The sequence below is a fragment of the Vipera ursinii genome (genome assembly GCF_947247035.1).
Source record: "Vipera ursinii genome assembly, chromosome: 2".
NCBI classification, from domain to species: domain Eukaryota; kingdom Metazoa; phylum Chordata; class Lepidosauria; order Squamata; family Viperidae; genus Vipera; species Vipera ursinii.
The window spans coordinates 89,653,358-89,871,831 of NC_139513.1; the positions used below are offsets into that span (position 1 = coordinate 89,653,358).

Here is a 218,474-nt window from a genome sequence, read left to right on the forward strand (position 1 = left end):
CAGCACTTGGACGAGCCTGGGCATCACAGACACGATTGGACTGTATTTTTTAAAAAATGAATGAATATGTAACAAATTGTTTCTCTTTTGCTTGGGGGAGGGGAGGGTGAAATGCCAGCAGAGTCAAGGGAGGCATTTTCTGAAGTTTTGACACACTGAGCCCAAAAGATTCACCATCACTGTTTTAGATCCTGACTGAAGACAAAGGACTGCTGGTTTAGCCTATTTGTTTGGTTGTTGTTGTTGTTGTTGTTGTTTTATGCTTTTCTTTTTAGGCATCTTCCCTTTCCATTTGCTTTACTACTTATTTTCTAACAGTGCTCTTCAAGCATTATCACCAAGTAGAAGACTGTCTCCTTCAGCTTTGACACAGTGTCCAGCTCAGGAGTCCAGTTGAAATGAATATATGTTTATTGTATGCCAAGGCTCTCTACAAGAATCTGAATTACTAACAGTCAAATCAAATTGAGATAAAAGTTCAAGGTGGGCTGGACTTAGACCTCTTGTGGGCACAAAGGGACTCGAGACTGATGATGCATTTGACCCTTCTCCAGCTCATCTCATCTCCTACACATAGCTCGAATAACTTGTGGACGGTTTGGGAGCTGGGGTAAGTGTCAATGTGCCTATCTGTTCCAGAGGAGGTGTTTTATTTTTTTTAAGTCCCTTCTACCTAGAAAAGGTAGACCAAGATCTGATGTTCCTTTGGGTAGGGAGGGGTGGGGAAGGCCAAAGGAATTTGCTGCCTGATAAATAGAAATAACACTTAGACTTATATGCTCCATAGTGCTTTACAGCACTCTCTGAATGATTCACACAGTCAGCATAATTGCTCCCAACAACCTAGGTCCTCATTTTACTGATCTCAGAAGGATGGAAGACTGAGTCAACCTTGAGCTGGTAAGGATTGAACTCCTGGCAGTGGGCAGAGTTAGCCTGTAGTACTGCATTCTAACTGCTGTGCCACCACTCCATAGGTTTGACTTCCATAGATTCTCAAAGACCTTTACTAATTTCCATAGTAGTCTAGGATCATCTGGCCCTGAAAATGTGCCTTCATTTAAATTAGCTAGGAATTCTTTTACCCTCTCTATTCTGACAACAGCTCCTTTCCTCCCATAGTGGTGTAACAATTGCCAATTAGGTTCATCTCCCTTCTGAGACAAGATAAATGTAAAATAAAATATAAGTTGTTCTGTCTTCTTGCCATTATTTATTATGAAATTACTTCTTTCCTACCTTTCCTTCTTATGCTTATAAAAAGTCCATTTTGTTATTTCAAGCATTTCTCATTCAGTAATTCAGACTTTCTTTCAGAGTCCTGACAGTTTCTGGCAACTGTCTTGGATCTTTCTTTAATTATATTTCCCTCTTGCCGTGACTGGTTCTATCTTAGAACAGCAGGTACTATTTGTTCATGCTTACAGAAGCAGTGATAATAGCATAGTTATATTTAAACTTACATAATTATGTTCACCTTAATTTGATAACAAAATTCTGCTCCATAGACTTTTCATCCACCATATACCAACATGCTCTCCAACTGCTTAGAGCAAATAATGACATCTGGCAGGTCAATTTTTTAGAAATTGTTTTCTTGTTGGTTGATGGCGTATCACATTTTCCACAGCAAAGGAAATTAAATACCGCAATCTTAATTTAATTTGCCACTTGCAGTGTACACAAAGCCATTTGATTGAACAGTATACATTTGAGCATCCTCCAGAAAAGTAGAAACCAATAGGCAAAGGTAGAAAACAGAGGGAGATGGATGGTTTAGAAATAGGAAATATAAATATATAGGAAATAGGAAATATAAATAAATAAATACAAATAGAAAACCATTAGAGCATTTTTTTTGCCCTGACTTTTATAATGTAAAAAAATAATAATTTAGGCTTATTTTCCTGAATGTATATGTCCCAGCCAAGATTCTATCCACCAAACTGAGCTCTGTGAATGGCTTAGTATTAGAAGTATACAACCATTAAATTTATTTATTTAATTATTTATTTATTTAATTAGTTTTATATACTGCCCTATTCCCGAAGGACTCAGGGTGGTTTACAGGGCAAAGTTAAAAGACAAAATAAGAGTTAAAATAGAATTAAAATAAGATTAAATAACAATTAGTAGCCCAAAGTTTAAAAATTTAAAAATTTAAAAATTAAAACCCCTCAGTCCAGGCCAAATAAATCAAATAACCAAGTTTTTAGGTCCCGGCGAAACGAAAGAAGGTCGGGGGAGGTCCGGAGTTCCACAGGCAGATCGTTCCACAGGGCAGGCGCGCCCACAGAGAACGCCCTTCCCCTGGGGATCACCCGCCGGCACTCACTGACCGGCGGTACCCTAAGGAGGCCCTCCCTGTGGGAGCGCATAGGACGATGGGAAATTGATGCTGGCAGCAGGTGCTCCCTAAAATAATCCAGACCCATGCCATTTAGGGCATTATAGGTCATCACCAGCACCTTGAATCTCACCCGGAGGGCAACCGGAAGCCAATGCAGCTCGTGGAGGAAAGGTGTTACATGGGAGTATTGGGAGACTCCCATCACAACTTGCGTGGCTGCATTCTGCACCAGCTGAAGCCTCCAAGTGGTCCTCAAGGGCAGCCCCATGTAGAGAGTATTGCAGTAGTCTAACCGGGAGGTCACAAGTGCATGAGTGACTGTGCGTAGGGCATCTCAGTCCAGATAGGGCTACAACTGGCGCACCAGGTGGACCTGGGCAAAAGCCCTCCTGGTCACGGCTCCTATATGATCTTCCAAAGTGAGCCATGAGTCCAGGAGGACACCCAAGTTGCGAGCCCTATCAACGGGGGGTAACACCTCACCCCCCCATAGTTAAAGATGGACAAAACTGGTTCATCTGAGATGCCGGTATGCACAGCCACTCAGTCTTGGCGGGATTGAGTCGAAGCCTGTTTCTCCCCATCCAAACCCAGACTGCCTCTAGGCAACGTGACATCACGTTGAGGGCGTCACTGGGTTGGTTCGGGGTGGAAAGAAAAAGCTGGGTATCATCAGCATACTGATGATAACTCCCCCTGAAACCATGAATGAGCTCACCCAGCGGCTTCATGAACAAGAGGGGAGAGAGAACCGACCCCTGAGGAACTCCACAAACAAGAGACCTCGGGGTGGACCTCTGCCCTCCCATCAACACTGACTGCAAGTGGCCCAGGAGGTAGGAGGAGAACCACTGTAAAACAGTGCCCCCCACTCCCAACCCCCTGAGACGCCGCAGTAGGATACCATGGTCGATGGTATCAAAAGCCGCTGAGAGATCTAACAGGACTAGGACAGAGGAGCAACCCCTGTCCCGAGCCCACAAGAGATCTTTCACCAGTGTGACCAATGCCATCTCCATGCTGTACCCAGGCCTAAAGCCCAATTGGTACGGGTCTAGATAATCAGTTTCCTCCAAAAACAAAGGAAGCTGATACGCCACCACGCTCTCAACAACCTTCGCTAGAAAGCGAAGGTTGGAGACCGGATGATAGTTGTTTAAAATAGCCGGGTCCAGGGCAGGCTTCTTGAGGAGGGGCCTCACCACTGCCTCCTTCAAGGCAGTGGGGAAGATACCCTCCCTCAAAGAAGCATTATTGCCTGGAACCAGCCTCGTGTCTCCTCCCGAGCTGCATACACCAGCCAGGAGGGACATGAGTCCAATAAACACATGGTGGAACTCAGACTCATCATGATCCTGTCCACATCATCCGGGGTCACAGGATAGAATTCATTCCAAATGACATTCTCAAGACCGCTCGATTCCTCCCCGTCAGTCTCCGCCCAGTCAGAATCCAAACTGGCCCAAATCTGAGCGATCTTGTCCACAAGATGATGACTAAACTCCTCGGCCCGCCCCTGCAAGGGCTCCTCCCTCACCTCCTGATTAAGGAGGGAGCGGGTCACCCTAAACAGGGTGGCTGGGCAATTATCTGCGGATGCGATGAGGGCAGCGAAGTAATTAGACTTCGCTGTCCTCATCGCCGCGAGGTAAAGCCTTGTAGCGGTTCTCAACTGCAATCTGTCAGATTCAGACCGGCTGGATCTCCAACTGCTCTCCAGACCCCGTCTCCGATGCTTCATCTCCCGGAGCTCCACAGAAAACCATGAGCCCATCGGGATCTGCGCCAGATCAGGGGTCGCAAGGGTACAACACGGTCGAGCCCCTCGGTGGCGGCCCTTTCCCAGGCATCCACCCAGGCATCAGCCGAGCTGTGAGTGAGGGAGATGGGTATAGACCCAAGCGCCGACTGGAACCATTCCAGATCCATTAGGCGCCTGGGGCGGAACCACCTGGTCAGTTCCGCAGCCCAGCAGCAAGGGGTGACAAAGCGGAAGACCAACCGTAGGACATGATGATCGGACCATGACAGGGGGGCAATCATTGGTGAGCCCCCTCCCAGATCATCAAGCCACTGTCCAGATAGAAAAACTAGGTGGAGAGTGTGACCCCACCCATGAGTCAGACCCTGAATTATTTGGGTCAGGTCCATGGCCGTCATGGAAGCCATGAACTCCCGAGCCAACTCTGACGACCCCCCAGGGAAGGGAGGTTAAAGTCGCCCAGAACTATAAGTCTGGGAAACTCAACCACCAACTCTGAAAGGGCATCGAGAAGCCCGGGCAGGGCTGTTGCTGCACAGCTGGGTGCCAGGTATGTAAGCAACAAGCCCAACTGAGCCCCAGGGCCACACCTCAGGAAGAGTGACTCACTCCCGCCCACTTGTACGACAGTGGTCTCCCGTGGACATAAGGTCTCCCGTATAACCACCGCCACACCCCCGTCCCTGCCCTGAGCCCACAGCCAGTGAAGCACACAGAAACCTGGAGGGCAAAGCTCAGTCAGAGGGAGACCTCCCTCCGAGCCCAACCAGGTTTCCATAATGCATGCTAGATCCGCACGTTCCTCCTCGATCAAATCACAGACGAGGGGAGCTTTGTTCACAATGGATCTGGCATTAAAATACACCAGCCTGAGCTCAGGGACCTGACCCCCCTCACCCCTGGATAAACGGGTACCAACCGGAGGGTCGGAGCATGCCACCGCTTGAAGAAAGCGGGGGGGTGATCCCAGGTGTTGATATGGCCCTCTGTGTAACTGCCTGCTGCCGTTCCCAATCGTCATGGGGATTTGAAACCCCACCCCACTGCTGGGAAAACCGGAGGTCCCCAACCCCAGTGCCGTCTCACCTGGAACCGTCTCTGGCCCGGACTGACAACCAGTTGAAAAAATACACCCCATATCCCTCCCAACACTACCATTCCGCTCCCTCCCTAACCCTGTAAAACAACCGGCTAAAAAACATATCAGGGGCCTCTTAATACGTTTCCACCAATGGTCCCTGTCTATGCCCAACCACCTCTCAGGGTCCCAACAATTGGGCCCGTCCTTAAGGGAGATAGAAGAAAGAGTGGCGGGTCGTACCCAGGAAGGGGAAACCCTCCTGAGGGCATACAAGTCCGCGCTAGAATAGCACAGCTGAACCAATGTCCGCTTAGGGCAGATTTGAGCAGCTGGATGGTCAACTGATACTAAATTATGTTAAAATAGTATTTAGTCCGGAAAATGTCTCAGATCCACCTAACCGGCCCCGCTCTCACTCGAGCTGGCAACCAGATAAAGGAGCCACAACTGTCCTCTCACAGCAGTTAAGGTGTCCAATCTGGGGTAGACTGATCACGGAATACCGGGATAGACCCACCCCAACTGATCTCTCACATCAGTGGGGAGGGTTGATGGTCAGATTCAACCGCCCTCTCACCGCGGTCAATTCTCGGGTCCGTTCCAGACTGATTAAAAGAAAGTCATGGGAGCCGGAGCATATGAACCATGTCCATATCCGGCCAAGCCAACCCAAGGGTGGTAAGATGGTACTTGACGGAGATGTTTCAGGGACATGCTTCCGGAGGGGAAAAGGCCACCATGTCATAAAACAATTTCCATGAACAGTTCAAGGTGTAGAATTGCGACCCCAGTCAAACCACAAGCAGTCATGATATCTCAGCCATTGACACTGCCCCAGAAGGAAGAAAAACAAAACACAACGGGGAGCACTGACTGTTCCAAGATATTAAGTCCATCCTTGGCCGTCACAATCCCCCAGGCCACAGCTACCACTCCAAGGAGGGAGAGAGGGGCCTCCTAGCCACCATTATGAGTCTGAAAGAGAGAAGAATCTTCACGCCACAACAATGGCACCTGTCAGCTGTTCTGAGGCGGCGGAATCCGTCTTCAGCTGCCATACTCTCTCCTCACTATTGTTGCCACTCCAAGGGGGGGAGGGGAGGCCTCTGCGCCGTACGAAACGGTACCCACCAACTGTTCTAGGACAGCGAGATCAATCCACGACCGCCAGAGCCTCTCAAACCCCACCGCCCTTCTGGAGGTCGGGTAAAGCCTCCGCGCCACCGAAAGCGGCGTCCACAGCTGATCTGAGGCTGATCTGAGGCGGAATCCGTCTTCAGCCACCATACTCTCTCCCCGCTACTGTTGTCACTCCAGGGGGGGAAATCAATCCATGACCACCAGAGCCTCTCAAACCCCGCCACCATTCCGGAGGTCAGGTAAAGCCTCCATGCCAATGAAAGCAGCGTCCACAGCTGATCTAAGGCAGCGAGGCCAGTCCTCTTATCCCTCGTCGCGAGCACTCCAGGGGGAAAAAGAAAGCCTCCACGTCGCAAAAAATTGTCACAGAACAGAATTGGAAGGGATCTTAAAGGTCTTCTAATCCAACCTCCTGCTCAAACAGGAGACCCTATACCATTTCAGACAACTGGTTGTCCAATTCTTCTTGAAAATCTCCAGTAATGGAGCCCCTACAATTTCTGGAGGGAGAAGTTTGTCCTTCCACTGGTTAATGGTTCTCACTGTCGGGAAGTTCCTCCTTAGTTCTAGGTTGCTTCTCTCCTTGATTAGTTTCCATCCATAGAGTCTTCCAACAGAAAAAGGGGCACCCTTCATGCCAGCTCCAAACAAGCAAACAGTTTGGGACCCTTCATTAGATTCTAAACATTAAATTTGATCAAATACAGCTTTTATTCCAAACTGAGTGCTTTTCCACTTCCAAACTGGTTGAGATTCCCAATAAGTTGTATGTCTTTAAAGTATATCAGCAAACTACGGTTTGTTAGCAAAACTATAGAATAGTATAGAATACCAAGACTTGGGCATGTTATTATACTTTATTGGCAATAAATACCAAAACAGGATCTTACCAAAAGATGGTAAGATGCACAATATACTTACTATCCATTTTTCCTTTAGTATTTTTTACAAGCCTTTGTTTGAGTTACTACATATGAAGTAGATACGCAGTATTAACCAACATTAATCCAATCAGTTACTTTTCATGAATCCTAATGTAAACACTATACCTGTATTTCAAGGACCAGGGACTAGAAGTAGGGATACATGAGAATTATTCAGTCTCCATTCTGGTAAAAAAAAAAGATCTGATCCTCATTATAGTTATTTCCATGTGCGGTTATTTTACAATGTGCTATTTGTGATGCATATGTACCAAAATATGTATACAATTCATACTTCAAGGAGAAAATTATGCAGACATTTATACTCTGCAAGAAAATACCTAAAGTCCTTCATGCTATTCTGTGTGCTCTGTTTTAAAAAGAATGTGGATAAACTGGTATGTGTTCAAAAGTTATAAGGGGGTCGGGGAACTGGAAATTGATTTCTACAAAGACTGAAGGAAGAATATATTTGTTTAGTTTTGAGAAAGAATAACTGAAGTGGGTGTGGAGAAAATCCAGAGAAATAAATATTTTGTGGAATATTAAAAAGGCAGAATATATTTCCGCAAAGGAATAATGGAGAAGATCTTTTTTTTTAAAGGACAGAAACCAGCCCCAGCCCCTCTTCCCCAAGCAGAAAACTCAGTAGAGGCCAGCTTTTAGAAATGCAAATTCAATAATCCTTTCAGAAAGGTTTGAGCCTTCCAGCTAAAAACTGAAGAGATTAGAAAGACAAAGACCCCTAAAATCTACATACCGCCACCGAAATTCTAAGGACAGGAAACATAATAGGATTAACCCACCAATACCAAACGGACACACTCAGACTGAGGTCAAAGTACATGACACAGGAAATACAAAGCCTCAAACAGGAAGAACTCCAAATACAAAGCCCAAAGGAGGTATAAAAACCCACCACTCCCAGCAATATGTGGTCAGTTTTCCCAGAGCCACACTTCTGTCTGGCTCTGCTCTTCAATAAACATCAACCTTCTTTCTAAAGCAGTCTCCATTTTGTTTATTCCCAGCTTGGACTGGACCCTGATGAAGATTTTTCTTTCAACAGGGGTTTGCATAGTTCTGAAACTTTTCTCATATGGAAGACCATGAACAGAATGCAGATTACAGAATGTAGGTCTTAAATTACAGGAGAGAATATTCCAGCTGAAATGTTAGGAAGGCCTTCCTAACAAGAACAGCAATTTAGTAGGAGAACTGGTTACCCAGAGAGGGGCTGGGCTCTTTTTACTGGATTGTTCAGACAGAGGCTAGAGAGCCATCAGTTAGAGCTCCTTTAAGTTGGATTGGATGTGATGGCCTAAATGCATGGGTTTCCATAAGGGGAAATGTAAGCTGCAAGTATAAACTCCATTCCTTATCTACTTGCATGCATAATATGAAAGGGTGGAGCTTGCTTTGTGATGTCATAAGACAGATTTTGTAATGTTGGTTTGTCCTCACTACCTGCAGATACCTCTGCCTAAATGTCTTCTTCCAATTTTATGATTCTGTAATTCTATAATATATTCAAAATAATATATTTAAATAAAAATTATTGTGCATATTTTAAGTGCAGATATTTTGTATAAGAATACATGCAAAACTGTTATTCTCTTGGACTAAATAACAGAAGAAATTTAAATGTTGCAGCTTTGATACCCAAATCTGCACTTAACAAGTTAGTCCTTCAGATGGAAAAGAATAAAGATAAAATTGAAACTGTGACATTTGCAGAAATTGTGTAAGAAATGATTGATGAAAAGGATAGTTCCGAAAGATGCTTTAACTTTTTTCTTCTTTGTTGCATATATATGGACATTTTAATGATGGGTTTTCAATTCCAAATGTATTGCCCCAAGTTATTGAAACCTGTTTTATCACTTGTATTAAAAAACAGTATTATCCAAACAAGTGTAACAAATGAGAAAGAAGATGGTTGTGTCAAGGCACTTATTAAGTCCAAACCTTTTATAATTAAATTGCTTCTTGTTAATTAGATTTTTTTTCTATAAATTGCTCATTTCAGTGTTGCATTAATTCATATCTTTCAGAGAAATAGAAATATACCTGTTTAAAAACACATGCACATTCAAATTAAGTAAGTGCTGGCTTAAATTGCCACTTTGCAAAGCTAATTAAAAAAAGAACATTGCAAATGAAAATCTTTCTCATTTATTTTGTTTCTTCAAGCAGCTGTCTGTTGAATGAGACATATATCTAACAACAAGTAAAGTACAATCTGTCCTGCCATTCATTTCAAAACGGTCCATTCAGGAGAAATTCCACTAAAAGTTGCCTTGTTGTAAAAGACCCTCTATTTTGCATAAATCAATTTTATTAGCACGAGGCTATTGTACCTGATGCTCATATACAGTATAAGTTGAATAAGGATGGGGCCAATACAGAGCCCTGAGGGAGTCCATTATTCAGATGTCTTTGCTTACTAATTTTATCGCCCATGATGACTTGAAAGGTCCTTGCTGAGAGCATGTTATTTATTAGGCGGGCCATGGTCCTACAAGGGACAGTGTGGAGGAATTTGCTTAATAGACCATCCCTCCACACTGTATCATATGCTGCTGTGAGATCCACAAATACATTTATTTATTAATTAATTTATTAATTAATTTATTCTGATAGCTGCTTTCAATGTGGCTAGTAAGACTAAGGACTTGATCGGCACAGCTCCGATAAGATCTAAACCCAGCCTGTTCAATCGGTATTTGTTCGTTAATTTTCTGTCCAATTCTGTTAAGTATCAACCTTTCAAGTAGTTTATAACAAACACTTAACAGAGCAATGGGGTGATAGTTTTCTGGCTTGTTGCTTTCTTTTCCAGGTTTTAATATGCCAATTACCTTGGTTCTCTTAAATTCTGGAGGGAGCTTACTGGAAGTTAGGATATCTGTGTAGAATTTTGCCAGCCATTCTCTTGTGTGAGGCCCAGAATGCATGATAAATTCAGGCATTACTCCATCAAAACCAGGAGATTTTCCAGCTTTGACATTCTTCAGGGCAGTATCTATTTCAGCCACTTGGAAGGGTCGAGCATATTCCTGGCTAGGCGAGCACAAAGTTTTTAAGTGCTTTAGTTCTCTTTTCACTAATTTAGTATGTTTCTTATCATGGGGTACTCTAGTTAAGTTGACAATTCGAGTTGCTACTTGATCTGCAGTAACCTCTTGTTGTTTGCGTTGAGCTGGTTGGTCTCCCAATTTTTACAGTAGGCTCCATGCCTTCCTGCTTGAGTGTTTAAAGTCTAGTCCAGACATACTTTGCTCCCATTTCTGCCTGCATGCCAGGTCAAGGTTATGAAGAAGTTCATTGGCTATCTCAGCATCACCATTCTCTAGATGTTTTTGGTATAGGTTTTCGCAGGTTTCATTCCATCCTGGGATATATTTCTTGCGGAAGCCACGTGGGATGGATTTTTTAGCCGATGACATGATTGCTCCGACAAAGCGATAGTAGCTTTTACTAACTGCTGGGATACGTCCTATTATGTTCTCAAGGTCCATCGTAAACTTTTCCCAGTTGGTCATCTTCAGGTTCCACCTTGGTCAGGGTATAGATCTGATAATAGGTATCTTTATTCCTGTCTTAATGATAATAGGTCTATGTTGGCTATGGGGGAAGGTTGGTAGCACTTGCCGAGAGGCAGGTATAGGTTTGGTTTTATCTTGTGTAAGAAAACATAAGTCAGGGTTATACTCTTTCTTCCATGCAGCTGATTTAAAAGTATCTCGGTCTTTAGCATCAAAAACTAAATATAGGTTGTTCTGCTCTGCCCATTTGCAGAGGGTCTCGCTGTTAGTATCATTAAGCATATATCTCCATTGGGTATGGTGGCTATTGAAATCTCCTATATAGATGCCCGGGTGTGGAATCCTTGGAAGAACTGTGTTAGGCCAAGAGGTAGTAGGGGGCTTATAGATGTTCATAACTTGGGTGTCTCCAATCTTACATAAAGTCATGTAAATACACTTTGCACTATATTTTATAGTAATAAACTGCATTGTCTTCACTTGTTAGCTGCTCATATGTGTACTGGACTTTGTTCCTTTGTTCGTATCCATTTTCACCCTCTGATATATCTACATCTACCACTTCTTAATTTTATTTTCTTTGTTAGCAAGCCAAAAGATTTACACAAATATGGGCTGTCACTGCTGTGGCTACTGCCTGTAGATGGCCTTGGGTTAGGCTGAAACAGGAAATAAGATTTGTCCCGTTTTATATATGTACTAACAGCCAATGGATTCCAAAGAAACACGATTACCAACTTAATCCGAAGAGAGACACCCACAAAAACCCAAGACAGAGAACAAGAAAATGGCAAAGCCCTCCTCCCATACTTAAAAGGGACCACAGACAGAATCAGCAAGGTCCTCCAAAAACACAACATCAAAACAGCATTCTACACAGACAGAAAAATATCCACCATCCTAAGAAACCCCAAGGACATAATTGGCTTAGAAAACCAAGGAGTATACGAAATCCCATGCACCACCTGCCCCACCACATACATCGGACAGACCAACAGAAGAATAAGTGCACGCATTGAAGAGCACAAAAACTCACTCAGAAAAGGAGAACAAACTTCATCCCTGGTCCAACACTTTGAAGCCACGGGACATGAAATTGATTTTAAAAAAACCAAAACTATCGCCAAAATTGAACATTTTAACAACAGAATAATCAGAGAAGCCATTGAGATAGAAAAACGCCCCCACAGCATAAACAAACGAGATGATACCTCTCGCCTACCAACCATTTGGAAACCCGCCTTGATTGACAGACGAGTCCCAACCACCAAGAATGATAGACCCAAACTCATGATAACACATGACATCACCACCACACAACCATTCAAAAAGCAAATCCGAACCCACAATGATAACGAGGCACAACCACAAAACAGAAACCTAACCACAGCTGCAACATCAGCCACTTTAAACCCCTCCAAACCACACAATAAGCAAACTGACACCCACTATAAAAACATGGCACCACCACAAACACGAAGCCGAACAAAAGCAGCACAACTCACCAGCTCAGGTCTAAGGCTGGCAGCTGAGACCAGCCCATCCACTCAAAACACACCCCCACCCAATCAGAACACACCCACCATTCAAAACACACTCCCACCCAATCAGAACACACTTATTCCCCCACCCAATCAGAGCAACCTCCACCCACAGAACACACCCCCTCTGGCAGTTTAAAAAAGAAGAACAAACAGCCACATGCTTCTCCCAGAAGAAGGAAGCAGAAGCCTCCAGCCTGATGATGACGGATGGGATTCCGTCGAAACGTCGCCCCTACACCTTTAGTTCTACGTGGGGAAAAACCCGAATAACCAAAAATCCATATGTGTGTGTGTGTGTGTGTGTGTGTGTGTAAATTACTAACAAAGAATTTAGGGATTTACACAAATTAGTAATTAGTAATTTAGTAATTTACACAAATATATGAACTGTCCGGTGTGACTACAACCTGTTCGATGGCCTTTGAGATAAGGCTGAAAACAGGAAATAAAGATTTGCCCCATGTTTGGGGCCTAGCAAGGTAATCTAAGAGTTAACATATGACACACACACACACACACACACACGTGTGTGTGTGTGTGTGTGTGTGTGTGTGTGTGTGTGTTTTCTGAGGTTTTCGCGGGTGTTTGTATGTAGATCTTTGGTCATTCTGGTTTTTTCCCACGTGGAATTGAAGGTATAAGAGCAACGTTTCGACGAAATCTCATCTGTCATCCTCAGGCTGGTGGCTTCAGCTTCGTTCTTCTGGGAGAAGTGTGTGGTAGTGGCTGTTTGTTCCTCTTTTTTAAACTGCCAGAGGTCTAAGGCTGGCAGCTGAGACCAGCCCATCCACTCAAAACACATCCAATCAGAACACAGCCCCCATTCAAAACACTCTCCCACCCAATCAGAACAGAGCTAACCCCCCACCCAATCAGAGCACACCTCCACCCACAGAACACACCCCCTCTGCCAGTTTAAAAAAGAGGAACAAACAGCCACTACCACACACTTCTCCCAGAAGAACGAAGCTGAAGCCACCAGCCTAAGGATGACGGATGAAATTTTGTCGAAACGTTGCTCTTATACCTTCAATTCTACATGGGAAAAAACCCAAATGACCAAAGATTATATATATATATATATATATATATATATATATATATATATATATATATATATATATATATATATATATATATATATATATATATATATATATATATATATATATATATATATATATATATATATATATATATATATATGTTACCTTCCCACCATAGTGGTCCCTATTTTTCTACTTGCATTTTTACGTGCTTTCGAACTGCTAGGTTGGCAGAAGCTGGGACGAGTAACAGGCGCTCACTCTGGTACGCGGCACTCGGGATTTGACCCGCCAAACTGCTGACCTTCTGATCGACAAGCTCAGCGTCCTAACCCACTGAGCCACCGCGTCCCTGAAAAGTATTGCAGGAACACATGTTTTGCTATACACAGGTTTATTCCCTTTGTGTGTATTGGAACACAACAAAAAAGGGAGGAAAAAAAGCAAATTGGACATAATGTCAAACAAAACTCCAAAAATGGGCCGGACAAAATTATTGGCACCCTTTCAAAATTGTGGGTAAACAAAATTGTTTCAATCATGTGATGCTCCTTTAAACTCACCTTGGGCAAGTAACAGGTGTGGGCAATATAAAAATCACACCTGAAAGCAGATAAAAAGGAGAGAAGTTCACTTAGTCTTTGCATTGTGTGTCTGTGTGTGCCACACGAAGCATGGACAACAGAAAGAGGAGAAGAGAACTGTCTGAGGACTTGAGAACCAAAATTGTGGACAAATATCAACAATCTCAAGGTTACAAGTCCATCTCCAGAGATCTAGATTTGCCTTTGTCCACAGTGTGCAACATTATCAAGAAGTTTGCAACCCATTGCACTGTAGCGAATCTCCCTGGTCGTGGACAGAAGAGAAAAATTGATGAAAGGTTGCAATGCAGGATAGTCCAGATGGTGGATAAGCAGCCCCAAACAAGTTCCAAAGGAATGCAAGCTGTCCTGCAGGCTCAGGGAGCATCAGTGTCGGCGCAAACTATCCGTCGACATTTAAATGAAATGAAATGCTATGGCAGGAGACCCAGGAGGACCCCACTGCTGACACAGAGACATAAAAGAGCAAGATTACAGTTTGCTAAAATGTACTTGAGTAAGCCAAAATCCTTCTGGGAAAACGTCTTGTGGACAGATGAGACCAAGATAGAGCTTTTTGGTAAAGCACATCATTCTACTGTTTACCGAAAATGAAATGAGGCCTACAAAGAAAAGAACACAGTACCTACAGTGAAATGTGGTGGAGGTTCAATGATGTTTGGGGGTTGTTTTGCTGCCTCTGGCACTGGGTGCCTTGAATGTGTGCAAGGCATCATGAAATCTGAGGATTACCAAAGGATTTTGGGTCGCACTGTAGAGCCCAGTGTCAGAAAGCTGGGTTTGCATCCGAGATCTTGGGTCTTCCAGCAGGACAATGACCCCAAACATATGTCAAAAAGCACCCAGAAATGGATGGCAAGAAAGCGCTGGAGAGTTCTGAAGTGGCCAGCAATGAGTCCAGATCTGAATCCCATTGAACACCTGTGGAGAGATCTTAAAATTGCTGTTGGGAAAAGGCGCCCTTCCAATAAGAGAGACCTGGAGCAGTTTGCAAAGGAAGAGTGGTCCAAAATTCCGGGTGAGAGGTGTAAGAAGCTTATTGATGGTTATAGGAAGCGACTGATTTCAGTTATTTTTTCCAAAGGGTGTGCAACCAAATATTAAGTTAAGGGTGCCAATAATTTTGTCCGGCCCATTTTTGGAGTTTTGTTTGACATTATGTCCAATTTGCTTTTTTTCCTCCCTTTTTTGTTGTGTTCCAATACATACAAAGGGAATAAACCTGTGTATAGCAAAACATGTGTTCCTGCAATACTTTTCTGTGAGAAATACTTGATTTTCTTGAAAAATTTCTGGGGTGCCAACAATTTCGAGCATGACTGTATATATATATATATCTCCTTTCCTCTGCATACTAATGCTTAGCTTAAGGAGTTAAAGGCACATTCTTAGTTAATACCTATAAATTGAAGATTTATATTCCATTCAACAGTGAGACAAAAGTATTGTGGTAGAATGGCAAAGAAGAAAGAAAGATGAAAGAAGGATGTACATGCAGCCTCTTTGACTAGACTCTCTACATCAAACGTTCACTGAATTATTTTACCATTAACTCAAATCAGAACACGAAGGATGTAGCCTGAGTCATTAGTTGACAAAGTACCCCCAATGAGCCATTTAATTGTTCCTTTCTGGTGTATTGCTGCATGATATAAGGCAATTGATGGGATGGCAGCTACTTTACCAATCCTCCATCTACATGGTGTCATTGGAAAAGGTCTGAATCAGCTGATTCAGAACAGCTGCCAAATTCATGAATGACCATTAATCCAATTTAGTCCCTCTTGTTTTTAAACCAATGTTGTCTTTTCCCGGGATTGTGCTGCAGCTGCAGAAGTCAAAGTTGATTTAAGGAGTTTCAGAAGTGCTGTGTAAGCATCTCACATTCTCTGGAGAAACTTTTTGTCTTTGAACCTGAAGTGCAATCCAAACACTTAGACCCTTCTTCTCCGTTTCTTCTTTTTTGTACAGTGACAAACCTGTCGGATAGCTTAAAATGAACGAATGAATGAATCTTTACTGTCAAAGTACAACTGAGCTTCCATGGTGGACTTGAGCTTGTGTCTCTCAGGTTTTAGTTCAAAATCTTAATCACTACACAAATTGGCTTTCATCGACTTACTTGCTCTCCACAGTCAAGTTGGTTGTCTTCTTTGCAACTGATGGACAACGAGCATGCATAGGATGTGGACACCATGTCCATGGAGTCTCCTTCGTAATTGAGATTATATATATATATAAAATGATGCTCAAATTAGAAAGGTATAGCTTTTGGGATTAGGTATATATTGGGGGGAAAAGAAAAGCAGAGATATCCTTTTTCCTTATAATTTTTAGTTTTAGCCCTGAGTAAATTATAAAAGGAGCAGCTGTGGAGAAAAAAAAGGAGAGAAAAAAATAGACCATGCTGCTCTCTGCTGGTAGATTATTTTTGCTGCTGTTACATTGCTATCTAAATTGTTTAACTGAGCACGTAATGCAGGTGCTGCTTCGATATTGATACAGTCCACACAAGTTTCAAGTTAAATACCAACGTTCAGCAGGAACTAGGAAAAAATGTTTGCTCTTCTGCAGGTCCCCAATTCCAACACTGCTAGTGCTAGTGCTTGAACAAGCAAAATTATGTTTCACCAAGGAAGTGGAAGGGTGAAGAGATGGATCCTCAGAGTAGGAGAAGCTGCTACAGCAATAAAGGGAGGATTATTCTCTGGAATGGCAGACCCAGGCTGTAGCAGAGAACTGAATAAATATATATATATATTGAGCATGAATTAAAAAAAAACCTTTTGATAAATAAAATGTCTCTGTAATGAGGTTGGAGGGTGTCTGCTGCCATGCAGCATTCTTGTAAGTTGAAGGACTTTTACGCTAGAGCAGGGGTGTCAAGCTGCACCCAACCCAGCTCAGGCAAGGGAAAAAAGTTGCAATATGTCACAACACATCACATGACCTGGTGAGTTTGACACCCCTGCACTAGAGAAAGAGTACTTTGGGGTACAACTGAACAGGAAGGAGTTAGTTAAGATGTTTGCTTAGGAGACTAGTCGGACTCTTGTACCAATTCACAATTAGCAAATCCAGAAAAATATGACAAGCATTTTTGCCAGTTGTGAAAAACATATTAAGTAAGAGAGTATTTTCTTGAACTATTCAGGTAAAACAAAATGGTTGAGTAACAATTACAATTTTGTCCATTCTCCAATGAAAATTATTTGTTATTAAGTTTGTATGCTTCCCAGCTCCTAGTAACTCTGAGCATACAATTTTAAAAAAATATTATTCACAAAAAACAACAACCCAAGACTTAAAAAGTTCTTTAAAAAGCAAAAGAAAAACAGAAAAAAAGAAGCAAAGGATATTATGAGTTAACAGAATTCTATATCTTTTTATCTAATGTTATTTAAGTACATATACATTTAGAATACATTTATATAACTGTTATTTGTTTTTAACTTACTATGTCTACAGACAATCCATTCAAAGGTGGCAAATACAATCAGGTCTTCAGTCCACTGAATAATTGGGGACATACATTTATCTTTCTAATGTGGCAATATTAGTCTTTTGGCCAGGGGCTTGAAAAATCTATCTACATTGTCCAGTTAACATATTAGGTATGTAATTCAAGAGAATATTACCTTCTGAAAATTTAGCTTTTGCCACATAGTCCCATATTTTCCTTCAAACTTAGTAAGTAAAGAACATTCTAAAAACGTGTGCTTTAAAAGAAGCACTGTTCATATTACATTTCCAACAGAGTACTGTATTAGTTATTCCTTTTCTATATAAACATAATGGAGTTCAATAAATTCTAAATATTACTTTTTGTTCCATAAGTCATAGTTTAAGATCTATTAACACTCTTGCTGTAGAAGTTAAGACACTCTTGCATTGTCTAGGTAATGCAGGAGCTTCTAATTCTTTATTCTACTCATTTTTGGCATCTGTATATCAAATTGTCAAAGAGCCAGTTTGGTCTAGTGGTTAAGGCACCAGGGAGAAAAGAGGGAGACTTTGAGTTCAAATTCTGCCTCAAGCGTGCAAGGCAGCTGGATGACTTTAGGCTAGTTACTCTCTGTTAGCCCAAACCCATCTCACAGGGGAACATAGGAGAAAGGTACGTTGGATGTTTGCCACTCTAAGTTATTTGAGAAATAATAAAGACAGAAATAATAAATAAATGAAATGAATTAAATTGATTTATTGATTAACAAATATTTAGTGGGGTTTTGGCTTAAAGAATTTAACAAGTTCTAGTATCTATTCATCATGTATCAGTTGGTCAAAAGTCAACATCCCCACTTCCATACCATTTTTCTGTATCACCATATTTTCCCCTGCTTTAAAAATTGGGTTTCTTCATAAATTTAGCATCTGAAAAAGGGTCAAATCTTTTATTACTTTGTAACTTTCTAACTGACATAATTGTTTCCAGAGATATTAAGAGTTCTAGTGTATTTTGATCTTAATACTATTCATCCAATCCAAAGTATGTATCTTTCAATAGTTGCTCAAATTGGAAAAATGACACCAATATTTGGCTTCTAGTATTTAATACTTGACAATAAGTAAGACTGATGATATAGTTCCAAATTAGGAAAACCAAATCCTCCCTTATTGATTGGCAGATGCAATTTTGGTAAAGATGTTATTGAAATTGGAGAAGCCCATAGAAATTTTCTAAACAAAGAATTTATTTTCTGAAACTACTTCCCAGATATATAAATTAGAATTCCTCTCAGAATATAAATTAATCAGGGGATCAACATTCATTTTAAGATTTTTCACCTTACCTAAGGATAAGCTTTAATGATTCTGATCTGTGAATATCTAAAGAAACCTCCTTATATATTTTATTTGTATTACATGTTACTGAGTTATAACCTTTGGTACACACATAGATATTCAACGGATTTGGTATAAATAAGGAATTTATATTCCTTAAATGGATGGGTAACCAAATTTTCACCTATTGGCATCAATTCCAATTTCAACCAATAAATAGAGTATCCTGCTATTTTATTAAAGACATTTATCATTTGCCTCAACACTGGAATAGTAGTGTGGGATTCAGAAATAAACAAGTTTGTCATCTGCAAATAAAACCAATTTGTGATCAACTGAATTATGTATTACTCTGTAGATCCCCTTATGTTGTCTAATAGCACAAACCAAGGTTTCCACACAGGAATTAAAAAGCATGGTTAAACAGCCTTGTCTTGTTCCTCTGAATAGTGGGAAAATTATAGAAAACATCCCATTAACCTTCACTTTAGATGTAGGCGACTCATAATGTCTTGAACAATTTTATGCATTCCAAAGGAAAACTAAGCCTGTTTAATGCAGCAAACAGATACTGTTTATATATTTTGTCAAAGATTTTTTCAGTGTCTAATTATAAACTTACAAATAGATCTATGTTTTCATGTAAATCTATTAAATCTACAACTAACCTAATGTTGCCTGCTGCTTGCCTAATTTTTATAAACCATGCTTGATCCTTCTTAAGAACATTGCTTGCTGTAATCTATTTGCTAATACTGCTGTAAAGATCTTTGTAACAGCTTTTATCAATGAGATTGGAGAATTAGCACAGAGTGTAATTTATCACCTGCTTCTGGTATAATTGTAAAAGAAGCCTGGCTGAATGCTTCAGATAAAATTCCCTTACCAACTATCTCATCATACAATTGACAAAGTTTTTGCACTAAAAATATAGAGTATGTGGCAGCTGTTTATTTATTTATTTTCTATGCTGCCCATCTCAATCCCCTACCCACTTAACTAGAAATCAATGAGGCTTCCTTTCAAGTTAGTTTGCACAGTCAAACTGCTCTAAAAAAGCCTAAGTTGATGGTGTCCTTTTTAAAATTCTTTGGGCTGATCACTTTTTTATTACAAAGAGAAATCTGATTCTTTATTGTCCTTCAGATTCTATCTATGGTAATCCTTAACTTACGACCACAATTCAGCCCAAGTGGCTGCAGAGGTCGTAACTGTTAAAATGGTCGTGAGTTATTTTTTCAGTGCCATTGTAACTTTGAACTGTCAATAAACGAACTGTTGTAAGTCAAGGACTACCTGTACAGTATTAAAATTATTTTTGTTTTGTTTTTTGTTTTCTCACTGGAATGAAATTACTTACAGTTAATAAACAATAAAAAAACTAAGCACATTTAGAATATCATTGCTAACTGCATTAACAAACTGATCTCCCAATAAGAGTCTTGTCACATATACAGTAAGGGGAAAAAATATTTGATTCCCTGATGATTTTGTACGTTTGCTCACTGACAAAGAAATGATCAGTCTATAATTTTAATGGTAGGTTTATTTTAACAGTGACAGACAGAATAACAACAAAAAATCCAGAAAAACGCATTTCAAAAAAACTAAATTGATTTGCATTTTAATGAATGGAATTAAGTATTTGATCCCCTATCATTCAGCAAGATTTCTGGGCCCCAGGTGCCTTTCATACAGGTAACGAGCTGAGATTAGGAGCACTCTCTTAAAGGGAGTGCTCCTAATCACTGCTTGATACCTGTATAAAAGACACCTGGCCACAGAACCAATCAATCAGATTCCAAACTCTCCACCATGGCCAAGACCAAAGAGCTGTCCAAGGATGTCAGGGACAAGATTGTTGACCTACACAAGACTGGAATGGGCTACAAGACTTTCGCCAAGCAGCTTGGTGAGAAGGTGACAACTCTTGGTGCGATTATTTGCAAATGGAAGAAACACTAAATAACTGTCAATCTCCCTCTGTCTGGGGCTCCATGCAAGATCTCACCTCGTGGAGTTTCAATGATCATGAGAACAGTGAGGAATAACCCCAGAACTACACGGGAGGATCCTGTCAATGATCTCAAGGCAGCTGGGACCATAGTCACTAAGAAAATAATTGGTAACACACTACACTGTGAAGGACTGAAATCCTGCAGCGCCAACAAGGTCCCCCTGCTCAAGAAAGCACATGTACAGGCCCATCCAAAGCTTGCCAATGAACAACTGAATGATTCAGAGAACTGGGTGAAAGTGTGTGGTCAAGGAGACCAAAATCGAGCTCTTTGGCATCAACTCAACTCGCCATGTTTGGGGGGGGAAGAATGCTGCTTATGGCCCCAAGAACACCATCCCCACCGTCAAACATGGAGGTGGAAACATTATGCTTTGGTGTTTGTCTGCTAAGGAGGCAGGACAACTTTACTGCATCAAAGGGATAATGGACGGGGCCCTTTGGAAGGAGGCTGAGAACCTCCTTCCCTCAGCCAGGGCATTGAAAATGGGCCATCGATGGGCATTCCAGGATGGCAATGACCCAAAACATGCATCCAAGGCAACAAAGAGTGGCTCAAGAAGAAACACATTAAGGTCCTGGAGTGGCCTAGCCAGTCTCCAGACCTTAATCCCATAGAAAATCTGTGGAGAGCTGAAGGTTCAAGCTGCCAAACATCAGCCTCAAAACCTTAATGATTTGGAGAGGATCTGTAGAGAGGAGTGAGACAAAATCCCTCCCGAGATGTGTGCAAACCTGGTGGCCAACTACAAGAAATGTCTGATCTCTGTGATTGCTAACAAGGGTTTTGCCACCAAGTACTGAGTCATGTTTTGCGAAGGGGTCAAATGTTTATTTCACTCATTAAAATGCAAATCAATTTATAACTTTTTTGAAATGCGTTTTTCTGGAATTTTGTTGTTGTTGTTATTCTGTCTCTCTCTCTGTTAAAATAAACATACCACTAAAATTATAGACCGATCTTTTCTTGTCAGTGGGCAAACGCACAAAATCAGCAGGGGATCAAATACTTTTCCCCCCCTCATTGTACAGGCACTTATAAACAAACCTAAATTTAATTGAATGAGTCTTGCTTCTTGGTCAAGAGTTCTAGGACTGCAGCATGGAAGTGATCCAAATATTTATGGGAATGGGGGAGGGGCAGAGAGAGAGAGAGAAAATGTTGAATAAAAATTAACCCACCCATAATCCATGATAAGTTGTTTATTGGTTCCAACATCATTAGTAGATTGGATATTAAACAATACTTTTAAACATTCTCTTAACCAAAAATATAACAAATATTTACAATCACCCAGTAAAAATACAAAAAAGCATACAGAGGCACTGTCTTTCTAAAAGACATAAGTGTAAGAGGTATAAAAAAATAGAAGACAAACATTGCTTGTTACAGAATACTTTACAATCACTGATTTGTGCAGTTTTACAATTGCCATTGGAATACCATTACAACTGTGCAGTTTTTGCCCATATGCTCACATACACAAAATGTCATGAATACCAAGCTAAACTGCATTCTATGTATATATAAAGAAATTAAAGACACAACAATGACAAGTACAACTGGAGGAAAAAGGGAAAGGAATGAACTGGAGGTGAAATTTTTCTACTCAAATTGTTGGCATTAAACGTTTCAATCAATAAAGGTTTTTTTTTTCCTGATCAGTTTTTGAAGGCAAGTGCAATATGTTTAAAATTGCATTTCAGGTAATATGCATTACATGTAGCACTCTTTCCTATAAATTATTTGTATGAATGCAAGGCTGAATAGATCAAGCTTCTTTCATTTACCTCCTGAGATAAATTGACATAATGGAGTCTTATTGAATATCCATTACTCATCATTTGGAATCGCCTCAGCTGTGCAGCAGGATCATATCTCAAGAAGTGTTTTTCAAAAGCTGAAGTGAGAATCAGCTTTTTTAGCATTAGTGCAAAATTCTCTTAACTTTAGAAGAAAAAGGCTGGCCGTGTACTTATTCAAGTGAAATCAAAACCTTTTTAATTTACCTCAGATGACACTGTGTGTCAAGGTAACTGAAGTGCACCGACAAATCACCACTTTGGAAACTGTAGCTCAGTATTATGCCTTCTTTCCCAACTTAGTTTATCTTCAGTATAAATCCTGTCTCAAAGAGGAATCAAATGCCAAATTATGTAGAGGCCTACTTACATATTACGATACCAGGTTTCCTTTTCCTCCTATTCATGTACATTAAAAACTGACGCTTGTTCCACGTTTGAGATTTTTAAACATTCCTATGGCGCTTTTACTTAGCATAAGGTCAACTTCCTCACAATACAATTTAAAAAAAATAAATGGTATATACAGAGAATTGGCCCTTTCAAGAACTTGAAAAAAATCAACACGTAATGTGGAGAGGCAGCACATGCTAGTAATATGTTCATTTATATAACAAATAAGCATTATGTAAACAGCACAAAATGGGGTTAAGTGGTGTAATAATGAATGGCTTTTTTAAAAAAAAGAAAGAAAGAAAGAAACCTTATCTCCTTGGGCTCATCCAAGCTCCATTTCAGTTTGGCTACTGTCCTTGACCAATCTGGCAAAAACCAGACCAAAACTCCAAAGGATCAGAGCAAGGACAGGCTGAGGCAGTTTGCACTGTGCAAAGAGGAAGCAGTTAAAAGGGCTTGCTGACCCACTCTATGTACACTCTACAGGCTCTGCATTTTTTAAAAAAAAGTATTAAAAGACGCCCAGTGATTTTAAAAATGTCACTCAAAAAGCAAACATCTTCGATGCTGTTGATACAAATACATTTAAGAGGGCAATTTTTGGCTCATGAGATTTTCATCAAGGAAAGACCTTGTGGTGAGTTGGTAATCTAACAAAAATTACTACCAAAGAGAAAAAAGACTTTAAAAGGTTTTGTCTCTATAAACTGAAATATCTGAAATTAACAGAAATGCTATAATGTTGGCCCTTAGCACTATACCGTCTATTATGTTTAAACTTAGGTTTGCACTTATAAACTGCATGAAACATTGTATGAATTGGACTTGCTGGGAGCTCAGGACTCAGATTTAAAACTTTACTTTTGACAAGCAAAACTTCCTTCTCTGACAGCCCAGGAATATTTGGCAGAAGATATGTTCATACCAGAGACATCCAAATCCATGAAGCAGTTTTAAACAGAATAACAGCATAATCTATATGGTTGGACACCAGCTCTAGTAAAAACTTTAATAGGTGCTATACAAATGCCTTCCTCTCTCTGTTATGGGTTTCTAGGAGACGCTCCATATAAAACACACTTTTCAAAATAAAACAATGGGAACTGTACTACTTTGGATTATGTGGTGGATTGTGTGCAGGAAAATTTCAACTCTGTTGTGCCATTATTCATAACATTATTATGAATGCTAAAATCATGGAAGTCAAGCTTCAGTATTTTATCATTGTTGGTTTTCCTTAAGGTCTTGGGGGGGGGGACAGAAAAGAGCCTTTATGTCTCAGCTATTTATTCCAGACATTTAAGTAGTAAATAACACATATTCTGTGAATTAATTGTTGAGTTATGTTATCACTTCTATGTTCAGATTTTCAATTTCATGTTACAAGGCATTGAAGGAGTTCTCCAATAGATTTAGAACAATCCAACAGACAAGCATATTTCACATAGGCTTTCTGGGAAAGCTATCACTGGTCTCATATGCAAACTGAAAATTTTGACATTCACCTTGCACAGAATGTAAATCTGAAAAATTTGTATAACTTGAAGTGTAAAAAATAGAATTAATTTGAGGCACCTTTTAAAACAGACAGACATCTTCTTTCTACCCTAGACTGTAAACATTTATGATATTAAGGTTTACAAGTAAACTTTAAATATACATTGAGACATTCATGTCCATTGATTGTTTGACTAGGCAACAATTATGCAGTAGGGGAAAAATATAAACACAAATAATAACTCCAGTTTTTGCTATGCACTCTGGTTGGCTAAGTAAAGCTGACGTGTCAGCCCAGTCTTTCATTTTTTTATTTTGCATAATACACATGCAAATGTGTATTCTACATACGAGTCAGGGAATCATCTTTCTCTGAAAATAGCACCTTTGTAATCACCCCGCCCTGCAGGACAGCATCTCATTCAGTGTGGAACCAGAAATGCCTGCAGCTCCACTGGATTTTAAAGTGTGATTTGAAGTCACATTTGCTGGGCATTTCCAACATCCAACACACAAGCTTGAGATAAGAGAGTAAATTCCATCTTGTAATTATACCAGGCACTTGAGAATAAGAAGTACTGAAGTTTCACTCTCCACCCCACCCAAAAAGCTTAGAGCAACAGCACACATAAGCCTTGTCTCTTTCTCATTTATAGAATGTGCTTACTAGGGGTGAGCAAGTAAGCAACACCAGCAGGTCACTATGGTGGCAACAGATAATATGCTTCATTTTACAAGTTCTCAGATTTGTAAAACTGTATTTTAAGCATTCAATAAGCTCATGGTAAAATCTAGGATGATCCAGAGCAATTTTCCTCAACGTGGCAACTTGTTGGGATGTCACATGGGGATCTAGAAGATCATATACCTGTAATGTACTTAAAAGTCATTGAATCAGTGGGAATCTATTACTTGGGACTCGTACTAGATGTGTGCAGGGAAGCTTAACTCTCAACTGTTCATAACAGTATTTTCTCTCTGTTGGTTGCTTTTGGGTGGGGGAATAAAACAAGAGTTCTGATATCTTAGCTACTTATTCTAAACATTTAAGGTTAATTAGCAAAAGTATTCCATTAATAATTCTTGAATTAGATGTGTGGTTCACTCCCTTCTATTTGTAATCAGATTTGTAATCTTATTTTAGATATTCATATTGAGAGGTAATAGGTAGAAAAGTTGATATAAAAGCTGTTATGCATTATTTTTGGCAAAAAGAACAGTAGTCCAAATGCCAGTAGTAAAGTCATCAATGCATAAAATATTGAAAAATGCCTTTCATTTCAAATCTGGAAAATTCTTTGCCTTTTTGTGTTTGTCATGTACTGGGAATTACCATTTTTCCAAATGCAAGAGCTCATCTTGGATTTCATAAACATAAAAATTTTATGAACAATTTAAGAACAGGGGGGAAAAGACTTGCAAACCAAATTGCTCTTACAGAATGGGAAAATTTCAAATAAAATTGGAAGTCTGAAATAAAATACAGACTTTACTATCATCATCACGAACATCACCTAAGGGCCTTCTTACTTCTATGACTCTGCTCCTAAATTTGCAAGTTTGAAAATTTTATATTAATTTCTAAAAAATGGAACTTGTTGGATACTTCTCCAATACAAGTCTTGTAGAAGAAAAACAAACCATTTGTAATGATACAAATGTTCCATGAAACTGTTTAGACAAGGGGGAAGAAAATGGAATGTAGGGAAGAAAAACAAATAAAACTATTCCCTTACGCTAATCATCTGACAGCTGAAAGAAACTGCGTGTATTTCACTGTTTTTAAAATACAGAATCAATAGATGGCAGTATTTCACTACTATATGCACATCGGAGGTCTTGATACTTTACAAATTGAAGTGGCTGAAGTTGCACTGTATGTAAACCTCTAGCTGCGTTCATGAACATCCAGCTCCTCAGAAATCAAAAGTATTTTGCTTAGCATAAGACATCACACTAACACCTAAACAATTTGCTTCCTTATTTTTTTTGAAAAAGCATTCACATTAGCCAACCAGAGCATTCCAATACTTTACAAAAAAAACTTATATAAATTCCAAATTAATAAATTACTCTTCAGCTTGTTGCAGAAGTTTCTTAAGTTTTGATGTAGTCTTCCAATCATGTAAGTACATAAAATAACTTTCTTCAACCGAGAGCCGTAACAGTTATAGAGAAAATATCTGAACAAAGTCTACTTAAAAGATTCTATAGTTCTTCTACAGAAGATTGCTCCCAAGCTGGCCCCGACGCATCATATATTAGGTCCTTCTTCATACTGCAATACAGGGTCAGTATTTCTTAGAATGAGTGTTTTCTCTTTCCAACACACACTCCGTCAAACTGATTGCAGTGGGCTGAAGCAAATTCAAAATTCCAATCCAGATAGTTCATCCTACTAGTCGAAGAGAGCAAACACAGTTCTTTGAAGTCAATAGCAGCAAGCTGTCAGCTATAGCTGACAATACTGTAAAATTCATTCCTCCAACGTTGGTAAAATTTGAAACAAGTTGCACAGGAAGCATAGAGACTAGACTGCCGATACTTGTTCATCTTCTGTGAAATAAGAAAAACAATGTGAACTCTGTGTCATGAACATACACTATATTTAAATTAAAGCTGTGTCATATCTACTGTCAGAAACCTAGGATTTGTTTTTTTGAGTTAAAATAGATCTTATTTATTTAAAAAAATTAAAACCCGTTCTTTACTGCTATCACTGGCGCTCATGCAAAGAATGACGAACATTTTAAAAATCATTTTCTAAAATTTATCTAATTCTAAACCATAATGGCAATTTAATATAGTGTAGCTCATAATGTTGGAATTTTGGGTAATGATTCATAATACCATTCAGAAGCTTGTGCCTTTTATACTGAAATGCCAACATGACATTTGGACGCTTAAAAAAAAGTCAATGTGGTAAATTAAACTCAGTGTTGACTCTCAGCCACACTCTGCAAATGAGCTGACAAAATTCTCACAGAATGAGACAGTGTGATAAGGTAAAGTGCAATGTCTAGGACTTGGGGGGGAGAGAATGGGGATGGGGGGGAAAGAAACGGGACCAGCCAGTCAGTGAGTAACCCTGTTATTAGTCACTCAAACAGAATAGAAGAGAATCATATGAGTCTCCAGTCCTTTGATTACATGTAATGTAATATGCCATTAAAGGATAATTTTGTATTAGTAGCTATATAATCTATCCTAAGAGTCAATCTGGTGCGGTGGTTAAGACATCAGGCTAGAAACCAGGAGACGATGAGTTTAACTGTGTGACCCTGGTCCAGTCACTTTCTCTCTGCCCTAGGAAGGGGGCAATGGCAAACCTCTTCCCCCAAAACATTGCCAAGAAAACTACAGACACTTGTTCAGGTGGTCACCAGGAGTCAGAAACTGACTCAAAAACACAAAATACAAAAGTGAAATCCATCTTAATCTATTGTTTTTTGAGCTCTCTAGCATGCAGGTCAGAAAGGCTGACCTACCAGAAAAAAATACGCCTGATGAACCGATGCTTAGAATATTTCATAGAAACCTAACACTTCAATCAAATGTTTGTGCAGGTTTTATACACACACACACACACACACACACAAAAGAAATATACACATTAGACCCACCCATTTTTTTTAACACTGTGCTCTATAACGCAACTACAAGCTTCTTTTGTACAAAACAACAAAATGACTTCAAAGCAAACTGGACACAAATATACTAAAATTCCAGTTTTATAAAAGCAAAATCTGTGAAAAGCATTCAGATTCATAGATTCAATTAAAAACAGAGCCACAAAATAATGGCACAAATAATGGCAGACAACAGAAAATGAAATGCAAATGTCATGGAAGTCAAAATTGCTTATTTCCAAGAGGTAAATGAGCAACAAAGAGAAACATGAAAACCCCAGATTCAAGTATTTTTTTAAAAAAATCTTCATTTTATAAATTCTATTTTTTTAAATATAGCTGTTGAGGTTTAAATGGTTCAGAACAGAGGTCAAGTATAAAGCATTAATGTGATACAATTAGTGAGTGTCTGTGGATCTGATTTTGTCCAATGAGCAATTTCAAGAGGATTGCAAGTCTTATAAATAATTGAAACTGCAACTTAAAGCCTCAGCTGTTCAGCTCTTTTTGATCTAACAGTGTCCTTTTAGAATCTTATTTGTGGAAGCTAATACTCCTGTACAGCTTGGCTGCCTGGTACATACACCTACAACACATAACTGCAGGGAGAGGCCACACACTGAGATTCTAGGTACCTTTAATAATGCTCTGTTGAGTAGCATATTAAGAAATACTCAGCTTCCTGCACAACAGGAACCTGTATCTGTTCTGCACTTGGTTAGAGTTGCTTCATGGAACTCCACGTAGCAGAGATAAACACTGCTAATCATAATTCTGTTTATCTCTAGTACATAAAAGCACAGCTAATGTAACTACCTACTTTTAAAATAATTTCTATTATCACAGCCTTTCAAATTATCAAGAACAATTGTTTTCTTCTTTTTATTGTGGGTAGGTAGGTACAGTATAAAGCATTTTGGACCTATTTCTTCCAAATATGCTAGCTAATAATTAGTGCCCAGTATATTTTCTGTTTTGTCTTGTGTTTTGTGTGTGTGTGTGTGTGTGTGTTTCCTTTAGGGTCACATATCCTCACAAAAGCATACGTAAAGCATATACAAATGAACAAAAAACAAGAGGGGAGAAAAGAATCACTGAGGCACATTCATGGAGAGGGTTGTAAGGTAAGACAAACTGTGCACTTCCCCAAACTTAAAATAAATCACATATGACTTTACTCAACATCTATCAAAGAAGATCTTTTAACATACCATCCTCTTCACTATTTGCGCCAGTCATATCTGCTAGCTTAGGATGGGACGGTTGCCGGCTATGCCACTTAGGCATCTTCTTTGGAAAACAGGCCACTGGTTCGCTACTCAGAGGAGTGGAAGAGAGCCTAGACAGCATCTTTGACCTCTGTACCGCCACACTATAATCTGGAGGCTTTAGGTGTGGGTGGTGGGATCCTTCTTTTATGTCCGCTAAAGAGATCCCCATATATCCTGGCGGGGTGGGCGGTGGCTCCCTATATCTAGTGTCTTCCTTAGATGAGGTGACACAGTACACTAGCATAAGAAATAAGCAATGGAAATGTTAATGAAGGAAACAAAGACAAAATAAAACCATTTTTTAAAAAAAAAACAGTGAAATGTTATCATGACTTAATCAAAAACTGATTAAACAAAAGGTAAATGAAAATCATCATAAAACTCCACTGGAAGTCACAGTATAAAAGGAGAACCACTAGTGTCAAGCAGTGTTCAGCGTTCTTTAATGCTTAAGAATATTTTTTACTATTTGGATGGCACATGTCAATCACAATCTCCAATAAGAGTATCTAGTTGTGTTGAGAAAAGGAGTGTGGTGGTGAAATAGTATCTCTAATTTGAAAGGGGAGAGCAAGTCTAAAGCAATTCATTTTTAATAAGTTGGCATAAAATCAGCTTAATAGCCAACAAGAGTTGCTGCAACAGATGTATCAACTATGATTTATTTGACCATCACCATTAAATATTTTTTTATTCCATGAATTTCCAATTTTTTTTCCTAGAAAATGTTCAGATATCAGGTTAACTGCCCCCAGTGTTAAAAAAAATATATTACGTTGAAAAATTCCTCACATTGGTTGATCTAATAATATGTCAATAGCAAGCCACAATGATACCAAAAGGATGACACGTGTGTGGTGGTCATCACACAAATGCCATCCTTATATACTTGTGTCAAAAACTGAATGCAAGTACGTAAATTGTAGTATTTGATGACATACTTGTGACATGATATATCTGTCACAAACATTCTTCTAAATACGGTGTCAAGATACCATCCAGAAAAGTCTTGCTCTAAAATTTTTCTTCCATATCATTTTTGTTTAGGCAATCTGTTCATATAAAGGGAAATTTGGGACTATGAGGTCTCTCTGTTTTTGGAGTTGTATTTTTAAAACAAGGAAAAAATGGAAAAAATGATCAATATTGTCCTCAGCTACTTGATGACTGGAAGTTATTTTTCAAAACCCTATTTCTTCAAGTTATAGTGAATTACAAACTATTTTCATAGGTTACTTGATTTCCAACAATCTAGAATTTACTGACCATTTTTTATTAAAAAATAAGAATAAACAGCACATAGTAGAATCAAATGTAATTTAGTTTGTCCTTTCCATATCCAAAAATTAACTGCACTTCATACATTTAATTTGGCCTATCTTTTAATTCCAGCAATATTTGTAAGAGTCCATGCAATTAAAATACCCAAATACAATTAAAGTCATTGTTTGCCTTCAAAAAAATTCAATGTGGTTTTGTTGGCAAAGCTTGTCATTTATTTGTCCTCAACTTTAAAGCTATCTCATTCTTACTGTAAGAGACACCCACATCTGCAATGCACATTAAAAAGGGAAAGGGTTTCAACTGCATGTGCCCACCTGCCAGCCTGACTCTTTTGATGCCCCTGAGGGTGATCTCTCTTAAAAATTTAGATTTGCAATCTTGCATTTTTTAAAAAGGTACCTCAGCTCCCTAAAACGCTGTGTATTTCTTCCTTTGGAGACAGGAAGGAACTACTGATCTTGGGAGAAATATGAATCGAAAATTTCCGCGAATACTGGAGTAGGGCTAAGAGATTACTGAGTTTGCAACACCACACTGAAAAGCCATTTCTAAACTCTGAACGCTTTCATATCTATTACAAAATTTTCCAAGTATATTCCAATATTACATAATTGTCAGTTATCTCTGGCTATCTCCTACAGGTAGTCCTCAACGGAAAACAATTTGTTTAGCGATCATTCAAAGTTTAAACAGCACTGAAGAAAAATAACTTATGACTGTTTTTTTAGCACTTATGATCGTTGCAGCATCTCCATGGTCACATGATCAAAAACTGGTTCATATTTATGATGGTTACAGTGTCCCGGGGTCATGTGGTCACCTTTTGGGATCTTCTGACAAGCAAAGTCAATGGGCAAGCCAGATTCACTTAGCAACCTTGTTACTAATTTAACAACTGAAGGGAATTACTTAACAACTGTGGCAAGAAAAGTCGTAAAATGGGGCAAAATTCACTTAACAAATTTCTCAGTTAACAACAGAAAGTTTGGCTCAATTGTGGTCGTAAGTCAAGGACTCCCTGTATACGAAAGGCAACAAATGCAGTCTGAAATCTTGAAGAGCTTATTAGTGAGGTGGGAGGAACAAAAAGGACACTGAAATAATATGGTATATCCTACTCTACACCCAGTCACATCTAAAAAAAGACAAATCATGGTACATTGCTAAACCTCCTGAAGTCAAGTTTATTTTCTGTGACAAGACATACAGTTTGCAGCTGTTTCAGTTCTAAAACAGCTGGTTTCCAGAAATGGTTAAAAAAAAACTGACTGCCAAATGACAGGCTTCATTTTACTGAAACCATTATTTGACTGGAATGGAGTAAGTCTCTTTTGGGTTATTAAAACAAAAAGTAACATTCCATTATAAATAGGTATTTTGATTAAGTAGAAGTGGTTGAGTGCATGTAATGTTCTAGTTCTCAGCTGTACTATGATCCTGAGTAATTCTTTTGAAAGTATGGTTTAATTTTGCATCCTTAGGAAAACAAAAAAAAAGACAGCTGTTAAAATTAGTAAGGCAAGAACAGGGTTAAAGCTGTGAAATGGTAAGTTTGACTGGGCAGACAATACTGGATTTATGGAGATCAGTTATAATTCTGCACAAACTTTCAGCAAAGTTAGTTTTGCCTTTAAGAATGAAATGTTAATATATGGCCTCTTGCTTTTGGACTTGAAAGTAATGGTACAAGCAAATTGATTATGAACCAGGTTTAATTCTATCTCTTTGTTATACAGGTTATTGTTACATTGTTATCCCACTTTTTAAAAATATATTTTGATCAACTCAAGGCAGTGAACATACATAATACTCTTGCCTCTTATTTTTCCCACAACAACCCTGCCAGGTGGGTTGGACTGTGAGAGAATGACTGACCAAAAGCCACCTAACTCAGGGGTCCCCAACCCCCGGTCCGTGGACCAGCACCAGTCCACGGCATGCCAGCTACCGGTCCATGCAAACAAGTGAAGTTCCATCTGCGGGATGCATGCAGCACATGAAACCATGCCCCCTCCCAGTCTGCAGAAAAACGTCTCTCCATGGGACCGGTACCCAAAAGGTGGGGGGCGCTGACCTAACTGGCTTTCATGCATAAATAGGGACTAGAACTCAGTCTCCTGGTTTCTCAGCCAGCGCCTTTATAGCACTAAACCAATGAGATCTCTTTTTTCTTTTACTGAAAGGTTGGTATTACTTCTTTTATTTTTTCTTAAAGAAAATTAAATTATTTTAGCTAATTAATTTTTATTTTTTTCTTTAGCTAATGTCAGCAATTCTCTTCACATGGGTATTAAGAAATTTGGAACTCTTCATCAGCAGAAAGCAGTATATTTTTTTAAAAAATAAACAAGCTGAGATGCATGGAAAAAGGAGGGAAAAAATCTAGGTACTAGAACAGTATTTATCTATTTCTCAGTACTTATAGTTTTTTCTTTCATTTACTCCACCCTTTAATGGATGCTATTGTTCTCTCTCTTCTATTTTCAGAAGATTGTGGATCCATGCAGTCAAAACTGAGTGACCTTGATTGACAAGCATGTGACCCTATCAGGCAAAGGGTGCAAAAACAACTTAATATGAAAATCACTGGAAGAAGAGTAACAACAAATTGCCTAGATAGGTCTGTTCAGTGAGATATGCTTTTTAAAAGCACTTGAAAAAGAAAGGAAATAGGTTTCAGGGGATGGATGCTAAACTTTTAACAAATGGAATGCTAGAAGAAATTTTTTGAAATATCTAAATTGCTTTCCCCATAGCCATGTCATTCATACCCCGTTCAGAATATTATTAAGATGCTGCTGATAGAATATGAAATTACTTCTGGTATAAATGTTGGGGACATGGGAGAATAATAAATGGATGGGTAGCTGAGTAAGTTAGGCAAACGTAGTAGCTTTTCTTACATAATATGCAAGGTACACATTGGTAAGAGTGGTATGTACTGTGCAGCATATGATTCATTTAAATATGATTTGAAATCTGAAATAAATATAGATGTATGTGAAGACAGCATCTAGGAACAGAGACCACTGGACACTGAAAAAAGCACTTTTTTTTCCTTAAGCACAATCTACTGTTCCTTTCCATGCATTCTTCCCGTTTATATCTGGCTTTCCAACGTCTTAAAATATTGCTTTCGCATCCCTTTCCACAATATATGGGCGTGACTTATGTGACTGCAGAAGAAGCATCACCTTCTAGAATGTAGCATCCCACATATGCTTTAAAAAAAGGGTGTTCAAAAGAACCAGGGGGCAATTCTTATGTACGTATAATAGTACTGTACTCTCTTAACCTATAAAGAGAAATAAATATATAGTGTACCAGTGCCATAATTAATCTTTTAACATCTACATTACAGATAATCTATTCTATGTTAATATCCAAGGACAGCATTTTGATTCAGTGCAAGAATAATAATTTCTTAAGCACCCTTTTGTCTGAAAGCAAAGCTACAAATGGCACAAGAGGATATTTTATGTGACATCTTTCATCTTCAATCAAAAAATGGAATTTGGCATGGAGTCTGCTTCTTCTCAAAATAGTTGTTTCCTACAATAATAGGTGTCTGATTGATGGCCAATCTGACAAGCTTGGGAAATGATACATGAAGATGATTTCCTTCCTGTCTTGAAGGCAAGGCAAAAATGCATGCACTGCCAAACTGCTGGAGAGAAAAATATCTCAACTGGATTTATTCATCACAGATTTTCTCCTCGGGCTGGTGATACCTAGTGTGAATGGTCAAAAAAATCAAATTCTTAACAAAAGAACTACAAGAAATTTCTCATCAGAAAATACATAAAGTCCCAAAGAAACTACACAAGCTGCCTCTCTTCCCTGCAAGTCAATAAAACATGCTGCCTATTTTTTTAAATCCCACCCTTCCCCCAAGGAGATCTGGAGACACTCCTGCAGAGGACTTGAGTTGATTGAAGACATGTGTATAAGGACTTCTTACATGCAAATTGGCCATGAGGGCTGCTGAAATCATTCCTTAGCAGTTCGACTACATAATGCATAACATCTGTGGAAACATCCACTGGCTTTTCATCAGGCTTACCTATGAGGCCATGCTCTGTACTTGAAGTGACAGTTTTGTAAGTTGTGTCGCTGCCTGTTTTAGCGTCCAAAACTTCAGCTTGCTCTGCTGTTAAGCTTTCCAGTCCTCTTCGTTTTACGGTCCCATAGTTTGTTTCGTGCAGGTCCGACAAGGAAGTAGATGAAGCCCAGCTGTGCCGGGACTGGTCAAAGTCCATGCCAGTTTTGGATTGCCGACTACCGTCTGAGTGGCTGTGTGACTGCAAATGAGTCTCCTCAGGGCAGCAGCTGGATGGCTCCACTTCAGCAATGGCCCTTTCTAAATGAGCATGGCGGTAAGAGTTTAAGAGGTCCCACCCCTTTTGGTTCTGTATATTTTGAAAATTATCATGAGAGTTACTCGAACAAGAGGTCCAGCTCCCACGGCCGCTATCTGCTGCTTCTATTGTGAGGTGCTCATGAGAAATCTCCTCGGTGCTCATGGAAGATGGGACCGGCAACCCTCGGATCACTGGAGGTCTGGGCAGGGGCCAGCTTAAACTGAAGACAGCACAAATTAGAAGGAAAACAAAAATGCTGTTGAAATTAAGATGCAAGCAAATCGGTAGGGACAGAATCAGTGTTAAAACTGCAAGGTTTTATAATTCGAAACAGCAAAGAATTACATTTTGCACTTCCGTCAAAATTTTAAAAATAATAACTGAATGCGACAATAGTCTTAACTGCCGTTTATCCAGGTATATTTAACAACAAGCTGGAGCTATGATTTTCTTTTAGATAAATTAATTGCCCATTTCTGCCAAGTTTTTCAAAAGTCATCGAATGTAGTTTTTTTTTAATCTTTGCTTTTTTTTCCAGTGAGGACTGACCAGTAATATTCATATGTTCCTGTCTGTAAATAAGAGAAATTTCAACATATTTATAAACTCATCTTTGTATTTAAAAGAAGCAAACTATTATTAAACAGTTTGTTAGGATTAAACTCCTCACTGGGATCTTTATTTTGTAAAATCCTTTGGTAAGGATTACATGTTTGTTTTACTTATAAACTGCTCAGAGTCACTTAGAGAGTGAAATGGTGGTATGTAAATTTGATAAATATTTTTTTTTCTTTGCCAGAGGTAGGGAATAATCAGTGGAAATTAAAACACAGGGGTTGTGTTGTGCTTTAAAGAATATTACATGATGTGCCTAGAATTTGTTTCAAGACAGCAGGTCCACCAAAAATACTCTCAAGCTTTTAAAACAACAGCCATTCTTCAGCCTTCTGCTGGCAGCAATCATAACAGAAATAACCAGAAGAGTGACTACATATAATGGGCACATGCCTAGAAATGCATCTCCTCCTTTGCATGGCAGAAGTATGAAATGGCTGTCGCCAACCTCTGTATCATGTTGTATCTTAAAACAAAACAAAAAAACCCTCTCTTTTGTCTTTTTAATACGTTTGAAGCACGCTATACCCAGAGAAAATTTGTTTAAATCTCACTTCCATGCATTTTCTCCCCACCTACATTGCCGCACCAATTTAAACTTTACCAACATAGGGAGAATTCTAAATCTGAGGTTCTTTCAGAAGCTACGGCTTGCCCTTCTGTGAAGTGCTAAATGGCTTTTCAGCAGGCTAATAATCCCCTTGAGTGCAATGACACCACAAGCAGCAAATGACTTGGGAGTGCAACATCTTGATGCTATTGCACACCAGTCAATTATCACCACCTGCCCTGCGGGAAGGGTCTCTTAAGAGGGAAGGAGGCAGGAAGAAACAGGTAAAGACCATCCCAGAAGCTGATTCAGCTGGACCTTTTCTCATCCTCCTCCCACAGGGCCATTAAACCAAAGGCCTTGGGAAAGACCCTAGAGCAGGGGTGTCAAACTGCCAGCCCATGGGCCGGTTGCATCATACGGAGGCCGCGCCCACCCCAGCTCCAGCAATGCAAAAAAAGTCACGACAGATTGCAACACATCACATGACGCGGCGAGTTTGACATCCGTGCCCGTGCCCTAGAGGTTTGTTAATTTATCTTAAACATACGTTGTGGGATTTTCAACGTCTAATTGTTCAAACATCTTATGAGCTCAGCGGCTTTTTTTTTTCCTTTTAATCCTAAAAGATAAGACTATCAATAACCAATCCTGGAAAAAGAAATGATTCTTACCCGGGGCAAGACTGGTTGTATTCAAGTGGTGGCTGAAAGGGCTCTCTCCTTTCCACTGCCCCAACTGCATCCATCACCATTGTCTGAGGCAGGCACCTCTCATCTTGAAGGGCTGCCGACATGGAGTCAGCAGAACAGTTGCTGACAATGCTGGATCGTGAGGAGATCTCGCTATGGCTGGAATCGGAAAAATTCTCAGATTTGGCAGACGGGATCAGGGCATAGCCTAAACGTGACACGAGAAGACAGCATTGAGACAAAATGTAATACATCACTATTCAAAGGAGAGTTTTGCTTGAGAAATAGCTTTTCACCGTTTTACCTCTTTTCTTACATGAGTTTTTGTCATTTGTTTTATGAGACTTCCTTTTGCTCAGTGGAAGACAATAGAATACAACAGAATGGAATAATTCCTTTATGAATTAATTTTAACATTAAGGGGGAAAAAGGTGTCACTTCTTTCATCTGTTTCAGAGATGTTATGTGTGACACCAACCAGGAAGAACTTTCAAGTGCAGCAAGTACGACTCACTTGAGATGAGTGAGTGAGAAGGGCAGCATAAATATCAAACAATTTCAGAAGTATTATTTAATGCCCTTTCCCCCTTCTGTTGCTACTAATTTCTCCAGTTCTGCCATGAACCTTTGTGTCCACCTCCTGATAAGTAACAGGAAATGTTGCCACTCCAAACTATTACCAGCTGCACTCAAGCAAGGCCTCATCATCCAGAGGTCAAAACACCTAATAATATATTCCTTACCGCTCTCTTTCTCCCTCTCTTTTCTCTCTCACAGTATTTTCCTCTTCAGTGATTCTGCTTACTGAGAAACAACCTAGAATATGAAGTTAAGATATCCTAATATCTAAAGACATTTCATGTTTCTCATACTAAGTCTGCATCTTCTTTGCTTATGTATGCAAATGCATATAGGCACTGTATATCCTATAAAATATTGCTACTCCCAGTTTAAAATTAAAGACACTAGCTTGTTTAACAAAACTAGCTATGACAAAGGGAAATATACACAGCATCTCTCACAGTGTTTCTCCTACTCAACAGTACTATGTTTTAAAAACATCTTGCGAGCTTGATGATAGCAGAAAACATCCCCCACTATAATGTACATTATTTTTCCTTTATGCCTTATAACAACCTTCTCCAACCCAACATCCTCTGGATATGTTGCAACTGAACCTCACAGAACTCCCATCAACCTGACCAATGGTTGTGATACAGCAATTGGGGTGGCGGGGGCAGGGGGGGCTGCCAAATACCCTTATTCACAAGTTTCTTTTCAAACTTGGGGTAGAAAATGAGTTTGTAGATTAAGTGGAAACAATTACTAAAATATGTTCTTCCCTAGTATACTATACTTCTGAGGTTCATAGATGAAACTTGTTCCCCCATTAAAAAGTAAATGAGTTCTCAAGTCAATCTCAACTCCTTATAATTAAATTCATCCAGTTTTCTTGGCAGTATCACAAGAGGTCATTTGCTTCTATATTCTTCAATTTCCAAGTCCAACTATTAACCAGGGCCAACTCTGCTCAACAGCTGAGATCAACCAAGCTCAGCTATATGCTGCCACTCCCAAGGCAATGAACATTTGTATAATATTTCATCTGTCGTCTCTGAAGGACTTAATAACTCTATATAATGCTATGATGATCTAAAAAATTAAATTAAATTATTAATTTATTACAGCCAAATATTAAAATCTTCTAATTTTAGGAATGAAGTAAAATATTGATTAATCATGACTGAGCTATTCAAGTGACAGTAACTGATTACTTCAAAGGAAATACATACTTTTTTAGTAATTATTCGGCTGTTATGCTGATATACAGTTTAATATCTATTTATATAACTAATATTTGTATATATTCATTAAAATATTTAGGATGTGAAATTAAATGATCTGATTACATAAGTTATACAAAAATATTATTTAAGAGTAATCTAAATTATACTCTATAAATTATACATTACATCAAAGATATGCATTTAAGATAAGTAAATAACTGTACATATGCTTAGCATATCATACTGTGGTTAGAATAGCAATTATAGTTTACAATGTTTTAAAATCTACACAACTGAAAATTTGTCCTCTTAGATATAAACTGCAAAGCACAATTTGAATCTGTATAACTAACTGGGATTGTAAACCAAATATGAAAATATGATCCATGTTTATGAAATGTTTTTTTGAAAATTCCTTGGGCTTCATTTGGACTTCTTTCCAAGTAAATATAGATACAAGCAAACAGTAAGACTTGAATTCTCTACTCAAATTTTACGTTTACGGCTTTAAATATCTCAAGCAGCATAGCAAGCTTTTTCTGCACTGTTTTATTTATTTCGCTAATATAATCACAATCTCCATGAATTATCTTCACCAACAGAACTATGAGTATATTAAAAAAAAACTCCCTTCACAGAAGTAACCAGCTATGTGACAAAGCAGCCACACCATTATCAGCAGAAATGAATGAATTGTGTATGGTACCATATAATTAACTGCGGGCTAGAAAGAATGGTAGTAAAAGCATATTTAAACCAGAATGTTATGTAGCCTATTAATTATTTATTGACTTTTTGCCTGATGCACAAAGCTAACCAAGCTCCATGGAAAGAAAGCCACAACCTGATACTTAAGAAGGGCTAAGCTTGGTTTCCTAAAAGACAGCTGGAACAATCAATGCTCAGAGTTCACCATCAGAATTTGTGGCATGGTTTTCTCTAAATCACCTAAAGAGAGGCAAATGCCCCCACTTCTACTAATAGATTCATATTAGTATTCAAAATGAACAAGGTATAGAAAAAGATATTTATCATCTAGCCATTTCCATCTCCGGGGGGGGGGAGGAGGACGATAAACAAAAAAATATTTAACTTCTATGAAAACCAGCGCACAGCAATGCCATGAGCTGAATGACATGTCATTGTGTCTTCCTTCTTTTCGGTCTGAACTGTGGACACAACCACATCAGTGAGCTACTGTTTCCATGGTCGCTGACTGTATGTCCCTCGATACTGGGCCTGTCCTTTTGCTTCTCACTTCTATCCCTCTCGCGCGCGCATGCTGGCTCCATACGAAAGGTGAATGCTGATCTTTCCCTGGAGATGCTTCTTTCCCTGAATCTTCCAAAAGGGGATCCCATTCTTTTCCTGGCTTTGTACAAAGGCTCAGGCTTGCCTCTATTCTCCTCACTTTCTCGCTTTTCGATACTGACTGATCTTTCTGCTGTCTTGCTAGTCATCTGCTGGATTTTCTTTTGCAAACAAGCCCCACCTATTCCATAGCTGCGATGTCCACTGTTCTTGTTGCTTGTTTCGCTTGCAAGAGAGGAAGATGAACCAGACAGATTAAGCTGGGTGCAGTTTTCAGACCTTTGTGAGTTATTAACTACAAAAAAAAACACACACCACCATATAAAACAAATCACAAAATGACAATGAACTGCTTTTCTTCAATATACATAATGTTACACTTGGATAAAGTACAGAAAAATATACAACTGGGAGGTTAAATAGGTAGTGACAAAACTGTGGATGTTTTCATTAGTTAAAGGACATCTAATTTTAGTTCTGTAATGAGATGCTAATCAGTGCAGGGGCTACTTTTGTCAGACCAAGTCTATTCTTAAAGGAGAAAAATCCTGACAATTAAAAAATAGTATTCTTAGAAGCATAAGAAAGTAAACTAAAACACATGTTTATGGAGAAGAATTCCAGCAGAAATAAAGTTTGGCGAGTTCCAATGAAATGAAACTTGCCAACTAACTATTCAAACAAAAAAAATAAAATACACGAAGTCCTCTGGCTTTTATTAAATGTATTCCTTTTTAAACCATGCAAAAGAACACATAGCAGTATTGGAAGGATACTGCAATCCATAACAAATGTATCGATAATTAGGAATTTATCCAAGGCATTAAACTCCGAAGCCAATCATAAAATATCTTGGGCGCTATCTTAAAACACTTTAAACACATTCAGATATTATACGCAATAAGCTTTTCATAAATGTATTAAGCTCATCCTGTTCCCCAGAGTTAAAACATGGCCCATCATAAAATGCCTAAAATACCTTTAGTGTACTGAAGAAGACAAAGTCAGACTAACCAATGGTGCAGTCTTAAGACTGAGACTGCTCTTACCTTTGCGTGGAGATTCCTGAGGGGAAGCAGCAGGGCTTGAATGCAACGATGATGCCACAGTGATGTCATCTTCTGGGTGCTTTTTACTGCTTGGTTCTTCAGATAAACTTAGTGACTTCTGAGGAGAACCTGCACCTAGGGAAGAAATGTTTATGCTTGTAATTCAGCCTGGAATATTCCCACAACATTATTGTTTTTATTTTATTTTCCCAAGATAGTCTCAAACTTACAATGATTTTTGAACTCCATCAAGTAAATCTGATCAAGACATAATTTTGCGGGGGGGGGGGGGGAGCAGTAAATCTGCGCTCCTTTCGCCGCGATCTGAAAACATACTTGTTCGAGCAAGCCGGCCTGGCATGAGGGGGATTGGTGGGTTTTTTTTATCATTTTTATTGGGGTTTTTACTATGTATTAATTGTATTTTAATCGGGCATGTATTTAATTATCTTTTAATTTTTGTACATTTCTGTGTTTTATTCTTGCCCTGTACACCGCCCTGAGTCCTCAGGGAGAAGGGCGGTATAGAAATATTAATAAATTAAATTAAATTAAATTAAAATATGAGAGTATTTATATATTTACAGAATTGCGAAACACACAACATAAATTAATCATATTCATTTTAATATTAAGAGCCTATTATATGGGTTGTAATTTTAAAAGTTCTACTTAATTCAGCCTTTTTCTTAAAAAAAATTCTGAAGAAAAAAAATATTTTTGACCAACAGAAATCCAGACCTCAATAGGGTAGAGATGCAGCTCTCTCAACTATCTCTGCAAGAAAGAAGTGGAACAAAAGTAGCATACCCCACCCTACACACAAGGGTTAACAGAATTAAATTATTCGATGATACCCCTTATTCTAAACATCTTTTACCATGTTATGTAAGAAAGCTGGTTGCTGTTTAATCTGCCCTTATGAAAGGAAGTTACTTTTAAAATTCTGTCCAAATACAACTACTTATCAGTCACTCCTCCATCCTCCTTCCTGTCACTTCCCTTCTCTTAAACTAAATAGCTTAAGCCAGGTAGTTCTTGATGAGATCATATTCCAAGCACCTGGCCAGCAGTTGCTTGACTGTGACTTATAGGCACCTATCAACAAACCCACATATCAGCTATATGTAAATAACAACAATAACAGGATTCAAGTTGCATGATATTAGGTTAGTTTTGCTGTCAAAAATAGTGAAGTAGACTTAGAAAAGAGTCCAGTTCTGAAAGGCATTTGCCATTTGACAAGGAGCCTGAAAAATGATAGAATACCAGCTGCACTTTTATTAAATTCGTCTGTGTGTGTGTGTGTGTGTGTGTGTGTGTGAGAGAGAGAGAGAGAGAGAGAGAGAGAGAGAGAGAGAGAGAGAGAGAGAGAGAGAGAGAGAGAGAGAGAGAGAATATTGTGTTATTTTCTCTTCTCTCCATATATAATATAATACCTCTACTGTGAATCCTAGCACTATCCCCGGACTTCAAAAGTACAGTTTTGAAATACATTCTACATATGAAATAACTCCCGCTATAAATTTAATTCCAAATCAAATTTTATATGTAACTGGGAATGGCTTGCTATCTTCCACTTGCAACCAAAACATGAAAAGGGACATTGCTACAGGACAGGAAGAAAAATTCAAATTAGATTTATCTCATTTTCAAAAAGAAATTTTTTCAGAGTTGTTTCAGACTACAGTCAAACTATTAAACAAAGGCTTGCAGATTATTTGAATTTATGGGATTATTCTTCATATATTTGTTGTTGTTCTTAGCTGCGAAGTCCTGTCAGACTCATCGCGACCCTATGGACAACGTTCCTCCAGGCCTTCCTGTCCTCTACCATCTTCTGGAATCCATTTAAGATCACCCCTACTGCTTCAGTGACTCCATCCAGCCACCTCATTCTCTGTCGTCCCCTTCTTCTATTGCCCTCAATCTTTCCCAGCATTAGGCTCTTCTCCAGTGAGTCCTTCCTTCTCATTAGGTGGCCAAAGTATTTGAGTTTTAGCTTCAGGATCTGGCCTTCTAAAGAGCAGTCAGGGTTGATCTCCTCTAGGACTGACCGGTTTGATCACCTTGCAGTCCAAGGGACTCGCAGGAGTCTTCTCCAGCACCAGAGTTCAAAGGCCTCAATTATTTGGCACTCAGCCTTTTTTATGGTCCAACTTTCACTGCCATACATTGCAACTGGGAAGACCATAGCCTTGACTATACGCACTTTTGTTGACAGTCTTCATATATAATATTACCTTATTTGCCTAAATTTATGATAATGAAACTAAGATAAATGTATGTGCTCTGAAATAGTTTTGTACATTTACTGACCAGATAAATTAATTATTTTTTGTTATTAGGACAAGATGTAATCTCCATCAAGGAGAGTGCCAGGTGATTTTCCCAAAGCTGCTTTTTCAAAAGGCAACTGGACTTTTGTTTTTCCTTGAAGGTGTTTCGCTTCTCATTCAAGAAGCTTCTTCAGTTTTCTTGAAATGTCTTCAAGGAAGAACAAAGTCGAGTTGTCTTTTGAAAAAGCACCTTTGGGACAACCCTGACCTGGATGACTGAGAATCTCCCTAGACATTCAAGGTGATTTGATGATTATTCCTGGACATCATCTGTAAATCTCTTTTCCTAGACCCAAGATGTATTTCAAGTCCAAGAAGTCAGAAAATACTTGTATGCAATGCAGATTAAAACTGCAGAGGTTAAGACTAACAAACTGCAAAATTAGATTAAACTTTGGTCAGAGTTTCATAAAGACTTTCAATTTATTTGAATGTTATGTTTTGATATTAGGTTTTTATAAATATATATTTTGTTGTGTGCATGAGCCACCAAAGAGAGCAGTGAAGAAAAAATACTCACTAAAAGCAACGTGGTCTTTGGCTGGTCCTTTTTTCCGAATGGGATACAGATTAACTGCTGGAACTTGAAGAACTTGACTCATTCTGTTTTGCTGATGTAAGTGGGCTTTTGTGGTTTGGCCAACAGATCTCAGTGGCATCGGAGACATCTCCGATGCTTTTGTACCTCGTCTTTCACTTAAATTTTTTGTCACTGACATTGGAAAGAAAAAGAATAACACATCCATGCATCACAATTAAAATATTAAATGGGATGCCTATTGAAATAGTAAATGACATGTTGAGTGTAGTACCTCTGGAGCCAATTATACATTAAGTTGTGCCACCAAAATCAGGAGAATATAACACAATTATGATTAAATAGAGTCCCACTGATGGCTATAGGTCCACTCTCCTACAACTAAATCTAAATCCAGTTTCCAGATCTCAATAAAAAAATCTGGCATTTATTTATTCCTCAAAAGCTGTTATCCACATTTCCACGAGGTGGCATACTTAACTCACACCAAGTTATTGTATTTCATTTTTCATTACTGTTTTATACAAGTACTAACACATACTGAATTCTAAATTTGTTGCTATGCTACCAGGAACAATAGTCTCCTAGTCCTAAGAGACTAAGGTTTTAACATTAGAAACATAAAAGTACAGCCCTAAGTACTCAGTGAATTGAAGATCTGATATTAGCACAAATTATGAGGATGTTGCTAATAAGTATAGAGCATACAATGAAATATACAATATATTCACCCTTTACTGAAATTTATACAAATAGCAGAGCATCAAGCAAGGTCCATTTCCAAGAAAATGGCTAATAACCATGTAATGCTTGATAATCTGTTATTTGTATAAAACTAAGTAATTTCTAAAATTAAATATCAATTATGGATTCAAACATCATTTTTGCATTTCTGCTAGTCTTTTTATATAGGAACTGAAAACTACATTTTGGAATTAATTACCAAAATGTGTGTAAGCTTTATTACTACTGTAATATACATAAATGCATTCTAATTGTCTGATTGTAATACTATTTACATATTAAATCTATGCTAATAAGAAATCCATTTTTCCCCATTTTGCATTATAATGGTATAATTAATGTTCTTTTGTGATGATATTTCATCCTTTCTTTTTCTTGGCATTCTTTCTATTTTACTTTTATTATTCCTTAATTCTGCAAAGTGCTAACTTGGCCACAGTCCAATGTACTAAGAGAATTTTGGCAAACACAAAGATTACTAGTAAAAAGAACCTTTTCAATTTTATGCAAACTCAATCAAAAGTCAAATAATTACATGTTAATACGTATCAGGCTTTTCAGAAAATTCTGTGTAACATTCTGTTTTAAATGATTCTCATATTTATTTAGTGAAAACATCAACCCTCCCAAACTTTTTTTTTAACTTACAAGTGCTGTATGTAGGCTCACATTGAAGTGACATTATCTGGAATTTTTCTTCATCTGTTTCCACGTTTAGGTTGGATAGGTACTGTTTGACTTTCCTGGCCATCTGTGCATCTTCATACAACTTTTTTGCATTTAAAAGAGAGCTGCGCCGAGCCCGTTTTTTGTGAGCACCTCCTTGAACATCCAACATATTTGAATTTGTGCTACCCTGACTCAGTGACCTGAAAAATAAAGAAAGCCATTATGTTTTAGCTTTGCCTTGATTATGAGGAATCAAAGCAAAAAACACTGAGGCAAAATGTTCTTCTATTAAAAGCACATGCTGATGTCAAGTTAAAAAGAGATGGAATGTTAACACATTTGTTTCAAAGTAACTTGCAAAACAGGGAACAGAATCGAGAAAAAAATATTAAATAAAGAGTGCAATAAACAAAAACTGGGCAAAATACCACATAGGTTCCTTCTAGTGAATGAAGCCAGGATCCTTTCAGACTTGAACTGAAAACCTAAATATAGAGTTAAGTTTGTAATGGAAGATGATTTTTTCTAAATTCAGTGATATTAAAGTACTCTGCACCAGAAGTTTGAAGTAAGTACAAAATGATTATTAACTATAGTTATTTCCTTTCCATTCTGTTTCTGAGCTTGAGAAACTGAAAGGACAATATACTATAAAAACCATCATTTCAAAAATAAGGAGAAACTTCTTCATATTATATTCAGTTGCTTGTAACAATATTCTGCAAAACAGAACATTGGTTCAGTATGAACAAGCTGAATGATATCGCTGTCAAGAAAGATTAATTTGACAGTTTCTTGCTATAATTTACTATTCTATTTCTCTAAGAGAGCAAACATTTGCTTTGATGAACAGATTTATGTATGAAAAACCTATGTGTGCTACTAGACAGTCTTCTTTGTTATTTCATGCCAATTGTCAAGCTTTGAACTGAAGAATTTGTGTTGAGTTTCAATGGGGAAAACTGCTGGAGAGATGTATGGGATGATAATTTGTGCTTGTAGAATCAGAGCATGTTTTGACATGAACAATTTTACTTATTCTCATTGTATCTAAAATATAATATGGACAGCTGTGAATATAAACAAGCTGAATTACTTTTAAAGCCATGTACTTTCACAATTCCCAATCCTCCACCTTTTTTGTTATAAAGTACAACTGAGATTTCACTTTGATCAGTTTAAACAACATGATTAATATTAAATAACTTAATAATACTTGGCATGAGCTGCGGTAACATTCATTCTCTTATCAGCAACCCCTACCATCTTTTAAAAATCAACTATACAACATGAAACTTCTTCAACAAGATTCTGAAATTCGGCAAAGAGCATTGCTAGTACTTGCAGAGGGCAACAGGCCCCATTTCTATGGCAAATATTTAATGTTTAATATTCTCTTCTAATAGTATTTAATATTCTTTATATTTTTGTAGCAAGAGTTTGCAAAAAAACGTGTTTATCATTAGATAAAACCATCTATTCCAAGATGGCAAATAAATAGTAATTAAAAACTACAAACATATATATTTAAAGAGGGCAGATACAAACATTTCACAATCAAAAAGATGGTTCTGAGGTTTTTCTTCCTTTTTTTAAAGGCAAGAGAAAAAGAATCAATAATGAGTGTTCTGGTAAGCTGTGGAGGATCTCTAAATTACAATATAGGAAGAAAGATCTAGGACCTCTGTCATACAATGCAATAGAAGGAGAGAAGTAAAACTAAATAATGATTTATTTCTAGAATGTAAAGCTGGGGAAAGCTGAAAAGAAAAGGAGAGGAGCAAATATCAGATTCAAAAATGTGAGTTTTAGATCAAATAAGAGATTTCTTGTTCATTTTGATAAAGGCTATTAAAGTTTCAGATGTACTCAGACTCCTTGACAAGTAAGACTCTCTTTTAATAAATTTCTCTTTTAATACTTCTGAAAGAAAAAAAATAAAAACTAATTTCAAGGGTACAATTATTTCAAGTTGATGCTATGTACAACATGTGCTTCAAAATCTTCTTTGGAATAGTCATTTGTTACTTTCTGACATGCTTATACAATTCAGTTAAAATGTAATATTAAATATAAATAGAGTGCAATTTCATCAACCAAAATATCTTATCTACATGAACGAGATTTTCAAGCATTTATTATCAAGAGATTTGGAAGCATTTATTATCAAGAGATTTGGAAGCATTTATTCCAGCATAGCAGTATTTCAATGGCCTTTGAAATACTTATGCTGAACAACAAATGCTGGAAGATTTTGTAAAGGCGAAAAGATATATGAATCTGAACTATGGGAAGAAAAAAAGGATACTGAATTAACAAGCCATACAATGTTAAGTTAATACACATAATGGAGAAATGGGTATAAATAAATGCAAAATAATAACATTATGAAATCTGCTAATTTATTAACTTGGAAAAAGCAACAGGTTTAGAATGTTGCACACATTTATCATAAGGAATTTCACAAACCACAAGCTGAAAAGGCGAAACAATTAAATAATAGCATTCAACATTATAAACCATTTTCCTGAATCATATGGATACATTGCATATATAATTTAACAGCTTGCCAATTGAAAATTGGCATGCATATTTTTCTTAAAACAATCATATTATTAAGCTCATGTTCTTTAATTGTTGCAAATAACCATTTATACTGGTTGGAAGGAATGGGGTTTTGTGCTTGGTTTTCCTATTCTAAGCAGTCAATAACAAATAACTATTCATTCTCTGCAACACCTTCACTTGTCTCTGTGGGAACACAAAGTTCCAAGTTTCAAATACAAATAATCTAAAGGGAGTTCTCACTGTGTTATACTTTTCTTCTTATTGTTTATTTATTTGTATCCCACCTTTATTATTTTTATAAACAAGGCAGCAAACATATCCAACATACCTTCCTCCGCCCATTTTCCCCACAACATTGTGAGTTGATTTGGGTTGAGAGAGTGGCTGGCTCAGAGTCACCCAGTTGGCTTTCAACACTAAGGCAGAACTAGAACTTATAGTCTCCTGGTTTCTAGCTTGTTACCCTTAACCACTAGACCAAACTGGCTATTATGCAAGACTTCTGTTGTACATCCAGATGGCCCTAGAACAGGACTCACTGCATACTACTGTGTTGGGATAGCAAAAAGACTAAAGTATATTGGTCACTGCATCATTAAATATGCCTTCAAGATATGGAATACATTACGTTTTTGCTACTTATACAAAGACTGAAAGAAAAGGAATCATAGTCCCTAAATTAACATATATAATAGATTAGAGTGGTTTTCATTTCCATGAAAGTAGCACAGCTGAATTTCATAAATGTCAAATTCTATATACATGAATATAGTATTTCAGATATGCCGAGTGCAAATACATTAGGGAAAACATTTATTGTATCTTACTGGAATTCCTATGTGTTTTAGCAGGATCGCTTCCATAAGGACAATGGTTAAGCTGTTGCTTCTAATACCAGAGCTATGCATGGCTTCTGAAGATACTTGGCCTAATATGTGGAAATTGGTCATCTCTCAACTTCATTACAGGCCATTCCTGGCACATCTCATGGCAACAATATTTAGTAATTTTTTTCCACTCCTAAGCATATTTTTCAAGGAATTTATAAACTATGGAATTTCTCTAAAGTTCCAGCATGTGTGTATGTGTTAGATATCCATTAACAGATATTTGTAAATGTGTGGTCCGTGTTTTTTCTTTTTAAAAATCTTCAACCAATACTTAGAATAAATCAGCTGTTAATAAAAAGATTTTATCTGAGCCTACATTGGGCAAATTTCAAGGACTTTAAAATAAATAAAATCACTATGATTTGCATATAATTTTGATTTTATTAATGTGTGGGTTCCAATTTGTCATCATAAACCTGTGTTATCTTAAATTTAGAAATAGTTAGAACAAGTATTGCAGGGTTAATAAAATGCATGCTGTTGCTGAGATGCATGCATTAATGATGATGCAGAATGTTAAAAGTTGCATAATTTTGCTTAAAGTCTTAGTTGCATTAATCTCTGCACTTACCCCAAACTCCTCCACCTCTTCTTCCTGTAACCAAGAGCCATATACAATGAAGCATGTATTTAAAAAAAGAAAGCAAAGGGGTGGGGAGGGGAAATCACAGTTGAGAATCAGAAAGGAAAATGATGTAGACAGGAAAAATAAACGAAAATTTTGATCAGGTAAAAACACTTTTCAAACCAGTAAAACAATTTTTTACAATGGAACACAGAGACAAAACTTGTTAGAATATATGAACACAGAACACACACTCACACACAAAAGATCTGGGCTTCAAGGACCATGTTTGCGGAACAGGACAACAGGCAGAGGAGCTTCCAATTAAATGTGGGTATAGTTTTCTAGAAATAGTCCCTTTTTCATCTTGTTTCATATATACAAGGTTCAAAGGTAATGAACACTATCTAACATGATTTTAGACCCAACAGTACTATTTAAAAATATATTGAGTTACAAAATTATCAATTTAAAAATGATTTAATTTAGACATGCTGAGTTATGTTCTAGTTTGTGCAAGGTAAGACTCCTAATCTAAAATTTCATACACTGCAATATATCAACATAAAAAAAGATTTATTAGCTATACAAGCATTTCAGACCTCAATGCAAGTATTGAAAATTAACAGAACATATATGTTTGCTTTCCATTCACATTTACATAAGTGTTAACAATGAAACTAAACAAAAGATAAACACGGAAATACAACCATGCAATTATTTACATCCCACACTTTTCTATTTCTAATTCCATACCTTTGTCTGAACATCACAGCAGGATCCATATTAGCAGAAGTCATTCTGACCACCTGCCGTATCTCTTTAGCAATCATTCTCAGTTTCTCAAAATTTACCAAACCATCCACCTTTGAATCATTTCCTGTACAATTAAAATATGTGGGGGAAATGTTTAAAATTTTTGAACATACTTCTGAGGCTGTCAACTTACTTCTTTTAGTATCACAGCACTTTATTACACGTTAATAGTCTTGAATGCAAGCAAGAAGTTGCAAGAAGCTTTAAGGCAAGGGACAGGTGCCAATCATAATCTCAAAATGTGCACACCCTTTTTTTTAACATTAGTAGTTGTCAGCAAAAAGAACATGTAACAATAGATATGAACTGTCTTTGCATTTTCAACAATAAAAGGAACTGATAGCAAGGGAGTTATCTTAATTTCCACCACTACTTGTTAGTTTGGGAAACTGATGTTTATTTTTCTGAGAGTTTTCAACTTTTTCAGTCTGAAAATCGATTCTTAAACACAGATCCATATCAAAAAGAGACTTTTTTTCTTTACACATACCTCGGTTCCTCGTAACATTTGGAAGCCAGGAGGAATATAAGTTTAATAAATAACAGTAAAACATCTGCCTATCCCATTGGGAAGAAGTCAATAGATGTACAAAAATGACAAATCCAGTCTAAGTAAGTAACTGCCTGATTTTGTGACTAAGTATAATATATTGCATAGGTAAGGTAGGCCTCTGCTCATAGTGGAAAGGTGAAATTCATTTTTGGTGGACCATAGGGCTTTAAAATAAAAATAACTGAATGCCTTATATTTTTAATGTCCAGACTTGCCTTCGTGTAGAAATGTAATATCTTTCTTGACCACTGGGAATAATGGAATAATTGGAGGCTGCATGCTCTGACTGCTGAGGATATTGCGATACTTTGCCATATTCCTAGATGGATCAAAAAGATCCTGAAGATCTCTAAGGTGTTTTTCATATTTGCTTGGTAACTTTTCCCATGTACTTCTGAGTCTAGCCACTGGTGCCAGATTAAGACCACTGCAAGAAATTATTTAATAGTTAGTATTGTAAGTATTAAAGACTGATCTGCTTTATCAAAAAAAGTATACCTTTAGAAGAGCAACTTTTTAACAAAAGCATAGATACTCTATTTTCTGTTGGAGAGCCAGCATCTCCCACCTGCAAATGTTAGGGAAGAAAGAATTTCTTACAAAACTACTTCCAGAAATCCCTGAGCTTTGAGAAAACTACTTCTCGCCCATCAGCATCTTACCTAGATATGATTTTGCAAATCTTATATCTTGCAATGTGATGGAGCACCACCATAATGAAACAAAACAATTCTTTTTTTTCTCCTTACATCTCTGTAGCAGAGGATAGGTTTCCATCTAAAACTGCAGATAATATTACACTGGAGGTGATAAATAATAGCTTGGATTAAGCAAAAACTCTGGATAGCTTTAACTGAGATAAAAACTCTTACCAAAGTATTGTTATTATTTCACGCCTTTGAGTCAGTTTGGACTCTTGGCCTGGACAAGTCCCTGCAGTTTTCTTGGCAAGGTCTTTTTAGGAGTGGTTTGCGCTCGCCTTCTTCATAGAGCTGAAAGTGATTGGCCAAGGGAACCTAGCTGGCTTTGTGCCTAAGACAGAGCTAGAACTTACAGTCTCCCAATTTCTAGCCTGATGCCTTAACCACTACAACCAAACTGGCTCTCCTAACAATGTATTACTTTATGATTAAAAATAGTGACAGAACTGTGGCTCGTAATCTCTGGAATACTTAAAATCATATTAAAACATTGACAGTATTTATCTATAAATAATTTCTACCAAAATGAAAAACTAAGTATATCTGATTGTTAATATTTTCAAATACAAAGATTCTTTTGAGTCGAACTCAACTTTTCAGAATTACATGGACATGTCCATTTTCTTGGCAACAATGGGGAAGTTGTTCTTCCTGCCCCCCCACCTCCCAGTTTCCAGGTCTAGCCAACAAGCCCACTAGAGAAAGTCCTTGGGTTGCCATAGCAATTGGGACTGGAATTTCTATTGCTAAGTGATGCAGTTGTAAAGTACAATGTCACATCCCATTCCCAGTTGCTGTCAATCCCTGGAACACACGGCTCATTAAACCAGAAGGGAGTCCTGTGCAAGGAGCATTGGGGAGAGAATAGGATGTGCAGGTGCCACAGGTGGACACTAAGGACTGTGGGCACGGTTGCAAGGGCTGCAGGCCAGCATCATAGAGCACAATCAGGCCAACAGGGACTGTGGGCAGGCATTAATTTTCAACATCAGCCAACCTCCTAGGACTATTACTGTTTGAGAAGTAAAAATCAAACAAAAACTGCAGGTATCATGTTCATCTTAAGTTTGCAAATAACTTTTCAGTTTGTTGAATAAAGTCTATGCTCTTCAAATCCACTTATATTCCACACTTCAGTTCCCTGCCTCTATGTTATTTTTTTAAAGAAAATAACCAACCTAATAACAGCAAACATAGAGTTGAAATTCTTGCATTCCCTGCAATGGAGAGCGATTTTTATGAAATGTTTTACAATCTTCATCCTTTTCAGCTGATTTGTTTCAGATAGGATTTCCGTAGCAACCCAAAACGTTTCTTGATTAATAACATCCTCAAATTGTTTCAGGTTAGTATTTCCTGTTTTAGAATCCAGCTTATATAATTCATCAATATACTCAGTAGGCTCAATGTTTCGAAAGAATTCAAAGTCTCTCATCGAGAGCTGAGTAGCCACTTCAATAGTACTCAGCTGTAAAAGTGAAATTTGGCTCTCTCTTAGCAATTCTTGAGCATCTTCATCTGAGCATAGAGTCTCTGTTTCCATATTATTTTTCAAATAATACCTAAAAATACAGTGAGAAGCATATATGATTTAATACAGTTAGTAACTTTGCAGGAGTCTAGTCCCATGTAATAAACTAAATTACATCGAAGAAGCTGCATCTATCAAAGGCAAAATATTCCCTTTTCACCCTGCTGCGCTCAGTATCCCTTCAATATCACTGTGATTAGATGCAATTTGTAGAATGAAGGAAAGGATAGGAGAAAAGCTCATTAATACAAATGGAGAGACTGGATAGTTTTGCCCATTACTCTTCATCACCAATCATAAGGCTTTTATATAAATGACTCATATAAAGTTATGCTTGACCTTCCACAAAAACATAATTATGCTTGCACTATTTTTCCATGACTATTCTCTGGGAGTTAATTCTAAAACAGACTTTTCATTTTCCCAGAAACCCACGGTTCTTTTTGGAGAGCATCAATGTATAATCTTAGGATTACAGCTAGGCTGAGTCAATATTTTTATCTCTTAGGCAGTATTTCTCAGCTACTCAGCTACTATTTTGTTGTTGTTGTTGTTATGATTTTATACTTCTATATTATGACCTATCTATATTTTAATTATAAAATATCTGTGGATGTAACACTTCATTTTTACTTTGCATTTATTTAACATAATCTGTACCAAATCAAAGGCAATAAAATCTGTTTACAGTTAAGAAATGCTACTTATTTTTAGTATTTTCTTCTCTAACTCAATTGCAGAATTAAATATTTACCTCCCATTGAGCTGAATTCGGTCTGCTAACTTTGAGAACTGGTCGGGAAGCCTTCTCTGTTTGATGACTCCTTCCGTGCTCACAGAAACTTCACACAGAGAATAGGTCTCTGGGGTTCCTGTCAAGTTGAATTCATGTACTGCGTGGCTTACAACTTCTTTTGCTGTAGTGTCTTTGCTGATGATAATGTAACAACTCTGTTGATCAGCTTTGAAGACTCTTATAACCTGATCAGGAATGTCTTGAGGTTAAAACAGAAGAGTTAAAGTGTTAACTTATTTCCATGTATAATATATTATTGCTATTTTTAATTATACATATTTCTTTTTTAGCCTGTATAGAAAAATGACTTGCAATAAAATATTTTCCATAAACGTGTATTTATTTTGTTCTTGAATAAAGCAAACAGACCTTGCACTATACGTCATTTCTCTGAGATCTAAACCCCTTATAAAAAGCCTTTTAAAAGCCTGTAACTATTTTGGATCTTTTAATCTTCCTAATGGCTATCAACCAGGTTACTGTTTATCTGATATTTTGCTTTATAGTGTTACCAAGGAAAAAATTGTAATTGTTACAATTGATGTGGATTATGAGAAGAAGTGTCTCATAAATCAATAAAGCTTACTAAACTTCAAGTATAGTGTATTGATTACTTTGTCCTTATGGATAATTCATTCTTTGTTAAACAGCATCATTACGTGATATACCTTCTGGTTTGGAAAAGCCAATAGAGAGAGGGCAAGGGACTGGCATTAATTTTCTTCTAATGTTTGTACTCTGAACAAACATGAATATACAAACTCTCTGCAAAAGACTGAATTTCTAAAATAAACTTTATAGATTTATATACAAGCATGGTTTCATCTTAGAATCTGATTCAAATATGCAGAGAAAACATAAGGATGAAAACTTTCTCACTATATTTCAGTTGCAGATTTGGAAGAGAGAATCATATTCATAATCTCTATTCATATAAAACAATTTCTCTGCATACAGAAAAACATTTAGAAGGCTTGTCTAAATGTTTGTTTTCCTAACATGGTAGCTTTTAAAAAATACATGGAGCAACACTGAAATCTACTGTCTCAATGAAGCCTTGAGATGAGGTGGGAGGCAAACAATTTTAATGATTGATTGATTGATTGATTGATTGATTGATAAATAATAAAATAAAATAAAATAAAATAAAATAATAAATAAAATAAAATAAAATAAAATAAAATAAAATAAAATAAAATAAAATAAAATAAAATAAAATAAAATAATAAAATAAAATAAAATAAAATAAAATAAAATAAAATAAATGCTACTATTAAAATATACACATTTTAAAAAATACCCAACCCATCATGTTGGGATACTTACAGTAAAAGCCAACTGCTGCAGAATGAAAGAAGGGGGAAAGTCAGAATGTAGATGTTATGCCACGAATAAAAACATTTACATAATAAAAATCTAAAAGTTTTGTACAAGTCAAAAGTGCTTCTGTCTACCTTTGAGTCAATGTTGACTCCTGGTGACAGTCTAGACTAGTTACTGCTGTTTTCTTGCAAAGATTTCAGAAGTAGTTTGCCATTGCCTGTCTCCCAGGGCTGACAGTGAGTGACTGGCCCAAGGTCACCCAGCTGGCTTCATGCTCAAAGCTGGACTACAACTCCCAGTCTCTCGGTTTCTAATCTGGTCGGTATTTCTTTACTCTCCTACCATCGGGTAGGAGATATAGGAGTATAGCCAGCCATACCAACAGGCTGAAAAACAGCTTTTATCCATGGGCTGTTGAACGGGAAATTTTATAAACTTTATACATGATTGACTTGCGAGGCTGGTGTGTTGTGCAATTAGCTCACATGGTGTAATAAGATGGAGAGTTTGTTGTCACTGTGAGTTGGGGGTAGGGGCACAAAGGGAGGCTCAGCCAATCTCAATGTATACATGGTTGTACTTTGACAATAAAGGTTCATTCATTCATCAACCACTATACCAGAATTGGTTCTTATGCACACAAATGGTACTGAAAAGTTTATTTAAAGATAAAAATGTAAACAATATGCAGAAATACAAGCAGGTCAAAGCCTTTTTATGGAGATCACTTGAAAACAAGATATAATGTGAATTTAAAAAAATCTGACATACACTTGGAAATGAGTTTAGATAGTTCACAAGCTTGCAAATTACTGAATGGCCTCTAGAAAAGAAATTATCTAACTCATGTGGCTGGTATCAAACAAATAATTGTAAATTAAATTGAATGGTATGTCTGTTTCAGGAAAAGCACCCCCCTCCCAATACTGTAATCCATTTTTCTTATTTTTTCTCTCAGGACCCCTTCCTACTTTTAAACATTATGGAGGACCTCAAAAGAACTCCCCCCCCTCCCATGGATTACTTTGGATATTTATTGCATTAAAAATTAAAATTAGTACAATTTCTCACAATTATTTGATAGGATTTTAGAATTTTATTTATTTTCAACATAGGCTGGCAAATAATTTTGATTTCACAGACCCTGGCAGACTCTTGGGGAATCCCCCTGGGGTCCTAGGACCACACTTTAAGATTGCTGTATGGCATGAGGAGAGAACCTGTAGGCCTCTTGATATTGCCGAAGCAGAAATGCATGATAAGGCACAGCAGCAAGTATCTATGGAGATTCTCAATTATGCAGGTCATGGTTGTCCCAAAGGTGCTTTTTCAAGAGGCAACTGGTCTTTTTTGTTTTTTCTTTGAAGACATTTCACTTCTCATCCAAGAAGAGCTGAAGGAGTTTCTTGGATAAGAAGCAAATCGACTTCCACGGAAAACAAGAAAGTCCAGTTGCCTCTTGAAAAAGCATCTTTGGGACAATTATGGCAAATACACTGAACATATATATATATGAAACTGCTGGGGGAGTAGCTTGTGGTGAGATATTATCAATATATTAAAGTCATCCACTGACACAAGTGTCATCCTGGCCAAGCCAATGATGTCACTAAAATCCTGAACTGGATATGGCAAACCAAACTCAGCTTAAATCCCACTGGATCAGGGGTGTTAAACTGCCGGCCCGTGGGCCAGTTGCATCATGCCGAAACCGCACCCACACAAGCACGTCACATGACGTGGCGGGTTTGACACCCCTGCACTGGATCATAGTTGACAGCCATCAATAGACATCTGAACAACATAATAGCATCAACTAAGGTAGTTATTCTTGATTGAATCACACTACCCCCAAATTAGTTTGTGAATTCTGGGTTCTTTGGATTCTGTACCCAGTTTCCAACTGTTGATATTACCTGGGAAGCCCTTAGTAGAGTAACTCGAGGACATGTCAAAAAATACTGTGCCAGAATTGAACCCATTCAATTCTAAGATCAAGAGAGGAAGGTTTGTTGCAACATCCCTCTGCTTCAACATTAGGCATTCTTAATAATACCCCTCATGTTATCAAATATCCCTAAGTGGACCCAATCCTGATAATTCTTAATGAACAAATTAAAGCAATTTTGCTCTACTGTGAATTTGTTGTTGAAAACTAGAGTAGCTGGTTTTAAGGATATCTTAAAGGATAAGGATATCTATGATGTTTATTAATGGCTTTCAATATTACTTTATGTTATACTTTTACTTTCATTCTTCTATTTTGCAACTGACTTGACTGTACTGCCCAGAGTACATTAGTATTAGGTGGGTTATAATCTTGACAAAAATACGGCGTTAATGAACTCATAATACTGATTTGCAAACAACAAATAACAACTAAGGGGTTTTTTTCCAATAGAAGACGAACTTTAGACACATATCACAACAAAAAGAGGCTTATTTCACCTGAAGGATTTGAAAAATCCAGCATGCTAGTTGTAGGTTGCAAGAGATCAGGACTGCTGGATGAAAGTGTGCCAGGAATAGGCATAATTGCCAAACTGTGTCTGCACTGTCTTGTTCCCACAATACTGTCATCTTGTGACTGGCTTACGCTGCCATCACTGTAAGAGATTATTAGAAAGCTGTCAATATAGAAGATCCAGAAAAATAAATTATTTTAATAAAGACATAAGTGATGGAGGAAGCCAAACAGTACTTAGAAGTACTAAAAGACTGGAAATCAGAGGGGAACATTTCTTGTATAGAAACACTCATATTGTTGACATAAATGAAGAAATACCGGTAAATGATTTATGGAACTCTAGATTTAGTAACATTTATTCTACTTGGCCTTCTTAGAATTGGTATAAAAGACAAGACTATGATACAGGTAGTCCTTGCTTAACAACTACTCATTCAGCAATCATTCAAATTTGCAATGGCACTAAACAAGGATAATTTTAAGTCCTTGAAGTTCTAGCCAAGGCAGCACCCCACATGACTGTGATCTGCGCACTCAGCAATTGGTCCAGATTTCCAACCGCTGCAGTGCCCCATGGACATGTGACCACAGTTTGTGACCTTCTCTGTAAGCTTCCCAAAAACAAAGTCAATGGAGAAGCTGGCAGGAAGCTGGATCATTTGAGGTCCTCATTAATGACCCCCATGTTCCTTGCTTAACCAGGGACTGCCAGACTGTTGTTGCTAAGTGGCACGGTCATGTGACCTTGTGCTTTACGACCACAGTGCTTAGCAACAGAAAATTCATCCCGAATATACCATCATTAACTAAAGACTTCCTGTAACCTGAGAGCAAATTCCTTTTCTACAGCATTGAATAAACCTTCCCCTGAATGCTAAGAGCCTAACACGAAGATAAATTTTAATTCAGTTTCTAAATACAGACATTATGTTCTTGTATATGTATTGATACTATCCTACTTGTAATAGTGAAGATGTGTTCTTTAGTATGAAAATTCTAATTTTTATTAGCACTACAGCTGAAGAATTTGATATGCAGGGATTTCCTTTAAAAAAAAAAGGATTGACAGGATAAGAGATTGTATAAAGTTGGATCACCAGTAGTACTCATTTTAACACCTCAAAATATTTTCAGTTCCCTTAAAAGAAAGTCTAATATTTTATCATACCTGAACAGTTTTGGAGGCAAGATACTGAATCGTGTCTTGTCTAAAATTTTCTTGATTCTGTTTCTTCCTCCAGACACAGTGTTTGCTTTCATTTTCTTGTTTGCTTTCTCACGTGGAAACATTTGTTCCACATCTCCAGGAATATCTGGGATGGAGTAACGATTATTTTTCTTTTCTGCTATTTTGGGAATATGTGGAACTCCGTTCTTCTCCTGTCCTATCCTACTAAGTAGTTCTTTGAATACTGTAAAAATGTTGAAAATATATTCTTTTATTAGAACACAACACTTGTTTAAAAATGTATTTAATGTCAAAGGTATTTAAAATTCACAGGAAGTCAAAGAGAACAGTGGTAAAACTTATCAGATTCTCTCTACAGACCTTTTGCTTTACATTAGTGCCAATTTGATGATGTGCAGCATGATGACAACTTTATTCAACTTATCCAGCTGATGGCCACCCATTTATTTTAAAACACTTAAAGCATCCACCCGTCTGAGAAGTTATAATGATGTTACACTAAACTTGGTCAGATGGATCAAAAAAATAAGATGCTATTTTAATAGTGGTAATTTCCTAGCATACACAACCACGAGAAAATTCATACTTTAGTACAGGGAGCTGCAGGAGTGAAATAGGTGTCTTAAATCTCGTATCTTAAGCTCCTTCCCACAATGCTTTAGTTCTAGACCAGAGGTCTCCAACCCCCAATCTGCAGCCCTCTGCCAGGCCGCGGCCAGTTTGGAACCGAGCCTAAGTGGTGGGCAAGCACACACAATGCTGCCTTTATGAAATTGGTGTGCACGTAACCATCTCCTCTTCCACCGTCCCACCGCTGCCTCTGCCAGTCTGCAGAGCCAGACAGGTAGGAGAACACTGCCATAGACAATGATGAAGGAATACTGAAGGGTATACATTGCACATCTCTGATGGAGCACATAAAGGAAAAGTTTTCTCTGAACTCAACTGGAGATATCTGGAACTAACTCTGAATGTTAATCATGCTCAAATTACTGTATGCGAGTCCAGCTTTTAAAAAAAAAACGCGGTCCTTATCACAGCAAGCTTGTGAATTAGGCAGTTTACACCTTGCAGTCTTAACTGCTATATTTACCTGTTATATTGGATTAAAAAGTTCCACACATTTTTTTTTTATCATTTAAAAATTCCGTCCCTTCTTCCAAGGAAGAATTTTTTTAAAAAAAATATCTGCACTTAGGATCTTAGTCAACATCTCTGCAAGATACTCACCAAAAATATTTGTTTTTACAGTGATGGAAAGATGAGTATTGTTTCTCAAGATTTCAGTTGCTTTTGAAAATGTAATGTTCTCAAAGTTTTGCCCATTTACTTCCATTACCTATAAAAATAACACAAATAAGTTAAGCCTGTAAGAAATCATGTTTCTCAAATACTTTAGTACTTAATAACTTTATTATTGGCTCAGATGGAACTTGAAAATTGATTACAAAATCACATTTTATTCATCATAAACATCATCAGATTTAGTTCTATCTTTTTTTCCCCTCAGTACATAAGAGATCTAGTGCTTTTATCCAGCCATAGTTTGGCTTCATCAAGAAATGAAGCCACAGTTTAACAAAGTTTTCTAGTTGTGATTGGAAGGAAAATAATGTGTGTGGGGGAGTTTGTTTTTTGTTTTGTTTTTTTGGCAGGGTCATCTGAAACCAATAGAAAATTTCTTGGTCAGTATATTCAGGTGAATGTGTATGCCTATCTGTGTGTCACTTAACAAAATAGATTAAAAAAATATATAACTGTTAAAATTTCACGTCACCTGATCACCACGTTTAAGCCCAGCTTCTGCTGCTTTGCTTCCCAATTCCACTGACTCTATGAAAATACCGAAACCTTTTTCGCTCCCTCCAAGAAGACTGAAGAAAAGTGGTGAATCTCTAGAAGGCTTTTGCAAGGTGACTTGTCTCCACTTTGCTTTTGCGGCACATGCAATGTTTAGTAACCTGAGATGTCCTTTCATTTTCTGTAAATGATCAGACAAGCAAACATGAATGTTCTGCATCTAAACAACATGAAATCCTAATTATGTAGGAGGAGCTTATATAACCATTTAGACACCTGTAACTCAATTTCTCTGATTGGAGATTTATGAAATTAACAAATGGAAGTTTTAAATTTTGCATTTTCGAAATTTTGAATTTTTTGATAAGAGTCCTATGCACCATGGATATCAATCATGATTAGGCAGAACTCTTACTATTCCTGTCAATTTCTAAAGCTGACACAATGGAAACCTTAAGAGGAATTTTGACACCAAGTAGGCAGTGGTAAAGAGGGTGAATTTAAACTACCTCAGTTAGGAACCAGTTCTCACTGGACTTTGTGATCCATACTTATGAATAAATATCTATCTTATTACACAAAATAAAAACAGCTACTCCAAATTCTGCATCTTTGAGATTGGAGGCCCATAAATAGTGCTAAATACAAATATAAGACTGAGCCCAGTTAGCTATCTTGCATAATTCTAGCCTCACAGTTCTTGTGAACTGATCTCAAAATATTAAGTAGGAACTGCTGCTTGGTTGGCTCATCATAGTTTAGAAAAATGATGGGTAAAGACCCCCATCCCCCTTGGAATATCAAGAACAAAGGACAGCCTCTTTAGAATTAAGCAGGTCTATATAGATTGAAAGACTGGAGAGATCTTTCTACACCCAAAGTTAACAAATGAGCAAATGACCAGTTGAAGAAACACTGAGAAGAGTGGAGCTCTGTCCAGTCATCCTGTGATACCCACAGACCACAAGATTCCCACGAAAAACCTGTCAGCTCTTTAAAAAAACAACATTGGAATGGAGCTTTTTACAGGCATAGAATACCGCAGTGAAGAACACTCAAATTATTCAGTGTAAGATTCAGATTGCATAGGACTATCCTACTGATGACCTTGGTTCTGGGTTATCTGCCAAAACCCTTGACATGTAAAAGAAAGGCCCAACAGTTTGGGCTTAAAATATATTCTCTCCTGAATGACACTCAAAACACAAATATGAATGACTCGTAGAACACCCTTCTAAAAATGTTCTGAACAGGTTGGATTTTTTTCTTGTTAAAGTGGTCTTAGAAGACATAACTATAAAATATATAATATAAAATAGTTTATATTGGGTCCTACCGCATTTTCCAAATTTTTTTCAAATTCTTCCAAAAATTTTGTCATGGCTGGATCTCCTTCAAAATCATTAAAATGGTTATTCACCCATAGCAGTACAACTCGAGTAACCTAAGAACAAAATACAAGTTGACATTTCAATACAATTCTATTGCTATTTCTAGATAAAACAATGCTTAAACTGTTTATCATTTCATTTTATGAGTTTATCAAAGTTTCTAATTATGAATTTAAAAAAGGAGAAAAATCATTAGTACTGTACAATACAGTAACCTCCAGAGACCCAAGGATCCATGTAGTCTCAAAAAGATTTGAGAAGAGCCCTGAGAGAATTTAAAAAATTATAATTTAGGACACTCAAATGTATGAATTAAATAAAATAATTTTAAATAAATATTATTTAAAATTGAAAATAGGTTTATGGATTTCTTTCTTGCAACTTTCAGACATTTTAAAGATCCAAAACATCCAAATGCTGTTTTGCTGATAATGAGTTCAAAGGCTAAGAAAACAGGAACACATTCCTAAATTTAGCTATACATTACAGCCCAATTACATCTATACTGGCCATTTCCCAGTTACTTTATCAATGAACAGCAAGAAATACCCAGCCACATAAAATGTTACTCCAGGTTTTGAAATGCGGTAATTTTGTATACATAATCAACATTATTTATGTCTTCACAATTTCTCAAGTACACCAACTAGTAATTTTTTAAAAAAAATTTATACATATACAGTGTTCATCTGAAGTAAATGAGGGAGCATGAACTCCTTTTTTTCTGTCCAGGAATGGACAGAAAAAGATCAGAAGGAAATCCTAGCAATTTTTATTATTCATTGTGTGTTCTTTTAACAATATAAAATATATCTACTTTGATTTTACATATTTTTTAAAACAACTCCAACCCTCTTTTGCCAAAAGCTAATTAGATGGAAGTATGTTTATTTAAATTAAGAACAGCCAGAATAAGCTTAATTTGGGATACTACTTTTTGATAGCATAGCATGAATAACTGCACATAATTTGTTCCTTTTTATAATCTCTCAATATACTTCAGAGAAGATCAAACACATCCAATAAGGTGCAGCAAAAAATTCAACTAGTTTTCATCAGTAAAAGTAAGCCAACATATGACAATTAGAAAAACCAAACCAGTATTGTCTAATTTAGGAACCAACCTTGTCCCTGAGACTATCAACCTGAAACCACTCTAAAAGTTTGTCTCCAACTTCCAGAGGGCTTGACAAAAATGTTCTGAATGTTAATAAAAAGTCTTCAATGTAGGTTGGATCCACAATAGAGTGCTCTTCTATTAAATGCATAATGAGACGTTCAGGTGTAGCCTTAAAAACAAAGAGACTGCAGTGAATCTCTTGACAACTTAGTTCTGTAGTATTATCAACCATGATACAATCAGAGATAGTGACACATAAATTCAATTCCTAAATGTTATTCATAAACCTTTATGCTAAAACAATATTTGCCCACCTATCCTCCAAATGCTTGTTAAAATTCTTCATTATAAATATTTGCTGTCCCCTTATTATTTCATGATAAACTCTGCCATTATTTTCTCACCCATGCACTTAAATGCAGTAATTACCACTCCAATTTCTGATGCATCACTAATGCATTTCTAACCTAGCTTCAATTATTTTTTAATAGCTGGACATGAGCTGGACTTTACCCAACACTCACTGTAAAAAAATAAATATGACGATTTAAATTGAGAGTTCAGGGAGATCAAAGCGAAAACCTATATTATCTTCCATTTTGGGAAAAGAAATATACTTGTTATTTGTCAGGTGCCCAGGTAACAACAGGGATGTCTTATTTAACATCAACAAGATACTATCATCTTAACCAAAGACCAGGTCAATATATTAACTTATTGTCTCTATAACAATTTATTTTATTCGTAAATCTTAGTAATAGATACTATAAACATTTAATTGTACAATATTTTCTAGAAATTTATTTAGCATTACAATTCATACCATTTCTACGCATTCAAATAATCAATTCCTTTTATGTGTCTATGAATCAAAGAATTCCTTTGTCAGGCTGCTCTAGGTGACTCCAAAACTGCTTGTCCTTGGAGACTTCAATTTATTACCCTGTCATGTTGAGTTACAGTCATCTCAGGAATGTATGGCCTCTATGGATTGTCCCAAACAATAGAAAGCTGAATGCATTACAGGGGTCATACACTACATTTGCTTTCAGTCTCAGGGCAATTGCAGTGTGATCTGGTTTTGAAGATATTACCGTTAGTCTACTGATCACTTTTCAGCTGCTTTTCATAGAATCAACTATGATATGCTTTTGGACTGGCTGTGGAACTTGAGATTGAGGAACACCATTTTGCAGGGGTTGTCCTCTTTGGCAGCCAGGCTCAATCACTGTTGATAAGGGAAGTGACTGAGCCCACAGACCCTCACTTATGGAGTACAATACATCTCAATGCTCTTGCCTCTTTTTTACATGAAACTGCTGGGTGATCCAATGTTAGATATTAGGTGGCTATATAAATGTTTTGAATAAAGAAGTAAATCATCCATTGGTTTATATCCGTTGGCTTATTTTAGATCTTGATTCTAGGCCAAGCAGGTGATGCTACTGAGGTCCTGTCCCAGAGTCTGGAGGCTGTGAATCTGGAGGCTGTGTGAATCTGGAGGCAAATGTATTAAAACTCGATCCTGACAAGACCATGTGGGTGTGGGTATTTGAGTCTCCTTATGTATGAGAATCTTCCATCTTTGCTCTTGGATGGGGTTGCATTTCCCCATTCTAGACAGCTGTATGATCTGGGGATCATCCTGGACTCACATCTTCTGCTCAAATAACAGCAGTGGCACATGTACATCTAGTGCACCAGTTGCACTCTTTCCTGGAAAGGAGACCCTTCAAATAGTCACCATAGTCACCTCATGAATGGACTGTTGTAATACAGTCTCTATGGGGTTGCTCTTGAAAACCTCTAGAAAGTTCAAGCTGGCCCAGAATGCAGAGGTATAGATAATGGTGGGCATACCTCAGTATGCCTGTGTGACCCCACTGCTCCATGAAGCTACACTGGTTAACTGTAGGCTTCTGCATACAATTCAAGACACTGGTTATCCCCAATAAACCCCTTCATGGCATAGGGCCAGGTGATTTATCTGATAAACTACCTATCTCGTAAACTGGAGAGATTGGGGCACAGTGGATCAGGGGTTCCATTGATCAAATAGTATCATCTACGGGAACCCAAGAAGTGTATCTTCTCTGTTGTGTACCAGCCTCGAGAATAATATCTTCCAAGAAATTTGGACAGTTACCACTCTCAATGATGTTCAGGAAGCTACTAAAGACTGAATATTCACAAGGTGGATCGATGGAGCCCATTGTGTGATTTATATATCTTTTTCTTTCCCAATATTATTTTTTTTAACTGTAAACCCAGAGTTATTAAAAGTTTGGCAGCATTTTAAGTAGTTTACATAAATAAATAAAATCCAGTAATATAGTGGAGTTATTTAATAATCCTTTATAATAAGAAACAAGATTTATCCTGAAAACCAGTCTTATGATATTCATAAAAGCTGGAGTTTAATGAATCTTTGGTAAGATATCATTTTTTGATTACCTTAATGACAATGTGTCCTTTTCTGGTTCCACTGCGGTCTAATTCTCTGTGCTCCTTCACCATAACAATTTCTCCTTCTTCCTCCACTTTATGTGTATTTTTTTCAACATGGTTCAAAATACGCCAATAGTCTTGCTGGGCTATACATACAAACTGTTCCAAAGTAAGAAGGACATTTAAAAATAAACAATAATATCATGTAAAAAATCTATTGCCAAAAATTCTTTTAATACAATGAATAAAAATCAGGTTATTTCCAGTTTACTCCTTCAAGATATCTATGTGTTAAGTTCAATCACAAATAATACATTCAATAGATCTGATTGAGAAATGGGTTTTTAACTGGAAGACAGCTGTCAATTAACTAAAGTCTAAATAATAAGTATTGTTACTTGAAGAAGTAGTGTTACAAGTAAAAATATTATAAATGAAAGTTATAATCTGTTTCTAGCATCTATTTATACTATAAAACTCTCCTGTCTTTCTGTTTGTAACCTTCAGTTAGCCAAAATGAACATATACCAGAACAATTTTTGAATCAATGTACCTCAAATGGGCTAACTTAAAAAATATTTTCAAAATCTGGACGCATGACTCCCCTGGAATTGACATTTCAATGATGTTTACAAAGGTTGCATTTGCAAATTTGTGGTCAGTCAGTTTTGATCACATGACTGTGCTCTCTACCACTTACCCACAAGCAAAGTCAATGGATCAGCGGGCAGGAAGTCAGAAGTCACTGCCGCTCCCAATGCCTTATACCCCAACACTTTTTCAATCAATCTACTTCAAATCTACTAAGTTAACGAATGTCCAATAAATCTAGGAATTATTACTTCTGTGGAATTGAAATTTCCACATTGTTCAGGCCAGTCTTATTCTTGTGTCAAAGTTCCAACCGTTGCAGCACCTTTGTGGAGGAAGCCGGCAGGGAGACAGAAGTCGATCCCGCTCCCACTGATTATTTTGCTTGTCCATGGTCATTCTGCTGGTCTGTTTAGATAAGGCAGTAATTCTAAAAGAATGAGCCAGTGGGTCAAGTGCTACATCCAGCACCAGGTAAATGGACTTCTAATCACAGAAAATTGGGAATGGGTAAGAAAGCCACATAAATTTGACTGGTATTAGGCCTGCCACAGTTGGATAAACTCTTGATTATTTTAAAGGATAATATATTATGATTGTTTATAACAAGCTTCACAAAGGTAAAATATTTTACTCTAATATCATTTATCTTACCTGGCAATCATCTACTTTGGTCCTAACCACACCGTTCATGTGTTGTTTTTCCAGAGATGGGGTAATCCCAAAACTATTTCCCATACAAAGACTTTCTGTTTTCCCATCAGGATAGCTAATTTCCACAGTGCCATTTAAAATAACATACCAAGAGTCAAGCTAAAGTAAAAAAAAACATAAAGCAATCTCAGGTATCTTGCTATGAATCAAAGGTCTCATGAAAACATGAGGTTAGATTCAAGTTCAGTTTACATTGCAACAATGACACGACAAAAAACAATAAATAGATTAAATTCAGAGTTATGTTAATGATCATTGCCTTTTATCACACAAAAATAATCAGAAATCAATAAGCAATTAAGAATTTCTGTCAATTACCACACTCTACAAAATCTTATCTTATGGTGAACAGCCTGTTCTGTATGGTAACTAGCCCCACTGATAACTGCAAATGGATAATGGGCATATTATTGTGACCAGGTAGAAAATATATAGCAGAAGGATTTGAGAAACTAAACATAAGGGTTGTAAATATGAATATAAAAGAGTTTCTACTGAACAAAGAATATGAAAGAAGTAGGGAATATGATATAATAAGGTATTATTATCCTAAAATGAATGCCTTCCAGAATAAGTATACATAAAATATAAAGTACATAAAATTAAAAAGTATAACATTATTCAAATATATGTTAATCGAGCCAATCTGTTCAGTGATGCAGGAGTATTTGCATATATAAGAGCTTGTGGAATCTATTCACCACAAAGCGATGGCAAGAGTATATAGCTTAGCTATCCTTATGGATAATTGAATGTGCTTGTCAGCCAAAAAGGAATATCTCCCCTAATCTGGCCCATTAGGGGATGCTAACATTGAGAACTTCTCATTATATATGTAACAATGCCAAAGACTTGTACCTTTCAGTAAACATTATTCAAATGGTCATCCTATTTGCTCAATAGAGAAACACAAAAATATACGTATCTCATGTATAATACAGTAACATTTCCATGACAACATGCCCTACTTACTTCTTGACCATCTTCAAGGATGATGGCTCCTGCTTGCTCTACCACTTCAAATATCATGACTGAACAAAGTTCTCTTCTTACTGACATAGTCATGTTTGCAAATGCTGGAAGCTGATGCATAAATTCCAGTAATTGTTCTAACAAAACAAAAGTTTTATGTTAAATGCAAATGATAAATTTTGTAAGGTAAAATTATCATGTACATTGTCAAATGTTACTTAATTTTCATAACAAAACTGAATTTCTATCTCTATCATCCATCAATTCTAAGCTAATTAAATTCAATGCTAACTTTATACATTGAAAATGTACTTTAATCATATGGAAGGGTTATTATCTATATGTTACACTGAAGGAGAGAGGGAGGGGGAGATTAAATGCATAAGAACAGGACTTACCATTAAGCACTACGCAAAAAGTTGTAACAACCATTTTCCTACATTAGCATTTATTTATATGCATGCATGTATGTATCGATTTAAAAAGACTTACACTGCCACCCATCTAACATACAATAAAACTGAACAACTAACAAGGACACAATAAAATATAAAACTCCAAGCGGTCCAAAACAAACTCCTCCACCACTGAGTATTCACATTTACCAGGCTCTAACCACACACTAACCCAGTCAGTCCTTGGGGGGAAAGCCAACTTTCCAAGGCTTTCAAGGCCAGAAGGAAGGTGTTACATAGGACAGAAACAGCAACAAAGAATGTTCATTTCCTTAGTCCCATCAGATAACATTTAAGGGAAGCGACCAGGAGCATGACCACTCTATTCTACATGGTGGAACAGACATCCTTAGAGAGAGGTATTCCACAAATAACCTGGTCCTGTGCCATTCAGGACTTTAAAGATGATAACCAGCATCTTAAATTTCATCCAGAAAGAAACTGGATTCTAGTGCAGCTCACAAAGCAATGGCATATAATACAGCCTAGATCTGCAGGCACCACTGCATTCTAAACCCAATTGTAACTTCCCGATCATATTTAAGGGCAGGCTTGTGTGTTGAGTGTTGCAGTAATCTAATCAGGAAGTGATCAAGGTGTGGACAACAGTGAGCAAAGCTTCCAGGTCCAATTGGTGCTCAAGAAGAATTTGTGCAAAGGCCATCCAGTGACAGCTGGCACGCTTTAGGGGTGCTTTCCATTGCTTCATCTCCCACAGCATTTCCATAAAAACAGAGTGCTAGACAGGATCCACACGCACAGAGATTCTGTATAGCATGATCCAATCAAGACCCTTGTCATATGCCTATCTCAAGCAGTCCCAAAGATGCTTTTTCACAAGGCAACTGGACTTTCTTGGGTGTTTTTTTAAAGACATTTTGTTTCTCATCCAAGAAACTTCTTTAGCTCTGACTGGATGGTGTGGAATGAAGGGATTTATACTCCTTGCATACAGCTGGTTATTTGCATTCTTTTAGAGAGCTGTTGAGGCCACCTAGAGATTTATCTGTGTCATCAGGATCACCTGAGTAGTGCAAATGGATGTGGAGCCTTCTTGGAACTGTTCAAAGGGCTGTGTTGTAGACTGGAGATAAAGGATGTCGTATCCCTCTCCCTCTGTTAAGAAAGGGATGTTCAATTTTGACACATATGGCCTCTTTGACCCCTCTTTCAAACAGAGGGGTGGCATAGGGCATCATCTATCTCCAGTCTACAACACAGTTTGTACAACAGTTCCAAGAAGACTTCACACCCATTTGTACTACTTAGGTGACCCTGATGACACAGATAAGCCTCCAGGTGGCCTCAATGACTCTCTAAAATGCAAATGACCAGCTGTCTGCAAGGAGTATAAATTCTTCCATTCCCCACCATCCAGAGCTGAAGAAGCTTCTTGGTTGAGAAGTGAAATGTCTTCAAAGAAAAACAAGAAAGTCTAGTTGCCTCCTGAAAAAGCATCTTTGGGACAACTATGATGTGGATGACTGAGAATCTCCATAGACTATCTCAAGCAGCAACCTGGATCTCAGCTGTGTCACAGCCTTGGTAAAATTTCCAAGTTCCTTCTGAAACCCAATTGCGCTGGGATGATTGACTATGGCCCACTTCCCTGCAATGGGAGGTAATTGTTCACAACTCCAGATACAAGAGGTGTCCATGGCAAGGAACTTATGTTAACATCCCCAAATCTCAGATTACCATTCTGCTGCTCCAAGACAAAACTCAAATCTAGTATTTGACCTCTATTGCAAGTTGGACCTTGAGAAAGTTGGAACAGTTCCATGACTGCAATGGTGACATGATGCTCTTGCCATGAGGCCAAGGCCACCATAATTGCCATGGTGGTTATGAACTCCTGAGCCATCTCTTACTCCAGGTCCAAAGAAGGCAGGCTGAAATCCTCCATAACCATAAGCCTGGAGAAATCTATCATCAACTTTGCCCAAAAGTCAAGTGCATTGAACTCCCTGCTCTCCTTCTCCCATATAATTTACTTCCTTCCCAATGCCCTTCCATTCCCAAGTTGAGGGGATTCATCCATCCATCCATCCAACTACCAACATAAGCTCTAAACAGACTGCCAGAGCTTCTGTAAAACACATTTTGGATAGCACCTTCCTACAACATCATCCAACCACTACATATCACTCTGTTTTCTTCCCTAACTCTCCATCCACCTTGCTGTGACTCAGGTCACAATAAACGTTCAGATCTCAGCTAATGTTAACAAATGCATATCTTAAGTCACCAAGTCACTGGTTTGTCCAACTTTTTTTTCCCTTCCTACACCATTGTACTTTTAAAGTCTCTTTAGTTGGCTACTGCCTATTGCTACAAGCATGGTATCCTTTTAGTTATTTAATGATTACTGTTTGGGTAATTTGTTACTCCATCTCTATGCATTAATTGTAATAGCTTGCACTACAAAATAACAGATTTATTTATGAAGGGCAATATTTTTATTTCTCACCAATATCATCATCTGTTTTGTCAGCAGGTTCTTTTTCAAGACACTCCCGAACAACATCTCTCCCTAGCAGAGGGTCAGATGTTCTATCAATGTCTTCATCTTCTTCTTCATCATCTTCAGAATCTACTGGTGCTTCTGGGAGACCAGTTAAATCCACATCTCCCATCTCACTTTCTGTAGCCTGAACACACAAGCAATAAATGGTATTTAAATTTCCGATAGTTAAACATTTATTACATGTAATACTGGCTAATTTTCTGTCTTTTATTTTCCAAGGCAATAAATCCTATGATCCAGCTGTAAAATGAATCTGTATCTTACATATGGATGTCTGAGTAATTTGCTGGATTCTAGATTATTTGTATTTCAAAGTTACTTCAACACCGTTTAACTCTACAATCAAATAGTTAAAACCTACTCAAGAACAGGAAAAGTACTGGTTCATCCCAAAAGGATTTTATTAATAGCATGGGTGATATCAAAAGCAGAAAATCTTAATACAATGAATTTTAACTAGACCATATAACTTGCCAGAAGAAAAAAAATATTCATATGGCGATAAGAGAAACTATATATTCAAACATAGTACAGGTGAACACTGCTTAACAACTATTCATTCCACAACCATTCACTATTAGAATGGCACTGAAAGAGTGGTGACTTACCCTGTTTCCCCGAAAATAAGACCCAGTCTTTTCTTTTTTGGGGCCTCCAAAAGAGGCACCAGGTCTTGTTTTCAGGGGGGGGTGTCTTTTCCACGGTGTCACCTTGCACATGTTGCCCCATGCACTGGCCTTGCTGTGTCAACCCGCTGGCGGGTCTTTGTAGACTAGAGCCCTTTGGTGGAGTTCGGGGCCAGCCGTACACACCGATCAGCTGGCGACTCCGTATGGCCGGCCCCAACCTCTGCCGATGAGCTCCAGTCCACAGAGAGCTCCCAGGTCGATGGCTTCCTGGCGGAAGGCCAGGCCGGTGAGGAGACTGGGAGCAAGGTGGCGGCCCCGGCCCTGAGGCTGCCAGGGCTCAAGCATCGGGATCATAGCCGCATAGAGATGTACCCCCACCCCCAGCCCACAAGCCAACATCCGGTAACAACATAAATGGCAGGCCAGAGGCCTGTTTCCTTCCCCCGCCCCCCGGCAGGTCAGCCAGCTGCCATGTCCTGCACCGCATTGAGCCACCTCCCCACACTCCACATCCTGTGGGGATTTTCCCCCCGTCGCCATTCTCCCCGTCACATCGCCCATCAGCCAGTGACCCCCCTGGAACCAGCCCCGGCCTCCGCTGATGTCGGCCAGTGATAGGGTGCACAAGGGAAGGTGGCAACCGGCTCCGCCCTCTGCTTGCTCACTCTGAACCATAGAGAGGCCCCGGCAGCATCTACATCCACTCATGCAGCAGCAGCGGCTCCGACCGGCAAGAAGGCATTGGAGAGGAGGTGGCAACTGGCCCCGGCCTCCTCTCTGGACCACTGAGAGCCCCAGCGGTATCAACATCCACCCCATCGGTGGCAGCTTCGTCGGGGTAAGATGGTGGAGAGGGGGGGAGGTGGCAGTCGGCCCCTGCCTCTGCCGGTGGGCTCCGGGCTGCGGTGAGCCGTTGGCACCGCCGGCGCCCACTTCTGCAGCGAGAAGGGTCGGGAGGGAGGCGGAGAGCCGACCCTGAGCTTCCTCCCTCTGTTGTGTGTTGGGCCCACGGGGCTCGACAGCCGCTTTGCAGCTGATCAGCACTTCTTCGGGGCTGTCAGGGCTCAACGGAAGCGTCAGGATCAGCGCCAGGCTCCAACTGTAGCTCGGGTCTGATCCCAGCACGTCTGCTGAGCCCCGAAGAAGCACTTATCACCTGGAAAGTAGCATTCACACACGCACAAACACATGCAAGCAATTACAGCTGAAGGTGTTTCAGCCTTCAACTACAGCTCCCAGTCCCTGCCCCCTCGCAGGGCTCCTGATTGGCCCTGTGCCAGGCACCCGCGCCCTGGGAGAAGCGCAGCCCCATCCAAGGCGCACATGGCCCACTCCTCTCCCATCGCCCTTTGCAGTCCTGCCGTAGAGCTGGATGTGAAGCGCCCAGGCCCCAGGGGAAGGAGCCGCGAAGGCAGGCAGGTAGCGAGTCCCCTCCGAAGTGAGGCTGCGGAGACCCCGCGTCCTCCTAGACCACGCTCCGTCCGTCGCCTCAGTGCCGCGCCTGTCTTCCGTGTGGCCGCCACCACCGCCATTCTTTTTCCAACGGGCGCGTCCCCGAGAAAGCTGTTGGACACCACCCGCCCAGCCCCAGTCTCTGCCCCCCCGCGATGCTGTCTGTGGGTAGATTTCTGGCCCCCCTCTATGCATCTCCGATAAGGAGCAAGGCCCCTCGTGCCTTCTGAGGCAGGCAAAGCCTGCATGGGAAAGAACAATCTTTATGGAAGCAAAATAAGCCCAATTTCAGGACTTTCAGGGCAACTGCAATGGAAGCATGACTGTGTCTGATACCTCCCTATCCTGGACTTCAGAAAGCAGTTTTCCTAAACCAAGAGTGCCTGGTAGCAAAAGGAAATAATGGGGAAAGGAGACGGGGTGGGTGGGGTGTGGGAGTTGGAGTCGTTGAAAGCACAATTGCTCAAAGAATGGAGTAGAAAACAAGAGAAGTGACCCAAAAATCTTAGGGAAGAACTGGAAAAACAAAAAGGTGACAAAGGAAGAAGCCAAGAATTGTGACCTGCTGAGAATGAACCGAGGATGGTGGAGGAATAAAAAGAACTTCTTCAAATACGATCAAGTTTAAAAAAAAAGGAAGGAAGGAAAGAAGAAAGGTAGGGACAATGGGAGGGAAGGAAGGAAGGAAGGAAGGAGGGAGGGAGAGGAAGGAAGGAAGGAAGGAAGGAAGGAAGGAAGGAAAGAAGGAAGGAAAGAAGGAAGGAAAGGTACAATGGGAGAGAGGGAGGAAGGAGGGCACCCACCCCAGTCCCACCCCCCTCCACCAGAGACCCATGGATTCCACCCACACAGGCACCCTGCAACCTGAGGACTACCTGTACTTTATCATTTTTTCCCTTTTTTTGTCAAGTTTTTGACACCTTGCTGGGCGCCTGGTGGTAGTCGGACATTGCCTTATCCTAAAAGTGGTACAATGGGTGAAAAGGTTGAAAAGCCCTGCTCTATAGTTCCCCCATGTCTATTTCCAGTCTTTATATCAGATATCTCACAGCATCTGAGCCACTGGTCTCTAAGCCGCTGGTCTCTTCCTCAGTTTCTGAAAGTAATTTAGAAACTGAAAAGTTGGAAAGCCCCTCATAGTGACCTAATACTCTCAGAGATATTGATTAGATCCATAACAGTTTCCTTTCTTAAGAATGGCAACATCATAAACCCTATAAACCATCATTGTTTGTATGTTAAGCATTCCTAATAAACTATGTACCCATTTTTTTACGTTACAAGTTACTGGATTGGCTAGACTAAAAAACTCATAGCTGACGAACAGGCAAGATTTTGGGAAGGGTGCCAAAGCTGAGCTGAAGCTTGTTATTCTCCATCCAAACCTCCACAGCCTTCAACCAGCACATCAATAGCAATAGTTCATTCCCCAGAGGCAGGGATGTAAAACTGGCATTATCAATACACTGATGACACCACACACCATGATGATGGATGACCTCACCCAGCAGCTTCATCTAGATATTTTGAACAGGAGCCGAGAGAGCACCGAACCCTGCAGGACTCACAGAGCAGGTGTCAAAGACATGACCTCTCACACTGATGAATTGGAACTGGCTCCGAGGAAGAAGAGAGCCACACAATACAGTACTATCCATCCCCAGTCACTTCAGCTGACCCAAAAGGTCACTATGGTCAACAGTATTGCAGGTTGGCAAGAAATCAAGAAAAGCCAGGTGCATTACCGCACATCCAGGTTACTCCAGAGGTTTGCCAAAAGTATGACAAGTGCTAGCTCTGCTCCACATTTAGGTCAGTATTCCATCTTACAATTTCTAATTTATAAATACACAAATAGATAACACCCCTTATATGTTATATTTATTGACTCAAACTGAGCTTTTAATTCTATTCCAAGGGACAGATTCTGGTGGAAGCTGTCCCTCTTATTTATTGATCGAAGGAAAAGTTATTTATATCACAATTTGTTCCAATAAATATGAATAAGCTTACACTATGCGGTGCTGTCATTTCATGATTTATCATTTTTTAGAATATGTATCATCCAAGGATCAGGTTGCAATGCAAGCAAAGAAACATGTCTTCAGAGTCAGCATAGAAGTACAAATATTGTATCTGTGCTGCGGTCCATTACCAAGTTCACTTAATCCTATGATTTAAAGATAATTTGGGAGACAGCCTTTCAAAATTAAGTTATTGTGTAGCTCACTTGGTGGTGATGGTGGTGGGGATAGGAAAGCTTTGCCAGCAACCTTTGATGTAGAATTTTTATGATTTATTCTTCAGATATGAAAATAATCTCCAATTTCATAGATTGGGGAGGAAACTAATCCATGTAAAAATTAAAAAGAACATAATTAGGCTTTGTTTAACAATTGCCTCATAAATGAGTGTTTGCAATTACACCAGTGATGAAAAAATACCCCTGCAATAAATCCTCACATTTACATCTATAAAGCAAAGGAATCATGAAGATCATAAAGTGAAATGGCAAAGTTGCCATTTCACTTTACTGGCCTCTTCGCTTAAATGACCAAGTTGCCAGTCCCAATTATGGTTACCTATTAAAAAATTCCAAACCTCTATCTTCTTTTTTTATTATTAAAGAGTTTTACAAAAACAAAATTTTACAATATATCCCCAAATCCCCCCCACCGCAAACCCCCCCACTTCCCCCCCACTTCCCAGAGCTAAATACAGGATTATAGTTACAATAATCATATTCTAAATAAAAATTATGCATAATATACAATTAACCAAATTCATAATGTGCTTTAACTCCCCTTTAACATAACTACAAACAAAGTACCAATAACAATATCCCACTAAAATCTACTCATAAGCCATAAGTCCCATATTTGTTCTGAATATAATTTATCCATCTCCTCTAAACTGAAATATATCTTTCAAACCTCTATCTTCTTATAGCATTACATTACTGTTTGCTGATGTTTAATATTAGGGGGCTACTTTGTGAACCAACAAACGGTTATGGCAGTGAGTTTAACAACTGTGCCCCAATGGATTCATGAGTCCACACTTTTAATTAATTTTCATCTACTGGATATTGATTATGTCAAAAATCTTGTTTTACTATTCATTTTTTACCTCTCATCATAATAAAAACTTTCAATTTCATGATTTCATATGTTTCCATTGGATGAGAATTCCCAATGTTCTGCAATCTTCCAAATCTAGTACCGTCAGAATTATAATCATTAAAATTCCGAACAAGAACAGGAAATTTCAGTCATAGCATTTTCAAAGTTCACCCAGTTACAGATGTAATAAGGAAAGGATGAAAATAATATCCAAATTATTTAAGCAAAGGCTAAAAACAAAACAAAACTATATTGTTGTTTTAGAAGCAGAGAATGGGAAGTACACAACTCTTCCAAAGCTTAATGTTTTTTCATCTGAACTCCCCCCAGAAATTAGGTTTTCCTCCCAGTCTGTAAATATAAAAAATCTCTGTGTGTGGTGAAACATACCAGAAAGGCAAAAGAGAATATAAGGGAAAGATTAAGCATCCCTCCACCTGCTTCTTTGTTTAAATCAGAAAGCCAAATTCAAAATTTGCATACCAATACTAAGGTTATTCATAATAAAAAATACTAGAAGGATCATCATCTTCTGATACACACATTTAGAAAGGATTAGTGAGATTTTCACAATTGGAAGTAATTTGCTAATAAATTTAATTAAGGTGCAAATCTCATATGGTAGAATGTGATAAAATGAATATAAACTAGTAGCCCAAGTTAAGAATTAAAAATTTATATTCCATCCATTTGAATTGAAAACTTAAATACATACTGTATATAAATCTGTCCACTGGAAACCCATGAAACTAAAGATGCTTAAACTGAATTATGCCCAAAATAATTATAGAAATATAAGGATAACTCTGTTGAACACAGATTTATATTGTAATCTATGTAGGCAGATTCAGTGCTATGTATATATGCATACGTAAGAATACATGCCCTGGGCTTCGGCCGTAGATATTATTTCACTATTCACCCTTAATAAAGTCTCTAAAAAAATAAAAAAAAGACTTCATGTATGTAAACTAACTCCAAATATCACATACTGGCCAACTGTTAATTTGACTAACTGCGGGTAAACAGATTCATTTATGTTATTTTTATGCCACTCAACTTCAAAGAACTCCAAAGCCAATTTGGCATTTTTCATTCACCATATGAATTTCTATAGGTTATTAAAAATATATGAGCAGATAATTGTCCAACAACTTATAGTTTAATAATTTATTCATATGCATAAACTTGATGCTTAAAAATATACACATTCTTCTGCAATCAGACCATTACACCACTACCAACACTGCTGATTTACTCTGATAAAACATAGTAACCTACTGCACAGATAGTACCTAAAAGAAGCTATTGTTTCACATATCTAGTGCCATCACATTGTCATTTTAAAAGGATTTTTTCAATTCACACAAAAGGACAAAACAATCAAGAGTAGCAAGGAATACTTGAAATTTTATCAACCAAAGCATCAGTCTATGTAGCTCAGTATTACTTCTACTGTCTGGCACTGTGGTTTTGGAGATGTGTTAAAGTTCACTCTGTGTAGTCAATATGCCCAATTGTGCATTATAGTACAACAGTATCTATTCCTAATCTGTGATTTACTTTCAGGTCTTTCTAAGAGACACAAGTAATAAAATTTAGTATTCTTCTATATGAAAAGAATAATATTCTATCAGTGAGCTACTTACGTTCCTAAACATTATTTCTAGTGTTATCACTACTGTGACAGCAGCAAGGGTAGGAGTTTGTTGAATTGGAGATAGAAAACCAAATATAAAGCCAAGTGAATCTTAATTGAATTAATTAAATTCCTAAACCTGATTTAACATAGTTGTGTCCAACATTTCCGTAATATAGTGAACTGCTAGCTACTCCACTATTTTAGAGTAGCCTAGTTTGTCCCTAATACAGATAATCCCCAAGTTACAAACGTTCCCTTAGGGAACATTCAGTTATGCGATAAGCATCCCCTAGTGTTTACGAACAAGTTCCAAAATTACAAATGTTGCAACACCACAGCAGTCGTTCACCCTTACAAATGATGGCAGAGGCACTGCAACATTCACCCTGACTATTCCCTCCCCCACCCGCCACCAGGTCTCCAAAGGCACTAGGCCTGTTGATACTCATCTTGCAAAGATCTAGAGAGCCTTCGTTTCTTGGCCTGTTTCGCTGCTTCAGGCCTTTGATGTGTTCACAGAGAATGGAGGCCTAAAGTACTGCAAGATCAGTAGCACGAGATCTCATGCTACTGATCTCGCATGATCTCACGGTACTTTAGGCTTCTGTTCTCTGCAAACGGAGGTATGGACGAGATCTATGGCAAAAGGCTTTGCAAACGGAGGGAAGGCCTGAAACATCAAAACCTTCTCTCCGTTTGCAAAGCCGTTTGCCATCTTTGCAAAAAGCCTCGCGCGTCACTCCCGGCCTCCATTTTCATCAGCAAAGGCCTTTCCTCAAGCACATTTTGCATGGAGACTGGAAGCCTGAAGTCACGCCCCCCAGGAGCTTCCAGTCTCAGTGCCCAAAGCGTTTGCAAGCTGGCCAGATGCTTTGAGGCAGTGATTTGCTGACCCAAAGTCTCCTTTCAGCTTGCAAACATTTAGTGCCAAAAGTGAAAGGTTCTGGGCGCTGTGATCTTGTTTGGCTGAGAGTCTAGAGAGGAGACAGCTCGCTAGATCTTCGCAAGTTAAGTGACCAGGCATGCAGAATTGGTGGGGTTGGGGAGTAATTGTGGGGAGTATGAGGTATCTCCATGGCTCAGGGGAAGCCTTGGGTCATCTGAAGCAGCTGTTCCATCACTATGGCCTTCCCCACACTGGGATACCTCATGTACATTTAACAAACCATACATTCAATTAGTGAATGTGTGAGCGAAAGCAGAGTGATCACGTTCAAGGTACACCATTCACTCCTACAAATCCTCGCGTTACGAATGGAATGGGCAGGCTCCACTGCATTCGTAACTCGAGGACTACCTGTACTCAACTGACTAAAGCAGGCATGCCAAACATGCAGCCCGTGGGCCAGATGCGGCCTGAGCAGGCCACACCCACCGCAGCCCTACAAGGGCAAAACAAGTCCCAATACGCCTGGACTAAAGGATGCCAACCACTTCCTCTTCACAGATTCAAATCTTTAGCAATTATAGTATTACACATTTTTAAACACCTATTTTCTTTAAATATCCTTATCTTTCCTTGCAAATAGCATATGAATTACTAAATTGTCAGCACTAATGGATCAATAAAATCTTCTCCATTTAAACTATTTCTATCTATTACCTCATTAATTCCATGGTAAAAACTTGTGAGATTTAGTTGCCAGTTAAAGTTATTTGCAAATAACAAAAGGTGCTCTTTGACCCTGGTTGTTTGCTTACAGATATTTCGTTTTCCAATTAGGTAACATCATCAATCAGTGCTATTGTGTGGGGAGTTTGTTTATATTTAGTAACTTGCCCTGCCACTTTTGGCAGAGGTGTATTTTTCTCCTTGGTAATATTCCTTGATTATATCATTGTTTTCTGATTGACTGATTGATAATTGATTGCCTAGTGTTAATTCCTGCTTGTCATTGTGTTGGCTGTTGGAGAGAAGTTATATTTCACAAAACACATTGCTATACTTTCTTTATTCTGTAGAATGTTACAATAAACTACACTTTTGGTTATGAAAATAAAAGCTTTGAATTTACCTGATAGATGTCTGATAAACTGCTACTCCCAGAATCACTGGCAATGCTACAGCCAGACTGACTTGAAGGGACATGTGTGACCTGCGGATGTTGATTATCTGTGAGGTGCATCTTGGTAAGGTCTGCTGGAAGCTGAAAAGAGGGGAGAAAAGGGGGGGGGTGAATCAGTGTTAAAAAGGATTGCAAATTCAACCAATTGATAATTCTTTCTGGAAATAATTAGATAGTCATAATAAAAATACAAGTAAACAACATTCTTCTTCAGAGTAGAAAATATCTTTTCAGTGGGAAGAACTTATTTACTGGTAATATATGAATTTATCTCTGAATGGCAAACTTCTCAAGGGTTTAAAAAGATTAGCAGCTGAGGAAAACATCATGGATTAGTGTTTTGATAACTCCAAGGAGACATTTTCAAAATAAAGTTTTGTTGTAAATTAAATATTCGGAGAATTATTATTGCCATTTGACTGAAATCATCAAGTATAAGTAGAATTATAATTTAATTGAGTGAATGGAAAACAACTTACCAAAATGGAGAACTTCATTTTCTCATTCACTCAGACTATTCTTTTATCTTGTTTAAAGTTTGTTAAGACTTGTGGATCTTTCCCAAATTGAAACACTAGACACAAATTAATTTGTAAACTACTTTTAGAAAATAAGAAGGTGATGAAACAGCAACAAGAGAAACAAGCATGTAAGAGATAGTGTCCATGTTGGTATTTTAAAAAAGAATGGGTAGAAAGAGTACCTAGCTGTATTTCTGTATCTTTATAGGTTGGTCCCTATTGCTATTTTGCTGTAGTATTTTAAGAGGCTTAGTTTGCAGTTCAGTAAGGCTTTATAAAGGATATTTGTGTGGTTGGATATTCGTGGCTGTGTTGTAGGTTCCTTTACTATTGAGAGATAAACGGTTGAGTCATTTGCTGCCTGCTAGAAATTTCAGGATATTTGGCATTTTAGGGAAAAATCTAAAGAATGTAATTGGAGATAAATTTTAAATACAAGGATTACTTTGTTCTTAGGAATGAATACCTGCCTATCAAAAGTAAGCTCTAAGAAACAGTGTCTATTTCTTTCCAATGGTTACCACAAAATACTTAATTATTATTTCTATTTTTATGTATTTCATTGTATGTATACAATATATACATAGGCATATTTTATATTCATTAATATTAAAAGCTTGGATATTTTAATTTTGATAATTTTTACATGTACAGATTAAATTTTATTTTAGTTTTATTTTCAATATTTGATTTTATTTTGAGCTTTATCCAGATAAATAATGTGAACTGATTCCCCCCACCCCCGTTGTCTACTGCAAATCAGATTGGTTAGAGTGATTAGACAAATAGTTTTAATCAGCCCCCTCACTGATGGTCAAAATACCAATGTTTAATAGTTATCCCTGTAGAACAGATACGAATGTTACAAATGGACCTTTAGAACGTGATATGAAAGTGACCCCTTAGAAGCTTCAGCCTCAGTTTTAAATAATTGCTAATCCAAATCCTTAAATTTGGTAGTAGTAAAATTTTATGTTGAGATTCTTAAGGAATTGCCAAGAATACAAATGTTTATAGGAACTGTTGATTCTACCTTACATAATTAAAAGCGCAGATATTTAAAATAAATTTGCAAATGTGATCGTTATTACAATAATGGTTTGCTTTTCAACATATTACAGTACATTTTTTAAAAATTGTTTTAATACACATCAGATAGAAAGATATTCAGGACCACTTTAATCACAACAAGCACCAAGTTGCCTTTTGTTGGGCTACTTATTTTACTTAAACCATTGTATGTATTAAGATATTTCATTTGTTTTAATTGGTTCAGTAGACAAAGTGGATGTAGAATTCAATACCCCTTTAGTCTTCTTGACTATGATTGGAAATAACAGAAGCTAAAATTCAACATCCTCTATAGTCACAGATTCAACTACACACACAGAGAGCTGCTTAAGCAAAAGTTATTCCAAAGTATAATTCCCAAAAAATACATCATCATTTGTAGTCATGCCAAAGTGTGGGATCATCTTTAAAATGCTCCTTTGCAATGCATTTGCTCTCTAAATTTTATGAAGTTTGGCAATTATATTGTACTGTCATTTTCACAGCAGCTTGGTAGTATATTGTCATATATATCTTTTGCAACTACAGTAAAATGTCAACTATAATGTGGAAGATTTTAAAAGGGGCAGACAATTTCTGCCTTTTAGGATTAACATTCAAGAGTAAAAGGAACAGTTAAGAAATATGCCATAGAACAGCATTTGGTAGCCTTGGAAAAAAATATTTAGATGCGGTGAAATGTCTATATTTTACAAAAATTAGAATAGTGGAAACAATGTTCCCTCTGACACTCTATTGAAGTGAAAGTTGGTCTTTAAAAAAGCAGTATAGGAAGAATATTGACACTGTTCAAATGTTGTAGAAGACTCTTGAGAATACTGTGGACACCAAGAAAACAAACATATGGCTCATTAAACAAACCATATTTCTACCTAGAATTCTAACTCAAATTATTCTGCTTTTAGCACATTATGTGAAGGCCTAGCTATCTGGAGGAAGTTCTAATGTTGGCAAACGTAGAAGAAAACATTACATCATTGGCAGACCTGAAAGGCCAAGTTAGGGACAGACTGTCATGAAGAAAATCTATCTTTATGGTCTCTAAGAGTTGACAACAACTTGATGGCACATAATCAAAATTATTAAAACTATTATTATATCCTTAAGACTATATATACAGGAAAGGTCCTCAATTTTGAAATATTTCCCACATTTTAATATAAAATTAAAATATCTGGTTCAGAAACAGTGTTCTGCATGATTGCTATTAAAATTTGCATTTTAAGATACGCATTAGTGCCTCTATCTGAGATGAGGTAGTAAAAACACTTTTTTTTCCAGTGAGAAGTTTTCAAATGTGTTCTGAGTTCTTCAGTTTAGCTCATTTCAAAATCAAATGAAACGTGTGAACTTTTTTTAAAAAAAGAAAATTGAGCTCAGACCGAAAGTCTCTAAAACAGTATTTTCCAGAATACTTCTGCTGAAGAACAACAGATGCTAATTAGTGAAATTGTTCCAAGGACATTAGGAAGTTTCCAAATTTGGATAGTAAAAGTAAAATCAGCTTCCAACAGATTGGGCAGAATATCAGCCTGCTTAAAATAACAAGCATGCAAGCTGGGGGTTGGAAGGTGATCATTTCTCTGACTGAGAATTGGATTTCAGTACACTCATCAGATGACTATCTGATATGTATTGATATGACCTCTTTATGGAAACACAAAGTCAAGTTCTGAACTATAACACCCTGTATATAATGCAACATCCTAACTATTCTTTTTGAATGTGCCTAAATACCAAATACTGGTTCATATAGAATTATCATGGGAAATGATGCAGAGATGAACAAATGAGTTAATAATTCTAGCATAGTGAAAGTTACTACACATATGTTAGCATTAAATAAGCATATGCATGGTACATCAAAACTGCTTTTACAAATAGTTCACAAAGTAAAAATAAAAATAGTCCAATATCAATATCTAAAACTATACACCCAACTGCAGATGTGTTTGTTTTGAAGTTCTAGAAGATTACTGGTTATTTTAATGAGATGAATTCCTCTTACATCTGAAAGGGAGTAACATTTTAATTCAGGGGTCTTCAAACTTGGCCCAGGTACGCTGGCTGAGGAATTCTGGGAGTTGAAGTCCACAAGTCATAAAAGGGCCAAGTTTGAAGACCCCTGTTTAGGAGTAACAATGTCAGGCCTAAGTAGAGAAGTACTTAGGTTAAAATTCCTGAATTCTGCCCACAAAATTGAGATTACTTTTAAACTGCCCAGTCTCTATTTTCTATATTTATTTATTGTTCATATGCTGAACTGTGTGAGTGAACTATACTGTTATGATAGAGACATGATGTCAACCATTCATGTATGTATGTATGTATGTATGTATGTATTATTTAAATTTATATGCATTTAAACATTTGTTAAAATGAACTGTAGACTAAGCTTACAGTACTCTATATAATGCAACCTATTTAATAGTGGATATCTGAAAAGATGCTTTGCAGGAGAAGATTTGTCCCCTCCAGGCCAGATCATTACCTGACTTTAAAATTCTTCTTACAAGCATTCTTCTGACAAACAATAGTATTGCTTGTTCAACTGCCTGAAAAAGCTTTCTTCAAATGGATATTTCATTCCCTCCCTACCAGTGGTATGGATTATTAATATATTGCACTTTATAGTAATTATCTCAGGAACTTTCTCTCTTTTTTCTAAGAAGAATACTAATTACATAGCAGAACCAAACTAATAGTTAAGTTGTAGTGCTGTTTCTCTCTATCTTGGAAAGAGCCTTCTGAATTTGCCCTTACTGGCAGATGTCTGTCTTACTAGAAATGTGGATGGGACCTTTTTCTGTGTTGCTCTCCAAATATGGAACATCCTCTTAAGTATGGCACTGTGCCCCCAGTATTTGTTTTACAAAATCAATACACCAAATGTTTTGCCATAACTGTTAAATTATTTTAAATTAAATTATTTTGATACTGTTCATTTTTAAAAATTTTGTTAACCATTTTGTTAAAGGCCACAGTGTAAATCAAAAAAGTAAATATTTGCTTTTCTTACGATTGTGGGACATATATAAATGGATATCCCGCTTCAGATAGATTTTATCACTTTATTTCTTCATCTCAATTTTCAATATATGCTACATTTTCCAAAATCTATTTTTCCTTCACTGTTCTGCATTCCTCAATACAAGAAATAAGTTTGGAGATGGCTACCAGCTGCTTGATTGCATCAAAATCATCCATCCTTCTTTGTACCACAGCTAACTTATGTTTTTTAGACGTCAGGCATCTTTAAACTTTTTATATCTTTTAAAAAAGATTTATTCACCTCTTTTTATGAAATATGCGGGTAACATGAAAACAATTTCTCCAAGGCTTTATCTTTATCTTTCATTCGTACACATTCCCATTGCAAATAACACAATGGATCTGACAACAGTGACTTTAAATTCAAGGCTCTTCAATGAACTCACCAAGTGAATTTGGGTTTTGCTTCAGTTCTATATGGGGAATATCACTCATCTATCACAAAGGATTAATATGAAATTCTTAAAAAGAGATGCACATGCAACAATTTTCACTTTTCAGAAATACATTAACAATAAAATATTTTTTTCTAGCCAAATGGTGCCTATACAATCAGATTGGTTTTGTATTCAATAAAATATTAATCTACATTCTGTTTCATCAAATGTATAAAATTATCTAGAAAGTAGTAGGAACATACCCTTACTTATATTATATAATACAGGTTGCTTAGTAACCACACATTCAGTGTCAATTTGAAATTGTCATGGCGCTGAACAAGTGGTACTTACAACCAGTCTGTGAAGTTCTTCACACCACCCGTGCAGTCATGTCATTGCGATCTGGGCGCTTGGCAATCTGCTTGCACACACAAGAAATGCAGCATTCCACAGTCCAGTGGTCGCCATTTGTAACTTGCACTGCCATCTTCCCACAAGAAAAGTCAATAGGGCAGCCAGCTGGGAAAGTTACTAGTCACTCCAGTAAGTCTCTCCTGCCCAGCAGCAGATATCCCCAATCCTGCCACACCTCATTCGTTACCCATGCATGCCCCCTCACCCAGCAGCAATACCCCCCCAGGCCTGAAATTACTCACTTGCACCATTCCCCACCTACCCATGTGCCCTGCCCCATACAGCTATAGTCACGCCTGGGCTCAAAATTGCTCACACATGCCATTGCACCAACCATTGCTCCATCACTCCTGAGCCCAAAAGTGGTGTGTGCCACAGCAACCAACCTTGCCCTACCAGGCAACAGCCATTTACCTGCCTGTTGGCCTGCTTGCAAGCTGCCTGGCACTTCCAACTTCCTGCCAGTTTCCTCACTGACTTCGCTTGTTGGAAGCCAGCAGGAAGTTGTGAGGAAGTCCTCACTTAATATCTATGATTCTCACTTAATGACAGAAACAACTACTGCTGGGATTGCCATCGCTAAGCAATAAGGTCATGTGATATCAGACTTTATAACTGCATTGCTTAGTGACTCAATAGTTATGTTAAAAGTCAAAATCCTTGTCCGTTCTATGAATAGACTATAAAAAGCAGAACAGAGGGATAGAATCAAGATCACATGAAGTACTAATACCACTTTACAATGCTTTGGTAAGGCCACACCTGGAATACTGAATCCAGTTTTGGTCACCACGATGTAAAAAAGATGTCGAGACTCTAGAAAGGGTACAGAGAAGAGCAACAAAGATGATTGGGGGACTGGAGGCTAAAACATATAGGGAACAGTTGCTGGAATTGGGTATGTGTAGTTTAACGAAGAGTGAGGGGTGACATGATAGCAGTGTTCCAATATCTCAGGGGCTGCCACAAAGAAGAGGGAGTCAAGCTATTCTCCAAAGCACCTGAAAGCAGGACAAGAAGCAATGGATGGAAACTAGTCAAGGAGAGAAGCAACCTAGAACTAAGAAGAAACGTCCTGACAGTTAGAACAATTAACCAGTGGAACAACCTGCCTCCAGAAGTGGTGAATGTTCCAAAACTGGAAGTTTTTAAGAAGAGACTGGACAGCCATTTGCCTGAAATGGTATAGGGTTTCCTGCCTGAGCAGGGGGTTGAACTAGATGACCTCCAAGGTCCCTTCCAACTTATTCTTATTATTATATGTGTTGTGACAGAACCTTAAAAAATATTACATAGACAAATAATGGCTTCTCCTACATCAAGGGTGTCAAACTGCCGGCCAACAGGCCAGACATGTCACAATGAAACCACGTCCACCCCATTGCCGGCAATTGGGAAAAAGCTCTGATACATCACGTGACGTCGCAAGTTTGACGTGTCTGTCCTATATAGCTAAACTAGTTAATGCTGACAAAATATGGAATCTGCTGTACAAGATCTACATCTGCCATCATGACTAGATTGTTGGGGGCAATTAAGCTGACTTTGTAATAATGCCGCTTGGGGTGTGTGTGAAAGCCCTAATAAGCAGGCATATACATAGAATGAAGGCTACTGCTAAGCTTGTAAGCCGCCCTGAGTCTTCGGAGAAGGGCGGGATATAAATGGAATTAAAATAAAAAATAAAATAAATATAAAAACTATTAACTGCATAGTACAGTAGGCCAAATATAAGTATGTATACAGATTATGATACTTGGAATGTAAATTTCTAATTTTTTTCCTCCATATACCTATAGATTTACTGACCATATCAGAAAACTAAAGATAAGTCAGTGGTAAGAAAACAAATATTTCTACAGTAAACAGCATGCTAAAAACCTACATCATCTATACTGCAAATTCTGATGTTATAGTAGACACACACAAGAAACCACATTATTTTTATCCCACATTTTTCATATACAGAGCCTCAGACAATTAGAACTTTTGTATTTTTTCAAACATTAAAAAGTTCAAATATCAGATATTTCCAACTGACTCCAAATATAGCATCCTTCATCTGCATAAGTGAACAACTGGAAACTATTTTTAATTCCTGTACAATGAGTGTTCAGAATGATTGCATTTTTCATGAGCAGTTTACCTGGTTATATTTTCCACATAGTACTAACCTGATATGTTGAATTAGTTAGGGAAAACAAATGATACATCAAATAGAGAAACCCACCATATTATTATAGTGCAACCATTTGCTATTATTGCATCTAATACAGAGGCCCCCAACCTTTTAGGCACCAGGTACCGGTTCTGTGGGGAGAGGTTTTTACGCGGACTGGAGGGGACGTGGTTTGGTGTGCTGCCTGCATCCCATGGGGCTTCACTTGTTTGCGCAACCTGGTACCAATCCATGGAAACAGGGGTTGGGGACCTCTAATCTAATAGATTGTTTCTCCCATACAGTAGCATCAGGCTTATATTGTTATCATAAATTAGACTGGAAAACTGAATAAAACGTTTGAAAGTCAGGGTCAAGCTACTTCGTACTACTGCCAAGAAAATGACAGAGATTCTTTTGTTAAGTCATCTGGTCGTGAAAGACATTTTATTTTTTACATCTGTATATTTTTAAAAATCTATAAAAGCAGGTGTAGTGATTTAAAATCAGAAATATTTTGTTTAGTGTGATTGTTTATTTTAAATAATCTAAGAAAAATGGAATTACATATTCCACCTTCTCAATATTTTTTATACAAGAAATAAGATGATTTGCAAGTCCCATATTTAGGTTTACACCTGAATATTGCCTACATGGAAAGATTATACTTTCCCAAACTGATAGAAGTGGTCTTGAGAATTCAAAGATTTTTTTTTAATATTGGTAGTATCTCATCATACATAACTGAGGCTACTGTATCTTGTGCAGCTTCAGATTTTGTAGTAACCATGACAACCATGGAACTATTTAAATTATACTGTGCACAATCTATGTGGTAATATAGAGAGTGAAGCTGGTTTACAATACTGAATGAAAGAGTAAGAGATCACTGACTAAAGGATGCAGAAACATAAGTGAATGTACTCAATTTTTGCTGGTAGTAGCAATATTACTTTCTAATATTCTAGGCAAAATATGGAAATATATATATATAATTAAGAAACACATTTCAAGTAGCGGTATGGGATTGGGGAGTACATATACTAATGACAGAAAATTGGCTATATTTCAGAACAAATTGTGTGTGCAGAGGGGTAGATGAAGGGGAGAGAGAGAGGAAAAGGGGACTATCAACTAATCTACAGCTTGTAAAATTGAATTGTATAAATGGATTTTTTTTAAATATAGGCAGTTCTTGAACTACCACTATCTGTTCAGCAACAGTTTGAAGCTACTATAATGGGGCTTACAATCAGACCTTGCAGTTTTGGTTGGCCCGGCACCCCAGAGTTCCATCATTACAAGTCCCATGACACTTATAAGCAGCACATAAGCGCTGCTCGACCAAGATCCGCAGTATTGTCAGGGACTTTATACATCCTCTCCATGACCGGTTTTCCTTATTGCCTTCTGGGAAAAAGTTTTGAGGTATCCAAAGCAGAACAACTGTAATATTCTGTAACAACTTTGTACCATATCATATTGACCTTGTTAACTCTCAAGACTCTTTTTTCCCCACTATGTATTCAAAATGGACTCTGTGTGAGGAAGGAAGGAAGGAAGGAAGGAAGGAAGGAAGGAAGGAAGGAAGGAAGGAAGGAAGGAAGGAAGGAAGGAAGAAAGAAAGAAAGAAAGAAAGAAAGAAAGAGTTTTGATGTCATTTTGTATAATTTGGCATTTTGGATGCTACTGCTATTGTTATATTATCATCTTTGGAATGGTGACCTTGGTTGGTGGGTGGTATTCCTTCTTTCGAGAGTGGTGCATCAGAATTTTATTTTAATGCATGCTATTGTATGTACAAGAAAATGACAATAAAGTTAATCTTAACCTATGATCACATGATCATCATTTGCAACTTTTCCTACCAGTTAACCCAGAAGGTCAATGGGGAAACTGGCAGGGAAGTACACAAGTTGCTGGGATGAGTCTCTCCCATTCATATTCCTTCCACTATCCTCCCTGCATTTACAGCACACCTGACATTCACACATCATGAGGCACTCTCCCAACCCTCGCCATGCCTTCCTCACACCACTGCATAGTCTCCTCAACCCATGCTGCACCTATCACACGCACACACTCTTGTAAACTCTTTCCAACCCACCTACGTTTCTGACCTCATATAACCCCCTTCCCAACATGTGCCATACCTCCCATGCACCTTCTGGTCCTCCCCTGCACCCCTTCAATCCCTCCTTCACCAGCAGTAGCCATTTGGCTGCCTGCTAGGCTGAGACTTGCAATTTTGCACTAACTTTGGTTGTGGGAAGCCAGCAGGAAGTTGCCTCACCTAATGACCGTGGGATTCAGTTAACGATGGCAACCAGGACTGCCAGTGAAGTGAAGCAAACTTACTTTACAACTACATTGCTTAGTAATGGAAATTCTGATCCCGATTGCTGTCATAAGCCAAGGTCTACCAATATAGCATAATGGAAAGAAATAGAATACCCAGCAGAACTCAAAAGGTTATTTTAAAATATCACTTTGAAATGTCTTTAAAGCTTTTAAAATTTTTCAGTATTTGAAGGATGGCAGCAAAGAGATGTTTCAGATGAAACTCAGAAAAAATGCAATATATGGATCGACACTTAAAGCATCCTTTAAAAATGTACATGCTTTTCTTCATTTTACATTTCAGACAGCCCTGTCAACCACTTCCAATTTTAATTCATTGCTTACACTTTAGGACTTCTACCTACGGTCAACATAAAACATGATATAAGATTTAAATTATTTCTGATAAAATGGTCTACGCAGAAAAAAAATAATTTAAAAAACTTCTTTTCAAACACTTCCCACCTCTGAAATCATATCACAGAACTCATTATTTCCTAAATCCTATCTGGCATTTCCTCCTTCAGAGATATGGTAAAAACCTGTTATTTTTCAATGCCCTTGGTTTCTTAATCGGGGTAAGGATGCGGAGGGTTTTTTGTTTGGTTTTTTTGGGGGGGAGATTGGTATGTATGTATGTATAATTTCAATTACATGAAACTATAATGTGAATGTACACATTATATAATTTAAAACTGGTTTTAATTATTTTTGTTAGTCCCGCAAATATTTTATCAGAAAAGTGGGATAATTATTTCAATAAAAATAAAAATCAACAATAATCTAGCTGCAATTCTGAAGTTTGACTCGAATGTTCATCATCTGTCAAATTAAAAATTTCAATGAAAATTAAACCAAACCTCAAACTACTATATAATTAAAGCATTTTGTCTCCATAAAAATGTCTCCCAACTTCTTTAATACCTATTATGATTAATAAAGATAAGACTACAATATATAGATTGAACAAAGACTATATTGTTAGACTTGTTAGCAATTTAGATTTTAGAGTTCTGAAAATCACTAAACGGTCTTTCTATATTCCTTGTACAAATAGTCTTATCTTTATCTTCGTCTTGTAGGAACCAGTTTTTGTTTCTACTGTAGGAGCAATGCTGAAAATAACTTTGATATACAGGATTTTGCTATATCGATATTCCTACTGATATACTTGGGAATCAGACAACACATATTCTACTTGGGAATGCAATGTTTAATATATTTTATATCATGTATGTATAAATATACTTTATAATTTGAAGATCGCTTTTATGGATATTTTTTTTCTTTCTATACATTGTTTTAATAAATAAAGATGGCTGGGCTATAATTAAATAATTCTACACACTCCATGCAATTATGTCCAAATTTATATGAATGCCTGCAAAATATAAGTGTGATCAACTGGCACAATTAGCCTAATCTACATAATATTTCTGTAATATATCAACAGCTGTGCCATAGACTATATTATATATTTTTGACATTCAATATTTCTGTGATAGAACTGAATTCAAATGAATGTAGTAATGTTTACTTTTAAAACGATGTCTTACAGCAGGGGTGTCAAACTCAATTTCATTGAGGGCCGCATCAGCATTGCAGTTGCCCTCAAGGGGCTGGGTAGGTATGGCCAGGGTGGGCGTGGCCTACTTGGTGGGCGTGGCTAGAGTGTGTATGGCCTACTGGGTGGGCGTGGCCAGCTCTACATCATTCGCATCAAGGGTGCCTATGGGGGCCTGGGCAGGAGTGGGACAGATCTGAGGGTCTCTGGCAGAAGGAGGGTCTCTGGGCCAGGGCCAAGGCAGTGGGGGCCGTTCCCTCACTGTTTCCAGGATGGCTTTGCGGGCCGGATCCGGGCCCTGGACCTTGTGTTTGACATGTCTGTCTTACAGGCTAAGAAGTAAAACCAATATTATAGACTACAATCAAGATGCAAAAAGATTTTTGAGAGGCTGAAATATTATGCCAAAAACAAACAAAACAGAATATGAGCTGTTTGATATATTATAGGTGCTAAGAAATTGAATGACTTAAAGTCCTTTGATATAAACAACTTTTTACTTTAATTCAATCACCATGTCACTTTACAATTGTACTCCTAGTTCTGGACATCATGTGTTAAATTAGTTAAAATGTTACAAATCAGAGCATGCCCAGATAAGGTGGACTAAGTTTAGTGACTGAACACTAAATGGCAGAAAGTGAAGAGGAACTAAAGAACCTCTTGTTGCGAGTGAAGAAGGAGAGTGCAAAAGTTGGTTTGAAACTAAACATTAAGAAAACCAAGACATCCGGCCCTCTCAATTCCTGGCAAATAGATGGGGAAGAAATGGAGGTAGTGACAGATTTTATTTTCCTAGGCTCCAAGATCACCACAAATGGGGATTGCAGCCAAGAAATTAAAAGACGCTTGCTCCTGGGAAGGAAAGCCATGGCAAATTTAGACAGCACACTAAAAAGCAGAGACATCACCCTACCAACAAAAGTGCGTATAGTCACGGCTATGGTCTTCCCAGTTGCAATGTATGGCTATGAAAGTTGGACCATAAGAAACGCTGAGCGCCAAAGAATTGAGGCCTTTGAACTATGGTGCCAGAGAAGACTCCTGCGAATCCCTTGGACTGCAAGGCGATCAAACCAGTCAGTCCTAGAGGAGATCAACCCTGACTGCTCTTTAGAAGGCCAGATCCTGAAGTTGAAACTCAAATACTTTGGCCACCTAATGAGAAGGAAGGACTCACTGGAGAAGAGCCTAATGCTGGGAAAGGTTGAGGGCAAGAGATGAAGGGGACGACAGAGAATTAGGTGACTGGATGGAGTCACTGAAGCAGTAGGCGTGAGCATAAATGGACTCCAGAAGGTGGTAGAGGACAGGAAGGCCTGGAGGAACATTGTCCATGGGGTTGCGATGGGTCGGACACGACTTCGCAACTAACAACAACAGACTATTTTAGGAGATAATACAGTGTGTGAATTAATACTGCAGAATTTACAACACGAGAAAAAATTATGTCATTCAACAATTTCAGACAAGAATTTCCACATAGAGGATACTACCGTGTTTCCCCGAAATTAAGACCCAGTCGTATTTTTTCCTCCAAAAGAGGCATTAGGTCTTAATTTCAGAGAATGTCTTATCTTAGGACCACCACAGCCAGGCCTCCTACCCGCAACACCTATCGCGCCGCTGCTCGACTTCTGTAGCCAATTTCCACTACTTGCAGCCAGACGCCATGTGGCACATTGCGCCATTGCCGCTACTCATGGCAGGTGGCCGCAAGGTGCTTTGTGTGGTTTCTGCTGCTCGCAGCAAGACTCCACATGGCTCTTCAGGCCGTTTCTGCTGGCAGCAGAAATTGCTCAAAGAGCCACACAGTGTCCTGCCGTGAGCAGCAGAAACAGCACAAAGCACCATGCGGCGTCCTGCTGGGAGGATCGGAAACTGCACAAAGTACCATCTGGCATCCTGATGCAAGCAGCAACAATGGCCCAAACTGCTGTGCAACTTCCTGCTGCAAGTGACACTACTGGCATGACGAGCCACGCGGCTTGACAAGTGTCGGGGCATGGAAGGCCTGGCTGCGGCAGTCCTACCAGTAAGGTAGGGTGCAGGACATGTGGGACAGCTTCAACCCTCCCTACCTGCGCCCTAGCTTGATTTTTAGGCGTGCACCTCGCCCCAAAACTAGGGCTTATTTTTGGAGCAGGGCTTATATTAGACCCACTCCTAAAAATCATGCTAGGTTTCACTTTTGGACTGGGCCTTACTTTCAGGAAAACATGGTATTTAGACTCATTAGGCAGGGAAATGAGTAGACTTAATGTTAAAAGAAACTATAATACATAACCATTCCAAAATTTCAACAAAGAGCTTTTGATTTGGGTATGTATACTTTCCTATCAGATGGAATACGTGCAGATAACACTGACACATGTCCAATGCTTCAAGATTGTGCAATTCCTCTATCAACATTTTTAAAATTATACTACAAAGTGGAAGACTTACTGTGTTACACACAGCAAAAACATTAGAAGCACTAGAACTGATATATTTTAATTCAGTTCTAAATCTAGCAATAGCAATCCATTTGTTCCTTTATATTTTCACATATTTTTTAGGAAAGGAAGAATATACTTATTTAGCATTCTGAATAAAGATATAAATTTATGCAAATAGTAAGCTTATATATAGCATGATAACATACTTGTAGGAAAGACAACTCTAATTACAGTCATTGCAAAGCTATTTGTAGAAAAAATATGTAGAATTTCATGAAGAATTTTGTGAACACAAAAAAGTAATTGCTCATTCAAAATGTGTAAGGAAACAGTTCACTGTAACTCACAATGAAATAAAATATTAGATAAAATGTATAATTTTACTTGCATTGATCTTTCCCAAAGTGTTTACTTTTATATCTTACATGCAACATTAATTATTTTGTATAAATTACAATGGTACTTATCTGTATTGTTCTGCATTTCTTCTATTAGTTTTAACATTATTTCAGACTACACATAGCAGATTTTTCATCTAATTAGTATTTTTAAGCAATTATATTATAATTGCTAAACTTTAACAATGTTTCTGTTTCTGAATTGTAGTTCATTCAACAGCTCTACTATAATTTGCAGTAATGTAAAAGGTATTATATATCCCATATGGACTCTGGGTTGTGAAGTATTATGGAAAGGGAGGAAAAAGTGTAATTGTCATCCATCAGATAATATTTATAGGGTGGCTAACTGAATAGTAATGTCCATATCTATTTGTAAAACAGAATTTTTGAAGGATCAAACATCTTGAAAGAAAGAAAGGGGGAACATATTTACAGATAATCTACTTAGCTTCAGGATTGATTCCTTGATTCCTTCATAACATTCTTAAAATGCAAGTCAATCTTATTATTATTTTTTTAATTCCATTTATATCCCGCCCTTCTCCGAAGACTCAGGGCGGCTTACAAGCTTAGCAATCAATCATCAATCAACAATCAATCATCAATTATCCAAATGGATGGCTAAGGTGTTAGTGTGTTATCTATCTATGGACACCTAGAAATGTACTGCACAGTTGACAGGTAAATCAAGAATTCTTAAGTCCTGTCTTAATTATAACCCTTCAATTAAATGCAAATTAAAATTTGTATGGCCTCCTTGATTTCTACAATAAAAAAAATAAAATATATTTTATAGAAACATAGAAACAATCTATAGAAAATAAAGTTTTACTGAAACTTATACAGAGGCTGTACTGATTTATATCAGCAATGTTTACAAACCACTATAAACAGCCCACTTCTAGGAGTTATTAATAATTATCGAGAAAACGTTATCTTTCATACTTAAATATAACTCTACTATAGAGATAGCAGAACACAATATTACAGATATGTTCCCTTATGTAATTATGTGAGCTCTCGTGAAAGATATACCCTCAAGCTCTCCTGCCATAATTGAACAGCCTTTCCAATTTTACCATCCCAAGAGATATATGTAAAAAATAAAGATATACATAATATTCACAAGAAAAATATATTTTTCCTTAAAATATATAGAACATTAAAATAACTAAGCCAACCAAATTTTAAGAACTTTTTCAAGAAAAAGATAAGATCATTCCAGTTATGGTAAAAAAAGTAAAGTATATGACAACATAAAACTTCTCTACTTTTCCACAATTCTTCCGTCTCCTTTTGATTACTGCAATCTTATAGAACAATAAATAGTTAAGCACTGAATCAAACACAAAACAATGCACAGAAAAACACAAAACATTTTCAATTACTAGGCGTAACAGTTTAGGATAAAAGCATGACTTTTATAAACTATTAGAAGTGAAATACTCATTTATGATCTCTGGAAACGAATTCAACTTTTACTATACAATAATGGATGGTTATTGGTCTGAATTCCACACTATGACAATTAAAAAAACCTTAAAACTAATATTTTACAACTATACAAACAGCTTACAAAAATCATTACTTATCATCATAACTAAGTCAGAATATCAGCAAATAGCCCGTGCCTGCAAAGATGAAGTGAGGAAAGCTAAGGCTCAAAGTGAACTAAGGCTTGCGACCAAAGTCAAAAATAACAAAAAATGCTTCTTTCAACATATAAAAAACAAGAAAAAAGTTAAGGAAATGATTGGTCCATTAGTGGGGAAAAGTGGCAAGAAGGTGACAAGCAATAGGGAGAAAGCAGAACTATTTAACTCATTTTTTGCATCTGTCTTTACACAAAGAGAAAAAACAGTCCAACCTACCAAAACCAGTGCCATAAAAAACAGAATAGAAATGCAAGTTAAGATAGGCAAAAAAAATGGTAAGTGAACACCTGTCCAGCCTAGACGAGTTCAAATCACCAGGACCAGATGGATTACACCCCAACGTTCTCAAGGAACTGGCAGACATGATCCCAGAACCACTGAACTATATTTTTCAAAGATCCTGGAGCACTGGGGAACTACCAGAGGACTGGAAGAGAGCTGATGTAGTTCCCATCTTCAAAAAAGGGGAAAAAATAGATCCAGGAAACTACAGACCTATCAGCCTGACCTCAATACCTGGGAAGATTCTGGAAAAGATAATCAAACAACAAATCAGCGAACACCTTGATGCAAACAAAGTCATCACTAAAAGTCAACATGGGTTTGTCAAAAACAGATCATGCCAGACAAATCTTATTACATTCTTTGACCAAGTGACAAAATTAGTGGACCAGAGGAACGCTGTAGATATAATTTACTTGGACTTCAGTAAGGCATTTGATAAAGTAGATCACAACCTACTACTTGATAAGATAGAAAAATGTGGGTTAGATAGCATCACCACCAGATGGATTTGTAGCTGGCTGACAGGCCGTACTCAGCGTGTGTTCCTCAATGGAACTGCATCTACATGGAAGGAAGTGTGTAGTGGGGTGCTCCAGGGCTCTGTTCTGGGCCCAGTGCTCTTCAATATCTTCATTAATGATTTGGATGAGGGGATAGATGGGGAACTCATCAAATTTGCAGACGACACCAAGCTGGCAGGAATAGCCAATACTCCAGAAGATAGGCTTAAAATACAGGAGGATCTGGACAGACTCGAACACTGGGCGCTATCTAACAAAATGAAATTCAATGGTAAAAAAATAAGGTTCTACATTTAGGCAGGAAAAATCAAATGCACAGGTATAGGTGGTACCTTGCTCAATTGTAGTAACTGTGAGAGGGATCTCGTAGTCCTAGTAGACCAGCCATGTCAAACACAAAGCCCGGGGGCTGGATTCGGCCCGCGAAGTGGTTTCATGTGGCCCACGAAGCCATCCTGGAAACAGTGAGGGAACGGCCCCCACTGCCTTGGCCCTGGCCCAGAGACCCTACTTCTGCCAGAGACCCTCAGATCTGTCCCACTCCTGCCCAGGCCCCCATAGGCACCCTTGATGCGAACAATGTAGAGCTGGCCATGCCCACGTAGGCCATATGCACTCTGGCCACGCCCACCCACTAGGCCACGCCGACCCTGGCCATACCCACCCGGCCCCCCGAGGGCAACCGCAATGCTGATGCGGCCCTCAATGAAATTGACTTTGACACCCCTGTAGTAGACAATCACTTCAATATGAGCCAGCAGTGTGCTGCAGCTGCCAAAAAAGCCAACACAGTGCTAGGCTGCATTAACAGAGGGATAGAATCAAGATCAAGTGAAGTACTAATACCACTTTACAATGCTTTGGTAAGGCCACACCTGGAATACTGCATCCAGTTTTGATCACCACGATGTAAAAAAGATGTCGAGACTCTAGAAAGGGTACAGAGAAGGGCAACAAAGATGATTGGGGGACTGGAGGCTAAAACATATAGGGAACGGTTGCTGGAATTGGGTATGTGGAGTTTAACGAAGAGAAGGGTGAGGGGTGACATGATAGCAGTGTTCCAATATCTCAGGGGCTGCCACAAAGAAGAGGGAGTCAAGCTATTCTCCAAAGCACCTGAAAGCAAGACAAGAAGCAATGGATGGAAACTAGTCAAGGAGAGAAGCAACCTAGAACTAAGGAGAAACTTCCTGACAGTTAAAACAATTAACCAGTGGAACAACCTGCCTCCAGAAGTGGTGAATGCTCCAACACTGGAAGTTTTTAAGAAGAAACTGGACAGCCATTTGCCTGAAATGGTATAGGGTTTCCTGCCTGAGCAGGGGGTTGGACTAGATGACCTCCAAGGTCCCTTCCAACCTCCTCTTCTTCTTCTTCTTCTTCTTCTTCTTCTTCTTCTTCTTCTTCTTCTTCTTCTTCTTCTTCTTCTTCTTCTTCTATTATTATTATTATTATTATTATTATTATTATTATTATTATTATTATTATTATTATTATTACATTGTAACAGAAGCTTTACTCTGGCCTCAGTTTTTCTACATACAAATTAATACTGACAAGAATTCAGCAACATTTTAATTGGGAGTAACCAAAATAACTATTTGCCAATGAACCAAAAGAGCTATTTTTAAAATTATTTCTTAATGTTAGAAGCTTTGATGGGGATTTCTACTGTTACTAAAATTTTCTTACTAATATTCAGTGTTTATCATTTGATTATAAATGTCCTTAAATGCACATGCAGACCCAGACACATACAGTTAATGTGCATTAAATTAATTCTGCAACAGCAGCACACAATTCTTTTCAGGCTATATACTGAATGGTGTTTGTGGTCCAGCATCACTATGTAGTCAGGTCTGATTAGTTTCAAGAGACAGGTTTGAATGCTTGAAAGATAAAAATGATCACTAAAGCACAGGAGATAGTGTTTGGGGAAATCATCCCCTCTTTCCTATTAACAATCCAATATATTTAAAGAAGGGATGCGGTGGCTCAGTGGGTTAGGACACTGAGCTTGTCGATCAGAAGGTCGGCAGTTTGGCGGGTCAAATCCCGAGTGCCGCATAACAGAGTGAGCGCCTGTTACTCGTCCCAGCTTCTGCCAACCTAGCAGTTCGAAAGCACAAAAAAATGCAAGTAGAAAAATAGGGACCACTACGGTGGGAAGGTAACAGCGTTCCGTGCGCCTTTGGCGTCTAGTCATGCCGGCCACATGACCACAGAGACGTCCTCGGACAAGCGCTGGCTCTTCGGCTTTGAAACGGAGAGGAGCACCGGCCCCTAGAGTCGGAAACGGGGGAACCTTTAACTTTACCTTTATATTTAAAGAAAGAGCTTGTATATTGAATTTTTTTATGAATATGCCAGTTGTCCAAAATAATAAATATAATAATGTATTCATCTTGGTTCACAACAAGATAGGATTCAATCAGAATTCTTTTGTTTGCCAGGGTGTCTTTTCTTTCAATATACTTTTAAAAAGATTTTTACGGGCAAGGAGCAGCTGACTGGGAACGTATATAGTGCACATTTTTGTTCACCACTGAAACTGGAACTATGGGTAAATAACAAGTTCCTTGGGTAATTCGGTAGCTATATAAATTTGTAAAAAAAAATAATCTCAAGAGGGTGCCCTATTCATCATATCCCCCTCATGTCCTGATAGCAGACCTTCCATGGCTCTTCCCTCTTTTGAATGAGCTCTGCTAGTCTGAACTGACACCCTCCCTTTTCATTCTCTCTCCAACCAAGAAATCCAGAGGAAAAGCTGTGGTGAATCACATCTGTATCATGAAGCATAAGGAAGCAATAGACCAGGGGTCTTCAAACTCGGCCCTTTTATGACTCATGGACTTCAACTCCCAGAATTCCTCAGCCAGGCACGCTGGCTAAGGAATTCTGGGAGTTGAAGTCCATGAGTCACAAAAGGGCCGAGTTTGAAGACCCCTGCAATAGACAATCTAGGGCAGGGGTAGACAACCTTGGCTCTTTTATGACTTGTGGACTCCCAGCAATTCTGGGAGTTGAAATCCACGAGCCATAAAAGAGCCAAGGTTGCCTACCCCTGATCTAGGGCCACTGCAAGTACCCCTTCAAATGCCAGCTAGAGCCCCATTCTCAGGTGAAAAGTAAGCCACTTGCTTATTGTATTTCTAGCAGTCCTTAAAACTGAGTGCTTGCCAAGGTTTTATTATCACTTAAGAACTATAACGATCCTAGCATCACTATACCCCATCGTCCCCATCTCCCTAGCTGCTAAATTTTCTTAACAACTGGAGCAAACTAATCATGTTAACATGCCCAACAAGGCTTCCCCTTCTTTTCCTACCTTATTTAATCCCAATGTGGACTCAAAAAAAGCTTTGCGGGTTTCAGGGAACTTCCAGACAAAATGTTATGGGATTGTAGTAGAACAGGTTCACACTTTCCAATTCTGTCAAGAGGAATTGTTTCTACTAGTAAAAATATATGTTGAGCTTCGTCTTAAGTTTTTCTCTGTATTTAAATAAAGTGTTTCAGACATACTCTTAACAGGTAAATGATATTATGACAAAAAACTTTTACTGAGCCAAGTGAAAATTACTAGAGTAATATTAGACTTTGGGAGGGACATAAACTTGAAAAACTGGGTTAATATTTAAGTAACCCAGTGGTAGACATCTGACAGGTCCACTCTAGGATGCAAGGAACAAGCAGCATATGGGTAGGCTATATCAATCAATCAATAAATCAGAATAGAATTGGAAGGGAAGCTTGGAGGTATTCTAGTCCAGGGCTTTTCAACCTTTTCAACCATTGTACCACTTTTAGGATATGGCAACATCCGAGTACCACGTCGCCTAGCAAGGTGTCAAAAACTTGATGACCAAAATAAAAAGGAAAAAAGTAATGAAGTACAGGTAGTTCTCGACTTACAACAGTTTGCTTAGTGACTGTTCGAATTTACAATGGCACTGAAAAAAGTGCCCCCCAAGTCACAGCTGAGCAAGACACCTGCCTGCCCGCCCAGCAGCGCTCTACCTCCTGCCTGAGGCTTTCATTGTTGTGAGCATTTCTGTTGAGAATTGGCAGTGGGGGTGTGGTGGGGGGGTGTTTTGTTTTTATTCCCCCCATCTGCTGGGTGACTGAAGCATGTTTTGGTCACTTTACATGCCCCTGGGACACTGTGACCATCATAAATATGAATCAGTTGTCAAGCATCAGAATATAAATCACAAGACCCTGGAGATGCTGCAACATTCCAGCTGATCGGTGCTTCTTCTGGGCTCAGAGGTGCCAGGAGCTCCAGCTGGAGCCTGGCGCTGATCCTGGCATTTCCACTGAGCCCTGACAGCCCTGAAGAAGTGCTGATCCCGGCGCTTCCGCTGAGCTCTGACAGCCCTGCAGCTCCAGCCGTCTCTCGCTCAGGCTTGTATGGTGCTGCCACCGGTTCAGCTCATTCCCCTCCTCCGCTACCACTTTTCTAGGATGGACGTGTATCACCTGCCAGGTGCCAATGTACCACAGGTGGTACCCGTACCACTGGTTGAAAAGCCCTGATCTAGTCTAACCCCTTGCTCAAGCAGGAGACCCTATACCATTTCAGACATTCCAGTCTTTTCCTAAAAACCTCCTACAAAGCACCTACAACTTCTGAAGGCAAGCTTTTCCACTATTTATGCTCATCCTTATATTACACATCCAAGAAGGCCCAGTACAAAACAAGTCTGCCATTTTAGGAGTGAATAAATATTCATTCAGAATTGTTTCACGACTCACTGTTCTCAGTCTGCTTTGATTTTTTTACATTATCAAGCAGCTATATGACATTATCTTTTCTGACACAAACTAAAAAATCATGGATGTTTTAAAAACTTTTTAAACAATTTACAACAATGAGAAATAAGGTAACAACGAGGAAAGCAAAATATGAAGTTGTGGATGAAACCAGAAAACATTTTAGGTCCCAAGCAAGTCCTTATGTGAACAACTGTTTACCATCACCAACAAAAAACAGTATGCTTTAGTAAACAGTAAATAGCTATTACTATTCTAATGACAATACACTGACAGAATTCATTCATGGTCTAAATAAGCCATAATTAACTTTGTTTGTACAACATATTAACAGTGTCTTACAAATCCACAATAACTAAATCAAAACTAACCGAAGGCTTAACTAGTCTTCAGTCTGAGTTTAGAAATATAATTCAGCGTCTCGGTGACTGCAGTCAAATTTTTCTGTCTTACAGGGCTAGTGGTCTGTTCCTTCCAGAAACAACAAGGTCAGAACTGATTGATTAAATGAGAAAGGAATAACAGTTCCCCTCACTTTAATTCACCTAGCTAGAAAAATATAATAGTACAATGATAATGTTGGTTATATACTGTTTTTCCTCTTTGGTCTCATTTCTAGGGATAAAGCCAGAAAGAATGTGTCGGATGATCTTGGCAGTTGTCATAGCACAGGAAACACAATGTTGTGACAGCCACTGGAGGAAGGGGATAGATGAGAAGGAGACGAGGGATGGGTATAGCAGAGTATCCACACCTTTAGGGATTTTTGGCAAGGCTGCTAATAAATAAGAGGTTTTAGCTCTTAGCAAGAAAATGATCAGGAGGATACAGCTAGACTGAATAGAAAATATGCCAATTACATGAAATAGCCTCCAATTTTTACTGTCTTTAAACTACCAAAAAGCAAGGTTACTATCTTGACACACTTTAATTGTTATTATTATTATTCATAACATTAAGGGGAAAAATATCAGATATATCTTTAAGGTATAAAACACTCTATGAAGCTAAAGCTTAGCATCAACACAGAAAAACTTCTAGAACTAATTAATTACTATACTAAAGATGCAAATGAAGAAACTTTTATGAAGGCATAATTTTTCACAAATAAGATTATACAAATTATGCAAACAGATCCTCTTAGACAATTACAGTCCCAAGTATATTCAAAAGCTCAACGACAAGGCTACATGATTTCAGAAAAGATTGATAACTAGGTCAAAGAGCAATATTAAATATTAACGCACTCTGCTATTTCTCTCATAGTACTGACTCAGATAAGATCAATTCTACAGTACACAGAATTTCAACATCAGAAGAATACCAACAGAAATTACACATGTGAATATTTTAAAGATGTATTTTCTTACTTTATTCAGTCAGAGGAAAAAAAAACCTGCTTATAAATCCATACTTACTTTAGAGGCCCATGGCTGCAGACAATTGGCATAACAACGAACAAGAAAAGCCATTTCCTGTGTTAAAAAGGAAAGCTTCTACTTGCAAACAAAAGTCACAAACAACAAATTAAGTAAGATCCTTGGAAGATTATTTTATAAATTATAAATCAAAGATATAGATCTTCAGGCACATGATTAGTCAGATTTTATATTCACAGTGATTTTTTTTAAATTATCATTCAGCAGCTTTCATGTTGCAATGAGTACTGCAAAAAAAAAATCAGTCCAATTTCAACAAGCAGGCAATTTCACACATTCAAAAAAATCAGCAGTACTTCTCCTTTAAAACATTAACATCAATGAGAATATGCCTGAAACAGCAGACACAGAGTAAATTCTGGAGCAGGCTGAAAGTTCATACAATAATTATAAAAAGATGAATATTAAATTCCTCTTAAGATTCTTTTTTTCTGTTTCAAGGCACAATTAAAGCTGGTTAGTCTTCAGTTTCCCTTTTTTTCCATTTTCACATTTTATAAAACAGGAACAGTTTTGCTAAGAGTCTTCTTCATTAAATCTTGGGTAACCAAAGAATCCTTCATATCAAAGTTTTTTTTTTCCTTTATACTTCTGCCCACCAAAACCGCAATCCTGAATCCACGCAAAGCCAGTTATCTTCAGAGGAAAAACGTGAGTGTGTATATGAGGTCTAACAGGTTTGCACTGTAGAATTTCTCAAAGCTTCTGCAATCAAAGCCATTTCCTTCACACACCCCCAATGCAGAGTTTAAAATGCTGCAGTATAGCTAAGAATTCTAATGCAACAGCCAGATACCATGGTTAATCCAAATCTAGCATTTTCCAATTAAAACATTTCTAATGCATTGCAAAAGGCAACAAACAGCAAGACTGAATGGTCGAGTCCTAATTCCTACTATCTTTGCTCGTTTCTCAGCAGCTCCCTCAGGAAAAGCTCTCATCGATTGGATGCTCCGCAGCAAGATGAAATATCTAATAAGAAGGGAAGAGTGTGGGAGGGGAATGGAGCTAAAAGGATGACATCACCTGTATAGAAAGCCTTTAGAAACTGCATTAGATCAATTGGCTACTGTAACTGCAGATGCAGCCAGAGCATCTTTATTGACCTAGTATAAACACATCCCTGTACAACAACAATTCAGCAAAATGCAGTATGTTACATTTCATATCACTCTGCTGATCTCACAGTGCACACAATTCCTTTGGGTGTTATATTTTTAACAACTTACTCTTGAAATCTGTGCATCTATGCACGTGAGTGCTTTTTTTCCTAAGGTGTGTTATAAGCAAAGAATATTTCTAGTTACTGTGATTTCAAATGATTAAGGTATTTCCTTCATTATCTACGTACCCATGATATCTCAGAACAATTGAAACTGGAGAGCACAAACTTTTTGTAATATGGTAACCTTGAATAAAATCCATTTTATGGTAAATTGGAGAACTAAAATATATCATGCCTTAAACTGTATCAAAGCTTTGATATTTGAAGTCTTAATATTAAAAATGGGAAACAATGTTGTTAGCCATTATGGCAAAGAGCCAGACACTTTAAAGGATTTAAAGGTGTGGATTCAAAATGAACATACATATCTCCTGTGCAATCAGTTAAGAGGGAAATATAGCAACACTGTAGCTACCAGTAAAAAAAATCTATTGCCTATAAAAGCACACAATCCAGGTCTTGCATTAAATAAACATTTTTATTTCTGGAAGCAAATTATTTTTTTTCATTTCTGATTTGGAATTCAAGTATTTATGTTCATATTTCATTTGAATCCTACAGACAGATTGACAATGCTTTCATGATCAACATTTTATGGTTGGTAATGAATTACTTTCATTTGTATCACCCAAAAACCAAACAATACTCAGCTGTCTAATGATCAGCATGCAAATATTATTGATAACCTGGTTGAAAAAATCTTTTAATTATCTGGCACAAAAAATAGGAAATGGTCACATCTAAAGTTTTGTTCAGCAGCATATTTCTTGGAAGCTTTTCAATCCAACAATCTTCAATCTCTCTCTCTCTCTCTCTCTCTCTCTCTCTCTCTCTCTCTCTCTCTCTCTCTCTCTCTCTCATATTTCATGGAACAATCAGCATTTAAACTAATGTTTTTGTTCATAAGAAACGGCAAAGCCATCATATCACTATAGTAGCAACTCTGCTTAAATAAAGAGTTGGGTGAAACCGTTCAAGGGGAAAAAAGAAACCTAAGCAGAGTACCATGTCTCAAATGACTTGAGGTAATTAGCTAGCAATATATAGTTCTTCCTAAATATAACTTGCTTAAATAAAATATAACTTCTTCTATTACCTAAATATTAGCAAATAAAACATATAGCCTAAAAACTGCTTTTTAAAAATGTTTTATTGGGCATGCAAATCAGTCCACTAAAGAGTATGGCATGAATGCAATATTTCACAGCTACTATAACTGTGAGCTCAATAATGGGTAAAAATTCTATTTCCCCTTTAAGTGAAGATGACATCATCTTTTTCCCTTTCTTACAAATCAGACTGCAGCTACTGCAACTCCCTGAGGAAGATTTTACATGCAACACTGCCAGCCTAACAGCTATGTGAAGGGGGTAAGACTAACCTAATTCTGTGCTGGACTAGAAGCTTTAGAAATTATTTTTTTAACACTATATGCCAAAATTCTCTGAACAAATTATGAGCAAATGTAAAATGATCAAAAATCATTTGCAAAGGAAGTAATATTTTTACAAATATTTTGCACAATTTATTTCAAGCAAATAAGTCTAACTTTAAAGGTATGTGCTATGCTAAGCCTGTCAACAAATTATTTATTTATTTAATAAAGTTACAAATGCAAACAGTATACTTTATTATTTTACAAATATAATGAAGTTAAAAAAAGAACAAGCTCAAGAGTCTACATTAGATATGGATGGATGCACAGACAGAAAACCAGAGGTCAAGCAGCTAATTTTTATTCTAGATTGTATTTTAATAAATTCCAGGTACTTCAAATGTTTGTTCATATTTTTAATATTTCCATCAGATTTTTTCAAATGCCCCATATGAAAAAACAATTCCAAAAGAAAAATGAGGACACGCTATATATGAAATTTCTGCATCTATACAATAAATAGTAATATAGTAAATAGCAATATAGTCTTTAGCTCCTTGAATTCCATTTTGAGTATAATGGAGTAAGCCATTATACTCAAAATGGAATTCAAGAAGCTAAAGACTCAAAGCACCTGATAACTGGCAAGCTGAATGACAGGTTACAAAGCAATGTGAAAATCTTTATAGTTTGGGAAACAGAAGTGCTTAACATTTTAATGATAAAGAAGGTTATCAAAAAGTTTATTGTAACATATACAAGCGTCAGTTTGAAATGTGTTCTGGAAGAGAAAGGGCCAATGGTAAAAAATTATTACTGGCAGATGGGACAACATCTGGCAGCATCTCCACTGTGCACTGTGTCTTCTATGATTTAGAACAGCTAAAACACCTACATCATTTATCTCAAATTATTTTATTTCAAGAAAGGTTAGAATTATAATTATTGCATTTAAAAACTATTACTATTGCAAGGCTTTGTACCACAATTATTAAAAATATCGCAATTAGCTATCCACAGTTTCTTCTTTATTATAGTACTATTATGTTCCCACATTAAACAAGGAATATGTGTTAAATTTCACTGCAGTTACATTTAGACCATTCTATGGTCTAAAAATCCTACCAAAATCCTAACAAAATAATAGTATAATTCAATAACAGTAGAAGCAGATCCTGAGGGAAAGAAAATAAAGGGGGGAGGGGGAGGGAAGAGAGGAGGGGAAATGTAAGCAAGAGGCTGTCACTAGAACAAAAATGATGTAAGCTTCTAAAAATAGAACTGGAGATACAGAGGGAACAATAAAAAAGACCATAGATTCAATTTTCCTCCAGGCATTGTAAGCCCCTCTTCTCACAGGCAATATACTATATATTTAAAAAAAATATTTTCTTATTTAGAGTATTTGACATTTATAGCTGTATAAATTCCATCTGATTTACTTCCTTCACTGTAGATTCATGAGTATTAACCACATCTACACTCCATAGGAACAAACAAGTCATTCCTTACATTACTTACATCTTTTTGTAAGTAATATTGGATTCCTCTTTAGAATGTTACTGAAAATTAAAATTATTTAAGCAATTTTAAATTAGTAACTTCCAGGTTCAAAGGCTTGCTTCAGCAGAACAAAGCCAAAAGAATTAAAATAGCAAACGTACAAAAATATAGACAGAATTAAAGCATATGGAAAGCACTGTCAAAGATGGTACATTAACATATCAGGGAGGGAGGGAGGGAGGGAGGGAGAGAGGGAGGGAGGGAGGGAGGGAGGGAGGGAGGAAGGAAGGAAGGAAGGAAGGAAGGAAGGAAGGAAGGAAGGAAGGAAGGAAGGAAGGAAAGAAATGGCCTTTCATCCAAGAAATAGGCTGAAGCCCACAAATCATCTTCTTGGGTCCAAACCAAGAGATTAAGCCTGAGCAGCAGCATCAAACAAAGGGGGGAAGCAAAAAGGAAAGCAGAGGGAAAAGGAAGAGAAAGAGGAAGGAAGGGGGTGGGGAGGCTTCTCAGCCAGATCTAAGCCAAAGCTCAAAAATCTTCTGCCAGGCTACACACCGAAGGCGTTCCCACTGAATGGCAATGGGAAAGAAAAGATAGAACAAAAGAGACAAAGAAAAGGGAAAGAAAAGACAAAGCAAAGCAAAGGAGAGAACAAGATACAACTTCTCAATTTAAGAAAAATAATTTGAAAGCTTATAAAGTATGTTGTATACTATTTTTGAAAAATGTTGCCCTCTTGGGCCAAATTTGTCCAAACTGCTGCTTAAAGATATGACTTGAGCATCTGCTTCCCTGGCTTAGAGCAGAGGTCCCCAACCTTTTGGGCACCAGGGACCGGTTCCATGGAGAAAGATTTTCCTACGCACTGGAAAGTGGGTGGTTTTGTATGCTGCCTGCATCCCATGGATGGGGCTTCGCTTGTGTGGATTGGTTGCTAGCGTGCCGTGGCCCAGTACAGTATAGCTATGGCATATTTAAACCGTAATGGAAGTATCATCTAACACAGGCATGTCAAACTGCCAGACCGCAGGCTGGATGTGTCACGATGAAACCACACCCACCCCATTCCCGGCAATGAGGGAAAAGGCACAATACATCACGTGATGTCACGAATTTGACATGCTTGATCTAACATATCATTTATAGTAGAGATTCTTTTTTAAATATCACCATGAATTCTCCAACACAAAATTTGGCTGTTTGGAAGATGGCATAAGAACGCATGTCTGTGGAAGGAGTAAACTATAACAAGTTTCCCAGTGCCCCAAAAGGTAAAATAATAATAATAATAATAATAATAATAATAATAATAATAATAATAATAATAATAATAATAATAATATAATTTATTTAATTAATTAAATTTTTATACCGCCCTATTCCCGAAGGACTCAGGGCGGTTTACAGGGCAGCATAAAATGCAATATAAAAATAGTATAAAATTAACATAGATTAAATTAATTAAGCCCAACAATTAAAACAATATTAAAAGCTAATAATAATAATAATGATGATGATGATAATAATAATAATAATAATAATAATAATAATAATAATAATAATAATAATAATAATAAAGTTGGAAGGGACCTTGGAGGTCATCTAGTCCAACCCGCTGCTCAGTCAGGAAACCCTATACCATTTCAGGCAAATGGCTGTCCAGTCTCTTCTTAAAAACATCCAGTGTTGGAGCATTCACCGCTTCTGGAGGCAGGTTGTTCCACTGGTTAATTGTTCTGTCAGGAAATTTCTCCTTAGTTCTAGGTTGCTTCTTTCCTTGATTAGTTTCCATCCGTTGCTTCTTGTCCCGCCTTCAGGTGCTTTGGAGAATAGCTTGATTCCCTCTTCTTTGGGGCAGCCCCTGAGATATTGGAATACTGCTATCATGTCACCCCTTGCCCTTCTCTTCATTAAACTAGACATACACAATTCCAGCAACCGTTCCTTATATGTTTTAGCCTCCAGTCCCCTAATCATCTTTGTTGATCTTCTCTGTACTCTTTCTAGAGTCTCAACATCTTTTTTACATCATGGTGACCAAAACTGGATGCAATATTCCAAATGTGGACTTACCAAGGCATTGTAAAGTGGTATTAATACTTCACGTGATCATGTTGCATATAAAGTTCCATACAAAAGGAGTAATGTCTAATAGTTTTCACTGATCCTGTACCACAAGGCCAACCATGTTCACTATATGGTATTTTACTGAATTCTCCACCAAAGTAGATAGAATGGCAATAGTTGTGTCTTGAAAAAAAGCACTCCAATACTTGGACAGAGCTGGAGCCTTGAGTAACAGGCTGGCTGGGTGCACAGAAATTACATTTCCATGCTTTGATAGTCTAAATTAGCATTTGCTAGATTAATTTGCAGTTCTACATCTGTGATACATTACAAAAAGCCCTTTTACAGGGCACAAATCCAAGAAGCTCTGATGACAGTCCATATGACAGGGTGTTTTGTTTCAGTATGAACTATCTTTTGCCTAGCTGATTGGAAATTATTAGATAAAATTAGTGGATATTGTTTTAGGCCAGTACTTGTGAACAGTGTGTTTATCATATGTAAAAAAAATGTGATTATTTTTTAGACATTCATCATGCTACCTTAGCAGAGGACAATTCATCACACATTGTTTTGTGCATGCCATAAAGAGTTTCAACTGAGCTGCTATCCATTTGTGTCATGAAAATGTTCCATGTGATGTGGAAGCAATTATTTTATTAGGGCAATGCAGCACTTTGCAATCAAAGAGGAAAAGATGTGTCAAATTTTGTAAAGCTAGTCATAAAGCACACTGGCCATTCCTGAAAGAAGCTGTGTCTTTTTTTTCCAGGATGCTGTGATTCCAAAAACAAGTGTATTCAGTTTAAGGTGCTCCTTACAATGGCTACTGGGCATCTCTTTACACTTTATATATAATATAATAGAGCTATGCAAATGTTGCATAGCTCTATTATATTATATAAACTTTTAATAGGAACAAACATACACAGGAGACGATTTAAAGAGCCTCTTCATGAGAAAGACAAAGTCAAGGCAGGCCATGTTTTCAAGTACATTTCATCCCTTAGGCAACTGTATCAATTTAGCATGACACAAATTCCATGTCCACATAAATACACCATACAATTAGAATTGGTGCTAAAATGCATAATAGAAAAAATATGGAAACAAAGGCAAGATGAAACTGTGTCTGGATGACATGTTCACAAAACGAGGCAAAACATATGATTCATAAATGAAAAAGAACATTTGAATTTCAGTTCTATTTCTTAGATCTAAAATTATTTTATTTCCAGTAATTACTAGGCTAGGCTAAACTAGATATATAATTCCAAACATGATTATGTTCAAATTAAAATCAAGATGCTTTCAAAAATGTATACCTGATCAAGCAGACATATTAAGTAGTATATTCTAAGATAGGTCAACATCTGTTACTGAGAACTGGAACATAGACCATGTGACTCCTTATTTTAAAAAGGAAGGGAAACTGCATGAACCTATTCTACACAAAAGACAAAGTATTATACACCAAAAATAGTGAATCAAAGAATAAGCCTTGATTAAAAGAATTTAGCATAACCTCTACAAGTGCAGTAGCCTTGAGTTAGTAACTTTTCTAGAAGGCTGTTGATAAGCACAAGCTTTGTGCATGTGACACCAAGTTTTAAAAAGCAACTCTGTTGCTAATATTATATATCTCTAATTTAGCTAAATGAAAGTAAGCAGCTTGTCAGGATCCAACTCCACACTGTGGGTGGGGCTACAGAGCTTCAGAATAATTTCTCAAACTATGTGAGTGTACCCCAAAGACACAGTTCAGTGTAAGTAGCCACAAACCAATGCACATTGGCATAACTTCCCTCCCCCTCCAATTTTATAGGTAATGGGATATGTGCTTTAGCAACTGATTAGAAAAAGCATCATGGTAAATGGCTCATGAAAATGTCCACAGTATTCAGTTGCTGTTAAAAGGAGCTACAAAAATTCCAATATTGGTATATTTAGATGGAGCATCTAATGAAACAACTATACTCACAAATACAAGCAATCTAATAGGACAAACACAGATTTTTAAAAAACAAATACAAATTAACATTAATATGTCTATTAATTTATTAATTTATATTACATACTGTTTACTTTTTAGGCTGCATACAGTTAACTAAATGCAAATGATTAGCTGTTTTATTCATTGACATATTTCCTAAGACAAATATTTCATTCAAACATAATTTTGATATAAAAGGGTAACATATCAATTTTAGGGAAATTTTCATTATTGCATAAGAACTGCAAAATATCCCATAAATGAGAAGTGCAAATATGCATTCAAAGAAAGCCAAATTCAAAAGATTCTAAGATTTCTGAAATATCCTTATTTTTTTAGAAGGACACCATCAATGATTATTCATTACAAAACTTATAACAAAAGTGTCAAGGTTCCGATAGATGAGACCAAACAAATCAGAACTCTTTTTTCAAAGCAAGCTCATTTCATTGCTTTTTAAGGACTCCCATCTGCCAAGAAACTAGCCAGGTTATTTTTAAAACACATCTACCGACTCCATGGAGTCGATAATCCCGAAAATGATTATATTGGATAGGGGCGTTCAATTTACCGCAAAATTCTGGACGGAGTTTGTAAAACTAATTGGATCTAGCCAGGGACTTTCATCTGCTTTTCATCCAAGTTCAAATGGATCAGCTGAACGTAATTTTAGTTTTAGATATTTAGTGAAGAGGTAAACCTTCTCTCCCACATGAAATGGTTTCTGGGGAGATCACTTTTTATCAGCCTGTTCTTTATACATTTTTGCGGGTTGGGATAAAGCTTTTATTACATTTGCCCAGTTTGCAAAAAGGTCAGTAATTGCTCTAGGGCAGGGGTCTTCAAACTTGGCCCCTTTATGACTTGTGGACTTCAACTCCCAGAATTCCTTGGCCAGGTATGCTGGCTAAGGTATTCTGGGAGTTGAAGTTCACAAGTCATAAAAGGACCAAGTTTGAAGACCCCTGCTCTAGGGTCTGTCAAACAGCAGGTTCCTGGGGGTATTCGGACATAGGGACAAACTCCTGATCAGTAGCTATCTTGAATGGTGTAAGTCCAGTGTTACTGTGTAGTGTTGTTCGGCAAAATGCAGGAGGTACGCCCAATTAGTCTGTTGGTAGTTAACATAGCATCTGAGGTATTGTTCCACCACTGTGTTCGTATGTTTAGCCAATCCATTCGTACTCGGATGAAAAGCATATGAAAAGTTAGTTTTACAAACTCTCCAGAATTTTGTGGTAAATTGAACACCCCATCTGATATAATCCTTTTTGGGGCTCCATGGAGTCAGTAGATGTGTTTTAAAAATAACCTGGCTAGCTTTGGGCAGATGAGAGTCTTGAAAAAGCGATGAAATGAGCTTGCTTCAAAAAAAGATCAATGATTGTCCAGATCACTGTGCTCCCCCTGCTTTCAGGTAATTCCACAATGAAGTCGATGGCTATCTCCTCCAGCTCAGAAGGATCAGCTACTTGTTGCAATAGACAAGCAGGTTTTCCAGGGCACTTTTTCATAGCTGTGCAGGTAGCACAGCTTTGTACATAACCTTCAATGTCTTTTTTCATGCTTGGCCACCAAAACTGGCGCTGCACCAAATGCAAAACTTTTAGAAAGCCAAAATGACTGGCTTGTATTGCATCAGGACTACGTTGAAGGGCTTGAATTCTGAGGAATACCAGAAGGTATAACTTGAAACCTTCCAGGCTGGTCCATCTCGATAGGTTAGTAGTGATCTATTGTTTCTGAACCAGGGGTCTGTTTTTAGTTCATCTTTTAGTTTTTGTTTTAGTTAACTATTAGGCTCATCAGATTTTCTCTGCGTTTGACCTCTCGTGGTTACTTGAGAGGCTGATTGTGGTAGAGGAATGATGGAATTAATTTCTTCCTGGCAGCTTTTATATTGGGGCATTCTAGACACAGCATCTGCCAGGAAGTTCTCCCCCCCAGGAGGTATTTGAGAGTGAAATTAAAACGATTGAAATACTATGCCCATCTAGCTTGCTCAGGGGACAATTTTTTAGAGGTTTTCAGTTCCTCTAAGTTTTTGTGATCAGTCCACACTTCGAAAGGCACTTTAATACCTTCCAGGAAATGGCGCCAAGTTAACAAAGCCCATGTCACCGCAAAAGCCTCCTTCTTCCAAACAGCCCATCGTCGCTCTGTGGCCGAATATTTTCTTGAGGCGTAGTAGGCACAAGGCTGTAAGTCCTCCCTATTAGTTTTCTGTAGGAGGATAGCACCCACAGCATCATTACTTGCATTGGCCTAAATGATGAAAGGTTCCTCTAGGTCGGGGTGTTTAAGAACTAGTTTTGCTGCAAACAGTCTTTTTAATTGTTCAAAAGCTGCCTGGCATTCCATAGTCCATTGTAAAGGCTGACAAGGTCAGGGGTTCCCCCCCCCGCTTTTTTCCAGCCTTTAAAAGTTTAGTAATTGGCATAGCAATTTCGCGAAAAAGGGATGAACTGTTGACAGAGGTTCGCCAACCCCAAAAAACTTTGAAACTTCTTGCGGGTTCATGGAGGTTGCCACTCTAGCACCACTCTGACTTTGGCGGGGTCCATTTCCACTTCCTTCCCTAGAGATTCGGTAGCCTAGGTAATTGAGGCATGTCTTATGAAACTTGCATTTAGAAAGCTTAGCACTGAAGCTAGCTTTCAACAGCTTCTTAAGCACTAACTAAGCTGACATGCTCCTCCAAGGTCTCAGTGTAGATGAAGATATCATCAAGGTAAACCAAAACTCTCTTATATAGGTGCTCATGCAACACCTGGTTTATCAGCTGCATAAACACAGCAGAGGTTCCTTGGAACCCGAAAGACATTACTTTGAACTGAAAACTCCCCAGGGGACAATTGTCTTCCATTCATCCCCCTCCCTAATTCACACCCGGTAATGTATTCTCTGTTTCTTCATCTCTCCAAGCATCATAGAATACATCTCGGGCTTTGGGAGTTTGGCATCTGGTAAAATTTCAATTGCATAGTCGATGGTTCGGTGAGGTGGAAGTGCGTCACATTCCTTCTCACTAAAACCTCCCACCAAATCACAATATTCATTGGGAACAAGTTGGATCCCTGGTATTCATTCTACAGCAGCATTTAACATCTCAAGTTTTCCCTGACATCCAATTGCAGCAGACCCCTTTATCTCGCTAAGGTCGACGGGCGGGAGGGAACCTGTCGTCAATCTCAAGAGTTCTCCCACCGTATGTTTGGTTGCCACTTATCAAACCATGCCAAGCCTAGAAACATACTCTCTTTCATCTTAGGGATCACCACAAAGCGGATGATCTCCAATGCTCTCCCATTTCCAATTGCAATGGCTCGGTTACGTGTGTCGCAGAGGAACCTCTGATAAGGGACCCATCTGTCTGTTCAAATGTTATGGCTAGGGGCAACAGTTTGGCACGAATTCCCAGGTTAAGTACATCTAAGTCTGTTTGGGCCCGTCTTTGGCATTATAATTTTGTCAGGAATAGCGAAAAGTGGGAAGGGTCAACTTACCATCTGATCATCTTCACCACCCTCATCATTATCGTAAGGGGCCAGAAGGGGAAGATGCTCAGATGGAGCTCTTTCATCTCCTTGGGACAGAGAGATTTTGACAGCTTGCTCCTGTTGAGCCCAATTAGACTTCTCTCGTCCTGCTCATGGTGGTTTCTTCGACTTGGTAGTTGGAATGGATGCACTCTTGATCTGGGGGTGGCAAGAGCCAGGCACTCTGCAGCTCAGTGACCCTGCTGACTGCATCTAAAGCACTTGATGGGAGCTCCAGCAGGTGCTCGGGGAATGCTGGCCCCAGAGGCAGACTAAAGGTGACCACCAAATAAGCATTTCTCTGGTGCCCGCTTTGGCTTCAATTCCATAATTGCCAGGTTCTTGGGCTGATCCAGCTCAATGTCCAGGGTCACAGCCATGTTGTACCACTGTCGGAGTTGGTTTGGAATTCCCCAGTAGATGCACACTTGGAGTAGGTTGCAATCCAGGCATTGCTAGTAGTAGTGGATCAGCTATCGCTTTGGCCACTGTCCTAAGTGACCAGCAATTCTCTGGAATTCTCGGACATATTCTTTCGCCGGGTAGACACTTTGTTTTAAACGGTGGTGATGAAGCATGGGCCCCAGCTAAGGGATTGGGATTCCGACGGGAAGGTGGAAGTGATGTACAGGTCTTTGCCTTAATCCCCATCAAACTGGGCTGGAGGAACCACTTCTCTGACTTCCAACTAGTCGAACTTCTCCTTCAGTTGTTTGACTGAGGGACTGTGGACTGCCATTTGGTAGTTCCACTCTGTGGAGTTGTCCCAACCAGTCGACCCCTTCTCCTTCTTCTGTGCTGCAGATGAAGAACCATGGAGCTGAATTAACAAAAGCTCCTCTTCAGCAGTTTTAGGGATGCTTCTCTGGTGAGGGGCCACCTCTGCCTGATAGAGGTCTGCCAGGATCGTGGTTCCTTCTTGCCCAGTTGGATTATCCAGTTCTTCAGCCAGGCCCGTCATCAGACTTCTTCAATGGCCAAAGCATCCGCTTGTGCTCCGCCAGCCAAATCCCCACTGCAGCCAGTGTCTGATTCCTCTCTCTTCTCCATATCAAATCTTCACTGTGTCTTTGCTGTCCTCCCAAAGTGGTGGGTAGGCAGCTGGGGCTCAGCACCCCAGGAAAAATAACATTTTGAGTGAGACTTGGTTTAATGTCAGGGTTCCGATAGACAAGACCAAACAAATCAGAACTCCAAGGCTACAGATTTCCTCAATGAACATGTTTATTGGATGTATATATCGGCATGGTGAAAAAGTGAAACCAAGTCTGAAATCCCCTCCAAAGAGAAACACTATTACAAGATTAAACTTCCCACCCCAATACTATGCAACCAGCTATGTTTCCCAATAGACTAGTTTGGCAGGCTTTCTAATCAAACGCTCACCCCCCACCTAACCAAGAGAAATGACCTTGGTTCCCATGGGACAGTTAAATGTTTAGACTAGCAGAAATCCTCCGCACTTCCTCTCATTCTTGTGGCAACCTAGAAAAAGCAAGATAGCTACAGACAGGTTCGTTGCAGAGCTGACAAAAAGTTATACAATTGCCTTTTATCTTGAAGAATCTTAAGCTTCAACTATCATTTTTATAACATGTTAATATAATTTATAAAATCCTCTGTGCAGTCCTTTCTATCTCATGAAATCCATATTTTCAGGAAATCAATGCCCATCTTGAAAAATGCCCAATTCAACATGGGGAAACAGGAGAAGAATAAATCCATTAAACAGACTTTCACATGTACACTCACACATAAAATTTGCACAAGTAAATATGTTTTGGATCCAATATGTATGTAAATATGTACTTAACATAATATTGACAAGTTTCTCCAAATCTAGAAATTATCAATTTTCTTACTCTAAATGTCTATGGAGATTCTCAGTCATCCAGGTCATTGTTATCCCAAAGATGCTTTTTCATGAGGCAACTGTTCTTTTTTTCCTTTTTTTCTTTGAAATTATCAAAGGAATTCCTTTGATTTATTCATAATTTCAAAGAAAAAAAACAAAGTCCAATTTCCTTGTGAAAAAGCATCTTTAGGATGTTAATCTAGATGTAGCAAAATTTGGCAATGTTACATTCAAATTACATAACCTACTGTTTAATTTCATCATTTTTACATGTAACCTGCTTTTCTATATGTAACCTATTTTATATTATTGATTTTACTCCATGCTAGCCTTTGACATGTTTTCCCACATCTACAAATTACATCTTGCATGGAGGCCCAGATCGAGGGAGATTGACAGTTATTTTGTGTTCCTTCCATTTGTGAATACTTGCCCCAACTATGGTCAACTTCCCATCAAGCTGCTTGGCAATAGTCTTGTAGCTCATTCCAGCCTTGTTTAGGTCTACAATACTGTCCCTGACATCCTTGGACAGCTCTTTGGTCTTGGCCATGGCAAAGAGTTTGGAATTTCATTGATTGCTTCTGTAGACAGGTGTCTTTTATACAGGTAACAGAGTTTAGATGCACTCCATTTAAGAGAGTGCTCCAAATCTCAGCTCATTACCTGTATAAAAGACACATTGGAAGCCAGAAATCTTGCTGACTGATAGGGGATCAAATACTTATTTCACTAATTAAAATGCAAATCATTTTATAACTTTTTTGAAATGCATTTTTCTGGATTTATTTGGTATATTGTCTCTGTTAAAATAAACCTACCATTAAAATTATAGACTGATCATTTCTTTTGTCAGTGGGCAAACATACAGAATCAGCAGGAGATCAAATAATTTTCTCCCTCACTGTATTGATGCTGCCTCAGGCCCCACATTGAGAATAGAACTACTTTTTGCGTGTTATGCACTGAACACTTCAAATAATTTGTGAAGACAACCAACATATTTAAAAGAAGAAAATATAGCTCTTCTGTAGATTCCTTGGTGCTCTCTGTGTGTGTTTGGTTGTTTGCAGACATTTCATTACAAAACCAGGTAATATGATGTTACTTCAGTTTGGTAATGAAATTTCTGCAAGCAAACACCCAAGCTTAGACAGTCCAAGGCCTCCATATATAATGGTTTGAATAACAATCTGGAATACACAGCAATAAAGATGTTCCTTATTTCAATATATTTGAATCAATGTGATTGAATTTGCTCTCTCAAGGAATGTAAATATGCATTAAGAACTAGAAAGCTTCTTAATGAGAAATGAACTAAAATATACGTAACATTAGTCACATATTAAAATTGATAAAATCATGTTATCTCCAACAGTAAAAATGGAGCATGCCATTGCTCTTTAATGATTAATTTAAATGTGAGCCAGGCTTGTCTTTTCTGTTCTAGTAACAACTACCCAACTTTTTAAAAATGATTTCATGATCAATGTTTCCTTCAGAAATAAACTACTAAAAAGAGAATTACTTATTAACTTGTCAATGAGATGAGCCTGCCTATTCTTAAAGTTTTTTTTTATATCTGTTTTATAATCTGATATGTTGCTTTTGAATCAGTAATCTGGCATTCAGCTAGAAAAGCAGCTTCCTGTAAACAGATGATACCAGTTAACACCAGTGACAGACAGGACTATCAACTCTCCATATATGATGCTAAATCAGTCCACAAGCATATATAAAAAATTGAGGGGCTCTACCCTCTCCTTTCAATCAATAGAAAATATTCAGCCACATAATTTTGCAGCATTCCCATGAAATGTTTTGTTATATACAATATAATTCAAAACAAGCACTTTTTTTTCCTTATGAACACTTAAGTAACAATTGAATTTTTTGCACATGGCATACTGAAGTAAATAACCCTTTTTATGCTATGTGGGAAATTACTTCATAACAGTTATGCCTTTCTTTTGTAAACAAATTTGAAGGTCATTTTAATGCGAAGATGATGATGATGATAGAATTGGAAGGGACCTTGGAGGTTTTTTAGTCTAACCCCCTGCTATACTACTTCAGACAAATGGTTGTCCAGTGCTGGAGCATTCACAACTTCGGGAGGCAGGTTGTGCCACTGATAATTGTTCTAACTGTCAGGAAATTTCTCCTTAGTTCTAGGTTGCTTCTCTCTTTGATTAGTTTCCATCCATTGCTTCTTGTCCTGCCTTCAGGTGCTTTGGAGAATAGCTTGACTCCCTCTTCTTTGTGGCAACCCGAGATATTGGAAGGCTGCTATCATGTCACCCCTAGTCCTTTTCTTCATTAAACTAGACATACCCAATTCCTGCAACCATTCTTTATATGTTTTAGCCTTCAGTCCCCTAATCATCTTTGTTGCTCTTCTCTGTACTCTTCCTAGAGCAGGGGTCGGCAACCTCGGCTCTTTTATGACTCGTGGACTTCAACTCCCAGAATTCCTGAGCCAGCTATGCTGGCTCAGGAATTCTGGGAGTTGAAGTCCACGAGTCATAAAAGAGCCGAGGTTGCCAACCCCTGTCCTAGAGTCTCGACATCTTTTTTTACATTGTGGTGACCAAAACTGGATGCAGTATTCCAAGATCATGGGAAGTGGTTTCTGTTTACTTTCACAATCCTTCTCTTACAAGCCTGCAATGCTATTATTAAAATTAAATGTATTTTAGTAATACAACATTATCACAAATCACAAATAAAAGCCTGAATTTGTATACAACTGGTATACAACTAAAGTCCTTTTAATTATATGTTGAGGCCTCAGGTGGGCAAGAACATGAGATGACACAAAAAGATTTTGGAAGGAAAATAAAAGGAACATTATTTTTCGTTTCTCATTTTTTTTCCTCAAAAATACATGGCGAGTTAAAAAAAAACTAGTATTTTTTAACAATAAAGCTGATAATAGATCAACTGAAATGAAGAAAATTAAAATAAATGACCCATGAAAGAGCAATTACTAAGTTATCATAAAAGCATAAATTCAACAGTTTTATTCTATATTAAAATAGAAATCACCTTACTTGAAAAATGATTATATAACATCTTAAAACTGCTGATAACACAAAGATTATGCACTAAGCCATTTCTCGTCATTGTTCATAATTTTATACATCTTTATCACACGCTAAATTTGCTTCTTGTTCGCTTTCTTAATTTCTTTCTCTCTTTTCTCTCTTTCTTTCCTCCACCTTCCCTCCCTCATTCTCTCTTTTTGTAAACAAAATACTGTCACCACTTGTAACTTTTCTTCTAGAAATAATTTCTGTTTACTTTCACAAACCTTCTCTTAAAGCCTGCAATGCTATTAAAATTAAATGTCTTTTAGTAAGTTAACCAATACAGGAAACCTAATATAAATCTAATTTATATGTAGCAACACAAACAGGAGCAAAAGAAGAACCAACAACAAAAGGCTATTTTTGCATATACAGGGCTATTGAGAAAGCACATTTAAAATATAAAATGCATTCAAGGGGAAAAAAATCTTAGTATCTTAATATCTTAACATATTAAAACATTTTTTAAACTAACAATCATAGCTTGGATGGATGGATGTGATCCTAACATAGTAACTTATTTGAAATTATCTTATCTTAAATTATCTCATGATACATATCGATTTAATATATTAATTGGTACATATATTATTTAGTACATAAAGTACATATGTATACCTTTCTACCAATGCATCATCTAAGTGAAAGCAAATACCACACAGCACTCATAACTTCCTTTATTATAATCTAAATTATAAAAATATCTGAATAACAAATGATTGAATATTTCATCTAATGTCACCTTAAACTAATCTCAGCTATATAGTCAAAGAAGCTTTTCCTAACCTAGCAAGTTTAATAAAGTATAATACTGCAACTCACTAGAAATTTGATGAATCTCAGTTCTGGAAGAAATTAGTTTTTATTTATTTACTTAATAATATTTATATTCCAACCCTATGTGCAAGAACTCTGGGAAGCCTGAGAAAAACATATTTATATCCTTTCTGTTCCTTTAATCCTTGAACAAATTTGAACTTTGAGGACTTGAAACCAGAAAGCAGTTTTAAATGGACCAAGATAATTTTCAAAATTGTTTTTGCCTGTATGAATGTGCCCCTTACTAGAATATTAATAGTATCTAACAAAGGAAGGACGTTTCTGGAATGAGCTCTAAAGTTCTGGAATTCTCTTGCAGTGATTGAACAATCCACATGTTTCTTAATTTGTGTGTACTTTGAAAGCTTCCCCCTTTCAGAAGCTGGAATACTGCAAAGCAGAGAACCAATAACCAGCAACACCCTATTTCCAAAAATTCCTCTAGGCTTTAAAGTAGCTCTATGACTTCTCGTTAGAAAATGAAAAAAGATTGACAGCTTCAACTCAGTGCTTTGTTTGAAAATATCTTTTTTGTAAACAAGCAAGCTGTTTCAGCAGAGCACCCAGAACATATTTTCCAAATGCAACAAGTGCCTAACAGCCCCAAATGGTGGCGGGCCTATATTAGAAGAAATGGAGAATATAAATGTAATCATATACAAGTAAAAAAGGGATTATCAGCTACTGCTGAAAGACTGAAATATACAAATAAATTTGCATCACCTTCAATATGCCTTTAATGATCAATGATCATTAAAACAAGGTACATTCATAAAGAAATATTCTATGCATTATAGTGAGAAAAAAATGCACATTAAAAAGTACCTCCCTCTTATGAAACGTTCTTCTTGAAATCTGAACAATCAGCAAACTTCTAACATCTGCAACAAAGACTAAAAGCAAGTACTTTCTTATTCTATAAATCAATTCCTAGAACAACTTGAGAATTCATCTCAGTTCAAGAAAGAAAGGGGGTGGAGGAGAGATGGCTTGTTAGAGAAGGCAGTTTCAATCTTTCGTCTGCCATAGCATATGGGGAATTCCTGTTTTTTTAATCAGTTTTAACATTTTGTTAATTACATTTATAAAGATTTGCCTAATTTCATTCCTGATCAGTCTAAGCAATTTTAAAACTAGCTTTAAAACTAGGGTCTCTTAGTTAGGTTAATGGAAGGTAAACCATCCTGAAAGTTCATGACAATTTGATTTGTCAGACATTAATGTTTTTGTACACTGCTGAAAAACATTACAAACTAGGATGGGGGGAAAAAGTACACTATTAAATTGAAATTATAGCTCATATGACAAACAAATGACTTACTGTGCTAAGCATGAACTTTCTTCACGGTAGCTAAACTTCCACAAAATATATCCAAACACATTTCAGTGTAAAAAGTCTCCTTGTCCAAAAGTACTAAACTTGATCTTTAGAGTTTATAGAGCATTAGAATGAATCTGAGAAACCTACAGCCGCTTTGAAGTGTTTAATAACATTCTATGATTCTAATTTTATAAAATCCATTTTGCCATTTTATGTCTCTCTTCATTTGTACCAACAGAAAATCAAACACAGAGAACGATGAATACAGGTGGGTAAATAATTAAGGGCATAAGAAATACACTCACTGAAAGGTAGCTACTAACATCCACGTTATCTGTAATGGTCTGACGTTCTCCCCTCTGATTAATCTTCCGAAACCTCCGGCGAGATTGTCGAAGAGGCACTTCCCTTTGCAAGATATTGTCTTCATTCTCTTTTGAATTATCTACCTGGAACACATGTTCAGGATCCTGATTAAACATCCAGTTCTTCCATAGCATCGAAAGTCTATGTAATTTTAAAAAATTCATGAAGACAGGCTCAGCATGAGTTAATACTGTGACTGTGTCATAAGAAATCTACACAAGTTCCTGAAACTAAAGCAACACTTCTTCAATTACTCACTACAATGAGCTGAGAGGCCACAGTTTCCTTCCGGGAAGCAGTGTTGTTTAAAAAGAAAAAGAAAAAAAAAACCCTGGGTAATGCCACATATCTACAAAAAACTGTTCACTGTACTTGAACCGTTTTATATACATTAAAATGGTTACCTAGAGAAAAATAAATTGTACTACTATGGCAGTTATTTATTATTGTTTGCTAGAAACAGTTACATTTGTAAAGCCTATTAAACCACATATGTTGAAATAAAAACATATCAGATTCACTTCATTTAAAGCTGGAGTACTGCCTCTAATTTGTTTCATTACAAACAAATCATGAAAGTTTTGAACTAAATTTGAGCAAGGTTGATAACTTGTTTCTTTTCATGTTCATTCATGCTATAAAAAGAAAGTCTACATTCACATTTCCTTTGGAAATCTCAGCCGGAAAGAGCAGAGACAAACACATATATACAAAGAATAACAAAAGGAGACATGATATGCAGGAAGGATATATATATCCTTCAATATTCTGTATTATGAAAATTTCCAAAATAGAGAAAAATTATCATGCTTAGCCTTTCACACAGGAATTTAAAAAGAGTTCTGTGTTTTGTTGCAATTACTGTATGGTTTAATTTTTGAAACATTATTAGATAGCCACAGAGTTAGCATATGCAGAAATAACTGACTTCAAACAGTGAATTAAACAACAGACACCTAAATGACTTCTACTAAGTTAATGAATCTTAAAAATGTAAATCTTTGAAAAAGACAGAAAAAATATATGAAATGATCCGTTTATGACAACAGCAATATATTTATCCATTTATCAGAGAAGACACTGACATTACAACATACAAGTGCTGTAAATATAAATAATATCTATTAATTGTGTAAATTATTCAAGCAAATCATATTCTTACTTCTTTTATTTAAAAAAGCAAACTTTTAATTGATCAAATTACTCATTCTTTTATTTCATTCTAAATATCATTGCAGATGTGGCTATAGTTATTTTCAGGCTACTTCTCATGCTATACAACATGCTGTCATAATGTCATGCAAGAGGCTATTCTGGTTGCTACAACAGAGCCCAAAGTTCAAAAGAAAATACAACATAAAAATAAGGTTGCAAAATACAGCTTACTTAACACATTACACACATCATATGCTGTTTATCCTTTTACAAAACCTCTGAGAAAGGGTAGATAGGCCATTATCAGAGATGATATTAGGACTATAATTCTGTTTCAAAAGTTTCAAAAGAAGATTGAACTATGAGTCAGGAAATCGCTTCTAACTCTGATTCTACACTTAGTGAACACTGAAAATGTAGTAATTTCCAATTAATAATACCTTGCCTTGCAGGGAAAACCCCAATGTCAAAAAAACATGAAATAACTCACAAAATCTTCCAGCAAATTCTCAGGTTGTATGTCTATGTGTGTATTTGCTCTTTTGCTGTATATAGTATTTACCACACAATTGATTTGTAATGTTCATACTATCAAAACAACCTTGTTACATTATGAAAAAACACAAAGACATACTTGAAAATATGATATGCAATGTTCTCATTCCATGTTCCTCTCATTTATGTCTTCAATAGTATATCTGTATTTCATATAGTCTCTTACCTTCGCTCTCAGCTCATACCTACTTATTTACTTATTAGATAAGTAAACATTAGACATTCCATCTTTCATTCAAGAGCAGAAAGTAATATGCAGGCAGAACCGCCTTTCTAGTAGGGTGAGATCCTACCAGATAGGACAGGATAGCTACATTCAAGGTGCCTTCCATGAAATCTTGCCATCTAGTGGGATCTTGAAAGCGTGCCTTTTCCATAGCTTCCCGTACCTTATGGAACACCCTCATCCCAGTGATTTTTTTTTTCACTCTGGTGCTGGGACAGAATAGGGATATCTAAAGCTGATGGTTGGGAATCCCAAAGGGATGGTTGAGATGCTGAGTTTGTCGTTTTTGATTTTACAGTTTATGATTTTATAATGATTTATTTTATTGTTGTGAGCCACCCACAGCTGTGTTTAACTTTGGCAGCCATACAGATGTTTTAATTAATTAATTTAAAATTTAGCACTATTTCCAAATATACAGTGGCGGTTAAAAATTTGTGAACCCCTTTGAATGTTCGCTATTTCTGCATAAATATGACCTAAAACCAGTTAAGGAGAATCTACTTAAATGAATAAGTTAAAACATTGTACTTATTCGTTTATTTATTGAGGGAAATGATCCATAGCTGTATGTCACAGAAGTACATGAACCTCTAAGGTTTTCAGTTCATTTGAAAAGAAAATTAAGGTGTTTCAGTAAGGGGATGATAACCAGATGTGAGTATGGGAGATCCTCACTTGGTTAAGAATAGAATTTTGGGTATTCACTATCACTGTCTAACCTTCACAATGCAAGTACCGTATGTTGTAATGAGTCGTGATCCAAATAAAGGAGATGGCTGAGAAAATCTCTGAAAAACTATGATGGATGCTCAGCAGGCTGGGAAGGATTACCAAACTATTTTGTGTTTTTAAAATAAATTTTATTAAATATTTTAAAAATAATAAAGAATAATGCAAAATAAGATAGAGAAGAAAAAAGAGAAAGCGTAGAAAAATAGAAAAGGAACAGGTAAAGGAAAGTATATTTAAGTGACTCCAAATCTTCTTCACCAAAAGATATATAACATCACTCCTCCTCCCTTTGACATGACATGACATTTCTTCCCAGATCCAATGCTTTTTGAGTTGTAGGTCCAAAAAAAATCAGCTGTGCCCCATCCATTTTCAGCAAAAAAAAGTCCATAAAGTGTTTTTAGTATTTTGTAAACGTGCTTATTGCCTTATCCCTAATCAAACATTGCGTTCTTCTCTCTTCTGTAGTAAGCTGCAATTATTAATTGTTAATTTGACATTAAAATGCCGCTGTAGAACCTGATTGCTATCCATATTTTCCTCCTTCCATCTTAAAAATAGATAAATTCTTAAAGCTTCAATAGCTGTCTACTTACAATTTTCTCCAAAGTTGTTCTGTAAGTACTCTGGGGTGTCAAACAAGATTCTTTCTCAATTACTTGAATCTTTTTTATCTCTTGACTTAATAGTTGTACATCTTCTGGGTTTATTATTTCTATTTTTCAAATTTCCATCTTGACTTGGTCTCACTTCTCCACTTAGCTGTTCTGCAGATCCTTCAGTTATTTTTCATCTTTTCTTTGATCTCTTATTTTGGATCTCTCTTAAATGATGCATTCACAAAGACAGTTATTGATTCTGTTATTGTAGCTCTAACAATCTTGCCCAATTCCTCGAAGATGAAAGAATGTTCGCCCTAATTGATCCAGCAGTTAAAAGTGGCAGCGGGAGATTTGTATCTTCAGACACGCAAGATTCTGTTAATGTAACCTTATAATAAAATAGAATTAGCTCATCTAGTCGGGTGTACTGGCTGGTTTACATGATAGATCGTCTTCAGTATTTCAAATGTTATAGTGTTTTGTGTGATTTTAAAAATCCTAACTCTAATCAAAACCAAAGGCATTTTGCCTGTACTTTAGTTCCTCTCTAGTGTCCAATTTAAATCATAAGATCTCTAAACTTTGTCATGACTTACAGTACACAAAATAACTCTGTCTCCCATGAAAAGCTATTTATTTTATATAGTTAATTCTAAAATCTTATAATAAAAGTTTCACAGAGAAATGTCAGTGTTCATGTAGCCACCATCAGGCTAGCACTAAAACAAAATGCTGTACCTGGCAGGGTCACAAGAAGAAAACCACTAGTTTCCCAAAACAACACTGCTGCCACCTGAGAGTGACTGCATGGATAAGCACAAGGCTACTGGAAGAATGTTCTGTGGACAAATGAGATAAAAAATAGTACTTTTTGACCTAAATGAAAAGCCTTATGTTTGGTGAAAGACAAATGCTACATTCCAGCATAAGAGCCTTGTGCCTTCTATAAAACTTGGCAATGGCAGTATCATGGTTTGGGCCTGGACCAGGACAGCTTACCATCACTGATGTAACTATGAATTCTGAATTGTGCCTGCAAATTCTACAAGAAAATGTCAGAATACCTGCCTGCGAACTGAAACTCAAGAGAAAGTGGGTCATGCAGCAAGACCATGACCCAAAGCCCAAAAGTCATACCACCAGTGAATGGGTGAACCAGGAGAAAGTTAACGTTTTCAAATTGCCAACTCAAAGTCCCAACCTTAATCCTATGGAAATGTTGTGAAAGGACCTGAAATGGGCAATTCATGAGAGGAAGCCCACCAGTGTCCCTGAGTTGAAGGTGTTCTATAAGGTGGAATGGACTAAAGTTCTTCCAAGCTGATGTGCAGGACTGATCAATAGTAACGGGAAAAGTTTGGTTGCAATTATCGCTGCCCAATGTGGGCATACCAGTTAGTAAAAGTAAAGGTTGACATACTTTTGCAACACACACAAATATGTAACTCTGGATCATTTTCCTCTATAAATGAATGAACACGTACGTTTTCGACTTATTTAGTTGGGTTCTTTTTATCTATTTTTAAATATGTGTGGAGAACAGATTTCATTTTAGGTAATATTATAGAGAAATGTTGAAAATTTAAAAGGGTTCACAAACTTTCAAGCATCAGTCTAACTACATCCCTGTGAAGATGGATTAGACAAAGACAGAGGGACTGGACCAAATTCACCAAGTGAATTTCTGTCAGTGAGAGCAAATTCAAATCTAGGTCCTTGATGTCAGTCCAGCATCTTTAACCACATGCAGTATTTCTTTCAAGGTTTCTTGTCCCACATATTCAGAATTATGACGCATTCAGTCACTGTCTGCTTAATAGATATTAATTTCTTAAGGTACGCACACGACACACACAGAGACATAGATCCCTCCGTCTTATATATTATAATGTCTGTCCATCAGATGCATCATCATTTTGCTATAATAATATATAAAATTCTTTTCCCAAGATCATTCTATTGCTTATTATTCAAGTTCACTTCTAGTAGTCAGCCTGATTAGAACTATTTGTCTAAAACCCACAAAATGCTAAAAACATCTTCAGGATCAATATATGAGTGTGAAAAATTAGGGCTCTAAGAATCTTCATGACTCATACACTATTATTTTGTGCACTGGTAGAAACCTTCATTGTTTTCAGGGTCTTATGTGACTACATCATAGCAAAATTCCAAACAGAGGCTATGTAATTTGAAAGCAAAATATTAAGCATGGTTGTTACCAGAAAAGCAAACACAATGAATTGTTATCAAGAACTACAGAACTACATCCACCTGCTTCCTTCAGATATTGCCAGAACTATAAAACTACAAAAATAATAAAAAAAAGTTTAGAAAAGTCTTGTAACTGTATCTTTGCCTTAAATTTTATAGAATAAAGTTTTCTAGGTATTGCACACAGTAGCATATGCTATACAAAACAAAAGATTCCAAATGACATTCTTTAAAAATCAATGTGATGTTAGTTTAAGATGTAAAATTTCAGATTAAGTGATAGAATTAAGTACCTACCCTTCCACTACTCTTCCAGCGCATACAAACTTTTCTCACAGACATTTCTTGAAAGACATAAAAATGTATACACCACTGCCTTTCCAGTATCTTTGTAAGCAAAGAATATCCAAAATTCAAGACGTGATGAAATAGTTGAATCAATCAGTAATACAGGAAGAACTTACATGGATCAGAAAGCTAAATGCTTTAAAAATATTCAATGTTATGTAAGAAATTACTAATAGAAAATAGAATAAATCAGTGAAAAGCACAGATTCATGGGAGAATTTTCTGTAGCCATGGCCACAAGAACATAAAATGAGTAATTCTTTTCTTCCTCAAGCAATTATCTTAAAGAATGGTCCTCTTACCACGATCATTTCTGAAGGTTCCAACACAATGCATTCACAACCTCGTTTTCCTCCAGATTGCTTGCCAAAGCTGAGAAGAAAAATGGGAAAATATAAAGTCCACATTACACAGTAAACATGCAAGACAGAACCAAACTTTAGTAATACTATTGTACAAAACAAAAATGTATCTTGTATTTTTATTCCATATCACTATTTTAAGGAGCAATATAACTTTTTGATATATCACCCATGTTTTATACAATTCATTAAAACATCAATGTAGAAAAGCACCAGAAACACTATGCAAAAAGGGCTATATATTATAAAAGTTACAAAGAAAGAAAGCAAAATAAAGAGAGATAATTGTATAAATGACAGCCAGTTTGATGTAGGGGTTAAGATATTGGGCTAGAAACTGGGAGACTGTGAGTTCTAGTCCTACCTTAAGTGGAAAGCCAGCTGATGACCTTGGGAAAATCATTCTCTCTTAGCCCCAGGAAGCAGACAATGGCAAACCACATCCAAAATCTTGCCAGACTGCAGGGACTTATTTAGGCAGTCACCAGGAGTCTATTACTACATAAATAGTAATAGAAAAATGTAGCAGCAAAACCAACAAAAAGTCTCACAATGTCTTATATTGCAGTATAACATCAGCTTCTATAGCTGCATTAGATGACTGTAATATTAGTTTGAGATAAAGATATGGAAAACATGCCTTGTAGAACAGAATGTATAATGAAGGAGGAGGGAAATAAAGCAGACACGAACTGGCAAATCAAGTTCCCTCTTTTCCCCATAATCTCTGGGTACATTCCCAGTAAAACAGCTTCAGCTTCAGCGCAAAAAATCATGACCATATGTTAAGTTCTAGTGAAGATTTATTGCTCAAGCCTATACACAAGAATCTAGTGAACTAATGGTCAGCACCAAATTGGCACTGGGGCCCAGGTTCTGCCTCTTCTTCTACAGCAGATTTTCAGTGGTAAAGCATGAGATTTAAATGATAGGATCATACGAAGATAAAATTTTCTCTATTTCCCAGAAAGGAAGAGGGAGCGAGAGAGATTGCTGGTGCAGATTGATATAATACACATTTTTGAGCAAAAATGAATTCTATTAACAGCTCAAATTACATTATTTATTCATCAAGGAAAAAGAAGAAATAACTCTGAATACAAAGGAACAATGTGAAATATGAAAAAGACAAATTATTATGCATACATTGCACATTATCAGAAAATATTTACAATTTATGAGAGTAATCTAATAAGTATAATAGTAAGAATAAGTAATTTTTATTAAGATGTTCTAGTTTTTAGAGTAAAAATCACCTTGCATTATAATAACTTTAAATATTGTTCATTATTTTCAAAGTTCTAAGTAAAAAGGTGGAATCTACTACCATCTATTCAACAGGGCCCTTTAAAATCTCAAAAAGTGGGGAGGGGTTGCCAAAATTGCTATTAGAGGCATAGATATATTTAAGAAATACGTCTGATGAAACCAATCGAAAAATGTTTTGGATAATTCTTTATCACAATGATTGTGATGAGTATAAAGCAGGAAACAGCACAACCAGCAAGGACAATTTTCCATTTTTATCAGACAATAGAATATGTAGTTTTAAGTTTAACTGTCTTGAACTTGTATATAATACTAAATTACTCTCTTCATAGTGAAGTGCAGGAAATAATTATTGTGTTAAAAGAAATGATTTAGGTTGGGCATACAAATGCTAAAACACTAGTAAGGCAAGAACTATATTCTATATCTGCTGAAGCTACTATTCCGCTCAATATTAATGTAACACATTATTTGAAAATAATTTCGCAGTAATTAAAACATAAAATAAATGAAATAAGTTCCTCTATGACCTACTTACTGAGTGTTTCAGGGTAAGATATAGAGATATATATAATGCTGTAAAACAGTAAAAACCTCTTATTTAAATTAGACTTGGTACAACATTAATAAATCACTCCAAAGGCTCAAATACTATCAAAACAGCTATCTATATGAAATGAATTATTCTGACATTTTATTAACCACCTTACAGTTTATAGAAAAGGATTTGCCACAAGACATTGTATACATGCAGTACTTATTTACCAAAGGACTTTAAAATATAACACCAACAGTAATGTGGTCCACACATTTCAGAATTAATTCCATTAAATTAGAAACAAGAGTATTATTCCACTAACAAGATGACAGAAAAATGGTAAGAAAATAGGTCTGTGCAAAACATTTTAAAAAGTTCCTTTGCTTAAAAAAAAAGTTCACTGGAATGAGCAAAATGCCTCCCCTCAGAACAGCCACATCCTCTAAAAGGCTTGCTGTGCTGTTTTGAAGGCTTTCTTCAGCTGTCTGCACATGTGCATGCATGCCCAACTGCTGTGCTTCACTGGCAGTTGCAGCAGAAATATGATTTATTTGCACGTGCACATAAACATGCAAAATAAAAAAAAACCTAAAAGATAATGCACCATGTCTTACCTTAACACTGAGGACAGGTCCTACCTGTGCCAACATGCTTTACAAAGAATTAGTATGCATTCTATTGCTTTGCAAAACCCTAACACAAACACACAGTGCATGTATTAGCTCCCATATTTAATTCCCATTACCTTCCAAGTATTATAAGAAAACACCACTATTGTAAATCTGGATACTAGCAATAAATAGCTGCATGAATCAAGATCTAGTTCAGTATCAGACACTGAATAGCAATATTATTTTGCTTAAATGTTAAAAAAGAAAAAAAATTGAGTCTTCTAGTTAAACAAAATTATAATTAGAAACTGTGTGGACTCTTTGGAAATGCTGTCTAAAGTTTTATTTTCTTTTTTACAAGTCATACGCTTACATTTGCAGACTACTCAACCAACATTTCAACCTCACTTCTACTTTAAGGAAAATGCTCACAGATATTCATATAAAACAATTATTTTCAGCATGCTTACACATTAAGCAGGATGAATTTGTCGAACTTGGCAAATTATCTCCACTTACTACTGCTCTGCCACCTACATCCTTGGGACATAGCCCCCAAAATTAAGGGATTTTTTGTGTGCGTGTGTGTGTGTGTGTGCGCGCACACACACACACACACACACACACACACATCAATAACTTTCCGATTTCTAATTCTTGTTTTCAAATTTCCTACCCTACTTGCCAGCTTTGATGCAGCACTAAGTTGGTTGCTACAATGCTGCTGTTAGCTTTAATGTAAATTTAGGAAGCCCTGGTCAAACTATATTTTACAATGAATCTTTAAGTAAATAGATGTTGATACAATTAACTTCATACCAAGTTAAACACATTTTTCTGACAATTTAAAAGCATGCTTAACAATATTGAATTGTTTACAGATTGAATATGGTTGGTGCAAACTTTAGACACCCCTGAAGCCAATGATTTATAACATCTCCTTTTATAGAAACAAGTTTTCAAACTTTTCTTAAAGCCAACTATAAAGGATATTCCAAATTCTTTATCTATCTTTTCTGGAATTACTTTATGTTGATTTGAAAGTATACTTCTGACCAATCTCTTGAATTTGTTCATTAACTAGGCCCCATGAGCTTGCAGACCAAGAACAATACTTGTTAGAACTGGTCAATCAATTCAAATATCTCTGCAAATGATCTGCTAAAAAAAGCTGACATTGAAGTAGTTGTCTATTTCACTTGCTTGTATCATTAAGATCTGCATAGAACGGTGCTCAGAGGAAAACTTCTCAAAACTCATCCTACATATCATTGTGTAACAGAAAACCTAAGCGCCAAAGAACTGAAGCCTTTGAACTATGGTGCTGGAGAAGAGTCCTGCGAGTCCCTTGGACTGCAAGGCGATCAAACCGGTCAGTCCTAGAGGAGATCAACCCTGACTGCTCTTTAGAAGGCAAGATCCTGAAGTTGAAACTCAAATACTTTGGCCACCTAACGAGAAGTAAGGACTCACTGGAGAAGAGCCTAATGCTGGGAAAGGTTGAGGGCAAGAGAAGAATGGGACGACAGAGAATGAGGTGGCTGGATGGAGTCACTGAAGCAGTAGGCGTGAGCCTAAATGGACTCCAGAAGATGGTAGAGGACAGGAAGGCCTGGAGGAACGTTGTCCATGGGCTCGCAATGGGTTGGACACGACTTCGCAACTCATAACAACAAAAGAAAACCTAGATTAGTCTGAAATATTTTGAAACAAAATTTTTGGACTGATGGAACTAACATTGAATGATTTGGTCAGAACCACAAAATGTACGTTTGAGGAAGGAGTGAAGCATTTAAGAAAATAACGCCTTGCCAACCATTAAGACGAGAACTTCTAGTCTACCTAGGGACTGTGTGGCAGCCAAAAGTATAAGAATTAATTATGTGAAGAGAAGCAAGAATGAATTTAACTAAATATCGAAATATGCTTGAAGGTAGTCAGCGACAGAACTGACATTGAAAAGAAGTATGAGATGCTAACAATTAAAGTTTCATGAACTTGATAAAAGGATAACAGATAATAAACAAAAAACAGAATATTTCAACATATATTTTAGCTTAGAAATTTCTGAGAATTGTGTATATATTGCACCAGGAAACTGAGAGTTGACCTTACTGGAAACTAAGTAAGGACGATCTTTGCTATTTCTATGGCTATTTCTGCATTTCTGTGGAGGTAAATGTATATCCAAGATGGAACTTCTTTCTTCTTCCTCCTCCTCCTAATCAATCTTCTTTCAGACAGTACCTCCAGATCTGACTTCTAGTGAAGCAGTTTGAGAATTGTGAAATGATGGTTTGAAAACAAATTATTTTCTTTCCCCTTTTAAAGGATGTTTTGGTTGAAACTCCCATTCAAATGGGAGATACCCAGAGAATTCTTTAAAAGTCCAAAGTTTTCTCTGTACCCACTAGGATAGAATTAATTTTGAGATTCTGTTGATAGTCCAAGTAATAAATTACTTTATTTTAGAATATGCTGGTAAGATTGATAAAACATGGAAGGCTTAAGAAGTTAAAAGGCAAAGCTGAGAATGAAGCAAATAACAACATGACTGCTGATACTCAAGACAAGTGAGATACAAAGAGCTGATGGCCTGCCAAAAAGCACTGGACCAGATCCAAGGTCAAGCTAGCAAAAAAAACAAATAACCTTCTAAATTTTGCTTATCTAAAACAGAAACTTTGGCAGAAATAAAAAGGACATGCTTATTTTAAAAAGTGGATTCTATTACTGAACAATGTTATCCCCAAGAGGTTAAACGAAGATAATTTTTGGCGGGTGGGGCTCTATCTTTCAGTTTAAGAATGTTGCATTTACAACACACCTCACTTATTTGCAATACAAGTCACTACTACCAGAGGATTGGAAAAGAGGTGATGTGGTTCCCATCTTCAAAATTGGGAAAAATACAGACCCTGGAAACTACAGACCAAGCAGCCTAATATGAATACCTGGGAAGATACTGGAAAAGTACGTACATCTAGAAACAAAGTTATAACTAGAAGCCGGCACAGGTTTGTTAAAAACAGATCATGCCAAACCAATCTTATTTCATTTTTTGACAAAAGTGACTAAATTAATAGACCAGCAAAATAAGTATACTTAGATTTCAATAAGGCATTCAACAAAGTAGACCACAACCTACTTCTTGGCAAGCTACAAAAAATTGTGATAGACACCATCACTACCAGATGGATTTGTAACTGACTAACAAACCATACTCAACAAACATTACAAAATGGTACTACATCTACATAGAGGAAAATAAGCAGTGGGGTGCCACAGTGTTCCCTCTTGGGCCCAGTAATCTTAAAATATCTTTGTAAATGACATAGATGAGGGAATAGAAAGGTAACTCATCAAATTTGCAGATGACACTAAGTTGGCAGGAATAACCAACAACCCAGAAGACAAGCCCAGGATCCAAAAGGAGCTTGACAGACTTGAACAATGGGCCCTATCCAACAAAATGAATGTTAATGTGGAGAAAAGTAAAGTTTTACATTTATGCAGGAAAAATGAAGGTATATGTACAGATTAGGTCAGGCATGTCCAAAGTCCGGCCCGCGGGCCATTTGCGGCCCGCGGGGCGGTTTAATCCGGCCCTCTAACAGCCCTCCCTGCTCTGTGCAAATGCGGCCCTCCCTTCTGATTGAGGGTGGCAAGCAGAAGACTGTCTGCCGCAGGAGGGCGGTGAGAGGGCCGCATCCTGACGTCACTGCCCAAACTTGGAAGACGAGCGGCGCAGGCGCGGGGCGGGCCTGGCGGGACTCACTGCCCTACTACAAGTGCATCAAGTTCGCGCTCTCGCCGTCCTCCGTCTCCTCCTTTCCCGGAGGTAAAGCTAACAACTGCGGCTGCTTGCTGCTGCTGCTGCTGCTCCTCCTCCTGCCGTATTGACTATCTGCTACCCATTCCGAGAGGTGCGTGCGCACCTCCCCAAACCTGCCGACGTTTGGGGAGGTTTGGGGAGGTGCGCGCTGGGGAAAAGGCCGGGAGAGAAGGGGGTCCGGGCTGGGGGGGAGGGATGGGGTGGGGGAGAAGGAGGCTTCCCGGGCTGGGGGGGGAAAGCAGAAGCGAGGGATCAGGACTCCTCCCGCTTGGCTGCTGCCGCCGCCGCCACCACTCCTACGGCCGCCGCCTGCTCTCTTGGCTGGTTGCTTTCCGCTTCTCTCCCCCCCGCCTGCCCTCCTTCCTGCCTTCCTCCCCTCCACCTCGCCTTCCCCGCTCCCGCGTTTTCCCTCTCCCCGCCTCGGATTCAGGGTGATTCCCCGGGAGAGGGCGATGGGATTCTGGTGAGCTTTCAAGCCTTCTCGGCGGTCTCCGGCACGGCTCAGGAAGCGTTTCTGCGCCGCCCGGCCGGAGCCTTTGCCTCCTTCCCTCCCCCAAGCAAGGCGTCCTTTTTCAAGTTGCAAAACCAAGCGGGGTGAAGCGGGCTGTCGGGAAAGACATTCAGGAGGGTCCCCCTGGAGAGGAGCGGGAGCGGGAGAAGGAGGAGGAGGAGGAGGGAAAGGAGGAGGAGGAGGTGATCGACTCGCCCAACCCAGTCCGGGCCGGCCAGCCCCGTAACGTCCAAACTCGCACCGCGGGCGGAGAGGCAGGAAGCCGAGAGGAAGACTCACGGTGGGGACGAGCGCGATCCAGCAGCAACACCCCGGGTCAGGCCCCGGTGGCAGAGGAGGCAGTGGCGGCGGCGGAGGCGGCCGCAGCACCGGCAGCCTTCCTAGCAGCAGCGGCGACAGAGACAGAGGCGGCGGCGGTGGAGGAGGAGGCGGCGGCGGCTGCAGAGGCAGCTTCCTGGCGGTCTTCTTCCTCTTGGCTTCCTGCCTCTCCGCCCGCGGTGCGAGCTCGGACGTTATGGGGCTGGCCGGCCCGGACTGGGTTGGGCGAGTCAATCACCTCCTCCTCCTTTCCCTCCTCCTCCTTCTCCCGCTCCTCTCCAGGGGGACCCTCCTGAATGTCTTTCCCGACAGCCCGCTTCACCCCGCTTGGTTTTGCAACTTGAAAAAGGACGCCTTGCTTGGGGGAGGGAAGGAGGCAAAGGCTCCGACCGGGCGGCGCAGAAACGCTTCCTGAGCCGTGCCGGAGACCACCGAGAAGGCTTTAAAGCTCACCGGAATCCCATCGCCCTCTCCCGGGGAATCACCCCGAATCCGAGGTGGGGAGAGGGAAAACGCGGGAGCGGGGAAGGCGAGGCGGAGGGGAGGAAGGCAGGAAGGAGGGCAGGCGGGAGGAGAGAAGCGGAAAGCAACCAGCCAAGAGAGCAGGCGGCGGCGGCCGTAGGAGCGGAGGCGGTGGCAGCAGCCAAGTGGGAGGAGTCCTGATCCCTCGCTTCTGCTTTCCCCCCCCAGCCCGGGAAGCCTCCTTCTCCCCCACCCCATCCTTCCTCCCCCCTCGTCTCGCGGCCTTTTCCCCGGCGCGCACCTCCCCAAACCTCCCCAAACGTCGGCAGGTCTCCGGACGGCGGCGGCTTGGAGAGGTGCGCGTGCACCTCCGCCCTTCGGAAAGGTGCGCGCGCACCTCTTGGAACGGGTGGTGCCACTCTCCATTTGGAGAGGTGCGCACGCACCACTGCCCGTTCGAAGAAGTGCGCGCGCACCGGGCGGTTGGGAGCCGCAGGAGACGGCTCAAAGAGCCGCATGTGGCTCCGGAGCCGCGGGTTGCCGACATAGTGAAAACTCAGCTGCCAGTTGATCTTAATGTTATAAAATGAAAAGTATGCCATTTGCAATTAACTTGGCATAAAATAATTCATTTGCATTTAATTGCAATTGTTCAAAGAATGTTCGGAAAAATGTTCGGCCCTCCAGCATGTTCACTTCATCCAATCTGGCCCTCTTTGAAAAAAGTTTGGACACCCCTGGATTAGGTGAAACCTGAGTCAAAAACCATACCTACGAGAGGGACCTTGGAGTCCTAGTGGACGATCACTTAAATATGAGCCAGCAGTGTGCGGCAGCACCAAAAAAGCTAATAAGTCCTTGTTTGTATAAACAGAGGCATATAAAACCCTAGTAAGACCACACCTGGAGTACTGCATCCACTACAAAAAAGTTGTTGAGACTTTGAAAAATGCAGAAGAGCAACTAAAATGATTGGAGACTAAGACATACGAAGAATGGTTGCAGGACTTGTGTTTGGCTAGGACTAGGGGTGAAATGACAGCAGTATTCCACGGGCTGCCACAAAAAAGAGGGGGTCAAATTATTTTCCAAAGCACCAAAGACAGGACAAGAAACTATGGATGGAAACTCAAGGAGAGAAGCCACCTGGAATTAAGGAGAAATTTCCTAACAGTGAGGACAATTAACTAGTGGAACAGCTTGCCTTCAGAAATTGTGGGTGCTTCATCACTGGAGATTTTTAAGAGACTGGACAGCCACTTGTCTGAAATGGTATAGGGTATCCTGCTTAAGCAGGGGGCTGGACTAAAAGATCTCCAAGGTCCCTTCCAGCTCTGTTCTGTTCTGTTCTATTCTACCTCCTGCCACAGTCAATTTTGCAAACCATGGACATTGCAGAAGATTAAACAATGCTGAGTGGTTCATTTGCTGGAGATTTTTCTGTATTTTATTTTCCTTTACAATAGAGGAGAATGTACACTACATACTTCAAGGCGTGCTTATGTTTTTTGTAAATAATTATTGTCATGGTTATTATAACAATGTTCTCATTTTTGGTATATGATTTTTATAAATATAGGTTTTTTAACAAACAACCTTTTTTATTATTTGCAACTGTATTTGGCAGGTATTCTATTTTAGGATTGTACTGAATTTCTTTGAATACAACCCTTTTGATATGCTATAGATTAAATTTCTGGGTCAAGTGATAAAGAGAAACTAAGATACGTTCGCTTAAAAATAAACTTGCACAGAAAGAAGGGGGCAAACACTCTTGACAATTAATTTTACAAAGAATATGTAAATGAGAAACCAAGAATTGGTTAACAACTTCTACTAACACAATGTGATTTACTTGATTTTGACTTAGCATATATATAAACTGAATCAACTGTACTTTAATCAAAAGCCATGACTAAGCAAAACATGGTTTAGCACAATATGTGAACCAGGAAAAAAACAAAAATCGGAACTCCCAATTATTTGATTACACTAGCAAACAGTAACAGTAGGTTTTTAAAAAGTGAAATAAGAGCTTTAATGGGAATAAATCTATAATTACTATATAAATCTATAATTACTATAAATGGTATCTAAGTTACAAATTAAAAAGAATATTAATAAGCTTAATCATTTTAGTTCTACTGACTTATCTCAAAAATATTACGTTAACTTTAGTCTCTTGATAACTTTTATTTTAAAACACCACAAATAAATATCCATTTAAATCAAATCTTTTTCCTCTTTTTAAACTACATATATTCTAGGCATAACTACTCTAATCTAGAGACTACTTTGCAAGCAATATACTTTCATCTAAATAACAACAATTCAGCATTACATGCAGTGTACAAATATATGCATGCTTTATTTTGTTATATTCCTATGCTGGTCTATGACTGTAACAAAGGTTTGATTTTATAATCCATTCCTTTCAAATAAACATTGTGTATGACATTCCCTAGAACAGGGGTATCAAACTGCCAGCCTGCGGGCCGAATGCATCATGCTGAAACCGCGCCCACCCCATTGCCAGCAATGGAAACAAAGTTGTGATACGTTGCGACACGTCACATGACGTTACGAGTTTGACACCCCTGCCCTAGAATTTTAAAAAATAGATTAAGCATACAAACTTATTTTTCTCACCATATTTTATGTGTATTTAACTGGGTATCAAAGTTACTTATTTTTCTTTGTCATAAAGAAACACTGATTTCTTACATACCTGCAGGGTGGCAAAAACATAGAATCCTTCATAAGCACAGATCCAGAAAGAAGAATATACCAGCATCTTGCAATAGTATCAGAACTAAAAAAAAATAAACAAATATACATAAAGTGCTTGTTATCTCCAGAACTCCCAATAAAAGCTTTTCAAGGATGTTTTCCTATTCACTATGTTACCTGTCCAAAGGTACGCATGCAGAAGAAGGGCTCTTGAATCCTGAATGAATGATAAAACCTGTGAAATACGAGTTCTGTCCCAGATCTTGGGTGTCAATTATAAATTTAAGGTTTATGGATAGTCTAATTTCTTTGGTTCTATTATTTGAATAATAAAATGTACATGCCATTACACCAATGTAGGCATGACTCTTCTGATATAAGTCTTATGCCTTACATTTTCATTCCAGGTAATGATTAAATGTACTTACCAAAATAAAACTTGATTTCCATCATATCTTTTGTACCGTGCACTGGAAGTCATAATTCTGAGAACAAAAATTTAGGCATCATCGCATAACATTCACATCTTGGTAGGGATAATTGTAAACAATACACTGAAAATCTCAATTGTTATACAATCTATACATACAAAAGCCAAGTTGAAAAAGGATTAGAAAATTCAGGTAGAAATCTACTGTCCTTCTAGTCTAAAAGAAATTCAATGTTTAGAATTTCCAATGGATTTAAAATAATCATTTCAATATCGAATTTTTTAATATTTCAGTTTCTTAAAGGATCGTGCAAAAAATCTCATCTACAAGAGAGAAGACTTATTTTATACCTAAAGAATTATAACTATCCCTCAAAAAAGGTAAATACAAAAGTTCTATCTTTTCAGTGAGGCCTGCAGTACATTATAATTGTCCAGAAATAAGCCCCATTGATTCCAGAATCAGCCCCAGAAGATTTGTTACAGAACTGGGAGGAGGGATTTTTTTATTTTGTTTTAATTGCAATCTTCTCTGCTGTTGTTTGCTCCTTGTTGTATTCCGTGATTTGGAAAATTCCCCAAAACTGAAAAAAGTGTATATAATGCATGTTTGTATTGTGTAATACTTGTTTTTTTTTCTCTTGGCTTGAGATATTATTTTAAAAGTAACCATTAAAATAAGTTATGCTGCACATAAAAGTATCTATGCTATGCAAACCTAACTATAAATTGGACACTGTAGTAGCATATTTAAACATCCCATTTTCATTGATTAGCTACCCTTACCTTAACTGATGCTCCCTGAGATGAGATAATATATCCATTCCATGAAGATAGTAATAGATAGTATTTAATTCCTGAAAACAACAACAACGTGTTAATTCATGTTAACAGAGTATGTTCTTCTGAACTTGATTTCTAACTCCTCCGTTTTTCTAAAATTTCAGGATCTAAGCAAAAAAATGATTTCCAGTAACAAACTGAATAAGACTGTTTCTTAGTTCCACAAAATAACTGTGTTGGTAATTTAATAAAGGAGTAACCCACGTATTTTGTATCCTTTGCTTCTGGGAACAATGACGGGATATAAGATATTAAGAACAACACTAACATAAGAGAAACATAAGAGAGTGAGCAAATAATTTCAAAGAGCCGCAGTTGCCATTGTGTCCTTCCTAGGGTTGGGAGAAAGTGACTGGTTCCAAGGTCATCCAGCTGGCTTTGCGCCTGAGGCAAGACTAGAACTTATGGTCTCCCACTTTCCCAGCCTGATGTCTTAACCACTACACCAGATTGCTACGTCCATCTTACAACTTAAAGGTAGTTTGGGTTTAATTCCTTGGCTCTGCTTTTTCTCCAACCCAGTGTTTGCTGCCACCAGGAAAATCACCACCCAACAAGTCTCAGTAAAGTGTGGTGGGGGTGGCCTTGGATGAGCACAAGTCATGGGTGGCTGAGTGATGAGAAGTGGTTTCTGAAGGGGAGTGAGGTGGCATAGTGTTCTTCTGCCACTTGGAGAGAAGGGGCAAATTACAGAACTCCTGTCAATTTCAGGAGCTTCTGCTGCAGTAAATGGCCCTGCTGACAGTCACAGATAAGTTTTGGTTCAGTTATGATTGCCTTGGAAAAAGTAACCACCCCTGCAGTCATGTGGTCACATTTTGGCAACCAGTTTGCATGTACAATGGTTGCCACAACTTGCAGCATCACATGATCACAATTTGTGACCTTCTGAGATGACAAGCAAAGTTAATTGGGGAAGCCTGATTCACTTAATGACTGCATGATTCTCTAAACAACAGTGGTGATTTGCTTAATGCCATGGTAAGAATGGTCATAAAATGAGATCCAGTCACATGATGGCCTGCTTAACAACTGCGCCGCTTAGTGACTGAAATTCCAGTCCCAATTGTGATCATAAGTCAAGGACTATCTCTATTGGCAGTGGACAGCAGCATGTTGAAATATATAGGCCTGATAGTATTGAAGCAGGAAAAAAAATATCAGTATCTCCCTTTTCAAAGTACTGAAAACATTCAAAGGCAAATGCCAGGCAAAACCAATCACAAAAGAGCATAAGAACTCTACTGCCGTCCCTTGGGACAAAACCAGAAGAGCAACTCTCACGGTTTAAATCAATTTGCAGCCCTGTGCTTTTACAGATAGGTCTACTGAACTTTTGAAAGTGAAGATGTGATTAATAACAAGCTTAGTGATTTTCCAGACACCTGGTGTGCTTTGCAAAGAATGAGTCAGATATTACACAGGGAGGTGACCAGGGGCTGGGTCAGAACAGTAATGAATTCTCAACACTCTCCTTGTTCCTATTTAACGGCTACCTGAAGCTGCTGGGCAAATCATCAACGGTCAAGAATCCAGTTTGCTGGTATTACCCAGTTTTACATTTCAACCTCAGGGGGGAAAAAAACGATTCCCAGTGAGATGCTCTCGCAGCGTCTGGAGACTTAGGGTCTGAAGAGGAAAGGCTTAATCCCAGCAAGATGGGAGTGGGTTTAGGTTCAAAGCCATCCGGTTCCACAGAAAGAAGCACCGCTAGTTTTGACTGGACCATACTCCCCTGTACGGAACCAACCCTTCACAGCTTCATCATCAAGGTCATGAATGAGGTATTGCAAACTATTTGTCTGCCAGAAGACAACAAAAGACATTATTTTAAAATCACAACAACTGAGGACAAATTTAAGCTTCCTCATGAGGACACATCTTCCAAAAATAGTTAGTGGGCTGTCTTTTTGCTGCAATTTGAAAAATGTGTACATGAGCTTTTGTTCAGGTATGTGAAGAAAAAAATGTGAAACTGCTCCACAATTTTTTTAAAAATCCATTAAACTCTCACTCTAGAATTTTGATGTTCAAATTAGACTGTCTGAGTTGTAACCCTGCTTCTTCTTAAACAGAAACAATGCAGTACAAGGGAATTGTAGAAGAGGCAATGCAAGCAAACAAGTCATACTGAGTCAGAGACAGTATCAACTCTTAATGACCTCATAATTTTAAAACTTATAACATTATGTCAAACAAAAGTACCCAGTTAGTAATATAATCCTATGCTATCAAGATAGAACTTACTTATTTCCTATTTCTTTTTCTTTTCTTTATTTTTATTAATTGATTAGTCTTACTACTATATCAAAATTTAAATACTGTACAGGATCTAACTCCAGAGTAAAATAAGATACAAAACATACAGTAATAAAATAGATACCAAATTCAGATAAATGTAACATCTTTACATGATGTCCTGATCTGTTCTATATAATGGGTTCTTAGCTGAACTGTCTTAAGTATAAACTCAGCAGTTCTGCTCACAATGTATACAATAGAGCCCTGAAGGAACCAGGACAATCTGCAGTTCAGATCCTAGTGCAGGGGTAGGCAACCTCGGCTCTTTTATGACTCATGGACTTCAACTCCCAGAATTGCCTACCCCTGTCCTAGTGGGCTGCTGCTCTTTCAAGTAGGGGTTTTATTTATTTTATTTATCAAATTTAGAAACCAGCCATCTCCCTCAGTTTTTTTTTTTTTGTGTATTTGCCACTATCTGTCCTTTGAAGTATTATAAATATCTAAGTTTAAAAGAAGCATGCAGTTGACAAGTCAAACAAAACATGAGCAATACCACATATACACAACCTCTATGACATGGCAGGTGGTAGAAGTGCCCACATTTGACAAGGGAATCCAATAACTCAAATCTTGCTCTAGCATAAGCCCTTCTTAAGAATTGTGTCAAGCACATTGACAGGTATTTTTCAAATTGTAAAATAGTTTTCTTTTTAGCCAACCAATATAAAGATTTCTTTTTAACCAATGATGTCCAAGACGCTCTGCTCAAAATTTCCCTTGCCTAGGAGACAGTTGAGAGTAAATACTGGGTGAAAATCCCATGCTGTGAAATAACTTTGTCAAATCAGCTAATTTCCTAGACTGTTAACCCATCCACATCTAAAGAGCCTGGGTGGCTATCAAAATGTGGGGAAAGAAATATCCTTTACAAATGTTTAAATCCCAGAAATTAAAATTTATAAAACAACTGGCATCAAAATGTGAAACTAGTAACAATAGAATGTTATAATAGCAAATTAAATGTAGGCTAGAGCTTCATACAACATGCTTCACATGCTTCATGGAACATGACTCCAAAAGATCAGGAGAGAAGGGCTACCTGGAGCGCATGATGCTGTGCGTTCCAAAGACAAGTTTGCCACCGAGAAAGCCTGCTTTTGAGGTTCCCCTAGAACTGCATTATATTTGATTAATACCAGTGAAGGACAGTTCCAATTCAATGGGTTCAAAATGAATACCTACTAAATGTTGGAGATATGAATAAAATAAAATAAAATAAAAAATATAGCTGGCTTTAACATAATTATGCTTTACAATAAGCTAAACCAGAACACAACATCTAACTAAAGATTCACTGCTCAAAATGCTACTTATCTATTACAGATATTAGCTGTCAGTTTATTAGCCAAAACATCATTTACTGTTCCAAGGGAAACTAGCTAAGCATCACATATTAGACCTTCCAGGATCTACTGACAACATTCTTATCAAGAATTACGGTTTATCAACTTACACAGTTATAGTTATTGAAATAGTAAACACTTTCCTTAATTTCTTTTAAGAGAAATCATACTGTTGATATCCTACAACTTGAATGTAAAGATACAAGCCCTGCCATCTACAATATCTCAGCAAAACTACAATTGTCTCAGTTGCTAAAGAGTTGCATATGTTCCATTGCAAACTAGCAACCCTACACTACAGTATTAAGGACTGAGGTAGTTAACTGATTGTAACCAGATAATCATCCTTTAAGGATACCTCATTGCCATTAGAATCTGTATTTGTATCTCGCTTGGTAAAGAAAAAGCAACTTACTCGTAACTGTTGGAATACCCAATCCTGGTATATCTCCCCATGTCATGGTTTGATAGATGAGACCAGTAGAAATAAGAACTCTGAGACAATTGATTTCCTCAAAGAACAATTTTAATGGCTACATAGTATGTCTAGTTTAATGAAGAGAAGGACTAGGGGTGACATGATAGCAATGCTCCAATATCTCAGGGGCTGACACAAAGAAGAGGGAGTCAAGCTATTCTCCAAAGCGCCCGAAGGCAGGACAAGAAGCAACGGATGGAAACTAATCAAGGAGAGAAGCAACTAAGGAGAAACTTCCTGACAGTTAGAACAATTAATCAGTGGAACAACCTGCCTCCAAAAGCTGTGAATGCTCCAACACTGGAAGTTTTTAAGAAGAGACTGGACAGCCATTTGTCTGAAATGGTATAGGGTTTCCTGCCTGAGCAGGAGGTTGGACTAGATGACCTCCAAGGTCCCTTCCAACTTTACTATTATGATTATATCAGCACGATTGAAGGTGAAACCAAGACTGAAAGTTACCCTCCCAAAAGGTTACAAGTAAAAGTTAAACAAAAGGGACATGGTGGCTCAGTGGGTTAGGACACTGAGCTTGTCGATCAGAAGGTTGGCAGTTTGGCGGGTCGAATCCCGAGTGCCGTGTAACAGAGCGAGCGCCTGTTACTTGTCCCAGCTTCTGCCAACCTAGCAGTTTGAAAGCACATAAAAATGCAAGTAGAAAAATAGGGACCACTATAGTGGGAAAGTAACAGCGTTCCGTGTGCCTTTGGCGTCTAGTCATGCCGGCCACATGACCACGGAGATGTCCTCAGACAAGCGCTGGGTCTACTATCACAGTGACTAGCACAAATCAACAAACTGTAACTGTAATTTCTGAGAAGTATTTAATTTCTACACTACTCATCTGATCTAAGCAACTCTGGAAAGTTTATAAACAATAACTGTAATGAAACCTCGCCTAGTGTGTATGTTCATTGCATGGTTTAGGCTTTTTTAAAAAATAAAACTGGCTCTAAAAGAGGCATTTCCCACCCACCCCCCTACAAAGAAATGTATCATCCAGGCAACAAATTTTACAAACTTAAGCACTATTTGCTTGTCTGATGCCCAATATTTAAATGACAGTTTCTGAGCAAAGTGTAAAATTCATTCCCAAAATACAATAGTTTTGATTGCTCCATAGGAAAACAAATGTGAATAAGAATAGAACAAACAAGACTATATGTCTAGACTCAAAAGCAAGCTTTTTTGGCTTGCCTCTCCACTTCCTTCCTGATCAAAATACAGCGACTAGATCTAAACTAGGCCAGCATGTCGATATACCAAGGTCCTATTTTTGTTTTCATTTTTTTAACCAAGAGTTTCACAAAGCCTACTTTTAAACTATTTAGTATGACTATTTTTCTTTTTCTTTTCACTATCTCCACATCATTCCTACTATATTCTTTCACAGAATATACAACCATTATTAGTCTAAAACACAATAGGATTTTTCTTCAGATCTCTTTTTGATCATCTTATCTCCTTGTGTCTTTTGCTCTTTCCCTAAAGAAGCATTCGAATCCACTTTCCTTCAAATTCTACTCTATTTTGCCCACTGCCTAGCACCTTTTAAGTATTTTACCCCTAGCTTTTCTACCTCTCCTGACCTCTTCAAAAACCTTTATTCATAACCTATGTGACTTTTCAGTCTGAGCATAAATGCTATTCCTTTTTATTGTAGGAGTAGACTTTAAGCCAATTAATATTCTATGTTACCACAATGTGGAGTGCATCACTCATGCAGTATGAACTAGTTCACAGGTCTGCAACCCACGGCTCCGGAGCCGCATGCGGCTCTTTCAGCCGTCTCCTGCGGCTCCCAGTCCTCTGCCATGTGCAGTCCCCCCCAAAAAAAAAAGTGGGACTAAAAAAGTTCAACCAATCAATTCAAATATGCAGGGTAGGTGCATATCTCACCTTGGCTCCACTCTTCAGTGAAACCCTGTTCTGCGCGTGCGCGCATGTATGCGCATGTGCACACATTTTTTGTGGCTCCCAGTTTTTCCTTTTGTGAGGGAACCGGTTCTGAGTGGCTCTTCCACTGTTTCAGGTTGCTGACCCCTGGACTAGTTGATACCTAACACAGTGTAGGCCACTGCACCCAACAGTGATCTCTGAACAGTTTTGTCTAGCTAGGGACACATATATTTATTATTTTATTAACAATTTTATAATTATTAAATTATTTTCTCCTGTGCTTATTGCAAATGGGCACTGCTAACATGTATACAGGTAGTCCTTGACTTACAATAGTTCGTTTAATGACTGTTCAAAATTACAATGGCACTGGAAAAAGTAAATTATGACCGTTTTTCATACTTAGAACCATTGCAGCATCCCCATGGTCACGTGATCAAAATTCGGAAGCTTGACAACCGGCTCACATTTATAACAGTTGCAGTATCCTGGGGTCATGTGATCATCTTCTATAACCTTTTGACAAGCAAAGTCAATGGGGAAGACAGATTCACTTAACAACCTTATTACTAACTTAGTAACTGCAGTGATTCCCTTAACAACTGTGGCAAGAAAATGGGCCAAAACTCACTTGACAGCTGTTCTGCTTAGCAAAAGAAATTTTGGGCTCAATTGTGGTCAAAGTCAAGGACTATCTGTACTCCTGGACATAAGTTAGTGCTTGACTTATGGCTCCATTTCTATTAAATGAGATCACAGGAAATAGATGTCACTTTTGTAATGAAGACTTATTTACACACAGGTAACTGTTCTAAGTATTCATACTTTAGTCAGATATTGTTTCTTTTAAGATTCTCCCTCCCCCCAAAAAAACAGCATGATAAGATTTCCTACAGAAAGAAAGCAATGTTACTTTGCTTCTTTGTCAAATATTGCTTCCCCTTACATTCACAGATCTTACTTGAGCCTCTCATTTGACAGAGAAGAAAAATCAGTCATTTCTGCCAGTGCCAAAATTCATAGATGCCTGGTCACGCTTGCTCATGTTCCATAAATGCTTTTCTTAGCAGAATTGTATTTTTTTTCAACATTCAAATAAATTTATCATTGCTGGCATAGTTATCATTGTAACTATTTTAAAACACCAATTTATTACAAAATTGCTCCACAACCGTGTAAGAATAATACTTGCACTGTATAACAGTACAAGAAGTATAATAATCCTCAATGGCTTAAAGACATTTTTTAACCTGGTACAAAAAAATAAGACACTTCCTGTTTGAAGAAACTGCAGATTGTGTGGGCCATCTAGTGGGAGAGCATTGTAACTTCATTCAAAGTTGACATTCGAAAGAATGAAACCTAAGAAATGCTTTTAGAAAATATATACCATATATGATGGAATGTGATGGAGCTTATCAAGAAACAAAAAAAGCCAGCAAAACATAAACAAGTACGTATATTACATTTTTAAAGTTTATTTTGGTCTTTTTACCCTTGTCATGTTTATAAATTATTAAATAAATAAACATAGTGGATCCCTAAAGCTAGCCTACTTTACATCTCCATTTTTAATAAGTCACTTGTCTAATTGTTGTTACAGTCTTATGTGCTAAGCACCCTGTGTTTATATGAAAATAAATCTGAGTGGGATTTAACGAAGCATAACCCTATGTTGCTAATCTTAAAAGTGTAAATATCTATGGAAAAGATGTAATCTTCCACAAGCACACTATACAATTAATGCTAGATGTACAAGGATTTACATTTTAGCTGATTAAGCCAAAATCTGTAACCACAGAGTCCATTTTCCAAGCAAGCCAAGCAACACCTTTTTAATGGCCTACATTTATTCATTTATTTAAGAAAATGTACACAGTCATCCAATTTAGGCAGCTTACAATGAATTTATAGCTTAACATAAAGTTCAAATAGGCATTTGCATTTAATTTATTTATAAACTTTTTTCCTGATGTAAAGTATTATTAACTTCCAGGTTCAATTCAGTGTAACACCCGCCCTAAGCATCCAAGGATAAAATAAGAGAACACCTTATATATCACTCTAAGTTCATAGAAAAGACTACCAGATACAATTGTACCAAATGTAAATAAAATAATAAAGTATATTTATATTCTGTGGCAACAGTCCTAGTACATTTGCATGTTCTATCAATTAATGTGAAGGCTGATTCAATTACAGGAGAAAAGAAAACCAGCAGCATATGAAGCAAGCTTTGCCTGCCCCTGTAATATTGCCAGCGCCTTAAAATACATTTTAAGTGTATTTTAAATACTCCATTCAGTTGCTCTAAATTATTTTGTACCTCAACCAACTGCTTTTCTTTCCCTCGCTAAACCAGTTTTGCTTCAAAAGTTTTATAATTTATTGTGAGACCTAATTAAAGCATAGGACTTCTTAATTAACTGTTTACAACCCTCCAAATGTATTCAAAAAGGAAAAGGAAAAGGAAAATTAAAAGCAGGATGATGGTTTGAGTGAAGATTTTCAGGAGAGTAACCAAGTCCAGCAATCTTGCTGCTGCGTATCTTCTTTTCTTTCTTTTGACTCTTACCAGCCTTATTAGATTTCTCTGAAATAGGTTCAACATTTGTGTCAGATCATTTTGTGCTTTGAATATGAACCTGAATTGATTTATTATAAAAGCCATTTGTTGTTTTCTTGGCCACCCAGGGTGTCCTCAGGGGCCTTCTCCAACACCAAAGTTCAAAGTCTTCATTGATACTCTATCGAGTGCTAGTCTGTGACATATTTCTTTATCACTTCTTTACAAGACAGGGTGATTTATAAATAGGATAAAATAAATGTTACAAAGATTTTAACAGCAGTGTTAGCAAATAGATTATAGCAAATGATATTGTTCATTATTAAAATCAAGCATGGTTTTATAAAACTAGGCAAGCAGCAGCCACTAGTTAATCTTAGATATAATTGTCTTGTCTTGTTTTCTCCTACTTTTTCCTTCTTTCCCACTATTTATAGGACCTAGACAAGGATGCTGAGTATGTTATCCTTTCTTTTTTTAATACCCGCGTGGAACCCTTGGCTTGTGCTATTAATCAAGATTGGGAGATCTATATAGTAGTACATAACTTGGTTGAACACAAATTGGTTTTATTTACCGATGGCATTCTTTTGCTTATTTCCAAACCTCATCCTAGCTTCCCAGTGTTGAGGCAAAAGATGCCCTTATTAAAATAGCACAATGATCTATTAATTGGTCCAAATCAGAATGGATGCCGATAAGTAAAAATGTGGTTATCCATCCATTTAAGGAATATCAACTCCGTATTTGTACCAAATCCATTAAATATTTAGCTATGTCTATACCAAAGGATATAACTCAGTAATACATGTAATACAAACAAAATATATAGACAGGTTTCTTCAGATATTCATAGATAGGAGCCATTAAAGCTTACATAAGATGAATACTCATGATCAACTGCAATTTTCCCTGCTGGTTTCCTGGCGTACCCAGTTCTATTTGTCAGCAGTCATCCAAATGCTCTGCTATAGTTGCAACTGAAGCAGTCAGCTGTGGTCTCTGTTGTATTTGCACTGTACGGCAGCACCCACTGTATGCACAGCACAACCATGTCCAAACACCCTGTTGTAGTTGCACTGCCCCACTGCGTGTACACTGTGTGGCACTGACCACCTGTATGCCCCACTGCACTTGTGCCATGCCACTACTATTGCAGCTCTGTAGTATTCACCTGCTCACCAGCCCATTTGCAAGCCACCCTAAGGAAAGATCACAATTGGGACTTGAAGCTTCCTACCAGCTTCTGCATTAACTTTGCTATGTTGGAAGCCAGCAAGCAGTCTCAAGTTCTGATCATGTAAGCTCCACATTAATGACCCACATTCCTTGGCAATGGAGACTGCGAAGATTGCCATCACTAAACAATGCAATCACATGTCTTAGCACTTTACAACTATATTGTTTAGTGATGGAAATTCCAGTCCAAATTACTATTGTTAAGCAAGGACTAACTGAATTGTACCACCTGTGTTACTGTACGGCATTATTCCAAAAGGCAGACAATTCAATTTTAAATACAATCCTATCCTAAGAAAGGCTCAATAGGGAAGGATCTCTCTGCCTTGAGGACATCTATTCCAGAAATTTGCAAGATCAAACCAGCTGCAAATACACTTAAAATACCTCACAGCTGGCAATGAATGAAAAGTGCACTATATGGAAAAAGTAAATGAAATCTTAAGTATGACTTCAGTCACTACAGAAAAAAATATGTAAAATCAATACAGAAATGCATACATTTTGAGATATGAATTACAAGATAAGACAGCTGAAAGAACTTTAATTGTTATCCCATTTCCCCCCCCCCCAAAGAAGCAAATGAAGTGAAGCAAAAGCTTGCCAAGACCATCTGCAGGTATTCAGGGTATAAGGACACATCTGTTTCCAATGTTTACTAACACACTGGCAGAACCAACCATTTTCAAGCTGTCAAAGACTTCAACATTGCAGCCTTTAAGTCATGAGCCTAAATATGAACAAGTGTCTGGCAGTTCCCTAAAAATAACCACCTTTATCTGGCATAAAAATTGCAAGCATCAATGAAATGTGGCCACTTCTCACTGAATTTCAGTGGAACAAAGTTATATGGTAGTGGGGGGTCATTTGAAAGTTTTAAAAGATGAAAAAAGCAGTTTGCCTGCCAGAAGCTTTCTGTGCTTAATCTAAATCCAACCCAAAAGGGGAAAAAAAGGAAATTAAAAGGACATTTCTTTACACACTTCCTATAACGTCGCAAGTGCCACAAGCAATAGTACTGGTTTTACTGAGAAGTCAAAAGACCATATGTCACATCAAAAAGCCTGTGCATATTAAGTATTTTTCTGTTTTAAATAGCTTGTTGTTCTTGATCAGGGGTGTCAAACTGCCAGCCCTCGGGCCAGACGCATCATCCGGAAGCCGCACCCACTCCATTGCCGGCAATGGCAAAACAGTCCCGATACATCTCACGACGTCACATGACGTCACAACTTTGACATGGCTGTTCTTGATAAACTATGTTATTTAATGCTCTATGCTACTGTGACCCTGTAAACTGCTTAGAGAGGGCTATAAAGCACTGTGAAGCAGTATATAAGTCTAAGTGTGCTATTTCTGTGGCCTGATGTTAGTTATGTTAGACTCTAATTTTAAAAAGATGGTTTGTCCAAATGGGGCAAGGCCCTCCACCAATAAAGACTTGAGAACATAACATTGCATATAATACATGCCTAATTTATCAGATTGCTGGGCTTTCAAATTGTCAAAGATGCCAGCATTGCAGCCCTTAGGTCAGGGGGGTCAAACTGCCGACCCATGGGCCAGACACCTCACATGGAAGCCACACCCAGCCCATTGCCAGCAATGGCAAAACAGTGCCGATACATTGTGCGACAACACGTGACGTCGCAAGTTTGACATGTCTGCCTTAGGTCATAGGCCCAGATTCAAATGAGAGTCTGGCAGTTCCCTAAAACATTTTTAACAGCCCCACAATGTTGCCCTTATTTTATTGCAAGGTTACAATAAAATAATCTTGTACATCTGAAAGCATTTCCACCACTACTCATGTCACTGCTTTTTATTGTTTATATATTGTAAATATACATGTTGCATGCTTTACATTTTATATAAAATGTATTTTATATATTCTGTATTTTATTCTTTTATCTTGTAAGCTGCCGTCAGTCATTTTTCATAAATAAATAATAAACAAACAAACAATAGCAAAGAACTGGGGAAGGTCTATTCTGGATGTTTACTGAAATTACTTTTTTGGTTTGGATCCCGATTTCATCAGATCATTGCCCAACACTTCAGCATTTCGCCTTGTTACTCAAGGTTATTCTCACAACCCATTACACATGTGTGTATCAGGAGAAAAACAATCCTATCATTGGCATGGATACTGAAGAGCACTGAGGCCATGAAGCCCTCTTTGTCTTATCCTTTTAGGTTGGTATCTTCTGTATAACGGTGTTGTTACACTCAGTATGCCCTTTCAGGTAGGTGTCTGAATAAAAGAAGTTAATCAAATATGAGAGTCTAGGTTCCATATTTAGCTCATACAGTTTCTTCCAGAGAATATGTGATATTGAATTAAGTGCCACATTGAAAAGATACAAAGAGGTGTTTTGTTTAAGGTGCAAAATTTACTATAAGGTGATATTTCCATTCCACTGGACTATGACTAGTATTTTATACACAAAAATACCTCTGTCAGCAAAGACGGCACTAATCTATATAAAATCCTAAGATGTTTTGAGGGCAGAAGATCTTGTCCAGTAAAGTACATTACAATTAAATAACAAATTCAAAGCTGAAAATGTATTGCATCATTTAATTATAATGATAATACAAAATTAATATAAGCATTTGGATCTTCAAAACAACATAACTTGCTCAGTTGTTGCAATAAGCCAAGCACAGTTCTTCAATCGTTTTGCCTCTGAGCATATTTGTAAAAAAAAATATATGCAGGTGCCACTGCAAAATATTAGGAATACCACCCACTTACTTTAATTTGCATTCTCTCTCTCTCTCTCTCTCTCTCTCTCTCTCTCTCTCTCTCTCTCTCTCTCTCTCTCTCTCTTTCTGCTTGCTCCTCGTTTTTCTTTCTGGTCACATATTTTGAAATGGCCTACTCTCTTTCTTAAGAATGTTTTTACTGACAGGAGGATCACTTAAGACATAAAGCCTTATTCTGATCCTATTCTTGCTTAAAATTTAGAGGCCCAACCTCATGAATAGAAGGTCTCCTATGGTGTTATAACATCTACAAGTGTCATTGAAGAGCGTTGGTTTGTACTTTTTGAGAGGCAGAGACAGACACAGAGAGAGATATGTCAGGCTAAGCCCAAGAACAATGTGGAACAATTCAGCCAGAGTTCAGCTTTTTATTTGCTTAGATATGGTAGACACAATCTTGTACTACTCCCAGCCTAACAGATATACCTTGGGAGATTCTAGGGAGTGGCTATTCTTACTCTCTTCCTGTCTCCTATGCAGCTCTGGGCTGTGTTGCCTCTTCGTCTCCCTCCTTCCTAGGAAATTACATTCACTGTCACCCCAGGTCTCCCTCTGTGGGCACTCTCTCTCACAATGATATACACTTAAGTCTACATCATCCAAAAAAAAAAGGGGAGATATAAATGGCAAACACTCGATGAAGAAAAAGAAATTAAATATTGCCACCTTGTAAGTTTAGTTAAATTAGGGATAATTTAACAAATGAAATAAGCAAATACTTGAAATGAACTATTTTGTTAACCTATGTTAACTTCCACAAATAATCACCATTAATAATCAGACATGTCTGCCAATGATGGACAAACTTCTCAAAGCTGTCACAAAAGAACTCCATACTTTGTCTTTTCCATCTAGTCATGTTGCAGGAACATTTCTTCTGTGCTTCCAAACTCTACTTAAACTTTGTTCCAAAGTTTGAGTGCTGCAAGTGTAGTTATCTGAGTTGACAATGCTACCAGGTTCAAGAAAATCCATGTGAATAACACCTCCTGTGTCCCCAAAAACTAGAAGTAAGGATTTTCCTCCTGGAATCAGTATTTTTTAATTGTATCCCAAGGATTTCCTTTCTGATCCATAGTGATGAGCCCACTTTTGTCATCTGTCCTTACTTTCACTCTCATAGAGCAGGGGTGTCAAACTCGCAATGTCACGTGACGTGTCATGACATATTGCAACTTTTTTGCCATTGCCAGCAATGGGGTGGGCGTGGTTTCCCTATGATGCATCCGGCCCGTGGGCTGGCAGTTTGACACCCGTCATAGAGTAACAAAAAAACTGCTGAAAAAATTCAAGTTCTTAAGCTGTCATCTCTGCCATCAACAAGCAAGTAACCCATCTTGTATAAAGCTTCCAATATTGAAAAACAGCAAAAACTGACCTCAATATTCTCCTCTACCAATAACTGACCCATATGTTACTGTGAAAATACTCAGCTTGGCAGCAAGTTCCCTTTGAATGATCTGCCAATTGTCCTTAATTAATTTATTAACCTTTCTCATATGAAGCTTATAAACATTAAAATAGATTTCATTTCTTTTGGTTTGTTAATTGCATCACTTATTTTGGCAGCCCTATTCATTACTGAGTTGATTTCTTCCCTTGAGGATGGCACTGAGTTGTAATATGAATATAAGTGGCTTTTTTATTTAGTGCAGTTTAGATGTCTAACCCTGGCCTTCTTGGATGTTCTACTGAAATGTAGTAAATATTGAGTGTTGCTTACTGCATTCCAATGAGCAAGACTAATGAAGAACCGTGACGTTTTGAGTTTTGAGAAAAACTGCACTAACTATAAAACAAATGTGATTGTGGAGGAAAAAAATATTCTGCTACGTGACAAAAATGGCTGGGGAAAAAGATGAGATTACAGAAAAAGTAACTAGAGATTCAAGAATGAATTATTTGCCTATAACTTGAGTGAATTAATAAAATAAATTTACAGACATCTGTTTCAAATACTTTAAGCATGAGACTGAGTTAAGACTAAAAGGATAAGCTTTTATAATATTATTTGATTGTTAGTCCTTGGGTTATGACTATTCATTCAGCAATTGTTCAAACTTACAAATGGTGCTGAACAAATAGTACTTATTACAAGTCGTCATAGTGATTGGATCCCAGCACTCAGTATATGGCTCACAGTTACAATGTCACAATAAGTCACAGTCATGTAGATCATGATATCCAGCATTCCCTACTGGCTTACTACAAACAAAATCTATTGGCAGCTGGCAGGAACTCAGAAGTCCGATCACTTGCTTGCTTAATGACCACTTGGTCTTCAGGTTATGATGGCAACTAGGACTGCCAGAATTGTTGTTACAAAGTGATGTAACAGAAATTCAGATCCAAACTGTCATCATAACCTGAAGACTATTTGCAGCATCAAAGGAAAGTATATGACAACATGAATTGTTTGAATTAAAAATATTTATTGTAAAGGCTGAGTACAGAAAACAGTACACCATCAGAATGGAATGCTTCGTAAATGGCTAAACACTAGCAAGGAGTAAAAGATGGATGTGTGATACTTCTTTAATGTAATTATGGATAAATGTATACATATGTGCTATTGGCCGACAACTTGAATGTTCCCAACAAAAATAAGATAAAATTGTATAATGCAATAAGAAATATGAATTTGCAAATCAATATATCAGAGGCTAAGGTAGTTTTGTTTGATTGGAAAAATGGAATAAACTGCAAGTTATATGTTCATGGTGTAAAACTGATATAGTTTAATTGGTACCTTGATGAACTGTTTATTAGAGACAGAAAATGGATAGAGAAATTTTAATATATTCAAATGCTGGTAGAAAATAGGGGATAGTAGGAGGTTTGCTCTGTGTAGTATTTGTCAAAAGGGACAAAATTAATATAAGAGCAGAGGTATCTTAGAGAGATTGAGGTGGGACAAATAATTAAAGTAGCAGCAACTAATTCAAGCTTTTTGAAGACCTTTGGTAATGACAGCTTGGTATTACTTTCATCATTTTTAATCCGCTTAATTATTAATTGATTTAATAACTTTAATAATACAATATTTAAACAATATTGCATTTTTAATACAATAGAAAACAGTAAAAAATTCTACAATAGTTACATATAAAAATGTGTGCAATGAAAATTAATAATTATTATTGTTATAGTCTTTTCTGATGTACTCAGCAAACTAATAGTCAATTCAAGCTTTATCCCAAGACAATTCTTCAAATACTGTCATAATACATTTGTTTTTATTTATGAACAAGATATATAATCCTGCTGCAATCAAAAACAGACTCACAGAGGTTTACAATAACAGTGAATTAAACATGTGTAAGATAAATATATTAAAAACCCAAAGTAATACAGTACTTGACTGGAAAAGCTCTATTTTCATTTTTTTCTGGAAGCCAGATGAAGTGGGGACTAAATAAATATGCCACAGGAGCCGTGCCAAAAAGACAGCCCCATGTTAGAAAACAATGTTTCTAAATCAAGGGTGTCAAACTGCCGGCCCGTGGGCCGGACGCGTCATCCGGAAGCCACGCCCACCCCATTGCCAGCAATGGCAAAACAGTCCCGATACATCTCGCGACATAACGTGTCATCACAAGTTTGACATATCTGTCCTAACTCGACAAAATGAAACAACTAGCTGCTTTTCCTGACTCAACAGGGAGTAGATTCAAAGCCAATCACAAATGTTGAGGTCAAATAATTCTAAGTTTGTCAGTTGTTTGCAATTACAGCTTCTAATGTTCCAATATTCATGGTGAAAACTCAAGATTATTCCATAATCTTTGTATTTCAATTATTAAGTATTGATATTTTACAAAACTTTCTAATTACTTTTGAGCTTTTTAAATGTTATTTGGTATTAACATGTCTATATTTTTAATTCATTTTCTTTAACTAATACTGTGTATGTGGCTATCCATCTGAATTTGGAAAGCCTATAAGCATTTTATGGGATCATTCTGGAATACTTTTTCAACACTGTAAACAGACCAATATTGTAAAGCACTAAATCCATACTTTTTGCATAAACTGCAAATTTATTATGTAATCATGTTGTCTTGTTTTATAATCTGCCCAGACAATTACATTAAAGTTGCTGATTATGTGGTCAACAATCCCATATTTATCTAATTTACATCTGTTGTTTTTCCAGTTTTTCACATTTTTATTTTTATGACATTTGATGTTAGTGATCATTCATGGTCTGCAAATATAAAACTTTCCATTTCCTTTCTGATGAATCTAATCTGACACCATTTTCCAAGTTTCGTTATTATTCACTTTCCCTTCAATTTATTTTAGATATGGATTTACCTTTTCATTTTTACATTTGCCACTGTACCTGTTCAGCTCTGTATGTCAACACTGATTCTGTGACATACAAAAGGCTCTCTCTATTTATAAATATTTATTAACCTTCACTCTTTTCTTGCTTTTACGTAATCATTTGCACCTCTGGTTTTATCCCCCATTGTCAACTCCACTTGCAATAAACCAATTTTCTTTGGTAAATACAAGTGATCTGTCACTTTCTGGATACAACTGCATGACAGAATGAATAAATCTTTTTATTTAAATATAGGGACCCTAATCTACCACACTGACCCAGTACGGCAGATAACTGCTTTTCAATTTCACAGTCCAAGAAAAAGACACCCAGCTTTGGTACTTGGAACTAAAACCCAAGTATTTTCATTCTTAGTACCTTAACCACTACATCACACTGTTTCTTTCCTATATATGTGTGGTTGCAGATATGTTGGGCAAGTTCATGTATACATTAATATATAGCACCATTAGATAACTGGATTGTAACTATCATATTTCGAAACAGAATAGATTAGATGTATGTCCTGTCATTATATTGATTTGTAAATTGTAATATATTAATTGTGGAAAAATGCATTTTGAATCTTTTTCTAATGCCAAATTGATGCTGTAGGATAATCTAGACAAGGGGTAGGCAACTTTGGCTCTTTTATGACTCGTGGATTTCAACTCCCAGAATTCCTGAGTCAGCATGGAGTTAAAGTCCATGAATCATAAAAGAGCCAAGGTTGCCTACCCCTGATCTAGACACTAACATTGATTTTAAAATCCTGCAAAAAAAAAAGATTAAAAAGGGATTCTTACTTTAGATCAATTACAGGATTATATTAAACTACTTGCACACTGCCACCCAGTAATACATCAACTGAGATTTCAATGTGGACCAGCAGTATTTTCAACTTCAGGCATCTAATTTATTAGAAGCAATTACTAAATCCTATGAGACAAAAAGCCTATGCTTGAACTATAAAGCGTTAACCAATATGATAGGCAAATGTCAAAGACTGAATGAAATAAGTCAGAGTTCCCCAACCTTTCAGGTTTGGCTGCCCGGAGTGTGTGGGGGGGGGAGGAGAAGGAGGGATGGTTTTGTGAGAGTAAATGCATGCACACACATGTGTGTGCACACATGAAAACCTGTTGCTCGTGCGAGTGGGGCCATGAGCACCCATGGCGAGGCTTGTGCAAGTGGGGCTGTGTGTGAGCACACACATGCATGCACCAGCCAGCCACTCATGTGGCCCGGTGGCCAATAGACGGCGGCCCGATAGTGGGCTGCAGCCCACAGGTTGGGGATCCCTGGAATAAGGAATTAGAGACCCATAACAACAATGTGAAACTGTTTGAGCCACAAAATTTAACATTTCAATTCATCTTAGATTATAGCTAATCCTCTCCTCTTCCCCCCCCCAAAATTATTTGGACTTATTTATTAACCTCATTGTCTTTATATAATTACGAATTAATAAATAATAATGTTGTTAGATATGCCATGAGAATAATGTGTTACAAGTTTTGTAATATAGTTCCTATGTTTGGAGAAAAATAATTACATATATTCATTTATTTTTAGATGAATTTATATAACTCAGAAGAATAATGTATTTAATACATTAATTGGTAAGATATTTGTAATTTGTCTCACCTGTAACCTGCACTTAGGTAACCAACCTGGTCTTTTCTTTCCTTCTCCCCCCTCTCATCCCAGTTTAAATCCTATGTAAGTTTAACCACTCCGATACATCTGACAAAGTGAGGTGTGGCTCATGAAAGCTTGTGTCTTTTAATAAAATTTGCTAATTTAAAATACTGCTGCCAATTTCATATTTTTTGCCTGACAGGTTAAAGTGGATCTTTATCTGCAATATCCAGTGAGAAAAATAAATAAAGTCATTATAGTCCTTTCTCTACAGAATAAAATTTTAATGAACATTCCAAGATAATTCTATTATATTTTAGTAGATGAGAAGCAGCATACCCTCAAACATTTAAATTTGGTCATTTACCTTCTCTAACTTGAATACTAATTATTTTAAGAGTAGACATTAAGAGTTTATGCACTATGACAACAAAAGACTGAAACTTGGTCATGTTTCTACCTGCTGAATGTAATTACTTTTGACATTCATACACTGTATTAGTCAGTTTACAGATGAAATTTGCTTGATGTGCAAAAAATGAAATTTTGATTTTAGGTTTTGCTGATTAGATAGGTCGCTGCCATAGAAATGGCTAGTATGTATTATTATGTAAAAGTAAAAGGTTGAGGTTATTAACTGCTCCAAAAAGAATCAGTAATCCATGTTTTTCTTTTCTTCTCCCCTTTACCCTAAACTTTTTTCCTCTTTCCTCTTTCCTCTTTTTTCCCATTATTTTCATTTTTCTTTGTATCTTTGTTTTTTATATTTTGATAAACTAATAAAAATAGAGAGAGAGAAAAGGATGACATTATTTACATTTCCTGAACATGAGCATAATTTGTGGTACTGTATTTATTCCTCTTTTTTAAAAAAGGCTTCTGAGTAAACTGCATCTAGGTGTTAAGAACAGTAAAATTCTTTGGCATTTTTTTGTTGAAATTAACCAATTCTACTCAATAGTCCAGAAATAATAACAGGAACCGGAGCAGGAAAAGTTTAAAATGCATTAAAATGAGAGGTAAATATAATTGAGATTTAATACCTGAGACTAAACTCAGTGGCCCAGACAGAAGCATGGTTATTAGGAAGTGTGTCATGATTACAAGCACACTGCTGAGAAGGGAAGTGGCATCACTTTCCCTGGAGAGTTTTTGTTTTCAATTGAAATAACAGTTAGGGTTGATTTACCTTAAAAACAATGCTTTAACAGAGCTTAACAACTTAATACAATTGTGAGTGCACATTGAATAATAATAGTTGGGATTAGCAAATATCTAGTGAAAAATGGACTACAGGACTCAGGACTGTTGGTTGAGCAACCGGGGCCACTAGATGCAGGACTATTGGGAGAAAGATTGAGCAAACATATAAAGACTGAAAACAAAGAAATAATGATCTGTTATTACAAATCAAATCTAAACACAAGAAGATATCTAAAAAGAATGCATCATTTCTGAAACATCCAGAATCAGAAATAACAGAACAAAGACTAGCAAATCAACACTGATTTATAACATGAAATAAAATATTCAGAGAAAAAGAATTGCAATCATCTACCCAGGGCAAAGAAATTGAAGCCTTGCCAAATGTAGGTCAGACTACAGAGGGGGAGTGAGTAGTAGAGGAAGCTATCACATTTACTGAATCATTTTCATTCCCAGATCAGGTACTCTCTCCTCTGGCTTCTTTTCTGAAAGAACAAAGCCCTCTAACAAAAAAATATATGAAACAAACAATAACTAAGCATCTATAATAGCATAAAAAGAATAGAATAAGTTTGCTTGCATCAAAGCTTGTTCCAAAGAAACAGCTAGCACAAGTATTAAAATATGTCAATACTGTAATATCAAATACAAGGACCAGCTCACTGCAAAAACAATACCAACTAATGCAGGGGTCCCCAACCTCCAGTCCTTGGACCAGTACCAGCCCATGGCACGCAAAGCCCCATCCGCGAGTTGCAGGCAGCACACAAAACCACGCACCCTCCAGTCCGTGGGAAAACCTCTCCCCACGGAACTGGTCCATTGTGCACTAAAAGCTGAGGACCTCTGAACTAATGTACAGCATGGCTGAGAATAGAACAGAACAGAAGCTGGAAGAGACCATGGAGGTCTTCTAGTCCAGCCCCCTGCTCATGCAGGAACCTATACCATTTCAGACAAGTGACTATCTAGTTTCTTCTTAAAAGCTTCCAGTGATGGAGCACCCACAATTTCTGGAGGCAAGCTATACCACTGGTTAATTGTCCTCACTGTCAGGAAGTTTCTCCTTAATTCCAGGTTGCTTCTCTCTTTGAACAGTTTCCATCCATTATTTCTTGTCCTGCCCTCTGGTGCTTTGAAGAATAATTTGACCCCCTCTTCTTTATGGCAGCCCCTCAAATACTGGAACACTGCTATCATGTCACCCCTATTTCTTCTTTCCCAAGTCCTGCAGCTATTCTTCATATGTTTTAGTCTCCATGCCTTTGATCATTTTAGTTGCTCCTCTGAATTTTTTCCAAAATCTGAACATCTTTTTTGTAGTGTGGTGACCAAAACTGATTGCAGTATCCCAGGTGTAGTCTTACTAGGCTTTTATAAAGTGGTACTAATACTTCACGTGATTTTGAGTCTATGTCTCTGTTTATACAACCCAGGATTGTATTAGCTTTTTTGCCTGCTGCTGCACACTGCTAGCTCATATTCAAGTGATCATCCACTAGGATTCCAAGGTCCCTCTCACAGTTACCCTTTTTCAGTCAGGTCTCACCTAATCTGTACTTATACCTTTGATTTTTCCTGCCTAAATGTAAATCTTTGCCTTTTTCCACATTAAAACTCATTTTGTTGGACAGGGCTAACAAAATGTGTTTTAATGTGAAGAAAAGCAAAGTTTTACATTGTAGTCAACACCTGAAAAAAATAAAAACAGTGCAGTTCTGGGTACAGCTATGGGAAAATCCAAAGAAATATAACATGAATGCAGCTTGGATAAAGCAACTGCACAAGAATAAAAAAGAAGCTGAAATGAAACATTCTACAGTAACAGCAGAAATGGGGGACAAAAGGATCAGGAAATTTAAGAATGGTCAACACCAGCTGAAGGAGACGCTTAGATGAGATGGGCAGTGTGGAAATATACAGTGAGGGGGGAAAATATTTGATCCCCTGCTGATTTTGTACATTTGCCCACTGACAAAGAAATGATCAGTCTACAATTTTAATGCTAAGTTTCATTTATTTATTTAACAGTGAGAGACAGAATAACAACAAAAATCCAGAAAAACGCATTTCAAAAAAGTTATATATTGAGTTGCATTTTAATGAGTGAAATAAGTATTTGATCCCCTATCAATCAGCAAGATTTCTGGCTCCCAGGTGTCTTTTATACAGGTAATGAGCTGAGATTAGGAGCACTCCCTTTATGAGAGTGCTCCTAATCTCAGCTTGTTACCTGTACAAAAGACATCTGGGAGCCGTCCACAGAAGCAATCAATCAATCAGATTCCAAACTCTCCACCATGGCCAAGACCAAAGAGCTGTCCAAGGATGTCAGGGACAAGATTGTAGACCTACACAAGGCTGGAATGGGCTACAAGACTATCGCCAAGCAGCGTGGTGAGAAAGTGACAACAGCTGATGCAATTATTTGTAAATGGAAAAAACACTAAATAACTGTCAATCTCCCTCCGTCTGGGGCTCCATGCAAGATCTCACCTCATGGAGTTTCAATGATCATGAGAACAGTGAGGAATCAGCCCAGAACTACATGGGAGGATCTTGTCAATGATCTCAAGGCAGCTGGGACGATATTCACCAAGAAAACAATTGGTAATGCACTATACCGTGAAGGACTGAAACCCTGCAGCACCCGCAAGGTCCCCCTGCTCAAGAAAGCACATGTACAGGCCCGTCTGAAGTTTGCCACATCTGAATGATTCAGAGGAGAACTGGGTGAAAGTGTTGTGGTCAGATGAGACCAAAATCGAGCTCTTTGGCATCAACTCAAAGAGTTAATGTTAAGGGAAGGAGGAATGCTGCCTGTCATCCCAAGAACACCATCCCCACCATCAAATATGGAGATGGAAACTTTATGCTTTGGGAGTGTTTTTCTGCTAAGGGGACAGGACAACTTCACTGCATCAAAAGGATGATGGATGGGGCCATGTACAGTCAAATCTTGGGTGAGAACTTCCTTCCCTCACCCAGGGCACTGAAAATGGGTAGTGAATCCCTCCTGAAAAGTGTGCAAACCTGGTGGCCAACTATAAGAAACATCTGACTTCTGTGACTGCCAACAGGAGTTTTGCCACCAAGTACTAAGTCATGTTTTACGAAAGGGTCAAACGCTTATTTCACTCATTAAAATGCAAATCAATTTATAACTTTTCTGAAATGTGTTTTAGTGGATTATTTTTGTTGTTGTTGCTATTCTGTCTCTCACTGTTAAAATAAACCTACCATTAAAATTATAGACTGATCATTTCTTTGTCAGTGGGCAAATGTACAAAATCTTTTTACCTCACTGTAAATGAATGGTTTTTTATTGAAACATCTGGCTGATCTATACCTACTCTTTGTCAAGCAATTTAACAATATACTGCAAGATGAAATTGAAGATTGGGTTTAACATCTGGCAAAACCTGGTAATGAAAGATCCAACAAAAAGGGCAGCACCAGGTAATTACAGGTCAATTGCATGCTTAACAGGAATTTTCAAGTTGCTAACTGGTGCCACAGCTGATGCAGTCCAACAGCAATCTAATTGAAAACAAACTCTTCCTCCTGAACAGTAGAGGAACAAAAGATCACCTCCTAATTGACAAGATGATTTTGGAAAACTGTAAGAGAAGGAAGACAAACTTGAATATAGCTTCAATTGATTAGAGTAGTCCTCAAATTGTAACCATTTATTTAGTGTCTGTTCGAAGTTACAAAAGCACTCTAAAAAGTGACATATGACCATTTTTCACACTTCAAATTATTGCAGCATCTCTGTCAAAATTTGGATGCTCAGCAACTGGCATGTACAGTTGCAGTGTCCTGGAGTCATGTAATCACTTTTGCAACCTTCTGACAAGCAAAGTCAACGGGGAAGCCAGATTCACTTAACAACCATGTTACTAACAACTGCAGTGGTTCACTTAACTGTGGCAAGAAAGATAGTAAAGTGGGGCAAAACTCACTTAACATCTGCCTTGCTTACAAACAGAAATTTTGAGTTCAATTGTAGTCATTAAGTCAGGGACTATCAGGAAAGTATTGGACTCCCTGCCACACGATTGGGTCATCAGGTGCCTTATTGCTAAGCACATTGCTTTGTGCTTAAATTGTAAGCCACCCTGAGTCTTCGGACAAGGGCGGGATATAAATGGGATTAAAAAAAATTAACAAGAATCAACAGGAACATCAGAGACTTTGTGCAAATATCAATGGCACTATGGAAGACAAACTTGCTGGTCAATGATAATAGACTGGAAAGGGTTAATACCAAGAGGAATCTTTCAAGGATTCTCACTATCACCACTATTGTTTGTCATTGCACTGATTCCTCTGCCAACAATACTGAACTAATCAGTCCACAGCTATCAAACATCAAAAACATGTATCAGGCTATCCCACCTCATTTACATGGATGATCTGAAACTGTATGAAAAAACAATACCTGAAATAAAATCACTGCTCAATATTGTCCTTATGTACAGCCAAGATATTGCAATGGAGTTTGGACTAGACAAATGTGCCACCCTCACCATCAACAGGGGGAAAATAGTGAATTCTAAAGGAATCAAAATACATCAAATCAAAAAAATAACATCAAAAGTCTAGTTGAAAACAATCTCTACAAATATCTAGGCATCCTTCAAATAACAGCATCAAGGTCACTGAAATCAAGAAGGAAGTCAGAAGTGAATATATCATGGGGGCAAAACATCTTAAAAGTACAAATTCAGTGGAGGAAATAGCACCAAGGCAATGAACATTTGGGCAATTTTAGTCATTAGATAACAGTGGACCAGACTCAATCAGAAATAAAAGCCCTGGATAGGAAGGCCAGAATAATAAGGGAAATGAATCATGCCTTCATCCATGCAGCAACGTTGACGGATTCTACTTACCAAGGCATGGAATGTTACAAGTACACCAAATAGCTGAAGAAGAAGAAAGGACACTGAATCACTGAAAGACAGTGAAGAAGATGCACTGGAGCTAATATATTAGGAATGCTTACTGAGTATTGGAGAGACCAAACTGGACAATAAGAAAGAACAAGTGAAGATTGGAAAAGACACACAGCAAGACAAAATATTACATGGCCAATACAAAAAAAGAAAGAAAGAACTAACAGGCAAATCAGATAATAAAAAGTTCTGGGAATGGCTAAGAGCTGGAAAATTGAAGAGAAACTAATACTGGCTGCATAAGACCAAGCCTTAAGAATAAATTCATATAAAACCAGAATTGAGAAGACAGCAACAGACAGCAAATGCCGCCTCTGCAAAGAAGCTGAAGAAAGAATGGACAACCTAGTTAGCTGCTACAAGATGATCACATAGACCAGACATGTCAAACACAAGGCCCGGGGGCCGGATGCGGCCCACGAAGTGGTTTCATGTGGCCCGCAAAGCCATCCTGGAAACAGTGAGGGAATGACCCCCACTGCCTTGGCCCTTGCCCAGAGACCCTCCTTCTGCCAGAGACCCTCAGATCTGTCCCACTCCTGCCCAGGCCCCCATAGGCACCCTTGATGCAAACGATGTAGAGCTGGCCACACCCACCCAATAGGCCATACGCACTCTAGCCACACCCACCCAGTAGGCCACGCCCACCCTGGCCATACCCACCCGGCCCCGAGGGCAACCGCAATGCTGATGCGGCCCTCAATGAAATTGAGTTTGACACCCCTGACATAGACTGACTACAAACAATGGCATAACAAAGTAGCAAACAATGATGCATTGGAATAACTGCAAGAAGCACTATTTGCCTGCAAGCAAAAACTAGTGTGTCCACAAAATAGACAAGTAATAGAAAATAAAGACACTAAAGTGCTCTGGAAATTTTAAATTCAAACAGACAAGTAGCTATCACACAATATCCCAGATTTAAGAATTGTTGATAAGAATGACAAATAGTCTGGATAGTGGACGTTGCAGTAGCTAGAGACAGCAGAAGAGAAGAGAAAGAACTAGAGAAAATTACAAAATATAAAGACCTGCATATAGAAGTAGAGCAACTGTAGTAATAACTGTAGTAGTAACTGTAGTAAGCCTTGGTGGAGCAGTGGGCTAATGCCTCCTTAAGTAACACCAGCTGCCTGCAATTAGTGCAGGTTCGCATCCCACCAGGCTCAAGGTTGACTCAGCCTTCCATCCTTCCGAGGTAGGTAAAATGAGGACCCAGATTGTTGGAGGCAATTAAGCTGACTTTGTAATAATGCCGCTTGGGGGGGGGGATGAAAGCCCTAATAAGCAGGCATATACATAGAATGAAGGCTATTGCTAAGCACATTGGTTTGTGCTTTAAATTGTAAGCCGCCCTGAGTCTTCGGAGAAGGGCAGGATATAAATGGGATTAAAATAAATACAAAAATAAATAAACTTTGGGTGCAATCCCAAGACAACCAGAGCGCCATTTGAATACCATCGGCACTGACAAATCACCATCAGTCAATTGCAAAAGGCAGTTTTAGTTGGAAAAGCTTACATCCTACAATACCACCAAACAGTACCTTCAATAGCACCAAACAACATCTGCCTATCCCAGGTCCTTCGGAAAGCTGTTTGTACAACTACACATAACTAAATAATTAGAATTAATATTGAATTTTATATTAAAAGATGTGCCAAATTGTATTTAAAAAAAGAAAAGAAGTAGTTTTGAAAAAAAATTCTCAAAAACATTAAAGCCACTTCAGAAAATGTATAGGAATACAATAAATGAAGAGTCCACGTAAGAGCACACTGACACAAGGTAGGACATACCATAAATCTTAGAATAATTTAGACTTAAGTTTTTAATTTTTTTAAAAAAATGAGCCAAAATAAATAAATAAAAGGAACCCAGTGCGGCAATGCGAAGGAAATTATTCCATGGATATGGCACCTTAGTGATTCAAGTTCGCCAAATCACTTTTGCAACTCAAAGGGAAGCAGCAAGGCAGAATTTCACCTGCACACACAAATAGAAATCAGTACTCAGAAAAGTTAAAATTTAATAGAGTTGTGATATTTTTAACCAGAAAGCTATATATTTACATTCTCTTTGCACAGGTAGTTAATGAAAGTACATCAGATTTATTCAACAATGGGAAGATTTATTTATTTACGAAAACAAGGGCTAAGGCTTACTGCACCTACCAAATACATTGGGGGGGGGGAATACTGGAAGCATTGAAAAATTTTCTACTTCAAATACCAGTTATTTCTGGAAACAAGAAGCAGATGTTTCTTCTTTTTGGCTCTACTATGCAACAGAACAACAGGCCTTTTGTTACGCTGTCAGCAAGAATGTTATTGCTGCCTTTTTAAAAAATGTCTATCATTAAAGAATCTGGTTGCGTGGTACACTGTATAGTAAATGAGAATTAACAATAATAGTTTAGACAAAGAACAATTGCAATGTGAACTATTTCATTAATATTCTTTCATAACTTTAAAAGACAAAAGAATCATACAAGTGTAACAAGCCAGCAAATATATTTTAACAGGATATAACAAAAACAAAGGTTTTACGACCCAAGAAATCCCAGATTATATTATGCAATTTGAGCTTTATTCCCACTAGATTGCTCCAAAAACGAAACAGTTGAAAACTATGGTCAGTTTGGTTTGTTCATTCACTACTTTGCACTACAATGCAAAATAATTTTCAGAAATTTGTATCAGAACAATTTACCCAAATATCCACCCCCCACACAAAAAGGAAAATGCACAGCCCTCTCCAGAAATACTTTTTTATATTAGGATTTATACTCCTACTCATCAAGAAATGATCGTGATTCAACAAGGTTACAAAAGGTCACTGAGCATTTCTGTGCGTGGGGAGGTATAACTAATTTCTGTTACGGTAGTTCCAAATTTTTTAAAAAAATTCCCTTAGTTCCATTTGATACCACACCCTTGTCAACAAGGGTAAAAACATCATGAAAAAGATACAGAATGAAGACTGTATTCATATATGGTAAATAATGGGAACTTAACAAACCTCAGCTTCAGAATCCAACTCCTCACAGCCTCAATAAATATAAGCCACAACAAAAGAGGAATTATAGTTCAGCAACACGTCAAGAGTTGCTGAAGCATTTATTAATGAGAGTAATAGTAATCTCGTCTGTTTCTGAATGCAGTTCAAGGTATTGGTTTTTACCTTTAAAGCCTTTCTTTCTTTCTTTCTTTCTTTATTTATTTATTTATTTATTTATTTATTTATTTATTTATTTATTTATTTATTTATTTATTATATTTTTATACCGCCCTTCTCCCGAAGGACTCAGGGCAGTGTACAGGGCAATAAATATAAAAAACAAAATACAAAAGTTAAAAAACGATTAAATATTATGCCCAAGTTCAAAACAATAATTAATTAAAACATATTAAAACCCCAACCCTAACCCATCAGACCAGGTCAGATTGCTCAAATAAATAAGTTTTTAGATTGCGCCGGAAGGAGCGAAGGTCGGGGGCCATCTGGAGCTCAACTGGTAAGCAGTTCCACAGGTCTGGCGCGCCCACAGAGAATGCCCTCCCCCTGGGGGCCACCAATCGACATTCTTTGATCGGAGGCACCCTGAGGAGGCCCTCTCTGTGGGAGCGCACTGGACGGAGGGAAGTTGACACCGGCCACAGGTGTTGCCGTAGGTAATCCGGACCCATGCCATGTAGGGCTTTGTAAGTCATTACCAACACCTTGAATCTCACCCGGAGGACAACCGGCAGCCAATGCAGCTCGCGGAGCAAAGGTGAAACATGAGAGTATCAGGAGACTCCCAGCACAACTCGCGCGGCTGCATTCTGCACCAGTTGGAGCCTCCGAGTGGACTTCAAGGGCAGCCCCATGTAGAGAGCGTTACAGTAGTCTAAACGAGAGGTCACGAGCGCATGAGTGGCGCTCATAGATGGCATAGATCTAGGATACTTGATCAACGGCCTTGTCTCATTCGAACAAGCCCATCCTACTCATGCTGACAGAGAGGGTCTACTTTGGATCTCGTCGGTCAAAGAATGCCAACTGTCAGGATCCAGAAGAAGAGCTTCTCTGCTGCACCACCTGCTCTTTGGAACATCTTACCCTCTTGCTCTCTGCTTTCCACCTATCCGTCTTTTTGGTTTTCATATTGATGTGTTTATTCTTTCTATTATTTTACTTCTCTTCTGTTTACACGTCTTTCATTTTTCTCTCTTTTTATTATTATAAGCCGCCTTGAGTAGCTGTATAGCCAGATAAGTGGCAAATAAATTTTAATAATAATAATAATAACAACAGCAACAACTTTTGACAATAAAAACAGCTCTATTTTCCATCTTGGCTTTGTGTATCCTATATATAATTCTAAAGATAGATAGTAATAGTAATGGCAATTTTTATTAAGTTCCATGTAGTTTAATCTTATTTGCTTACTGCAGTCAAGAGTTTTTCTGCAATTCACAGTAGTAAAGAAAGAATAAAATAATGTCCATCAAAAAATAAAAAATATAACATAACTACAAATCCAACCTAGGCATCATCCATAACCCCAGACCTTCTCGAATTGCTTCAAGGAGGAGACTGGTTCCATAGTAGAGGCACTGCCACAAAGAAGCCGCACCTACAAACTTCTGAATAATATGTGGAAACGGGTTTGCAATCATTTTTCTCCCAGAAGGCATGATTTAGCCTAGTGGATAGAGAAAGTGAGCCTGGAGATATCTTGGTACCAAACATAAAGAGCTTTATTGTTAATTATCAGCACCTTGAATTTCACTTGAAAGCTGACTTGAAGCCAGTTTAGGGCTCAGGGCGCAGATCTGATATGTGCATATTCGCACATTCCAACCAATAAATGAGCCTTTGCATTCTGGACTAATTGAAGATTCTAGAAGGACTTCCAGGGCAGCCCCACGTAGAGTACATTCCACTAATCCGGACATTAAGCATTATGTCCTTTGAGTACAACATAGTTCTCATGCCTCATACATCATACATTCTCATACATCATGCCTACTTAAAATGAAATCATACTCGAGAAATTTATTCCCCGTACATGGTCTTGCAATCTCAAACTTCTATGTTAACTTTTTTGTCTTTCAAACATCAATTACAATAGGAAAACATTAAAACACCTGCCACACGTTTTCCTATTTCACTCAGAAACAAACTAATATTTAAATCATGTCAATGCAAATGATTATATTTTTTCCAGTGTTAACCTCAGGAAAGAAAATTGGTTAAGCTGATTTGCAAAATTGATAAGGTATCCTGCTACTTCTGAAAGATACAGATCATTTGGACCCACTTCATTTGGGCTTTGGCCAAGACATGGTGCTGGAACTGTTTTGCTAAATTTGGTGGATGACCTATGTCAGAAACAGGGCATGGGGGAATGAGATACCCCACTTTTTCTCCTGAAGGTCTGGATAACTTTTGATACCAATGACTACAGTTGTTTTTTGTTTTGCGGGGGAGGGGTTGGGGGGGGAAACTGTCTGGTGGGATTAGTCCTTGAGATATAGCATTTGAAATGATTTCCATCCATGTCATGTCTGAAAATAGTACTCAACATTTATTATTTGTAACCCAGGCCATTGATCTGTGCAGTTATATTATAGCCCTTTCCTCAACTGGCCAGACTTGGCAAGAGTTAGCTATGACTTAGTTATACCACATCTGGAGTTCATCTGATCCTGAATCATGCTTTAGGAAGTGTCCGGAAGTTGCAGTTCATGCAAAATAAAGCAGCTAGAATGCTAGATCATAACATATTGTAATCTGGGCTCAGAAGCTAATCAGGCTTGAGCTTCATTTGCACTTGGTAAAGGATTTCAGAAGAAAGCAATGACAAACTATTTCCATATTCTTCCCTAGCACAATATGGCAATACAGTCAATCAGAAGATAACTCTGACATAAGGGAATCTTTAGTTTTAGACTGCTAATTAGTGGAAAGTACAGGGATTATACGATCCCTATATTGAAAGGCTTTCATTGTTTCCCAATTGCTTGTTTAAGGCTCTGCATTAACCTTTAAATCCCTAAACATTAGGTCTTACTATTTAAGCAAACTCCTTTTCTGCTATGAAATTGAACAGTTATTATAACCTGCTATTTGAATATGCCCTTGCTGCCAGACACCCATCATTTTCGCACACATAACAGGGACTTTTGGTTCCACGCTATGCAGCGCACTCTATCTGGAGCTATGCTGACAGTTTTGCCTTTTAAAAAAACTTGCTTTTCCTGGCTTTTTAGTGTTAATTTTAGCAATTAGTCTTGATGTTAATTTTAATCTAGGTTTAAGTTTTAAGTTGATTTTGCTTTAAAATTGTAACTTCCCCTTGATTAATAATATCATGGGGTGGTAATTCCAAGCTAAGCCTGCCAAAGCCTTTCTGAAAGCTCTATCCTGCCTGAGTTTTGGTATCTCAAAGGAAGGGAAGGGGCTTAGGTGAAAGAACTCCATCTGGAGCTGGTGAAGTTGCCACTATCAATTCCTGAAGTTGGAGGATGCTTCCCTTAACTCAGCAGTCCCCAATATTTCCGGATCTGTAGACTGGCAGCGGCGTCAGTGGGGGTGAAGGAGATGGCTTCGCAGGCAGGTCTACCACTTACACTAATGGAGCTTCACACCTTTACATACTCACCCGCCACTTGCACAACCCAGTTCCCCACAGGCCAAGGACCAGGACCTGGGGACCCTTGTCTTAACTGAAAACTCACAGGGGTGCAAAAGATTACCCCTTCTGGAGGAATAAGCTTTTAAATCAATGGCTCAACCTTTCCCTTTTTATCCCTCCCTTTTTACCAGAATTACCAGACTCACCCAGTCCTGGAGCCCATAGTGCAGGGGTGTCAAACTGCCGGCCCATGGGCCGGACACGTCATGAGGAAACCATGCCCACCCCATTGCCAGCAATGGGGGAAAAGTTCCAATATGTCGCGAGACGTCACGAGTTTGACATGTCTGCCAAAGAGGTACTAAAAATTCAACACTGGATTATTTTAATAGCTGCAAAAAAGTACTTGGGGAATAAAATAATTCCACCAAGTTATAGACTGGCTAGATCAACATATAAAGAACCAGTTCAGTGTAGGGCTTAAGGCGCCAGCTAGAAAAAGGGGACTATGAGTTCCTTTTGGGCACAAAATTAGCTAGGTGACCTTAGGTCAATCACTCTCTCAGCCCTCTGAATCAGACAATGGCAGACCACTTCCAAAATCTTCTCAAGAAAACTACAAGGATAAATCCAAGGAATCGCCAGGAGGGTTCAAGACTGACATGGATGTACCAAAAAAAAAAAAACCAACATACAAAAATTGGAATTATTAATCTGCAATCAGCAAAACAAAGAAAATTAAGGGACATAAAATGCGAGCAAAAGTAAAAATCATGCAACTGAAGAAAGCAGCATTGAACAAAAAAAATCAAACATCCCTAATGTTTTTCCATATATTTCCCTGCCAGCTTTATCTTATTAGCTTTCCCAAGACTTCTGGGCAGGAGGATTGAGCGTCAGGCAGAGACAGGAAATCTGTTTCTGTCCTAGCTGCTTTAAAGATCTGCACTTATTTACACAGAAAAAAATGAAACATTTGCTCCCTGTGCCAGCCTGAACCATACATACCCCACTACATCCAAATCTTTAAAACTATAGCCACCAGCTATCCTATAGTACTCCAAATGAACTACAAGTCATTACTCAGAATGGCAGGATCTAAATGTTAACATAAATAAATCTCCCAAACAAGTCTCTAATAACTTGGTGATGTAATAACTGGACAGCTGTTAACATTGAACAATTTTATTCATTTTTGCATAATTAAGAATTGGAATTGCATCAAAAAAGTTTCTGAATGATAATTTTTATTAGAGTTTTGTAGCACCAAGATGTCATAGGTTATATAAAAAATAAGCTTGAATAGTTTAAGAGCACATTCACTACTGTATTTTCATTTATTAATCCCTTCAAAGCAGTTGTAAATTAATTTCAATTGATTTGAGTCCAACAATACTCTCCCAGCTGATCATCATGGTAGCACAAAATATGCAATCAATAATCCACCTCTGAACTACAGATAGTAGAGAAACAACCATCGCCTTTTTTCCACTTCAACCCTAAAGGAAATAAATTGATACTAATCACCCTACCCATGTTGCTCTGTTAAGCTCAATAGTAGAGAATGGTTTGGGTGGAGAAGACATCCTGCCACCATTACTATATTACACAAGAGTAACTGAAGAGACAATCACGCTACATTGGCAGTTCTGTGATCAAAAGTCTTGTCTCTTGTTATCTCTAACCATAGTGCATGTTACTGAACCAACTGAGAGGCAAAAGAATAAAAACTAAGTCTTAATACAGTCAGCTTCTGACATTCTAATTTGAGTAGACATTTGTATGATTACAATCAAATAATTAAAATTTAAGCAACCTATATTTCTAACAATTATGTGCAGAATAATGCAAAGATCTATGTTTGAATTTGATCTGCTAATAAATTTTCCATAAATTACTAAGGGGATTATCTATTGTGTCGCAGGTATTGCAATTATTACATTTGAGCTCTTATTGTATTCTGTTACAATGGTCATTCCTGACTGCTTTACATTGCTATCATTTTTCTTATATTGTGCAAGTTCCTAGTTAGAAGTCTTCCCTTTCTTTCCAGCCAACTCTATTAAAGACACAGAACACAACTATGTTGTATCAATACATAATGTATTGAAGTATATGCACATTTAGAGATGCACAGATCTGTGTATTTAGCTTAGTTGTTAGTATACCTGGGTCGCCCATAAGTGCAATTACAGACTAATAATTTAATAATGTACAAATTATTTGAAATAAATCTTTCAGAACTTATGAGAACATCTAGATGCATATGGTGACATCCAAGATTTGCTCCTCAGGCAGCAACATGAACTTGGAAAGGATGCAATTGCTTTAACAATCCTAAAAGGGGTAATTTAGGCACACTTCTGCATATCACAAAGCACTCTGTAGAAGAATTTGAGCAATGTTTCTAATGATTAGCAAATGAAGCAATGATTAGTTTCTTCTGAAAAGTGAGGTGAAGATAGAGAAGTGGAAAAGTACAGGCATTTCTGTAACAGCATTTTTATTTTTGTGGTTCTTTTCCATTCTGTAGGAGAAATTCATTTTAGAAACAATGAGATGTCCAATATTGGCAAAATGGCTCTGTTCCTTATCAGTTCACACATCAATACTTTCATATGGAAACCCAAACTCTGAAATGATGCCTATGTAGCTACTCTAAAATTGACTAAGATACCAGCTGGAAAGGAAGATCCCTGGGGTGTGCACCTTATTACAAGGAATAGAGCTCTGCAAACCATTAGAAAGAGGTGCTTTATAACAGGGGTGTCAAACTGCCGGCATTGAATCATGCTGACAACGCACCCACCCCAGCTCTAGCAATGCAAAAAAAGTCGTGATATGTTGCAACATCATGTGACATGGCAAATTTGACACCCGTGTTTTATAACACACAGGAACAGGCACATGTGAGACAACTGGCAACTATTTTCAACACAGCTGCCTCCAAGTCTTGCAAAAGATATTGCTATTTTAACAGTTAGGAGATGCCTAGTTCATGCTTCTGCACATTGAAAAACACATACTTTAAATATTTAAATAGCTCAAGACTAGACAGAGGAAACCCTTTACCTTAACAGGCAAGTATGACTACTGCCTTTTTTATTTAAAACAAATGAATAAATTATGATTGCATGTTGCTCAAAGTAAATTCTGGATTGATTCTCAGAAGTATTACTGGGTTTAAAATGATGAATCACAATGTATGTGGCTGCTACTTACTAACACTGGTGGAAGTCACACATTCTGTTAAACCATGGGTTATTATCATAGTTTGTAGAACACTTCATAGTAGTCTGCTTTGAATATTACACTGCACTATCAGTTATAGATTACAAATCACAAGGGCTGTTTTATACTAAGTCAAAAACAATAAGCCACATTAGGACATAACATACATATATGTATCTTGTTTGATGATTACCTTATTATAGTTTCCTGATGGTTTGTGATTTTACGTAGTGCAAATTATAAACTCTACTAGACTTATTAATTACTGCATTGTTACCATGCCTTTTTATTTATTCAGACTCAAGGAGGCTTACAATGAAAAAACAAGAATATATAACCTTGGAATACAGATGTGTGTTCTATTTTTGAGCTGGTTATCAATATAATGCGAGGACTGATTTAATGTATTTGTATGATCAAGACTTGGTGATTTGTTTAGAAATAAGGCCAAATCATGTTTTTGTAGATCCATTTTTTGTTATTTTTTAAACTTGTTTTGCTTGTGCTTTGTACTTTAGAGCAAAAATTAAAAATATATTACCTATAAAGACAAACCAAAGATAACCATAAAATCAATGTAATTAAAATAAAAACCAAGCATAAAAATGAATTACTTTTTTTAAGATTAGGAAACACAACCCAAAAAAATCCTAAAAGGGAGAGTGACAGTATAACAAGGGTAAAATCAGACCATTTTCATAGACTGCACTCTCCATCAAACAGATTATATATATATATATATATATATATATATATATATATATATATATATATATATATATATATATATATATATATATATATATATCATATATATAACCTCAAGGACGATAACAGCAGTAATACTTCAAGAGCTGGTCTGAATAAATTTACCAACCACTGTTAGAGCTTTTTGTTTTTGTTTTTTAAACAAAGTGGCCAGAAAGACTATCTTCACTCCTGCCCTCTTGAAGACTGCAAATCAGAAGAAGACATTTAGATTGTTCTTACTGACTGCAATCCTATACTCCCTAATTCAGACACATATGAGTGACTTCATATTCAAATATGCAATTTTCCTAGAATTGTTAAATGTCATTCAACAACACATCCATTAGAGGTCTTTCACTTACCATAAATGTAATGATTACAGTCATTTTTACAAAACTCACCAAAGTTCAAGTGTTAAAACAATGTTTTTAAAAAGATATCAGGCACACTTTTATTTTTTTTAAAAAACCCATGATACTTGCAAAATGACAAACGTTCTGGCCTTTATCAATATAACTTTCTACAGTAAAAGTACGTTTGTCATACTGTAGAACATTTTATGCCATATATTTTAGCATATATTAAGAGTCAGGCACTCAGCAGCAGCAGCAACAAACACAGTCCAATTAGTATGTGTGTGTGTATATATATATATATATATATATATATATATATATATATATATATATATATATATATATATATATATATATATATATAAAAGCAAAATCATGGAGGGAAAGTAAGTTACCTCTTGAGTTCTTTCCGATGGTTTCTTCCTCAAAGCTAGTTTAATCCTGGGATCTACAAGGGATGTCATCCTATTACTCTTGTTATCCAATTACAGAGTTCTTCGGAGTTAAGTTTATGAAAGCGAGCGAGGGAAAACAATACACGAGCTCGGGAGCGCGATTTTTTTCCCCCTTCTTCTTTTTAAGTCCAGCCAAACCCCCGAGTTAAAATGACGTTGGTTTAAGGATTTTTTTTTCGTCTTCCTCCTCGTCCTCCTCCTCCTTTCTTCTTTCGTAACTAATCCCAAACAACTGGCAAACTCAAAGATTTCATGAAGCGAGGGCCGTGGCCAGCCGAGGGGAACGAGATCCACCACCAGCCGCGCGTCCCGCCCGGGGTCCCTCTTCGGCAACCGGGCGGTCTGTGGCGGCGGCGGCGGCGGCGGCGGCGACTCCCTTTGCTTTCTTCCTTACTCTCGAGGAGCCCCAAAGTCGCGCCTGCGGAGCCCCCCCCCTCGCTTTTCTTCCTCCCAAGCTCGCCCCCTTCGCCGCTGCTGGGCGCGAGCAGCAGACTCCCTCAACCGCAACGTCCCAGCCGGCCACACTTGCAGGAAGTGCCTGCAAGTCCAGCCGGCTGGGACGGTGCGGCTGTCGAGAACGAGAGGGAAAGAAGAAAATTCCAAAAAACGCCGTCGGGAGCCGAGAAACTCACCTCGCGGCAAGCTTCCCCGCACCCGAAAGGCAATCTCGAGGCGCCCACCCACCGCCGAGCTCGCGGGAAAGGAGCCCAGCCTCAACTGGGGAGGGGGGTGGCCGGGCAAAAGGGCGGGCGGCGGACAGGAGGGAGGGAGGGAGGGGCGGGGGCAGCCAGGTCACGTGACGAGGCAGAAGGCGCCCGCTGGCTGGCTAGGCCCAGGCTGAACATTCAGCTCGAGAAGCAAGGCCCCACCCCTTTCGCCGAGGCGGGGGACGGAGGGGATAAAAGGCTCAGTGGCGCGAATAGCCAGAAGGGGCGTCGCCTGGGGAGGAGGAGGAGGAGGAGGAGGAGGGGGAGGGAAGAAAGGGATGGTCAAGGGGTGTAACGTGTGAGCGTTTTGGGGTCCCGCCGCTAGAGAGCCGGAGTCTCTTCGCTCAGGGCTCTTTTGCGGAGTCGCTCCTCCCGGACGAGACCGCCCTGGGCCTCTGTAAAGGGGCCTCGGCTGTACTTTCTGGACCCGCCCCGCCAGGCGAGGCGAGGAGGGGGGGGAATGTCTCCGCGAGGAGCGCGCTGCTGTTTGCAAAGCGAGGGGCTGGGGATGAGGGTGGGGGGGGGGAGAGAGAAGGCGGGCCTGGAATGGGGGAGCCCTGTTCGCGTTGCAAGGAGCAGCGGTGATGCAATCTGCCGGAGCAACTTTCTCCGGCGTTGCCAAGCCCTGCGGAGTTGGAAGTTGACTCAGGGCAGTGAGCTCGAGGACGATAACCGCAGGTCCCTCCGAGTCCCGCGGGCTAACCGCCGCGTCCGCTTCTTTCAGATCGGTTGCCCGGTTTAAAGCTGGGCCTGGCGGGCCAGGCGCATCTGGAAGGCACCTGGTTGGGGGAACCTCTTGACCCTTTTCGTGGGTCGGCTCACTAAATCGGTAGCGGCCTGTTGACCTTGTTTTTGCCGATTAGCTTAAGTTATTTGCATTTTTGAGCTTCATTGTGGGGACGTGGCTCGTTACTATTGTGCAGATCTTCGGAGGAGTTAAGGATCCGGGAAAGTTACTTTTTAGAAAACAGAAGCCTGAAAAAAGCTTCCTGTTTCTGTGCGTGGGTTTCTATAGCTGGCTCAGGAATTCTGGGAGTTGAAGTCCACGAGTCATAAAAGAGCCGAGGTTGCCTACCCCTGCTATAGGGGAAACCCGTACTGTCCCTGAAACCCACTGAGCCTGATTGGGCATGCCCAAATTTTAGGTCAAGGATATTTTTCCATATTGAAGCAGGTCTCTGTATCTCCAGAGGCGAGCCGCTCATCAGAGCTACAGAGATCTAATTGACTGTTGACAAACTTCTGCATTTTAACATTTTATCACTGGACCTATTTGAGATACTTGATTTTATTTGGCAGACTGATCCGTTTGTCAAAGTATCAAAAAGAACAGCAGTTCTTTAATAATGGCAAGAGAACAATGGTTTATTATGAAGTTTTCCAAGAGGAAACAAAACCTCTTCATGTTTTCAACTAAAATTAAATGATCATGCTGCAGTTTGAAAAAGGCACATTTTTCCCCCCAGTTCCGGATGTGCTTTTTCAAAATTGCATTCTTTTCTGTTTGAGCACTCCTTATAGCTGATTGCTGTTAATGATGCAGCCTTGGTTCATGAAGCCAGGACTGCATTATTGTTATTGATTTCAGGCAATATTCAAAATGGTATACTCTGTATACTTCTATTGGATTCTTTCCTCCATTTAAAAAAAACCTCATCCATCAGCTCTTATATATTTTGAATTTATCATTACAGGTTTTCTCTGTAACTAGGAAAAATATGATTAAAAAATATTCAGACCCATAGATACTATGTACCAAGATTACATTGTTCTCTGATTTTTTGTTTCTTCCTTAAGCAGAACTAGAAGGAATAAAAATAGGTACAACTTCAGAAGTTTTATATGAAAAAGAAAATAGCCATAACTTTGGATGTTCCAGGAGGAAATTTTGAAAAGAAATCCAAGAAAATACTTTCAAACATCAAAAGGCTGAAAGAAGGAAACATTTTTAAAGAAATGTGAAGCGTCTATGACTCCAGGATGAGGAATATGTTTTGAAATTATGTTTTCTTTTTTCCCCACAGAGGTTTCAGCTATATTGCTGAGATAGAATATGGATTTCTGGGACAAACATAGGCCAGGGGACATAGAACATTGTGTGGGTTTATAGCCTGTGGGTTCCTGCAATCTGCAGTGTATGCAGATGTGGGAGAAAGATGGTAACTGAGATGTCAGGAGGAGGATAGAAGTGTTTGTGGCTGTGTCTCCATTTATATGAACAGCAGTCTGATGCTTTGATGTGGATAATGGAAGTGTAAATAAAAAGGGTGTGTGCTAATAGTCTGGTTCTCTGATGTGCATGTGAACTGAGAAGAAAATCCTTATTACAGGGCAGAAAAATTAATATGTATTTAGGACTCATCCAGAGCCCCAAAACATTGCGTACCTCTCTCCAGAATTTAATTTAAAGTGAATGTTCAGTGTTTTATGAAAGACATTTAAACATACACAGAAACAGCTATAGTTACTTAATTAAATTCAGCTTATCTCCTGGGTCTGTCTACATCTAAAGTATGGCCCAGTGTATTTTCAATGGCAAGTGTAAGCTTGAAAAATAATGTGCACCCTTTCTGGAGGGCCATTTGAATCCATTTCAGTGAAGAGTATAAGAAAGGCAGTTCTACAACCATGGCACACTGTTTTTCCTTGGTTTGGCATAAAATACAAGCCTCTCCAAAGAAAGAAACTGATTACTATAAACTATAATGTCTGGGCTTTTGTCTAATGTATTAGCGCAGGGGTGTCAAACTTGCGTCATGTGACGTGTTGCAACGTATCACAACTTTTTTTTCCCTTGCCGGAGCTGGGATGGGTGTGGCTTCCGAGTGATGCATCCGGCCTGTGGGCTGGCAGTTTGACACCCTTGCTTTAGCATGTCAAACCTAGCCCCAAACAAACCACGTTATGGTTTAGTGTGATGTGTGACCCAGGACAAAGACATACAAAAGAAAACTTACTTCTGAGCATTTATGAACACAAAATGCAGCAATTGAAATAAGCCAGATGGGCATAAGCAGTTTAGATGACAGCTGATCAAGTGAGTGATTAGTTCCAGATAAGTTTGGTCAGTCTCCTGCTTGAATGCAATTCATGCTTGAAGTGTAAGCTATGCAATGGCAGCTTCATTCTTAATTCAGGGAAAGAAAACTTTTTATCATTTGCAAATAAGGAAATCAATTGAACACTAGGAAATACTGATTAAACTTTTCCCAATTTTGTATGGGGTAAACTAGATTGCTTTAAGCTTTGGTTGGAGATTCAACCTTAGCATACTAACTAATATGGTTTGGGTTTGTTCTATTATACGTTTCATTGTTTCCCAAAGTTAACTGTTTTGCAGGTAGTCCTCAACTTAAATTCATAATTGGGACCAGAATTTCCATTGCTAAGCAATGCAGTCATTAAGTGAATCACAACCAATTTTACTAAAAAAATTGCCATGTTTGTTAAATGAATCGCCCAGTTATTATCGGGTTTCCCCCATCGACTTTGCTTGTTGGAATCGCTCTGAGAATGTCGCAAATGGTGATCACATGATCCTGAGCTAACTACAACCATTCAAAATACATGCCAGTTGCCAAGAGCCCAAATTTTGATCACATGGTCATGAAACTCTGTAATGCGTATAAGTCATTCTTTTCAGCACCTTTGATGGTTGCTAAACGAATGACTAATCCAGGGCTACCTGTATTTGGCTCACCCCCTAGTTTTTGAAGTTTAGCAAGTGTTCTTTGTCCAAGTTGGAATCAGTATTATTTTGATGGAAGAATAACAAAGAGGACTTTTTTAAAAAGACCAAATTACTTTGAGTTTTGTGCATAAAATAATTTTACAGATTTTTAAATTTCATATATGGCACTTAAATCTGCCAAATTAAACCGTATAATTTATTACCAGTAACACTTCATTGAACCTATTAGTAGTATTTGATGATTAGTATTTCATATATATTTTTAATTACATTATGTATTTCCTCTCCGTTCCCACAGAGAGGGACTCCTCAGGGTGCCACCGGTCAGAGAATGTAGATTGGTGGCCCCCAGGGGGAGATCTTTCTCTGTGGGCGCCCCGGAGCTATGGAACCAGTTACCGGTTGAGCTCCGGACGGCGCCGGATCTTCGCTCCTTTCGCCGCGATCTGAAAACATACCTGTTCGAACAAGCCGGCCTGGCCTGAGGGTGGGATTGCTGGGGTTTTTATTACTATTTTATCGGGGGGTTTATTAATGTATTTATTGCTTTTATTTATGGGCATGTATTTAATAACTTTTTAATTTTTGTAACTTCATGTTTTATTCTTGCCCTGTACACCGCCCTGAGTCCCTCGGGAGAAGGGCGGTATAGAAATATTAATAAATTAAATTAAAATTAAAATTCTACATTCAATATCACTAATCCTTTCCCAAGCCAAGTCTGCGTTATACAGTTAAAAACATTGAAGGGTGGTAGGGATTATATTGAGATTATATTGTATGAGATTATACTGTGAGATTGCATAGTCCATGCTTGTCATGTTACAAACAAAAGCCTTAATCTACCATTGCCACTGGTCTACATTAAAAAAATGCAAAATATTTTTTCTTCTGACACAAAAGCCACATTTTTAGCTACACTTTTCCCCATGATAAAACACAGGTTTGAAACTGCTCTTTTTTGTATCTTGTTGATGAGGAAAGAAGTGTTAAGTTTATACATTTTACTGTTCTAATGAATGGTTATAAAATAATGTTTAAAAATATGTCGATGGCATGTGAAAACCATGTATTCTTCTTTTAAACCTAACAATAGACAAGACCTAAAAGTTTTTCAGTGATTATTATTAACTGAAATAGTTCTGATATCAAGGGGTGCCTGAGGTACTGTCAGTGGGAAAATTTAACCTGTTTATAATGGTTGTTTTTTGCCATTCAAACTATTTCTCCAAAATTATTACCAAAGATTCTATTATGTATCATGCAATTATTTTCAGGTGAGGTGCAGATTTATATGACTTTATGAGCTGGAGGAGTGACCATAAAAATAAAATCCACCTTGTCACTTGAGAAGGGAATCTCACAATGAAATGATACACCTGGATAAAAAAAAAAGCTTATTGCTCATATTTGAGAAACTCCTATGTCAGCATAATCTGTCATATCGAAGTTAACATGAAAAGTAAATAGAATATTTAACATCATTTTAAGGCAATACTTCTGAAATAAGATATTTATTGTCAATAGCTCTTTGGACAAAATTTGGATGTCTGAGGAAGTGGAAAGGATCATCTGTAATGTAATGACTGCCAACTATGGACTAGAAACAGACAAACTAGAAACAAAAATTAAAATAAGCAAGAAAATGGTAAGAGAACACCTATCCGACCTTGACAAATATAAATCACCGGGACCTGACAGATTACATCCCAGAGTTCTGAAGGTGCTGGCAGGTGTTATCTCAGAACTATTGCACCACATCTTTCATAAATCCTAGAGCACGGGGGAAGTACCTGAGGATTGGAAAAGGGCTGATGTGGTTCCCATCTTCAAGAAAGGGGGGAAAACAGACCAATCAGTTTAACATTAATACCTGGGAAGATCCTAGAAAAGATAATCAAAAAACAGATTGCGAACAACTAGAAATGAACAAAGTTATAATGTAGCCAGTACAGGTTTGTTAAAAACAGATCATGCTAAACCCATCTTACTTCATTCTTTGATAAAGTGACTAAACTAGTAGACCACTGAAATGCTGTGGACATAGTATACTTAGATTTCAGTAAGGCATTTGATAAAGTAGACCACAATCTACTCCTTGGTAAACTAGAAAAAGATGAAATAGACAACATCACCACCAAATGGATCTTAACTGGCTGGCAAACCATACTCAAAGAGTAGTCCTCAATGGCACTACATCCACATGGAGAGAAATAAGCAGTGGGGTACCACAAGGTTCCATCTCAGGCCCAGTATTCTTCAATATCTTCATCAATGACTTGGATAAGGGAAACTCATCAAATTTTCAGATGACTCCAAACTGGCAGGAGTAGCCAACTCAGGATCCAAAAAGATCTTGACAAACTTGAACAATGGGCGCTATCCAACAAAATGAATTTCAATGTGGAGAAAAGCAAAATTTAACATTTAGGCAGGAAAAATCAAAGGTACAAGTATAGATTGGGTGAGACCTGACTCAAAAACTAATTGTGAGAGGGACCTTGGAGTCGTAGTGGACAATCACTTGACCATGAGCCAGCAGTGTGCAGCAGCAGCCAAAAAAACCTAATACAATCCTGAGTTATATAAACAGAGGCATAGAATCAAGATCACACAAGGTATTAGTACCGCTTTATAAAATCTTGGTGAGACCACACCTGGAATACTGTAGCCAATTCTGGTCACCATATCACAAAAAATGATGTTGAGAGTTTGGAGAAAATTCAGAGAAGAGCAAATAAAATGATTAAAGGCCTGGAGACTAAAACATACAAAGAACTGCTGCAGGACTTGGGTTTGGCTAGTCTAAAGAAAAGAAGAAATAGGATAGCAGTATTCCAATATTTGAGGGGCTGCCACCAAGAAGAGGTTATTCACCAAAGCACCAGAGGGCAGGACAAGAAATAATGGATGGAAACTGATCAAAAAGATAAGCAACCTGGAATTAAGGAGAAACTTCCTGACAGTGAGGACAGTTAACCAGTGGAACAGCTTGCCTCCAGAAATCGTGGGCACTCCATCACTGAAGATTTTTAAGAAGAGGTTAGACAGTCACTTGTCTGAGATGGTATAGGTCCGTGGTGGTGAACCTATGGCACGGGTGCCACAGGTGGCATGCAGAGTCCTCTCTGTGGGCATGCGTGCCATTGCCCCAGTCCTAGGCCTTCGGCTGGGTTTTATAAAACCTTTTTGCTTTAGGCCTCCGCCGCTGTGTGCAAGAAAAAAAAAGGTTCAATCAATCAATATCAACTTCTCAACTTCTTGAACTTTTTAATCCCACCCAGTCTGCCGTTACCACTTCAGCCATGCCCACCCAATAGGTCACGCCCACCCAAAGGGCCACGCCCACCCAAAGGGCCATGCCCACCCAAAGGGCCACACCCACCCGCACCCGATGATACATAAGTGGGTTTTCGGTTGCAGTTTGGGCACTCGGTCTCTAAAAGGTTCGCCATCACTGGTATAGGTTCTCCTGCTTGAGCAGGGGGTTGGACTAGAAGACCTCCAAGGTCCCTTCCAGCTCTATTCTATTCAGGTCAATGTCTGTCCTAAGGTGTTCCACTTGTCTGGATTCAGGCAATGTCAGCCCTTTAAGGTAGTCTAGCCAAGAAACCAAAACCATGAGGACAAACTCTAGCTTTATAGTAAGGTTACAGTAACAGAATGTTGGAAGTCATAAAAACATTTTTCCCCTTCCTTTCCTTTACTTTCAAGAGGACAAGGGAAGGTCCTTGCTGTGACATTTCCTGCACCCCATTTTCTTCTGTGGGCTGAGATACCTCTTGTCTACAGTTGCCCCTAGGCTGCAACTCTGCCTCCTTTCTTCCAAGATATTTTCCCAAGTCATTATAGGTGATGATCAATGCTTCTTAAATGAAGGGGGGATGAAATGCTGTTTACCTTGAAAAAAGTGGCCAGCCACCCTCTTATTTATTGATCTGGCCATATTAGCAATGTCTACTATAGAATAACCTCCCCTTTTGAGGAAAGCCATTCAATGGCTGCTGAGAATTCTACACAGAATCCAAGACTATCCTTGACATGAAACAGAAATGGTATTGGTTATTCTAGTGGATGGCCTTTGTCCAGACATAAATGAGGGATGTATATCCTCCTGCATTTAATAGAATTCTCAGTGGCGTACATATGGATCTGCAAGAATTGGAGGTAATGTTCTAGTCAAATCCTAGTCATAGAGGAAGAATAATTAAGCCCACGGTTGCTCAAAAGTAGGGATGCCACAGGCCTCAGCATTCTCTTAACTTTGTAAAAGTGCTAGAAAAGTTCATCCATTGGCTACGAGTTAGTTATGAGCAATATGTTTATAACACTCAATTACTAGGCTGAAGATGCTATAAAGACCCAGAACCAGTTTCTGGAGATTGTCATGAACTGGATAGAATAAAATCAAGTTCAGATGAAACAGAGGATAAAGTTGCTATTCATATACTGTAGAGATATCTTGGTAGGAGCATTGGTAGCAAGCCAAGATTTCAGCAAAATAACATATGAATCATAAGGTTGTAATGCAAGCTCTACATCTTGCTTATCTGTGGGTAACATAACACAAATACCAAAGGGTAGAGTTTATATTGTGATGTTGCAGTGCATGTTGTGCCATTTGCTCCTCCCTATGGAAGCCTATGCATCTTAGTCTCCCTGAAATACTGGTTCCAGTTGTTTTAGACCAGTTTATGCTCTCCCTCTAAAGGAGTAGCTTTGTAGCTTAGCAAGCCTCATGGGCTTGTAGCTCCTGTTGGACCAGCAAATGGAGCCTATAGCCCAAGGCCCTTTAACCAGCTTCAACTGGTATGCTGGTTATAGCCCTACCTAAACCAGAAGGCACTGGTAACAATGATTCATGCTCCAGTGCATACAGCTGGACTACTACTGCAATGCATACTGTATGAGAACCATCCTGAAGCTACAATTGATATAAAATGTATTAGCCAGTCATTTGGCAGATATATTCTTCTACTACAGAAATAACATCTTTTTTATTATTTATGATACACTGGCTGCCAGTAGAGTACTAGTTATTACCTATAAAACTTTACATGTCAGTGCTCAAATGAGCCGGTCCATCATCTTAGTCATCAAAGATGGAATAGTTCAGGATGTCACCACTACATAAAGTCAGGAGGTTGGGTCAGACGACAGGTCTTCTTGATGGTAGCTGGCATCAAACATGTCCCGAATATTTAGTTAACCTCCTGCCTTAAGCCTAATTCTTTCAGGAAGCTTCTGAAAATCTGCTTTTTGAATCACGTTTTTGATGCTTATTGGGAAATGAGGGTGACCATTTTTTTATCTGATTGTTTTTGCTGATATGACTTTATATGTTAAGACAGTTACAGTATTGAAATTTTGAAATTATTGTCCACTGAGGCAGTATGTAAAAGTTACTTAAATAAATGGAATACTTAGTATTTTATTTCTATATGCATCTCTATGTTTCCTGGGCTCCAAGATCACTGCAGATGGGGACTGTAGCCAAGAAATTAAAAGACGCTTGCTCCTGGGGAGGAAAGCCATGGCAAATCTAGACAGCACACTAAAAAGCAGAGACATCACCCTGTCAACAAAAGTGTGTATAGTCAAGGCTATGGTCTTCCCAGTTGCAATGTAAGACAGTGAAAGCTGGACCATAAGAAAGGCTGAGCACCAAAGAATTAAGGCCTTTGAACTATGGTGCTGGAGAAGACTCCTGCGAGTCCCTTGGACTGCAAGGCGATCAAACCGGTCAGTCCTAGAGGAGATCAACCCTGACTGCTCTTTAGAAGGCCAGATCCTGAAGCTAAAACTCAAATACTTTGGCCACCTAATGAGAAGGAAGGACTCACTGGAGAAGAGCCTAATGCTGGGAAAGATTGAGGGCAAGAGAAGAAGGAGAATGAGGTGGCTGGATGGAGTCACTGAAGCAGTAGGCGTGAGCTTAAATGGACTCCAGAAGATGGTAGAGGACAGGAAGGCCTGGAGGAACGTTGTCCATAGGGTCGCGATGGGTCGGACACGACTTCGCAGCTAACAACAACAATGTTTTCTCTTCCTATATTTAAGTGAAATCCCTCATATTAAAATATGAATAATTTATTTCACTATTTCAGTTAGCACGATTCCTCTTTTATGGAGTCCTTCGTGCGCTCTGAGTTTGGTTGCTTGCTTGCAGTTATTTCATTACCTGAATAGGTATCAATAATCAGTCTAGTGAGTGTTGGGATTTGTGCTTATTGAAATCTAGATGGTGATGAAGATTGTCTGCAAGCAAACAACCAAGCTCAGAGAGCACCGAGGACTCCACAGTTCAGCTCTGAGCTACATGTATTCTCTTCTATTGGATTCTACTTTTGCCCAGTCTGTATGGGAAAGACTAGTCTATTATTTTACAAATGTTCAATTATCTTTTTAAAAATCCTCCCTAATATCTGACATCTCCATTATCAGTAGAGTGCTCAAAATAATTGGATATTTTTAAATGCAGTGTTGTAATTAAGAAGATGCGTGATTCATTTTTTTTCAAACTACTGTTATATGTGGATGAAATGATGCAAACTGCTCCTAAACAAACAAGTTTTTTTCTACATTCTGATACCAGCCATCCTTATATGAATGAATGACAGCAGTCATAGGAGCACAAACAATGAGAAGATAACAATGGAGTATAGCACCAATTTAGAAGGCAGGTAAAAGAATTCTTTGTAAAATGAATTTCCTGCTGCTCTTTTAAAGTGTCAGCCCCAACCTTTCTGAATGATCAATGAAAATGTGTTGAAAGAGGATCATGGGATGATTCCTGTGCTATTAAATATTTCATTTGGTCTGTATCTGTTTAGAAACAGCAGCTGAAACAACTGGTTTCCCATTGTTAGCCATTATTGGCAGTTAGATGTGGTTTTCTGTTGACAACTTTTTTAATGTTCATAGCTGTAAGGCAAAAATGGATTGAACATCAGAACAACATTGTGTGCTTATATAAGCTTCCAAATTCCAACATGGCTTTTTCAAGAAGCAAACAATACATTTTTGCATTTGTGTGTCCCAGTAAAATAATAAAACTAGTCCATGAAGTTAACTTCCCATTATAAATAAGTTCAATGAGCCTTGGTGGAGCAGTGGGCTAATGCCTCCTTAAGTAACACCAGTTGCCTGCAATTAGTGCAGGTTCGCATCCCACCAGGCTCAAGGTTGACTCAGCCTTCCATCCTTCCGAGGTAGGTAAAATGAGGACCCAGATTGTTGGGGGCAATTAAGCTGACTTTGTAATAATGCCGCTTGGGGTGTGTGTGAAAGCCCTAATAAGCTTGTAAGCCGCCCTGAGTCTTCGGAGAAGGGCGGGATATAAATGGAATTAAAAAAAATAAAAATAAAAAAATAAATGCAGAGTTTATAATTAAAAAGCCTCTTGGTTCTAAAATGCAATAGTGATATTTAAGCCAATTTCCCTGATTGCAATTTAAATTGCAATTTTTAAAAAAATCATTTTCCATGCAGTTTAGTAAGTCTACTCAAAACTCATAAGTTCAATGAGAATTACTCTTTAGAAAACGTGAATAGCAGACTTCTCCAGTTTTGTACACCCAAGATACATGCAGACAACACCCAGAACTGCCACCCTGTATAGTTAATTCATAGTTGTACTGTTTCATAATTCATTAGTTGCATTAGATTATGGAAGCGGCTGTACGATTGCAATCTTATATTTTCATTGCATAGCAATTATATTGTTTATCTAAGGAACTTCAAGTAGCCTCATTTTAGCTTCACAACAAGATACAGTGAGTAGAGACGGATTGCCTAATGTCACCCAGTGGCTGAATTGAAATTTCCCTTAGCTACTAAGTCAGAAATGGAAGATCTGGTACCCTCCGTATATTTTGGAATTCAATCTCAGTCAACATGGCTACTCTTGAAAAGGATACTGACACAGATTATGGCTAGTTGAGGATTGTGAAGTATGTCCTCAATATTAAAATTAATATGGACTAGAGATGGAATATGGACTTTACTTTCAGACTGTTGGAGATTTTAATTACCTGTGTTGAACTTTAGCTAATGAGCTGCTGCTACTAGTGAATATTGTATTATGAGTATAAAAGTCTATGGAAATTGTCAAAAAACAAAGAAAGTCTAGTTGTCTTTTGAAAAAGTACCTTCACAACTATCATGAGTATAAAAGTTTCCATTTACAGAAAATAAGTGGGAACTGCATCTTCTCATTTAAAAAGTGAATAAACTTTTTTTTCTAGTAAGCAGCAATTCTTATATTCATATGTGTTAGCTTTTTGTATTAGCTCTGCTGCCAATACAGAGTAGTTCATGGCATCTCTGATAAGAAACTGATTTGGAACAAGTCATGACCTCGAGCATAGCTGCCTAGTCCAGTAAAGATAGCAATAACAGCAATAGCACTTATGCGTCTATATTGCTCCATAGTGCTTTACAGCACTCTCTGAACAGTTTACAAATGTCAGCATGTTGCCCCCAACAATCTGGGTCCTCAATTTACTGACCTCAGAAGGATGAAAGGCTGAGTCAACCTTGAACTGGTCAGGATCCTGACAGTGGGCAGAGATAGAATGCCTATAATACTGCATTCTAATCATTGCACCACTTCTCTTTAAATGGAAGAAACACTGAAACCATGCAAGTTAATTGCTGTGCATGATGCCTTTCCCAAAGGCTGGCATTGGGTACAACCCACAGAAATGCCTTGCATTTCCACTGAGAAATCTTCCTCCATTTTCACTAAATGTGTTGTTGCTTTCTTGGTTTCAGTGTTAAAAACACTTTCTAAGTTGAAGTAAACACATTTGTCTGCCCTGGATGCTTGCCAATACTACCCTACAAAGAATCTCAGATGCAATCCTATCACAATGTAGTTTGGGACTTCCTGTAACCGTTTAGCATTTCATACCCCATCATTTCCTTCAAAGTTTCCATTTTCTGATCCCCAGAAACCAGACTGATTTTATTTTATTTTATTTGGGGGGGGGTTTAAAAAAAATTCACAGAATGCCAGTATCTTTCATAAAATTACACTATGAGAAGAGCGCAAAATGGCGAGGAAAGCCTTCTCAGTCTGCTAGCTTTGTTACCAGGTTTTTAATCTTGTTGTGGGGGGAGGGGTGGAGAGGGGGAAGAGAATTGCTCTGCAGCCCAATATAATTCAAGGGCAAAAGCAAAGATTGTTTCATTAAACGAGCATGCTTCCTGCGCCTGCTGCAACAGACAGACATATGCAGCCCTTGTCAAATAAGAAGACCGTGAAAGAATTTTGGAATTCAATCTCAGTAAAAGGGAAATAATTAGGCAACAGAGTTGTACTTGGTAATAGGGCCAAAGGTTCACTTATCAAAATAGAGAAAATGAAATAAATGTTTTCATTTGCCATTCTCTTCGGAACTCCTCCTTCTATCACGTCCTACCAAACACCTCTGAGAGGCATATTAAAATACTATTCAGACCAAACCAGTTCATCTGGTCAAATGTGAAATTGAACCTAGCTACCTGTCATCCATTCTCCCAGAACTGAAAACTTTCTACCGTTACTTACATGCAGATTTCCCTTTTCAGTGAAGATTTTAGACAAGTCATTTTGCAGAAGTTATTAACCTAATGCAAACTATTGGCAGTCAGATGTGGGTTAGCGAAGGATGAGTGGGCAGCTCCACCTTTTTGGAAGCAATCTGCTTCCTTTTAATACTAAATATGGAATTTGGGCAACAAACAGGATGGACTGTTCAAGGATATAGAGAAAATCAGCTATCAAGATGACACGTAATGGGAATGACACAGCTTGAAAGAAGCACAGGTCACAAAGTCAAAGGGTTCAACTTGTTGGAAGCTAATTCTGGATCTACCTAATTGTGCAACACTAGTTTGTGTGGAGAGATGAATCAGTTTTTTGTTTTTTTTACAGTGAAGGAGGGTGTAGTGTATGCTCTTAAAGCATACACGGAATGTCAGCACAGCAGGGGGCTGGACAGCTCCAGGCTATAACCGCTTTTGGCGGGAAAGCCTAAATAAAGCAAGTCGTTGACAGCCCCAGGGCATGGTCAGCTCTGGCGGGAAGCCAGGGTTTAAATCCATTGGCCACCTGCACTGGCGGGAAGCCCAGGTTTGAATCTATTCGTCGTGATTCACCTGGGCAGGTATAAAGAGACACCAGGTAACCCCTTCGCCCCAGCTTCATTCCTGATCCAATAAAGAAGTACTACCCAGCTCAAGTGTCCGTCTCTCTGTGCGACCACGCGACTTTGCACTTTGTCTGGGATCCTGCACCAGACAACGCTAGCCGCAGACGGAATCCTATCGGTAGCCCCGGATCCAGACACAGGACGACCGAGACGGAGGAATGGCACAACTGGGTCAGTATCCCCTTTTCAATAGCAACCACCCAGAGGAGTGGGAAGCCTTTGTGGAGCAGCACGGCAGCTGCGGCAGCTGCGGACAACCCCAGTCTACCCAGTGCTCCGGCTGCGGCACAAACAGCTCCCGGTCTACCCGTTGCGCCAGCTGCAGAGGTCAGCATCCCAGGTATACCTGCCGTTTCAAGTCGGCCAAGTGTCGGGCATGCGGGAAAACTGGGCACATCGTGGCGGTCTGCAGGAACAAGCAGCAGGATAGCCTGCACGAAGTGGAGGCGGAGTTCCAGTTCGCTACAGGTACCAGGGAGCAGTTGCCAAGACTGATGGTCAGCCACATGGAGGGACGGCCGGACGTTTGTTTAACAGGGGGTCCTGCGGCACTAACCCCAAAAATAAAATTGAGGGTGAAGCTGCAAGGGATCCCCTGCATGATGGAACTGGACTCAGGGTCAGCCATGTCAATCATCTCCGCCAGAACATTTAAAGACATTTGCAAGCGGAGCGGCCAACGGGTTCCCTTGAGGCCATCCAGGCTGACCCTCTCTGACTTCCAAAACTCACCCATTAACGTTCGGGGGGAGGTGTCGATGTTGGTTCAGTACAAGGGGTTCGCGGGCAAGTTAAGCGTGTTGGTCATCAAAGGGCAGCGAACCAGCCTCATGTAACCCCAGGCGCTGGGCATTGGAATCATGGGGATTCACCAGACGCGGAGTTGCCTTTCACTGGAAGGTATCTGCAAGGACTTTGCAGACGTGTTTGATGAGCAGCTAGGGAGATACACCGGTTCCCCAATTTCATTTGGGGAATTTCATTTAAATTAGACCCCCAGGTTCAGCCCATCCGAATGAAGGCTAGGAGAGTCCCGTTTGCGCTAAAACACAAGATAGAGTGGGAATTGGATAAGCTGGTAGACCAGGGGGTGCTAACGCCAGTCGAGGGAGCAGAATGGGAAACCCCCATTGTGACACCGCTCAAAGCGAACGGCGAGATTAGAATTTGCGCCGATTATAAGGGGACCATCAACTGAGCTTTGAGTGCCCATTCCTACCCGGTCCCCACGGTAAGCAATTTGAGTGCCCATTCCTACCCGGTCCCCATGGTAAGCAGCATCCTGGCGTCCCTGCAAGGCGGGGCGGTGTTCGCAAAACTGGATCTTGCCCAAGCTTACCAACAGCTGCCGGTTGACCCGGAAGCTGCTAAAGCACAAAAAATAATCACACACAAAGGGGTGTTCCGGGTAGACCGGTTGCAGTTCGGGTTTAGCGTAGCTCCTGGAATTTTCCAGGAGGTGATTGAAAGGACCCTCAAGGGAATACCAGGGTTTTGCCCCTATTTTGACGACGTCCTAATTGCAGCCAGTTCCGAGGACGTCTTGGCAGACCGATTGAAAGCGGTGCTTCAGAGGTTTAGGGCTGCAGGTCTGAAACTCAAAAGGGAAAAATGCAAGATTGGGGTTAAGGAGACAGAGTTCCTAGGGTTCAGGTTCGATGCTCGAGGCATCCATCCAGCTGCATCCAAGGTCAGGGCAATCAAAGAAGCCCCAATTCCCAAAAACAAGTCTGAGTTGCAGGCATTCCTGGGCCTCCTCAACTTTTATCATGCATTCCTGCCACACAAAGCAACCATTGCAGAACCGTTACACAGGCTGCTGGACAAACAGGCACACTGGGACTGGTCGGACACACACACAAACGCGTTCAACTCACTGAAGGACTTGTTAGCAGGCAATGCGACAGTCACACACTTCAGAGAGGACAAGCCAATCTGCATTGAGTGCGATGCATCCCCTTATGGGATTGGGGCAGTCCTCAGCCATTTAGAGGAGGATGGAACCCAGGCCCCCATCGCATACTACTCATGGACCCTGTCAGCTGCAGAAAGAAATTACGCGCAGATAGATAAGGCGCTGGCAGTGGTTGCAGGAGTCAAAAAAACTCACGATTACCTATATGGTAGGGAGTTCCAAATATACACGGACCATAAGCCATTGTTGGGGTTGTTTACAACAGAGATGCAGACACCACAAATCCTATCACCCAGGATGTTACGCTGGTCCATCTTCCTGTCAGCATATGCATGCAAGCTGGTACACAGACCAGGCAAAGAGATGGGGCACGCAGATGGCCTCAGCAGACTCCCCCTAAGGGATACTGAGCCGGACCCAGCACCTGCTGCCCAAATATTGGCAATACAGGAACTGCCAGAATGCCCCCTCAACGCAAGGGACATAGCCACAGAGACCCCCAAGGACAAGGTTCTGAGCAGGGTACAATCGTGGGTGAGCAGTGGGTGGCAGGACAAATCACCAGGGCAAGAGTTCATTGCATACTTCTCCAGAAGGCATGAACTATCAACACACAAGGGATGTCTCTTGTGGGGGAGTAGAGTCATCATTCCCACAAAGCTTAGAGAAAAAGTCCTCCAGTCACTGCACGAAGGCCACCCAGGAGTGGTAAGAATGAAGGCTCTGGCAAGGAGCTACCTGTGGTGGCCAGGGTTGGACAAGGAGATAGAAGGGTTAGTAGCTGGGTGCTACATGTGCCAGAGGTCTCGGCCAGAACAGCCACATGCACCAGTTCACAAGTGGGAGGAAACACACACCCCATGGTCCAGGGTGCACATAGATTATGCAGGCCCATTCCAAGGTCACACGTCTACTGGTAGCAGTAGACAGCCATTCTAAATGGCTGGAGGTAGTGCCTGTGGGCAACATGACCTCAGCAGGAACCATCCAAACATTGAGGGGGATGTTTGCAACACATGGTCTGCCAGATGTGATCGTGTCGGATAATGGAACACAATTTACTTCCTCGGATTTCCAGGTGTTCCTGAGGACCTTGGGGATTAGGCACGCCACCTCGGCTCCTTTCCACCCGGCCAGTAATGGGTTGGCAGAGCGATTCGTGCGGACAACAAAGGATGCCCTCAAGCGCATAGTGCAGGGGAATTGGAAGCAAAGACTGGCCACCTTCCTCCTACACCAACATGCAACACCCTGCATCGCCACAGGCAAAAGCCCAGCGGAACTCAGATAGGGCAGACGCCTCATAACAACACTGGACAGGCTTCACCCAGACAGAGTAGCAGCAGACGCTGGGACCCCTAACATCAAAACAATTTTCAACACAGGGGACCCCATCTGGGATAGGAACTATAGCTCAGGTCACCCATGGGTGCCAGGGGAGATACTAGAGCAAACAGGACCCCTTTCCTACAAGGTAAGGGTGGAGTGGGGACTCCTTTGGAAGAGGCACCTGGACCAGCTGAGGACACACTGGGGGCTGAGGAGGAAGAGCCAACACAAACACAAACACCCAGGAGGGTTACCAGAGGGGCACAATGGCAACCCCACCCCAGGCAGGAAACTGACAGAGAAACCAGGCAGTCACCAGAACCCAGCAGAACACAAAACCCGGGCACCGCAACACACACACACACACCACAATCCACCACAACAATCACAGCAAGGAAGAGAGTCAAGAAACAGCACCACACCACCAGGAGAACCAGTCCCAAGAAGATCAAGCAGGCCGCACAAGGCTCCAAGCTACCTCGCGGACTATGTGCGTTCTTAGGGGGGTGGAAAAGCAACCAAGGGATAACAAATATAATTTTTGTGTATAGTGTAAATAAGTGTATATAGTTATGGGAGACAGAATGACAGAGGGTAATTCCTCACTATGGGGGAAGGGGTGTAGTGTATGCTCTTAAAGCATACACGGAATGTCAGCACAGCAGGGGGCTGAATAGCTCCAGGCTATAACCGCTTTTGGCGGGAAAGCCTGAATAGAGCAAGTCGTTGACAGCCCCAGGGCATGGTCAGCTCTGGCAGGAAGCCAGGGTTTAAATCCATTGGCCACCTGCACTGGCGGGAAGCCCAGGTTTGAATCTATTGGTCGCGATTCACCTGGGCAGGTATAAAGAGACACCAGTTAACCTCTTCGTCCCAGCTTCATTCCTGATCCAATAAAGAAGTACTACCCAGCTCAAGTGTCCGTCTCTCTGTGCGACCACGTGACTTTGCAGAGGGCAAACTACAATGCCTTGTTCCTTTCTCTCACTGCAATAAGCAAGGCTGGTTTATTTGTCCTATCTTGTAACTTGGATTTCTGATATTCAGATCAAGCAAACTTATTGATTTGCTCTTCTTTGCCCCACTCGTCCTCCACAGACCTTCAGTTATCCCAACCAATTGGCACACATAAATATTGGGCAATTACACCTATATGACAATGTGGGCTATGATTCAGGGGCCATAAAAATAAATAGCCAAGGGAATAAATTTCTTCAAACTTCCACTTTGTGGGAGGCATGAAACAATATAGAGATATTTTTGTAGATGGACTATACAGAAACTTTACACTTAAAGCATTTGGTCAGTATTTATTCTCACACAGTCAGTGAGGAACCAGATAAGAGCAAGACAAAGGGCAGCCTGCTTAAAAGAGAGGGCCAAGTTCTCCATTAGATAGGGTAGAATGAACTAGTTATAAAAAGTTTATATATGTAGCTAATTCAGGATTAATTGTGGCTGCTGAAATTCTTTGGATACTGCTTTGAACTTTCTTCAGTAAATATTACTCTCAGTTGTACAATCTTCTTGTGGGATTAACTAAGTGGTTCCAGCCCAGCTTTCAGATGAAGCTTGACACATCTTTTCCACAGACTTTGGCATTCCTTCAGGCTATCTTTGATATTGTGCTGTGGTGACAAGCCTTCTGTGCTGAGTCTTTCCCATATTAAGAGGTTTCTCTGAGGAGCTTCTTTGTTTAAAATCTCTAACAATTCATCATTATGCCTCCTGAGATGAGCAGTGGGCATCCCTTACTTGAGCCTGTCGGCTTGCTGTCCTTTAAGCATAATTCTTGGAAAGTCATCATTATATTACTTCCAGAACTCAGTGCCTTTTCTCTCAGGATGGTTCTTTACTGTGTATTACTATTCCACATTCAGTGGGACTTGATCTCTTGTATTAATGCTAAAGGAGCTCATGCTTTTTCACAGGAGTCAATATAAGGGGGAGGGGTTTGTTGTTGTTTACTTTCCTTTGCCTATAGCGACATCTCCTTTGAAGGAATGACACAAATTAGATGTCAGGCCATTAAGATTTTCTGTTCCTAGAATTCAAGCGTTCATATTCCCCAATTTCCAATTTGGTTTCTTTCAGCAGTGGAGTATGACCATAGCAGTATTATCCAAATGCATCAAAGTGTATGTTTAGTTTATAGTCTCAGTCTATTGCTGTTCTACAGGGAATCATGCCCCAACTATAGATATAGACTTTGTACATTTTTTTTACATAAGGGTCATACAGCATATCAGGTTGGAACATTTCCTTATGAAAAACATTCTGGCAGATAGAGCCAGTTTGGTGTAGTAGTTAAGGCACTAAGCTATAAACCAGGAGACTGAGTTCTAGTTCACCTTAAGCAGGAAATCCAGCTAGGTGACTTTCTCTCAGCCCAACTCACCTCACAGGGTTGTTTTTGTGAGGAAAATATGAAGAGTGTGCTAACAGCTCTGAGTTGTTTGTCAAAATAATGAAGGCTCAATATAAATAAATAATATATATTACATACACACACACATATACATATATATACATATACATATACACATACACATACACACAAACACACACATACATACAGTATATATATATACACACATACAGTATATATATATATATATATATATATATACATATATATACATACATACAGTGTGTATATATATATACAGTATATATATATATATATATATATATATATATATATATATATATATATATATATATATATATATATATATATATATATATACGGTATATATATATATATACGGTATATATATATATATATATATATATATGGTATATATATATATATATATATATATATATATATATATATATATATACATATACATACATACAGTATATTTTTTATTTATTTATTTATTTATTTGATTTATAGACCGCCCTTCTCCCGAAGGACTCAGGGAGGTGTACAGGGCAATAAAAATAAGAATACAGGATACAAGAATTAAAATTAAATGATTGTGCCCAATGTGGTAAGTTAGTTAAAATAATGTTAAAACCCCTCCTACACTTTCAATTCTACGTGGGAAAAAACCCGAATAACCAAAGATCCATCCATATATATATATGTATGTATGTATGTATGTATGTATGTATATGTATATGTATATGTATATGTATGTATATAATGTTCTGTCGCTTTTCATTCAGGCCTCTAAAAAGAACAATCCAGCATATTTATTTATTTATTTATTTATTTATTTATTTATTTATTTATTGATGGGATTTATATCCCGCCCTATCTCCTGAAGGACTCAGGGCGGCTAACAACAAAACATATAATAAGTACAGAAATCAAGATATTTCACTAATGTAGTTCAATGTTTGGATCAGGAAATATGCAAAACAGCCATATATCAGAAAAATTTCCTTTTGTTAGTTATCTGAGACAACTAAGAATGAGCTAATCTTTCAGTTATTGGAAACTGACTAGCTCTTTCCTTCCTATTAGCTTCTTAGAATCTGCAGATATTCCATAACTACATATGGAATACTTCTATTCACTATTCACAAATCTGGGGGATAGGATTTTTTTTTAAGAGACACTATGATTGGAGATATACCAAATGCTTCATCCAATATCAAATTGTCTTTGTAACAATGCATTTTCTCTGTACTCTTCTTTCCAGGACTGAGCAGCAGTTTGGGTAAACTGCATTTCCACACAATTTCCTGTTTATCCGGGAACCAGTTACCCTTTTGTAGAACCTTTGCAGGTTATTGCCTTCATTTTGCATTATTCCCTATCCTGCAATAAGGAAAGATATACTGTTTTTAGGCCTGATTCATTACAAAGAACATCCTGCATCTGTTTTGCTCTTTCAAGCGCCACTTTGTGTTTCCTCACTAGCTTTGTAAAGCCCCAGCTGCTTACTCTTGACATTTTGAAAACAGACATATGGTCAAATGTCTATCATCCATCACTGGGTGCGATAGGAGAAATTATATTTCCAGGACAAGGTAATTTTGGAGCCAGCTCCTAAATGGCTAATTGAGCAATACTTCCATTCAAATCAGTGCAAGACATTTAGTGTTCAAAAACCTGGTCTTGCTGGTAATGACCTCAGCACTCTTTTTTTTAATGCTTCCTGCCATCCCAGAACAATCTTCTGTCTGAGTTTCTAAGTGGATTGGGCTCTGGAATATTTAAAAGATCCTCTGTTAAATGTGAGTTTGTGTTGTTGTTTTTTCAAATTTATATAGCCACCCATTTCATAAAACAAGTGAACTCTGGGCAACATATAAGAAAGTTGAAAATAATAGTTCACAAACAACAGTTTTTATTATTATGGCTGAGTGCACAGTCAGTTAGATATATAGTGTTCAAGTGATAGTGTTCAAATGGTATTCCAGGTGTTTTGGGATTGCACCCACTTCTATTTGCAGGTCTTTTATTTTGTAATCCTCCCCCCCCCAGTTCTTTCTCTTCTCTTCTGTTCTCTCTAGATACTACAATTTCCACTATTCAGATTTTTTTCTCTTTCTTATCAACAGTTCTTAAGTCTCGGGTATTATGTGGCACATGCTTGTCTGTTTGAATTCTAAATTATAATGGTTTGTCACACAGTCAGCCAGATGTTAAGAGTGTTTTTGGCATTTTTATCCACCTATTGAGTCCTTACCAAGGACCTAGGACAGTGGTGGCGAACCTATGGAACGCGTGCCAGAGGCGGCACTCAGAGCCCTCTCTGTTAGCACGTGTGCTACTGCTCCCAACAGCAGGTCCGTCAGGCCACTGACACCACCCGGAGCAGGAGCCCCGCCCAGCACAAAGGAGACGAAGCCGCCGACTAGCAAGCTTGAGTAGAGGTGGTGGAGCAGAGGTCACCAACCATTGTCGATTGGTGGACTGGAAGAAAAGGGAGGGAAAACATTTTACATGCGTGCACGGGGCCGTAAGCACACACATGCTGCAAATGGGGCAGGGGTGAGTGCCTGTGTGATACTCACTAGCCATTTTTGCGCCCCCAGTTTTTGCATGCCAGAGACAGCACTTAGAGGTGCCTCCCTGCTCTCCCTGAGGGCACCACAATGCTGATGCAGCCCTGGCACTTTGCGATAAATAAGTGTGTTTTGGGTTGTGGTTTGGGCACTCGGTCTCTAAAAGGTTTGCCATCACTGACCTAGGATAAGGAGATGTTGATGTTTGATGATGTTAGATGTATCATTGCAGGATGTAAGATATTTCAAGTAAAGGTGTGTTTTGCAACTGACTGATGGTGAATTTGTCAATGCCAATGGTTATTATTATTATTAACATTCAAACCATCAAAATGCAACAAAACAAATAATGGTTGAAGGGATGTTAATAATAACAAAACCATCTTACTCGTTTGCCAGTCCTCTGGATCTCCAGGCCTGATAGCACAGCCAAGTCTTGAGGGATTTTCAGGAAGTCAGGAGTGACAATGCTAGCCTAGGGCCAAATGTAGTTTTCTAAAATACTAGTGTCTTCGGGGTTTTTTACTTAAGCTTTTAATAGGACATATAACAATGTCAGTGCCTATATTAAAAAATGTTTCTAATGGGTTACAAAGAAATTTAGGAGATGGATTTTTAATTTCATGATATTGTAGAATCAATTGCTGTTTTAGCAAACTGATGCTAAAATGAAGAAGTTCTGCAGAGCCATTTAAAGAAGGGTAGAAATGGATATCATAGAAAGTTTATAAACATTTGTAGTGTAAAATGTGAATGAATAGATATTTCCTACCCCTTTGATGTTTATCTTAACCAAGGTGATGCATTTTACTTTCATCATGTATTTTCTAACGAACAACTAAGCAGAATTCTCACATTTATTTATTGCTGCTATAATTATTGCTGTCATTTGCTGCTGCAGCTGCTGTTGTAGCAAACTCATGCCAAATTAACACAGGTCACCGAGACAATACTCTTTAACATGGTTTCTCCTTGTGTATTTATCTGCTGAATATTTTTTTTCTTGAAAATTCCCCTTGGTCCATTCACATCCCACATGCACCAAAATTAATATTACTTCAGGACATTAATGAAAAGCTAGCCTGGCTTCTTAGTAACTGTATGTATTATTGTTCAACAATATGCCCAAGTTCTGCGTAGTAACTTCAATATTTAGCGTATATTTTTGCATGTCTGCAGACATATGACAATACATTGTTTGATTTTGCAGACAGCTTTGGTTGTATCACTTAGATGAGTAATGTCATGATTGGAGCCAGATAGAATAGATTTAATATTTGATATTCTTAAAAGTATATTCTCTCATTTTGCATCCAAAGCCTTTCAATAGTTATTTATGAAATCTATAATCCTAAAACTTGGGTCTTCCATTTGCATACTGCATTATGTGATTTTAAAAGCCAGCCTTCTGTAGTTCCAGATGGACACAATTGAACCTTTAACTAATACCCTTTGCCTTTGTTTTTATCCAGCCTCATTATTCTCTGCAGTAATTCCTGTGTCTCTGTCTTTCATTGCTTAAAACTGTTGCCAAAATAATGTAATTAACTGGAGAGTTACTTCATCAGGCACTGGCATCTGTATGTGAATAAGCAAAGGAAGAGTAAGGCTATTGAAATCTCAACCCTGGGGAGTTTTCAAATATTCCTACATTTCTGAGACTGCATCTCAGTTCTGAGGTGCTGAAACATCCTGGATAATCACATGGTGGCTGAAGTATGACAAGACAAATTAATATTTGGCATGTTCTTACAATCTTATTATTTTCAGTTCTAAAAATACACATGCAGCTGATAGCTCTGCTGGTTTGTGCTAGAGTCTCCCAGATGCTGGTAGCCTTATAATTTTCAAGGTGTTCAAGGTGTTAGTAATGACCTACAAAGCCCTACATGGCAGGGGTCCGGAGTACCTTAGGGAACACCTGCTGCCGGCGTCTACTTCCCTCCGCCCTGTGCGTTCCCACAGAGAGGGCCTCCTCAGGGTGCCACCGGTCAAAGAATGCCGACTGGTGGCCCCCAGGGGGAGGGCGTTCTCTGTGGACGCACCGGATTTATGGAACCATCTTCCGGTTGAGCTCCGGATGGCGCCTGATCTCAGCTCCTTCCGGCGTGATCTTAAAACCCACCTTTTTGAACAAGCCGGCCTGACCTGATGGGATGGGGTTGGGTTTTATAAATTAACTTAACTTTTAATCTGTATTAATTTATTACGGGCATCATTGTTTAATTACTTTTAATAATTTTAAATTTTTGTATCTTGTTTTTATTATGTATTGCCCTGTTCACCGCCCTGAGTCCTTCGGGAGAAGGGCGGTAATACAAATTAAATTAATAAATAAATAAATAATAATGCTATCCAACTGAGCCAGACTGGGAAACCATAGATCAGATGCTTGAAATTGTCTGTATATTCACAGGACAGATGTTTTGCAAAATCTCAGCTGCAGGTAAATGGTATAAGAGGCTAGACTAGTAACACAAAGACCTGGGTTCTAGTTCTCTCTTTGGCGTGGAGGTCAGTTGGGTGAACTTGTGCCACTTACTCTCTTTTCACTCAGATCAGTTTCAGATTCTGCTGGCTGAAAAACAAAACCCCGCATTGCATTTTGCATTGGGTAAACTTTGCTGTAGTAACTAGGTGAGCACAGTACAAAAAAGGCAAACTCTGCAGCTAAGTGGAGTGAATGCTAAGAAAAAACAGAACAAGGCAGAATTTGTTTAAACAAATGTCCATTCCCACTAATTTTGGACATATTTTGAATATTTCCTATAAGCTTCTTAACTTTCTGATCCTTTCCATGAAATGAAAAGTTAAAGTAGGTATACTAAAATTTAGTTTATACAACACGTACAGCTGGTCAAAACAATAACATTGGTGACAATAAGATAGTGTGATTTTGGTGTAAAAAAAATAAACTTTCTCTCCAAGATGCCCCAGGTCTCTCCACGTTCCTAAGGCTCCGTTAGGAGCAACTAATGGTGTCTGATAAGAACTCTGAATCAAAAAGAAAGTGTTGTCTGTTAATTTATCACTTTCCTTTCAGAACACAGTAGTTTCCCCTTCTTTTTTGACACAGCTTAACAGCTTGATGGCACTTTGAAGAAAATGTTTCTAAGTGGAGCTTTGTACAGATGCAGAATTCAAATGCAGCAGGTTTGGACCTGTTCACTCTGCACCCACTAAATGGAAATCCTTCTGATTTCCTGTACTTTGCCTTGGGATTTGGTCCTCAGCCAAAGATGATATATACACCTGGTATTCAAGCAAGCATGTACTTTAGTTGGCAATGCAGAGGAAAAAAAGCAGGAAGTAGGATGAAATTACACTTCCACTGCTTTCTTTCAGCTAGAGTGACCACTAATTTTCTAAGTCTAGTTTTCTAAAGTGGAGTATTGCAAGTCTATGAATCAAATGAAACAGAAAATGATTGGTAGAAATGCATTCTTGGTCTCAGTACATTCAGTAAATATTCCACTGGCAATGCACGTATCATTTTCTCTGAACTTATGAATGCAGATTGACAAATGCAGTAAGATCCCACAGAGATGACTGCTATCATTTCACCCCTAGTCCTTCTCTTTGTTAGCCTACACATACACAGTTTCTTCCTTCATCATTTGTATTGGCCTCCAACCCTAATCAATTTTGTTGCTCTCCTCTGCACTCTTTATTAAGTCTCAACATCTTTTTTATATTGTTATGAATGTATAAAACCCTACTGAGAAATGGAAATCATTCGGGTGCTTCTTCTTTTTTTCTTTGAAGGAGTGAGGCCATGTATTAAAAACTATGCCCTGTATAATTTCTGCATTTCCTGGCCAATATAGGAGTTGTAGTTTGAAAGCAGCTGGAACCACCAAGATGGGGCAGCTGGATTTAGCCAGGAACAAATTGCACCATCATTTTTCAAAAGGTAATCTGGTTTAAACAATTGCATTGAAGCACTAGAGGAAGGAAGCTAGGGGTGATGTAACAACAGTGGTGACTGAAGCGTAACAGGAAAACAAAAGGATAGGCATGAAATCATCAGTTTGATTGTGAGTCATGTGTGATTTCTTTTTTTAAAAAAGCATACCTAGTCTCTCCAACATGAAAGATTCTCCTTATGAGAGCAGTTTTAATCATTTTCTCAAGGTTCTTTCTATATATCGATAAAAATGCTTTCCATTCAATGGATATGCAGTGAGTAGGCAAAATGAAATGATCTTCATTGTTTTATAGTACTGCTATGTGTCTGAGAGGGACGCGGTGGCTCAGTGGGTTAGGACGCTGAACTCGTCGATCGGAAGGTCGGCAGTTTGGCGGGTCGAATCCCGAGTGCCGCGTAGCAGAGTGAGCGCCTGTTACTCGTCCCAGCTTCTGCCCACCTAGCAGTTCAAAAGCACGTAAAAATGCAAGTAGAAAAATAGGGACCACTACGGTGGGAAGGTAACAGCGTTCCGTGCGCCTTTGGCGTCTAGTCATGCTGGCCACATGACCACGGAGACGTCCTCGGACAAGCGCTGGCTCTTCGGCTATGAAACGGAGATGAACACCGGCCCCTAGAGTCGGAAACGACTAGCACGCATGTGCGGGGGAACCTTTACCTTTTTTACATTTATGTGTCTGAAAGTCATCTCCACTAAGCACAAATCAAGTTATGCTTCTTCTGTCTTCTGCATTGTTCAGACAAAACGTAGAATAGAGGGGAAAGCATGTGAAAAGGTTTGTTTAGCCTGGGGAAGACTCTGGGGAGGTAGGATAAACTGAGTATCTGAAAGGCAGCAACGTAGAAGATGAGGCAGAATTGTTCAGCATTGTTCCAGAAGAGAGGACAAAAAGCAATGGACGCGAATTACAAGGAACTACAGTTTAGCTGGACTTTAGGAAAAATTTCCCTAACAGTGAGACATGTTTAAGAATGGAACAGACTGTCTCAGGAGATGATAAAATATCATTCATAAAAGGTGTTTAAATGGAGACTGGATGGCTATTTGTCACAGATGCTGTTACAGTGCCTTGGTTAGAAATTGGAGTCGATGTTCTGCAACGTACAGTACCTTCCAACTCTAGAGAGCAGGGGGAAATTTTGGTGCTTACGGTAAATGTGGAGAATTTCAACTCCCAGTCATCTTTATTAATAGTGGAAGATTATTGAAGGCCAACATTTAATTAACCCTGGTTTCTAGGATGCAGCATGCCTTATCCTCCGAGGGCAGTGTTTTCAAAAAATGTGCTTAAAAAGTAACTCCTTTCTGGTCTCACACAGCTTATTTCTCCACAGGAAGGGGTAATGTTGGAGCTTTCATATGGTAGTAAACCAATTCTGTCCTGTGGCATAATTTCTAAACAAGAGGGGTAGCACTTTACCGAAGTGTACAAGATAGAAATATATACGAAGTGTTCATTTATATGGAAGAACAGAGCAGGGCATGCAGTGAAAAAAATGGGAAGGAGATCATAAGACTAAATGACTCATATTCTGAAGCTAACTGGCAAATTCAGTGTTCAGTGCTCCACCCATATAAACCAGATCCATATGAAGTCTGCATAGATGTATATGTTCACTGGCAACTCATTCTAATAACACAAAAAGGTTCTCCAGACAAAACTAGCTACTCCTGCTTCTATTTCTGCTTGCTCTGTTTTCCTTTTACCTTCTCCCACTTCCCTTATATATTTTACAGATATCTCAACTTTTATGAAGCAAAACTAAAATATTAAGGATATTTCTGGAAACAATTCCAGTAGACTGATCTGATCCATCTCTATGGGAGTGTAATTTATGATGTGAATCTATGTTTTCATGTTTGGAAAGTCCATATATCATTTTAGAGTGTGAAAGCAAGAGTTCTTTGTTTCTGTTTTCTCATTCTCATTAGACTTACTTCTTAGTTATATTTCCACAGGGGAGGGAGATAATGATATCCATACCTTTTTAAAAATGGTAGTAGTGATAACTGGGCAAGGATTTTCAGTGGAAAATTAGCTAGTGGGGACAAATTTGAAACAACTCTTCTTCTTTCCTGATTTTTACACATACTCCTTCTCTCCCTACCCCATCCTGCCCCCTCACCTCACCCCCATTGTAGGAGAGTGTTAAAATGTCAACGCCAGGAGAAAGATACCTGGACTTACTTACTTACTTACTTTATTAAATTTGTATACCGCCCTTCTCCCGAAGGACTCAGGGCCGTGAACAGGGCATATATAAATAGCAAATACAAAAATTAAAAGGAAATTAAACAAGTGCCCAGATAAAAAACAATAACAATATAAAAAACCCATTAAAAACCCTAACGTCCCCCATCAGGCCAGACCAGCTTGTTCAAATAAATGGGTCTTCAGACCGCGCCGGAAGGAGCGAAGGTCTGGTGTCATCCGGAGCTCAACCGGCAGTTGGTTCCATAGAACCGGAGCGCCCACAGAGAAGGCCCTCCCCCTGTATCAAATACAGTTGATCTCTGTGTCTTAGTTATAATGTGATGCACTTGGCATTGGCTTAGAATTTTATAGTAACTTGGAAAACAGCAAATATAATAACAGCAATTATTTGCATGTAACAGCTTATACTAAACAGTCTTCTGACATGTCAGTTTCAATAATGACATACTATAAAATTGTAGCTAATATTTAATGACTTTTGCAATAAAATGAGTTCCTATAGAAAAAAAATCACTCGGAATGCTTCCCCAGTAACTAAAGTGCTATTGTTTATACAACGAGAAGGGACGCGGTGGCTCAGTGGGTTAGGACGCTGAGCTTGTCGATCAGAAGGTCGGCAGTTTGGCGGGTCGAATCCCGAGTGCCGCGTAACAGAGTGAGCGCCTGTTACTCGTCCCAGCTTCTGCCAACCTAGCAGTTTGAAAGCACATAAAAATGCAAGTAGAAAAATAGGGACCACTACGGTGGGAAGGTAACAGCGTTCCGTGCGCCTTTGGCGTCTAGTCATGCTGGCCACATGACCACGGAGACGTCCTCGGACAAGCGCTGGCTCTTCGGCTTTGAAACGGAGATGAGCACCGGCCCCTAGAGTCGGAAACGACTAGCACGCATGTGCGGGGGAACCTTTACCTTTTTACCTTATACAACGAGACATGCTTACACAACAACATGTTTTCAAGGAGACCTTCTTCAAATAACAAAGTATGGCTTAAGGATTAAGATACTTTTTGGTGGGCTTTAGGTGTAACCTTGTAATATGTGGATGAAGGCTCTGAGAAATATATAATCAAAGAGTTGATTTGGAAGGAGGTTTGATCATAGCACCTTTCTCCCAGATCTTCCTTGCACCCAATCTAGTTTTCTTCAAGAAAATATTATTACAAACAGCTTGAAAGTAATAGACCTTAAAGACTTGGCTTTATGCCCAGATCTGGGGGTCCAAATGTGTGCAGGGGTCCACTTCTTGATTATATTAGTGATGATGCTGTGTGATTTATTTTTGATTACAAAGCAATTTGTAAAAAATTTCTATTTTTTGTAATTGTTATTATATTTTTAATTTTGCTTGCCACCCAGAGTCACTTGTTGAGATGGGTAGCCATACTGAATGGATGGATGGATGGATGGATGGATGGATGGATGAATGGATGGATGGATGGATGGGCCAGGTAGCTAAAGCAAAATAAGATGATATTTTTATTAGCACTATTTGAGAAAAAAAGCTTTCTTTAGTTCTTGCTTTATTTCAAAAGAAAGCAAGGCTCTTTTCATTGAACTCAAGGGGTTGATTTTTATCTGAAGATTTCATGAATTGTTTTTATACCAAACTGTTTTTGTATTGCCCTGTAGTGCAAACTGCCTGGAATTTATGTACCGAGGTGGCATCCTGGTCTGAGTGAATAAATAAAGTGCAGAAAGGAAGTACTTTGGAAGAGGCAGGATTCTCTACTATAGATCTAGAGCAGGGGTGTCCCAACCTTGGCAACTTTAAAACCTATGGACTTTAACTCACAGGATTCATCAGCCAGCATATATGTATGGGGAATTCTAGGAATGGAAGTCCATAAGTCTTAAAGTTGCCAAGGTTGGACATCCCTGCTCTATAGAGAATTTCAGAACATCTAGATATCCCAGGGTCAATTCCCATAAAATAAAGACAATTGTAGCAACAGATGACATATATCACACATGCACGCATGTGTGTGTGCACGCACGCACACACACACACACCCAAATTCTAAACAGATCTGTATATCTCATTTTATTTATTATAATTATATATCTGGGAGTTATCCTAGTGAGATATCATATGTTTAGAATGACAAAACCTTTCCCCTTTCAGCTACTCTTGAGGTGGGCCTGACTGAGAATTTTGAAAATTGAAGTCTACACATCTGGAAGATATCAACTGTTGGGAGACTGAATTATACTATGTTATATTACACTACTGTATATGGTATGCAAATATAATCCTAATTATACTTTAGCCAGCTACATTGCCCAAGTAATCAAGCTAGTGTTTTATTTCACATGGAAGAGAGAGATGGTGAGAAAACACAATCATTGCAAAGAAGTTTGGTGCTGCAAAAGAAGATTCCTCACCCATAAGGATTTAAGACTTTATCAAATAACATCAAATTTATTCAGAGCTTTGTTTTTCCCTTCACTGACCTCTAATTTCAGGAGTGATTAACACATTTATTTTCCATTTATATTCCTGGAGTTCACTGCAGATGGATGAGTTTCAGCAGAATTGTTTACTTTCCCAGAAATGCAGTTTAAAATGACAAAGCGCAAGGCCTTCATTTAAATTATTTGCATTATTTGAGAAGAGTGGAACGTTGAAATAAAATAAATGCAGTCATTAGTAACGAGCACAGGCCGCACAGCTGTAATTATCACATTCCCTCTGGATGTTTCCCTGAAAAATTCATCTGCATAACATATTAATCTACACAATAAAAGAGCATTTACTTATCTTTTGTTCTCATCTGTAAACAGCAAGCATTGTACATGTTTTTGCAGCTTCCCTACTGCTTTAATACCTGCTAGTTTATTTCACAGGATCTACTGCATTTTGTACGCTGAGGAAAATTCAGTTCCATGAATGGAATTGGAAAGAGTAGGCATTGCTTAGTGTACTATATATATTGCTATGAAAAAGCTTATAGCCTATTCAAAGAAAGCAGTATTTAGAATAGAATAACAGAGTTAGAAGTGACCTTGGAGGTCTTCTAGTCCAGGGGTCCCCAACCCCTGATCCATGGACCAACACCGGGCTGCGGCATGCCAGAAACCAGTCCGTGCAAACAAGCAAAGTCCCATCTGTGGGATGAAGGCAGTACATGAAACCACACCTCCTCCAGTCTGCAGAAAAACCATGGAACTGATCCCTGGGGCTCAAAAGGTTGGGGACCTCTGTTCTAGTCCAACCTTCTGCTCAGGCAGGAGACCCTATTAACTTTTCAGGCAAATGGTTGTCCAATCTCTTCTTAAAATACTTCCAGTGTTGGAGCATTCACAACTTTTGGAGGCAGGTTGTTCCACTGGTTAATTGTTCTAACTGTCAGGAAAATTCTCCTTAGTTCTAGGTTGCTTCTCTCTTTGATTAGTTTCCATCCATTGCTTCTTGTCCTGCCTTCAGGTGTTTTGGATAACAGCTTGACTCTCTTCTTTGTGGCAGCCCCTGAGATATTGGAACACTGCTATCATGTCCCCCCTCATCCTTCTCTTCATTAAACTAGACATACCCAATTCCAGCAACTGTTCTTTATATGTTTTAGCCTCCAGTCCAACTAATGTGATAAAAAAGGAATGGGATTCTTAACCACTGAAGTACCTAATCTTAGCATAAAACACAGAAATCTAGTCCACCATTTGACCATTAAAAACAAATCTTTATGTACATAGTAATCTGATTATCACCAATAACCAATCAGCGTAGAAATCAAAACAATAGATTTACAAGTGATTAATACTATTTTTTCTCCATTTTTAATAATAAATGATGGACAAAATCAGCAATAGTTTATCTGCACTATATACACAGAGGTCATTTCAGGTTTTCAGCTAGTTTTATATGAGACCCTTCAACATCTGAATCAGAATCAGAATAGAGCTGGAAGGGACCTTGGAGGTCTTCTAGTCCAGTCCCCTGCTCAAGCAGGAGTCCCTATATCAGGGGTGTCAAACTCACCGTGTCAAGTGACGTGTCACGACGTATCGCGACTTTTTCCCCATTGCTGGAGCTGAGGTGGGTGCAGTTTCAGTATGACGCATCCAGCCTATGGGCCAGCAGTTTGACACCCCTGCCCTATATCATTCCAGACAAGGGGCTGTCCAGTCTCCTCTTAAAAACCTCAAGTGATGAAACACCCACAACTTCTGGAGGCAAGCTGTTCCACTGGTTAATTGTCCTGACTGTTAGGAAGTTTCTCCTTAATTCCAGGTTGCTTCTCTCCTTGATCAGTTTCTATCCGTTGTTTCTTGTCTTGCCTTCTGGTGCTTTGGAAAATAAATGGACACACCCCCCCCTCTAAAATATATATTCTCCATTCATGTCAACAGAAATAGAAAGCAGTCAGCATAGATGTGAATAGGGTGGGTTTTTAACAAAAAAGGGACTGGTTTTGAGGGATTAATTCGGGAGGGTTTTTTTTCTTTTAACTAAGATGTGATTATTTAAGGGCTTATATTAGTGGGACAGCAGAAATATTTGTTTTTTTTTTGTTTTTTGTTTATCTGTCTATTTATATCCCACCTTTATTATTTTTACAAATAACACAAAGCAAAGAAAACATCGAACAGATCTTCCTCCTCCTATTTTCCCCACAACAACAACCCTGTGAGGTGGACTGGGCTGAGAGTGAGTGGCTGAAGGTCACCCAGCCAGTTTTCATGGTTAAGGTGGACTAGAACTCATCATGGTGTCTTGCATTCTAGCCTGGTATCTTAACCACTAGATCAAACTGGCTCTCTGAAGTGAAGAATACACTTCAGTACTACCAAATCATTTCAACAAACAACTTTTTAGGCTTTATTTATTGCTATATACCATATGTATATTCTTTTCATCCACCTTCTCACATCATTATTTAATACAGGACAACACTGAAGGAGGAAGGAAATAAAGCACAAATATGGTTTCAATTTCATTGGAGAAAGTAGTGAAGGGACCATCAAAGAACATCAACTATGATTATCTTATGATCCTTGCAGGTTCAGATGTGTGGCGAGCAAGACAACAGCAATAAAGTTTCAGTTTTGGCCAAGCTAAGGCAATGGAGCCCAAAATAAGCATACCGCCCACAGTAGAAATGTTAGGAATGTCAGAATGCCCTTGCAAAAATAGTGTGCATGTTCTGATTTCTTTAAACTTGCAAAGTCTTGAAAAGCAGATGGGCTGGGATCTGGAAAACAGCATGATACTTCAAGTCTCATGAATTTACATTAGGGAGAAAAAACGAGGAATGGACTCCTATAGCAGCAGTTATCTAAAATTCCCCTTTTATTGACTTTTCTGTAAGTCAGAAAAAGACCACAAGAATTGCCAATCATTCTGTCTACGTGCAGTCAAAACTGATTTTGAACTGGGACAATTGGAGACAATTGGAGACAATATTGCCTAAGCCAAACCGAACCAGGAAAGAAACCACAATTTACAAATCTTAGATGCAACTTCTGACCTCTAGTGGTTCCACGTAGTTTCCGCTTAGTATTCCTGTAACCAAAGCAGTAAAAAGGGAAGTGACTATTCTGGAACAGAGGTTAAAAAGTCCATCAAAAGGAAATAGTAAGAAAGTTGTAATGAATCAGATGTGGAGAAAGGCAGTGAGATGGTCCACCTCAACAACAACAATTGTGGTTTTTAATATAGGAAATGAAACTACAAATCATATTGACAGAAGAGAAAAGTGCAGGAGACAGGTTCATGGGTGCACATGATTGGGTGGGCAGACTCAAGCCATTTCCCATTTTCTGCAGCAGATGTGCTGATGTGGTTTTACTAAGATGCCGGAGACTCACTGCATTAAAGCAGCCAATTAACTTGATAAAGCAGCCAACTCAGGTCAGAGACTCCCCACCCACCTCCAATAATAACAAGAAGATTAGATAATAATAGCAACAGTGTATTAGTAAGCCATTTCCACAACATGCTGCTCAAAACCACCATTTAAACAACTTTCTTTTGTGTATTACTTTCCAAGTCGCATTATGCTCAAAATGGTTGCTCATAAGCAAGATTGGGGTTTCAGATATTAATGTTACAGGTATTAGGATTTTCTTCAAAATTTTGAAGAATGTTGACTTTTCTTCAGAATTAAATATAACTTTGGAAATGAAATGAAAAAGGAAGGACAAGCTTACACTAAAGTATTTGATTTATAATAGAAGTTTTGGTCATAAACTAGTTTACTCATTGTGTTGTTGAAATAGCAACTTGTCCCAAAATTGAGAAGATGCAGCAATAGATGCTCCAGATGGTCTAGATTTAATAATATATTAAAGGATGAACTACTTCCATACTTTGATGGTATATGGTTTAGTTTCAACAACTGACACTCATTTAACAGCCATGATGGCACACTGGTTTGAATGCAATATTGTAGGCTAATTTTGCCCATAGCCTGAAATTCGATCCTGTAGGGGCCTCAAGGTTGACTCTGCCTTCATATATATGTGTGTGTGTGTGTGTGTGTGTGTGTGTGTGTGTGTGTGTGTATGTATGTAGATCTTTGGTCATTTGGGTTTTTTCCCACGTAGAATTGAAGGTGTGGGGAAAAACCCGAATGACCAAACATCTACATACAAACACCTGCAAAAACCTCAGAAAACGTATATGTGTGTGTGTGTGTGTGTGTGTGTGTGTGTGTATGTATATATATATATATATACCGTATATATATATATATACCGTATATATATATATATATATATATATATATATATATATATATATATATATGCATCTTTGGTTATTCGGGTTTTTCCCCGCGTAGAACTAAAGGTGTAGGGGCGACGTTTCGACGGAATCCCATCCGTCATCATCAGGCTGGTGGCTTCTGCTTCCTTCTTCTGGGAGAAGCATGTGGCTGTTTGTTCCTCTTTTTTAAACTGCCAGAGGGGGTGTGTTCTGTGGGTGGTGTGCTCTGATTGGGTGGGGGAGTAAGTGTGTTCTGATTGGGTGGGAGTGTGTTTTGAATGGTGGGTGTGTTCTGATTGGGTGGGGGTGTGTTTTGAGTGGATGGGCTGGTCTCAGCTGCCAGCCTTAGACCTGAGCTGGTGAGTTGTGCTGCTTTTGTTCGGCTTCGTGTTTGTGGTGGTGCCATGTTTTTATAGTGGGTGTCAGTTTGCTTATTGTGTGGTTTGGAGGGGTTTAAAGTGGCTGATGTAGCAGCTGTAGTTAGGTTTCTGTTTTGTGGTTGTGCCTTGTTATCATTGTGGGTTCGGATTTGCTTTTTGAATGGTTGTGTGGTGGTGATGTCATGTGGTGTTATCATGAGTTTGGGTCTATCATTCTTGGTGGTTGGGACTCGTCTGTCAATCAAGGCGGGTTTCCAAATGGTTGGTAGGCGAGAGGTATCATCTCGTTTGTTTATGCTGTGGGGGCGTTTTTCTATCTCAATGGCTTCTCTGATTATTCTGTTGTTAAAATGTTCAATTTTGGCGATAGTTTTGGTTTTTTTAAAATCAATTTCATGTCCCGTGGCTTCAAAGTGTTGGACCAGGGATGAAGTTTGTTCTCCTTTTCTGAGTGAGTTTTTGTGCTCTTCAATGCGTGCACTTATTCTTCTGTTGGTCTGTCCGATGTATGTGGTGGGGCAGGTGGTGCATGGGATTTCGTATACTCCTTGGTTTTCTAAGCCAATTATGTCCTTGGGGTTTCTTAGGATGGTGGATATTTTTCTGTCTGTGTAGAATGCTGTTTTGATGTTGTGTTTTTGGAGGACCTTACTGATTCTGTCTGTGGTCCCTTTTAAGTATGGGAGGAGGGCTTTGCCATTTTCTTGTTCTCTGTCTTGGGTTTTTGTGGGTGTCTCTCTTCGGATTAAGTTGGTGATCGTGTTTCTTTGGAATCCATTGGCTGTTAGTACATTAGTGAGAGTGTGTAGTTCGGTTTTTTGGTGTTGTTCGTCAGCTAGGTGTTTTGTTCTGGAGATGAGTGTCTTGGCTACGGAGTTGATCTGTGCTGGGTGGTGGTGTGAGAGTGCGTTCAGATAGCGGTTTGTGTGTGTTTTTTTATGGTAGATAGTGTGTCCTAGGGAGCCGTTGGATTTCTTGTAGACTAAGACATCAAGGAAGGGGAGTTGATTGTTAGCTTCTGTTTCCATAGTGAATTGTATTTTGGGGTGTAGGCTATTGAGGTGTGTGAGGAAGTCATCCAGTTTTTCTTTGCCGTGTGGCCAGATTACGAAGGTGTCATCTACGTATCTGAGCCAGAGTTTGGGTTTGTGGTTGGATTTTTCTAGAGCAAGGGTTTCAAAGTGTTCCATGTAGAGGTTTGCGATGACAGGTGAAAGGGGTGATCCCATGGGTGCTCCTTCCATTTGTTTGTATCTTTGTCCATTGTAGATGAAGTATGTGTTAGATAGGCAGTGGTTGGTCAGATCTAGGATGTGTTTTGGGGGGTTGTATTTATTTAGGATAGCTGTCAAGGCTTCTTTGATTGGCACTTGGGTGAAGAGGGATACGACATCGAAGCTCACAAGTAGGTCACAGGGCTGTAAGTTTAGTTTACTTATGATCTCTATGAATTGGAATGAATCTTGTACGTGTGAGGTGATGGAATTTGCGTAAGGCTGTAGTTGTTTGGCAAGAAATTTGGCTAGATTTTGTAGAGGTGAGCCTATGGAGCTGACTATGGGTCTGAGTGGGGTTCCTTCTTTGTGTATCTTGGGCAGACCATAGAGCTTAGGACATCTGGATGATTTTTCTCTGGGAATGATTGTTTTCTGGATCTCTTCACTGATGGGGGTGGCTTTTATTTTGGATTTTGTGGTTTTTTCCAGGTAGGTGGTGGGATCTGTCTTGAGGAGTTTGTATGTGGAGTCTTGGAGTAGGTTGGATAATTTGGTATGGTAGTCAGATGAGTTCATTACCACCGTGGCGTTGCCTTTGTCTGCTGGCAGAATGATTATGCTGGTGTCATTTTTTAGGTTAAGTAGTGCTGTCTGTTCCTCTTTGGGTAAGTTGCTTTTGGGTGGTTTGCTGGTGCAGAGGATGTTGGTCACTTCGAGTCTGATTTTGTTGGCGTCATCAGGGTTAATTTTGGTCAGGCTGGATTCGACTCCGCATATAATGGTTTCCGTGGGAATGTGTTTGGGAGCAACTGCAAAATTAAATCCTTTAGACAGGACGTTGGTTTTGGCTTTGGTGAGAATCCTATCTGAGATGTTGTACACAGTTTGTTTCATGTGTTGCTGTGAGAGAGGAGGGGTTTGTTTCTGGCGTTCCTTTAGTCTTCGGAGTTTATTGGTGTGTGTGTCTGTTTTGTAGGCAGTCTCTGTTTCAGCTCTCCAGACAGTGATTTGTTTGAATTTGTCCCAAAGTGTGGGGTGGATCTTGTTGCTGAGTTTGAGGTGAAGCAACATATATATATATATATATATATATATATATATATATATATATATATATATATATATATATATATATATATATATATATATATACACATATATACATATATACATATATGTATATATGTATATATGTATATATGTATATATGTATATATGTATATATGTATATATGTATATATGTATATATGTATATATATATATGTATATATGTATATATGTATATATATATATGTATATATATATGTATATATATATGTATATATATATATATGTATATGTATATGTATATATATATATATATATACACACACACACATATGTATGTATGTATGTATGTATGTATATGTATATGTACAAAGGTAAAGGTAAAGGTTCCCCTTTCCAACTCTAGGGGCCGGTGCTCATCTCCGTTTCAAAGCCGAAGAGCCAGCGCTTGTCCGAAGACGTCTCCGTGGTCATGTGGCTGGCATGACTAGATGCCAAAGGTGCATGAAACGCTGTTACCTTCCCACTGTAGTGGTCCCTATTTTTCTACTTGCATTTTTACGTGCTTTCGAACTGCTAGGTTGGCAGAAGCTGGGACGAGTAACAGGTGGTCACTCTGTGTGTCCATTAGTCCATTAGCCAACACCTCAGCCACACAGGATGTTAGAAAACAGCCGACTAATCTGCAAACAATAACGCCATCAACCAATCAAGATGTAACAACACAGCCAACCACCCCACTTACAGCAACAAAGCCAGCACCCCACACACCCCCACCAATATTTATAGAGAGACGGCAGCTCCAATCACACTTTGCTCGCACAAGCATGAAGCCGAAGACACCAGCCTGAAGATGATGAGTGGGACCTTGTCGAAACGTTGCCAAGACACTCTCAATCTTACACGGGAAAAGACCCGAATACGCCAAGACTTACATACCTGTACCCGTGAAAATCTACAAAAACAAATATATATGTATGTATATATGTGTATATGTATATTGAATTGTCTGGAGAATGATCAGAGGGAGACGGCAGGCTGGGTTTCAAACATTTATTTGGCTTCAGCTCAGACCAGCTGTCAAGCGGAGAAACCCCCGCTTTTATAGAGAACTGTCAACATAAACAACCAATCAGGGGAACGTATTCTCCCGCCTCGAGGGCGGCAACCAATGACCTGCTGGCAGCTTTGACAGCTCCCGGGCGAATGCGCATGCGTGGCTTGGTCGGGGAATCCGCCAGCTGACTAGCCCGCTGGCTGAGGGGAGGCGTGTTTGGAAGCCGGCGTTTTGACAGCTCGGCGGCTGTCGGCTGGGCCGGCTTCTGGCACGTGCGCAGTCTTCTGACAGCTGTCACTGTCGACGGCTGCCGCCAGCTTGTGCACATGCACGATTTCTTCTGGCAGCCTTTTGACAGCTGTCAACTGTCAACGGCTGCCGCGTTAGGGATTCCCTGTTTGGCCTTGGGTCTGAAGGCTTCCTGGAGTGGGGGTTAACTTTGCAAGTCAGTATGTAACATCTATGTATATATATATGTCTATATATATCTGTGTCAAGTTAGTCTTGATTCCAACATGCCAATCTATGAGGTTTTCTTAGAATAGAATAATAACTTTATTGTCACTTTTAATGTACACTAATCGGCATACATTAAAATGAAATTTCATTGCATTCAGTTCTCAAACATTTATTCTCTGCCGTTAGCCTACTGCTTAGGGCAGAAAGAGAGGGCTTGACCCAAGGTCACCAGACTGGCTATGTGCCTCAGATGTGACTTCTCCTGGGTTCTAGCTCAGTCCCTTTAACAACCATTGCACCAAACAACATTATATTCTAAACTTCTGTAATGTAAACCCATGAAAAAGTTGGCAGATGCCTAAAGATTCAGAAGCTGCCAGGACGAAGGGACGGGAACAGCATACAGTAATTTAGCATAAGCAGATGCAGGACTTTTATTCAAAGAACACATATTTTGTGTTATATAAGGATATACTTTTTCCATACAGAGTTGTTGACAGAGTTTTCAGTTTGGTCCAGGAAAGAGAAACACAATTTTTAAAAGAATAAATGAAAAACTGGCAAAAAATATAGATGTTTTCTTCCTTCTTTCAAAAAGATCCGCTATATGTAGAACAGCTTTACAGGAAATGTATGCCAGTCAATAACTGTAATAAAGGTTTTGATTCCAGTAAATGAAATGAAATAATGAAATGAAACCTGGAAGTTTACTAATCTCTGCTACTGATTATTCCATTACAGATTTTTTTTTACCTTCTTAGTTCAAGCTGCAATTATTAACCTTGTTTTAAAGAGGACTAACAGATTTAAACAATAGGGTGGTTATGTCTCTGAGTATTATTACTGGGGAACAACTGGGGAAAAGCTATTATCCTTATGTTGTGAGCTAAAGATAGACATTTTGTAGACCTTTTATAATCAAGGATGCTGGACCAGATGGACTGTGTTGTCTGGGAATTTTAAGAATAATTGCCTCAAAACATGTGGAATATATTAAGTAGGGAAAGGCATTTGATCTGATGCAGGTGGGATGTTACATTCTTGATGTTTCTGGGGATTTGAGAGGCTTCAAAAATGTGTCAACTCTGAATCACGCTGTAAGAAATTACATCCTTATAGCTATTGTTCATGGGTCATTTCATTTGATTTTGCAACTTGGTTTCTATTGTGTCAATTTTGCTGAAGTGTCTCATGTATGCTTTCATCATAATGAAAAATTCCAAGTATGAACAAGAGTCTCTTTGCTCTAAAATTCTTATAAGTAATTTGGTCCAAGTAAGAAGCTTGACAAATATTACCTCCCTGAAGTATGGATATCATACAATTCAGTCTTAGTGAGGATTCCATGCCAGTATAGTGTCACTGGGCAGTATAGATTTATACAGTATTTATAAGAATTCCTTATTATTCTCTTACCAGAATCACAGTAAGAGTAGCATACCATTCATGAATATAGCTGTTGTTCAGAATAATCTAATGGAATCAACTATCGTTGTTTATATTTAATTGCTTAATACAAGTAAACAAATGATTTTGAAATAATTCTAGTGCTTCCAAGAAAGAGACCTGAAGTATATTAAATTCTTATTTTAAACAATCCTGTTGACTTTCTTGGAAGATACGTACATACTGGGTACAGCATATGATCTTTTTCTGTCAGATTTAAGATAAAAATATTTAAGATAAACTTGAGATAATAAGGTAAAGGTAAAGGTTCTCCCACACATGTGTGCTAGTCGTTTCCAACTCTAGGGGCTGGTGCTCATTTCCGTTTCAAAGCTGAAGAGCCAGCGCTTGTCCGAGGACGTCTCCGTGGTCATGTGGCCGGCATGACTAGACGCCAAAGGCACATGGAACGCTGTTACCTTCCCACCGTAGTGGTCCCTATTTTTCTACTTGCATTTTTATGTGCTTTCGAACTGCTAGGTTGGCAGAAGCTGGGACGAGTAACAGGTACTCACTCTGTTACGCGGCACTTGGGATTCGACCCGCCAAACTGCTGACCATCTGATTGACAAGCTCAGCGTCCTAACCCACTGAGCCACCGCGTCCCTTGAGATAGTAAGACATTATTTGAAAAGTATTCTAAGACAGTCTTCAAGAAGACATTATGCTAGTTACATGGAGACTCCTGTCTATAAATTCAGTTTTCATTTTGATACATTAGTACTTCAATTGTCATATTCATTCTGGGAGATTCATTTTCTAAAATGACAATTCCAACCAAGGTGTGTGTTGTATGTGCTCCATTACTTCAGTGTCAATAACGTTTAGGACAGTTACCCTCACTAAGTTTCACCCCTTTTTTATAAGGAAGTAAAGTAAGCATAATTGTACTGGGAGAAAGTATGGAAATTTTTTTGAATGGCCAGAACCTACTATTTAAATTATAGTAGTAGTAGTAGTAGTAGTGTTTTCCCTCCTTTCCCCTCATTCTTCTCCCCCCTCACATTTTCCCACGGGTGGAGGGTCTGTTTTTCAAATCAACGAACACTGTTTCACACAATTGAAAGCAGCAACCAAGTCCTTCATGTCATATGGGTGACCCTCATCCAAATCATTGATGAAGATGTTGAAAAGCACTAGGCCCAGAACAGAGCCCTTGGGCACCCCACTACACACTTCCCTCCATGTAAATGCGGTTCCATGTTGTATACAGCCAGTCAGCCAGCTACAAATCCATCTGGTGGTGATGCTGTCTAATCCACATTTTTCTATCTTATCAAGTAGTAGGTTATGGTCTACTTTATCTAATGCCTTACTGAAGTCCAAGTAAATTATATCCACAGCATTCCTCTGGTCCACTAATTTTATCACTTGGTCAAAGAATGCAATAAAATTTGTCTGGCATCATCTGTTTTTGACAAACCCATATTGGCTTTTGGTGATGACTTTGCCTCTAGGTGCTCGCTGATTCTTTCCTT

General features: G+C 38.4%; 1 protein-coding gene across 4 annotated transcripts; it reads right to left on the minus strand.

Moving 5' to 3' along the window:
• Positions 1–21,989: 21,989 nt before the first annotated feature.
• Positions 21,990–176,439, minus strand: RAPGEF6 (Rap guanine nucleotide exchange factor 6). Of its 4 annotated transcripts, XM_083354367.1 has the most exons (30): positions 175,678–176,439; positions 139,524–139,594; positions 138,736–138,792; positions 138,306–138,389; positions 127,974–128,043; positions 121,776–121,919; positions 79,614–79,745; positions 70,697–70,877; positions 67,772–67,908; positions 66,740–66,898; positions 65,501–65,653; positions 63,051–63,215; positions 61,872–61,979; positions 60,513–60,716; positions 59,966–60,074; positions 58,715–58,958; positions 57,528–57,685; positions 53,715–53,955; positions 52,608–52,991; positions 50,944–51,155; positions 50,116–50,239; positions 49,366–49,389; positions 45,316–45,536; positions 43,906–44,097; positions 41,047–41,181; positions 40,179–40,292; positions 36,882–37,107; positions 34,745–35,262; positions 29,338–29,634; positions 21,990–27,053 (listed from the first exon to the last, which is right to left on the minus strand). In XM_083354367.1, exons 1-30 carry the CDS (start codon positions 175,744–175,746, stop codon positions 27,028–27,030), a joined length of 4,959 nt encoding a protein of 1,652 aa, XP_083210493.1. In that variant the 5' UTR covers positions 175,747–176,439; the 3' UTR covers positions 21,990–27,027. The 4 variants fall into 4 exon arrangements, with proteins under 4 accessions (XP_083210493.1, XP_083210494.1, XP_083210495.1 ...); XM_083354368.1 differs by lacking the exon at positions 49,366–49,389; XM_083354369.1 differs by lacking the exon at positions 40,179–40,292.
• Positions 176,440–218,474: the final 42,035 nt, after the last annotated feature.

Excerpts from the sequence above, each read along its gene's own strand:
- RAPGEF6 (XM_083354367.1), bottom strand. The coding sequence starts at position 175,746 with ATGACATCCCTTGTAGATCCCAGGATTAAACTAGCTTTGAGGAAGAAA. Across the intron at positions 128,044-138,305 it reads ATGTTTTTGCCACCCTGCAG|CTTTGGCAAGCAATCTGGAG; the intron begins GTATGTAAGAAA and ends TTTTCTTCTCAG. Across the intron at positions 27,054-29,337 it reads CGCAAATAGTGAAGAGGATG|AAGATGAACAAGTATCGGCA; the intron begins GTATGTTAAAAG and ends CTTATTTCACAG.